Source organism: Ornithorhynchus anatinus, chromosome 20 (genome assembly GCF_004115215.2).
Source record: "Ornithorhynchus anatinus isolate Pmale09 chromosome 20, mOrnAna1.pri.v4, whole genome shotgun sequence".
NCBI classification, from domain to species: domain Eukaryota; kingdom Metazoa; phylum Chordata; class Mammalia; order Monotremata; family Ornithorhynchidae; genus Ornithorhynchus; species Ornithorhynchus anatinus.
The window spans coordinates 9284335-9535913 of record NC_041747.1 but is presented as its reverse complement, the minus strand read 5'-3'; the positions used below and the strand labels follow the sequence as shown (position 1 = coordinate 9535913).

Sequence of the window (251579 nt, the reverse complement as noted above, 5' to 3'; positions counted from 1 at the left end):
GCTCTTTAATTAAAAGTCAAGTGCCCTTTTCTTAATGTTCTCTTCTTTTAGAATGTAAGCTTATTGTGGGCAGGGATGTGGCTTCTGACTCAGTTATATTGCATTCTCCAAAGTGCTTAGTACAGGCCGCTGTACACAGTAAGCAGTAAATAAATACAATTGATTAATTACTCTCCCAAGCTCTGCACATAGAAGGTGCTCAGTAAGTACTATTGATTCATAGATGTGGAGTCCCTAGAGTCCAAAGCTCCGCATCATTTGTTCAGTTGACTCTACTGTAAATGCCTCGGAGAGAATGTTTAAGTGGCCAAGTTGGAGCAGTCAGTAAGAGTCAGTCTGATTGACAGAGAGGAATCCTGAGAGGTTTATGCTAATCTCCACTCAGACATCGGGACCCAGCAAGCATGGGAAAGGACATGGCAATTGAGGAAGTGAATAAGCAGCTGTTAACTATTTACCTCTACCTCCTAATATCCTTGCCAATTTTCCATGATTAAGTTCTCTCCCTTTCTTCTTTCATCACTTTTGACATCAGCCCAAGTTGAACTCCTGGGAGGTTGGGAGCCCGGAGCTTTTCCAAGGAATGTGCGTGCCCCTTTCCCGCAACTCTTCTCCCTGGGAACTTCAGTACCTGGAAGAGTCCAAGATGGAAGGTAGTTAAACCTTGTGAGCAAGCATATCTTCTTTGCAAACTACCATCTTTGCTTTAAGAAGATTATCAATTTGCTGATCAGCTCTAGAAATTCATCTGCTTATCTGAAAAACTATTTATTTTTTATAATTAGAACTTTTCATGGAAATGAACAACCTCAAAAACCCCAATATGAGTTCTTAAATTAAAAGTCAAGCGCTCTTTTCTTATCTCAGAACCACGGAACTGCAAGGTACTGATGATAATCTGAGCATCAAAAACAAACAAACAGTACCTTGTAAGGCAATAAGAAAGGGGAATCTGGTTCATACTGTCAAATTAAAGTTTAGGGAAGAGAAAATTTTTATTTTGAAAAGATTTAGAATTCTTAAGAACATGTTAATGAAGGCTTTATAGAAGAATGACAACATAATTAAAACTGTGACTAGGGTCAGGTTATAAAAGTCCTGTAATACAAGGTCAACCAAATTTTTAAAAAGTGGCAGTAACACCATGCAGTAAGCTACCTATGTATTTTATTATGATGTGCCTCCACTCTATTGTCTTGCTTTGGGCCTCGACAATGCAAATGTGTCATCTGATCTCATCCTTTCTCTGCCATTTACCTGCTGTGAGACCTTGGGCAAGTCACTTAACTTCTCTGTACCTCAGTGATCTCATCTGAAAAATGGGGAGAAAATTTCCTTCTTAGACTATGAGCCCCATGTGGAACATGGACTGTGTTCGATATGCTATGTGACCTTGGGTAGGTCACTTCACTTCTCTGTGCCCCAGCTTCTTCATTTGTAAAATGGGGATTAAGAGTGGGAGCCCCTTATGGGACAGGGACTGTGTCCAACCTGATTAACTTGTATCTCGTGGGGCTCTCACTTTTAATCCCCAGTTTACGGATGAGGTAACTGAGGCCCAGAGAAGTGAAGTGACCTGCCCAAGACGTGGCAGAGTCAGGATTAGAGCCCAGGCCCTTCTGACTCTGTGGCCTGTGCTCTACCTACTACACCACAGTGCTTTCAATAGGGAGTGAAAACAGGTCATTAGCAACCACAGCCATCCTCTTGAGATCAGCAACGGAGATAACGTCTGTTGCTGCTGGTGTCTGATTTTCATTCCCTGCTAATGGTTGCTAGGAAAACCCCTAACCTAGGCTAGATTTGGGGTTTATCAGAGGAATGTGATAGGGCACTGTTTAAACTGTATGACAATGTAAAGCCACAATGCTTCTCCAAATCTAGACAGTGAATAAGTCATTTTTGTTAAATGCAGGGTTTTTTAAAAAAGACATCAGTGTCAGAAAAGAAACAGTTTCTAAGTACCTTGAATCAGAGTTAATCAGATGTTAGTCATGTGCAAATTCCTGAATTCAGTTTCTTCTATTTTTCCAAAGTGTGAGAGTGACTTAGTTGTCGACTGCAACCAATGGCATCTAGTTAGCACCTCTTTCTTTATTCACCAAGTTCTCTGCTATTTATTTAGCCCTAATGAGTTTCAAGTTTGCTACTCTTTCTATTTCATGATTTTCAGTTTGAAAACAAGGAGAAGCAATGTGGTTTAGTGAAAGAAAAAAAAGTGCAAACCTGGTAGTCAAGAGACCTGGGTTCTAATTCCAGCTCCATTACTTGCCTGCTGTGTGACTTAGAGTAATTCACTTAACTTCTCTGTGCCTCAGTTTCATGTTCTGTAAAATGGGGGTTAAATACCTGTTCTCCCTCCCCTTAAGCCTACAAGCCTTCCATAGGACAAGGACTGTATCCGATCTTATTGTCATATTATCTGATTATCTTATTATCCCAGATAATGTAATTATTATTATTAATAATATTAATTGTGGTATTTGTTAAGCCATTACTTTGTGGCAGGAAGATAGGTTTGCAGATTCTGTTAGGACAACTGTAGATCAGAGTTGCTCACCCTCTAAATTTTCTGGGGCGAAAGTTGACCTGTAGTGTAGGGACAGGGACATTCCTTCCCAGATTTCAAGAGCCTGAGGTTCTGACCGGGGCAGAAAATACTGTTTCCTCTGGGCCAGACAAAGGCTAGCTTTTGAGTCCACTCAGGCAAAATCCCATCTGGGAAGGAGGGGTGTGTTTAGAACAAGATCGCTCTGCCACGGGCAGGATGTGTCTGTCTGCTGGCTGGTTTGATGTTGTCATTGGGTCCTGCTGCCCTCAGAAGCTAATGGACTGGTTCCTGTGATTGGCAACTCTAGATATGACCAGGTAGAAGTCAGGGAAAAGAGCCAACTGGGGAATGTGTTGGCATTAAAGGAGACAGGAGTTCAAAGACACAAAGAATTTGGTCGATGTGTGTAAATAAGGTCAAGCAATGCTTTAGTGACTTGGCTTCCCTTTAGTCTGGATGTATGGAGAGAAATCAAACCTCTAGGAGACAGGCAAGCTAGAGTGGATTTCTTTTTCGCATAGGGATCTGAACCCAAGGTTGCAGATTCCAGATGTGTGCAAAGCAAGCTCCCTTGACTTACTTGAGCCTGTGGAATGAAAGATGTAGACCCAAGAAATTTAGAGAACTAATCCTTCAGAAATTTATTGTCTCTGACAAAAGTTAGAGGGGAGGTTATATCCTGATGATATAATGAGATAACTCAGTTCTGCCATAACACATGCTTTCACTTCACATTTTGGGTAGAGCACTACAGCAGAATTAGGAAACGTTCATTTGACAATGCACATCTGTCTGGCTACAGCATGCTGCGGTGTCAGAAGAAACAGTTGTACAGCTGCACAAGTGTGCATTCCACAGCATGAGTTTTCATTATGGAGGGGATCTGCAAGAACCCAACCCCCAAATTACAGGAGAACTGGATGTACATAAGCTAGAGATAGAAAAAGTGGTATTTTGAAGAAAACCTTAGTACTTTTGTACTAGTACCCCTAAGCTCTTGCACTCTTAGACTGTTTGAGACAGGGACTGTTGTTGACTGTTTTGAGAAGCAGCGTGGTCCAAGTGAAAAGAGTGGAAATGGGAGCCTGGGGGCCTGGCTTCTAATCCCAGTCGTGCCACTTGTCTGCTTTGTGACCTTGGGCAAGTCACTGTGTTGAGATTCTCTGTGCCTCATCTCTAAAATGGGAATTAAATCCTCCTCCTTCCTGCTTAGACTTTGAGCCCCATGTGGGACAGGGCCTGGGTTCAACCTCATTATCTTGTATCTACCCCATTGCTTAATACAGTGCCTGGCACATAGAAAATGCTTAACAAGTACCATGATAAAAAAGATTGGATTATATTGTATCTGTCTCAGCACCTAGCACAGTGCTTGGCAAATAGTAGGGCTTAATAAATGACATCAGTAGTATTATTATTAGCCATCCTCAGTGCACTTTTGTTTAAATGTGTTTAATGGAGCTCTCAGTTATTTACTGTCATATTCCACCCTGGTATATTTGCCCAGCTACTTTCCTCTTGGTCTCAATATTTGTCAATACCTTTGTGCCTGTTCTTCCTACCAGATTGGAAACTCCTTGTGGACATATAACGTGTTCTGCTTCTGCCGTACTTTCCAAAACGCTTAGTATGTAAAGCTTCACACTGATTAACAAATATCACTATTATTATTCTTCTTATTATCGTCATCATCATTCACACTCCACTAGGCACTCAGTTAATACTACTGATTGAAAGCCCACAATCATGGCTATGTCTAATAGGAGGGGTAGTAGTAATTGTCATGTTTAAGTGTCTACTATGTGCAAAACACTACTGAGGACTGGGAAAAAATACACCGGTGAGATTGAGGATTGGCAGAGCTGTGGGTCTGGTTGGGAGGGATTCACAGGCCTCACCTGCCTTTGGACTTTATTCATTGGTTGGTCCTGCAGTACCTGGTTGGACTAGGAGACATTTCATCTCCATTTCTTTTCTTTTGAGCTGCCTAGGGTCCCGTGGGGGGACAGGGAGAGAAGACTCGATCCATCACCCCATCTGTAATGGGAGAGAAAGGACCCGTGGCAGTGTGGGCAAGAGAGAGTTAATGAAAATGTGGTCAGGGGAAGTGTGAAGCCCTCAGGGAAGAGAATTTGTCCCCTAAGCATGGTGGGGAGACAACAGGAAAAGGAAACAAAGCTCTCTAACATGCACATTAGAGGTGAGTAATTTTTCAAATATAAAAGCACCTTGCCTCCTGCTCTCAGCTTAATTTGTACTGTAATTCCCTGGCTCAACAGGTGATTATCTACAGGAGCTTTAGCTATAGAGCCTCAGGGTAACAGAATGGTTTGTTTTGAAAGCAGAAGAAAAAAACTCATTTTGCAACATTTCCTTTATCAAAGGGGAAGAAGGCACACCAGGACAGTAACTGTCAGTCAGGAGAAGCAGCATAGCCTAGTGGAAAGAGCACAGGCCTGGAAGTCAGGAGACCTGGGTTCTAACCCCAGCTGCCTGCTGTGTGACCTTGGGCAATCACTTGGCAGTTTCTCTGTGCCTCAATTTCCTCAACTGAAATGGGGATAAAAATACCTGTTCTCCCTCCCACTTAAGTGGTGAGCTCCACATGGATTGGAACTGTGTTCTGTCTAATTGTACCGAATCAACCCATGTTTGGTACGTAGTAAACACTTAACAGATACCACAATTAAAATAATAACAGTACTTATTAAATGCTTACTGTGTGCCACTCACTGTACCAGGATACTAGGGTACAGTGCTAGGTTAGATACAAGATAATCAGGTTGGACACAGTCCTTGAACCACATGGGGTTCATAGTCTAAATTAGCCTGCGGAGGATTTAATCCCTGTTTTCCATATGGGGAAACTGAGGCATTAATACTATTACTAGTATTATTATTGACAGGCAGATGCTAGCTTTGGCGAATGCTCAGGGGTTGCCGTTAATGCATCACTAAAGCAACCAGGATGGCCACTGGCCTGGTTTTGTTCCAGACAGTCAGATTCTTCCTTGTGGCCAGGGATCATGTCTACCAAGTGCTTAGTACTCTCCTAAGCACTTAGTACAGTGCTCTGCACACAGCGAGCACTCAGAAAATGCCGTGGATTAATGTTGCTGGTCTGCCCTCTGTCCAATACAGCTCTGACATCAGATGACTTTATTTCCGGGATTTCGATTTTCAGCGTGCAGCCTCCCTCCGCCTCACCTTATGCCACCTAGTCCCAAGACTTGGAAGTGGTGCCTTTGTTCATGTAGGGGTAGGGGAGTCCAGTGGCTCTGGAGCGATGGAGATCGTAGGAGGTCTCCCGAGAACGTGTTCAGTGGTCACAAAGGCTGTGGGTCTTTATATTGACCTTCCACTTTGGTGTATGATGAGTTGCTTGCATAAGGACATGGGCTGGCAAAGGATGCTGCAGTCAGTGGCCACTGAAAACTGATAACCACTCACCCGATTAGACTGTAAGCCCGTCAAAGGGCAGGGACTGTCTCTATCTGTTACCGATTTGTACATTCCAAGCGCTTAGTACAGTGCTCTGCACATAGTAAGCACTCAATAAATACTATTGAATGAATGAATGGCATTTATTGAATACTTCCTGAGTGCGGAGTGCTGTACTCAGCATTTGGGAGAGTTCAATAATCTTCACTGTGTGAAGAACACTATTCATTCATTCAGTGCTTGGGAGAGTACAATATAATGGCCACATTCCCTGCCCACAACGAGCTTGCAACCTAGAAGGGGAAGTCACAACTTCTCTGGGCCTCAGCTATCTCATCAGTAAAACGGGGTGTAAGCCTGCAAAGCCCCTTGTGGGACAGGGACTGTGTCCAACCATACAACCTTGTATCCATTGCGGTTAATGGTTAGTACAGTGCCTGGCTCATCGTAAGCGCTTAATAAATACCAAAAAAACCGCCCCCCAAACCCTTCAGTTTCACGCGAAAGGGAACACCCACGAGAGGGAGCCAGACTCCACTCATAGCGTGACAACTAACAACAGAAAGAATGATCTTGGCTCAGCGCCTCTTGGCTTTTCTTACTGCCAGACTTTGTTGAAAAGCATAGATTCTTATGTTAGTGGCTGTGACTTTAAATTACATTTGCCAACCAGGTTCACAAAGCCTCGTCTATACCTACAGGAAAGGATCTGTGATCCTTATCATCACTACTGCATTTGAGTCCGACTGTCCAAAACCACAGCCCGGGTGGGTCTGACCTCCAAAATGGGGCCAAGGATCGGGGCATGTTGGGATAGCAGGATGTCCAACGTCTAGGATTTCCTGACTCCAAAAACTGGATAGGAACTTCCCCTCATAAGGTAGAGGCTCTTGTTACCTGAGGGTGCTTTCGTAGAGAAGCAGCATGGCTCAGTGGGAAGAGCCCGGGCTGGGGAGTCAGAGGTCATGGGTTCAAATCTCGGCTCAGCCGCTTGTCAGCTGTGTGACTTTGGGCAAGTCACTTCACTTCTCTGGGCCTCAGTTACCTCATCTGTAAAATGGAGATGAAGACTGCACGCCCTACGTGGGACAACCTGATCACCTTGTATCCTCTCCAGCGCTTAGAATAGTGCTTTGCACATAGTAAGTGCATAATAAATGCCATTAGTAGTAGTAGTAGTGTAGTAATAATGGTAGTAGAAGAAGAGTGTAATCTCTTTTTCAGAAGCCAATGCGTCTACCAACTCTGTTGTATTGTACTCTCTCAAGCATTTAGTACCATATTCTGCACACAGTAAGTGCTCAATACATATCATTGATCGATTGATAGTAGTAGTTTTTTATGGTATTTGTTCAATACTTACTATGTGCCAGGCACTCTACTAAGTGCTGGGCTAAATACAAGCGAATAAGTTTGACTGTGAGCCCCATGAGAGACAGGGATTGTGTCTGACCTGATTATCGTGTATCTGCTCCAGCACTCGGGACAATGCCTGATGCGTAATAAGCACTGAACACATTCCACGATTGTTATTGTTGTTGTTGTTAAGAATACCTTACACTTCTGCGTGTCCCCAAGCACATGATTTAGTGTTCTACACCAGCAGATGCTCCATCAATGCTGTAGCTATGTAAACCCACAGCTGAAGCTGAGCTCACTTGAAGGGCTCACGTCAGTTCAACCAACCAATCCATAATATTTGTTGAACACCGAAGACTGTGTTTTTGAAGGGGGAAGAAAGAAGCCGTGGTGACCCAGAGGAGCTGACTGCCCTGTAAGCCAGAATCTCTCTTGACACATGGCTGCCCTGGACTTGCCGTATCTGCAGACCTGGGGCACACCTCCTTTGGGGAGCTGTAAGCATGTCCATGCCTTTGTATACTGAGGAGACTGACTTTCCCCCACCCCTTTCCTGACTCTTCTATTTGGGCCCCTGCCAGAACATAAACACAAATAGAAAAAATAACAACTCCCTGGGCCAAAGTGACTGTGTTGCACAACCTGTCAGGGTCTTAAGGATTTTAAGCAAATAGTTATTTTTTTTTCCCATCATATCCTGAGGGGCTTTCCAAGTTTCACTTTCTAAGTAGGCCTGGTGTCATTAAGGAAATGTAAGTCTAAAGGAGTAGGGTGGGGGTAGGGTCGACCTCCTCCACAAAATGGAGGGGGAAAAGGAGGAGGAGGAAGAAGTTGAAGGGGCTCCCCTTCCCCCAGGTGCCCTGGAAACCTAATGAAGGGAAATAGCCTGGGAGAAACTTAAGGAATTTTTTAGTGTCTATTTCAAGCTCCCTCCCTTAGGCAGAGAAACTGCTGATGCTTCCTTGAGCTTGCTTTCCGGGACAAAGGACTGGATTGACCTTTTGGCTCTAGAAACTCTATTTGAGCCCAATCGTAGACTTAGACCACTAAAGCTACCCCATGGCCTTTTTCCTTCCCAGTTCTGGAGCCACCCAGTAGTTTCTTTAGATTTTGGAAAAAACAGGCTTCATTTTTCTTCCATGCAAGAAACTCATCTAAAGTGAGATTAGGGTTTTGGTGATTTCTTCCTGAGAGGGGCAGGGCACATTCCCTTTTGCTGCTGTGGAAACACTGAAATGCCCTGAAAGAGATAAACTGGGAAGTGCATTTTCAAAGGCAGGAAAATGGCAGAGGTTGTAGTCCAGACCAAAGTGGGAGAAATCAATAGAGAAGGTCATAAATCCTTGTGGGCAGGGAATGTGTCTACCAGCTCTGTTGAACTGTACTCTCCCAAGCCCTTAGTATAGTGCTCTGCACACAGTAAATGCTCAATAAATTCCATTGTTTGATTTACAGATATGTTCAAAGCAAATATATGCTCAAGACAAATCCCCAAAGAGATCATTCTTCTTTCATTCCTCTCTGTATCTCCCTTTATCTCTTTATCCATACCTCTGTCTTCTTTAACTCTCCCTGATTATCTCTTTTCATAAATCAGTCAATCAGTGGTACTAAGCGCTTGGGTGAGAACAGTACAACAGAGTTGGTAGACACGTTCCCTACCCACTATGAGTGTACGGTGTCCCTCTGCCTCTGTCTTTCTCTGTCTCTTTTTCTCTCTCTGAAAGACAAAGTAGGCCTTTTTCATATTTGCTGACTGTTTTTGCCATCAACATTGCCTCTGACTATAGGCCAGTTCGAGGACAGATCCATCCAACAAGAGTTACTATGGGCAAAGCTGCATTTCTTCCTCTGCTCTCCAAAAAGGTGTGGTAATGAAAAAAGCCATTTCCTTGTTTTGCCAAATTGAAAACATCAATAGCTCCCTAGGCACAAAAGAGCTTTATCTCTTCTGCTTGGAACTGGAATTAAAATTAGGGCTAATGGGTTACTTACAGGGTAACCACCGTTTTGTGTTTCAGTCTGGGTCTCACCAACGTAATTCATCAGTCCCTTATCGTGTTTTGGGGCAGACTGAACAAGAGTCAGGGATAATAAGATTCAGAGGCTTAAAAGGCTGGGACATTGTCAACTTAGTTTGCATTTGCTTGTTTGGGACTTCCTCACCCACCTGGCTGCATTCAGTGCCAGCCAAGCAACTGGGAGGACAGCTCTCCCTATTTACACATATACAGTTGAGAGGACAGCTGTCCCCCATTTACACATATACATTTTCATACATCTTTACGTAAGTTGTATCTCTTGCAAAATCCACGGTTCTCTCCCTCTCATTTTGGATTCAGTTCTTGGACACTGCACACAAACATGTATTTTTCCTCCAGAAAGTACATTTCGGTCCTCCCTGGAGAACTCTCCAAGAGATCAATGAGCCTCTCCGTTCTTCAGCCTCTCTGCAGCCCCGACTTGTTCTCCGTCCTTCGCTTTGGTCCGGGGTATTGAGGGTGTTTTTACTTCATCTCCCAGAATTTCGTTCCCTGACAGAACTGCCCCAGCATGCTGTCCAATGTCAAAAGTTCTTTCCAGGTCTCTTGGCAAATCAGATAGTGTGAAAAAAATCCCCCTTCACTGTTTTGATTCTGTTATCAACAAAACATGTGCCTTAGACTAAGTTTAGTGGAGGTTAAAGTTTTCCTGTAGGGTTCCTGGGGAAAAAGATTGATTTTCCTTCTGGTCTTATAAACCTTAACGTTAATGGAAAAAGATGTTTTTCAATCTTCCATTCGAAGTCTTCAATTTGCTATCCTTCCTGACTTTTTAATGTTTTCAGATTCTGATCATTTAAATGACCGGTTCTCAGTCTGTCTATTTACATAGATAGATAAACAATTAGCTTAAAAACCGTAGGCTTGTTTGGGTAGGGAATGCGTCTACCAACTCTGTTGTATTGAACTCTCCCAAGCGCTTAGTACAGGGCTCTGTACACAGTAAATGCTCATACCATTGATTGGTTGATTGATTACCATTAGGACTCTGAGAAGGCTGTTACAATAGGACTTCAATCAGCCCCATGGAGCGGTGAGAAGTCTAGAAGCTCTTCCTTTGTTGTTGATGCTGTTTTTTATTTATTGCTCCTCAAAAGTATTTATCAGGCTCTGTGAAAAACTGAAAATAGGAAGTAGAACCAGTCCTGCCATTTTTGTTGAAGGAAGACATGGCTGATGGCATTATGTGCGGCAGACTGAAAACAGATCCTCCTTGTTTAATTCCCTTTGGTTTTAGGGGGACCTCCTTTCAGTCCAGTGCCCTGTATGGGTTTGATTAGGTAAAACTTGGCATTGTTGTCCCAGGAGGAGTCAGGCTGACCCCTCTTGAATGAAGCTAACCTACAAAATGAGCTGATTGTTTGGCACCAGCAGAAATGGTCTTCTCTGTTCACAACTGAGCCTACTTACAGCTGAGAACAGGTTTAGTTTCGCTGACTGAGAAAACATGATTTTGGACTTGGCCAGAATTAGAGTGTGAGGTTGTAAAATTTTCCTGGGCGCCTGATTAATTGCAGCTGGAAGACGCCACAGTTATCAGAGCTTGAATCTTCTCCTCTGTCTTTCAGTTTTCATTTTGTACTTGTCTTCAGCCTTGTGGAAACCGTGTGAGCTCAGGAACAAGAGATTATTCAGCTGGGTGGGGAAAGTAAGGGGTTAATGCAAAGGTAGGGTTAAATATCTCCCTGAACCTTATTATTATTTTCATCTTTAATGTTTACATGACACTTTGTATGCACAAAAACTTTACCACCGTGTTTACTAGTTTTTCTTCCCAACAGTTTTGTTTTATAGGAGAGTTTGGAGATGAGAGAACTCAGGGTCCTAGTTCTGCCTGGATCACAAAGAAGCTGTGCCTCCACAAAGTGGAGAATTGAATTCAGGACTTCAACAAATGTCATCAGTCAATAAGTCAGTGGCATTTATTGAGTGCAATGTATAGAACACTGTACTAACCTTTTGGGAGAATACAGTTGAGTAAAGAAACATGATTCCTGTCCTCAAAGAGTTAATATCTATCCAGTCTTTCTATTCTGGACAAATTCCCCTTATTTCCCTCAATTGAAGTCCCGTTCTTCTCCCTCCCCCCCAGCCCCGCAGAATTATTACTGGTATTTATTAAGTGTTTACTGTGTGCTAAGCTCTGGGGTAAATACAAGTTTGTGAGATAGGACACAGTCACAGAACTCACAGTCGAAGAATTAGCTAAAGGATGGTGTCAGCTCTCCACTCTACTTTGGTCCTAATTCCATACTGGATAGACTCTTGATCTCTAGAAATGATGTGGTGAATGTTTTTTCGTGTAATACCTCTATCAAAGGTGGGGCTATTTGCCCCAATTTTGTCAGAACAGGTCCATGGTAAACACATAGCAAAGGTTGAATAAGCAATAGGATCCATTCAAAACTCTTGCTTCCACTAGCCTTTAAAGACACCAAAAAATTTCTGCTATAAATTTTAAGTGAAGAACCATATCACTGAGTCCTATGTCCTACCATAACAATTCATTCTTCCAGGAGGTGATATGGTTCCTTGCAGATTCCCCCCAAATTTATACCCAATCCCGGTTGGGTTTCTTCCCCAGAAAAGCTACATCTGGTTTCCATCGAACCTGTGCCGACATCCATAGTAGATATGCTATTGTTCTCTTCTATCACTCGATCAATGGGATTTTCATTTATGGTGGCCATCCAATCATTTCTTTAAGCTCTGTGAAGGATAAAGCAATTATACAACAAAATTCCATCACTTGAATGGAATGATTACATCGCTTTTCATCAGGCTGAAATTAAAATGGTGCAGGATAAATGTAATGCAGACTGAAAACTGGCATAAAAAGCTTCCTCTTTGGACATGGTATACTATCCCCCGCCACCCCTTCCCTCCCTCACCCCCCCAAATTTTTTTTGAAAAAGATGCTTGTCCTTTTAAGGCTCATCTCAAATCTAGTGACGTATCAGGCTTAAGTATGTGTGTCCAGTCACCCATTTTAAAGAGGAAAAGCAAGTCTCGAGGAATAAATGTCCGAGTTTAGCTATCCTAGGGACTGTAATCATGTAAAACTGAAACCCACGGTACTTATTAGGAGACTCTGATACCAGTAATCAGTAGCTAGCAAAACAGGAATTTTCTGTTTCTATTTCTGTGCTTTTGTCTTCTCTCAAAGCTTTTGCTAGCATCATGGATTAGTATATCCCACCGTCTTTGTGACTTCTACCAAACTGCATGAAGTCCAAAAGTATTTCACCCATTTTAAATGTTCCTTTGCTCAGACTGTACAATTTTCAAAAATTGTATTTGAAAAAGATGAGTCTTCAGTGATGCCTTTGAAATTTTGAAACTCTGCTGGGCACACAGTAAGCATTTACCAAAGACCACACTTATTAGGATGACAAATTCAGGTGGGGTTGGGTTAGAAAGCATTCCGCCATTAGCTCCTCCCCCACTATTTTGGGGAAGGCAGGTCAGTACCCCCAACTCCTTGCAAAAAGAAAGGTGTGTCCGGACCGGGCAGCCATGACAGGGCTCTGGGCCTTGGCTCTCCAGCCTACCACCTTGAAAGATGAACAGGATCTCTGGGAACCAGGGGCTCTGGGCCTAGGTGATGGAAAAAAGGTCTTTTCCAAGCCTTAACTCTATGTATACATCCACTTTGTTCCCATCTCCAATGGTGTGTGAGTATGTATGTGTGAGTTCTTCATATTTTCCCCAGGTCCGTCTCCTTCGCACCCATGAAAGCTGGCATCACTGAGCAGATGGCAGTTCCCTCAGTTGCTCCCTCCCTTTCTTCTCTTTCTGTCTTTTCAATCAATCAAGCAATGGTATTTTTTGAGTGCTAACTGGATGCTCTTCTCTCCTTCTTCTCCTGTCTCTCCCACTGTTTTTGTTCTCTTCTTCACCCCATTCCCCAGTAATAATAATAACAATAGTGGTTTTTGTTAAGTACTTACTATGTACTAAGCACTGGGGAAGGTATAAGATCATCAGGTACTACATGAGTCTCACAGATTAAGTAGGAGGGAGAATAGGTATTGAACCCCCATTTTGCAGATTAGGGAACTGACGCACAGAGGAGTTAAATGACTTGCCCTAGGCCACCCAGCAGACAAGTGACAGAGCTGGGTTTAGAACCCTGGTCCTTCGACTCCCAAGCCCATGCTCCCAGCCTCCCTGTTCCCACTTTCATTTCAGCTCTCTACCTCAAAGTCTTCCCCCATCCCAATTTTACTTTGGGAATCTGAAAATCTTGTCACCTAAACTGGCTGCTCTGTGTCATTGTTGCTGACCCAAGTCCACAAAGATGTCTAAATCCCAGAAGATCAGCAGCTCTTCTATCTGCTACGCCTACAGGACCCAAATGACTATTTTATGTTTTTAAGTTTAGGAAATACCCTGCTATTGAAACCAAAAGCCTGACCTTAAAGCTGCGGTGGGAGGTCATGTAAATGGCTACTTTAGCTTAGAAACCAAATGCTCTAAACAGATATGAAGTGTCTCTTGAGCTGTTCAGCTTTAAAACTTGCCTGGCAGAAGCAGTAGAACAAATCACTCTTCCGGAAATGTGACCAAGATTTTGTTTAAAACCATAATCCCATTGTACTGGAGCGCTCTTCCTTTGTGGGCCCGAGCCAGGGCGCTGAAGGTTGCAGTTCTCCTTGTCCCTGGTGGGTCTCAACAGCGACAGTAGAAAGGAAATGAGGCTTAACATGCAGGGAATCAGGAAGTTCTCCAGTTTATGGAGCTGGGACCCCTTCTTTGGCCAGGACCAGAACAAAAGGCAGGCAGAAGGAGGAGTGAGAACTGGCTGAAGTTCTCTGGGAGCAGAATGACGAGGAAGAAGTTGGCTAGAAAAACTATGGCTTTGGGGTAAAAACTCGGGCTGGGTAATCTGTTTGGCATTTGTCTAAAGCTAAGAGCCGGCAGAATTCTTCTAAGGGACCTCAAATTCTTCAGTGTCAGACCTCAGGAATGAAGGAAAAACACCCCAGACTGGCATTAAAACCGCACGATGGTCATTAGGAATAATAAGTGCTATCTAGGATTTAAAACACCCAAGCAAGAAAAGCAATAAAGTGAATGAGTGGAGTGGGTATTGTTTGTTCTGAACAAGTCTGTGACTTAAAGCTTCGTACCCTCATGCCAGGCAGAGTCACTGCATACTCTTGGGTATGTAAAAGTGTATGCCTTCACTTGAATGTAAACTCCTTGAGTCCAGGACTCATTTCTACCAACTCTGTTGTGTTGTGCTCTTCCAAGCATTCAGTACAGTGCTCTGGATCCAGTAGGCTCTAGAAGCTAGACTAGAAGCCCAATCTCCTGATTCGGACTCCTCTAGAACTCCCAGAGGCTTGTTGATTTCAAGTCTGTGATTGGGTTGCAGAGTCAGAGGGAGCCTCAACATCTATGTGTTGATGGTGGAAGGGGCAGGGTTACTTTAAAAAAAAAAAAGCCCCTTCTCTTCCCCTCTTCCTCTTCCCCTCTTTCTCTTCTGACTTTTCTGTAAATTAGGTTGTTTGCTCTCCTGCTGCGATGGTTGAAATTTAATGAGCACCCTGTGCTTTTCACCTTCTTCTCCCATTGCTGGAGTCATTCTCCTTTGTCCTTGTCTTTCCTACAGGTAAAAAAAAGCTCTTGGTTTATTTTATATATTTATTAATGTATTTTTATTTGTGCTTACTATGTGCCAGGCAGTAATGTAGATTCAAACTAATCAGGTTTGACAAAGTCCATGTCTCCCCTGGGGCTCCCAGTCTTAAGCCCCAATTTACAGATGAGGTAACTGAGGCCCAGAGAAATTAATTGACTTGCCTAAGGTCACACAACAGACAAGTGGCGGAGTCAGGATTAGAACCTGGGAGGTTCTTCTGACTCCCAGGCCTGTGCTCTATCCACTAGGCCACACTGCTTGTTGCCTTAGCATTTAATCTTTATACAGCACCCCGTGGCTTCCTAGTCATTTTTTTTAGTTATTTCCCCAAGAAGTCCTTGGGGTAGACTAGTATTGTGAAATCCCATTTACAGGGTACACAGCATGGAGTGCCACAGTGAACATCGGCAGCGTGGCCTAGTGGATAATGTACGGTCCAGGGAGTCAGAAGGACCTGGGTTCTAATTCCAGCTCTGCCACGTGTCTGCTGTGTGACCTTGGGCAAGTCATTTCACTTCTCTGGGCCTCAGTTACCTCATCTGTAAAATGGGGATTAAGACCATGAGCTCTATGTGGGACAGGGATCATGTCCAACCTGATGAGCTTGAACCTACCCTAGCTGTTAGAACAGTGCTTGACACATAGTAAGCGCTTAACAAATTCCATCACCATCAGATTGATGATCCCCAGTTGGCTACTCTTGTTTGAAAGAAACCACAGAAAGAAGTTTTTTTCTTTTGCTGTCTGGCACTACTGTATCTCGTAGCTTCCTCCTACAAAAGAGAATTGATGATGGCAATTGTAAAATTTGTTAAATGCTTACTCTGTGCCAAACCCAGTGCTAAGCACTGGGGTGGATACAGTACATTAGATCAGACACAGTCTCTGTCCCACACGGAGCTCACAGACTAAGCAGGAGGGAGAAAAGGTAGTGAATTCACATTTTACAGGTGAGGAAACTAAGGCACGGACAAGTTAAGTGACTTCCCTAGGTCTGACAGCATGCAAGTGGCAGAGCGGAGATTAGAACCCAGGTCCTCCGACTCCCATTCCTGGCCCTAACCACCAGCCCAGTATTTCAGACAAGGATTTGTGGGGGACGGCCATGAACCCCGAGTCCTGTCTGGGCCTCACGTGACTGAATGCCCCACTGTTGTATTGGTTCTGGGCCTGGAGAACTGCCAAGACCGATTGCTTCCCTGACAGGTCGATGGCATCCCCCTCTGGGGCAGAAGCAGTTCCCATGAGTGGCACTGTCTGGACCGTTCATGACGGGTGAGATGGGGATTAGGACAGAAACACTGTGAGAACAACTAACCGACACTAGCTGCTGGAATGAGTTCAACTGTTCCAGTCTTTTGTGGGGAAGCTGGGCTTATGTATTTAGGAGCTGCTGCATGGGATTTACCTTTAACAGGGGAGCCTTACTTGGATGGTCATCATCTTGCCGCCCCTTTATTTTCCTGGTGTTATGTGGCCATTAATATATGATACTACCATCAAGACCTCTGCTGTACCCGTTCCTATAAGATCAGGAACACTGAGGCACTTGGGGGCAGATCACTCCAACACATTTTAGAATGGCCTCAGAACACTGAGGGGGAGGCTGCAGTGTCTATAATTTAGACCCTTAGTTAAACAATGTTTCTTTTAGATTGTTGACTTGGTTACTTACTGCTGTTTGTAATTCCCTGTGGTTGTTTGTGTCTGTTTTTCTCCTCTTGGATTATAAATCTCCTGTAATCTGATTATGCTGCATTTACCTCAGTATGCCTCCCAGTGCCTGGCACACACAGCAGTAAACATCGCAACTAAATATATAACTAATGAAATTTACATCACCCCACATTTTCTCTTTGCCCTTTCCTATTTTGGGAGTTCACATTTCCAGTATTGTAGCAGATTATACCAAACCTTATTCTTTATATATAAAATCTTGCTCCCACTATTTGTAGATAATTTATGCCTGCCTGTCTCCCCCATCAAATTATTATGGCACAGATTGTGTCTTTTGCTTATGTTGAGACTCATCCCGGTGCTCTCATTTCAGTGCTCTGCACACAGTAGATGGTAAGTAAATACAATTAATTGTGTGGTAATAATAATAATGGTATTTGTTAAATGCTTACTATATGCCAACTACTGGACTAAGTGCTGGTTTAGATACAGGGTAATCAGATCTGCCACAGTCCCTGTCCCACATGAGGCTCACAGAGTAGGGTTCTCCCAGGTAATAAGAATCACTGTTTTGTTGGGATGGCTTTGGAAAGAAAGATCTGGGAGAGGCACTGAACAGTATGGTGGTTGGGAAGGCCCATCTGAAAAACAGCTGTTTGGCCTAATGGATAGGGCACAAACCTGGAAATCAGAGGGACCTGGGTTTTAATGCTAGCTCTGCCACTTACCTGGCATGTGACCTTGGGCAAATCACTTGACTTCTCTGTGCCTCCGTTACTTCATCTGTAAAATGGGAAGTAAGACCATGAGCCCCAAGTGGGGCAGGGACTACGTCCAACCTAACTTGCTTTTACCTGCCCCAGCGCTCAGTGCCTGGCATATAGTGATTAACGAATGCCACAATTTTTATTATTATAATTTCAAGGTATCTCATATTTTTCTCTTTACTGTACTCTTCTCCAAAGCCTTGTACAGTGTTTTCCACACAGTAGGCACTCAATAAGTGCCACTGAATGGATGGATAAACCTGTTCCCCTTTATCTGGCTTGTCTGGACTCTAGGGATTTTAATGAAGCCCTCCCCTAAGTGGCAATAGTGTGAGATGGACAAGAAGATGGAAAAACTTGAAGTGTTTGATCAGTAAAATGGGCATGGGTCGGCAGGGTTCCTTAGGCAGGATTGGCCATCAGATAAAAAGAACAGGACTGTTAATGTTTTCGCTTTTCAGGGCTCAGTTACAATAACATGAATGTAAATCTTGCATCATACAGATTTAAGACCAAAAATATGATTCTTCATAAAATGTTTTTGCCCCCTGTGCAATTGTGACTATAGGAGAAACAGCATAGTCTAGTGTAAAGAGCAGGTCTGGAAGTAACCTAATCCTTTCTTGGAGAAGCAGTGTGGCTCAGTGGAAAGAGCACGGGCTTGGGAGTCAGAGGATGTGGGTTCTAATCCTGGCTCTGCCACTTGTCTGCTGTGTGACCTCGGACAAGCCACTTAACTTCTCTGTGCCTCAGTTACCTCATCTGTGAAACAAGGATTAAGTCTGCGAGACCCCCGTGGGACAACCTGATGACCTTGTATCTCTCCCAGTGCTTAGCACAGTGCTCGGCACATAGTAAGCGTTTAACAATTACCGTCATGGTTGTTCTCTGCCACTTGCTTGCTATATGACCTTGTTTCAGTGTCGCCTTCTGAAAAATGGGGATTCAGTACCTGTTCTCCCTCCCCCTTCGACAGCGAGCCCTGTGTGAGATAGGGACTGTGTCCAACTCGATTAGCTTGGACCTCAACGCGTAATGCTTGGCACATAGTGTTTCGCAAATATTGTGCGAAGAAGAGGTAGACAAGGATGGACTTGTGGGAATTACCAGAAGATGGCACCAGTCTCCCCAGATCCTCTTTGGGTCAGGAGAAACACAGGCCTAGGTTAACTTGGGTGTCACTATAACAATTTTGGTGTTAGGCATATGCTAAAAGAAAGTGATCCAAGTGACCATTAAATCGATAAAATCGATTACTCAAGTCCGGTTCATAACTCAAGTCCGGTTCCTGAGGTCACTGTTTGGCCCTGGTGGTTATGCGATACATCCCAAGGTACTGCTTGTGCACTGTGTAGGGATCATTAGAAGATTTAATCTCATGTGTGTATCTTTTTCCAGGGTGGTTTAGTACAGTGCCCGACATACAGTAAGCGCCTAATAAGTACTATTAGTACCCCTCCTTCTGTGAAGTTTAATGCTTTTCACAGACAAGGGTCCCAAAAAATAGGAAGGAGGGATTTGGCGTGCACCCTCTGGCCTTTTGGGGAAGGGAAATGAGGCCTGTGTAATAATAATTGTGGTATTTGATGATAATAATGTTGGTATTTGTTAAGCGCTATGTGCCAAGCCCTGTTCTGAGCTCTGGGGTAGTTACAAGGTTATCAGGTTGTCCCATGTGAGGCTCACAGTCTTAATCCCTATTTTGCAGATGAGGTCACTGAGGCACCCAGAAGTGAAATGATTTGCCCAAAGTCACACAGTTGACAGGTGGCGGAGGTGGGATGAGAACCCACGACCCCCTGACTCCTACACCCGTGTTCTTTCCACTGAGCCATGCTGCTTCTCCAAACCCTGGCACAGAGTAAGCACTTAACAAATACCATTGTTGTTATAATTCTAAGCTCCGGGATAGATACAGGGCAGTCAGGTTGTCCCACAGTGGGGCTCCCCATCTTCATCCCTATGTGAGAAGCAGCGTGGCTCAGTGGAAAGAGCCCGGACTTGGGAGTCAGAGGTCATGGGTTCTAATCCCGGCTCCACCACTTAGCTGTGTGACTTTGGGCAAGTCACTTAACTTCTCTGGGCCTCAGTGACCTCCTCTGTAAAAATAAAATAAAATGGGGATGAAGACTGTGAACCCCATGAGGGACAACCTGATCACCTTGTATCTCCCGCAGCGCTTAGAACAGTGCTTTGCACATAGTAAGCGCTTAACAAATACCAACATTATTGTTATTTTACAGATGAAGGCCCCGAGGAGTTAAAGGTCACACCCAGCAGACAGGGGGCGGGGGCGGGATTAGAACCCACGTCCCGTGACTCCGAAACCCGGGCCACTAAACCCCGCCGGTCCGCTGCCCCGGAGCGGCCGCGCATGCGCAGGGGCCGCCCCCCATCCGAAGGCCGGCTGGGGATCGACGGCTCCCCGGGGAGGCCGCGCATGCGCAGGGGCGCCCCCCCACCAAGGCCCGGCGGGGATCGACGGCTCCCCGGGGAGGCCGCGCATGCGCAGGGGCGCCCCCCCCCCCAAGCCGGGCGGGGATCGACGGCTCCCCGGGGAGGCCGCGCATGCGCAGGGGCGGCCCCCGCACCCGGAGGCCGGGCGGGGATTGACAGCTCCCCGAGGAGGGCGGCGGGAGGCCGCGCATGCGCAGCGCGCCCGCCGCCCTCCTCGCCTTCCCGGGGACGGGGCAGCTCGAGGATCGCGGCCGCCGCCTGCCCGCCGCTCAGCCCGGCGGTCCGCTCTTCCTCCTCCTCCTCTTCCTCCTCCTCCTCTTCCTCGTCGGCCCCCCCCCGAGCCGGCCCCGGCCCCCCGGGAAGGCAGGGACCCCCTCAGAGCGGCGGGGTGGGGGGCTGCCGGGGGGGAAGATGGCGACGCAGGCCGGAGACCCCCAACCTCCGGTCCCGGCCCCGCACCCCCCTAACGGGGGCTTCAACCTGCCCCTCAACCGGGGGCTGGAGCGAGCCCTGGACGAGGCCGCCAACTCCGGGGGGCTCAACCTCAGCGCCCGCAAGCTCAAGGAGTTCCCCCGCCCCAGCGCCCCCGCCCACGACCTCTCCGACACCGTGCAGGCAGGTGAGGACCCCCCGGACCGCCCCCCCCCCCCCACTTTAATGATCATTAATAATCGTGCTGATGATGCTGATGGTATTTGTTAAGCGCTTCCTCGGGGCCGAGGATCCTTCCCAGCGCTGGGGTGGGTAGAAGGTAATGGGGCGGCCCCACGTGGGGCTCAAGGCCTTCCAGGGAAATAATATTAATTTGGTATTTAAGCGCTGCCCAGGTGCTAAGCGCTGGGTGGATACGAGCTAAACTGGTTGTCCCACGTGGGGCTCACGGCCTTCGTGGAAATAATATAATTTGGTATTTGTTAAGCCCAGCCTAGGTGCCAAGCGCTGTTCTAAGCGCTGGGTGGATACGAGGTAAACTGGTTGTCCCACGTGGGGCTCACGGTTTGCCGTGCAAATAATAATAATTTGGTATTTGTTAAGCCCTGACTAGGTGCCAAGCGCTGTTCTAAGCCCTGGCTCGATACGAGGTAAACTGGTTGTCCCACATGGGGTTCACGGCCCTCCATGGAAATAATGATAATAATTTGGTATTTATTAAGCGATTCCTAGGTGCCAAGCACTCTTCAAAACGCTGGGTAGATACAGGTAAACAGGTTGTCCCACGTGGGGCTCACGGCCTTCCGTGGAAAATGGGGCCGAAGACGGTGAGCCCCCCCCATGGGACAGTCTGACCCCCTTGCCTTCGTTCATTCCATCGTATTGATTAATAATAGTATTGGTATTTGTTAAGCACTTCCTAGGTGCCAAGCACTGTTCTAAGCACAGGGTAGATACAAGCTAAACAGGTTGTCCCATGTGGGGATCACAGTTTTCATCCCCCTTTTCCAGAGGAGGTAAGTGAGGCACAGAGAAGTGAAATGACTTGCCCAAGGTCACACAGCTGACAAGTGGTGGAGGCAGGATTAGAACCCACGATCTCTGATGCCCAAGCCCGGGCTCTTTCCACTGAGCAACGTTGCTTCTCTGCTTCTCTTTATTGAGCCCTTGCCATGTTCAAAGCACTTGGAAAGTACAGTTCGGCAACAGAGACAATCCCTGCCCCGTAATGGTCTCTACCCCAGCACTTAGAACAGCGCTTGTCACGTAGTAAGCATGGCTCAGTGGAAAGAGCACGGGCTTGGGAGTCGGAGGTCATGGGTTCTGATCCCACCTCCGCCACTTATCAGCAGTGTGACCTTGGGCAAGTTACTACTCGTCTCTCTCATTCAACCCACAGATTCAATCGGTCCTGTCAGTTCAACCTTCACAACAGCACTAAAATCCCCCCTTTTCCTTTCCGAACAGCTACCACATTACTCCAAACACTTATCCTGTCCTGACTCGACTACTGCATCAGCCTCCTTGCTGACTTCCCTACCTTCTGTCTCTCCCCACTTCAGTCCATACTTCACTCCACTGCCTGGATCAGTTCGAATCCCGGCTCTGTCGCTTGCCAGCTGTGTGACTGTGGGCAAGTTACTTAACTTCTCTGTGCCTCAGTTACCTCATCTGTAAAATGGGGATTAACTGTGAGCCTCACGTGGGACAATCTGATTACCCTGTATCTACCCCAGCCCTTAGAACAGTGCTCTGCACATAGTAAATGCTTCACAAATACCAACATTATTATTATTATTGTCTGTGACCTTGGGCAAGTCACTTCCTTGTGCCGCAGTTACTTCATCTGTAAAATGAGGATTAAAACTGCGAGCCGCCCCCCCAGCCCCTGATTACCTGCTATCTACGGCAGCGCTTAGAACAGTGCTCGGCAAATAGGAAGCGCTTAACAGGTACCATAATTATTAATAAAAAGAGACAATACCTGCCCACAACGAGATCACAGTCTAGAGGGTGGGGAGACGGACATCAATACAGATAGCAGTGTAAATAGGTAAAATTTCAGATCTATGCATAAGTACCCGTCCTGCATGTTGGTTACGGTGTTTTGTGCCCATCCCATCTCCCACTTGCACATCCTGTGGGGCTCGGGGAGCACGTTGACAGGGAAATGGGTGCAGGCCACTGTGCAGCTGCATTTTCATACGGCCCACCGATTGCAAGCGAAGGTGCATGCAGCATGGTGTAGTGGAGAGACCACAGGCCTGGGAGACAGAAGGTCCTGGGTTCTAATCACGGCTCTGCCACCTTTCTACTGGGTGACCAGGGACAAATTACTTCACTTCTCTGGGCTTCAGTGGCCTCATCTGAAAAATGGGCATTGAGACTGTGAGCCCCATGTGGGACAAGGGACTATGTCCAGCCCGATCTGCTTGGATCCACCCCAGCGCTTAGTGCAGTGCTTGGCACATGGTAAGCACTTAACAAATATCATTAATATTATTTTCACGTGTCCATTACCTACCGGGCACGCCTTAATCCTTGCGCTCCTTGCATCGGGAGGTTACACATTTGCTGACCCTCTAATGGGTCTAGATCAAACAAAAGCCTGAGTTGGGGCATATGTCATCTGCCCTGGGACGGCCCTCTTTTGGGGACTGTACTCATTCCTCCACTGGTTTTAGAGGAATATACAGGATTGCACGTTTGCAGTCGAGTAGGGTAGGCATTTTGAGTGATGCAGTGGGCCCATCTCCTTGTGATGAAGCAACTTTTATGAATTCTAAGGGTTGGAGGAGTGAGTCTTCCTATATATATATATTTTTTTTTTTGTGGCACGGCAAGGAAGAAGCCATCATGACTGTCTTAAATTGGAGTAAACATAGTCTACTTTGCTCTGATTGGTTAACTCATTGCTATTTAACATTCATTAAACGCCCACATAGGTCTCTTCGGAGCACAGAGCCTCTACCTATGTCTCCGGAATCTGATACCTTTATGGGGCCAAGGAGGTTGTGGTGTATTAAAAGAAAAGTAATTAAAGTAGCCATGTCTTGTGTGATCCCAACAGGTTGCAACCCGTTCCTTTCAGCAGCTAGCGTTGGCGAGTTATGTCATGTATTGACACCTTACTGGAAACTCTGTTTTCTCTTTGCAAGTTTTGGAGTTCCAGAAGAAAAGCAGAGAATACAGCCTGAGAAATAAGCCTGCTCTATACACAACCTGAAAAATATGTCTCAAGGAGGAGGGAAGTCAGACCCAGGCACTAAGATTTTGAGAGGACTATTTTTGGGCAGTGACTTTTTTGGATCAGTTTGAGTACTTCATGGCGAATTCAAGTGCTTATTAGATCTTGGCACTCACTGTTACTCCGTGTGTGTGTGCTTAACAGTCCCCTCTGTGTTCGGTGGTTAATTCTTTGGCCCCGGATGTGCCTTCACACTGCTGACCTTCCCCAGCTCTGTCTGAACCCTTCTCTTTCCCAGCTGGCTCCCCCTTCCCAATATTTTGGAGTTTGGAGAGAGAGGGATTGAGAGCTAGGACAGGAACAGACCAATAATCGGGAGTCTGGAGTTAGAGGAAGGCAGTCTCTGTAGCCTTGGCAGAGAGAGAGAGACGTGAGACCGCGGCTTTGTAGTTTGGATTTAGAAGCAGCCAGGAACAACGGAGCAGGCAGGGGGGTTTCCAGACTTGAGCCGGTAGCAGCTGAGGAGCCTCTTCCCCAGAACATCACACTTCTCAGCTGCCTCCTCTCAAGCGGAAGTTATTCCCAGAATCGGCTGAATCATGCAGATGATTCTTTATGGTTGGTTTTGAGTTCTTCAGAAGACTCTTGGAAGGCTGTGGTAGTTGGCTCTAAGTTCTTAGTTGTCATTTGAATAATAATAATATAGATATTTAAGTAGTGCGAAAGCGGAGCCGTCTAGGGAGTTCTTTCTAAAAGTCGTGGCTCTGGTTTTCAGCAAGCTGTCATTTGTTTCCGCCAAGCTTTTTTATGAAAGGATCCCCATGATGTGTTTATCTGCTATATTGTTTCATGGTGTTTTTTTTCAGTGTAACCTTCCAAGAAGCAGGGATCATGTCTTGTTTAATTTTGTACAGTGCCTTTATGTTTATGATTATCATTCAACAGAACAGGGTATCTGTTGGTTCTGATTTTTGGTTTTGATTCTGTTTCTAATTTTCCCTTTAGCTGTACCAAGCACATTGCGCTGAAACTGAATATGATTCTATGTTCCCTGTTCTCCCTTCCCCCCACCATGCTACTGGGGCTCAGTACATTCTTATAATGCAATTCTAAAAACTTACAATTGGTTGTCCAGTTAAAATAGAATCTGCCCAAGGTTTCCTGGACTTTCAGAAGCATAGGGCTACTAAAAAGAAACTGGAGTGGTGTGTTGTTTGCCTCTTTCTCTGATATAGGATATGAACACAAAATGTATTATCAAAAGCTTTCAGATGTTGAAAACAAATCCTTTTGTAAAACATGTTTGCTTCAGTTCACTTGCAGTGGTGTAAACCCCACGTGTATTCTGCACTTTGCTTATGTGGCTACTTCTCCTTGTTTGAAAGAAACAAGTAAAAGAAAGAAAGGGTTTAAATGCCTCTAATCTGCTTAGAGTTTTAGCATTTCCTCTAACAGAGATTAGACTTGGGGAATCCCGAGTTTATGTAGGAATTACACTGATTTCTTACTGATTCAACGTATGGTTTTGAAAGGGTGACTTCTTTAAAAAAGAAAAAACTGGATTGTATTTGTAGATTGGCAAAGTCAAGGAGTGCAGAGGTCTAAATTTCTGTCTATTCTGTGCTCAAGTTCTGGAGAATCTTAGGAAGGAAGCAGAAGTTATGAATATCGTGAAGTATTGGCTGGTTGATTTCCAGCCCCATGTTTCTACTGTTGTAGAAATGACTCCAGATTAACTGGGAGGCGAGGTGCCACCCCATCGGGATATTTGTTAGTACACTGGGCTGAGTGGCTGGGACCCTTGTTTTGTTCTTGACTCTGCTGGGTGATTTGAGTAACCTAACCTTCCTGTTCCCTAGTCCAGTAAGAGGTGTGCATGACATGAGCGAATGTTGGGAAGGGCTGTAGAGATCTTTGTAGGTGTAGCTTCGGGATCTTTGGGAGTAGCAACCCTGAATTGAATGAGACTTCTCAGGAACTGAGTTCCAGTGCTCTCTTTTGTTTCTGTCGATGTGATATCCATATGTCCAAAACAGAACTCCTTATTTTTCCTGCTATGCCTCTCTCCCTCTTAACGTTCCCATTGCAATTGACAGCCCCAGCAGCCTCTCCTGTCCCACAGGCTTGCAGCGCTGGTGTTTTCTTTGACCCACATTCACTCTAAGATCTGCTTATTACTCCTCTGTAATAATCCAAGGATCTGCCCCTTGTTGTCCCCACTCTGAAAATGACTGTGATCCTTCAGCATTTCCCATTGGAACTAGGGGAATAAGCTCTTTACTGGTCTCCTTGCTTTTTGCCTCTTCCCTCCTCTCTTTATTTTATATTCAGCTGCATCTGTCAACTTTCTAAAACATTTAACCCACCTCAAAAATCTCCATCAGCTTGTTCCCTCTTATCTATATGTTTTGTGTTCCGCCCAAGCTTCTAGCTGTCCTCACTCTTGACTCTGCTCCATACTTGTGTCTTACCCCATGCCTCAGTTTCCCTAACCCATTCTTCTCCCGTCGTTCTCCACCTTCAAAAGTCTTTCATGGAGCTGTTTTTAGATTAGCTCCCTGGAACATTTCCTGGTTATGTTCTTAAATGTTTTTGTCCTTGGTTTTTGTTTATTCATTTGGGTTGTCTACACCTCCTCATCCATTTGTGTAGCTATTCTCATGCTTTTTTTCCCACTGAATGTTTATGCCTTTAGATCAGAAGTTATCAAGGGCTAGGATCACTTCTTTTTGTACTCTGTGATCTCCAAGCACCTAGTAAGGGGCTCTGTTCCCAGATAAGATAAATAGGTGACCCAGGGTAATTATTACCCTGACTAATGAAAGGCAGTCAGTGGGGAACATACTATCAGAGTGTAATAGTGTAGGCAAAGTGTGTCAGAGGTAATTTATTTGGCTGGAGCAAAAGGAATGGGGAGAAGAATAATGGGGAAAGGAAAGAGGAAATATGGGTTGGGATAGACAGGAGGAAGGTGATGGAGTCAAAGAATGCCAGTCTAGGATTTAACACGGAAGGCTGCGAAAAGCCCCTGGGCAGTTTCAGAAAGGAGAATGAGTTGGTCTCGGTGTGGATTCAGGACATTCTATTTTGAATGGGCTGAGAGAGGGAAAATAAATCAATATTATTAATAATGCGAGCAGAACACTGGGAGTTGGATGAGGCGATCTTGGCCTTTAAGGACTTTCCAATCCAGAGGGGAAGGTAAGTACTACAATAACTTACAGATAGGAGGGAGTAATAGAGTATAAAGATATAAAGGCAAAAGGGGGTGTGAGGACCCAGGTGCTTAGGAGTGTTGCTGAAGTGGTGACTGCGGAAGATGTAGAGTGGGGGGATGAAATTGACTAGGGAAGGCTTCCTGAAGGTGATGTAATTTCAGAAGGGCCTTGAAAATAGGGAGAACTATGGTCTGCTGGATGGGAAGGGGAAGAGAATTCCTGGCAGAAAGGGTATGAACAAGAGGCTGGCTGGCGGCAGCTGAGCTGAGAGTAAGGCACAATGAATAGGTTGGCTTGGAACCAATGAGAAATATTTCAAATAATGGAGGCATGGGATGAGTAAGGCCTAAATCAAGGATTTAAATAGTATTTATTGAGTGCTCACTGGGTGCAATTCTCTGAACTAAGCACTTGGGAAGTAGTTCTAAGGATGGAGAAGAGAAAGGACACGATCCCTCATTGGTGATGAGGGAGAAGCAACAGACAGGTTAGGGAATAAGTGCAGGGAATGTGGCCATGAGGAATGGGGAAAAATTGAAGATAATCTGAGGTGTCTGCCACTTTTTTGCCACTTTTGTGCGGTGTTCCATAGAGTGAAATGGAATTGATGAGGTTCTCGAGGAGTTTTACTGAGGTCCTACCACTGGTGTAACCTAAGGGCTTTGCCAGGATTTACTATCAGATTAGTTTACCTTTAGATAGTAAACGCCTCAAAAGCAGGGACTGCCCTTTATTTTCATTTTAGTCTCCCGAACATCTAGTACAGTGCCGCGCTTAGAATAGGCTCTCAATGAAAACCACCGATTGAATTTACTAACCATTTAACTTTGACTCAATTAGAAAGGTGAGGAAAAACTGCATCTTGAATATGCACTTAATGCAGATTTCATAAATAACTAAAACCGATTAAATTTTATAAGTGGTGACATGTTTCATAACACCATTAGTCATCCCTATCAGTAAAAAGTGCATGGGAAAACTTGGACTGCTGTATTGTGAGAAACATACCAGTATAATTTTAAAGCCACCTGAATGTTATTGTTAGTTACCTCGGATCTTAATGGGAAAACTTCTTGGTAATGTAGCTTGTCTGATTAGTGTTTGGAAGGAATCTTGGGTAATGATTACATAAGGCTAAAGGAAAGGCCTAGAGCCCTGAGGGAAAGTGAGGTAAGAGGGAGGGTGGGGGGGAAGGGCCAGGATCCTTTTGACTATAAAGTGTCCTTGGTGGGCAGAGTGGCTTAGTTGAACCCGTAATTCTAAGGACCTGAGGCTCAGAGGGACGTGACCGCTATTCTCTGTCAAGTTGTGTAGGGATTGGCCACCTGAACCTCGATTCTCATTATCCACATAATATTTACAGAATTGTTTCTTAGAGCCTTAGGGGCTTCCATCATCCAAATTTGGTTGAAACCTAATCAACTGATCACTGGTATTTATTGCATGCTAATTATGTGCAGAGCACTGTATTAAAAGCTTGACAATCTAGTGTTGAATATCACTACACCATAATTTGAACTTAAATGGTTTTAACAACCCAGATTTTATGAGCTCCCTGGAAATCAAATGCGTTTTGAATTGACACTCCCCTCCCCCCCCCCCCCCCGCGTAACCTTCTGCAAATCGATATTTGCTGTTTATTGTTTGTGTTAGTGATCCATTCACATATTCATTCATTCATTCATTCAATAGTATTTATTGAGCGCTTACTATGTGCAGAGCACTGTACTAAGCGCTTGGGATGAACAAGTCGGCAACAGATAGAGACAGTCCCTGCCGTTTGACGGTGCTTACAGTCTAATCGGGGGAGACGGACAGACAAGAACAATGGCACTAAACAGCGTCAAGGGGAAGAACGTCTCGTAAAAACCGATGGCAACTAAATAGAATCAAGGCGATGTACAATTCATTAACAAAATAAATAGGGTAATGAAAATATATACAGTTGAGCGGACGAGTACAGTGCTGTGGGGATGGGAAGGGAGAGGTGGAGGAGCAGAGGGAAAAGGGGAAAATGAGGCTTTAGCTGCGGAGAGGTAAAGGGGGGATGGCAGAGGGAGTAGAGGGGGAAGAGGAGCTCAGTCTGGGAACGCCTCTTGGAGGAGGTGATATTTAAGTAAGGTTTTGAAGAGGGAAAGAGAATCAGTTTGGCGGAGGTGAGGAGGGAGGGCGTTCCAGGACCGCGGGAGGACGTGGCCCAGGGGTCGACGGCGGGATAGGCGAGACCGAGGGACGGCGAGGAGGTGGGCGGCAGAGGAGCGGAGCGTGCGGGGTGGGCGGTAGAAAGAGAGAAGGGAGGAGAGGTAGGAAGGGGCAAGGTGATGGAGAGCCTTGAAGCCTAGAGTGAGGAGTTTCTGTTTGGAGCGGAGGTCGATAGGCAACCACTGGAGTTGTTTAAGAAGGGGAGTGACATGCCCAGATCGTTTCTGCGGGAAGATGAGCCGGGCAGCGGAGTGAAGAATAGACCGGAGCGGGGCGAGAGAGGAGGAAGGGAGGTCAGAGAGAAGGCTGACACAGTAGTCTAGCCGGGATATAACGAGAGCCCGTAATAGTAAGGTAGCCGTTCGGGTGGAGAGGAAAGGGCGGATCTTGGCGATATTGTAGAGGTGAAACCGGCAGGTCTCGGTAACGGATAGGATGTGTGGGGTGAACGAGAGGGACGAGTCAAGGATGACACCGAGATTGCGGGCCTGCGGGACGGGAAGGATGGTCGTGCCATCCACGGTGATGGAGAAGTCTGGGAGCGGACCGGGCTTGGGAGGGAAGATGAGGAGCTCAGTCTTGCTCATGTTGAGTTTTAGGTGGCGGGCCGACATCCAGGTGGAGACGTCCCGGAGGCAGGAGGAGATGCGAGCCTGAAGGGAGGGGGAGAGGACAGGGGCGGAGATGTAGATCTGCGTGTCATCTGCGTAGAGATGGTAGTCAAAGCCGTGAGAGCGGATGAGTTCACCGAGAGAGTGAGTGTAAATGGAGAACAGAAGAGGGCCAAGAACTGACCCTTGAGGAACTCCAACAGTTAAAGGATGGGAGGGGGAGGAGGCTCCAGCGTATGAACATTCCATTCACTCATTTGTCCTTTCCATCGTCTCTTTCTTAGATTGTTGCATCTATCATAATCCAGTTTTTCTTAACTGGTGAGAGAAAGAGCTTCATTGCTTAAGGCCTTTATAATAAAAACTACATAGTGTTCTGAATCCTGGTCAGATGTTCTATACTGCAGTATCATGGTATGGCCAGTGTCATTTCCAAAATCATTAATGCTGTTCTTATTCTTATTACAGGCTGTTTTTTGCAAAAAACAGTAGCACCACTAATCACACTTATAGAATAATAGCAGACAATTGTATGCCTCCCAACTCCGAGGAATTTAGAAGCATGTTGATTTGCAAAAGAAAAATCTGGTTCCTCAGCGTCTTCATTTAAACTGCCTTTAGCGCTCTGTCAATCATGTTAACATCTTTTGGATGTTTTTTACATTTTTATTGGTTTTACATATTATATTGCTGAAATTTGGCATACTTGAACCAATTTCCTTTTCCTTATGTACACAAGTTCCTGAAAATACTTGAACTCAATTATTGTATGTGAATATGGTTTATTTTCGGAGTTTCCTCTTCCAGTACTTAACTTTAAATGATCAGATCTCCCTTTTGGGTGTGTTTTCTCTTATGTTCAGCTGTCATTTTAAATTGATGTGGATCCCACCATCTGTTCTCACCCGATTCAATTTCCTATTGTTCTCACAGTTGCCCTTTGTTTTTGCTTATTCTTTTTTTTTACCTATTCAGGGTTTGCCTATAGCTTCTTACTTAGTATAGCAGTTCTATCCCCCTTCATGCATTTTTCTAGCCATTCACATGAAGCGTTTGGGTTTTCTGGGTTTGACAGCATTTAGTTTCCTCATAATCATCTCCTTCCAGATCTTCTGTTGAGTTTACCTTTCCGGAGGTGGCGGTAATTATAGAGAAGTGCCACTACCTCCACTTACGTTGGTTAATAGTTCATAAACTAGACGAAGCATCTTGACTTTTTGCTAAAGTCACTGCTCTACCTGTTTGTGCAGGTACTTTCCAAACCCTACCCTGCCCTAAGGAAAGCCAAATCTCTGCCTTCAAGGATATCGGCTCAACTGAACTGGGTGTGTGTGTGATAATTCCATATTAATGAATGTGTACTTTTTTCAACGAATGTCAGCTGGGAGAGTTAAACTAATTTGTTCATAATTGCAGTGATTACAACAAATTACAGTCCATCAGAAGATAATGATTAAAAGATGTAAAACCAAAAAAAAAAAAAAAGCCAACAGAATAGCATAGCTACTATTTAAAAAAGAAAACCCCAACGACACACACACACTATGGTAGTCTTATTAAACTGTAGGAATTGAGGAGGTTTTCTTTAATGTTATTCCCCTGGTACACAGCCCTTTTAGATTTGAACTGTATTCCACAGACCCAAAGTTTCAGCTTTTTCTTAAAGTACTCTGAACATATTTGAAGTCATGTGAACAACTAGCTTGGCTTGAATGGAAGAACTTATTCCATGATAAAACCATTGCTTCGAGTTGACTCCAATTTGAATTTGACATGAAAGACCCCCCCCCCCCCACCTTTTACTAGAACTGATGTGCCTACATATAGTAAGTAGTAGTACATTTGGAGAACATCTGTTCCAACAAAATGATTCAAACCTAAAATGAGGTTGTTTACATGAACAAAATGTGTTGGGTTGATGAACTGTGAGAATTTGGCTTCTTTTGCTCACCATAAGAGCGCAACTGATAAAAAGGGTTTTTGTAATCAGAATTCCATACTTCCTCTTAAATGTTCTTTAACCTGGATTGCAGAGTACTTTCGGTCTAGCAAAATAAGATTCATTTTGGACAAAGTAGAATTTTTGTTTTGTGAAAGATTAAGAGAAATCATGCTTCTAAAAAACCCCAGAATAAGAGCCCAGTTTCTCGAACAATGTTGAGGACATGACAATTTGATAGGAAACCCCCTAGGAAAAAATCTTACCTGCTTGTACTGCCCTTTAGGAATATGATAATAGAAAGCCAATCTGATTAGACAGTCAACTGTCATTATTCAGAGCTAATTAATCTGTAGGTTATTCATACTTTGTTTTTTCTCCCCCTCCCTCCTGCTGTCTGCCCTTTGGCCATTTTATTGCATTATTACCAACTTCAGTGGTCAGGGAAAGGAAAAAAAAGAAGAAACTTAAATTAGTCCAATATTGGGTCTGCCACTCTGGTAAAACTAAGTGAGAAAGCAGGTTGAAATTAATGGCCAAAATGAGACTGGGATTATCCGTGCAGTTGATTTTTGAGTCAATAGTATTGAGTTCTGTGTTGGCAGAGTGCAGTGTAACTGACATGATCTCTGCCCTCAAGGAGTTAGCAATCTAGCAAGAGTTATAGGCTCTAAAGTAAATTACAGAGTGGAGAAAGTAATCGGAATAGGTAAAATATGTACATGTTTTAGAGGGAGCTGTGAGTCAGTCAGTTTTATCGAGTGATTACTGTGTGCAGGGCACTGTGCTAAGCACTTGGGAGAGCACAATATAAGAGACATAAAGCAGAACATATAATTCCCTATACAGACATAAAAGAGAACGTGTAATTTCCTGCCCACAGTGAGTTTACAGTTTAGAAGGGGAGACAGACATTAATATAAATAAATGAAACTAAAGATTCATCTGTTCTCTAGCCAATGGTCTTAGAGTCAGTTTTCCTGGATGAAACCCCCGCAGGTGGGTCTGCCTGCTGCTGCTGCTTGCCTTCTCTCAGCCAGCACTCTCCCATCTCAGATTTGTGCTTCAGTGTCTCTAATCCGTTCCTTCTGTTGTCTTTGCCGACAATTTCCCACCCCAGTTCACCCAGCTACAGGTACCTTGGTGTCCCATCTAATCCATTTTCTTCACATTCTCCTATTCAGGAAAAAGGGCGATTGAGACAGACATCACTTCACTTATCCAAAGGTACTGTTTGCTGAAAATTTTTAATTACAACTTCAAATGAACACATCATTATTAGTGTGCAGAGCACAGAGATGTGATTTTCACAGGCGATTCATTTTACTTTTACTGCATGATGAGATTTTCATATTAAGGTTATTACACATACCTAAAGTACATGTTACTGAAACATCACAAGTTCCTGTGTGGCCTAGATTAATGGGGTTCAAGTAGAAGAAGAATGTATATGCATATAGAATGTGCAGCACACCTGAAAGAAACTTCTGAGCAGTAAGCACATTTGGGTTCACTTTTCATTTGTTTCTCTCTGGAAAAGCCAAGAGCCCTACAAAAATGCTCCTTTAAGATGATGGCACTTACATGCAGATATTAAGCATAAAAGAAGAGCACAAACCAAGACCATTACTCTATTGGCTGCCAGGTGTTCAAGTGGCAGTTGAATATAAAGTGGAGGTATTAGAAATGAATCAGGGAAGACTTCCTTGAGGAGGTGGGATTTTAGGAGGCCTTTGAAAATAGAAAAGCTGTCCTCTTTTAAAGGGGAAGGGTGTGAGCAAGAGGTCCGTGGCACGAGAGAGATGAGAATGAAGAGTGCAAGCTGGGTTTTAGTGAGAGAGAAGCATTGATGAGTAGGAGGGGGAGAGAGCTGATTTAGTGCTTTAAAGTCAATAGTTTCTGCTTGTTGAGGTTAGAGTGAATTGTTCCTCGAGACCCAGCTATATTAAGCTGTAATAATGATGAGGATTCAGACAAACTTCTTCATAATCCTGGAGTCTTAATAATAATAATGTTGGTATTTGTTAAGCGCTTACTATGTGCCGAGCACTGTTCTAAGCGCTGGGGTAGACATAGGGGAATCAGGTTGTCCCATGTGGGGCTCACAGTCTTAACCCCCATTTTACAGATGAGGGAACTGAGGCACAGAGAAGTTAAGTGACTTGCCCACAGTCACACAGCCGACAAGTGGCAGAGCTGGGATTCGAACTCATGAGCCCTGACTCCAAAGCCCGTGCTCTTTCTCCTGAGCCACGCTGAGTCTTCTCGTGTGTGGTTGTGTAACTCTGACTCTGTGATCCCAGAGCCACAGGAAAATGCCCTTGGAGGCTGGGACTGTTAGTGAGGGATCGATATGAAATAAAGGTGCTGTTCTTTTCCCCATGGTGAATGGAACAGGTTTTTCATACCTTATATGGCAGTTAGGAGATTGATTTTAGGGGTTTAAAGTAGATAACCCTTTGAGATAAACTAGTTAGGGTGTTTTGGGGGTGGGTTTTCTTGGCTTTTTATGGGTAGGAGAATGTGTGTGGGTGGTGAGATTTGGACTGTGAACTTGATCAGAGTTATAAGCTAAATCAGGGTTTTTCATCGGGATGCAAATATCTTTGAGGGTGTTGCAGTGAATTACCATTATGAGAGCCACACCAACACTACCATCGTCATCATCGCTGTCATCACCAACACCAGCCAGAGCAGGTGAAGAGAGAAACGATTCCTGCTACTGCAGACTCCCAAATCAACTTGACTAGCCCCCAAACCCCTCCATCTCCACAATCTTGCTTTTCCTCCTGCCTCTACAACATTGCTAACACGATGTCCTCCTGGCCAAATACGTCAAAAACTGACCTTTTTGTTGACCCTCCCAAATCCTCTCCTCTGTGAAATTTTCCCATCTTGGGCAAGTCACTTAACTTCTCTGTGCTTCAGTTACCTCATCTGTAAAATCGGAATTGAGACTGTAAGCCCCACGTGGGACAGAAGGCTGTGTCCAACCTGGTTTGCTTGAATCCACCTCAGTGCTTAGTAAAGTGCGTGGCACATAGTAAATGCTTAACAAACACCATAGATTATTATTATTATTGTGCAGTTAGCCATCTTCCCCATCTCTTGAAGTCCACAACCATGGCATTATCTTGGACTCCTCCTTCTTTTGACTAGTGGATCAGCTTCCTCACTCGTCTCCCTACCCTCCAATCTTTTACCTCTCCAGTCCTTTCTTCTTTCTGCTGCTTGGTTCATTTTTCTTAAAGAATGGCATTCTGCACCTGTCTCTCCAATCCTCAAATACTTCTAGTAGTTGCCCATTCCTCTATGCATCAAGTGGAAAATCCTAACAATGCAAATAAAATGTGTAAAATGTAAAGAAAATAGTTGGACAGTGCAATAGAGAACTGAGACTTCTTGAATCTGTAGGAGAGGTGGGTGATTCTTTGCCTGTGAATCCAGGCAAATACATTTTTTTGGGTTTTTGGAAAGCCTATATAAGTAAAATTAACTGTTCAGCAAGTGATAATACTGGCTTGAATTTTGGACCAAACCCTTGTGGTGCTTTAATACTTTAAAACATTTTATAAAAGGAGCTTTCCCACGTATCATCAAAGGATAATTTTATAGATGCTAAATGCAAATAAAACCCAGCCGTTTGATAACGTTCAGACTTCAGCTCTAAGTGCCTCCTTCTCTATTAACCAGTGATTGTTGGTGTACCTTCAGGAAAGTCTGGAATCTTAGCTATCTGGCCTTTGGATCGTCAGTATGTTAATGAAAACATAATATTCCAGCCTGCAACACACACATTAGGAGTTTTGCAGTAATTGCCTTTTAAGGCTTATCTTTTACCAGGGTGAATGCCTAGTGAAGAAAGCCTAACTTTGTTAAAGGCTTTTCAAACTGGACTGGCCTTCTTAGCCTTAGGCTACTGTTATTCAGCCTGTTGGTTTTAGGATTCATTTCTCAACTGGGAAAGTTAATTGTTTAAATAGTAGATGGACTTCGAGCAGAGCAGGCCTCCTCGAACCTAGAACTGGATGAATTTGGAATAAACCCTGTAGGCGAGTCCCTGGGGTTTGGGAGGGAAGCTTGTAGTATCACATCCTTTGCTAGGTAAGTGCTGGATTGATTGGATACTTTTGCTTCCTGTAATGTCAGTGTCACCATCATTGGGCTATAAAAAATATCAGACATTGTCCATTCATTCATTCATTCAATAGTATTTATTGAGCGCTTACTATGTGCAGAGCACTGTACTAAGCGCTTGAAATGAACAAGTCGGCAACAGATAGAGACAGTCCCTGCCGTTTGACAGGCTTACAGTCTAATCGGGGGAGACGGACAGACAAGAACAATGGCAATAAAATATTGCCATTCAGCAAATATTGTCTAGCTCCAGCCTGACTGTATTAAATGCTCAGATGTACATGGTAACATTTGCACGAGGGACTCATCCAGAGGTTGCTAAAATCTTTTAAGAGGTGGGTTGCTTTGCTGCCTCTGGAGAGAGTGCTGCCAGAACTCTGGTTCTAAACCATTTAATTGTTGCTCAATGAGGGTCTTCCTAGGTATGAATCACTGTTTTTTTGTTTTGTTTTTTAATGCAAGCCCCTGAGAACCCATGCCTTCTCAAAAAGATTAACACGAGGCTACAGTGACTCAGAGAAAGCCCATGGTGGGGTTGGGGAGGGAAGTCAAACAAAAGGAGAAGTGGAGGGAGATGCAGTGAGTATACTTTTAAAATATTGTTGGTGGCCGAGGCCCCCTCCCCCATCGACAAATTAAAAAAACCACATTAAAATTAAAAAAATGCTAAGACTGTAGGGGCAAAGTAGAGGTTCTCTTGGGAGAGAGATTCAGCTCTTTCTTCCCAGACTCTCACCCCTCTTTCCCAACGAACTACTGCCCTTGGGCTTGGACAGGTTGGGAGGGATTGTGGGTTTAAGAGACTCCCTGCCCCAGAGAGCACCCCTCCCCCCCAACATAGCATTAATGCCGGATCCCCAATTCCTTCTCCAGTAAGGCATTGGCTGGGGTGTTTCTACCCAGCTGAGCTTATGCAGTGGGTCACAAACATGCAGGAGGCTTGGCAAGCCTCTGCGCCTGGGTTCTAGCAATCCACAAGGACACCTGCCTGCCCAGTTAAATGCACCTGTGTAGTCCACCTCTGTTCCCTCCCTCCTCCCCATTCCCGGGGCTTGGGTTAGCCCAAACCCCAGATTTCTGGTGGGTGTAAACTCTACCTTGGGAAGCTGCTGTGGGGTGGCAAGAGCAGGCTGGGCAGTCACCCGGGAGATTTTTGTGTATTCAGTGGGCTACCACAAGGACACCATCTCAGGAAAAGCCTTCTCTTTGGTACCTGCTACATTATGGTTTTATATCCCTCCTTTCCCTACCTTCTTGCCCCAACCATTGAATGAAAGCTTGGGTTTGTGGCCTGACCTCCCAAGTTATATGAAAGGTCAATGATCCTAGTATCTAAAAATGGAAAATACCCCTTTCTTCCCCACCTCCAAAAATAATAAAATACTCCCAATCTGAAATTACCAAACTCAATTCTTGGTCAAAGGGAAATGAAAAAGGAAGTGTCATTTTGTTCTCCAGGTTCTGCTGAACCCATCTCTTTCGATTCTTAGCCTCCCAGTCCCAGTGTCCCATTGTCCTGTTATCCATAATTGTTTTACTTGGAGTTTTTATCACTTGCAAAATTAATTTATTTTGCTCCATTTCCTTTTTGAAAGCTTTCTCTGCTCTTCCCCTCTCCCCAAACATAAGCAATCAGGGCTGTGCTCTTGAGTTTCAAATAAAAAATACCAAAAAAAATTCATGTTAAAGGCTTAAAAAATCCTAAAATGAAATTTAAAATAATTTAAAACTAATTTTGAAGCACCCCCAAGTATAATTTTGGGTATGTGGAATTGGGATTTTTGGTATGTATCGGTTTACTTTGCTCTTGTTTTCATATAAATCATCCAAGCTATACTTTTTGGCAGCCGGGAGAGTAATGATCTTGGTTTTTGCTCTTCTTTTATGCTTAATGTTGGCATGTAGGGGCAGTCATCTTGAAGTAGCATTCTTGTAGGACTCTTGGCTGCTCAGGAAAGAAACAAATAGTGAACCCAAATGTACTTTTTGCCCAGAAGCCTTTTTCAGTTGTACTGCACATTCTCTATGCATTTACATTCTTCCTTCCTGTAGTACTTGAACCCTATTAATCTAAGCCTCACAGGACCTTGTGATTGGATAACCACAGGTACATATAGTTACCTTAATAGGAAAATTCTCATCATGCACTAAAAGTAAAATGAACCGACGGAAAATCTCATCTCTGGTTTCTGCATGCTAATGACAGTGTGTTCATTTGAAGTTGTAATTTATAATTTTCAACAGACATTGCTTTTGGATTGGTGAAGCGAAATCTGTCACAAACGCCCTTTGTCCAGGGTAGAAGAATGTGAAGAAAATGGACGAAGATGGGACACAAAGGCACTTGCAGTAGGGTGAGCTGGGATGAGGGAATTGTTAGCAAAGATGACAGAAGGGACAGTTGAGAGACACTGAAGTGCAATGTGTGACCGTATGGTGCTGGCCAAGAGAAGGCGGGGACAAGGACAACAGCAGCAGCAGCCAAGACTGCTTGCGGGCAGCACGCAAGAAAGGTGACTCTAGGACCACTATGGGCTTCAAGAAGATCTCACTATGAGGCAGAATCACCAAAGTCCCCTGGAAACAAATTCAGGAACTCAATGAAGGTCAGTCTTTTTGAGCAGAAGGACTCTTGGACACTCACTGGTCTCCCAGGCCACACTTACACAACATGATTAAGAATCTCCCCATCTGTTTTTGTCTTTGAACCCCAAGGACTGCTGTATGTAAGAAAACAGTGGAGAAATTGTGGCTTTGAGATCATAGCATTGGGATTTTTGTTCTGACTTGCTTTGAGGAAAGGAAGGGTACTTCTTCATGAGCATTACTACAGCAGAGCACTCTGAAAAGTACACACATGCCCCTGAACAACAGTGATCCTTTTTCCTTCGGTTTCCTTGCTGGAGTAAAGTTCTGTCAGGGTGAACTGCTCTTGCAGTTTAACCAATCAGCATTTTCAACTAGGTTCCCACGCATAGGCAACCTATTCTAATAATAGCATTCCCTCTATGTGGCTCCTAAATTGCACATACAGTACATGGCTTGGGTTTTTTTTAATGTCAAATAGAGGTGGGCCACATTTGGAAACCAGTTCCTTCTCTTGGGGATTTTAACAATTTAAAGATTATTTTTAATTTTCACACCCCGTAGATGCTATGAAAATGACATTTAGTATGGCGTTTGATCTCTTACTTATTAGAAGACCTGAAATCAGTCTTTCTGCATGTTGGTGTGAATGAAAAGACAAAGGTGTGACCACCAGGGCTCCCCACAGTATGCATGTTTTGAGTCCTTTGGCTTGTGGCTGCAGCCACAGTTTATAAATTCAAGTAGTTTTTTTCTGGTGGCTCTATTTAGATACCCAGCCTTCTGAGCACATTAATTCAAAGGGAGCTACTCTTTCCCTGACTGCTGCCTCTCAGGCTGGCCTTGCTGGTCATTGGTGTTTCTCAGCCACCCATAGCTAAAAATATTACTATTACTGCACAAGTGTTGTGCAGAGTGATGGGGTAAACATAGGATCATTAGATTGGATACCATCTGTGTCCCTTGTGGGGCTCACAATCCTAGAGAACAAGTATTCTATCCCCATTATACATATGAGGAAACTAAGGCACAGAGAGGTTCTGGGACTTGCCCAAGGCTACACCACAAGCAAGTGGTGCCCCTATGTCCCAAGCTGGACTTGAATAGGTTTTTCAAAGCATTTCTTCTTCTCTGCTTGCAGTTATCCTTCTCCGGCTGAGCTGCTTGGGAATCCTCCTGTCCCCTTATCCTCTAACCTGTCCAGACTGGTGAAATTGTGTGGGGGTGAGCATCACGTCAGGTTCAGGCCTCAAGGCCAAAAGAACGGTGAAAACTGTCAGAGCTTCAGCTTGGTTTGCGACTGGTACTATGTCCCGCCAGTTACCTTTCTAAAGGATAGTCTGCGTTTTGCAATTTAGCCTAGTTCTTTCCCCGTTAATACACCAGTGGACAATGTATTTTGGGCTGTGGGACTTCCTTGGTGAAAGCTGGCTGCACACTTTGGTCATCTTTAGACTTCCTCAGTAGCCAGTGATCAGTCATTCATTCAGTTATATTTATTGAGCACTTAATGTGTGCAGAGCACTGTAGTAAGCACTTGGGAGAGTACAGTATAACAGCAGACACATTCCCTGGCCACAACCTTGCAGACTGACTCTACGGAGCGAGCGCTGCGGGCTAATGAATAGTATTGAGCTATGATCCCAGTTAGAGCTTTGATCATTGAACTTGGAAATAGTACAGTGCTCTGCACACAGTAAATGCTCAATAAATACGATCAAATGAATGAAATGTAAATATTGCTTATTCGGAAGTGAGACGTAGTGCAGGATTTCTGTTTTGTCCTGTTTGAGTGGCAGGAAAACGGGCATTTACAGTATCTTCAATGTGGTTTCTCTTGTCACATCTTGGGCAGCAAGATACAAATCTGCTTTGCTCCACCTTCACCTAAGGCCTAAGTATTGTGGTGCTAAATTCCTTTTTTCTACTTATATTATTTCATATTTTCTCTTTTGTCTGTCACCAGCCTCCTTCCACTCCTCCCTCTTAATCCCACTGTACCTCCTTCCTTATTTTTAGGTTGTGAGTCCCTAGGGGGAGAGGGGCCTGGTCTGTTACTCTTTCGTGTTTTTTTTTTTCCCCCAGGATTTAATACAGTGCTCTGCACAGAGTAGGTGCTTAATAAATCCTATTGCTGCTACTATGTGCACTTCAGGGAGAAAAGCAGTTTGTAACTTTTCCCAAGAAAGCATATTTTAGTAGATTGTACTTGGGAAAAATAGGAATTATATGGAGATGAAAAGCAAAATTTTGCAGCTGTTCTCCAGGCAAGACGGAGGTGTCAGTAAGGTAGATGGCGTCTAGGTAAGTGGTGAGGAGAATAATGAGACCTGGCAGTTGACAAGGCTTTCCCTCAATGTCAGGCTGGGAAACGGAACTTCAGGTTCTGCTAACTGTGGAGTTTCCTTGCTGCTTGGAAAGCCTTTAGCCTATAAGCTCCTAGAAGGCAAGGACTGGGTATACCTACTCTGTTGAATTGTACTCTCCCAAGCACTTAGTACAGTGCTCTACACCTGGTAAGTGCTCAGTAAATATCACTGGTTGATTGCTTCGAAGGGCAGCACCCCCTGTTGGTCCCACATCCTGGTGGTTATTTTCCATCCTGAAAACTTTACCGTTCTTGTAGGTGCCCAGTTTACAAGACAGTTTCCCTAGAAGTAGATTTGCCTTCAAAACAGAGGACTGTAATACATGGTCCCTACTGAAGTGCCCCATCTGTCACCACTGGAAGCATCGAGCATTTCTCCTGACGTGGGTGGTGTCTAGCTTTCCCACCTGGGAACCTTTCATTAGGACCTTCAGTCTCTATTTTCACTCCTCCCCAACAGTGGTTGGGGGTGGGGGTGGAGGGGTGTCTTCTTCTTCTTCTTCCATGGGATTAGGACCCCTCTCGTGACCCTGCCTTCCCAGCACAGCTTTGGGAAGGCTATGTCTGTGGGGCCGGAGGCATCTGACCCTCAAGTGGCAGAGCCAGAGAACGGTCCCTTTCAGCAGTGCTATCCCACAGCTTTCCTTCTTGTCCTTTTGTTATCGTCTATGCTGCGTTCAGCCGCCGCTTCTTCCCTGGGCTATCGTCAGTTCTCCTCTCAAATTGGAACCCCCCCGCCATGGGCCAGGGCCTGGTTCTCCAATAACCTTGCTCTTTTCCCCAGGGCTTAGCGTCCTGCACCGGATGAGGTGAGTTGAGAATCACAGCGCTAATATTCCATAATGTGGGGTTTTACAAGAACACAACTCCCGCACTGTAGGATAAATGGGTGATCATCAAAACCTCACCTCTTATAGGAAAAAGGGGGAACATAACTTTTGGGTCTTCTGGCTAGAGTTGATTGTAAAAATCACAATTGTTCTGTAGTCGCAGATGTCCAGTTTAGAAAAGCAAAAAGGTTTTTGTTGCACCCACATCATAACACTTTCCATTCTAAGGTTTCATGTGTGGATACACAGTGGCTCTGTTTTGATTCAAGAGTGTTTCAGGGCATTGGTGCCACCTTGCGTAAACATTGTTGCTTTTAGGACTTTGCAGAGACAAAGGGATGACACATTAGTAGCAGCTGGAATGTTTCATTAAAATCTAGGGGAAAAATATGACGGCAGGGCTCAGCAATGTGTCGCCCATGAAAGGGTCTTTGTGTAGAGTGGTTAACAAGCAGATAACTCTTCAAATGAGGCCTGGAACTTAGAGGAACCGATGCTTCTGCCTGAAGTTTTGATTCACCATTTCTGCCCAAAGTGCCATGTCTTTTTATCTCAAAATTTCCTCCTCTTCCCTTTCCCTTTTTCAAATGTCACATTGTTGTGCCTGACTTCCTGGAGAACCTGAAAGAGTTATTGTTGGCCCAGTGCCCCAAAACTCAGAGCAGCTTCTGGAGACTCGCGCTGCAGCTCGCCTGCTGTTCACGGCCCTGGGCGGGAGCGAAATAACTTCAGCAACTAACACCAAGAAGGAAACGTTAGAGTTATAGAACCAGATGGTAAAGTTATGGGAGCAGGGCGCAGAGGTTGGTCACTTTTTCAAAGCTTGCTGCAGGTGAGAGGCCAGTGGCACAGGGACCTTGTTTCCTCTCCCCCTCCCCCCGCGCCCTTCATTTTTCAGTGATCAACACCCAGATTGCGATGCCCCATTTCGAAGAGGCACATTCATCTATAGCCGACTCTGTCCCCAGGCCTCCAGTGGGGGAGTGTTGAGCGGGGCCGGGAGGAGCATCTGTTCAGTCCTTATTCTCAGAAGCTACTATGCAGAAATTGGGTTTGGTCTTGGTTCTTTTCTCTTGTAGCTCTCAGCACCCCCAGTTCCCGGGTCGCAGCCCTTTGACCTCGGAGGCATCGTTCATCTTCATGGCCAAGACTGGATTGACAACACCGAGTATATTGGGTTGTAGGATGTTTGGCATCTGGGACATCGTTCATTGTCTGTAACTCTTGATATTTTTGTGAGTGTGAGTTGTCACCAGATCGGCAGGAAACTCAATGCCAGTTAACATCAGAGTCACCTCTGAGATTGACAGCCCCAAAAGTCTTAGTTGCAGTATTAATAATAATAATGATAGTTTAAAATAACTTGCTAAAATGGAGAATGAAACCCCAAAAGAATGATGTCAAACAGCTGAAAACAAATTAGAAAATGTTTTAAGGCACATATCTGTGGAAGGAGGTAAACCAGTGACTATTGCCAGGAAACATTTAATAATTATGGTATTTATTTAGTTCTTATTATTTGCAAAGCAGTGTACCAATTGCTAGGTTGACACAGATAATCAGATTAGTCACAGTCCCTTTGCTTCCCAGGGCTCCGAGTCTCAGAGTAGTGGAGAACTGTTATCTTAATTCTCTGTTTCAGAGGAAGCTGGGACACAGAGTTTAAGTAGTTTGCCTAAAATCCCCCATCTGGTCAATGACAGTGCTGGGATTCAAACCTGGATCTTGTGACTCCCTTGTCTTTTCCACTAGGTCATGCTGCCTCCCTGTTTGAAAGAAGACAAGTAGACATCTAAGCATTTCCAACAAAATAGAAAACGAAACTAGAGAAAATAATTAAGCCCTGTGTAGGGGGTTGCTACAGTGAATCCTGTCTGGGGTTACGGTAATGGAGTTAAATGATTTATAGTTTTGTGATTAAGGATGGAAGGGAATTTGAATTTCATCATAACCTTGGTTCAGGTGACAGTTTAAACTTAAATAGATGGCACAATCATTTTCTTAATCTGACACAATAGTCATTAATCATTAATAAGTGAGAACACACCCAAAGGGACATAATCAACTTAATTGAGTTTTGGGTTTAAAATCCCACATATTTGATGGGCGATCATCCGATCTTAGGTAGGGATTTTTTTTGTTGTTTTAAATCTGAGACTCTAAAAATGCCTGATGTGGGGAAAATGGAGTGTAGGTTAATTCTAAATTAGATGAATTCATCATATGTAAGGGAGGCAAAGGACTAGGCAATTATTAGCCACTAATACTGGGTTGGATGTAAACCATAAGGGGGAGGTTCTCAGCAACACAGTATTAACAGTTGACAGAAATCTTCTTGAATTACCAGTTGTATTGATCTTGAGCTTGTCACGATCCTATTTTAGAATTCTTCTGACAGTCATTTGGGGATGGTAGCCCAAGATTTTCCTGATATCAATCAAAACTGCAAAATTATTCAAAGTCATCATTCAGATAGCCACCCAAGTCAGAAATAAGAGATTCCGAATCATTGTCCGAGTTCATCATCATCTGGAAATGAAAAATGTCAAGCCAGAAAGGGTTGCAAACTTCGACTGTCACAGTAAGAATATTGTTCACTTTTAGATTGATTTGAAAAGCATTTCTAAATGTCTTCTTGAAATGTTGAGCTTAGAAATGATTGTAAACATGTGGGCAAGGATCATGTCTATTAACTCTATTGTATGTACCCTGCCAAGCACCTACTACACAGTAGAACACAAGGTAAGCACTCAAATACCATAGATTCATCAATTTGATTGGGTCTAGAACAAGCATGTGCTAGTGAAGCTGTAAGAGGAATTTAGTTTTAGCAGTTGTTTTGAGTTTCCAGGTGAAACTTTATATTTCATTCCCACTTCTGAGCTCACTCCTTTAGCCTCAAAATATTTGGCTTGGGTTCTATAAACTATATCCTTGATTGTATCTGTAAAGTGACTCAAAAGTCTTTGGGCAGAAACTAGTAAGGGAGCAAGAGATTTAAATTTCTTACTACTTTTCAGGTCAACTAGACCAACTTAATGGTTCCAGAGTAGGCTATAGCTTTTATAATATTCAATTGCCTTTTGGTATTTTCCTCTTTGACTTCTTTCCTACGAAAATCACATATCCCTCTGAAATAGTGCCATGTTGTGATTATTCAAATCTCTCTCTCTCTACCAAATAAACACAAATGCCCATGAAAATGGGTTCTTGAAGGCAATGAGTATTTCTCTCCAAATGTGAATGCTGATGCAGCAGTTAGATTGATAATTTGATTGGGGCTTTCCTTTCTTCACTGGATTTGTGATGGGTTTAATTTTTTCATTTTCTCAATCCTCAGGAAAAAAAAAAGGTGCATCTGTGGAGGGACACTCAAGCACTTCGATCAGCCCTTTTAGCCCCGAAGTCACCATGGGGGTTATATACGTTCCTATTATGTTAGCTGTCTGTGTTCAGAGATGATGGTGAGATTTCTTCTGGGTGCCTGTGAGTGTATTTGGCAGACAATCACTTCCACTCTGCCCAAGAAAACATAGTAGGGCACTTTTAGGGCAAGCCCAACAGCCTTCTTATAGGACGCTGAGGATGCTGGAAAATGGCACTTTTGTCAGTAAGAGACCAGATGGGACTATCTGTATTCCATAGGGTTTTTTTAATTACAGGATTGTGGGGAAGGGAACTGTTTAGCTCTTTTCCAGCCGGTCATGCCCTTGACTTGTTTTTATGGTAGAGATGTTGAATTGGGCTGAGCCATCTGCTTTCCTGGACCCAACCCCAAGGGCTCCCCCTTCTTCCTCCCCTCTTGACCTGCAGCCCACATTGTGAAATGGCTGGCAAGGGTAACAGGTGCACTCGTGGGCCAAGGTACAGAATATCTCTGGGTAACTTTATCAGTGGCAAGTACTGCCCCAACCAGAATCATTTCTGAAGTCATTGCTAAGTATGACCCATAGGTTAACTTTAGTAAGGGTAGGGGTTTTATTTCTTTGTTTTTACAGAAACCATTAGAAAAGCAAAAACAAGAACATACACTGAAACAGATGACAGAGTGCCCATTCAACTTTAGCATGCAAACAAGATCAGTATAGAACAGAATTAAAATTGTTAGTCATTGGCTTAGTTTGGTAAGGGATGATTAAGTGAAATAAACTGCCTTTTGAATTCTATTGATGCCATGTTCTTTATTCATTTGATTAATCTGGCCTTTGAATATGTTTTTATTATCAAGAAAAAAATAAATTTACGTTTTAACAAGCCTGTTTAAAGGTAGGCAGATAGATTGTAATAGACAAGAGGAGTTAGAATTCACTTTTGTGGCCCTGGAAATTAGGTGCTAATTGGAGAAACATATTAAAGTTCGGCCTGTGTAAAGACGTAAAGGTCTAAGGGAATTGAGTTCTCATTTATGAAATGAAAATTGGCCTAGGGAGAATTCCTGGCAGAAAATTTACTACCCGGGAGTACTGTTTATAGAAACAGGATGTTTTGGTTTTGAGACATGTGAGTTTCTCAGGAACATACTTTTGGGAAACATAATGTTCGCCAGTCTCCGCCCCTGGTAGAATGCAACTGGCATCAATTTTCGTCATTCATCTTTGGAGAGTTTGTGAAGAAGCTTAGTGAAAGGGGTGATACCCATAATTAAGAGGGTTAGTGAGGAGGAAAAAGAAAGTGTTGTGTGGAGGAATATCAAGCATCCAACTCTCTGATGTTGACTGAGTGATATAGAGTCCTTAATTAGGTATACTTTTCAAGAACTCAGTATATATGTTCATTCTTCTTGGAAAAAATTCGGCCACACTGAGACTTTAGAAGCAGCTCAATGTGAGTCCTATCCATCTGTGGTCTTTGAAAAGAGTCTGTTGTATAATTTTAGTAACAGAAATTGAGGGGAAGAGGGTTCTCTTCCTTTAGTGGCAGTGATAAAGGCCATTGTGACATCATGGCTTCACCCGCTGATTCGCGGTGGGCCCAAGTTAGCAGAAGACCCTGCTTCGTTTCATGAGGTGAAGTGGATACAGGACTGACTCCCTTCAGTTCACTCTTGAGCAGTATATTTTAAACGTGATTTTAAAGTGTTTGAACTACATCAGCAAAGAAAGAGTGGGTGAGCATTTGAAAGGGGAGAGTTGGGCTGGGGGATGATTCATGGAGGGAGAGTTGAGTGGAAGGCTAGTGGCTGCTGGGGAGCAGGGTCAGCCAGAAGAGCCATATTGCGATCTTTCTCTTCAGCCATTTCATGTCAGCAACGTGTGATTTCTATTCCCCTTTTCCTACTGCTTTACTCAGTGGCTGGAGCTTCCCCTCTTGTTCCTCTTTTCTTGTGACTCCCTTCACTGGCTGTCTCCTCCTGTTTTCCTGCTTCGTGTACTTTTATCTTTTGCGCTGCCCCCCCCCCCCGAATCCGGACTACCTCGGTCAGCTGCTGAGCTGGCTTTTTTGGAGGAAATGTGGAATGCGACTTCCTTAGCACAGTGGGCTATTAGTGGGCCCTGGGGCACATTTGCAGCAAAGAAAGGGGAGAGGCCAGAGGCAGGGAGGTCAGTGAGGAGGCTGACAGAATCAAGCCAGGTTGTGACAAGTTGCCTGGAGCAGGGTGGTGGCAGTGTGGATGGAGAAGAAGGGATAGGTTGTGGAAATGATGTGGAATAAGAACTTGTGGGGAAAGTGCTGGGTATGAGAGGGAGGCAATTGTGACCTGTTATATAAAGTGGCTGCCTCAGGAAGTGCTTCCTTTTACAATTTTTGCATGGTCAGCAGCCCTCAATTACAAAAGGTAGTCCATTATTAAGCTCTGTCTGTTTTGAATTGTTTTTAAAGAAGGCTTACTTCTTCCAACTAACATTTTATAATAGTCTATTGAATGTGTCAAGTTGTTTCTCTCTGTTTCCACTGTGAAATTAAACTGGCAGAGAAATTGAATTATGCTTCCTCCTTAGTTAAGCTTGTCAAATGCTGCATCTCAGGGTTATCATGGATTTAAATCAATAACCTTGACTAATATAGATTCTTAGATTGTGAGCCCCCCTGAGGGACAGGGACCATTGTCTAATTCCCAGCTGTGTATCCTCTCCCAGCTTTTAATACATTGCTCTGCACACAGTGAGCATTTAATAAATACTATTACTATTGGAGGAATTGTGGATATAGTTTCCAGTATCCTATACTGGGTAGCAGCGACCCACCTCCTCAGCACAAGTGAGCGCACTCTGTGTTTGTGGGGTGGTGTGTGTGTGTTTGTGTGCAAGGAACGATGAATAATAGGGAAGAGATAGCATGTGGCTTGTTAGTGGGGTTCAGGCCTGCAGCCCCAAGCCTCTGTGGGGAGCCAGGGAGTTAAGGCAGAAAGGGAAAGACTCAGAGATGGGGTAATGGTGAAAGAAAGTATTCCAAAACCCATTCATTTTCCTTGATTACAACTAGTTGCATGTAATGTGAAACAAAAGAAAATGTTTAATATAAAATGTTCTAAAGTGTGGTATTCTTGCTTCCATTTTCATTTGGGGAATAATTTCATTAAAATAGATTTCTGAAAAAAATTGATCTCTGATAGTGCTCTGTTGCTATGGTTGTTTTGTTCTTCATAAATATGAGTTATCCCCCAATTCCATGAGGTCTTGCAAACTTCAGGCTGAAAGACACTCGATAGTTTCCTTTCTTCAGAGGTATTTATCTGATAGATTAATAAAGGCTAAGTCCTTGAATTCTCCCAAGGTAATTTAAATTTACAACATGTTATTTGGTGTGTAATTGGTAGCTTTTAATTTACAATATTGTCCCAAGCCATACAAGATATGACTTGTGCACATGATAAATACTGGCTAAAGATTTTAGAGGTTAAAAATCCACTCATCAGCTTGTTCCAAGTAAACAAGTGTCAGAGATGAATAGCTAAACTAGTAGGGGAGTTCTTTGGTTGTCATTATCTGTATTCTAATCTGTTCATATCTCTAAATACATTGGAACATATAAGATTTTTCATTCACTGATAATGTGGTAATCAGTCAAGTCTTTTTTACTGGTTGCCAGAGTACCCTACTAGGCACTTGGGAAAGTACAATACAACAGAATTGGAAGACATGTCCCCTGCCTACTAGGAGCTTACAGGCTAAATTGGGAGGCAAACATTTAAAATAAATTCTGGTTAGGTACAAAAGTGCTGTGGGACTAAGGGAGGGGTGAATTTAAGTGCTTAAAGGGTACAGCTCCAAGTGCCCAAGTGATAAATAAGGGAGAGGGATTAGGGGAAATGAGATTTGATTTTAGGAAGGCTTTGAAGGTCGGGGGTCAATCAGTGGCATTTACTGAACACTCATTGTGGGCAGAGCACCATACTCAGGAGAGTACATCAGAATTGGTAGACACATTTCCTGCCCACAAGGAGTTTACAGCTTAGATGGGGAGGAGGGTAAGAGATTGGCCGTGAGGTAGATGAGATCCAGTTACAATGAGCAGGTTGGTGTTTGAGGAGCGAAGTGTGCAGGCTGGGTTGTAGGAGAGCAGGGAGGTAAGGCAGGAGGGGTTCAGGTGCTTTAAAGCCAATGATAAGGAGTTTCTGTTTGATGCAGAGGTGGATGGGCAGCCACTGGAGGTTCTTGAGGAGCGCTTCTCTTGTGTGCCTCAGGATTATTTAATCTCTGGCTTTTGAATATAAGAAGGCAGGATCAGGAGGCATGTGGGATTGGCTTCCTGAAATCTCTGACGTCTCCCTGCCACCACTTAGATTGCAGAGGAAGGACCACTCTGGTGTGACCCAGCATTAATTGAGTTACTAATGAATAAAAATTGAACTAGATTATGATTCCAGAAACTTTGAACTAGTTCCTATACAAAGCCTTTCATTATTACTTGGCAATACCAAGCTTTAGTTGTCACCATCTGTGGATTTTTGCTGCAGAGCAAACGTGTGTTGCCCAGAGATTTTAGAGAAATATTCCTGCGGGGCCTCCTTAAGTGTTAGCTCTTGGGAAAACAGTTTTGCTACATGTTCCTTTTAGCTGCCCATGTTAATTAATCATTGAAGGTTTGCTACTCAGAATAGCTAACCGTGAATGGAAAGAAGTTTAGTAGAATAAAGCGGTAATACTTATTACCAGTTATATCAGAAGTGGCCCATTAGCCTCAGCCAAAAAGGTGCAAAGGGAATCCTGAAAAAATTCTTTGGTCTTGGAAGCACATGAGGATGATATTCACAGTCTTTTTGTATGGAAATGGTAAATTAATTGAATTGGGAGCTTCAAAGCAAAAATGCCAAAAATTGCTCCTTTGTTAATCCTCTTCACATTTATCAACCTTTTCAACACCCACCAAATGTTTTTATTATTGGGAGGAGATCCACTCTCTTTTCTTCCCTTCACCTCTTTTATCCTTTCATCGGACGTGATCTCAGAAAAATGACCCAAGGCAGGCCAATGACACACCACTCTGCTAGCTCCAACCCGCTCATCCGTTTCGACCAGAGAGTGTTTTCATCAGATGGCCCGGCATTTTCTTAGCCTTCCATGTGGACATTTTCTGCTTCTTGGAATTTGGTCAGTTAGCTGGGAGATTCATTCGTTCATTCAATTCGTTCAGTTGTATTTATTGAGCGCTTACTGTGTGCAGAGGATTCTAGTAAGCGCTTGGAAAGTACAATCCACCATTGGCCCCCTCTAGTCTATAAGCTTCTTGTTAACAGGGAACGTGTCTTACCGACTCTGTTTTCTCCCAGAAACTTAGTACAGTGCTTTGAACACCAAATTTATATATACCATTGACTGATTATTTCATTCCCCTCTTTGCAAGACTCATTGGGCAAGTTTCCATGTTTTCCCTTCCCAATATATCCATTTGAATTGTTCCTCCTCCCCCAGGTTTGCATTCTGGACGTTACTCTTCAGTTTTTCCTTGTTTCAATTCCCCAAGGCTTTGCTCTTGCTTCTCTCCTTTGTTTTTTCAGTCTCACCTTAGTTTACCCTCCTCATGCTCATGACTTTCCTAATGTCATCTGCATAATCTAAAGTACCCAGTTGTAGTTGTAGAGAAGCAGCGTGGCTCACTGGAAAGAGCCCGGGCTTTGGAGGCAGAGGTCATGGGTTCGAACCCTGGCTCTGCTACTTGTCAGCTGTGTGACTGTGGGCAAGTCACTTCACTTCTCGGTGCCTCAGTTACCTCATCTGTAAAATGGGGATTAAGACTGTGAGCCCCACGTGGGACAACCTGATTCCCCTGTGTCTACCCCAGCGCTTAGAACAGTGCTCGGCACATAGTAAGCGCTTAACAATATTATTATTATTAGTCTTCCAGATTAATTTGATTTGGGCAAGCAAAATGTTGGTCCCAGTAATGGAGCTAGATGGATGATGACACGCACAAGAGAGAAACAAAAACTGACTTTGGGTGGCAGTTACCCAAGGGAATTCCAGACTCTTTGAATAAGAGGGAAAAAGGGAAATACTCCAGTAAAAAAAAAAATCTTCAAAGTGAGCTAAATCATCCAGATAGCATGTTTCAGAAATGTGGAATGGCAGTGAAAATGTTGAGAGACTTAACCAAAAATAAAATAAAATTTTTGGGAGTCCTTTTGGGGCTTGCCCTCTGTTTTTGTTTTTTTTTTAAAAGTGTTGACAAATTTGGGTCAAATGGGACAAAAATCCTAAGACCTCATGCCCTAACTGTAACTGCTCTGATTTTGGGGACCCTGTGTAACATGGATGTATGAAATGCAAGGAAAAAAAATTACAAATCAAGAGGAATCAAAGGAAAAAAAAAACACCTTTTGCTATCACAGTCCCCATACTGAGTTTTTAATTTTGCTGTTTCGTTTCTTTTTTTAAGAAAACAACAGTACCATTCTTTTAGTTTTGAGGAAATGGTTTTGAGGGAGTGGTTTGGTGAGACAATGAGCTGACGGAGTCAGAACTTCCGTAAAGGGTTTTAGAAGCGAGAAGTCTGGCAGAAGAGTTGGGAATCCGGGTTTCATAAAGCATTGGTTAAGAAGACGTTTTGTCTGCTTCCAGGATCCCCTTCACAGTGTGTAATTTCCTCACAGGGTATAAAATTAGGGGATGTGTGCACTGCCTGGCATCCAGGGGTCCCAGTTAGCATCTTGGAGAGTCGTACCATTTAAGTAGTTAAAAATGTTGGCAGTAGAGATTGAAGCAGGAAAGGTCATTTGTTTGTATCTTTCTGAGTTTTCCTGACTCCTCGAGGACGGAGTGTTTGCCCTTTTTTGGTAGCACTCTCCGGAACCTAGTTCAGAGCTCTGCTCATGCTGGATGCACAATTGTTGTTGGTCTTTGATTGACTGCTTTATTATTTCATGAATGGTCGAGATACTTGTGTTTCTAGTGCCTTGATTCCATTAGATGGAAAACAAGCATTCAGTCTCAACCACCTGGATTGGTTCACTTTAATAGAATTGGATGGCAGCAGTCTTCTGGAGAATGAAAAACATTATGGGGGGAGCATTTCACCTTGTATTAACTACTAAATATTTAGCCTTTGTACACATATAAGCTTGTACCAGCTAGAAGTATCCAAGAATCAACAAAATGTTTTCCTTATTCTAAATTGCCTTTTCATTTATATAGTCTAAAAAATCAGGTTATTTGTTTCTCCATGACTAATTCCTTTTCTCCTGAGAGGCGTGGTGGTATATTTGAGAGATTGATCTGTAGGACATTTGGGGGATTTTCACCTGGAGAGGTGCAGTTTGATTTTTGCATTGGGCCCTTCCTGTTTGACCAGCCTTTTAATGTACTGATACATGTATTTTTCTTATATTTCTGAGGTTTGGCTCCAGATTCTTGTCTTTGAAAGAAAGATATGTCTATTTTTGGTGGGGAGGTGTGGGTGTGTGTGTGTACGCATATGTGCTCATGTGCCTTTCAGGCACCTGCATTTTTAAAACTTTCAGGTGTCTTGCAGTTGTTTTTTCCAGTTTTTTGGATTTGCTTAAAGCCAAGCCAAGAACAACAAATATATATGGGTAAGACTGAACCACCATATGCTTATCACTTCAAAGGGCAGTATTTATTTTTCTTCATTTTGTTTTTCTTTTTGGGGGTCAAGCTCTTCTTTGTGCTTTTTTTTTTAACTACTACTTACCGAGGTAATCAGGAAAAGATGTGCTGTGATTTGACTATTTTGTACCAAAATAGTGAGAGAAAGATATACTATAATATTTGGGGGTTTGGAGTTCTTGGAAGGTCTGTTGCAACACTGTTAGCAAGAGGTAAATAGAAACGGGGACTGTATTCCACACTCAGTTCTCCCCAAGTGCTTCTGAGCCCCCTGCATGACAGGGACCATGTCCAATTCCTACCTGTCCATTCTCTCCTGGGACGTAGTACAGTGCTCTGCACACAGTACGTGCTTAATAAATACTGTTACTACAGTGCTTCACATATAGTAAGTGCATAACAAATACCACAGTTATTATTCTTATTATGATTAATAATAATTTTTGCTGACTAGATTGTATTGTTCTGATCATCAGTGCTTTTGAGTAACTGAACTATCCTCAACTCTTCTTCACCCCATATCCATTTTTTTCAGCAATTACGAGGACTCCTCTGAATGAATAGCAGTAGTACCCTTTCCAATTCCAATGTTCTATAGGAAAGACTAGTATTCGACTAAGCCAAGAAAAATTGGAAGGTGGAGAAAGTGCTTAATCACCTACATATTTAAAACTTAGTGGCTGATTTTGTTCTTTCATGCAGAAGAAGCAATAGCTCTAGCCAGTCAGCAGGGAATTAATGTTGTACCCTTCCAGGTGTGTAGTACAGTGCTCTGCAAAGTAAATAAAGCACTCAGTAAATAAGATCGATAAATTAACTCCCTGCTGACTGGTTTTGAGTATCCATCTGATGAGACCTACTGCTTCTCCATGAAAGAACACAATCAGCCATTGAGTTTTTAAACTGCGTATTTAAGCACTGCTCTCTGCCACCCTGATAAATCTTGGTTACAGATAACTCCCATGAACTTGGACTTTCTTGTATTGGGTGATAAAGGGAAATTATTTGGTCTTCTGTGATCCATAGAGGTTTATTTTCATCCTTTGCAATAATCACAAGCTCTTTTTCTGGACAGGCAGAAAATTCACATCAGGAAAACTTGTGAAAGTACCTTCTTGTTAGTTTAAAGCTCGTAATGGAGGAAATTTGGGTGTTCAGCTGGAAAAATTATTTCATATTAATGTCTCTCTTCCGCTCTAGGCCTGTAAGCTCGTTATGAGGAGGGAATATGCCTTCTAATTCTATTGTATTGGAGAATTCCCAAGTGCTTAGTACAGTGCTTTACACATATTAAATGCTCAGTAAATACCTTTGATTGATTGGTTGAGAAATTGGATAGGAAGGTGCTTGATCAAACCTGAGCCAGGGTAGGGCTACCTTCCCAGAGCTGGATGTGGAAAATTTTCACAATACAAAGTGTTGGAGGTGGGGCATGCTCCTCACCCACTCATCAGCAATGCACTCCTGGCCTGCCATCTCATCCCCAGTCCTGTCCTCATCCCGCGCTCCCGCTTCTGGGGAACACTCCATCAGAACCCGCGGAGGACACCAGCTCTGGGCTTCCCAGAGTGGGTTTGTGGGGAACGGGGAAGAGATCAGGCTAAAGTTGGGCCAAGAGAAGCCAGGAGTCAGGGTCACATTAGTAAAGCCTGTGCCTGTGGCCACATTTTCCAAATGAGAATGTCCAGGATGTCGTGGAATTAAGGCAGAACAGTCGGTTAATCATATTTGTTAAGAGCTTACCATATGTAGAACACTGTATTAAGCTCTTGGGAGAGTACAATAGAACAATAAATGGACTCATTCCCTGCTCACAATGAGCTTTCAGTCTAGAGGGTCTCCCTACCTGCCTTCTCCAGGCTGGCAAATGGCCAGTTCCATCCTGCAGATGGATTCCCTCAGGCCCCCACTTTGTCCAGCAATCTATCTTCACACCTGAAAACGCCTATATCAAGTGTATTAGCCTATCTACGAATGTGTTGAATTTATGAGAAAGTGACTGGATAGTTATTCAGTAAGTGTGAGTTTGGTTTGTTGAACACCAAATATTTTATGCATATGGCCCACAACAGTTTCCCCGAAACTTGTCAAGTAGCCCTCCAGTCCAAATGATTTTCCACCACTGGCTTAAACTCGGATGATCTGGGATCGCTTGGGGTATCTGCTATTCCCAAGAAGGGGGGCCCAGGAACATGGCAGATAGTTTGAAGACCCTGTTGGCAAAAATGGATAAGATTGTATTCTCTGGGTTTGCATGATACATTTTAAGCACAAAAGGCAAGAAACCCACATTTTATAGCCGTAAGCATGTGTTCTGTTGGTTGTCATGTGTCTATAAATATTTTGGTTAGGCGTTCTCAACTGGAATCTCTAAACATCCTGATAAGTGGGAAGATGGTTTTCTTTTTTTAAAAAAATCAAGCGCCTCTTTAGTGAATTAGAAAGGACTTTTTTGATTTTTTTTTCCTCTTCTTTACTTGAATTTTGAAACTTAGAGATGTTCTGTGTTTGGAGGCCAAATGCTGTTTGAACTGTCACAAATTCATTCATAGGTCTGATTCTGTAGTTACTACATTACATAGTGAAGAGACAGGGATTGGGATCTGGGAGTTCACTCTGAGTGCTTACTCTTTGCAAAGCACTGTGCTGAGCAGTTGAAAGGGGGCTGGTCAGGAACCACATTCTAGGGCTTCTGGAACTGTTTGAAGTGCTGCAACATGCGATGTTGGACATGATGGTCAACCTCTTGTGTTTGCGAGGTGATTTTTGGTGTTTGCCAGTGAAGCAAAACCTCAAATTTTGAGGCTTAGCTGTGGTGAGGGGGAAGAAAGCAACAGATGAAAAAGAAGTGAGCACATATGGGTTGAGGGAGGTGTCCCAAATCCTTGAGTAGGTGCTCAACAACTTCAGCAGTTGATGATGTAAAGAAACTGGGATTTGGGTGGCAGAAGCAAAGGTATTTATGAGTGCATAATGAGTGCTGAGCCCTCATTTGCATTGAACAAGTTCCATACTTGGGAAGTATAATAGAAGCCAGCCAGAATAGATTTTTCTCATCTGATTTAATAATGTCTGAAAAAAGTGCTACAAATTAAACACTTGATTAAGCTGTGCAGATTTCACATTATGACAATGCATAGCTCTCACATTGGAAATGGATTTAGGACAGGTCCCAATCTCCTCTCCTCTTGAAATAGTAAGCTGACATTACAAAAGGCCACTGCACAAATGCTGTGAAAAGCGAAATCTGGAGAGATTTCGTGACTGGAGTATGGTATGGTGTGTTAACAAATAGACTTTGACTTAAATCTTAGGGCTTATGCCTTTGAAGTGTTCCTTCCCATCTCTCACAGATGGGGCATGTGATATTGGGTATCTCTTTACCTTTGGAAGTTGAGGAGAAAGTTTAAGGTCCTGATGGCTAGGTGGTGATTGGCTGGGAGAGTTGGCATAGGGCGTTTTACACCTCCCACCTCCCCTGCCCCCGGGCCACAAACACTCTCACACTTTGCTGTGCAAAGCAACCTCCCATCCAGAATCTCCTTCTCCTAGCCATCTCTCCCCATGCTCATCCTCCTCTGAGTCTCATTCCCTGCCCCCTATGCTCCCCCACACCTGCACACCCAAAGAGATGTGCAATGGGAGTTTTGGCAGAGTGAGGAATGGGTGTCAAGATGACCTTTCCCACAGACAATTTAATTCCACTCCTCGATGGTGAAGGAATGTGGTGTTTGCCTCTGTGGGTTTTGGATCCTGTGTTAGTTTTGGATCAGTGCTAGTGTAGTGCATTGCCCATGATTGAGGCCTTCTTTGGTCCGGTCCTGCCAGACTCTTTAAATAGAGTGAGAGCGAATGTGCGTAAATATTGTTTCTCATGGCTGTGAGTGCAGCGAGCAGGAAGGCCAGTGATTTGTGAAGGGTTCTTTACTGCTGTGTTTCAACTGCTGCCAGGGCCTCAACCCCTCAGAGGCATGTCTTTCTCTTAAAAGAAAGAAATAGAAACTTTTTTCAGTTGGTCATAGGGCACTAAAGAAATGAAAACACATTTTGAAGTATCCTTGCCACTAATAACAGCTCGTTGCAGTTGAACAAGAAGGAAGATGGCCTCAGTGTGGCAAGAGCTGGGCTTAACCGGTTGTTTTGTTCATCCTGTGAAAGTAGAAGATCTCATAGGTTGTGATGTCTGCTGTGGGTCATTTCTGCCCCAGGCAAAGCCACAAGCCATCTGGATCTGCCTGGATTTGACCTGCTTTCCGTTCAACAGAAATGACTTTGTGCATTTATGTAATTAAGTCCCTCCTGTGTGCAGAGCACTCAGCCACACTTAAGAAGAGTAACTGACGTGGTCTAGGCCCTCAGGAAGCTTACTATCGAATGGCATCATAATAAGGGAAAGGCACCGAGGCCGAGAGCCCGAGTTATCCCTTTGGCAACGGCGCTCTGCGTCCCATGGGCGCTCAACGTATCTTGATGATGAGGAGTTTTAATATGAAAGTTTGCATAAATGGGGGAAGTCCCTCAGGAATGCAGTGCTGAGATTGAAATACATCGCCTAATAGTGCCCTGGCTCCTCACCTCCCCCCTAAATCCTTGGTGGGGCCAGGCTGGGTCAAGCCAAGTGAAGGAGCTTCTATAAGAGACACGCCTCTGCCTTGGCCTGCTGGGTCTTCCCTGGAAGGAGCTGTCCTGTGACACAGGGTGTGCCATAGGACAACCTGGTTTGGGAGAATCCTAGTGGTTGCTCCAAATTCAGACATATGCCAAAGCCCTACTGGCATTTGACTTTTCAGTGCCCTTGTGTAAGGAGAGACTCACTCAAATGGAATGTCAAAAAAAGTGTGGTCAGTTGTTATTCTTTCTAATGAAGCTTCTTTTTTCTTTCAACAATTAACATGCACATGCCCATCTGGAGGGCAAAACTTGACCTTGATTAGCAGAAAGATGTTTTTGTGGTTCCCTGACTTAATTTTGCATGCATTTGGGCATGCTTTCTAGTAAAACTGATAGTGATGTAAAATAACTTAAACAGTGCTCCATAATTTAAGATTATAGGCATAGATGGTATGATCTCCATGATTTCCAGTGCTCGAAGATTGGATCAGTCATTTATGTTAGGTGCAAGTGTTGAGCAGCACCTCTTGTGGCCAGGAATCTGTTAAAGTCATTTGCTTTTTCTTCAGAGGGAGATAGGGCCAAGTGAGCATTTCCTTAAAATAATTATGCCTCATTAACCCAGGCAGTTAAAATTGGAAGCTCTGTGTTTGCACCTTGCCATTTTACTCCTGCTGAAAGTGAAGAGGGTGGTTATTTTGGTAAGTGGCACTGGGTGGGAGGAAGAGGCAGGAGAGAGATAGAGGCCAAGAGGAAGGCAGTTAATAGTGCAGCAAGTGAGAAATGAGAAGTAGCATAGCCTAGTGGATAGAGCACAGACCTGGAAGTCAGAAGGACCTGAGTTCTAATCCTGGCTCTGCCACTTGTCCACCGGGTGACCTTATTGCTGTGAGAAGTCACTTAGCTTCTCTGTGCCTCAGTTATCTCACCTGTACAGTGGGGATTAATACTGTGAGCCCCAAATGGGACATGGATTGTGTCCAACCTGATTCACTTGTGTCTACCCCAGGCTTAGTACAGTGACTGGTACATAGTAAGCACTTAACAAATATCACAATTAAATGGCATTAAATAAAAAAAAGAATTCTTACACTATTTATGCATGTCCTTCAGGGCATTTCAGCATAATGCACAATTCTGTGTTTAGAGGGTAATTTAAAGATACTACCTTTTTGTCTCCCAGAAGCTAGTAGAGAGCCAAATTTATGGTGTTCTCTGTAGTATTCACAGAGCCATACCTAGGTGTATCTTCAACAGGCAAGCATGGATTTTATAGATGATTTTTCATTAGGCAGGTCTGCTTGGGACTAGTCTAGTGCTAAGCATCAGTCTAATGTCAGCAGGCATTGGGTCACACGGAGAAGAACCATGTTTTTGTATCCTCAGTCTTGGCATGGATGGAAGCATGGGTGCTGAATTAACAACATTTCAGAACCCTAAACCCAGCCCTTCCACCCCAGTGCCATCTTGAGGTCCTCATTTCCCTGAGGGCAGGTTGGTGGGCAGAGGGGTGGGTGTAAGGAGCAAGCCACCCCGCCAGGCAGCAATTGCCAGCAAGATAGACTCCAGAGTCAATAGGGCAGGTGGTCACCAGAATGTAATCTGACAAAAGTGCCCTGCCTGTGTGGTCTCAGACGATGGATTACCTTTCAGCTCCAGCAGACTGAATTGCAACAAAATGTCATAGTGGCAGTTGCCTCTATTACTTGCTGGCCAGCGATGGTTGCTGTGAATGCTGTCTGTCTCAGCTGGAGATGATGAAATAGTTTCAGCCTCCCATACTTGCCTAGCCACCATGATGAGGGATATTGAGAGCCTCCCCTCCCCTCCGGTCTAGTTGTGTTTAGTGGAAATCTGATGGGGAAGAGGTTAGGAAAACACTTAGGTTGTGTACCCAGGAGTGGTGATTTCTTAGGATAGAAGTGAGTTTGCCCAGGTTTGCGGATACTTTAACTTCCCCAATTTTGTACCAGTCTTTCCCAGTTAGCTATTTTCTAAAAGATGTTTGATGACACGGAACATTAGACCCCTGACAGAGTACAGTCATGTAGAGTCCTGGGCTTTTCAGACCCTGTTCTTCTAGCCTGTCTGGGATCATCACCACACGCACACATTTTGGGTATGTTTAGAGAGCCACTTTTCCGGCCATCCTCCGAAATTGAAATAAGGAAACGTATCTTAGTCCAGCTCTTTCTCTGGCTGTAGTTCTTTTCCCTTTTGTGGTCAGGGGAGTCAGTGATGGCTCTATTCCAAGTAACCTGGCTGAGGAAGGGCCAGTCTGCACTTAGTGCCAGACTTAGCACAGGATAGTATCAGAACTCGACTTTAGGCCCCATTCGCCAAATACGTAACAGAGCACACAGCATTTCAAGACATTTAGTGGAGCATGTTGGGGGCTGCGTCAAAGTTCATATATTAATTTTACTTTTTGTTATTACCGTCTCAAGGAAGATGGCAGAGGTGTTTGAGGGTGAGCAAGAGAGGATGGAGGAGAGTGTGGAGAGGGACCAAGAGGGAAGATGTGAGCTAATGAAAATGATGGAAGGTGTTGGAGTGAAGCCGGGAGAAACCAAGGACATGAACACAGTGGTGAAGGCCCAGTGTGGAGTATCTTCCTCTTTGTGCTTTTGTGTGTATGTGTCTGTGTGTGTGTGAGAGAGAGAGAGACACCGACTCCTGCAAAGACCAAATTGAGCCCAGCAGCCACCCCCCCACCCCCCCTCCCCAATCATTTAGGAGGTCTAGGAAGTTTCATTTGCCAGCAACTCCAGGGACAACTGCACATAGGCAGTAGCACCCTTGGAACGTGTCTTGATCAATGTTTGATTTGGCTGACTTTCAGTTCAAACCCTGTCGAAACTTAATATTTAAGTTTAAGTGAATGGTGCTTTTCTTTTGATGATGTTTCCTTTTAGGTAATTCTGAAGAGGCCCAGATTCACATTGCTAACCAACACTGGAATTATAAACTACCGGAATCCTATTTTTTTTCTAATGCTATTTTGATGGCAGATATAAAAGGAACTTTTAGGTCACATATTCATTTAGCACTTAGTACAGTGCTCTGCACTCAGTAAGCACTCAATAAATACCATTGATTGATTTATATGTATCAGTTGTATTTATTGAGTGCTTACTGGGTGCAGAGCCCTGCACTAAGTGCTTGGGGGAGTACAATATAACAAAGTTTGTAGGCAGGTTCTCTGCCCACAAGGAGCTTACAGTTTAGAAGGAGCTTAAACATACACTGATTTATGTACTCAAATCATTGTTTTACTCAGTTCCTGGCTTCCTAAATACAGCATGGGCATTTGACCTTTTTTTAATGGTATTTGTCTTAAGCGCTGGGTAGATACAAGCTTATCAGGTCAGACACAGTCCCATCTTAATCTCAGTTTTAAAGATGAGGTAACTGAGGCACAGAAAAGTGAAGTGAGTTGACCAAGGTCACACAGCAGACAAGGGGCAGAGCTGAGACTAGAACCCAGGTCCTCTGAGTCCCAAGCCCATGTTCTATCTACAGTCATACTGTATTTTCTGCCTTTCCATCACTCTCTCTAAGTGTCACATCTGTAGCGTGTGGTGCTTGTGCTAAAGAATGCTGTATGGTATAGTGCCTTGGCTATATTTCAGTCCATCCAACTTCACATCTCCAAAATTCTCCTGATGTTTTCCCAAGTGCTGTTTTATTTTTTCTTTCTACTCCATTGGTAGATAATTACTGTTTAGCCCACAAATGCTCTTCCTTGCTTGCTGTTGCTTGGCTCCTTGGATGTAATTCTTTGACTGTTTTTCATTAATTATGCCTTTTGAGACAGTGTGGTAGGTGGTTTCAGCTGGAAATCAGCCAGATGAGTGTATTTTTAACTGGTTCCAGGGAGGCAAAGTTTATATGAAAAGATTGTAAGAAAGGATTTTTAGAGAGAATATAAAGATGACAGTTAAAGAAAATCTTCCAAGTGCTGTTGTAAAAAAATCTTTCCAAGAAATGAGGTAAAGCAGCGGTAGAACTCATTAAAAAAGTAAATTTCTATAAAAGAAAAAGTATGACTAAGAGAAAAATTTGGAATTTGAAGAACTTTGAGTGCCTTCCATTTTGAAGTGTGAAAAAACTATTTCCCAAACAAATCCAGAAACTGAGCTATTATGTTTGGATTATTTTATTTTTCCCTTTAAAGTCATTTCAAGCCAATACCAATACGTTTTTCTCCAGCAAGTCAGTACCATCAGATTACTGAATGAGCTTTGCTTTAGGCCTAGATCCCAAACAGTTTAAAGCCTCTGTTGTCTGGAGCTAGTGACACAGGATATTTTAGTGGCTAGGTAGGTAGCTGGTTTCTCTCCTCAACCTCTTTAGGTACTTGGGGAACAAAAAGATGTATAACCCTCTGAGGTTAAGATGATTACTTTCTTTTTTGTGTAATAAGCACACACCATTTGGCTCAGAAAACTAACGAGGATCCTGGGAAAGTCGTATTGGATTTGTGAGAGAAGAGGTTTCACAATTACCATGTATAGCCACAATTCCCCCCAAAATTAATATGGGAAGGAAAGGAGAAGGTGACACGATCATTTCTATATAGCTTATCTCAGAACATCTCTGTGAAACTGAATTTATTTGAGAAGCAGCACAGCATAATGGATAGAGCCAAGGGCTTGGTAGTCAAAAGGACTTGGGTTCTAATCCTCGCTCTGCCACTTGTCTGCTGTGTGACCTTGGGCAAGTAATTTCACTTCTCTGTGCCTCAGGTATCTCATCTGTAACATGGAGATTGAGACTGTGGGCCATGGGCTGTGTCCAACCTGATTAGGTTGTAGCTACCTCAGCACTTTGTATGGTTCCTGGCATGCAGTAAGTGCTCAACAAATACCATTAAAAAAGAATTGGCTCTACATTACTGTCGCTATTAATGATCTATTTCTCAGATTTTTGAAAACACAAAAAAAGAAAAACTTTCCTCTTCTCAAAAGAGAGAAAAATGGGCATTTAAGCATTTTAACTTAATTTTAATACCTAGTCTTTTGTTTAGTAAGCAGAAGGATCTAGAGGCCTGAAGACAAATAATTCTATTCCCAGGTTAATTTTTTCCCTCTTTTCTTCAAGTGTTTATTTTTTCCCAATTGTTTTTCATAATTTTAAAATGTATCCACACATTCAGCTCAGGCTTTTATGAAGTCATTATTAATGGTTTGACCCAGAATTTTCCCAGTGAGCTCCGTGCTTTTAATGTCATTCAAGGGAGTAGTCTTTAGAGAGTTTAAGTTCTTTTTCCCTTCCCTCTCGTGGAGTATGGCACCTTAAACCCCTACATTGTAACCTATTTGTAAACATTATAAGGAACCAAATTAATTATGGCTCATAAGTAAATCAGAGCTTTAGGGAATGCAACTGTTAAACTAAAAAGTTTTTTGGGGAGGGGGGAAAAGGCCAATATATGAGAATGGGGGGAGGAAGGAAGGAGAGGAAAGAGAAGAGGGAGAGGAAAAGTCCTATAATAGTTTTCACTTTTTAGATAAGCAAAGTGAGCTCACCCAGCGAATCGGAGCAATCCAGAATCATTTGCCCTGATATAAGTACTAACTCTCCTCCAATGAGTCTGCCTGGGTCCAGGTCCAGATTCTAAAATAAAGCATGAAAATAAACCAAAAACAGCCACAGTCCAATAAAATGAATCTTGCTATGCTTCAGCACTATAAAAATAATTTATTTGCTATCAAAATAAGCTTAAAGCATGTGATAAACAGCATCTCTTCTGGCCTCAGTGAAAGTATTCTCTCTGCCCCAAGATTTTTGGCCCCTCTAAAAGCAAGATTTTCAGTTAAACAGAAGTGTGTGGTGAAGCTGAAAAAGAACTGTAATTATGTAAATTATTTAATTTTAATCAATCATATGTTACTGCGTGCAGAACACTGTTCCAAGTACTTCTATGGGGATTTTTAAAGAACAAAGATAATTTATTACTTTAGAGAAGAGGCTGTGGTTAAAATACTGTTAAAATGTGAAGGCTGCTGACCTGGATATATTTTTTTCTAGACATTTCATTGATGACATAAAACATTATTCAGGTAGACATGGAAAGACCATGATTTATACTAAAAACCACAAATAAAAGCCTTGAACACAGGACCAGATGGAAACTTCTCTGGAAAGGCTTTTGGATTTTCACTGATATTAGGTATGGATTTGGAACAAGATGGCTGTAGAAAGAAAACTGTAGAAAACTAACTGGTCAGCCAGTTAATTGAATTTGAGTGCTTGCTGTGCACTTGAAAGAGTACCATTGTGGTTAAAGACACTGTCCCTGCCAGTTTAAAATCTGAAGGGGGAGATGCACAAAATTACAGATAGGAGGAATAAGTTTGGAAAGATGGGTATATGGCTAAGTAAGGGCTTAAATATTAGAATATGTTAGATATCAGCAAAAGTGCTAAATGGTCTGTGAGTTCATAAGTGCCATGATGATGGGAGGGAGACTGGATCCGGAAGGAGAAAATTGGGGTAAGCCTTCTGGAGGAGTTGGGAGTTTTAGGAGGGCTTTTAAGGCAGGGAGAACTGTGGAGTGGCAGATTAGAAGTGAGAGAGGAATTCTCAGAAAGGAGAGGGGCATGAGGAAGAGGTCAGAGGCAGAAGAGGTGAGAAGGCACAGTGCGAAGTTTAGCTTCTCACTTGGGAACGAAGAGAGTGAGTTGGGATGTGGTGAAAGAAAAGAGTTGATAAAAGGGTGAGGGGACCAATTGGCAGCCTTTAATCCGTTTTTCAGGTTGCTGCAGTGAGGAATTGGTTGGTAAACATTAGAGGCTGAGGCTTCTGCAAAACCTTGAGAAGACTGGTGGCTCGGGTGTGCCCTGAACTCTGAGCCCAAAATTCCACTCCTTTAGAACTCGATGCCCTGAGTACCCGACTGATTTGGCTTTTAGTTTTTGTATTTGTCCACTTTAAAGCAAAAACGCAATGTTTCATTATTTCTGATGTCTGTCTCCAGTCCCTTCTCCTCGCTTACACTCTTAGATTGTGAGGCCTCCCCTCATCATCGAGGCCCCCCCCACCCCACCCTGCCAAGGACCATGTCTAATTTCACCTGTGTATTTTCTCCTGTACATAGAACAGTGCTCTTAATAAATAGTGTTACTACTATGACTACTGCTACAATTAGGAGAGGAAAAATTGTGCAGAATGAAGTTTTAGAAAAATGATCTGGGTAGCCAATCAAGTAGAGCTTGTAGAAGAGTTAGTCATACTTATTGAGCGCTTATTATGTGCAGAGCAGTGTACTAAGTGTTTGGGACAGTACAATAGAGTAGACACATTCCCTGCTAGGAAAGATGGACTTAGGGTCTGCAGGCTAGCTAGGTACCTCATCGACCAAATTGATGCCCCAAAGATCTGATAAACTCCCCAGCCTTAACTAATATCGTCCCAAGAATGTACTCTCCTACCAATTTTCTTTGATGCCGACCACATCACCCTTTCTAAATGTCCAAAGCCCTTGCTGTGGCTGGACACCCCTGCAGCATACACACAAACCTACTAGCCCCTATACTCTGGGAAGACAGCAGCAGTAGTCAGACCAGCCAGGCAGCTAAGATGGAAGGAAGGTCATGGGAGCAGAAAATTACTGTTTTTGGGGTTCACCATTTCTCTGGTAAGTAATAGCGTTTAGCGCCATTGGCTTACAAAATACCATACAAGTACAGGGAGAAATGACATAAGTGAGAAGTACATACAGTCCCTGGCACTCATTGGGCTTGCAGGTCTAAGAAGTCTGGAGGGGTTTGGTGACTCTGATCAGCGAAGTAAAGTAGGAGGGGATGAGTCGGTTGCGTGCTTTAAAGCCAATGATAAGCAGTTTGTGTTTGATGTGGAGATAGTTGGGCAACCACTGGAATTTCTTGTGGAGTGGGGAAATGTGCACTGAATGTTTTTTTAGAAAAATGCTCCCAGCAACAGAGTGAAGTTGGGAGAGAGAAGGCAAGGAGATCAGTGAGGAGGCTAATGCAGTTGCCCACATACTTTACTCCTCTTCTACTCACTTCTCACTGTACCTCGATGTAGTTTATCTCCCCACCGAACTCACGCCCACATCCTGCTTCTGGCCTGGAACACCCTCTCTTCTTATGTCTGACAATCACTCTTCCCTCCTTCAAAGCCTTATTGAAGGCTCATCTTCTCCAAGAGGCCTTCTATGACTAAGCCTCCCTTTCCTCTTCTCCCACCCCCTTCTGCATCACCGACTTGCTCCCTTTATTCATCTCCACAGCATTTATGTACACATCTGTAATTGATTTATACTAATGTCATTTTCCCCCTCCAAACTGTAAGCTTGCTTTGGGCAGGGAATATGTCTGTTTATTGTTGTATTGTACTCTCCCAAGGGCTTGGTGAAGTGCTTTGTACGCGGTAAGCATTCAATGCATAATGAATGAATGAATGAATGAAAGGCAAAATATGGTAAGTGGATGGAGAGGAAAGAGCATATTTTACTGATGTTATGAAGGCAGAACTGACAGGATGGGTGACACATTGAATAGGTGGGTTGAATGAGAGAGATGAGTTAAGAATAATGCAGAGGTGGCAGGTTTATGAGACAGGGAGGAAAAGAGTGTTAACTACAGGGGTGAGAAAGACAAAGGAAGGACAGGGTTTGGGTGGGAAGACCAGGAGTTCCATTTTGGTCATGTTAAGTTTGATGGGTCACAGGACGTGCAAGTAAGGCTGTCATGAAGGCAGGAGGGAGGTGCAAGACCACAGAGGAGGAGAGAGGTCAGGGTTGGAGAGGTTTGGGTATAACTCATGTAGTTGAAGCTGTGGGAGTGAATGATTCTCCAAGGGAGTTGCTGTAGTTAGAGAATAGAAGGGGACCCAGAACTGAGTCTTGAGGGTCTCCCACCGTTAAGGTGTGGGAGGCAGAAATCTGCAGCTGCACAGATATACATTTGTACCAACAGGCAGGCATCTATTGATGGTTTTTTTGCCTACGGAAACACATTGAAAAGCAATGCAAATCAAGACAACCTCATTGGAAGCTTCATAGGTAGGAATATATTTAGAGATATGCTGTCAATAATTCAAATAACCCTAGTCAGTGTTCTTCATTCTTTCTGTAGCTTGTCTGATTTAAGATGACTCTGGAAGCATAATAAATTTTATTGCTCCTGAAATAATCCGTTAGACATCTCGAAAAATATTGTGCTTTATAAAGCCTTTGAGGAAATAAGAGGTGAATCGATCCGTGGTATTTCAGTGCTTACTCTGCAGAGCACTGTACTAAGCACTTGGGAGAGTACAGTACAATAGGGTTGGTAGACACGATTCCTGCCCACAAGAAGTTTGAGAAGCAGCGTGACCTAGTGGATAGAACACTGGCCGGGGAGTCAGAAAGACCTGGGTTGTAGTCCCGGCTCCATCACTTGTCTCCTGCGGGACCTTGGGCCTGTCACTTCACTTCTCTGTGCTTCAGTGACCTCATCTGTAAAATGAGGGTTAATACTGTGATCCCCATGAGGGGCATGGACTGTGTCCAACCTGATTAGCTTGTATCTATGCCAGAGCTTAATATAGTGCCTAGCAAATAGTGCTTAATAAATATCATAAAAATGAGCTTACAATGTATAATACCAAGGTCTGAAATGGAACAAAATGGACTGTAAAAATCAAGATAATGACATTCAGGATGAGAAAATGCAAGATATCGGTACAGATCCTCAGGAGGTTTGCTGAACTTGGGCGGGAAGGAGCCGTCAGATGTGGGCCGACACGGAAAGAGACCATTCTCCATCTCCCTGAATTTGTAAGCCAGACTGTCTGGCCTTCTCCGATTAGCTTGATGGTATGTGGTAGCAATGATGTGTGATGCATTTTGTTGATTCGTTCATTCAATCTATCATATTTATTGAGTGTTTAATATGTCAGTCTCACTGGAAGAACAGGGTCAGGTCAGATACCCGAAATGCTCCTCTTCTCCCCCTCAACCCAAGATCTCAGCTACAAGGCGAGCTGTTGCCTCTACCCATTAGTAAGGAGTAAAGAAGGGCATCAGCTGCAGCAGCTTTCCTCTCTCTAGTGTCGTCGATCTAATGGCCGCTGTTGCTGCCTGTTTCCTATTGATCTTCCCCGTTGTCCATCCCACACACCACCCCGCCATGAGCTCCTTCACAAACCCAAGGCCACAGGGGCCCGCCTCCTGTTGTGTGTTCTTGTCTTGCCTACACAATTCCTCCCCATACAGTCAGCTCTTTTAACGAGTGACTGAAGCTGCATTTCTAAGGTACGCCCTAAATGTGATGCAGAAAAGCAAGTGAGTGTTTAAGCTTAGAAAGGCATGCAGAACTTGTGTAGCATTACGATGATTAGATGATACAGACAGCTTAATAAACACACTATAATAAAATACCAGGGTGACATACTGTAGTGTGTTTGCCACATTTAAAAGTTACCGGTTGGTCAGGCCTGAAATGACGTGCGTGTCCTGAGGAGCAGGAGCACTGTGGCCTCATGGAAAGAACAAGGGCCTGGGAGTCAGGGCACCTGGGTTCTAATCCCATCTTTGCCACTTGGGAAGCAGGCCGCTTCTCTGTGCCTCACTTTTCTGATCTGTAAAATGGGGATTCAAGACTTGTCTTCCCTTCTACTTCGATTGTGAGCCCCAAGTGAGACAGGGACTGTGGTCAACTTGATTATCTTATATCTACCCCAGCACTTAATGCAGTGCTTGGCACATAGGAAGCACTTCACAAATACCACAAGTGTTATTAGACCCCAAGTTTGGGCTTCTGGTTTTAGGGAAAGAACCTCGATCCAGGGCCCAAGCCACTTAGGATGTTGTAGAATGTATTCCAAGTCAGGAATTGCACCCAGAAGCTGGGACATTTAGAGCTAAGGGTAGCATACTGTCGTAATGTGCTAGTGTTGTTCTTAAGTATGGGGATGCTAAGGAGATTTGAATTTCAGCTTTTCACCCTGAACAAATGAATTGGAAAATGGTAGTTTTGTTAAGTGCTATCCATGTGCCAAGCTTGATCGAAGCATTGGGGTAGACACAGCTTAATCAGGTCAGACACAATCCCTGTCCCACACAGGACTGACAGTCTAAATAGGAGGGAAAACACGTTTTGAACCCTCATTTAATGTTTGAGGAAACGGAGGCCCAAAGAAATGATTTGCCCAAGGTCACACAGCAGGAAGCTGGCAGAACTGGGATTAGAACCCAGATTCTCTGACTCCCATGCCCCTTCTATGAGGCTGCAATTGCTTCCCAATGCTTCCCTTTGGGAAAGACTTGCTTGCTTCAATAGTTTCAGAAGATCAAGTGCATAGTGGTTCAGCATAAACGTTTGAAACATTTTTGGAAGTAACGGCTTTGGAGGTAAAGACCTGTGGTAGCGGAGAAGGGTTGGCCTGACTCCCAGAGTCAGCAGAGTTGGAAGCTTTTCGTGCAGTTAAAGAATGATGGTCTGTCATTTGTCCCAACTATAATTGGGCAAAAGGTTTAAGGCAGAGTTTTTTATTATGTCTCCATGGAGAGCAGCTGGTGAAATAGGGCAGCCTGTCCCTTATGAGCCCAGGAGGGTTGATCGTCTGATGTGTGCAGTGCATTCCTGATTCTTCTTGTGAGAGATGTGTGGGATCTGATAACACACTCTCATGCTTAGAGGAAATGTATCTGTGAGAACATGGTGACGGTGCATGGACTTTTTCAGCAAGGTAGGCTTGTTTTAAAGGGGGCCGAGGGCAGGGTGTGTTGGTGGTGGGCTTCAAACTAATGCAAAATCTTGATTCACCTGTAATCCCACTTCTCTCCCTCCCTCCATCCACGCACAGCTCTTCTGATGGCATCAAAACTCACCCCTCACTGGCTATATCCATTTCACTGAAACAAAGTGAATTTTCTTTTCCCTTCACATGGGAGCATTTATTTGTGGGGATCCCACTGAGGTTTTGCTTGGGTTTGGAGACTAAAGCAGGGACACTTGTAGGGAGCATGATGAACCTGTCAGAATTCCCTTCATCTGGAACAAAATGATATGGATTTGCAACTACCCACAACTCCTCCATTCTTGCCAAGGAAGGCCTAGGTCACAGTGACCTTTAAGCTTCGTCTACTTCTAATGGACTGTTGTCAGGTATTTGCAGCCCATTTCCTTTCCTATCTGTTCACCACAAAATAGTCTAGCTGTTTCCTCAAGCTAGAGGTATTGAACTGTCCAGGGAATGGAGTGCTGCTTTGTGTAACAGTGGAAGACAGCAGGCCACAGTGGACTTCAGTTATTGATATTTGGAAGACTGTACAAGAGAGAGACCTTCATGCAAAGTTGGAACTCTTTGGTCTCCCTCATTGAGGGTGGAACTTAAATCTGTTTAAGGTAGGAGGGAAAGAATTTCCCAGTGTGACATGCCCACAGGTGAAGCAATATCACTGTCATAAATTTAATTTGAGCATCCTAGTTGGAAGATTTTTTTCAGAGTGGTTGCCACATACGCCTTGAATAATACTATTTGCATTCCCTTATTTTCAGCTGCATCATCTTCAACTATGAGGGCAGCTATGATAATAATGATTATGATATTTATTAGAGTGCTTACTAGGTGCCAAAGTACTTTGCCAAGTACTCTGATAGATTCTAGATCATCAGATTGTACCCAGGCCCTGTCCCAAACATTTTACACTCTTAGAGGTAGGGAAAGGCAGGTATCTTATCCCATTTTGCTGCTGAGGAAACTGAGGCAGAGAGATGTTAAATGACTTGCCCAAGGTCATTCAGCCAACCAGTAGTAAAGCTGTATTGGAAGAACGTCAAACTGTTAGATTTGGAGGGGGCAGAAGTAAATTTGAACTATAGTACACAGATATCCAGAAAACATCATAGAAAATTGCAGAAAATATGGTTCTGTTTCTTCCACGAAATGGAAGGCATGCTGATCTTCTCAAGGAGATAATTCAGTTGTCCCTTTAGCTGAGTGGCTCAAAAAACAGTGTCATTTAGTGGGAAGGAAGAAGGGCCGAGGAGTCAGGAGCCTCAGGTCGTATTTTCAGCTCTGCCAATGACTTGTTGGAAAACCTTGTTTGTCACTTTTCTCTGGGCCTCAATTACTTTATCTGTAAAAAGGGGATAATAATAATTGCCTCTCCTTACTTCACAGGAATGTTGTGAGATTAAAACTGTATCTTTACTTCTGTCTTTCCTCCAAAGCTTAGGGCACTATCAATAACCTTTTTGCCTTAGACTGTGAAGGCGAGATCTGTGTGAACTGCTGGTTTAAATGAAGTGGTATTTAAATTTAAATGAAGTGGTATGTAAAGGCTTTCCGTAAGCCTGCGCACATTCCCCAATATTCAGGAAGCACACATCCAGTTCTTCTATCATCAGAGGTTGTGTTCTTGCAAACTCTGCGTTTAAGAAAACCTGTACAACAGTATTCATGGGGCCTGAAGTCACACGCAGTGAACGCAACCATTTCTTCTGGCACCATGTCAGACTCTAACAAAATAGGGTTGCCTTATCAGAAGAATAGCCCCTAACAATAATTTGCACAGAGTAGATGCTTGATGAATAATATGACTGGTTGGGACTGGTCATCCTCTAGCTTGGCTTTGCAATGCCCTTGATCACCTTGCCTTCACCAGCAGACCCATGCCATAAGTGTGAAACAGCTTCTTTAGTAGCTAGGGAAGGCTGCCTAATACCATGCACCAGGTGTTTTCTTCTTGTGGTCTCAAATTTGGGCTATTGTGCTCTCCCCTTAATGACTCTGAAACCTCTCCATTTGACTTTCTGTGGTTCTAGTAACAAGTGATCAAAAAAGGCTCATTTACATGGGGAGGGAACACTCTTATTTTGGTTTCTCATCATTCATTTAGGTGGAAAGTTCTCTGGTTTCTCCCAAAAGCTGTTTGGAGAGGCTCTTCAGCTAATGAGTTCTGCACAGTGGTATTAGGACACTCGTGATGATGCTCCCTATCACTGTCAAAAGGGATTTTGCCCTGCATTTGAGAACCAGGTGCCTGCAGCTGGCCTTTTTATGGCTCTTGCAGAGGGATGATTGGGGTTTTAATATGTAAACCGATTTTTAATATGTAAATCCCTTTGGGGACCAGAGACTGTGTAATTCTCATCTGCATGTTCTTTCCCAGTGCTTAATTCAGTGCTCTGCACACAGTAAGTGCTTAATAAATACCAGCATTACTACTACTAAGCCTTCATTTCTTCCATGTGCTCCCCAACCCTTTTGCCTCACCTATATACTTGGGTCTGTAAACCATACGCACCTTAATTTTCACCCTGCCTCCACAATATTTATCTATCTGTAATTTATTTTAGTGCCGTTCTTCCCCACTAGTCTGTAAGCTCTTTGTGGACAGGCATCAGGTTTACCTACTATGTTGTATTGTACTCTCCCAAGCTCAATAAATTCTACTGATTGATTACTGCTGAAGCAAGACTTCATGGGAAGGTGCATTGAAGAAAATTACACTATTAAAATAACTTTTATTAGTTGAAATCTAGCAGTGAAGCAGCGTGTTTCACTTTCACTTAGAAGCGTTCTTTCACTTAGAAGTAATTTTTTCTTATTTTCAGCCCTTGGAAGTTAGTGGTGTTACCCCCAAAGTTGCTGTTGAGAAAATGGTGATTGTGAGAGAAAGACACACTGTATGTCAAAGGTGTACCTGAATTTGGAAGGCCGAGGAAGAGTTCATTGAATGGTCTGCGAGCAAAGATAGATCCTTGCTGGTCTAATGGAATGTTCCCTATATCAATCAATAGTATTTGAGTGCCTACCAGACCTAATTCTTCCCATCAGGGATCCTACAGTCTGTCAGAGGATCTTAGCCAGACCTCTTGTTCTCATACTGCCTCTGACCTGGAATGCCCTTCCTCCTCATACTCCCCCCGCACCCCTGCCCCAAAGCCTTATCGAAGGCACAGCTCCTTCAAGAGACCTTCCCTGACTGAGCCCTCCTTTCCTCTTCTCCCAAGTGCTTGGGAGAGTACAAACAACCGAGTTGGTAGGGATGCTTTTAGAAGCCTTTCAGTTGAATTCTTCTCTAGGGACCGGCCTGGGCACTGTAGGAATGTTCTCAAAGCTTCCTTGGTCTGGTTGGTGACTAGGCTGACCGTTTCATTTTTCTTTACGGTTTTGGGGGAAAGTGTGCCAGGCTGAGGTGCCCGGATCCAAACCCAGGAAGCTTGGGGTACAGCGAGCAATGAGAAAAAGAGTTGCCTAGTGGAAAGAGCACAGGGCTGGAGTCAGAGAATCTGCCACTTGCCTCCTGTGTGATCTTGGCCAAGTCACTTACCATCTCTGTGCCTCAATTTCCTCATTTTAAAAATGGGGATTCAGTCCCTCTTCTCCCTCCTGCTTAGAGTTTGAGCCCCAAGTGGAACAGGGACTGGGACTGACCCAATTTACTTTTATCTACCCCAGGGATAAGAATAGTGGTTGACACGGGGTAAGTGCTTAACAAATACAGTAATAATAGATGACTTTTCCATAAATGACTTTCTGACACTTTAGTCTTAGTGACTGTTGTATAGTTGAAACTTCAGAAAAGACTACTTCTGGCAGGTTGTTAATTCAAAATTTAGAGAAACATTTTATGATGTAAAAATAAAAGCTATTGTACCTTCAACATCATAGCTTTGGAAGTTTTGTCTCAAAACTGAGACTTTAAAAGGGTTAGAGAGCTGTCAGTTTAACATCTAAAAGCTGGCCTCTTATAAAGCTTCAGTTAAATTTTTTTTTTATTTTTTGGAAATGTAAAGAGCTATTATTTGTTATTTCATGATCGTTAACAAATATATAAATTTCCAAATGGCAAGGTCAAATTGAAGGGGGGAAAACTGAGCATATGAAGAAATATTGTTTGTTTAAAAAACTCCCACAGGAAACTATCTGTTAGTGGAGTAATGAATCAAAGTCTGGTAACTTTCCCCCTCATGCATTCAATTTATGCCATTCTTGCATTTTATTTCCCGGCAAATAAACTGAAATGGGAAATAATCAGAGATATAAAAATCATCGGAAAATGATATATTTATAGCCTTAAACTCCCTTGTTCCCACACTGGAACTGTCTATATTTAATCTCCATCACAGAGTCGTCTGTCTTATCAATTCTTTGGTAGCTAAATACAAACTTCAAGAAATGGAATGCAAGGCAATTTGTAGACAGTTTGTCCTTTGTTCTGAATCTATTTAGCTAAGGGAAAAAAATGTTCAAGGAAATATTTCCAGAAGAAAGTCTTGCTTATAATTCTGGGACAGCTCCTGCATAGGCACTGAATGTAAAATATTTTTGCCTTTTGGGAAGTAAGAGTGACTCTAGAAGTAATTCCCAAATCATGGGAGTCTTTGGGATTTTGAAATTAGCTGCTATTATGGAAATTAAGTTTTCTTGCACACTTGGATATATTGATCTATATCTTTAACTGCTGGTAATCATGAGAAGTGTATTGCTTCCAATGTGCATTTTCATTTGTAAATCACTACTTCTTTAGAAATAAGTGGGTCCATGTGCTAAACTCAGTTTGAGGTGACACATCACAGGGCAGTGGAAAGAAATGCTGATTTTTGGGCAAATCAAGCTAATCAATCAGACGTAGTGCTCAGTGAATGCAGGGCACTGTACTAAGCACTTGGGAGAGTATGGAGTTGGTAGACACATTCCCTGCGCACAGGACCTTATGGTGTAGAGACAGATATTCATATAAATAAGAAAATAATGGAGAAGTACATGAGTGCTGTGGGGCTGAGTGTGTGGGAGGAATAAAGATAATCTCCATTCCAGGTTAAGAATCACGGCCACAGGCAGTTGAACCCGTGCCCGAGGTAACACAGTGAGCTGCAGCCAGTCCTGTAGACTTTCCTCTTAAAAGAAACAAGTTTTTAGAGTGGTGGACTGTTTACCGTAGCAAAGAAGTTCCCCTTTTTTTCCTCAGATAGAAACACAGAAAAATACCTAATAAAATGTACCCATTTTCAAAAGTTATTATTGATAGCTCTAGGTAATAAAATAATAGTTGTGAATTTCTTTATGGAAGGCTTAACTAAATGTATGGCATCTTTAATAATAAAATATTGCAACCATGTGAAACCAAAATACAATATAGTACAATTAATGATGCTTTACATTTATTTAAACTTGCTGTAAAAAGGTTCAAACCACTTCCCATTTATCCATTCTAGCATTGATTTCCTTTGAAAATGAACAAATTTCATTTTTACATTGCTCAAATGGGTGTGAACATTAGCTCAGTATCTGAATTTTCTGATTCATGCCTCCTTGAAACCTCACCAGTAATGTTTTTGTAGCTTTCTTTTTTTAAAATTTGACTAGTGTATGGCACAGCTTCCTCACTTAACTCTCCTGATATTTCTCTGCAGTGTGTGAACTGGCAGACTAACTTCAGAAACACTCCCTTGATTGAGATTAATCAAGTGCTATTTAACAAATACCATGTGTTCTCAGCTTTTTAGTTCAACTAACCAAACCATTTTTGGTTCAAAGCACTGGCCACTTTTCCCCCACACTATATGATGCCAAATAGTACTGATGAAAATGCTAAAATCCCTGGTATATTTGTCTTAAAGCCCTAAAATGAAAATAAATAGCCTAAAAAGGTTCTAGTAATAAAACTCTGAGATCTTTTAGAGTTTGATGTTGACAAAATAATTTGACAAGTCTTGTATCAGTTCTTGATGTTAATTGGGAATTTAAAATGTTCTAGAAAACAGTTGGTTTCCCTCAATTATCTTCCCTTTCAAAAATAAATTTTTCCTCAGGCTTCAAAGTTTAATAAAGCCATAATGGAGTGATTCACAGGCAGCTGAAGGAGGAGTTGCTTCTTGTTACCACTTCTGAGAATACAACTTGAAATTTGTTAGAATGTATTCACTAATCCACTGGGGTCCTCTTCCAACTCAATTAGCTGCGGATAGTAGTAATAGTATACATTAAGCATCTACTGTTTTGAAGGGCACTGGAAATAAGTGCCAGGAAAATATTCACAGGTGAGAGAGCCAGTTCCTAGTGGTGCAGTAATCCAGTGGCTCCTCATCTAAAAAGAAGGTGGAGAAGGGTTAGGTGATACACACGGTAGGAAAGTTGAAGTACTATAGAAACAAAACATCATAAGACATACATACAAGTATCAGCAGTCTTGTACAGTGTACGGATGAACTGCTGATGAATAATCTCCCAGGCCTGTGCTCTTTCCACTTTGCTTCTATCCCAAGAAGTACTCATTAGGTGCCATGCTACTTCCCCAATCCTAATTAGATTGTGAGCTTTAATTAGGACAGATCCTCTGAGTCCCAGCTCATGTTCTTTCCACTAGGCTAAGCTGCTCAAAGTTGCAGAGAGACAATACTGTGGACTGACCTAAAGAAAATCAAGTTGTGTACCTGTCAGAACCAGGGAAATTCTACTCTCAGTACAGATTTTCAAAGACAGCACAGGTCATGCAGAGGACTTTTGTGCCTCATCCCCACGGAGAGGCCCGTAGTGTCGTAATTTTCAAATATAGAGGAGAGAGAACTATAATTATAAAGGCTTACATTTACTGTTTGTTTGGAAAGATATCCCAGAAAGGACAAAGGCTTGGGTTCCATTTGATTCCATGTGGCAAAATGGTGACAGAATGTACCTACTTCTGAACAAGGGTAACAAATCTCTTCTCTTTCCCACTTGGCTTCTTTTTGTAATTCAGCATGAACAGGCTGAAAAGGGAGAAGAGGAGGTGATCAGAAAGGATGGGTTGGGCATGCAACAGTCACTTTGTGTGTGTTCGAGATTTGGGTTGGGTGGCGTTGTTCAGAGCTGCTGGTGCCCTCTTACCCACCACCAGCAGCTTTGCCTGACCTCTGGGGTGGCCCTGAACCCAATTCCTCTGACAAGTATTGTTAGTCCCTGCTTCAGTTCTCAAAGGAGAGTGGTGGCCAAGGAAGTTAGTATTCCGTCGTCCTCTTTGCCCAGCTAAGGCCTGAATGGACAGTATACTGAAGACCTGGTGGTTGCCGATCTAGATGGGAAAGAGTTCTCAAAGGACAAAAAAGATAAACCAAAGCAGAATCTGGCCGGTTAATTCACATTTTCCTGAAGTTTTATTTCAACTGTGAGAGTGTTTCAGTATTAAGAAGTTTCTGTTTTTGTTTTACAAAAGATTGGTTTATTGACATTCAAATAACATCCCCATAGCAAATAAATGGGGAAGCAGTGTGGCCTAGTGGATAGAGCATGGCCCTGGGACCCAGAAGGATCTGGGTTCTAATTCTGACTCCACCACTTGTCTGCTCTGTGACCTTGGGCAAGTGATTTAACTTCTCTGTGCCTCAGTTTCCTCATCTGTAAAATAGGGAATAAGACTGTGAGCCCTGTGTGATACAGGGACTGTTTCCATCCTAATTAGCTTGTATCTGTTGCAGCAAGTGTGCCTGTCACTAAACAAATAACATTAAAAAAAAAAATCCATTCTCTTATGCAAGCACCCTGACTTGATTGCATGGGATTTCTCAGGTTCAAAACAGGCAGTGCACATGCTCTTCAGTGTAGATTGTGCAGAGCTTGTTGGGTCAAGGCTTGATGATAGCCTACCCCTTTATCCTGCTGCTTACCTATTTGGCTATTGCTTGCACTTCCCTGAGGGTGCAGACAAGGGCAGGTTATGATCTGTTAACACTCTGTTAATATTTTGAGGTGGGAAAGTGAAATCAGGAGATGGCCTAAATTGAGGTTAAAATGAGGGTTTTTTTCTATAAATTATGGATTTTAGTTTTATAGATTTTATAGATAATAATGTTGGTATTTGTTAAGCGCTTACTATGTGCCGAGCACTGTTCTAAGCGCTGGGGTAGACATAGGGGAATCAGGTTGTCCCACGTGGGGCTCACAGTCTTAATCCCCATTTTACAGATGAGGGAACTGAGGCACGGAGAAGTTAAGTGACTTGCCCACAGTCACACAGCTGACAAGTGGCAGAGCTGGGATTCGAACTCATGAGCCCTGACTCCAAAGCCCGTGCTCTTTCCACTGAGCCACGCTGCTTCTAGTTTCTAGTTTCTAGTTGCTTACCCATTTCCACAGATAATAGAAAGTTAGAAATATAATAGGATGCAGGATTGAAATAACTTAGTGTTAAAAACAGTTTACAAACACTAACAAATTCCGGGGACCTAAAGAATCATTCCATCATTTAAAAGTCTGGGGTTACAAAGTGGAAGCTCTCTTAAACCATAGACCCAAAGTGTTTACTACTAGGTCATTTTTTTCTGGGTTCCTTGGGTTGGCCAGATCCAGAATCTGATTTGTGCAGTTCCTGGCAAGTTGGAAAAAAAAAAACAACGGTAACCCCAAAACACACAAAAAGCCCAAAAAGCAAAGTTTGTCTTAGGTAGAATGTTTGCAGTGGAGTATAGGAGAGAGGTAAATCTTAAATGACATTCTCCTCTGTTTTCTGCAGCGATTTTTTTTTCTTGTTTTCTCACCTGAACTGATGTAATGAGGGGATTTTACTTAGGCTATGGAACGTGAGTAATAAGTATTGCTAGTAATTTATGCTTATGACTAAACACTCAAACTTTTCAGTCACTGAAATGCTGGTTATTGGTACTATGTTGCTGAGTCACTCAGCAACAAATAATAGCATAAATAAAATTCGGGCAGTGACTTGCAGTGCTCAGAGCCCAAACCCTTAATTAGATTTTCTGTAACTGAGGTTTCTTTGGTGTTGCAGGACCCGCCTTTTTTATTTCATTTTTGGAGAATAAAGTTTAAGGATTTCTTAGTAGTTTTAGCCCTTTTACAGGGTGTATGTCGGCCATAACTCAGGATGTTGTGTGTAAAGCAGGGCCCTTGTCCAAACCTTTCCGGAGCACTACTTTCCTTTTTCTTACAAAAACAAAATCTCCCCTACAGATTGTGCTGACTGAACACCCAGATGCCATTGACTGTTTTTCTAGCTCAACTTGCTTATTTTTATTCATTTCATTGCTTTATTTTGGGGAGCTACATGGTTTGTTTTGGCAGTGAAAGGACGTATTGTTTTATTTCTGGCTTCATGAATTTCATATGGCTGATGACAAATGAAGTGTATGCATCCATTAAAAGACGGATGCTTGAAAAATGTGCTTTGTTCCAACTGTTGTCTATGTTCTTGGGCAGAGATGCTTTGTGAACTGACCTGCTACCCATATTGCTGTGGTTTTCAGCCAGTGAAGGGTCAGGTCAGAATATGTAGCTTGTAAGACTGCCTGAGAAGTGTAATTTAAGGAAGCAAGTGTCCTGGGTTGAAGTTTTTGCTCCCAGCCATCATTCTTAAAGCTCTTTAGAGCCTCTGATTTAACCAATCCATCAAAGGTATTTATTGAGCACTTGCCATGGGAAGGGTACTGTAAGAAGCTCTTGGGAGAGCTCTGCACATAGTAAGCGCTTAACAAATACCAACATTATTATTATTATTATTACAATAGAGAAGGCAGAGATGATCCTTGCCCACAAGGAACTTACAGACTAGAGCAGCGAGACAGACATTAAAATAAATTACCGATATACTTGGTGCTGTGGGGATGGGGGTAGGGTGAACTATCAGAGTGCTTCCGGGGTACAGACCCAAGCACACGTGTGACACAGAGGGAGGGCGGATGGGGAAGTGAGGGCTCAGGGAGGGTCTCTTAGAGGAGTTACGATTTTAGTAGGGCTTCAAAGGTGGGGAGAGTGGTGGTCTGATATGGTGGGTTTATGCCTTCTCGGCCCCTCATCGCCCCAGAATTAAACGAAACATCTGGCACTTGCAATCTAACCTCCTTGTGCCACCCTGTGCCCTCCTCACCACAGCCAGGCCAACTGCCTTCCTTCCCCACCATCCAGCACTGGCCTAGCCCCCCTCTGCACCATCGAGGAGACCCCCTTCCCATCCTTCTTTTCCCTGGCCCAGCCACAGCAAGAAGAGCACCTGCAGCCTGAAGCCTTATAGAAATTCAGAAAAGCTAGTGCCTGAGTAGCCACTACCCTCCCGTCCTAAAAGAACCCTCCCTCGACCTCACTTCCCTTTTTAGTTATCACCCTAACTCCCTATTACCTTTCCTTTCCAGGCTCCTAGAACGAGCCGTCTGCACTCGCTGCCTAGAATTCCTTAACTCCCATTCTCTCCTGGGCCCCCTCCATTCTGGCTTCCATCCCCTCCACTCTACTGAGACTGTTCTCTCAAAGGTCACCCTTGACCTCCTTCTTGCCAAATCCAATGGCTCCTACTCTATCCTAATCCTCCTTGACCTCTCAGCTGCCTTTGAGCAGCGTGGCTCAGTGGAAAGAGCACGGGCTTTGGAGTCACAGGTCATGGGTTCGAATCCCGGATCGGCCACTTGTCAGCTGTGTGACTTTGGGCAAGTCACTTAACTTCTCTGTGCCTCAGTTACCTCATCTGTAAAATGGGGATTAAGACTGTGAGCCCCACGTGGGACAACCTGATTCCCCTGTGTCTACCCCAGCGCTTAGAACAGTGCTCGGCACAAAGTAAGCGCTTAACAAATACCAACATTATTATTATTATTATTGACCATCCCCTTCTTCTCCACACCTTATCTCACCTTGGCTTCACAGACTCCGTCCTCTCCCAGTTCTCCTCTTATCTCTCTGGCTGGTCATTCTCGGTCTCCTTCGCAGGCTCCTCCTCCCCCTCCCATCCTCTAACTGTTGGGGTTCCTCAAAGGTCAGTCCTCGGCCCTCTTCTGTTCTCCGTCTACACTTACTCCCTCGGTGAACTCATTCGCTCTCACGGCTTCAATTATCATCTCTGTGCAGATGACACACAGATCTATGTCTCTGTCCCTGTCCTCTCCCCCTCCCTTCAGGCTCGTATCTCCTCCTGCCTCCAAGACGTCTCTACCTGGATGTCTGCTCGCCACCTAAAACTCAGCATCTCCAAAACTGAGCTCCTCATCTTCCCTCCCAAGTCCTGTCCTCTTCCTGACTTCCCTATCACATTGGATGGTACGACCATCCTTCCCGTCTCTCAGGCCCGCAACCTCGGTGTCATCTTTGACTCGCCTCTCTTGTTCACCCCACACATCCGATCTGTCACCAAGACCTGCTGGTCTCACCTTTATAATATCGCCAAGATATGCCCTTTCCTCTCCACCCAAACGGCTATCTTACTGGTACAGGCTCTCTAATATCCCAGCTGGATTACTGTGTCAGCCTTCTCTCTGTCTCCCTTCCTCCTGTCTCTCCCCGCTCCAGTCTATTCTTCACTCCGCTGCCCGGCTCATCTTCCTGCAGAAACACTCTGAGCATGTCACTCCCCTTCTTAAAAACCTCCAGTGGTTGCCTATCAACCTCCGCACGAAACAAAAACTTCTCACTCTAGGCTTCAAGGCTCTCCATCTCGTTGCTCCCTCCTACCTCTCCTCCCTCCTCTCTTTCTACTCCCCACCCTGCACGCCCCGCTCCTCTGCCGCCCACCTCCTCACCGTCCCCGTTCTGACCTATCCCGCCATCGACCCCCGGGCCACGTCCTCCCGCTGTCCTGGAATGCCCTCCCTCCTCACCTCTGCCAAAATATTCTCTTCCCCTCTTCATAGCCCTACTTAGAGCTCACCTCCTTCAAGAGGCCTTCCCAAACTGAGCTTCCCCTTTTCCCTCTGCTCCCTCTGCTGCCCCTCTACCCCCCCTTACCTCCCCTCAGCTAAGCTCCCCTTCCCCCCTCCCTTCCCTCTGCTCCTCTCCCTTCCCTTCCCCTCAGCACTGTGCTCGTCCGCTCAATTGTATATATTTTTATTACCCTATTTATTTTGTTAATGAGATGTACATCACCTTGATTCTATTTATTGCTATTGTTTTAATGAGATGTACATCCCCTTGATTCTATTTATTGCTATTGTTTTTGTCTGTCTCCCCTGATTAGACTGTAAGCCCGTCAGTGGGCAGAGACTGTCTCTCTCTGTTGCCGATTTGTACATTCCAAGCGCTTAGTACAGTGCTCTGCACATGGTAAGCACTCAATAAATACTGTTGAATGAATGAAATGCTTTGATGAATGAAATTTTAGAATTAAGCAAGAAACATCAGCACTGGATAATTCTGGTAGCGTATCCCTGAAATAAACTCATCAGCTGACTTGTTCCTAACCTTTTTATATTTGCTCAGTGTGCTTGACTTAGTTCTTTCACTTTGGCTTTGTGTAAAGTTTATTTTGGTTGAATTTCGAATATCATAATATTGAAAAAATGCAATGAGTGTTTAATTACTTTATCCTTTAATTCTGATAAAAGTAGAAAAAATATTTTACTTCCTGAGTTGCTTCCATAGTTAAACATGAACCTGATAAACTTGAACAAATTCAGGAGCAAAACATTTGCTTTTACAATGGCCAACTGTGTCTGTAAGAGCTTTTTTTAAGGCATTTTTACACATCTAGCAGAAAGTACTATTGATAAAGAAAAAGACTTTCTCTGAAGCATGGACAATGCATTTTAGCATGTCACTGCTAAAATGAGTTAATAATAATAATAATGTTGGTATTTGTTAAGCGCTTACTATGTGCCGAGCACTGTTCTAAGCGCTGGGGTAGACATAGGGGAATCAGGTTGTCCCACGTGGGGCTCACAGTCTTAATCCCCATTTTACAGATGAGGGAACTGAGGCACAGAGAAGTTGTGACTTGCCCACAGTCACACAGCCGACAAGTGGCAGAGCTGGGATTCGAACTCATGAGCCCTGACTCCAAAGCCCGTGCTCTTTCCACTGAGCCACGCTGCTTCACTTAAGTGGAGTTAGAGGCAAACATTTGGTGTTAGAGGCAAACAAACATTTTAAAGTAATTTTGTAATTTTTTTGGTCCTGTTAGCAAACAGTGGTTTCTAATCTCTTGTGAAGTGTGGAGACCCTCTTAAAGGGTAGGCTGTAGCTGTAAGGACCAAGTGGTTCAAACAAATTCTGTGATAGTAATAAACATACATTAGCTGGTTTATTAGGATTGGCATATGCATGCATCTGCTTTTTGAAAAATATATTTACTTAGTTTTATCTGAAATATCAAATTTCATTGGTTTTTAATAGGTCAGCAAAGTCTCTTCAAATGTAGCTGTTGACAAAGTAATGGATGTTGTATAGGACATTGACATTTAAAGAAAGCACATTTTCTTAAAATAATTGAAAATAGTTTCTTGTGCTTTAATATAATAATATAATATATGTTTAATAGTTACTCATAATCTCATGGTGAAATTTGATTCACCATCTTGTGAAGTAAAGATTGGGATGCAAGTTAGTTTTGGTGGAGTTAAATGTAGTTAAAAGTCTCCAGAAAAACCCCAACTCATATTTAATGGCACTTTGTAAGGAAATGTGAAAGATGTCTGTTATTTTACTGTAGAATATTTAATTTCTCAAGGTAATGTGCGAAGAATGTTGCAACATTATATTTTCTCTCTTTCTGTTAGATCTGTCGAAGAATAAATTGACGGAAGTTCCAATGGAATTATGCCATTTTGTATCACTGGAAACACTAAATCTTTATCATAACTGCATCAAAGTTATTCCAGAAGCCATCATCAACTTACAGATGCTGACTTACTTAAATTTAAGGTAGGTAAACTTTATAGATTTTTTTCCCCCTTCTTTGCAGTTTCTGCTTCTGTTTATCAGGCTTGCTGAAAAGACTGATGAGTATTTAATAATTCCTTCCACATTCTTTACCTGCAAAGAGGGTTTGTGCTTGTATTCACTATTGATTATTTGTATTCAAAATTAGCTGTACTACTAGTACTGTTTTCTCTGCCCACCTTAAAGGGGCTAGTAGACTAGTATGTGCATTGTAGATGTCAATAAATAAGGTACCTAGTAGGCACCTACCTTTATATGCCATAGGCCACCACTGATCAGTACTTGGAGTTGAGAGAAAATATGAGAGCTGACAGTATCTAATTAGCCTGAGAAAATGTTAAAACTGTGAACCCCATCCCGATGCAAAAAGTTTTGCATGTTTACTGCTAGTGACGAGTTCGGCTCAACAAAGGCCTTGTCCACAGGGATGGATGGTGCACTTTTCGAGTGTAGCGGTTTTAGCCCCTCCATATTTATGGCGTCGAGATTATGTTGATTTAGTGTATTGTCAGTGTGCTTCTTCCTGTCATAAAGCGTCCTGCTCCAAGAATTAAGGCCAAGAATAATAAAAAATAATGAACCAGTACAACCATCTGGAGTGAGCCGCCTGGGTTGCCTTTGGCATACAGGAAAACCCCTTTCGTTTAATTTGTATCGTAAATTCATTCAAAAATGGGCAGGGAACATGTTCACCAACTCTGCATAATATACTCTCCCAAGCGCTTAGTAAAGTGCTCTTCCCGCAGCAAGCCCTTAATATATTTAACTGAATAAAAAACCAGAGAGGCCACTTTTTAATCAAGGTGAAGAACCAGGGTATCTAGTAGCCTGCAAGTGGTGATCTCCTCATAGAAGTGTCACACGAACGCAAGGAAAGGAGTTGACCATGTGTTGGGTCCTGTGCCACGAAGAGGCTCACATGGAGACTTGAAGAAAAAGAAGTTTTGGCCTTGGGCATTTTAGGTTCCTTAGGTTTCTGATGCTGCCTGTGAGACTGACCCATGTAGTGACTGCCCAGAGTAACGATCCCTTGGGTTGAGACCTCCTGAGCAGATGGAGATTCTCTAGTAGAGCCGTGCCCAGGATGGCATTGCCTCACCTGACCCAGTCCCGCCTTCTGTCCTGCCTCACTTCCAAACCCTGGATCTCTAGGTTCTGAGTCCAGCTCAGTAGTAGAATTTATGGAGTGCTTACTGTGGGCAGAGTACTATTCTAAACACTGAGAAAACAGATGGGAATTAGACAATGCCCGTGTCCTTCGAGGGGCTCACAGTGTCAGGTTCATGTGAAACAGAAAATGTGAAGGGGCATTCTAAAGGGGTGGCACAGCCCTCGTGTGTAGAATTCAGTCTTGTGCAGTGCCCTCTCGAAGACTTTTGAGACCAAAGACTTATGCACAAACTTACCACTGGTTACAAATGAGAGGGTACCTCAGGAAACAAGAAGCTTTTCTACCCCCCAGTGGGCTGAAACAGCATCCAAAGTTCCCCAATCTGACTCTTTGGAGGGCATCTTCAAAGTGTAGAATCTGTGGGAAACATGTTGGACCAGCAATTATAAGCAACCGAAGTTGTCTCACTGGGCTGCTTGCTGGGATACAGTATACTTTCAGGCTGCCGATGCCAGGCTAGGAAAGTATAACTTCCCTCTTGTGGTGTAACCGGCATTCCCGCATTCCTTCAGGGGTGGGTCTGGGAACTAATCGGGTGCACTCTGAGGTGCACAGGCTTTCATCTGCAAGACACTGCGAGCTGTGGTTGGCACCGGGACTTGGGATCTCCCCAGGAGGCCTCAGATTCTTGTTCTTTTAGGTCAACCTCTATTTTAATCTAAAGTTTTAATTGCCATTGGCTCTCTGGGATTTTCATACCGTCCAGAGCATATGCACCCTCCTTTTGCATTGAGGTCTTGAAGTGATTCCTTACAAAGTATGCTACTCTGTTCATTGCTATATTCCCCCAGAATTGCAGAAGGAATTTAAGTTCCCCTGGGCAAACTAGAGAGCGAATGGAATTCCTCCTCCTTTTTACTCAGGAAGGTAAAAATTATTCCCCTTCAATCATTCCCTTCTGCTTTCTGCTGGCTGCCTCATCTTGTTATTTGGGATGTTGTCTCACCACTTTCCAAAAACCTCCAGTGGCTATCCATTTCCCTCCACAGCAGAGTCCTAAATCTTGGCCTTAAGGCTCTCCACCTCCCACTTACCTGCCTCCGACACCTGGTTCCACCCCTGTCTGGATCTCTTTCCTCTTTCAGATCTCCTCAGACTGCAGCTCTCCCCATCTTCAAAGCCCCACCTGAAACCCCATTCCCTACTGGAAATATGCTTTGATTAAATTGTACCATCCCACCTGGTGTCATCCTTAAATCCACCCACTGCACCTGGGTACATAAAGCCATCCTTTAGTATTTATGGTCTTATTTGATCACACTACCTGTTTGCTCACATATTTATTCAGTTAATTCAGTCAGTGATATTTATTGAGCACTGTATTACTCACTTGGGAAAGTACATTGCCGTAGTGTTGGTAGACTTGATCCCTGCCTATAAGGACCTTAGTATCTACAGGGGAAGTCAGACATTAAAATATATTATCGGTAAGGAAAATAGAATATAAAGGACATTTACGTAAATCCTTGGGGCTGGGTTGAGTACCAAAGTGCTAAGGAATACCCCAGCTAGTGCATAGTAGTCACAGAGGAGAGAGTGGTTAGGCAAAATGAGAGCTTAATCAGGAAAAGCCTCTTGGAGGCCAAGTGATTGTATGAGGGTTTTGAAGGTGGGGAGAGTGGTGGTCTGTTGGATCTGAAGGAGGCCCGAGAGAGGAGGTTAGGGGCGAGAAAGACAAGATCGAGATCCAGATCCTGGATAAGTTTCACTGAACTTGTAACTTATCAAATGTTGTTGTTCTGGGCTTGTGCTCATGAGCTATGGCCCAAGCACCTTATTAAGCACAAGAGTAAATAATTGGCATTTCTTATCAGATTCCATTGGGGTTGGTTCAGCCTATATTTATTCAGGCTTGGCGGAAAGGATTTTTCCACTGTAGGTATCACCTGATCACAGAGGTTGTTTGAATCTTTCAGATCACTGTTTGTGCCGAAGATGGACAGGGAGAACACAAAGGAGGCTTTGTGGTCTGGCGGACTGGTGGATAAAGCATTAATTTAGCCTCCGACATGCCTTAGTTCTGTTCCCAGCTCTTCCATCGTCTTTAGGAAAATCTTTTGCACCCTTTGGACCTCAGTTTCAATGTCCATGAAATGGTGCCCCTCATCTACCTGCCCAAGTCTCTTGTAAGAGTTAGATATTTGATTTAAAAGCCTTCCCCTCCCACCCCCACGAACCTCTGTAGAGTTTTAAAGGTGTTGGAAGTGGCATTAGACATTGGAAATCCCGGGTGCTCTGCAATGGTGATAATGAGCTCTGCTCACTCCCTGGCTTTTGATGCTGCTGGTGTTCAGTTGCTTTTGTGAATTTATCCTGTTTTCTTCTTCTCTGTATGAGTTGTTGGTTTCTCTCCCCATAAAAATGAAAGCCAGAGACAGGGTCTTAACTGGTGTCTTTGTACCTTATCCAGTGCATAATACAGACCTTTTTATAAGTGCTTAATAAATGTCAAATAATCATCATCCCCAGTTAACAATAATTCCTAGTCCCCTATTTTGATATGTCATGATAAACTATGATGAGGTTGCAGAGGGGGAAAAAGAAAGTATTGGCAAACCTGTAAATTGGGGTTTTTTTTCTCTTTTTCAAAAGGAACTGATTTGATCTCTAGAATAGGCCAGTGAGCTAATGAACCACCGGTTTTATAATGGTTTCTTGTACCCAATTAGGTCAGTGTGGACATGAAAAAAAAAGTCCTGGGTATGGTTTCTATTAGCTCCAGAATGGAAATAAGGTTAAGGTCTTTTATATGGTTGGAGGTAAATTAATGTGTAATCGCCACAGATTGTACTGTTCATTCAGACTCATTAGTGCAGTTCTTTACATCATCATCAGTCTAAACTGCAAGTGACTGCTGACACGGCATATTAACCCTCACAAATGTTGTTGATGCCGAACTGGAGTGAATACATTCTGTTTTTTGGGGTTTTTTCCCCCTGTGACTCCATTCTTTGCACGCAGGTGCAAAGTCCCACTGATTCTCACTATATCCTACAAAATGATTTTTGAAAAGTGCAGGCTTCCCAAACTCCAGCAGGCCACAGTCAGGAACAGCAGCGCTTTGCTTCTTCTTTGTCGGCCAGCAGTAAGTGAATCTGGGCTCTTCCAGCTTCCCCCTTCCCACCTACTCAGGTGCTGCTAGTTGAACAGCAGTCGGGTCAGCGGTGAGAGAGGCAGCCTAGGCGCCTGTGAAGAGTGGGCCTGGGTCCTGCAGGGTGGCAACTCCAGGAGAGGGAGGGGCCTATGTGACCACATTGGGAACATCTGCCAGTCTTCATTCCGTGGGCGTGTATATGTGTGATTAGTAATTACAGTAGTGGGGCAAGTGGTAAACATTTTCTGAATTGTTTTCTGTCCCAGGGGACGAGGCATAAAGGTCTCACTCTTGAACAAAAACATTAATTCATTGTTGGAGAAACAAAACAAAACCCAAAATCCATACTTGTTTGCGCTGCAGTGGCTGGAAAATTGCAGAGTGTGATGTTAAAAATATCATTCTGCCTTTGAAAGAATGTTTTTGCTTTTAAGAGCCCAGAGAGAGGAAGTCATGATAAAGTATTGGAGCCAAGAATTTTTTCAATGTGTATGAAAACCTAAACAGTGTTTTCTTCCCAAAGGTGTGTCCAGAACAAAATTTATATTTTGTTGCTCTTGGTCTAGAAGAGATGAAAGGGATTGGGGTGTTTTAGGGAGGAAAAAAGGGCAATTTTGGTGAGGGAAGATCATGCAGAGGGCTGCTTTTTCTTCTGATTATATGCTACGCCATGTGGGCTCCAGTGCCCAAAAATTCTGTTGAGATGCTTGTTGGAAACGTCCCATTTGTCACTGGACTTTTGTAACTCCTGGTTGTTCCACTTTAGCTACACGGGAGTGGACACTGTCTGGAGATGATTGAAAAAATGTTGGTCATTTTGTCAAAGTAAGAGATTCAGTTGTTCTTGAGAACTCAAATTCTCCATGCTCAATTGATGAAATGGATCTCAAAGACGTTCATCAGAGAAACCCCCAGGATCTAACCCAACCCCTGTATGCAAGACACCATTGCCACCCTTTCTGTTTCTTCCAGGGCAATTGAGAATGCAACCAAAATAGCACTGGGGGTAAGAGGGGTTTGGATGTAGTTGTGGAAAAGAGGTCTCAGGATGAAAGTTATGGATCTAGAGGGAAGGGTTGGGGACGTTTGACGGTACATCTCAGATGAACGTCAGAGGCCAAGCCGTCGCATGATTTCTCCAAGTATCCTGTTGCCTCAGTGAGAACAGAATATGGGACTGGATGGACCATTGGCTTGTCCAGGAAATGACATTTCTTTTGTTATAAATGATGCATGCGAGAGAGGGAGGGAGGAAGAGAGAGAGAGAGGAGACACATACACCATACAGAGTTTTCTCCTAGTCAGCGTGACCAATGGACTGAATAGGGATTTGAAGTGCCCTTCATATCCTCCTTAGACACTGGCCCCCAGATTCCATTTCAGGACAGAATGTTCTCTGCTGCTTCAGAAGCTCTAAGGGTTTTGTATTACCCTGGGGTGGGAGTAGAAAAAAAAAGACCAAATGATATAGCAGTTATAAACCCAAACAGATCTTAAGAAGTACAAAACAAGCAAGCGACCCATTCCCTGCCCATAAGAAGCTTTCACTCCTTTGGAAGTTACAGACAGAAGTATTTTTACAGAGTAATCATAGTAAATAATTGAACGTACATTTGAATAAACATTATATGTAGTGCCGAGGATGGGTGAAAGTAAATACATAAATGCTAGAAAGCTTCCTTCAAAGCCCTTGTTGAAGCAGCCTTTTAGTATTAGTTAAAAGAATAATAAAAACATAAATTGTTATTAAAAGAAATTAGAAAGATTCAATTTGTAAGGTGCATATGAGTGCCACTCCCAATAGTGGCATACAAACTAGGCAAAGGCAGCTTACTGTTGCGTAGCTTGCACAGATAGTCCGATCAGCTGTCTCGTAGTGCCTGCCACATGTCACTGGGGGTTTGTGTGAGAGAATGTGGATGGCTATACAAACAATCCACCTGTGTGGGAAAAACAACTCAAGTGCATGTCCTACTAACAACAGTGGGTCACCCTCTAGACTCAAGGCTCGTTGTGGGCAGGATATGTGTCTGACAACTTAATTGTACTCTTTTAAGTGCTTAGTACAGTGCTCTGCACCAAGTTAGCATGCAGTACCAATGACTGATTTAATAATAAATAATGTTGGTATTTGTTAAGCGCTTACTATGTGCCGAGCACTGTTCTAAGCGCTGGGGTAGACACAGGGGAATCAGGTTGTCCCACGTGGGGCTCACAATCTTCATCCCCATTTTACAGATGAGGGAACTGAGGCACAGAGAAGTGAAGTGACTTGCCCACAGTCACACAGCTGACAAGTGGCAGAGCTGGGATTTGAACTCATGAGCCCTGACTCCAAAGCCCATGCTCTTTCCACTGCGCCATGCTGCTTCTCTAATTCTGCTTCTCTCTGATTTGATTGACACTCCCTCAAAGTCTCCTGCAAGTAGGTGGCTCAGGCCATTAGTAGATACTGTCACTGATGAAGCAGCAATGCATGTCCGAGCAGTTCTATTTTGGATTGAATTGTTCAGCCCCTGATGGTTGTTGGAAACAGTGCCTGGTTCACCAAACTTAATAATGACCTCCCTAAGGAGCTGGCCTGGTGAGCTTTAATCTTGCAGCTTAATATCAAAAAGAAAACTAATATAGAGATGAATCTTGACTGAAAAACAGGTCAAGGGGTGAGTCAAGGGGTGGTCTTTTTGACCACACTCTTAGGCATGGTTAGGATGACCGCACCATCCGTAGTATCATCTTCAAATATGAAGGACAACTAAAACAGGCACCTCACCCCTTGACTTGAAGCCCTTATATGCCTGATGACCTAAATATAGCACTATTGGAAATGATTGTTTAATCATAAGAAGCACTTAATACATTATTATTATCATCAGTAGTAATATGCCACACGATATATCGACTTGATATTTTCAAAAGAAACAACCGAAAAAGTTACCTGAAAAAAAACCCATAAAAATCTTTTTTCAGTTATTTATCTTTCTGTTGCATATACATTTTTAGGAAAAAAAAATTGTCCTGCAGTCAAAACCTTTCCCTGATTAACAGAAATTTCTGTGAAATTGCTACTTAAAATAACACCCACTAATAATAAGTCTTATGCTAATACTGTGATTTTTGAAGAGCAGTTTTTAATAGTAACCTCTTAGCTCTGGCCATTATCAGAGAAGGGACTTGGTAACACAGCATGATGTTAAGGATTGTAGGGCATTTTACAGGAAATTCAATGCCATGTTGTTGGGAGGAAAAAATAACTTCTCCTTCCAGAGTTGGAGGAGATGGAAAGAGAGGAAACAAAGTTTGCTAGAAGCCAAACTCTCTCTAGCATTGATGCCATGGTGATGTTGGGTTTTGTGGTCTGAAATTTAAAAACAAATATTTGAAAGTGGTCTAAAGGGATTTGGGTGTTAAATTTGAATATTTTAGGCAGCGGTTTATGTTCTGGGAGGATTTATGAACTGGCATTATGGGAAAATAGTTCTGCTGCAACAGTCCAAATATGGTGCAGGTATGCACTGGGGAAATACTTATCCTGTTCCACTCGCAAGCTTGGGCAGCTCATTGCTGTAGATACTATCTTTTTCTTTGGGCCTATGTGCTGCCTTCTTCCTTTAGGTTGTTGTTCGTAACAAATGTTGCTGCAGTGGTATAAAGTTTATATTGCTGAACTGGGTGGCCCCCACTGAAGTGACTCCTTTTGGGGCTCGATCGAAGCTGTGTTTCTGGTTGGAAAACTTTTAAACTGGGGTTATTCAAAAGATGGGCCTTCTGTAGGCAGTTACTTGTTTTTTATCTGGTTACAATTATTTCCATGGAAATCACCAGATGTCATAAGCTTAGAGTTCGGGATTCTGGGGTTTTCCTCTTAGTTTCAGATGACTCCAATGTCAAATAGGTTATGTTTTCAGCTGCACAGGCCACCCGAAGTTTTTTACTGTTTGTTTGCTAGGAACGGTTTTGAGGATACACTAAGTACTGTAGGGTGAACCCAAATTAAAACAGAGTAAGAAATCAAGCCAAGGTTGGATTTTAGGGCATTTTGTCTGGGGGTTGGAGGAGGAGATAAAGGTAAGAAGGGGCGGTGACTTTTTTGGGAAAACTCAAGTGAAAGATTTCATCACATTGAAATTTCCAGAGTGGAGCAAGCAGGAAAAAGGAAATTGTTGTTTAAAGTCCTGAGAGTACATGATACTTTTCAAGTGTCAGAAGGGAGATAAAAATAAAAATACCCTCCTTGAGGGACTTAAGGCCAAACAGTGAACACATAAGGCACCGTATACAGACAGACATAAAGGTAGTGCAGAGTAGTTGATTATTGCAGGTGGAATCGTTCACAGAATTAGCATAAGGAGAGCTCTGTTACATCACCCAAGATGAGGAATCCCTGTATTCCCCCTAGAGATGGGCTTCCAGAAGCAATTCCTTGCTGTTTTCTGAATTTTCGAGTGGTGGCTGGCTTTACAACATCATTTTGGAAGCAAAGCCACATTTCTCAGCCTTTCCGGGAGAAGGGAGTGGAACAGTCATGAGAGGGGAGGGGATAGGGAGAGCATTTTATTTGGTAATTCTTGAAGGTTTGGTTCTGACTGGAGATGACGGTTTTTTGGTTCATCTTTTCTGGCTCCCTTTGCCATCCGGAGTACTAGGTGTGTTTCTAAACAGGGCTTCATCAGAACCCTCCTGCAATGTGCTACTGAATTATGCTTCTGCCTCATCAGCACCTGAGTGACCAGAGTTCTGGCTGCCTACTTATCCAGTACTTGAGCTTTTCTCACCAGCAGGACATTTTCTTGAATTGTATTGGCGTCAGTTGTGATGGGTTGTGCTGAGCTACGAGTATCCTCTTGCTCAGTCCCATTTGGCCAACAGCATTTGTTGTGAGGTAACTTCCCCGGATTTAGGGGTGCCATCTGTGGCCCAGGAACAAAATAAGCAGTCTGGAGGCTTAGTGGATAGAGCTGAGAGTCAGAGGAGCTGAGTGAGTTCCAATCCCAGCCCTCCCACTGGCCTGCTGGGTGACTTTTGGCAAGTCACTTCATTTCCTGGAGCCTAGGCATCGTCATTGGTAAAGTAGAGATTAAATACCTGTTCTCCCTTCCTCTTAGATTGTGAGCCCCATGTGGGAAAGGGACTGTGTCAGATCTGATTATGTGGTATTTTTCCTAGCCCTTGGTATAGTTCCTGGCACATAGTAAACAACTAACAAATACCACAATTAATATTATTTATAAGTCCATCTCAGTGGCAGTCCTTGCTAAACTCTTGTATGCTTCTTATGCCTTGGTTAAGGAAGGCACTCATTTTCACTCTAAAATCCACTCTAGTCTTTGCTGGTTGCGTGCTTAGTAACATTTTGCTTACAATCTAACGTGAGAATGTTGTGCAAAAGAGTGTGATGGTGGTGAACTGTGAGAACTGAAGAATGGGTAGGAAGAAAGAAAAATGAGAGAGATTGTTAGATCTGCTAGACTATAAGTTTCTTGAGGCATATCTGCTATTGTATTTTCCCAAAGCGATCTGTACTGTATAAATGCTCAATTGATTGACTGATCATGTGGAAAGATGGGTCAGTACATTTTGTATTTGCGTAAAACTGAACCCTGTGGTGTGTCTCCCTCTCCCCCTCATTGTTAAAGATAAGCAGTCCCACAGCCTGGTATGGACAGCAGGTTGGAGGGTTGTTTCTCTGTTCTGATTTCCTCTCTTCTCCCTATCCCCCAGCCTGTTCTCCCCACTCCACCCCATTAAAGAGGTGGTTTGGCTGCAATGTAGAGTGAGACCACCGGAGTTGAAACAAGCAAACTTTGCCTTAGGACACTTTGCCAGGCCAGGCATGAAAAATGAATGGGCAACAGCAGCCAACTGGCAAACAGTTGCAGTGTGATTAGTAGGAACTGTCAGTAAGGAAGACAGAAGACCAAAATAAGACCTCAGGCCATGGACAGCTGGTAGGTACCAGCAGAGGTGGGTCTAGCGTGGTATACAATTATTAAAAAGAGGGTGGATTTCAGAGCAGAGATTTCAGGAAGATTGTGATACCAAAAGGTAGAAGGAAAATGGGGTCACTCACGGCTGGGCAGACGTTACAGGGGAGCAATGGAGAATTCTTATATGCCCAGTGAGGAAAAGAGCGTTTGTCAGATAACATTCTTTTCAGCCACAGACACGCACATGGGCCACCCAATAGGGAAGTGTCAGAGCCGAGAGTAGAAGCAAGGCCTCCTGACTCCCAGGTCTATGATCTTTCTTCTGGTCCCCGTGGTCCTATCTCGAGGAGCTCTGCTGCTGTCCCTGAGGCATGGGGCTTGGGGTAGTTAGTGGCTTTATTCCACCACAAACTGTGGATGGCCCTGATGGGGAACACCAGTACACTTTGCCTCAGCAAGAGCCTTATGGCAAGAACTCCCTTGCGAGATGAATATGGAACTGGAACTACACAAAATTGCTCTCTACAGAATCCTCCAGGCCCTGAAATTTTTTAAAAAATGGGTTACTCTTATGGGAAGAATAGGCTTTCAATGCTAGTGTGTTCTTTAGATAATGATTACAGAAAATTCTCTCTCCTACACAAGCTTTCTATTCAAATGATGCCTACTGTGATGAGGAACTCTGGGATTTTAAGGCTGATACATACACCTACCTGTGATTAACAATACAGCACAGCACCATTATGGAGACGGCCATTTCATTCCATTCATTCCCATTTTCTTCTGGTAGCACAGACTGTGCTGTTTTCATGTTTTTGCTTTCAAAAACAAGAAAGGAAAAACATCAAAAAGGAGTAGCACCAGTGGGAAACAGAACAGCAAAACAGTTTACAGCTTGCCCATTCATAGCTACCAATTAGGACCTGAGGATTTTAATTGTCCAAAATCATTTTGAAAAGAGTTATTTGTGTCAAAGCTAATAGCAAAGATCCCAGTTTGTTCCGCCCCAGCCACTCTAGTCTGGGGGGTGCAGAGGATAACTGAAAGGAGAGAGATCTAGGTAAACAGACTAAAAAAGCATAGAACAAGTTGCTCGACTCTGTAAAATGTGGGCCAACATTGGATTTCACTTCCGGAGGGTTACTTTGCTGCTTGCGAGGGGTGAAATTAAGATACTGTTCTTAGTGAATAAAATGTGATTTAATATAAAAGATAATAGCTGTCCTTACGGATTCCCAAATTTTGCTCTTGACGGTGAAATTACACCCAGTATGTATTTGTGCCTGAAAAGAATGCTGTCTGACAATTATAGGAATTGTCCCATGCTCCCTTGTAACATTTGCCTAGCTATGCCTGACCCCATTTTCATTCTGCCATCTAGCATCACAGTATTCTTGAAGCCTCTGCTGTGAAAGCTACCCTCTTTTTTAATAATTGCACGCCATGCTAGTCTCTCTTCTGCTGGTAACATACCAGCTGTCGAGCGCTTGAGGTCTTACTTTGGTCTTCTTTCTCGTCCTTGGTGACAGTTACTAGTTGCATTGCAACTGTTTGCCAATCGGCTGCATGTTGTCCATTCACTTATCACGTCTGGCCTGGCAGAGTGTCCTAAGACAAGGATTGCTTGCTTCAGTGCTGGTGGTCTCGGGCAAGTTGGATAACTGCTTGGTGTGTTTCCTTATCTGTAAAATGGGGATTAATCAATCAATAAAATACCAACCTCGTGTGTGATAGGGTAGGGGTCCATCTGATTATCTTGTATGTAACTCCACACTTAGCACAATGCTTGGACCCTAGTCAACCCTCAGTAAGTGCATCATTTTATTTCTCCTTATCTGAGCTCAATGTGGATGAGGGTGGTGGGGGGCGGCCAGGGGGCTGGGGCGGGAGGGAGGAGAGATGTGGAGAGGGATGGTTTAAGGTTGAAGCCACTGCTCAGGCAAGTAGTTCCACTCCTTCAACCTCCCTACACACTCCTGAAAAGGCATCCCCTAGTGGCCCTGTTGACCATAAAGCTGACGGGGGTTGGGGGGTAAGAGCCATGAAAATTATACAGCTTCGTTTCACCTTCAGAAAAAAACCCAATAGTCACATTTTTGTTAACTATCTCCCAACTAAACACGCCGATCTTCTCCCAGCATATATATGAAGTCAGTCATGCCTTTCACAGTGTAGACACTCAAATATTGTTGAGGAAGAGGAGGACGATCATTTTACAGTGCTTTCCGACCAAGCCCGAGACCCATTTTAACAAAGGGAAGAAGCAGAATACTTGCAATGGAGCGTTATAGTGGAGAATTAACCGTCCAATTCTTGATTATACTGGGACCAATTTCATAGTGTGTGGATTATCCCTCTCCTTTCCTTCTCCCCTACCTCCCGCCTGCTGCCCTTTGGCCATTTTCTTGTTGATGAGCCAATCTGCCTCCAGAAGGAAGGAAGGCAGGCAGGGAAACACAAGTGGGTCAGTTTGGGGAACCATTTGGGAATGATTTGGTTGGGGAAAAAGATTGAAGCCATTAGTTAAAATGAGGTTTTTGGATTGTCTGTTCATTTCATTTATCCATAGTTACTCATGCCTTTATCTCTGCCTTCATTTCTCAGATCCCTGAGCTTTGGCTATAGAGTGTTTGCACTCCAAGGTGAACTTTATCTTGTACACTAAAGCCAAAGCTATAGAAAGCCCTTGGGGGGGAGTGGCAGCAAAAGAGGGGAGACTTATAGACTATTTATTGCTTTTTATGTCATCCCTCCTACTCTCAATGTGGATATGGGATGAAGTTAGTTTCAGGTTCATTTTTTAGTTGCTCTGGTTCTATCTGAGGAAGCCGCGGTCCTCCCCATCTGAGAATGGGCCCCAGCTTTAATGGATTAGAATGGAGGCCTCATCCCCACCCTTATGAAAGTAGAGAAAATGATGCTGTCAGCCTCTTGCCTGATTGCACTTCCTGTATCCATTGTCTGGGGAAAACTGCTGGCCCTGCCTTCCTGTGGCCATTTGTCCCTTGGATGCTGAAATGGGGATTCCAACTTGATTAAAGGAGACCATTTCCCAAGTGTAGAGATGTTCTTTGCTCCTTTTATGGGAAGAGTGGGTTTCCTCCCTATAATCTGCTTATCCTTGATGCTGAAATAAAACTGTTTTTCATTTCCTGGGCTTTGTTTTCTTTACTCTTCATGCTGGCCGCACACTTGCGACTTGAGTTTTCACAACAGTCTGATAACTAGAATAAAAGACTTTACATTTTGTAACATTGCAGCTGTGTCCTCTCATGCCCCTCTGTCCCCCCAAATGATGATTTTTATAAACATTGAGGCCAAGGAGGTGTGCATTTTTTTTCATTTGTTTGGTTTTGTATTCTCTTGCAGTCGAAATCAGCTATCATCCATGCCAGCCTCCCTGTGTGGTCTCCCTCTCAAAGTCTTAATTGCCAGTAACAACAAGCTGGGATCTCTTCCAGAAGAGATAGGTCAACTCAAGCAGTTAATGGAACTGGTACGTTATTGGTTTGAATGCTTGCGTTACTTCATGTCATTTTGACTGCTAATTACAGCCGGTTAGATTAAGCTAAAAGTTTTGTTGCTGTTGCTAATGGGTCATCCGTGGGCAGCGGGGGCTTGGAGTTCTTGAAGCCATCCTCAGCCCCACAGAAATTCTGTCTGTAGTTGTAATTTGTTTTAATCTCAATTTCCCCCTCCAGACTGTAAGCTCCTTTGGGTCAGGGAACCTGTCTGACTCTGTCACATTAAACCCTCCCACGTGCTTAGCACAGTACTCTGTACACAGTAAGTGCTCAATAAATACCACTGATTGATGGATTATTGGCACATAGTAAACGCGAACCAGAGAGATTTGTGTGCCAAGACATTTCCCTCCCAAAAGTGGCTTGAGTCTTTACATAAGATCATTTTCAAAGAAAGTGGAAATCAGAATTATTTTTCTTAGGGAACTAAACACAATTCCTGTAGTCAATTATGCCTATTTGTAATTATTGGATGGCAGAAAGGTTTGAAAGCAGTAACACTATGAAATACTAATTTTGAAATTTTTTATGGTATTAAGCACTTACTATGTGCCAGGCAATATACTCAACACTGGGGCAGATGTAAGATAATCAAGTTGGACACAGTATATATCCCAGACGAGTGCATAGTCTCAATCCCCATTTTACAGCGGAAGAAACTGAGTCCCAGAGTAGTGAAATGTCTTCCCAAAGTCATACAGTAAAGTGGTGAAGCCAGGATGAAAACCCAGTTCCTCTGACTCCCAAGCCCATGCTCATTCCACTGCTTCTCCAGGCCATACTGCTTCTCGATCTTATTATTATAAGATTTAAAATAAGCTGCCAAAATTGACCTGCTCCCCCTCTCCATAATTGAGACCTGGTCACTCCAGATGATGCCCTATCCTTGAAGGGATTTTACCTTTTCCCATTCTCCTCTCAGTGGCCCTCTCCTCCCGTCGGTGTCCACCTTTCCTTCTTGTTACACAAAACCAGGTCCTTTCTGACAAATTTAGCTACCTACCCCTCACCCCGCACTCAGGGCCCTTCCTCCCCTGCCCCAAGACAGACAGGAAGAAGGATGTACCGAAAATTGACAAGGCTCATGGGTATAACTACAAGCTAAAAACAAATCATTACTGATGTTAAATAGGTTCACGTTGTGGATTATTTTAGGGGAAAGCATTATTTTTCTTCCTCTTAGCCAAGGAAGGCTCTGTGGAAGAGGTGGAATGTAGCGAACCATCGAATAAAAAACATTTTAAAAAGGATAGGGCTTGGCAAAGGAGAAGACTTTAAGGTATAAGCAGTTTTGTGGGAGGAACTGTAGAGTTAGGGATCAGGGAGTGGATTGGTCTGGATGGAGTGAAAGGCAGGCTAGCAAGTGGGATGTTAAAGTAGGTTAGGGTGGTTAGTGAGGGGATTTGAGGAATCTAAGATAGATCTTTGCAATGTCATCTGTGATGAAGGCTGAAACAGTAAGAACTAGGTTGTAGTGCGGAATGCAGGAATGTAGCTTTGACTAAGAAATTAATTATCCTAGGAAGACCCTTTTGAAGTATCGTTACAGTTCACAGCCTTTGCTTTGGAAAATGTGTCCCATTATAAGAGGTCAGTCAGTAGACAGGGTAAACTTGGCCAAGGTCGCCATAGTACCAGACTTCTTAAAAAGAAAGCCCAAGTACATTCTAGGTGATTCCCTGTAACAAAGAGTTCATTATATTCCTATTGCTTTTGATACAGGATGTCAGCTGCAATGAAATCACAGCTTTACCACAGCAGATAGGACAACTGAAATCTCTAAGAGAGCTGAATGTCAGAAGAAATTACCTCAAGGCTTTACCTCAAGGTAATAAAGAAATGAAACAGGATTTTAAGGGTTTTTTCTTGCGATTAAGCATATGAGTCCAGTCTCAAAATGAGAAGGTTGAGTTCCATTTGTATGTGCAAATTTCAGTTTAAATTAAAGAAGCAGCAACCGTTTCAAGGATGGAGAAAGGTTGTAGTTTTTCCTTTTGAAAAAAATATTTAGTTTTTAATAATCGTGTGCTGCAAGTTTGGAAGTAGTCACAGAATAAGGGCATTCTTCTAAATGCCCTTGGTTTATAGCTGTCATTTGATCCTTTTCTTGAGCAGGGCCAGATCAGTCATCCTGTAGGCCTTGGGCCTAATAGATTTTTGCAGGGCCCCCATGTGAGGCATGATGTCAGGACTTCATACGTACAAAGTCATAGGAGTCGTCTTCCCCAGCTCCTGCCCCCATCCTGAAGTCACTCCCTCTGAGTGGTCTGCTGGGTGAGGCTGTGACATTCTGAGCCGCCCCCCTCCTCTCGCCAATGCCACTTTTCCTGGCTTTGCCCCACATTTCTCCTTACTCCTAGAGCGTGGGAGGTAGAGTGGCCGAGATGGAACCCGCAGACGTCCTGGGGCTACTGCCAACCCTGCCTGGTCCAGTCCTCCTTCCCTACCTGAGACCTGGCAGCAGTGGAGCTCACACACAGTCCCTGCAGTCCGCAGCGCATGCTCAGCATCATTGCGGGTTGCAGGGACTGTTTGTGAGCTCCATTCCTGCCCCTTTTGCCCCTTCTTCCTCCCTGCCCCCATGTTTCACCTGAGCAGCCTCCATTATGGTCATTTCTGCAGCGAACTCCATCTGAGCCATCTGGGTAGGGTCGAGGTACACGATGACATCTGAAACAGTGACTTGAGTCACATGGCTCTGGAAGGTAGCTGGCCCTCCCGTTGCCACCCCCACTTAGCCAGGTGCTTCGGGGCTGCAGCAGCTAAATCCCCTGCATTAATCTGGTCCTGAGGAAATATTTTTTTCAACTTGCGTTCCAAGAGAATAAATAAGAACCTTGTGAATGCTAAAGTGTGACTTGCAAGTTGGATTGCAGAAGAATTTAATTAAGTTTTAAAAATAGTCAAGATGAAGAGAGATCTATTTCAGGGTCAAAAGGATGGGTGGGGAAAAACTCGCTACAGAAAAGGACAATGGGGGATATCCAAAATAGAAACCAAGTTAAGTGATCTTAAAATCCATTTATTATGTTTTAATCCACACACTGAACGTTGTGTACTCAGGAAAGTGAAATGTTGCTCTGTAGTTTCTGTTGTAATGCAGACACCAGTATGGCAGGTACTGTCTTCCTGTTTGCCTGGCTTCCTATGTTCATCTCTCCAGCAGTGGCAGATTTGGTCTTTGAGCCCAGAAAAAAAGTGAATCCGAATCAGTTTCACTTCTCAGAGCTGAACATTCCCTCACCCTCTAAATGAATTGTTACAGTGATTTGCTGCCATTTCCGTTCTTCTTTTGTGCTTTCCTATTTTTGAAGGTGTGAAATCATGTTTTCTAAGTTGAGCCAAGATTTAGACAAACAGGGAAGCAATTTTTTTTTTAAAAGGAGTTTTTCTGACTTTTCAAATTGATTAGTGCATGAAACCTAAAATCTTTGGTGGGCAGAGATCCTGGAGACGCCAAAGAAGTCCTGGGTCTCCCAAGATGGGTGAGGATTTGGGCAGGTACAGCAGATTTGACTTTGACCAGTGGGATTTTTTTTTTTTTAATGGTATTTGTTAAGCACTTACTGTGCTGGGGGTAATCAGGTTAGACACAGTCCCTGTCCCATGTGAGGCTCACAGACTTACTCCCCATTTTACAGATGAGAGAACTGAGGCCCAGAAAAGTTAAGTGGCTTGTCCAAGGTCACACAGCAGACAAATGGCAGAGCAGGATTAGACACCAGGTTCCTCTGCTTTCCCAGGCCTGTGCTCTATCCACTAGGCCATGCTGCTTCTCTTAGGAATTTAGGAATTGCTGCCTAAACCCAGTTCTGACTTTCCTGCCTCATAAATCTGCAGGATATTTCCTTTTAAAAATTTTGAAATCATTAGAGGGAAATTATGCCTGAAAAGTGGAGACACTCTCTTCCTTCCTCACAAGTCCCTTATTCAGTGATGTTTTTCCCCCCTCCATGGGTTAGTTTACAAACTGTTAGAGTTATTATTTGCACTCTTTCATACTTACACTTAAAATATACCCAGAGTTGAAAATGTTCCAGAAACAGAGAAGCCTTGTTGTGGTTCCTGAAAAACAAATTTCTTTAACTTATTCCCTAAGAATACTTTTAACATAATTTTCTTAAACTGGACTCGGTTCTCCAGCAGCTTAGGCTCTTGATTCTTGGTCCCTTGAAATCGGGTATCTGCTGAGCTGAGTTTGTGCGAGGACGTGGTGGAGTTTAGTCCTGGCTCCTGGGCACAGAGCCCCTGGCACCGAGCCCCAGAATCCCTCAGGGGCATGTGAGTTCCACTGTGGAGCCTCCCACATAGGTTAGGAGGAACATTGGCTCTGGAACCAAGATCCTCTTCTGGCTGTGCGTCAGCTCCTCAAACTCTTCTCGTTGCCAGCCTCTATTGCTCCAGCATCTAAGGTGGGAGAGCATTCATTCCCCGAGGAGCCTGGGAGGGGGTGCTGGTATTTTGTTCCCGGGCACCCCTCCCAGTACAAATTAAGCACTGAGTGCTGTTTTTTTACTAACTTAATACAAGATGACCTCCTGCCCAAAATTACCCCTTTCCTTAAAACCATCATTTAGACAGGAGATTCCTAATAGGGTGTTAATTAGGAGCAGGAAATTGCCCTCGTTCCCTTAATGAAAACCCGCTGGAGCTCTTGTGCCTGGCAGTGGCTTTCAGTCCTGGAAATGTGGGTCAGAAGAGTGATCATTTTGTGGAGGGGGACAAACTTGCTTTCAAAGCTACTTATGTGGCTCAAACTCCTAGGATTCCTGACATTGTTCAGCCTTCCTCTGCTGAATGGAACGTATTTGATTTTGTTTCCAGCAGCTGCCAACATTAGAGTCCAGTTGGCCCAGATACTTGGAATTTCTGAGAGTCTGCTGTACCCCTGAAGGATATTCTAAACTAAATATAATCAACTTTTGTTTATAGGGAGGCAGAGGGGTTTCTAGGAAATAGTAAAAGGATGTATTCCTAAATATTAAAATAATAAAATCATCCTGGGCGCACACTGTGTGGTGTTTCACCCTAGAAGACATTTGGGGCAGGAAGGTTTCCTTCCCTCCCAATTCATCTGTTTCTTAAACTATTCCCAGAAGCCCCTCCTCCTGGAACACCACTCCCTAGAACTCCTTCCCTTTTCTCCATCCGTCCCCACCCCACGTTTCCCTTCTGTACGACTCGCCTTCCCTGCACTTCCTCAATCCTCAAATGTCCTTATTCACTGGTGCCCCCCAACCCCCAGTCTCCCTTTCCTACAGGAGTCCTTCCCTCTGTCTCTCCCCCATCCCCATCCTTCTAATTGCAGAGCTCCCCACCTCCATGCACTTCCTCTTCTGAATCGTCTCACTGCCAAAAGCCACTCCCTCTGAAATCCCTTTGACCCAGCCCCTGAGGTTCCCCTCCCCTGGACTCCCCTTGGCCCATGTAAATTCGTACACACATGAGCATTACCTCTGTATGTATAACTGCAGGGGAACACGCCAGAGAATAGACATATTTGTGGCTAACCATACATTTTTTTTTCCTGTAGAATTAGTAGATCTCCCCTTGGTGAAGTTTGACTTTTCCTGCAATAAAGTCCTCGCGATTCCAATTTGTTTTAGAGGGATGAAACAGCTGCAAGTATTGCTGCTTGAGAATAATCCCCTCCAGTCTCCTCCTGCTCAGGTGAGAGATGCCTTTAGCGTTGCCCTTTTACCCTAATAGTAGGCAGCTTGGTATAAAAGTGAACAAACACAATTTGGGTCATTTTAGAATAGGTTTAACATATTGAAATGGTTCCAGATGACTTGCTCTCAGCCATCATTAGCCTGCGTTTTGAAATGAAGGAACAGGGTTTCACAACTGCCTGTATTGAATTGACCTGTAGGTGGAAATAGTGCCTATCGTCTTGGTCGCCTAAATGATTTTGTAAAACAAAACACTTTAATTCTGTAACACTGTAATTCTTCCCTCTCCTTCTACATAGCAACATTACTTCTCCTCCAATCTCAAAGTCTGTGTCTACTATCCCCTCTGTTATTCTAGTCTTTAATTCACCAGAAACTTGCAGGGCTGACCTACCCCCTCCCTCATCCCTGCAGACCTCATTAATTAGTTTGGCAAAACTGAAACCATCGTGAGTGAGCCTCCAGTAATAATAATAGTTGTACTTGTTAAGCACTTACTGTGTTCCAGGCTCTAGACTATTCTCTGGGGAAGATACAAGATGGGTCATACACAGTTCCTGTCCCACATGGGGCTCTAGTCTGGAGCATGTAAGCTCATCATTGGCAGGGAACATGTCTCCCCACTCTGTTGTACAGTGCCCTGCTCATGGTAATCACTCAGTAAATACCACTGATTGGTTGATGGGGCTCACAATCTAAATAAGAGGGAGAATGGGGATTTAATCCCCACCTCTTCAATTTCTCTCCCTCCAACTTTGTCACCAGAGCCAACACCACCAACCTACGCATCTCTGAATCCCACTACCTTGGCATTATCCTTGACTCCTGCCTCTCTGTAAGCCCCCACATTCAGTCTGTCACCAGATGAATGTTGTCTGCCACAACATTTCCAGAATCTCCCCCCCCCCCCCCCCCCCCCCCCCATCCAAATGTCATTACCATGATCCAGGTGCTTGTCACAGCTGGCATTCATCTTTCCTCTCAAGCTGACCTCCCCACTGTTCCTCGATCTTCTCTCCCACTGCCGACCCCGGGGATTCTCCCTTCCCTCCTCTGTTAGTCCAAGGTCCCCCACTGATGCCCCTAATGTACTATGCAAAGAGCTTGAATGCTTTAAGAACCATTTATGAATAATTGTTGTTTTCTCAATAGATCTGTATAAAAGGAAAAGTGCACATATTCAAATACCTGAGCATACAGGCTTGTCAGATGAAAACCACCGACTCACTTTATCTTCACACTATAGAACGACCACATTTGCAGCACCCCGTGGAGGAAAGGTGAGTTGAAAAAACCTTTTCTTTTTGATCATGTGCATGTTTACAGTTCCTGAGAACTGATGTTCATTGGACTGCTACAAAAATGCCAGGTTTAGTAATTTCAGTTCAAGTTCATTGGAGTGTCTGAATGCATAATTGTGGGGACAGATATGATGGTTATCAAATCACCCCATAGTAACCTGTCCTTCCCATAGTTATTTCACATTTGCTTACCTCTGCATTTTTACTGTAACAAAACCTGAACTGAGTGTATAATTTGTATTCAGAATAAGCCCGTGATATCAAATTTAGACAGGCATTTATTTAACTCAGGGTGTCAGGATGGAGCCTACCTCAGGATAGATTTTAGCCTTTTCATTCATATGCCGGGAATGATTTTCTTTGTACTGCGGTAACATTGTCAATAATGTTTACTCGTCCTTTGAAGGTGACCTAAAATTGCACATGCCTCATTGCTCTTAAAATATAAATCATGGATTTTCATTAATGATTAACAGGTGGTTTTAGATTGTTGCAATCATTTTTTTACTACAAATAGGAAAATAGGACATTAGAACCCTGAAGGGACCCAATGTCTGTGCCATCAGAAAATATATTTATAAAGAAATTAGATCAGCTTGGATAAAGAATACTTTAACTGAAAACCTTTATAAGTGTTATTAAAGCGAAAGAGTTGTTGGTCTGATGTTTAAATGACAGTGGGCTACTCCCATAGCCTAACGACAGTTGTCCAAAACAAATGCACAAAAATTCTATTTAACTCCAAACTTTTTACGGACCCTGTGCTGAGAAAGGCCAGACCACATCTGTCCAGGGGACCATCCAGCCCAGTAGTCCATTTTTGACAGAGGCACAAAAAATATGATTAGAGGATAAGACCGATGGTTGCTCTCCTCAACAGCCATCCTCAGAGTTATGGATATATCACCTAACACTGTTAATTTTTCCCTTTTGCAACCTAAAAGGAGCTATATTGTACACCCAGTTCTCCATTAACTCAGGAGTTGCATTCGTGGAAAACTCTACATGAAGGAATACTCATGCTGTAGAAGTGAGCTGTCCCACTGCTGTATGTATGCCCACAGCCATTTCTTTCACTACCGCAGCCGCCATAACTAAACAGGCTTGCACTGTGGTACAAAAGTTCTCTAATTCCCTGACAACGTTCTAACCAAAATATGTAGTGAAAGCACACATTATTGTAAAATTGAGTGTGGATGAATCTAAATATTTTGGAGCTTATAACCTTTTGGAAGTGTCCTTGACCTTCTAACGCATATCTCAAGTAACCCTTGGTATGTACACCTTTCACCCGTGAACTTATCCTGGCCCTTTTTGTATGTGTCAAGGGTGGGCTCTGAACTTTGTCATGACACAGGAAAGGAGTGGGGCAACTCATCATCGGCCATTCCTTCCAAACATTAGCCTGCTGTGCGGCAGATATTGTCTATTACTGTGAAAAACATGGAAAACAATCCAAAAGGCATAGATTTTTCATTAACTGGATTACAGGTCACAATTTTGGTCACTGTATTTTCAGAATGATTTAATATAGCTGGAGAAAGTGCAGCTGACCATGATAATTAAGGGGGTGGAGCAGTTTCTTATAAGAATAAGTTGAAAAGATTAGGGCTCTTCAGTTTCTAAAGATGAAAGCTGAGGGAAATGCCCAAAATATATAAAATCACAAAGGGCACAGAACAGGGGAGGGAAAAGGAATGGAATTTTGTTCATCAAATCCCATAGCCTCAAGTTGAGGTGTCCATTGAAGTGTCAGTGTGTTTTATCCATTCATTTTTCAGGACTTTTAAAAATGGTATTTGTTAAATGCTTACTATGTACCAGGCACCTGTACTAAGCGATGGGAGAGAGATGAAGTTGGACACAATCCACGTCCCAAATGGGGCTCACAGTTTTAATCCCCATTTTACAGATGAGGTATTGAATCCCCATTTTGCAGATTAAGGAACTGACCACAGAGAACTTAAGTGACTTGCCCAAGGTCACACAGAAGCCAAGTGGTAGAACTAGGTTTAGAACGCAGGTCCTCTGACTCCCAAACCTGGGCTCTTTCTGCTAGGCTGTCATGCTTCCCACACTTGTTGAATGCTTATTGTATGCAGGGAACTATGGTAGGCCTTAGAACCATATAGTTAAAGTAAAAGATATGGCTCTTGCCTATGATGAGTTTAGAGATAGGTAGACCCAAATAGTATACAGAAAGTGGGAACAAGAGTAGAACAATAGATGCAACAGAAAAGAACAAAAATAGGTAATATAAACAAATAAACTGATGTATGCAGGGATGTTAAAGGTGGCCGCTAAGATGACCAAGAATATGGGGACTATTTGGGGAATACCTTTAAAACAGCAAAAGGAAATTCTTCTTTACACAATGGATGGTAAACAAATGTTTTTTTATTACCCACCTCCCCCCCCCCCCCCGGAAATTGCCTACACTAAAAATATCTGTACTTTTGAAAAGGGTTGGAATACATTTATTAAGGAAAAATCCATTATAGATTACAGGAGAAAAAAATTAGGGATATTAACTGGCCTAGTCAAACCATCACACTGCATCTTATCTCTGTTAGAGAGTGAAATTACGATTCTTATGCTTTTCCGAATCCCTCATTGCCATAATCAGACTCAATACCAGGATAGACATACTGATTGGCAGTGCCACACTAGCTTAACTATGTTCTTAGGAGTAGAAAAGCTTTCAGGCAGGGCATATGAGGGTGGGGAGGAATCAGGAAGTTCTCAGGAGAGCAAGGGCACAGGAGTTCTTGGGAGACAACTCTGCTGAAGGAAAGGCCCAAAGAGAAAGTGTTCTGAGAAGAGCAGGAGGTAAAGAACTCATACAAACACACGTCCACGAGCAGTTACACCTCATGCATGGGCAGGGACACCTGCATTCTCCTGAGGAGCTCCTTGGGTAGTGCGGTGATTGGCTGATGGGAGGCCTTCCTCCACTGCTCACCGGTGTTTCCCAAGAGGTCAGAGCTCTCCACCATCAGTGTGGAGAAGAACAGATTTCCTCAGCTCAGCCCTTCCTACCCCTTCCCCTCTCAGACATGCTATTTTAGGTGAGGTAATCAGGAGAGGTTGACCTGATTGAGAGGTTGTTGAGAGGTCATCCCTTCCCTTCCTTCTATTAAGCCTCCTTAGTAAAAGCCAGCTATTTTACTGTTTTTTGTTCAGGCACCGAAAGGAGAAAATTGAACAATTTTTAATTACCTATGAAATTTTAATCGCATCGTGCCTTCTTGAATTGGTCTGCACACAGCAAGCACTCAGTTAAATACCATTGATGTAGTACAATCACCCATAAATGAAGTTCATGGGAACAGAGCTCTGATATATTATGTTTGAGGCCTGCATCTGTATTTTCTTTGTTTTCCTCAGAGGCTTGGGTATGTGCTTATTTTTATAACTGATGTACAAAAAGTGAGATTTTTACTACGATTAACCAGAATTTTTTTCTTTGTTTTATAAATTCAGTATTGATGACATTTATCCCAACAAAAAGGATTCTGATTCAGGTGTTGGAAGTGATAATGGAGATAAACGTTTATCAGCGACAGAGGTAAATTGGCTGAATTTTGCCTTTCTGATTATTGTTTCATTTGAGTAACAGCCAGATACCAGAAAGCATTGCGGTAGCTTATTACCAAAATTAAAAAACTGGGGGAAGAGAAGGATCTCCATTGATGCTTCTGAAGAAGGAGAACTGAAAGGGAACTAAAAAATCCAAACTCCAGGAAGTCTCTAGGCAGGTATTTAATAGCATTCTGTTGAATTGTGTGATTGTGTACATTTCCTCATTGTACTCATACTTGAGATTGCCAAACCCCTAACTTACTGGGAGAGTGTGCTTGTTTTCTCTAAGGAAAAGAAGATGGGGTGGGACACAACCAGTACGGATTTAGAAGCAGCGTGGCTCAGTGGAAAGAGCACGGGCTTTGGAGTCAGAGGTCATGGGTTCGAATCCCTGCTCGGCCACATGTCAGCAGTGTGACTTTGGGCAAGCCACTTAACTTCTCGGTGCCTCAGTTACCTCATCTGTAAAATGGGGATTAAGACTGTGAGCCCCACGTGGGACAACCTGATTCCCGTGTCTACCCCAGCACTTAGAACAGTGCTCAGCACATAGTAAGCGCTTAACAAATACCAACATTATTATTATTATTATTAGTTAAGAGGGCAGACCCACCTGTAGACAGTTTATTATTCCTAGCTGTTTTCCTGGTATTCTAAACATTTGTCAGAAGGCTTTCCTCAGTTCCCTCATATTACTCTAGTCATATGTACTTTTGCTGCATATTTTGGCTGGAACGATGCCAGGGAACTAGGATGCATGGTTGCACTACATGTCATGATATAAGTGAGAGTATTGTGCCTTTGTTATCCACACGTGTCCCACAACAACAAATTATGAAGATAAAAATGTAAGTTTGTCCAAGGATTGGCCTTGAATTATGGGAAAGCCAATAACTGACAAGCCGGTTGGTTGTAAGAGATTTCAGCACTTGTGTTAGTTGTACTAAAACAGGGAAAAAATTCATCAGAGTATGTGGGATTTGTAAACTAAATAAACAATAGTATACACATTGAGGGTGCCAGGTATTTGCTTATGATCACCAACATGATTTCGTTAGGCAAATCAGAGCAAGCTGTCCTGGATATACCCTTGATCTAAAACGTCCATTTTGTCAATCACAGTGCGACAAGGGAATCTGAAAAGAACTACTGATTGGCCTTGCCAGGCAAGGAGCTAACTGACAACAACTTGATAAACTCCAAAAGCCTCAACCAATATTAATGTCCTCTCTGATTAGACCCTAGTCCCTACTCTCCAATGGACCCTAATTGTCTTCCTGTTGACCCCTCTAATAATTCTTTTTCTGTCCTTAGCCTCTGCCTAAATAATAATTGTGGTATTTGTTAGGCACTTACTATGTGTTAAGCACTGTTCTAAGTGCTGGGGTTGATAAAAGTTAATCAGGTCGGACACAGTCCCTGTTCTACAAGGGGCTCGCAGTCTGTGTCCTTTTTCTGTGGAACCATCCATTTGCCATAAATTCCAATTCAAGGCTAACTTCCTTAAAATCTCTATTTACCCCAACCCCCAGCACACACTGAGTCTCATTCTCTTCCCTAATTCTGCCTGATACTGTGCTCTGTGTTTGTGAACATATAGCTGCACTTTACCATTCTTTGCCAATTCAACTGGATACCTCGAGGACGGTTCTCGATACAGTGCTGCTTTCTGCCCATCTCTGTCTCCACCCATGTGGTCTAAGGTGTTTACAGGCATCTTGCTATGATCAGTGTTTGAGTTCAGAGAATGCAGCCTGTGAACAGCACTGATTCAACCCAGTTTAGCCAAGACAGGAAGGACCTCTGCACCGAGTGCCGTCTTCAAGATGTCCAGTGAAACTTGCTGAAGTGTTGACCAGAGCTGCTCCTAAGGGAACAAATAAAAAAACCTTACGAGGCACATGTTGGATAATATGAAGCTCTTACCCTTATTACTGACCTCCGAAAGCTACGTAGTTCATGCATTGTATGTATATGTGCTAATACTGGGTGAATGTTGGCTGTTTTATTAAGTGCCCCTAGCCCCTGTGGATTCAGTGGGTATTTGTTGAAGTGAGCACCTGAAAGAATTGTTAAATGTCTTATTTACTGTAGAGCCTTTACTGCTTCTGTTTCCATCCATATTATTATTAGATCTAATATCTTGCTCTTATTTCCTTTTCCTTTCTATGTTTAAATCTTCTTTCCATTTTCCTCAGCCTTTCATTTGGTTAAGTGTTCTGATTTTTTGGTGTGCTTTATTATTTTCCTAGACAAGCTGTATTTGACTGGTTTCCCTCCAGTTCCCTCTCCCCCATTCCAGTTTTAAGTGGTGGTTGTATATTTTTGTTGGCTTGTTCTTAATTTCAGACTTTGAGAATCCCCTCATGAAACCCCTTTAATTTCTGTCTGTGTTTGTCTGCTAAGCCCTAGATAATAATAATAATAATAATAATAGCAAGATAATCAGATTGGATGCAGTTCCCGTCACAGTCCGAGAGCAGATATTTCCTCCACATTTTACAAATGAGGAAACCGAGGCACAGAGAAGTTAAATGACTTTCCCTTAATCATCACTGAGCCTGTGGAAAAGCGGGGACTTGCCCCTGGATCTCCTGATTCCCAGTCTCATGCTCTTTCCACTAAGTCACGATGACTAAACACATCTGGTCCATACTTTTATACAGTATCAGTCAAACAAATCGCACATTGTACTTGGTATGGTTAGTCTTGAAGGATTATGTTATATTTCAATTATAAAATTTTCAAAGGGCTACATTCAGTTGCTTTTGCTAGTGCAGAGTATGCATTGGTATTTTTAAACGAAAATCTCTGTTATTTTAAGCAAGTCTTTATTCTTTACCTTTAGTTTTCAATGCACAGCTTGGGAATTTTATGTAGCATGTAAGACCAAGGGCAGATAGCAGGTGGAGAGATTTTGGCTCACAAGTAGATCACATCCATCCTCCTTCCCTTCTGCCGATCAGCACATTCCTGCTCGGAATAACCTGGCAACACTACTGAGAATACAGTTTCATGCAGAAGAAATTCTGCCGTTCTGTCCGTGTTCAGGCTTATAAAAGATTCTGTCTTCCCCTCATTCTTTTCTAGCTAGTCTTCTACTGCAGTTGCAGTTAAATTTCCCTCTCCTTAGGATAAAGAACAACAAACATTAGGATGTTGGTTTGTTTCTCTGAAGCAAGAAAAGGGAACTACGTTCTTGGGTATGTAGGGTATCAGGATCACAGGACACGGCATATCTGTGGTTCTCAGCAGGAGACTCCATCATGTCTTCAGAAGTTTCTCAAACCATATAGCAGCGAGTGGAGCATCAACCTAAAGCTTGACAAAATTCTAGAAGCATCCAGTAGTTTGCCACAGAAAGGCACACCCTCTTTCTTGAATCATTTCCCCGGATGAGCTATGAACTGTATTTAGCATCTTAAAGCAATACAGCAACACCAACTAAAGTTTAGAAATATAGCAAGTTCATCCCACTCACAATAGTCTTCCTGGCCATACAGCTTCCTTCTGGGACACAGGTGAATAGCTGATATGAATAGATGTTACAGAAAAAAGATGAATACAATGCAGCAGTATGGAATGCACTGTAGGTCACGTGAAAGAATGTTTGACCATACTCTGAGTAATTTGTATTAAACCTATATTTAACAAAAAGAATACTCTTTTTTCAGTCCATCAAAGAATAGCAATTGAATGCACAGTACTGTTCTAAGTCATTGGCAACAAAAGGAAAACTCATGTTGTATGTATGTGTATATACACATGACTGACTCTCCCGATGATTGTAACATCTTGTAGACAGGAAAGTTATCTTGTGCTTCAAGGCCTTGCCCACATCCTTCCTGTGGCCTGGAACTCCCTCCCCCATCATGTATGACAGATTGCCACTCTCCCCACCTTCACATCTTTATTAAAATCCCGTCTCCTCCAAGAGGCCTTCCCCGACTAAGCCCTCATTTCCCCTACTCCTTCTCCCTTCTGTGGCATCTGTGCACTTGGATCTTTGAAGCATTTGATATTCATCCACCCTCAACCCGACATCACTTATGTCCATATCTAAAATTTATTTTAATGTCTGTCTCCCCATCTAGACTGTAAACTCTTGGTGGGGAGGGAATGTTTTCCCAACTCTGTTTTACTCTCCCAAATGCTTAGTACTGTGCTCTGCACACGTTAAGTCCTCAATAAATACCTTTGATTGATTTAGTACTGTGTATTGCACCTGGGTACTCAGTAAATACCATTACTTTTATTACTGCTCAGGGTGCTCACAGTCTAATAGGAGGAGGAGGAACCACAAGGATGAAATAGGTTATAGGGTGTTTATATTGCGATTAGGTGACAAAGTAATTGAATATCCAAATATACCTAAGTGCCAAGGATGTTATAAACATAGAAGGTAGGTGCTAAGGGTGATTGTTGATTTGATGTGACTTGTAGAATTGGGAATTAATTGGTGAAGCCTTTCTGGAGGAGGTGGAATGTTAAAGCTTTGCAGATCGCTATGGCTGTGGTCTGATGAATCTGGTGGTGGTGGTGGTGGAGAGAGAACTCATTAAATTCAGATTTCCTGATTTTTGATTCAAATCAAATTCTTCCTTCTCAGTAACTGATGTATTGGTAACTTATTTAATGAAGCACTTAGATTTTCTCAGTTGCCTTTTGTTTCTGCATCTCTAGGTACTGTCATATCTTTTGAAGTTATGTATTACGCATAGGATAAAAATACTAGTATAGCTAGAATTATCTCTGAATTCTAATACACAATATTCAGACTCACTATCTTTTCCTCCCATCTGATTCCTGGTTTTATGAGTTTGAGGAGACAGATTGGTCACAATTTCCAGAAACATCTCCAAAAAAGTCAAGTTGTTTTAATTATTTCTTCAAGCACTTAGTGCAGTTCACTGCATAAAGTAAGTGCTCAGTAAATACAGTTAATTTCTACAGCTATGATTTTCAGTTCTGTTAAAGAAAACCATTGCACTCTTTCTCTTCAGCCTTCTGATGAAGATACTGTCAGCCTCAATGTGCCAATGTCTAACATTGTGGAAGAAGAACAGATAATCAAAGAAGACTCATGTCCTCGACTTAGTCCGGGTAAAGGTCTGAACCTACAAAAGTCTGAACCTACAAACTAAGTATACTATTACTGAGTCAGATGCGGTAGGATCTGAATTCCTTCTTCAACAATGGTAGCAGGATTCTTGGCAAAGTAGGGTGCTGAGTGCCCTCTTGATGTCTCCTAAATGATTTAAAGGAATAAAGAGGAAGGGAAGGATTGTTCTAATATATTCACTTTTTTAAAATGATCATGGAAACAGTAACAGGTTTATGTGTCCAGTGAGATGCTCAGGGTGAGCTCAAGGTGCTCGTTGATTGATTTATTGAGAAGCAGCATGGAAAGAGTTTGGGCCCGAAAGTCAGAGGATCTGAGTTCTAATCCCAGCTCCACCACAAATTTGCTGAGTGACCTTGGACAAGTCACTTTACTTCTCTGTGCCTCAGTTTCCTCATCTGCAAAATGGGAATTCAATACCTGTTCTCCCTTTTATTTAGGCTGTGAGCCCTATGGGGCTCCTGATCATCTTGTATCTACCCCAGTGCCTAATACAGTGCTTGGCACATAGTAAGCGCTTCACAAATACTAAAATTATTACTATACAAGCATCACTGAGAAGAATATTGATGTCATTTTATTTCCAGTGAACTGCCAGTAGCTGGAGGAAATTAAAAACCCATATGATCCGGTATTTTTGAGATTTTGTTTACAAGTCTGTTGTAAAATATCCATGTGAATTAAGCAAAAAAAATGTGTGTTCTTAAGACTGCTTCAGTGAAAGGATAGGGATCTGTCTGGGATCATTTATCAAGTGTAGAGAGTCAGAATCACTGTTATCTATGTACTAGAGCAGGATTACAGGGCCTAGGACTATGTAGGAGATGGAGCAAATAGGGCATCTACTTTAGGTCTCTGTCAAGTAGGGCCTTGTCCAGTCTGACTGACAGTCTTGCTCTGAGCTCACTGATATCTTGGACCTGCAGTTGGGGGCGTTCCCTGGCCCCTCATTTAGCAACATAAACTACTCCAAGCAACACTACCCCAAACAAGGCTTGATGTGGATTGGGTTGTTTGTTGGATTTAGTGTCAGAATGAGTTTTTTACTGTCTGTGAATTTCAGTTATTCAGGCTTGCTCACCAGTCAGTCAGTCAGTCAATTGATTGAATCTATTGAGTGCTCACTGAGTGCAGAACACTGTACTAAGGGCCTGGGAAAATACAGTATAACAGAGTTGGTAGACATGTTCCTTGCCCAAAATGAGCTTTGAGTCTAGAGGGGGAGGCAGACATTAATATAAATACATAAATTACAGAGATGTACATAAGTGCTGTGGGGCTGAGGGAGTGGTCAATAAAGGGTGCAATTTGAAATGCAAGGGTGATGCAGAAGGGAATGGGAGAAGAGGAAGTGAGGGATTAATCTGGGAAGGCCTGTTGGAGAAGATATGCCTTCAATAAGACTTGGAAGGTGGGGAGAGTGGTTGTCGGGTATGAAGAGGGTGGGCGTTTTGGGCCAGAGACAGGAAGTGTGTTGAGAGGTTGGCGACGAGATAGACAAGATCGAGGTACAATGAGTACGTTGACATAAGAGGAACGAAGTGCGTTGGTCAGGTTGTAGTAAGAGAGCAGCAAACCTCAATTTACCAAGTGAAAACTGATTAGGCTGAACATTGTTATTATATCATAAATCATTCTTATACCTTTTTCTCTTTTATCCATCATGATCTCATTAGTGGAATTTCACCAGGAGCCTCCTTCCCATTTGACTAACAGTGATAATAGTGGAGAAGGAAGAAACCAAATCACCGCTGGGACAGATGCACTCACTACCGAATTTATGAGCTACATCAAGGCAAGTTTTTAAGGACCATTTGTAAGGTAACCTCATGTCTACACTGAAGAGTTGAGCAAGCAATTGGGACAGATTAGTTGGCAATGTTCTCTGTAAAATTGTGGGCAATTGAAATGATAGTTTAGCTGAGAGTGGTAGTCAGAGAACACAAATGCGTCATGGCTGATATTTTGCAGGAAGACAGTTCCAATAGCACACCTGCAGGTAACCGAGACAAGGTATCTCGGGTTTTATTCGGCATTGTTTGGTCTTGATCTTACAACCACTTTTCACCCTGCTTTTTGTTCAGCAGGGACTCAGCCAGCTGTCTAGCTGGCTGTGCCTAAATTATGAGATTCCCTTTTTCCTCCCGACCCCTGCACATATACTTGGCCCCTGCCAACACATAGTATTTGGGATAAATTTCTAGTTTTGTATTCAGATGGGCAAGGAGAGATAGTACAGTCACACAACCATCCTTTGATGCTAGAGGAGATTTTCAGTTAACTAGACATAAGTTTGAGAGCTTCCAGAGACTAAGTAAGGTTAGCACCAGAGTACTTCCCCCAGAACCCCCAGAACTATTTCCAATAACAGAATATTATTTAAAATGGCATCAGATTCTTAGGTTGGCAATTGAACTTTCTAAAACGATAATTAGGCTAGGAGATGGAAAACTACAGTGGGCTTAAAGAGTGCCTTTGCAGCTGTACTTTCAGATAGAACTGAATGATGGCTATAACTGCCTCATTGCTCTCGGTAAGAGCTGGTGCTGAGTGCCAAAGTCATCAAAGTTAGGTCAAAGCGGGGCTTAATTTGTGTCCGGTTCACCTCTGGTGCCCCTAGACTTGGCACTTTGTGGACTTGCTATTTTAGTTACGATAGTAAAAATGAAATCTACATTTTAGATTGTAGTCATCTTGGCTGTCCTAAACATCTAACCTTCTTACACTATAAAGCAGTAGCACTCTCCTTCAAATGTACTTTCTATGATTGTGTATGTGACAGCGTTGTCATTGGCAGTGATAGCAATAATGCTGCACGCATTCAAAGCCATTACAGATTCCAGAAGTGGGATTACAGAATCACTGGAGCCCTGGCACCTCTTGCTTTGCAAGTTAAGGTCTGCGTATAAGCCCTGTGAGCCGTTAATTGCCTGAGGTGTTTAAAGAGCACTGCTAACCTGGGGCTTGGGGTCTTTGCTGTTAGTTCTCCTTTACTAGCCTGCAGCTCATGCTTCTCCCTGGAAAGGCCTTCCGGTGTGGAGGCTCCTGTAGAAAGGCTCTGTTGGCTGTAACCATTCATTCATTCAGTAGTATTTATTGAGCGCTTACTATGTGCAGAGCACTGTACTAAGCGCTTAGAATGAACAAGTCGGCAAAGAGTTGTCTAGCAAAAAACAGAGTTGAGAAGTCTCCGTGTTTTGAAAGAACCCCATAGAACCAGTGGAAGTATGTTCCCTTGTTCCTGAAATGCTCAGAAAGGGAAGGATTTCTTGCAAGATGTGGGGACACCCCAGGTGCTGCTCCCCACCGACAGGCTCACCCATTTCCATCCTAGTCGCACAGGACCTGATGGCCTCCAGCCTCCCCCATGCTGACCTCTGGCATGCGTCATATTCGACTCTCACTAGAACTTGTGAACTAAACATCCACTGAACAAGCAAGAGCATAGTGTGCTAGGATGATAAGGTGATCAGACCTGTTTCAGCATTAGCTCACCCACGGCCACAGTGTGGCAGATGGTACTTTCAGTCCCAATTGCAAGAGGGAAAAATGAGATGGTGAGTTGCTTGACTGATTGAAGATCACAAGGAAATTAGTGATCGAGCAAAAGCCCAAGCCTGGTATTCCTGCTTCTCTGCCAAATGCTCTGTTGGTTGTCTCAACCCAGATTTTCAATTTTAGCACTTCTGGTTGTGTTTGTTTTCCTAAAGAGTTGAAAACTTGCTCCAGGGTTAAAAGGTCACCACTCAGCTGTTGACCCTGGTTTGCATTACACATTTAGCGAACAAGAATAAAACAATTTGCGATACAATGATTAGCAGCTATCAGCGTGGCGGGATCTTTTATTCCACTGAGTTAAGCATGTTTCTTATAGAATATAATCACAATTGCCCCTTCTCTTCCTGTGGAATTATAGGAAGTCGCGAACATCGGTGCCAACATTTTATGTGACTACGGGCATGAACTGGGACAGAGCTTCAAGAGTGGGTGGGTTTTCCAGGGGACGGGAGCCAGAAAGAAATCCAGGGTCCAGACAGGAGGGAAAGGCAGGGGCCGGAAGAGGATGAAGATGAAGAAGAGGCGGGGGTACTGGGTGGTGGGTGACCTGGGAGAACAGGGAGGACTGGCAGGTAATCTAGAGGGGATACCCTAACCTCACACCCGTAGAGCCAGTTAGGGGAGGGAGAGGTGTTCTAGCCACTGATTGTGGGAGGGTCAGATGCAGAAAGTGGCAGCTCCACTTCCATCTGCGGGGTCTCCCCCCAAACCTAGCTCTAAGGAGCAGTACCGGTAGCTACTACCCCTCATATCCAGCGCTTAGAACAGTCCTTGGCACATAGTAAGCGCTTCACAAATACCATCATTATTATTGCCGCTGTCATTTCCAAAGTTGAGGAGCGAGGCAGGACGGTGAACAATTGCCTTTCTCATTTCCACAGAGTTGACATCCCTGGACTTGTACTTTAGTAATTACTGTGGCATAACTTTACAGAGAGCCAACCAAGCTCACATTATGTTCTGAAAGAATAAATTGGGTGTTTGACTCTTGTGGCCCTCCTGTTTCAAATGCAAATGAGAGAGTGAGTGGTTGTAGCTGCTGTAATTTAAAAGCAGAGATAAAAGTCAGATGTTTCTGTAGGTGGTTTCTGACAGGCAAGGGTGTATGCCCGAGGAAAATGGAAGTGCACCAGAGCTCATGCCTTTTGAAAAATAGTGTGCATTGGCATGAACAGAGGAGGTTTCCAATGACGTCTACTGCTTCCTGCACACCGTTAAAGGTCAGCAGATAAAGAAAAGGGCTGTTTTCTCAACTAAAGATTGACCTTGGGCTGCCGGCCACCTACCCAGGGAAAAGCCTGCACACTCCTCAGTGGTACATCTGGCCAGGATTGGCTAGTGTTCCCTTGCCTATTTAATGGGGTGCCAGAAACCCTGACATGGGCAGTCCTTTCATCTTCCAGGAAAGTGGACACCCATTCCAGGCCAGCTTCCGATTTAGCCTTCAGGCATATTGCTGCAGACCTTCCTGGCAGGCGGAGATTTTGGTGGGAGATAACCCATGGAACGACAGAGGGAAGAAGTCACTTAAACTCACTGAGGAAAGGGAGCTTCTCTATGGACTAGCTCAGCTGTTGAGTATATTTTGAAAAAACAACAACAGTGAATTTGAGGAATTTATTAGCCAGATTTTTGTGAGTTTGAGGTCTTGGTCTCTTTCTCTCTCTCATAACAAGGGCCTAATAATAATAACAATGATAATAATAGTATGAAGTGCTTAATGTGTGCCAGACACAAAACTAAACCCTGTAATAGATACAAGATAAATCAAATCGGACCAGGCCCTGTTTTACATGTGGCTCATGGTACTGGGAGGAAGAAAATGTATTTTATCTCCACTTTACAGATGAGGAAATTGAGGCCCAGAGAATCTAAGCATCTTGGCCAAGGTCACACAGCAGCCAAATGGCAGACCTGGCAGAAACCCAGGTCTCCTGACTCCAGGTGCTCGCTCCTTCCGTTAGGCAGCACTGCCTAATCAGGTTCAGAACTGATGAAGGATACCGTGGAAGAGAAATGCATAGGTTTTTAACCTGCTTTGATTACCCTCTCTCCAGTTTGTACGTGAGGCAGGCCAGGCACTGATTCTGGTTGCTGGAGAGTGCCTTTCTCAGGTCCTGCATGTGATCTCTGTCCACAGGGCAGAACAGACGACTGTGAGGAATTGTTACGAATAGAAGAGGATGCCCACTGGCAAACAGAAAGAATGTAAGTTCTGAATTATGCAAGCTTGAAAGCAGTTATTGGCTGGATCATTTTGGCCCGGATCATTCCTAGTCGGGAATCCTTACCCATTTTACTTCCAGTTGGAGAGTGTCTCGGAGAAGAATTTGTGAGGATTTGCTATAAGGTAGCATTCTCCAAGTTTATAGTTGAAAAGAGAGGCACAGGTAATTTTTCTGAATTTGGGATTGCTGTCATCTCTGCGACTGTGCCTAGTCACACCTAGGTATTCTCTCCCAATCTCTCCCAATGCTTAGTACAGTGTTCTGTACACAGTAAGCGCTTAACAAATGTCACTAGTACTATGAACTCTACTGAATCTTATTATCCCAAGCAGTACAGTGCTGTGAACACAGGCAAGTCTTCAGTAAATACCATGGATTGACGGATTGCAGAGGAATTGATTAAAGTGTCGGGGGCAATTCTCGCACTCTCTTGTTCCTGTCTGTTCTGTTCCTACTGGGGCCCAGGATAAAATGAGCTAATGGTTAGGGCTTTTAGTGCATTGGTTGTGTCCGTGTGGTCTTTGTCACTCAGTTGTATTTACTGAGCGCTTCCTGTGTGCCGAGCACTGTGCTAAGTGCTCGGGAGAGTACAGTAAACTGACACATTCCCTGACCACAATGAGTTTACAGTCAAGAGTGGGAGACAGACATTAATGTAAGTAAATTACAGATATGTGCATGTCTTCGTCTATATTATTTTAGATGTGGGAATGAGTGAGGGGCAAGTGTCAAAAATGATTCCGAAAGTCCAAGTATGTGAGTCATTAAGGGTTGTGGGAGTGTTAACATCAGCTTCATGGCACTTGAACAATTCTCTCCCTCTCACTTATCCCCTCTCCTCTCCTGCTACCCCCCCAGCGTGCATGCTTTGTTCCTCTCAAGCTAATCTACTCACTGTCACTGCCTCATTCTTGTTTCTCCCACCTGTCTGGAGCTCCCTCCCTCTTGAAATTCGATGGACTACAACTCTCCTCATCTCTAAAGCCTTTTTTTAATCACACCTCCTCGGAAGGCCTTCCTGAATAGTTTGTTCTTCCCAAGATATGTCCCCACAACTTTCACCTCAGCACTTCTATACCAACCCACAACCACTGTTAACATTTGTGTGCATATCTTATGTTCCTGTAAGCAGTAGATTATATGCTTTTCCATTTATCCTTTGTCCTCCTATTGGTAACTTACTTTTAGTGTCTGTTCCCCTCCTCCCCGACCCCCCTGCCACACCTAGATTGTAAACTTTTGAGAGCAGAGAATCATGTCTACTAATTTTGTTGAACTATCCCAAGTGCTTAGTACACTGCTGTGCATGCCGTAGGCACTAAATAAATATGATTGATCAATCAATGATATTTATTGAGAGTTTTCTGTGTACAAAGCACTAGATTAAGCCTTTGGTAGAGTACAGTATAACAGAGTTGGTAGACACGAACCCTGCCCACAAGGAGCTCGCAGTCTAAAGGGGGAAACAGACATTAAAATGAGTTATGGTTAGGGGAGATATTTCGAAGGACAACTGGGCAGTTGGATTTAGATTGTTGAATTGAGAGATGGGTGGATGCCTGCCTGAGCCAGACCTGACTCAGGCATCCTGAATGCCCTCAGAGGGTGAGGAGAGGAAGAGGAGGTGACAAAGGAGACAGAAAGGGAGTGTGGACGGAAGTGAAACAAGATTTAGGCCATGTCTTTTTTTTTTTTCCCGAGAAAGGGAGTTTCAGCCCCTTCCAGGAAAGGCTTCCATTAAGCGAAATTGTCAAGATCTAAAATGCCCTGTGGAAAGATGTCAGCAGCATGCTAACTGGGGATTCCGTGCAGTTGGAATGGCTAGAATTCCTCTTACCTGACTATCATGTTTCTTATCTTTGCACCAGGTGCACATTAGAGCCAAGGAGATTTTCCTGATTGTTGGCAGAGCATGATTTTCTTTGTAGGGAGACAGCTTGGGTCAAAAACAGCTGGAAGGAGGCCCAAAGTCACTTTTGTGCCTGGAATGTCTACTTGAAAGCCTTCATCTTAAGTAATTGGTTGTTGCTCATAGTAACCTCTTTGTTTTCCATGCCTGGTTTTATGGTGCAGAACAAGTTCATCAGATAAAAAGGACATGGACATAGCAATGATAGATCAACTAAGAGAAGCCGTCGATTTGTTGCAAGATCCCAACAGGTATGTTTATATTCCTTTGATCCTCGATCCCTCTGAAAGCCGTGATTAAAATATGTATATTATTGGGATTCTTGAATATTAAAAGTAAACATGCCCAACTCTCCTTATTTAGTTTTCTCTGTCTTAAAAAAGTAAGCAGTTCACAAGCAGCCCTCAGTTATAATTTTTCCTTTTAGCTTTTCAAAGATGATGATGTGCTTTCCCGATTAACAGAGTCCATAATTCACAATAACTTTTATAATGGGAGGTGTTTGCCCACCTATTTTATTGCAAATTGCTGACAGTTATTCTTTTTATGCTGGTTCTTAAACTAGTGTTTATTTCTGTAGATTCAATTCTTTTATCAAGCTGGCTTCAAATTTATGTAAGGAGAATATTTTGTTTGCCTAAGTGGTCAGTACACCCGGTTCTTTCATACTGTGTGTTTCAATTATGTGTTTTTGATTAAGCAGTGTCAGAAAATTAGGGCATGTTTGTCTGACAACGCCAATTGGTCTGGTTAGAATATGATCCCAGTTGGAAGGAATGACTGGGTTCTTACCAGTCAAGGTGCTTGGATAGTCAGTCAGTCAATCATTCACTGGGGTATTTGAGTGCTTATTGTATGCAGAGCACTGTACTGAGCGCTTAGATAAGTTTCTTTTCTGTAACATGGGGTTCATCAAGATTGGATCCCTCACAGGATAATAATAATAATGTTGGTATTTGTTAAGCGCTTACTATGTGCAGAGCACTGTTCTAAGTGCTGGGGTAGATACAGAGTAATCAGGTGGTCCCTCGTGAGGCTCACAGTCGTAATCCCCGTTTTACAGATGAGGTCACTGAGGCACAGAGAAGTTAGGTGACTTGCCCACAGTCACACAGCTGACAAGTGGCAGATCCGGGATTCAAATCCATAACCTCTGACTCCCAAGCCCATGTTCTTTAGAACTGCATGAATAGGGTTTCACCATGTAATATCTTAAAAACAGCGAAAAATGGTGAATTTGGTAGAAGCTGAAGATGTGCATTTAAAAATGAGAAATCCCAATTACCTAAACCAATTGCAGAAGCATAGAGTATGTGTCCTGAAAGGCAGTGTGTGTTTGCCCAGGAACATTCCCAGGAACCCTCTGGGCACTCAGTGGCTGGTAATTCAGTCAGCATTACACTCGGAAGGTCCTCGGGCAGGGAGCCATTTTCATTGACCCGACTATTTTCCAGAAGGATGGTGCAGATTGTAAGCTCCTCGAGGGCAGAAATCAGGTCTACTTTTATTATACCTTCCCAAGTGCTTAGGATAGTGTTCTCCACACAGTCTTTATTGAGTGCTTACTGTGTGTAGAGCAGTGTCCTCGGCTTTTGGGAGAGTACCATACAACAGAGTTGCTAGACAGGTTCCCTCCCACTAGGATTAATTGACTGATACCCCTAAGGCTGAACATCATATTGTTGAGGAAATAGATTGAATAAAGGGCATTCCAGGCTACAGCTTAGAGGGAAGCTTGAAGGGGAAGGTTTTAGGCAAAAAGAGTGAATGGCACCTTAGATGGCCTTGGGCAAGCCACTTAATTCTCTGTGCTTCGGTTTCCTCATCTGTAAAATGTGGATTAAGACTGTGAGCCCCAAGTGATTACCTGATTACCTTGTATCTACCCCAGAGTTTAGAACAGTGCTTGGCACATAGTAAGCGCTTAACAAATACCATAATTGTTATTATAATTATTTAGTACGTCAGGGAGTTGTGAAGGCCAGTGAGATCCACGGCTCAAGGAGATTTGTGGAAGGAAGTGGTTTTTAGAGAGCAGAGTTAAAGCTGAGAATGCTTTGAGGAAGAATTTACATGGATGGATAATGGGCTAGGCTGGTTAATTAAAGGGAGAGAGTTAGGGATGTTAACACATCCTTAACTAGAAGGATAGATGTCAGAAGGCAATTATCTTCTTACACCAAGGATCCTTTTATGTTGCTCTGGAGATATAGAATAGGTTAACTGTTGGACTGACTCAGCCAGGCCTTTTTTATGTTCTATGTAAATATCCTTACACTCTACTATTTTTCCAATCCCTAATTTTTTGAATGTCTGTCACCTCCTGTAGATGAAGCATGGGCAAGGATCGTGTCTACCAACTCTGTTGTACTGTTCCTTCCCAAGCTTTTAGTACAGCGCTCTGTTCGCAGAAAGCACTCAATACTATTGACTGATTGATTATTCACTTGGATTCCAGGGAGTGAACTGTACTGACTGCCTTAGTTTCATATGTTCCACGGAGCCAATTATTCAAACTTATTGTGTAGACCATTTAGCACTGTTGATATTAAACAGAATTATGATGTGTGGACTGAAGATTTTTGGTTTGTTAAAATTGAAAGCTTTAGTTACCTAAAAAGCCTTATTTTTCCTCTATTTCAAATTTTTAGATTAAGCACTGACATTACGGAGAGAAGTACTGTGAATCTCTATCCCAGGGAATCTGCAACTCCCTTAGAGTTACAAGACACCACAATGAAGTGTGTTTTCCATTTTTCAAATAGAAAATGAAATTTTTTGGTTCCACTTTCTATGCTTTAAATTTAAATGTTCTGTTTTCCTCTCCCACCCTTTGTTTTACTGCAGTGGTCAAATTCAACTGGAGACCTCTCCGACATGTCAGGTACAACCCCAAAATTCTGATTAAGGAACATCCATCAGTGAAAGAAAAAAAAATTGCCTTGTTAGAAGCCTTCTTTTCTACTTTTTTCAGAGGGTTGATTTTACTGCGGTGACCTATCACAGTGAAGGCCTTTAAAAAAAAAAAAAAAGCTATTCAATCTCAGTTGCCTGGCCTAGTAGGAAGCAGTGGTACAGACAGTTAAAACTGTAAATAATCCACCTCCTAATCTGTTTCTGGACCACTCCTCCCTTCTCCTCCTTTCCCTTCTCCCAACCCTTCCATTCCTGGAACCTGCCCCAATAACGAACACTCAGACACAGGATGCTTTGATTTAGGCTGAAAATCTTCAAATCCAGGTACCCACCTGAAGACTGCCCCATTCTTAGTATCTGCTTTATTTTTATTTTTTTAAAGTGATCTGGTTCAGCTGGTTTACAGGGATTAGCTAGGGCTATTTTACCTCCTGCAACAGAGGACTGCCAGCCTTCCCCAGAAATTTAGGAAATTTAAAAAGAGGCTGTGCTGATTTGTAGTGGTGATGACCTGTGTGCCAACATCCTTATTCTGCCCTGCAGCCCAGGGGCATCAGGGTAACATGACTCAGGGAGATCAGGGTATGTAGAGTATGTAGCCAAGGACAGATATTTCTCTTGGATGGCTAAACAGCTGCTATGTTCAGACATAGACACTGTATCCTTGGAGTGGTTGCTGTCAGCTCAGCCAACAGGGTAGGAGGCAATGCGTGCTAGATAATTATCCATTCACATATTCTGGTGATTATTCTAAAGGCGAAAGGGGTAGTAGAAAAAGGGGGAAGAGTGAGGAATGGATGAGGGAAGAGAGCAGTGTGTTTTATGATTTGGACTGTGAAGCCACTAGTTTCTGCTTGGTATTCTTTTCCATTGTGGATCCAGACTAGGTCCCACGGTATTTTGAGTAACATATTTTCACAAAGTTACCAGCTGTTTTCTTTAATAAAAAATGAATTGTAGGATGAAAATGCAGAAGAAGAATTAGAAATTCTGACAAGAAGAGAACTGCTCCTAGAGAAAACCAAATCCGAAACCACAAGTACATGTGAACAGTGTGAAAATCAGTCCTTCAGTCAGGTAGGAGTGCCTTTTTCTCCCCTACCCCCACAACCCCTTGAAATGATAGTTTGGGTGATGTTCAAAAAGATCTTTGCAGGGAATTTAGAACAGGCTCTAAAATATCTCTGTGACACTGCTATTCCTCTTGAACTAAACATTAAACATCTGGAACATTGGGGTGGGAAGAGGAATGGGGAGGAAGAAGGTGGAGAGAAAAACAGGGTGACTGTCACTCGATTCCAGTTTAGATCTTTATGAATTTAGATCGTCTCCATTCCATCACATATTTGGCAGCTTCCCACTGCCAACTCTCCTCACCTTTCTGGGCCGTCGGAATGCCGTCATGAAGAGAAGACCCAATGTCAGCTACGATGGGGTAGACGTTTGAATGAGTAATGGAGCCGGACCTGACATTGGGGAGTTGTTGCCTTAGTTGTGAGCCATGGCTCTCACTGGGACCGTTTATCTGCTAAGAAGTGGGATAACTGGGGGACAAGCTTCAATTGCTGTAGAGGGGCAGATGAACCTTCTGGAATAACCATAGTTAGGACTATGTTTCCCGATTCTTAAAATTCCAGGGAGGTTTTAGCTTTGGCTTGCCTCTTTTTTTGTTTTGATTTACCGAGGAGAAATGTGCACAGCTTCCGAAGCTTTTAATTTCTAAGGGCACAAAATTCCCACTTCCTGTCTCAAGAGTTAGTTTTGTAGGTTATTACTTGAACAAAGCTGTACCATTATAAGAAATGGTTCGCTAGAAGGTAAATGGGTTTTTTGGGGGTTTGTTTTTAGGGTAGGAAAATTGTTTTAGGGTTGTAAAATTTTTGGTCTATTGGATTAAACTGAAAATTTACGATTTTGAATCACATCATCTAAAGTATGATGAAAGAGGAAAAGTTTCATTTCTATGGGACTACAGTAAATTCAAAAATAGTCAAAGAATCAGAACTTTTGTGTGAAGAAAAAGGTCCTGGATCCCTCTCGTAACCTGAACACAGATTTCCCAACCTTTTTTCCCATCCCCTCCCACAGAACTTCCCCAGTGAGAAATAGGAAGGGATCCTGAAGAATTTCAGGCATTCAAGTTGGGGCTTTTCCTGAATTCCCCACTGTGTCTGCTTCTGCCCTCATCTTTGGTAAAGGTCGATGTTGCCAGAAAGAAAAATCTCCAATGTTCTGAATTAGAAGTACATGAAAGTGTTCAACTCGAGAAGCATATTGGAAAATAATCTGGTAGTAGGAACTGAAGAAAAAGGGCTCTGAAAGACATTGAGCTGCTACTCCCTAACTCAGTCACGATTGTGGCTGTCAAGTCCCTCAGACTGACTCGAACTCGAGAGTGTGCAACTTTCCTAAATTGTAGAGGAAAAACAAAGCCCTACTCTAAGTTAACTTTAATTTGTGAGTGTCGTTAAATACAGTAAGAATGGTGCTTATCAATAATGAATTCCAATGCCTCGAACCATGCAGACTAAGGTCCTCAGGTCCAAGACCATTTAGAAGATCTGGTACTTTGGTCAGCTTGTGTGAGAGGTGGGTGAGCCCTAGTGAGTATGTCAGGCTTAGCACCCTTACAAATAATGTTTTCAGCTGCATGGCTCCCATGGTCCCCAAGGAAAATGTAGGCTATGTCTCTGGCACAGCAGTGGCCAGGGACTGAATGGAGCTGACCTGCTCTCTGGTTTCTCTGTGTGGAACCAGTGCTATGTGTATTTACCCTCAATTTAAAAGAATTCTTGGGATTTTCAACCCAGACTGCCATTCTCCTGAGAAAGTCCTTTGAAGAAATTTGCTCCTGTAGGGAAAATTCCCTCAATTTAATTTTCATTTTGGGAAAAAAAAATATCCCCCTTCCTCTCTTCTCCATAAGAGTTTGCCGGTGTCTGGGACAGTGGCGTATAAATCGCTGTTTCCCTGGTCACAGTCTGCCGTGGGCGGTCAGACTGGACGTGCCATGGACCTGAAACAAACTTGCATCAGACTGTAGAGAAAGCCTTAATGACTGCTTTCCTCAAGGGTATTTTTGCTTGGGTCTGGGGGTCAGATGGTTCTGTGGTTTTGCAGCGTTGATGATGATGATGATGATGAATGACACTGCATAAATGAGTTCCAGACCATGCTAGCCCTGCCACCTGCTGTTGATCTTGGACGAAACTCGTTGCTAATGCACAGGTTTATCGCAGGGACAGAGGAGGAGGAAAGGAGAATAAGTAGTTCAATAGTAGCATGGCTCTGTGACTGTGGGGGTTGCCCAGCAGAAGCACAGCAAAGTTTTTGCCCGTTTATCTTTCTCCATTTATTGAAAAGGAAATGAATTTATGGCAAAAGACTTTGCATTTTGTTTAGCAGAAACAATCCTGGTCTCCCTCCATGTGCTGTAGTTTTGCTTTTATTCATCCTCTGCTGTGGGCTGGAGTGCAAGCATCCCGTCCATTTGTGTGATTGGGTGAACGGGCCACCCAGAGGCGTGGCCTTTGTTCTTGGAAACATTGGCCACACAGAGGGTCCAGAATACTTACTGCACCCTATGATTTTCACTTTAAGATGCAGCCCGATCTGACTTCAAGGAGCTGGTGTACTCAGACCGAGGTGAGTTGCCAGCGAGAGAAGATTGGTGTTCTTTTGAAAAATAGATCCTTTTAAACTTTCTGTAGTTGCCGAATGCATCAGCTGACTGACTGTTGCAAGCTTTCTGGGGAGACCTCTCTCGAACGGATTTGCTACTGCATTCCTCATCTGGTCATATTCCTCATTAATGTTCAATTTGTCAGAATCCATAATCTTGAAAGAAGCTCAAGGATGTTTTTATAAAGAAGCATTATTCATATCATTTGTCACCATATGGCAAGGCAGAGAAGAAAAACAGCACAAGTGACACAGTGTTTGTTAGAGGCTTTGTAACGGTTGTTTTCTGGAGAAGTATTTTATGAAACTGTCCGTTGGGGTGTTCTGTGGTCACAAATGTTGTATGAGACAGGGGTTCTCCTTTTACTGTTTCCTCACTAAGCGGAGGTTCTGCTTTTTATTTTTAATTCCTGTAGTCGAGATTTTCGCGATGGGTAAAGCAAGGTACTTAAAAGAATTGATCAGTAAGAAAGTAAAACCATTATTTTCAAACCACTTTAAAATCCTCCTTGATGAGAAAGCTTTTTGTCCATGGTATTAGTTAAGTGCTTACTGTGTGGCTGTCATTGTACTAAGCGTGGGGGTAGGTACAACCTAAACAGGTTGGACACAGTCCCTGGCCCATGTAGGGCTGGCTCACAATCTTAATCCCCATTTTTCGGATGAGGTTACAGGCACAAAGAAGTGAAGTGGCGTGGCCAAGGTCACACAGCACACAAGTGGAGTTAGAACCCAGGTCCTTCTGACTCTGACTCGTGCTCTATCCACTAGGCCATGCTGCTTCTCTACTTCTTTTTTCCAGAATCTTTTTTCCATTATCTTAGTGTGTCCTAGTTCAGTGGCAATGTTCATGAAAGCTGGGATAGCAGTGATGTGTGTTTGTATTTCCATGACCTAGCCATGCTTTGCCATGATTGATTCGTGCTCTTTGTCTTCTTTGCGACCCCACAGGATAAAGAGAAACTCTCTGCAGGCTCACCTACTGCCAACAACACAGCTCCTTTTGGCCTGAAGCCCCGATCGGGTAAGTTTAAAACAGTGGTGAGACTGCGCTCCCTGCGGAACTGAACCTATGTTCATCCAGACCCCTACTCGTGGGTTGATTTACATGTCAGACAAGTATCTTGAGCTTAAACAGTGTTGCTGAGATTTCAGTATGCTTCTTACTCTTCAAGTCATGCCCTCTGAAATCACCTCCCTTTGAACTAGCGCAATCCTTGATGGCAGGATTCTGTGGGGTAGAAAGTCCCTGCAAACTTTCCCTTAGGGGGATTGGATCTCCCTGTATTATAGTGATCAAGAGACCACTCACCAGATTTTGAATTTGCCTATTTAGCATTTCCAGACTGAGCCTCTCATCTCCGAACTCCCAGATAGCACTTGGGATCTGCTTCCGTTCGAGTATCTCCCATTCAGTGATTTCCACGGAGGTAAATTCATATGGTAGCATTTGTTGAGCACAGACCACTGTAACTCGGTGGTTGGGTCAGGAGTAAGGAGTTGGCATATACAATTCTTGGGCTGGTCCTTCTGTCCAGTAGAAAGATCATTTGGAGGATATGGGACTAACTCACCTTCCCACCCTCCCCTCACGCTCTCCACCTCCAACTGAAATCTCCAGTCCCCAAAACAACCAACCCAACAGGAGCCCACGTGGGTCCGGAGGCAGCAGTGCAGGAGGGCTCAGAATGAAAGCTCCATTGTGAGTTCCCAGTCCACCTTGATTTGGTCAGGCAGCCCTAGGAGTTCTGGAAACTAGGACTATAGACCCCAAAACCAGCCCACCACCCCGAGAGGAACAGTGTCAGAAGGTAGGCTTGCCGGTCTAGTTCCTCTACCTATTTATTCTCCTCTCTATTGTGTGCATTGAGCTGCAGAATGAACTATGATAGGGAAGAGAATGCCTGAGTTGCTATCGATTGTAGCAACTTCGCTGTTTCCTTATTTCCCTAGCTTCATTTCCTCTGGTCGGTGTCAAATATTTATACTTTCAGAGAGAAGTAAAATAAGGTTTGTGATGATAGTTCTTATCCACTACAGAGAACTCCTCTCTTAGTACATGGCCCTTAAATATAATTAGCAGCAGTAGTAATATTAAGGGCTGTTTACGGAGCAGTGTACTAAGCACTGGGGGAGAATATACAGGTGGGAATCACAATCTAAGACAAGTGTTAGACAAGAATCAGCTATTCCTAGAATTCTTGTCAGAGGGGATGTTGTCAGGCTGTTAAGCCTGGCACCACAGCCTCAAGCATGGGTGTCGGGAGTTACCAGTTTCCCCCAGTTCTGTGTGTCTTGAAGTCCTGGTGTTGCCATTCGATTGGCAGCCCCCACCGCCGTCCTGGGCTCTGGCGCAGCTGTCGGGTCCCTTGGGGAGACCTTGGGATTTGGGGAACAGTGGGGAGCCACGGTCCCAATCGGGACAAGAAGCTCTCCATCTCACTCAGTTCCCATATTTCCTCCCATTCACCCCTGCTCTCCTCTAGAAATAGCCTGGACCAGAAATTCACAGCGGCCCCTGTAGTAATAATAATTGATAGCTGTAATAATAGTATTTGTTAAGCTCTTACTCTGTGTCAAGTACTGTTCTAAGCACTGGGGTAGATACAAGCTAATCAGGCCCCTGTCCCACATGGGGCTCACAGTCTTAATCCGCATTTTACAGATGAGGGAACTGAGGGCCAGAGAAGCAAAGTAGCTTGCCTAAGGTCACACAGCAGATTTTCTATTAGCAGTATTTCTAGGACAACACTGTCGAAACAAAATCCATCTTTAACCCTAGAACCTCCAACTCACTCCATTTTAATCCCACTTGGAACCAGTACTGGGTTTCAGAAATAGTTTTCTGGAAAGGGAAATTCCTTGTTGGTCACAGTTGTGCCGGCAGCCACCCACTCACAGGCCTCTTGAATTTAGTTCCTCCAGTGAGTCGCTGTCTTTGGACCTTAGTGCTGTCTCTCACTGTTCTTGCTTTGATCCTTTTGATTTCTATTCATAAAATGTTTCAATAACTCCTTTGTGGTTAAGAAAGAGTACCTATAGAAGAAAAGGTGGGGGTTTTAAAAAATGATTTAACATAAGATGATTTCAGTTTTTCTCACGCAACCTCTTTTGTCCCAGGGCCACTGTGCACATCAGGCAAGTGGCTAAGGGTCAGTTCCACTCCAGACATTTTGTGTGTGGTTTGAGGCTGAGTCATTTTCGGTTATATGTGGACCTGATAATATTTCCTTCAGTGTTTTATGGTGTAGAAATGATCCCCAAATCGGCTCAGCCTCCTGCCCTTGCCTTGGGAAACTTTGTCGCCCAAACACATTTGTCTTGCCTGGTCTGTTTTTTGAGATAGATGTTTTGTTTCCCAGTTGGTTAGTTCAAAGGGATTTCAGGGTCTTTTTCCCCAAATGGATTTTTTAGCTTTTAATGTGCATCCACTGTTTTATATACTCCGTACTTGAGAGATGTGTTTAATAGATACTGACTCTCTGCTGAAGGAGCTCCCGCTTCAGTAGAAGAGTAAAATCAGTAATAATAATGGTATTTGTTAAGCGCTTACTATGTGCCAATCAGTGTTCTAAGCGTTGAATCATTCTGTGGTATTTGAATGCTTACTGTGGGCAGAGCACAGTACTAAGTGCTTAGGAGAGTACAAATACTACAGTTGGTAGACACAATCCTTGCCCTTGAGGTGCTGACAATATAGTGTAACTAAAGTGTAAGCAACCTGCCTTGTTGGAAAGCTGAATGAACCTGAAAGCACTGCATTCTTTAATCACTGAAGACCATGCAAAATTTGCCCCGAAAAATTCCAAGGGGCATGATGAAACCGTACAAATGTAGGCATATTTAATGAGAAGTTTTCAATATATGACTATGCCTTTAAATGGACAAATTAGGGAGTTTTTCATGTTGTGGCTATCGACTCACCCAAAGAAAATAAGGTGAAATCTTTATGCACGCATCACATTATGCTATTTTTTCCCCAAAGTTCCCAAACCATTTTATTTTTTATAGCAGAAGTCACCTTTTTGTGATAATTCTGAAAAAATTATAAAAGTGGAACTCGAGAGAGCAGTTTGGGATCAACAGATTTGAATGGACACTTGTATTCTTAGTCTGGCCATTCTCCTATTACATTGTATACGTGCTCTTAAAAATGACTTGCTTGTTTGTTTATTGTACTCACTGGGTACCCAGTCTGACGATACTGAATTAGACACAGTCCAGTCCCTGGCCTACTGGGAGCTCACGATTTGAGAAGAGGGAAAGTTGTGTGACTCAGCTGTGTGACTTTGGGCAAGTCACTTAATTTCTCGGTGCCTCAGTTACCTCATCTGTAAAATGGGGATTAAGACTGTGAGCCTCTCGTGGGACAACCTGATTCACTTGTGTCTACCCCAGCGCTTAGAACAGTGCTCGGCACATAGTAAGCGCTTAACAAATACCAACATTATTATTATTAAAGTTGATGGCGTACACACAGTGAAGGAAATAGCATTAGAAATTTAGGAAAAACCTAGTTTTTTTGTGTGGCTCTGGTGATGTGGCTGTGCTGACAGTGGAATAGCACTCTAGAAACCGACATACTACAGATTAAGATTTCTCAGAATATCCTTTTATAATAAACTTCCAAATTCTTCTAATCCAGTGCATTGTGGGTGCTCTAAAATAGAATAGAAATAAGGGTTTGTGGTCCGCTGATAGGAGAGAGAGGGGAAAGAGGAAGAAAGATTGAGTATTAGGGGAAATGTGGAAAGGCTTAGAGGAAGATAGTACAGCTATCCAAAATGCACATTGTAAAGTATAATTTGTAGTCCTTCAAATAGCTTGTCTGTGCTTCTTTCTGGAGAATCCCTCTAGTAAACTTTTTATTTAAGTGAATGATTTGATATTTTACAATGGGAAACATCCCATCGTGTACATTTGCTAATCAGGAATATTCTGTGGGGTTTGTTTTCAATATCAGCATTAGTCAACCAGTACCTCCTGATCAGAAAATGGCCCTGGAACATTAGGAAAAATGTTTGCAGAGTGTGCAATCTCTAGCAGTAAATCCATTGGAGAGATTTTTGAAAAAATTCATCCCCAACTTTCATATTAACCCCTATGATCTCTGGATACTCCTTCTTGCTATTGAATTGATAAACTTTTAGAAAACTCTGAAATTGTGGAAACTTTTGATTAACACTATTAACTGCTTACTTTTTGTAATTACTAACACAACTTTTTTTATCACTGTTTATTCCATGGACCATCATCATTCATTATTCTCTTCCAATATTATGCATTTTAATGTATCCATGCAAATGAAAACATCTTCATTTCCATGCAACCCTAACACCATGTATAAAATGCTGTGGCTCCTTTGGTTTTTCCTGACCCCATGCATGGGCTCACTCCTCTCCTACAGACCCATCCCTTTCTCTCCCTCCTATCTCCTTCAACAAACTTACACAGGCACAAACATGGGACAGCTATAGCTACAATATTCCATCAGAAGGAGACAGTGACAATGGTATGTGTTTGATTTTTTGTTTTCAATTTGTACATTAGCAGTCAAGCAGTGTCTCCCTTACTGTGGATCCCAACAGCAAAAGATACAGTACATTCAGCCGCATTCTTGATTACAAGGAAGCCAAACAGTACTCGATATGAGAAATAGAGGAAAAAAATGCATGTTAATTGCTTTCCACCATGTGTGCAGTCACCATTTATTTAACTGTAGATTGCCAGTGAGAACTTGAAATGACTGTCAAAATGCTTGCACCATTTTTTTTTTAATGCACAAAGATTTGGGTGTCCTGTTGTACTTAAATTTACATTCATGTGCTTTGGTGCCTGACTTTAGCTAGGAATATGCTTGATCTTTGATTACTATCTAATAGACTAGTAACAGTATTTACTATGTGCTTCCTGTGTGCTGAGCATTTCACTAAGTGTGAAGCACAGTATGCTATTTGAAGAAATTAGAATTGAATTTCAAACTCCCTACCCTGGCATATTGAAGTGGGCTTAGAATACAATAAAGGGGAGGAGTAAAATATCTTGGAGAATAAAAATGAAGAAAACCCATCTTAAATCACAGGACAAACATATGTTGGGAGTGGGGAAGACTCCTGCAGTTGCCCTTGTCCATGACCGTAGGGGGGATAGCGACCCTTCCCGGCAGTGGGGGGTGCAGTGGGGGGTGGGCTGCGGCTGCGGGAATAGTAGTTTCCTTAGAGACTTTGTTATCTCAGGTTAGTGATCTCATCTGTTCCCTGGGCTTTCATTAACATTTCTAAACTGTTTGCCTTCTCAGTCTTTCTTTCCTGAACCTTTTCCTCCGAGTTCTACCTAATATGTTCTTGCATTTTGGGCCAGTAATTTCTCAGTAGTCTAACAGATACTTAGAGCCCCCACCCACCTTTTGCATGAGACCTATTATCCCCCACTTCTTCCTCTAGTAACCCACTATAGAACTCATGTCGATTAACTTATTCAAGTCTCTCTTGAACTTACTAATATTTTCAGTCCGGACAGCATTTTGTAGTATGAATTACCTCCCACTGTGAAGAAACATCTTTCGGTTGTTTTGAGCCTTCCAAGCCTCAGGTTCAGTGGAACGCCTGCAAATGGCCCTATGCTCTTTCATGATTTTGTAGACCTTAATCACATCCCCATGTACAAGTAATGATGTAAAAATCATTGGCCATGATAGGTGACATTTAGAACAGTGGAATAATTTTGGTAGTTGAAAACGCGAACTTTTAGCAACCAGGGAAATTGATTCTGAATCCAGCATTCTCTGTTCAAAATCTGAAGCTCAGTTTCAGACAGTATTGTTTTGAAATCCCAGAAATGAAACCATTTGGGAAAAAAAAAACAACAACCCCTCTTCTGGGCAGCTGGTGCTGTTGTTTGTGCACATATTGTCTACCCACTGGTTGGAGGAACTGGCGACTGCCTGCAGAGTTTATCAGTTTGCACATCCATCTCCTTGATGCGGAGTTAGCCTGGCCTGATGAGCAAAGTTTTATTTCTCCTTTGTACTGTCACCTCTCTAAAGCTAAAATGAATATTTTTATTTGGTTTCTTTTTCAATCTCCCTGATTCACCTAAAATTAATTTCCGAGTTCAAGTAAATATAGAAAAAATGTTTTTAAAAATGCTGAAGTTAAATGAAGTTAAAGCAAAAATAATTTGTAGCTGTAGAGCTTTATTCCCTACTTTGAGTAGCTCAATGCACTTTTTAAAATTGTAATGTATAAAATTAAGAAGTAGTAATACTTGATGAGCTAGACTTCCCAAAGGCTTGACTCCCATTAAATCTAAATTTATTCTTCAGCTATAATGAGAGAAAGAAACTGAGTTACCGAGACCCAAATGTTACTGTTGTAATTATTGTCACAGAATGAAAACAACCTAAGCAGGCTACATTCTAATTGTCTGAAGTCTTTTTACGCCAGATAGATTAAAAGGCAAGTGCAGATATTGGCACTGATACCTCAAAATTGTTCTTTGGTTTCCAAAACCTACCCTGGTACAGTAATTAAATAATTTGCACACCTGGAATATTATTCCGGGTTGCAGGCATCTCCTGACAATTTTTAAGTTTTCATTTGATAAACTTCTAAGGCAGCTATTTTATAAAACAATTTTGATCGCATCACCCTCAACTAGAAAAAACTAGGCAGCAGTGGCCTAGTGCCTGAGCTCCCATTTCTTATGTTTACAAGGGATAGGCATAGAAGAGCAAGTGATGTCTGGAAATCAAAACCCAAAGCTCTCAAGCTCATCCTTGAACAGAGAAGCAGTGTTAGAGGCGCACATAGCAAGTTAGGCAAAGAGAGGATTGTTTTTAGTTTTGTTGCTGAAACTTTCTTCCTTCCCTCTCTCTACCCCCACCCCGTAATTTTTATTTAAAAAAGTATTGGCCATTCTAACCCAAAATTGGAAAACCCAGCTCTCCAAAGTGTTGTGGAGGCTCCGCCTGCTGGTACAAATAGATAGTGCCTGTTCCTTGTTATTTGATGTGCTATCCTATTTTTTTTTTAATATGTTGATGTAGGTAAACACTTGAAGTTATTTTTACTCTCGTTGCTTGGTTAAATAATGCACCTTAGAAATGCCTTAAGGTGAATAATGTCGAATAAACTAATGCTAACCGATAACTAGTTTATTCTGGGTGTAAAAACAGTGTCATTAGTATTTGAGTGCGTACAGTGAACACAACACTCCTCAGCATTAGGGAGGGCACAGTAGAGTTTGAAGGCATCGTTCATCCCGAAAAGAGTTTACATTCTGGAAAGGAAGCAAACCCTAAAATAATTTGCAGGGAGGCGGAAAGAGAAACGGAGATTATTAAATGAGTTAAAGCTTTAAAGTGGTGTGAAAGATTTGTGCATAAATCCTCGGAGGTGTTGTGTGTTCACAAGTGCTCAGGTGGCTGGAGCAGGGGAGATGAACAAAACTCTGTGGTTTGTCACATTTTGGGGAGGGGGCGGGGGTGTTCCAGGTAGGGAGAGAGTGGTCATGAAGTGAGTGGCAGGAGAGTAAAGAACAAAGTTCAGTGTGTAAATTGGCTTTAGGCGAAGAGTGCAAACTGGGCTGTAGTGGTAGAAAAGAATAGATAAGTAGGAACGGCCACTTCGTTGGGAATTCAGCTTGCCATAATAAGAATTTACTTCTGTATTTCCCATCAGCAATAATGATCTATTATGTTTGAAATTAAATAATTAACTGAGATGAGTTAGTCATATTTGTCTCCTAACCAGAGCCCATTAACATTTCAGTACCTTGACTCTAAGGCATTGCCCTGTTTTCAGCAGACAAAAAGCATTTTTAAACGATTTTAAAAGTTGAAATATCAAGATTCATTCCAAACAAATACATATTTTACCTCTTTTGAAAAAAATTGCTTAAAAATGAATGCAACTTATGAGTCAAATACCAGTGATGACACTAAACCTATGAAATCAAACTCCAAATTCCAAAGCAGTGAGTGGGCGAAATAAATGAAAGAAGTGATGCAAGGATTGTTTCCAATGAAGGATCAGAGCCTTTTTGTGAATTTCAATTCATTATCAATTAAAATACAGAGAAATTAATATTCATTTAAAAAGCAGTGTTAAATGGTAATAAATGCATTATAATTCTAGTTCAGATTTTGTGCTTATACCAGGAAAATAGTTTATGAGTCGGAATTTAGTATTGTTTTTGTGGCTCGATTTAAAAAAAACCAAACATTTGCCTCAAAGTGCCTTGGTTTTAAATGTTATTGTCTGAATATCTTTATGGCAGCATATAAACTGTGGTACATGAAGGAAATTTTTTTTTTCTTTCACATCTCAGTATTCCTAAGACCCCAGAGGAATTTGGAATCCATAGATCCTCAGTTTACAATTCGGAGAAAAATGGAACAAATGAGAGAAGAGAAAGAGCTTGTGGAGCAGCTTCGTGAGGTACATGAGCGATGGTGGTGAGCCTTACACTATGTCATAGTGACAGCTTGAACTCTCCTTCAAAGTGAATTTCCTGGGGCCTGAGGGATCCCAGACCAACTCCTCAATGAGCAGTTGTTGGGTGGCTTAAAAATGTGACAAGTTGACACCTTCTCACTGTGCTCAGCATTGGTGACACCCCACTTCCCTGTCAGTTCTGAGCTGTACAACCTGGAGCCTCAGAAAAGTGAGGGGAACTTGGGAGATGTTTCAGGGTTGAAAGTTTTGCAGACGGAAGCAGTTGGAAAAGAGGTAAAAGGCAGAATGACGTGAGTGGCAGAAGAGAAAGCACAGTGTCCTTAGAATAGTTCCAAGGTAAAGAAGGAGTATTTTCGAGCACCAGGCACTCCCTGAATATGTTCCCCCCTCTCTTCTCCCTGGCCCCAACCCGTTATTTGGCCGTCGCAGCAGCAGCAAGCGTTCTCCCCCGGGCAGGCAACCGGGATCGACTCATGGGGCTTTGGCTCTTTTCTCCCCACAGAGCATTGAGATGAGACTGAAGATCAGCTTGCATGAAGATCTGGGAGCCGCTCTTATGGACGGGGTGGTTCTCTGCCACCTCGTCAATCACATCCGCCCCCGATCTGTAGCGAGCATTCACGTTCCCTCTCCGGCAGTTGTAAGTTCAAAAATCTAAAGAGAAAAGGTTCGCCTTGTCTTCTCCAGAGTCTACCCTAGGGAGCGTGTGGTTTCGTAGGTGGTCCTCACTGCTAAATCTCACTGCGACCGGCTCAGTAGACAGGGGCCCTGCGCGTGCTGTACGTCCCCAACTCGGAGCACTTCGTCTTTAAACAAAGCCTCAGTCACACAATTCAAGACCTTGTCTTGGTACCTCAGGGATGCGGTTCCTCTTTGACTAATACGATTTTCTGTATTTTCAGCCCAAACTTAGCATGGCCAAATGCAGAAGAAATGTGGAAAACTTTCTGGAAGCCTGCCGAAAACTGGGAGTCCCTGAGGTAATTTTAACTAAGGCTCAAACAGCTCTTTTAAAGTGACATGTTTAGAAGGCAGTCCGCAGTTCAGCATGGAAAGGCTAGGATTCACTACACAAACTGAAATGCTTATTGTTAAAATTTTTTGGAGCAGTGCTATTGAGGAGGAAGTATAAAATATGTATGTGGTTTTGAGAAGTGAAGACTTTGCTTGTTACAAAGAAAAACTGCTGAAAGTGGTTTCTGTAAGTTTTCACCAAGCAAATTTGGCAAAGCGCATCAGAAATCCGGAAAGGAAATGCGTTCTTTTCAGTGTGTTCTTTAGTGATTTGAACAGTGTCTCTTCCTTTCATGAGATTCATAAGGACTGGTCTGTCCGTATACGTGGTTGGGATGGTTTGTTTAGATAAACGCACAACTTAATTGAAAGAGTTTTTCCTCTCCGCATCTCAAGGGTGGATGGAAATGGGGACTTGTTAGAAAAATTTCCTGTCCTATCCTTTTCCTAACCTAAAATTCAAAAGTCTTTATATTGGGACTGGATCCTTTTTTGCTTCTGAATGGCTGATAATCTGCAAATTATATGTAAATACATGGTAACTGCTTTTGTAATGTGTATATGATTGTATAAGTATATACTGCTACAATAGGCATATATACTCTTACATCTGTTCAGAACTTTGAATATGAATATATACACATTTGCAATGACTCTTATGGGCTACAGAGCTTTCCCATAAAAGACTCGGCACTCAGTCACCATGGTGGGGAAGACTGCTTGACCTCTTTATACGTCCCTGACTTGTAATGCTCTTCAAATAGTTTTTCCAAGCCAACTGAAATGAAAATCCCCGAAAGTAGTGATGCATTTGTTGCAGGTGATGAGGAGTCATTGAAATGAAAGAAAAAGGAAATGCCAAACAAATATCCAGACAGATTGTGTGCTTTCTTAATAATTGAGCTCTAATCGGAGACGCTTGAGATTCCCAAGTATGCCAAGTAAAAATGACCCTGCCTGCAATACTTCTGCCTTATTGGGCTAACAGGAACCACATTCTTTCCTTTTTATGCTTGGGGTGACATGTGGAATTTCATTACATTTTTTTCCTGGAGAAAATCCAAGAAAGTTTCAGAAAGCTGCACCTGACACAGTTTATTGATTAAGTATCCTTACCCAGGTGCTTTTTGAGCAAGCATGTGACTGCTGAAATGGAAAATCAGAAACTGCTCCTGATTGATCTAACACAGAAGTTAGTCTTTCTGAATTTTACAGGTCCAGGGAAAGGGAATTATTCTTAAAATGGTAGTCATGCAAAGATCTAGGTGTTTTCAAGTGATCTCATGTCCCCCAAAGATTTCCACCATCTCTACAGTGAAGGTAGACATTTTGAGAGCAGATGTGCCACGCTGAAATCTAAGGACCGTCACTTTGAAGAGATGTCCTCTCACCAACGTCTTAGGGAGAACTTCTAAAGCAATTTTGCTCAAATTTAGTAGGATCGTTGAATTCAGCCCAGTAGGCATTTAGCGTATGGCAAGGGCCGGGACAGAGTAAGGGGAATTTCACACAGGTTCCAGCCATGACCATTCAGTAACTAGAATTTTTGTCTGGCGGTTTGGCTGGGAAATGGTCCTCGGCAAGTGTACAAAGGCATCAGAGTACCAAGCGGGTCCGTGGTAGAATGGGAGAAGGCCAGGTGGAGGGCTGGGTGTTGGTTGAGGGGACCCAGTCGTGCATCAGTCCTGTACCGTGCGTTGTAAGTTTACAGAATGACTGTTTTGAGGCAGATGTACGACTTCATTCAGAAGCGCACTGTGGAAAATACAGGATAAAGGCTGGACTTGTGCTATGGAGCGAGCCCCCTGGACCTGGGTGGGATGTGGGGAGGGGCCCCATGGAGACAGGCACCCCCCCCACCCCCCCAATGGCTACCGATGATAACTCTGGTGGCCTCGAAGTCCCTGATCCTTAGGGGTTCCCTGAACCGGGATGGAATGAGAGCGAAACGCAACTGACGGGGAAGCCGGGAAAGATGCCGAGAAGTGAAAGAGGACGGCGCTGACTAAGCGGTCGTGGTTCGACTTTTGAGTAGGGAGGCACCGTCCTCATCGGGGCCCTTGAAGTTGTTTGACCTCTTTCGGATGGTCACGTATATCTTTTCCACACGGGGGCCATTTTGTGTGTGACGGGGACCTAGATGGGCCATGAGCTCGGTCGGCTGAGTTGGAGCCGAGAGGGGTGGCAGTGCAGCAGGGGCAGAATCACCTTGTCCCTTTTCTGGTCAGAGTGGGGTCAGAGCAGGGAGGGAGTGCCGGGGCCACAGCAACACTGACCCTCAGGCTCTCTGGGGTCAAATAATAGATATTCCTCTTGCCTTGGGTTTTTGAGCCTCCCGGTGCCGGGTGGTTGTACTTCCTACCTCCCCTCAGCCGCTGCACAGCTAGGCTGGGATTCGCTCAAACTTGGAGCATCTGGCAGGGGCTGTGTGTTTTTGTTCCATCCTGTCAGGGGAGAACCCCCTCATATCTAGAATCAGACCCGTTTCATTAGGGTCATAGCAGAAATCAGAGGTTGCGGCATAACGAGTCCCTTTAGCTGGAGACTTTACTATCCCTGAAACTTTTTTTGTTTGGACTGCACTAAGCCCTTTAAGGATGGAAAAGGAGAAATGGTTTTGTGCAGCTAGCTGCCTGGCCACCTCCCCAGCCCCTCACCAGCCCAGGGAGGAAATGAGAGGTAAGGATCCGGGCCCATCTTCTCCCCATCCACAGTTGGTCCTGGGAGTTGAGGGACCGATTGCCGGGGTGTGTCGGCGGGTAGGTGTGGGAGAGGAGAGGTCGGAAGCTTGAGGACGTGGCCGCGTCCACCGCAGCTTCCCGCAAGCACAGGAAAACTGTCAGCAGCCCGGATTTGTTGAGCACCTTCTGTGCGCAGTGCTCTGCACTCGGTATTTGTGGAAGGCACACAAGAAGCCAGGGGGATGCTCGCCCTGTCCTAGGTGGGAATCAAATGGAAGGAAGCCTTGTAAATTTAGGATGACCATTTTTCTCCTTTCTATGGGATTTTCCTATTTTGAAACTGTCACGGTGCTCTAAGATTGCTTTGGAGGACTTCTTTTAATGGCATTTTTTAAGCATTTACTGTGTGTCAGGCACTGTACTAAGCGTTGGCATAGATGCAAGTCAGTCAGGTTGGTAACAATTCCTGTTCCACATGGGGCTCCCAGTCTTAATCCCCATTTTACAGATGAGGAAAGTGAGGCAGAGAAATGTATTGTGCTCTTAGGTGCTTAGTACAGGGCTCCGCACATAGTAAGCACTCAAAAAATGCCACTGATCGATTAATTGAAGAGACTCGCCCAAAGCTCCATGGCAGACTAGTGGCAGAGCCAGGCTTAGAACCCGGGTCCTTCTGACTCCGAGACCCGTACTCTGTCCATTAGGCCATGAAGTTAGCAGTCGTTTTTGTTCATGACCTCTGTGGGCAGAATAGTGGACAGGGTCTTGCAGGGCTTATAAGAGGGGAAGGAAGGCACAGACCAAACTGTGCCTGAAGAAGCCCTGAAGAAGCTTTCAGTTTAGAAGGTAACAGGACAAAACCGATTTCCTCACATTCACACTCATTAATACTCCTTAAGTGTAGTCTCCACTTGGCTGTTAGCCCTTAGGGGTAGGGATCATCTTTTTTGACTGTTGTACTCTCCCAAGTATGCAGTTTGAGGGTTTGCACACAGTAGGTACTCAATCGATAGCAGGGGTCGATGTCGAAGTGAGGAAGGAGTAGAGTTCCTTGTGGGCTGAGCCCAAGTGCCCAGAGGACTAGGGCATCTAGCTTGCTGCTTTCGGCTTTAGCCCCCTCTGCGGGGAGGCTGGAGCAAAGGAAGAATCTTGAAATCCAACTTGTCCTCCGAAGTGCTTCTGATGGCCCCAGCCCCGTAGGAACCAGGGTCTTGGTAAAACTGAGGGTGTAGTCGGAGTCAGGCAGCCGTGGGGGTTAGCGAGACAGAGGGCTGCACGACCGAGTCTTCTTGTAGAAACCCAGGATTGTGTGGGTGCCTGGCAGGCTTGGGCCAAACTTAGGCCAGAGAGAGCTCAAGACAGGTCATTCGGCCTACCGTTCTGGCCCAGGCAGAAATCCCCACTGTAGAGAATGCTCGAGGAAGGAATGCGTCATTAGAGCTGTTTCCTTGGGCTCTATATGAAACCACTGACGGGACATCTCACACTGAGGAGCCGAGTTCTGAACATTCGCGCCTCCTTTAATTTGTGAGATCCCTTATGGGAGAAGCAGTTTCTGTCTATCCGTGCGCTTGTGCTCTCTCTCTCTCTGTCTCTCTCTGTCTCCCTATGTTTTGGAAAGTTTGTCTGGGATATCTCTCCTGTTTTCCTACTTTGATCCTCTCTGGGCCTATGCAAATTCCACTTTCCTAATGATGTATATGCTTTGGATGAGTGGGTATATGTTCCTGGAATATGTATACATTTTGTTTCACGAGGTGCTTTTGGCTCTCTGGGAAGGGCTTAGTCATTTTAAGAACAGTCTAACCCAAGGAGAGGATAGGGTGACTTCTGGGAGCACTGGAGAAGATTTCATTTTTATCTTAAGTTTATTCTACTGCATAATCAACCTGGTCTGAGGCTCTTGAGGCTGTTGGGCATGGATCGCTTTTGGGACGGGTCTAAGCCTGGGTCCTTAGTTACCTGCTCCTCACAGCTCTCTTCTTGTTTTTACCAAACCCCCATGGACTCTCCCTCCTTTCCTCCCTCCCAAGCCTCATGCCTGAAGCCTATCAGTTCTTGGACTGGGTAAGTGTCTTGCTTGGTTGGTCTGCATGAGCGGAATATAAACATGTAGTGCGACACGCATAGAGCCAGAACTTCTGGGGGTAAAGTCCCAGGAAGGTTAACGTTTCATCCGACGGCTGTAGTGCCAGGTGCGTAGAAGGGCTGGTCAGTGGTTTGCCAGTGACCCAACGGCCTCGGTAGCTGTAGTGTGGAATGGAGATTTTAGAGATAGCTTATTCAGTGGGTTTCTGATCACAGTTTTGATGAAACCACCTCCAAGGTGTAGAATTCAGTACTACCCTGAGGGAAGGAAGGCCTTTTTTTTTTTTTCCCCACTTTTAACATTCTTGTTAGGATCTGGCCAGGATCTGTTTTTCCCATTAAATTTTAACTTTTGCCCCTTTCTCATAATGATTGGAGGTCTATCCTATCTGAGTCCTTTAGAGAGGCATTTAATAGAAGACTCACTTTGCCCTACTTTTAAATCCAGGTGTCTAATCAGGCAATCCTTTAGAAGGATTACTAAAACATTGGAGTCAAGATGTGTGTCTTGGGTCCCAGACTCTGCTTCCTTTCCTTTTGGTAATGGGGAATTGGGGTGGAGATCGGGGTCTGAGAACCTGAGATTGGGAATCGAGCAACTCTTAAACTGTAGGCCTGGCTTGTCAGTTTAGAGATTGGTGTAAAATCAGTTGCACAACCTTTTGAAGTTCGGGTAGGGTCCCTACCGATCCACTCTTCCATCAGCCAAGGTTCTCCTCTTGTGCCCTTTTTTGTGGCAATTTAATAAAAAGGGAGAAAACATAACCTCTTGACTCACTGTTTTGGCTGACATTTAGAAAATACAAAGGTCAAAAAATTCCCAAGTCATCCCCCCCTCCCCAGCAGTCTCAGCTCCATCTTTCCCGTGCCTATTAATTTTAATGACTTGCTCACCTCTTTGACCTTGTAACAAGACTCGTCATCGGCTGGGGCCTTGGTCAGTGCAGGTTAAATAAAAAGCAAACAAAAACCTAACTAGGATTAGGGTGTCTGTGGGAGCCCAAATTCGGTTTTTTGAGGGGATTAAACCCCCTGGATGGAATGTGGCTCAGCATTTTGAAGTTGCTTATTAGCCAGGGAGAATCCATCCACACTCATATCTGAAACTCAGCTCTCCCTCCCTCCCTTCCTCTCCCTTCCCTGTTTTGTTATCTCTATTAGGGAAGAGCACTGATTTTCTTTAGGTCCCCTTGCTTTATCAGATAGATCACTGGGATGATAGCAGAAGACTCAGAGAGATTCTCCAAATTCAGTTCTTGGGCCTGATCCCGGAAATGGAAACTATTCCAAAACATTCACTCCCACAACGATTGCTTGCTTTTAATGAGAAAATGCCACTGGTATCACATTTCAATTTACAAGTGTCAACGTTTCTCTTGGCTTTATTCCTGACTTGCTCGGTTTTATTGATTTCCTCACAGCTTCGCAGTAGAATTTTTTTTTTTGCATGCTTTGGCTTCGTCGCCTCAAACGCTAATCCCCGATCAGCAGATTTCTCCTCCGCCTCCTCCCTCCCCAGCCCTTCTCCCCCCTCCCCATTCTTCTCCGATGAAATTAGATCTCCAAACAGCTGCTTTCAGGCTTCAGAAACCTTTAAAGTAGCTGCTTCTCTAATTTCCTCCAGGAGTCTCGGTATCCACTGAGAAAAAACCTGCTCCCCCAAGTATTTCCCCTAGATCAGGAAACTGGGGTTTCATGTCCTCTTGCCTGGCATCTAGATCAGAATGTTGCCATGTTCATGCATTTGAGAGTGCCCGGTAGGTATGGGGAAAAACAGTTTCTGTTCCCTTGGAAAGTTTTATGTAGCTCATTACGATGCACTGCTAATAGGTTGCCTCGCACCTGTCTGCGTGGAGTTTGAAACTGGTAAAAAAAAAAAAAAAAAACAAGCACAAAAAACACACAAACCAAAAAAAAAAACCTTTGTAGGAAATATTTTGCTGGCATTTTAAAGCCTTTTACCTAGTTTAAAAAGTAAATTTGGTCATGCCTTAAAGAACCACTCTTGTCTGGCTGAATTTATTTTCAGTGCAGACACAGAAGATGGGCCTGCTCTTAAGAGTTAACATTGTAAGGTGTTTGAAAAGCCATTTACTTTTCAAAAAGAGAATAGTGTTGCTGGAGATCACATTCATTTAGTATGCTTTTACTGTGCTTTTTGCTCTTTCAGAATTAAATGCCACTTGTTTGAACTTGGGTAAACTCAATGCTTGCATAATGTACTTTCTTATAGCTAGTAATGGTGGCCTTTCTATAATGGTGGCCTGCCTCAGTATAAGAACAATTGACTGGCCAAACAGCACGCTTAAAGCCCTCCAGATAGTCGACGAACAATATTCTTGCTGGGAAAAGATTAGGACGGAGGACAGAGATATTCCTATGATTTAGCAGCAGGACTAGTCTCATCCTTGATGGATTGAAAAACTCTGTGAATCCTCTTACTCCAGTAAAAACTTTATGGTCTTGAAGGGTCCGTGTAACAGGCTGAATTGGGGTAGTTTGGTGACTTTCTCCCCACCTCAATCTAAGTTCTAGGGAGAAGAATGAACCTGAAAGATTTCCAAAATCTTAGCCGTCCATTGTGTTTTTGTCTTCGTGTCATTGGGTAGCCTGGGGTGCAGCCAACCAACACAGGATCATTTGTTCATCACATTCCTAGTAGGAGGGAAAGAGACTGATGGCAAAATTCATATTTTTTCTGGACTTTGCCAGGCAGAGAATAATAGGCTGTGGATGGCTATCATGCAGTTTTAGTCTGCATAGTATTTGGCCAGAGTAGATGGGCCAGTGTTCTTCGGTCGCATCGGCATTCATTTTTGCAGGGGAGAAAGGGTTTGTGGCTAACAAATGGAGAAAAAGTCAGTAATGGGAATATTATGCTTCTCTCCCACTGTTGCCTCTCTGTATTTTTAATTCTGTGCACTGTCTCTTTCTGTTCTGCCGTCTGCCCTTCGGGATAGGCTGACCTCTGCTCTCCGTCTGACATCCTGCACTTGGATTTCCGCCCCATTCGAAAGACTGTTGACACCCTCCTGGCCCACGGGGAGAAAACCCCGCCGCCATCAACTTCGGCCGCTTGCGCCTGGGACCTAATAGGCTCTTGTCTTTTCCACCTACTTTTCATAATTTTTATGTATGTAATTTACCACTGGAGTACTCTGTCTGCATAATCTATTCGCATGCGCATTCAAGTGCTCCGCTTTAGCTGCCGTATCACAGGTATTTTAATTTCATCCTTTACCTTCCTTAGTCCCAACTCCTGTGATCTCTGTTAACCTTTCATTTGTGGCAGTAGATTCCCAAATAAGTTTGGGGGGGAGGGGTTTGTTTTTGAGGAGGAGGAGAGTTAGATTAAAGGCTTTTAAATGTCCTGTTTTTCCATTGGACTAATTCCCTTCCACTTGTCTTCTCCCGCAATCTGTGCGGTGCCCGTAGGGTTACTGCTGTAGGGTTTCGGCTCCCCAGGTGTCTCTCCGTCTCTTGCCCCGGCTCTGCTGGGATAGGAGGATCAAGGATGTGGCAAGAAGGGGAGCGAGTGGTTTGGGGCCCGTGGACATCTTTCTTTTGGTCAGTTCTGAGCCAGACCCACGGCGTGGCTCTGGGAGATGTTGGCAGACCCTTGCCGGCCATTAAACACACCTTCGGTTAACCCTCCCCACAGTCCTCAGGGGAGTGGGCTTGGATTCTTCTCTGCACCCCGCCTTAGGGGAATGCGTGCCGCTGCCCCTGGTTCCAGGCCTTTCACCCATCCTGGGTGAGTACCATTCTGCTTCTAATGGCTCCCTTAGGGAGAAAAGCTTGGTGGGAGTGTGCAGTGCTTTTAAGAGTGTTAATGTGTGGTACTAGAAGGATAACTAGAACAATTCAAAGTGGTAATTTCTTTTGAAGATATCTGTTCAATTGTATATATTCAGTGTTTAAGGTCTGCTCGGTACCTCTGTTAAACACTTATGTGCAGAGCAATGTACTAAGTGTGTGGGAGAATACAATGCAAAGAAATTAGCAGACAGTTCCCTGCCTCTAGTTTATGTTGACGGAGAGACATTAAGTAATTTATATTAACTACTAGGTGTTAGGCAGTGTACTAAAGCGCTGAGGCATATACAAGCTAATCAGGCTGGCCAGGGTTCACGATGATGATGATGGTATTTGTGAAGATGATGATGATGGTATTTGTGAAGTGCTTACTATAGGCCAAGCACCGTTCTAAGCGCTGGGGTAGATCCAAGGTAATCGGGTTGTCCCACATGGGGCCCACACTCTTAATCCCCATTTCACAGATGAGGTTACTGAGGCCAGGAGAAGTTAAGAGACTTGTCCAAGGTCACACAGCAGACAAGTGGCAGAACAGGGATCAGAACTTAGGTCCTGAGATTCCCAGGAGCTGATGCTTGATCCACTAGGGCACACCGCTTCCCAGCCATTGATACCAGTGCATGGGAAAGGGGACCTAGCCGGGTAGCTGCGCCCTCATTTTGCTTGTAAATTTTAGCAGATTACCCATAGGCTTGACTTTCAGAGGATGGTGGAGAGACCACATGTTGTGGGGGCCTCCCTCCACCTGAGCGTCAGTTAAGCCAAGTGATCAGTCAGTCATATTTGAGCGCTTACTCTGTGTAGAGTAAGTGCTGGGACATGTTTCCTGCCCAAATGAGCTTACAGCCAGTCTTACAGGCCTAGTGGAAAGTGGCCAGGCCTGGACTGATTCATTCCATCATATTTATTGAGCACATTCAGTGTGCAGAGTACTGGACCAAGTGCTTGGGACAGTACAATACAACATGTTCTAATCCTCACGCTCCCAGTTGCTTGCTGTGTGACTTGGGGCATGTCACTTAATTCCCGTGCCTCAGTTTCTTCAGCTATAAAATAGGGATTCAACACCTGTTTTCCCTCCTACTTGAAACTGAGAATCCCATGTGTCAGGGATGTGTTCAACTTGATTAATTGGTCTCTGTCCCAGTGCTTAACACAGTGCTTAAATACAGTAATAATTCAAAACTCTAATTCTGCATCTGACTGGTAGTTATAATTGGGTTCTCTATTTCTCCAAAGAGGAAGATAATTGACCCTATGATACTAAATCTTATTCTTCCCAATACTCTATGGTTTTCATGTAGATCACTGGGAAGGAAGCAGGGGCTTTCTCCACATCCCTGAGCTCACCTAGCTCAATGCTCTGCACAAGGTGAGCACTTAACAGATATTACCGATTGATAAGGCGCTGAGGAAAGTGAACACAGTCAAAGAGAATTACTGCAGTTTAATTGTAGGTAACCTTGATCGGAGTGCTCGGGTAGTTTGTTTTTTATGAAACCAAACGTTCTTTTAATCGTGACGATTTACTGAGTCACCGCTATCAGGTTTTTGCCCCAACTGGTGGTCGATCTGAGTGAGAAAATGTGCTCCTGAGTTCTTTTCCGGGTGAAGGAAGGAATATAACTCGAGAGAGAGCAAGCTGCATTTTCTAGTCCAGTTCAGATTTATAGTAACACATCTGGAGCCTTCCGCCTAGGGTTGCTATTTTCAGCTTTGCGTCTCTGCCTTCCGGCTGCGGGATATTGCTGTTCCAACTGGGCCGGCCCTGCACTCTGCCTTCTTTGCACCCACGAGAGAACAGCTGCTGCCACTGCCGGCTTGCTCTCCTACCCTGCCCCCCAAAGTCACTGGCGACCACGTTTCTTGAGGTTGAACTCGTGTGTAGCCGGCACATTTCTGTCTTCCCACCTTGCTTGCAAACGTGCCGGTCGAGTTCCCCCCCGCTGCCATCCCCGGGTCCTGGGGCCAGGAGCCGAGACCAGCTGCTCTCTCGAGGTCTCTTCCGGCCTCCAGCTCTGGTTTCTGCTTCACTCGCGGCTAAAAGACATTTGCGTGTGGCCTTCTCGTTGCAGGGAAAACTTACCGTTCCCATTCAGAATAAGCGCTTTGCTCTCCTAAGGTCAGTTGCTATCTCTTGATACCCTGGGGTTTCTCAGCTTGGCTCTAACTTCGTAGGCGATATACCGTGTTTTAATGAGTGCTCTTCCACCCTGTTAATGATAGATGCAGAAATGCATGTTCGTCGCTGCCAGTTTGCAAGTCGTTTAGGGGACGGGGATCCGCAGGGTCCCTACCTACTGATCCCTCGGACCATTTCATTCCATCCGGTTTTAGTTCGCAGAGTGAAATGAGGTCAGATGAGTCTTGTCGGGGTACAAATTTTGCTTAGAGAGTGTTGCTTGATAATGTTCACTTGAAATGTTTTTTAGATGGGGGTGTTTTTATTTGCCATGCACAATATTTAAGCGCTGGGGTAGACAGAAGGTAATCTGATTAGCCCTGATCCCCCTCCTTTATAGGGCTCACAGCACAAGAGGAAGCAAAAACTGGTATTTAATACCGATTTTATGGAGGAGGAAACTGAGGCTCAGAGAGCACTGAAGTGGAGGAGCTGGGAATGTAGAACGCAGGTCTCCTGACCCCATCCCGGGCTCTTTCCACAGGGCCATTCTGAACAACTAGTTTTTGTGGGATGAGCAGCATAATGTGCAACATCAGGCTTTGTGTCTTTAGGACCGACATCCTCTCACTCTAGTTTGGGGTGTGATTATTTACTTATTTTTATAATGTGCCAAATATAAAAATAGGTGGAAGCAGTGTGGTGTAGTGGATAGCGTGGGTCCGGGAGCCAGAAGGACCTGGGTTCTAAATGTCATCTCATTTTTTAGCTAGAAAGACAGCAAATCTGCTATTTGCAAATAATGATGGTTTAATTTGACGTAGTCTGTCTTTCAAGGAAAGCATCAGAAGCAATTCCTTTAAAGGCCGGCCATGGCTTTAACTAAAATGTGCAGCTGGAACACAGCGAGTCTGAACCAGTAAGTCTGCCACATTAAACCTTAGCAGGAAACTGTTTATGGCACAGCCTTAGCTTAAGTATCAGCTAGTGACTTGGACTTCCTCTAGCGGCACCATGACTAACACACTTGTATTTCGCAGGCAGTTCTTCCCACCTATTTGTCTATCAGCACAGGTAGCCTGAGTCCCATTAGGAAGAAGGCCAGATCTTAACTGTGTCACGCCTGGGTGGGTGGATTGTTTCAGCAGTCTGTCCCCTCTGTGTGTGGTGGTGTGGGGGAGTTGCCAACTTTCTTGCTTCTCCAGCCAACAAGCTGCTCTTGCAGCCCCAGTAACTGGGCTTGTTTGGTCCCTTTGACCAGTGAATCGGAAAAATAACAGTCCCTCATTTATAGCTGCTGCCCAGGGCAGTGCTAAACAGAGAACCTTGCTGACTCAATTGATTCCTTTCTCTCCCCAGCTCCGTATCTCAGTCGAATAGTTTGACTGTCCAATTAGATAAAGGATGGACTCCTCAGGACAGGAGTACATCTCCTCTCTACACTCAAGCAGAGCTTAGGCTCATTGAGGTTGGTATGGGTGGGAGGTGCCATGCAGAACGGCCGCACTGATGGACTCAGGACGCAGCTTCCTTAGGTGGTAAATGCAGAAAGGACTGGGTGTGATTAACACACCGGCACATCAGCATAGCAATATCTGCTGAGGCTACCAAAGAATTTCAGTGCTTAGCTTCCAAGCTGATCTTTTCAATATTTGGGAGTTTACTGAAACTAAGAAACATGCCATCACATTCACTGTGTGAGTACTACTATTTAATATATTTCAGTGCTACAGGTGAGTTGATACAGTGAAGGACATTTACGGACCTTTTCAATTATTTCTCGGGTAGAGTAACTAATTGTACTGAGTTCAGACCTAATCCTCTGACGATGATTTAAAAAAGAGGCATATGTCTAGCCTTGGAGAGTCTCTTTTATACCAGCCAGGCTGGGGGGCTGGAAGATGTTCTTGTGTGCCTATCCAGAGGTGGGCAAAGGACACCGAAGCACCACATTGAGATAGTTAAGGTGAGAATCACCTTACCTTTAAAGTTGCTTTCCCACATGGCCGTCTTCCGGAGGCAAACCTGTCCGCAGGCTGAAGCTCTGGCACAGGTTCCTCCCTCCCGATGCCAACGCCGGTCTCTCATCTGTTGGCTGCCACTGTTCTCGGCTCCGCTCTTAAGGGTGGAAAAGGGAGAGGTTGGCTTGGACCACCAGACCCGTGGGTTGCAGCTGCGGGGAGCGGGGTCTCTTTCCCCAGAACTCCACCTGCCAGGAGCTGCCCAGAGGACATGCTAGGTGACAGCTGGGTAAGTGGCAATGTTGTCCACTTAGAGATATGCAGACACGGGGTGGCTGTTAGTGTCAGGTTTGTGCCTTGCAGTTGCGGGGCCCCAAACTGACTTTCCCCTGCTGCTTCAGGGCCAAGCCAGCCTTGGAATCGGAGCCGCCAATCACTCGGTTTCCTTTCTCTTCCTAGGAGAAACTCTGCCTACCCCACCACATCTTGGAGGAGAAGGGGCTGGTGAAAGTGAGCAGCACCGTTCAGGCACTGCTGGACGTCACCGTAAGCAAACCCCTGTTCACATGAAGTCGTCGCCGCTGCCACGATATTCCTCCCGCGGAGGTCCAGGACGCTGCCACCCTGCTCCTCCGTTCCACCCTCCCCTTCCCAAACTGCCGGCGAACGTACTTTCATTCCGCAGCGTGATTCCCGTCTTTCGGGACTGAGACTTTTCTCCTGTAAGACCGGGCCCGGGGCTTCACCGTCCTCTTCTTCTTCTTCCCGGTGCGCCTTCTGCCCAAGCAGTAGGCCGGCCCGTCTTGCAGTCAGCATCCTGGGGAGGAGGAAGAGGAGGAGGAGAATCAGGGTTCTGCCACCAAATTCTTCCTGGCGAGTTACTTCAAACCATTGCCTTTTAAAAATATTTAGACATAAGAAAATATTTATATAAATATTATTTATTAGTGAGGTTTTATTCATCCTTTGGATGCAAAATGTAAATTAGGAAACTGTATTTTATTACTGCTTTTTTGTGGTTAAACACTTTATTTTCATATTATAAATATTCAGTTATTTTTTATCCTATTTGGTGTGCAGTAGTTAGACCTCGGTAATCATTTTTCTAGCTAACCCTGTCCGGTGAGGGGGGGAACAAAAAAACCAGGCCAATCGCTCCCAGGTGCTCCAGAGGCCAGAACAGCTTGCCTGGGGCACACTGATCATTCACCTTGGGTTGATCTTTCCTATATTCCAGCAAGTCCCCATCTGGGAAAACCACCTGAACACAAGAGAGCACCCACCTTTGTATTTGTAAATAGCTGTGATGAAAAAGGAAAGATGAAACTTGAAGACATAATGTGAACAACTATTTTTAATTGATACTTACTGTACTATGCACAAGACATTAAACTTAACACGGCTAAGTAAGCGATAGGAGTTAGCATCGTATGTCTTGAAATATAATTTTGCACTGTAACAGGGGCTGTGGTCAGAGTCGAGGCAAGTAGTGAAAAACAGCACAAGGTAAGTGGAAGAGAGCAGTGGTTCCCATAAAGAAGGGGAAACGGAATTGAAGGGGATGCTGGCCCCACCGGCCTGGATTCAGGAAAACAAGTCCTTTCCTCAACTGCCAGTTCTCAAAGAGAAGATTTCTAGGTGCAGGAGTTGATCTTACTGCACATTAGTGGCTGACCAGGCCGGGGCGAGGGGAAATCCGATGGTTTCAAAGCATTACCTTCAACAGTCAGGCCCCCCCTTCCAGGACAGCTGAAAGGTCAGGAGCAGGACATCAGGCCAACAGCTGGGGAAGCTGCATGTAGCACAGAGGTGAGCGGGGGGCGACAGTGACCGGTGCAGCAGGTGGAGGGTCGAAGCGAGAGCACAAAGGGGAGGGGAGAGAGGTGCTAAGGGAAAAGATTGGGGCTTAAAAGAATCATTTACGCTTACCATCACACTATGACCTACTTGGGGCCGTTTATATGCATGTTCACACAGCAGACACTGTGTTTATGATTGCCAGTATTCCAATAATTAATCTTTTTGAGTCTCAAACACGTGTGAACGTGGACTGCATTTTCAGCACAGCAGCAACCTACGAGGAGAAGGGTGAAATCAAAGACAATATAATGGAGTCACAATATGCATTAAATATTCCTTAACTTCAACCAAAGCAAAAGCTTTTCTTCAAGAGACGAAGCATTTATTTACTTAGAGTAATCTGGAGCGGCAGCTAGCATATTGCTTCCTATCAAATGTACTGTGCACTTTAACACTAAATTAAAATGTATTTTACTATTTCCTAGGGCTGCACAAATATCCCGATTTGTCAGATAGCCTAAAAAGAGAGATTTTGAACTAAGAGTATATACACAGTTTAAAAAACATTCAAAGATTGATTCTATAAATAGGAATATTGATTGCTGCATCTTGAAGGGCGAAATGCAGGGTCCTGAAGTATTTTTTTACCTGTATATATGGCAACATGAAGCTTTGTAATCATTATTTTCAAATTTTAAACAGTTTCTTTTGATATTGTTTTTAGTATCTGCTTGAAGTTGGCTGTAGAATACAAATGGCTCAATATTTTTTAATACAGCTTTTTTATGCAGTCTTCTTGTCTGGCTAAAATGTCTTCAAGAACCTTTGTACACTATTTATATGTGCAATAAGTCGTGCATGGCCAACTGACGAACCTGAGTGGACATATGTACATAGTGCAGATCTTGCTTTTATTTAACTGCCATTAAAATTATTATTTGTACAAACCATTTTGCGTCTCTTGGATCTTGCTGTTGGGGGGAGGCCGGGTTCCCCACTAACGAGCCCCTTCCCCCTAATGTCCTGCGCCTCAATTTTGGAGGGCCTGAACGGCCACTGCCAGCGGCAAGGAGGGCAGAGGACCTCTGATTGGTCTGCAAAAGATTAATAATTATGGAGGCCAGTAGGGACCTTGCACATCACTCAGAAGAGGGATTGCAAAAGCTGGGCTCCAGCTTACCGTGTTGATCAAGAAGGTAACTGGTAAAGTGCCAACCTTTCAACCTCTCTTCTGCTCTCTGGCTCCCATCAGGACCGTTCCCTCCATGCTGTATAGGAGCGTAGCCTGCCTGTAGGTGCCAAGCACAGGCCGCGCCGGGAAGCAGCGTGGCGCAGTGGAAAGAGCACGGGCTTTGGAGTCAGGGCTCATGAGTTCGAATCCCAGCTCTGCCACTTGTCAGCTGTGTGACTGTGGGCAAGTCACTTAACTTCTCTGTGCCTCAGTTCCCTCATCTGTAAAATGGGGATTAAGACTGTGAGCCCTACGTGGGACGACCTGATTCCCCTGTGTCTACCCCAGCGCTTAGAACAGTGCTCTGCACATAGTAAGCGCTTAACAAATACCAACATTATTATTATTGGAGGGAATGCGGCCCTAGGGACACACTGGCAAAGCTACAATAAGCTTTTAAATGCCACTGCCTCCCAGGGGAAAAATGAGTCCCCATCTGGCTGCTCTTCTGCAGCCTGCTTTAAAGGTGAAGCCTAACCACTCTCCCTGCACCCATCGCTACACAGGACACAGAGGAAGAGCAGAGAAAACATCGTTTAAGCTTTGCCAGTATGCCCTCCCGTAGCCTTTGGACAGCGGGAGTTATCTGCAGCAAAGGAAACTTGGCCTGCAACCTAATACTTTTGTTTCCCACCTTGCAAATACTATCTGCAATCCTCCATGCCGATTAGGACACTATGCCTGTCCCTCGAATGACTCAGAGTAAGTGAGCTAGAGATGTAAAACTACAAAAATCTAATCCTCTTCATAACTAGAAGATAAAATTCAGTAATCAAGAAGAATAGTAAAACATACCGCCAGCTGGACTCACATGCTGAAATTATTTTTGTAGGAACAGTGCAGGCTTGTGCTGAGCCATCCACTCTCTCACCTGGAGACCAACAGCAGATGTTGCCAGACAGCTGGAAGTGAAGAAACGTGGAGTCTGTAGCAAAAGAAGAGCCGAGACATCAGTGTAATCTTTAAAGCTACTGAGGTTCAAAAACTTCAGGGCCAAATTGATGACCTGACCAATAGAATCAGGCACCATGTAGTTACCTGAAATCTTGCTTGGGGTTTAAGATAACTCATCCTAACTTCCCTGGTGAAGCTTAAGATGGCAGGGGAGCAGGCAGGCACAATGCAGGAAGTTCAGAAGTGACTGCATTCTCCTAGTCCTTACCTGAGGACACTACTGGAGCCTGTCTCCGCCCAGAATGTTCCAAAAACATTGGAGGAAATACAGGCAAAACCAGCCTCTTTGTCCCACAGGTAGAGTTGTTCAGTGCCTCTGCTTCCTTGCCCACAACCTCCTGCCAGAAATGTTGTTTGGAAAGGGCATTTAAAGCATGTGGCTCTGACCATGCAGTCTAACAGAACCAATATCAGGGTCCCGGGCACTTTTAAAGCTCGGACCTCCAATTCTATCAGCTCTGCTACTGTGGCTCTGCTTCACTTTTGTCAGGTCCCGACCCCCTGGCCAGAGGGGGTAGGCTATGGGAGCAGCATGCAGAGAAAGTTACAAACCTGAACAAAGTTAAGTGCACATTCTACAGCACTCCACTCGGGAAGCCAACGGCACGGAAACTACCCAGGAGTCTCCTCCTATGGCTCAGATCAAGAAAAAACACATTAAATGAAAAAAGAAACACCACTTATTCTGGCTGCCCTCCTGCTGCCTGGCTCGCCTTGGCACAGTACCGAGGGAGAGTGTCTCCCCCAGTTCCCAGAGTACTGGCAATTAGAAGGGGTTCAGTTGTAGATATTTCAATCTTATTTCTTTTTCCTCACAGTTTGAACTATGTGGAATCCACACCTAAAACTAATGTCTTCTGCACATTAGCCAGGAAGCACAGGGTAGGGAAACCACCCTTCCCAAAGGACTCCAATCCTAGGCTAAGTCAGTGGAAGGAAGGACAAGAGAACTCAAGAAAAAACAAAGATAAAGAGAGGTGGCTTACCTGCTTGCTGCCTTCCCGCTGCCGGGTTCTCGAATCTGGGATGTGACTGCACTCTACTACAATAATGAGAAACTTGAAAAAAAAATCAGACGAGACAATAACAGCACTGTGCTAAGTGCTGGGGTACTTACAGGATATGATTTATTTAGGCGATTCATCTACATACCACCAAACGTTTTGGGGTAAAGACAGAAGAGCGTTTTCACAGGCAGAATTTTTAAACACGATACTTTGTCCCTGCAATTTCATTTACATTGTTTTGAGGGGATTTCATCAATTTGAAGTGCTCAGGCATTCAGGTACTTGGCGTGGTGTCTGATGTGGTCATTAACGAAGGTGGCAATGAAGAAGTAGCTATGATCATATCCCTGAAAGAGAGTACCCACAGCTGGTCAGCATCATGAGATTTTTAATTTTCCCACGGGTGTGCAATCCATTTTAAGGACATAGTCTCTGCTTGGAAAAATTAAAGCTTCATACTGTGAGCATCATTAACTTGTACCAATTCCTTGCTATGGTGTCCCTTAGAATTTGTACTGTATGCCTATTCTGCTATCCTTACATTTCATAAAAATTTGCCAAATCATAGATGAGGGGAAGTATTAGCATTATCCACAGCTTAGGTTACCTAACCACTTTCACCAGTGAGCTGGGAGAGCAGGGGCAGCAGCACATTAATGTAGCTTGAGGAAGACGCACTCTATTAGAAAGGATGCCCGCAATGGCGAGAGCTGAAATCAACTAAACAGGAGAAGGTGAGAAAGAATAAATTGAAATTCACCCCAGAAAAGCAGTGGACAAACCTGGCTAGTCAGTAATATCCAGACTCTTAGAAAGCTGCTTCAAATGGCTGATAGCCAGGCACACAACCTTAAGCCGGACCAGAGACGCTCTTTGCCCCCAACAGAGAAAGTGACTCAGTCAGTTAATTGTATTTATTGAGCACTTACTGGGTGCATGATACTCTACTAAGTGATTGGGAGAATACAACATAATAAACAAGACACATTCCCTGCCCAAAATGAGCTTAGAGTCTAGAAGGTGAGCTTAAGGTCTAGAGGACTATAGTCCTAAGACTAGTCGGACTGAAAGTGTTCTTTATAATTCCCAAAATCCATTGAGCCCCAGAAAGAAGAACCACACAGCCTGGAGGGGTAGATATCAGAAGATCACTGAGAGGTCAGGTCTTATTTGTCTATTTCCACATAAATGTTTAGTTATGAGCAGAACACTGGGCTATCATTCAAAACCAAGGGGAGCTTTTAGGGGAAAAGAGCATGAGGCTGGGAAACGGGAGACCTGGTTTCTCATCCTTGCTCTGCTCCTGGCCTGCCTCGTGACTCTCTCAGGACCCCACTTTCCCTAACTGTAAAATGGGGTTAACGATGCCCGCCTCTCCCTACCTTCACAGAGACATTGAAAAAATGAAATAATTGATGTAAATGTGTTTTGGAAGCAAAATGCCCTATGCAAAAAAACCACCAGGCATTATTTTTATGAGGTGAAAATGTGGGTGAACAGTAAGCTGGTCTGAGCATTTTGATAGCAGACTCTGCCCTGGAAACACTGCCCAAATTCAGGACATTTCCATTCCACTGCACGCCGCTTTGTCGGGCTGATGGTCAATGGAAATGGCATTCGAGGACCTTTATAGAGTGATTTCAATATTTTTATTATTTTATATTTGGCTCTCAAGAACGTCTAGACAGATTGCCTCCAACTGCCAGGGCGACAAATCTTTTAAGGAAAAAGTGATTTTAAAAGAATTCTATCATTGTTTCTATTTCCTGGACATTTTCAGACACTCAAACTCCAAAATTTCTTGGTCTTCAGATGAAGGCTGAAACTCTTTCAGCATGAGCATCAGAGTTTCCTGGCATTGGCTATGACAAGCAGAAGAGGGACTCAACACACCATATGCCAAGGAATTTAATCTACTTTCAAACACAAAATCTGCTACGGCACTTAGAGCTAACTAAGGCATTCTTTTTCAGACAGGATTTTCATTGGAAGAGATAGCTGAGTTATAAAGCACCTTAAATATATTGATAAAGCAAATTATTATTAGGAAGTATAAATAAAAAGCTCACCTAAAATAACCCACTTATTCCAGTAATGAATAATGAACAAGGTTCACTGGGGCTACGCAATCATTTGAAGAGGTATAGCTTTCCTCTTACACAATGACTTTTTTTGAGGATACTTGTTAAGCACTTACTATGTGCCAGGCCCTGTACTAAGCACTTGGGTAGATACAAGCTAATCAGGTTGGACCAAATCAATGTCCCACATGGGGTTCACAGTTTTAACCTCCATTATACTGATGAGGTAACCAAGGCACAGAGAACTGATGTGACTTGCCCAAGGTCACACAGCAGACCAGTGGAGGAGTCAGGATTAGAACCCAGGTCCTTCTGACTCCCAGGCCACGCTACTTCTCAATGATTTATTGAGTGTTTACTGTGTGCAGAGTACTGTCTTAAGTGCTTGGGAAAGCACAATACCAAAGAGTACATATATATCACCCCTGCCCTCAAAGAGCTTAAAGACCAGAGGGGAAGCCTAGAACTCACAGATTTTGGGACTTGCATCTATAGAACAGTCTATTTTAAAGTTTCCAATAAACTCTTCATGCTTGTTTAAACTATCATAATGCAAACCTCAAGCCTTATTTTCAGGGGTCAGGTATTCATTTCTAAATAAAAAGGCCTTGCCTATGGCAATCTCAAAACCTTGGAATTCCCTTTTCTAATGACCTTACCTGATCTTAATCTTCCTCAAGCAGAAGAGGAAGTATTCTAACAGACAGCCAAGGGAAAAGTGTTCTGTGTTCTAATTCCCGTTATGACTAAGACCAAGCCTTTCAAGACTTCACTATGCTTCAGCTTTTAAATATTTGCTTCCCCAGGAGAGAAGGAAGTGATTGCACAAGACCACTCGACAGTTAAAATGTAGAGAATGCACTTCCAACTCTTTACCAACAAACTATTCCAAAAACAGCCAAGGCCAACAAACAGAGCACACAATTCTCTGTCTGAACTACAGCTCAATTTATATACAAATTAAAGCCAAAGTGCAATATGCACGTACTGGGTCTTCTCTAAGGCAAGTTTTCTGTTGAAAAAATGTGGTTTCCCCACTGCAGAGGAATAGGGCCCATCCTGGAAACTGGCCCTAGACACTCCTGAGCAACAGGCATGCTGACTTTTTCCTCTAAGGGGTCAAACAAACAGAGCATGCCCATATTATCCCTGTTTTCCAGTATACAAGTTCTGACTACTCACACTACATATTTAACCCTTCATAAACCAAAAACATCCAAGAGTCCCTAATTCTAAGTAGAGATATATATATATATATATAATCATCTAACCCCCTCTGCAGCAAACAGAAAGCCCTTACCATTAGCTTTAAGGCAGGCAGCTCCCCTCTCCTAGCTTGCCTTGCCGATCTACTACAACAAAACCTGCACATTTCACTCCTCTAGCTTCAAACTTCTCTCTGGATCTCGTCTATCTTGCTGTTGACTCCTTGCCCACATCGTCCCCCTGGCCTGACAGACAGACCTCCCATTTTCCAGCCCGTCTAAAATCATATTTCCTTCAAGAGGCATTCCTTGACTAACACTTTACTTCCCCTTATGCCACTTATGCTGTATCCTTAGGCACTTTGATATTCGCAGCTCCTGGGGGGGAGCCCTGAGCACTTATGCACATATCTATCTGTAATAAACTTTAATGCCTGTCTCCCCTTCTAGTGTGTATTCTCCGTGTGAGCAAGGAACATGCCTACCTATTCTATTGTACTGTCCCCTCCCAAGCACTTAGCTTGGTACTCTGTTTATGGTAAGCACTCTAAGTACCACCAATAGACTGATACATTTGAAATTGAGTTAACCTCTATTTAAGGAGTAATAATTAATCTTTTGAGTTCTAAAACCAGCAAGAGATTTATACAGAAAGCTGTTTTTGTCTTAAGCATACTTCCACCATATTACATACTTATAATGTTTAAATATTAAACTCTACTCCAACAAAGTTCTTTTTGCTGTGTTAGGCTGGCAATAAGAAGCAAAAATCACTGTTGCCACATCATTTAGGGCCTTTCATTGTTGGACATTTTATTTGCTTCTGAAATTACAATTCTAGAATGTTCAAATTTCTGAATATCATAAACAAAACTAAAGGACTAGGAGGAGGCAACCTAAACCATAAGCCTGAACAACTTTAATTGAATTGGACAAGTGCCACCCTATTTGGTTATTTGAATTTCAAATGCTGAGAACGAGCCTCCACCCTCTTTAGTTGATGTACCCTTGACTCTACTGTCAAAGGTCAAAATTCCCACGGGGCTGAGTTTTGCAGTTATGTCACTGGAAACAGAAAAGGTGTTTTGTGGCACTTGCCTCTTGCAATCTAAAGACGACTGGGATTTTCCGTTCTGTGCAGGCAGCTATGAAGTTGTCGGGAAGTAGCTGTCCTGCTGAAAGGAATTGGTCATCTTTGCCTTGATCGATTAGAATGTCCAAATGAGAGCCTGGACAAGACTTCACAAGATGGGTTGCATCATAGGCCTGAAAAGAGGAGAAAAAATTTTTAAGGGTTTGTTTTTTTTTTTTAAAAAAGTCCTTGCATATATGTCTAATTTTCAGAATGCACTACAACCACTGTGTACACACTACAGCACAACAGAAATAAACATGACCCAAGCAATGGGGCTGACTGGATTTGAAATCTGCTTTTAAAACTGAGCAGAAGTAATACAGCTCGAATCAACTCAAAATTACAGCTTCTGTTTTGGTTTTAATTCAAAGACTCCACGTCCCAGTTTGCTCAAAGAATGAAATAGTTTTGCCTTGCAGCACTGTACCTTCACAGTGAACTGTTAGAATAATCAACACATCAGATTCCTCTACTCCTCAGAACCGGGAAGATGAATCTCACCACTTTCTCTGATCACCTTTCCCGGGGGAAATGGGATCTCTTAATACCTACGGTCCTAAGCCAACCAATCATTAGCACGCACTCACTTGCATGTGACACCCTTGACCTGGAAGTGGAGTTTGTATTTGAGTTACTCCTGACTGCACAGAGCAGTGCAGAGGAGACTGTTTTTGTTTCTGCTTTGGAAAAGTACTGTTTTGGGAGCTGTTTCAAATGCAACTGTCAGTTCTACGCAATTTTTCTCCTTACAGCAGTCAACGAGATAGTCACCAAGGCCTATCTTATTATAAGACTTTGTAGAAATCCAAGTCAGTGAACATGTTCGCTGAAAGAGAGGTGCCTTCAATGAATATCTAGGCCTGCTGGTTTTTAATAGCAAAAAATTAGGAATAAGCTTTTCAAAGTGTATAGGAGGCTTCTCCAACTAATAGTATAATTTAAGACTAAAATGCACATCATTCTTTCAATATATTTATTACGGAAAAGCTCCTAAGGTAGTCCCCTTACACGCTTTTAAAGAGAATGAAAACTTTTTACTAAGTGTTTTCTTCTGATATTTACATTGAATTCCCTCATATATCTTTTGGATGAATTTACAAATCTTACTATGAAGGGGCTCAAGTATGTAAATAATATACAACTCAAATATGAATATTTGACAAAAGTCTATGACATACCTCCCATTTACCTTGATCGGATCCCAAATAACCAGCAAAAGCTTTTTTCCCCCAAGGACAGAGCATTGGATTGCAGATTGGAGCAAATGCAGAGACAGACTTTGGAAACAAAAAATAGTTTAAACTGCTTTATTATTTTGATGAGCAATTCTAGAACCAAAACTAGGATACTGCTTAAAAAGTTTCTTTAAAAATCCTCATTGAAAATTTTAACTTGGTGATCCTCAAAGAATAATAATTCTTAGGTTATTCTAGACTTCTAGAGCACAGTCAAACTGCTGATGGCCAAAGAATGGACCAGGACTAATACACATTAAAGCTTCTTTAATATGTTGAATTCATGTGTCCTTGCCATTCACCAAACATCCTGATGCTAAATATGAATTCACTTGGATTACAAAGCTCTGCACTGGATAATTCTACTCCAAACCCCAAGTGTTAATAAAGAATAAAATTTCAATCTAACTAGATCTACAATTGCCACTTAAATAAATGCTAAGGTCTTCTACAGCTTGGCACTTTCTAATTAGTCTTACTTTGTATTTTCCAGGGTTCTTCAGAGCACAAATCAGGGCTCCATGACCGCCCATGGAGTGACCAAAAATAGACACTCTTTCCGGATCAGTTGGAAAATTGGCATTTATCAGTTGAGGCAGCTGAAAGGGATGACAAAAATATAAAAAGAAGTTTAGTCTCTTCAAAAGGTTAGAACACTATGCTGTCTTCAATATCAAACTTTTGCAAAAGTCAGTAAGTGCCTATTCTTTCATAGCACACAATTATAGTCTCAGAACCATGTGAACTACCATTGAATAACATCAGTAAGCAAATGCATGCATGCAAGGCTATATAATAATTACGTGGCCCAGATCTAAAATGAGACACACTGTGTCACGGTGTCCAGTTTTAACCTCAAAACCATGCATTCATTCAAAAGATAAATAGAATCATACCTTTCTTAGGAACCAATTTGAACTCTATTTTGTCAAAATTGCTCACTAAGGTTTGTCTACCACAGCCATTTCTAATAAACTACTATGGAGCAGGTTGCATTTATTGGTGTGGAGGGGAGAAGGGAGGAGTGGAGGCCTGCAGAAGTTGTGATTTTTAAACAAGGACTGTTTGCCCAGAGCAAACAGGAAGGTTAGGTCCTGGGCCGACTTGGATACCCTCTAAGAACTGACAGACCGACCAACCAACCCAGTCAGAGACTCTTGAAATACCTGGTGCTAAATGTCCACCTCTGGGGCAGCTCTTTTTTCAAACTGCTAGACAGAGGAAACTGCCACATGTTCTTCCCACTCCCCAATCCCCTTCTGACTCCAATCCAGTCAAATGCCCTTATAACCTTAAGAGCTAAGTACAGTGCTCCGCATACAATAAGTGCTCAACAAATACCACTGATTATAAATCACTAAATTGGACAGGCTTTTAGCTTTTGGTACCTTCCAAAAAACACAGGCATCTTCCCTTACAGTCTTTCCTTCTTGTATCGCAAAAATGCTTGAACTTTTATTCTTATTATTCTGATACCCAAATCTTACCACATGGGGGAAAGAAACAACAACAAAAAAACTTGATAAGTGTTCTCTTGGTTCGTGAGGACATGACTCTGATCTGGACAGTTCACCCTGATTTGTATAATCACCAGTCTTCCTAAACATGAAACTTTGTCTCAAAAATAAAGGGGAATGTGACCACTAAAAAGTTTGATTTTATGGTGTACACTTAACCACATTTGATAGCAATATATCCTATTAAGAGTGGACAATTCCAAGATCAGTGCTACCTTTCAATCAAAACCTAACACTGGGCAATCATAAACCAAATCAGAATACCAGAATTTAATTTTTAAAATCAATTCTTCACTGGCAAAAATCACCTCATCTCTTATGTAGGAGTACATCCTGTAGTTGGTTTTCCATGGTTCTTCAGTGGCATCGACATAAAAGCCAGCTCCACTGCCAAAGTCCCAGCTCTCATCTTCTCCTTTAATATTGCAGCCACCTACCATGGGAAAATGACTATACTGGTGATTACTGAATCAACATGTTCAGCATTTTTGAAATCAAATTTCTCAAAATATCTTTCAGAATCTAAGGTCACAGAGAGAGTGTCTATGGCTTCATCAGTAGACCTATCCCAATACTAATAGCGGAGTCTACTGCTTGTGCAACGACGAGACTCAAAGCTCATCATTGTTTTGCACGTGCCCTAGCCCTCAGCCCAGGAAAGGGTCGAGGAGTCACAGACCACACTACCACAGGGCCACAGAATGGAGTTGGGGATGTGGAAAAGATCGTTTTTCACACAAGGAATGGTAGATTCCTTGACTTTCTACCATTTCCAAGCCTCTGGTGCCTTCTTAAAATTCACCTTCTGTTGCTCTGTCTACCAGAGTGATTAAGAACTTGATTTCAAAGAGATTAGCGTGAGTAAAAATATTTATAGGCTTAGATTCGTTTAAAAAAATCTCACACAATTACCAGCCTTTTGGAAGATTACTCAGAAGTTTAATATACCTCACGGCTAAAATGTTTTTCTGGATATTCACTTTTCATTTATTTTAAAGTCAATCAGTGTAATCCATTAACTCTGTTTCTTCAGTAGCTGCAAATTCAGCTTTATTTCAGGCCTTTAACCCACTCCCTCACTACTCCCAGATTCTTCCCCTTTTGTAACTCCTTTCCTGTCACTTTTCTGTTTCCCTGGTATCATAGGTTATATTTCGGTTTCTCTCTTATCCTTTCACTTCAAATTACTCCCATTCCCTCTTTCTCCAGCTTCCTGTTTATTCTTTAACTTCAAGAATGTTCCACCCTTCTCTCCACTTTCTACTGAAAAAAGTAAGCTTCAAAAGTTACCAGACAGGCAAGCTGTCTGGTAGACAGATAGACAGACAGGCAAAGGGGTGGGCAAGAAGGGTCCATGCCAACTTTCTCCAGAGAAGACCAGGTCCCTCCCATCTCAGAAGAAGCCACAGTGGGTGTTCCTCAATTTGTGGGCCTGGTCCAGGAGTGTTGTTCTGAACTGAGCGTAACCTGCTTCCCAGCTGTCCTGTTCCTACATTCACCTTGGCCTGGCTCATCTATTTGGGACAGAGACTGCAACTTGGCCTAGGGGATAGAGCATGGGCTTGAGAGTCAGAAGGACCTGGGTTCTAATCCCGGATCCACCACTTGTCTGCTGTTGTGATCTTGGGCAAGTCACTTCATGTTTGTGTTACCTCATTGGCAAAATGCGGATTAAGACAGGGACCCCCAAGGGGCACATGGACTGTGTCCAACCTGATTAGCTTTTATCTGTCCCAGAGCTTAGTACAGAGTTCAGCGTACAGTAAGTGCTTAAATACCATAAAAAGACAGGCTGAAGTACAGGAGGAAGTGTTGGTTGAAGAGCCTTCATTAAGCACTCCATGCCACATCACTCATGCTGTCTCTGCCACATTCACTTTGAGGGCACATCAGTGGGTGGCCCATGGATATCAGAGAGAGAGAGTGACATGGAAGATCAAGGAAGACTGAACTGCTGCAAGGTTGGGAACCTCCAAGGGAAGGCCTGGGCTACAAAAGATACAGTATGAGGCTAGTGTAGTCAATGTGACAGGGCCAAGGGTGACCAGGTGTTTGGACCAAGCCATGAGTATCTGTGGAGCAGAAAAGTGGTGTTACCCCAAGTAGCAATGCCTTCAGATCCCCAGTTGTCAGCTCTGGGAAGCAAATGGTTGCTTAAAGCTGCAGACTAAGCAATTCCATGTAATTCTTAACTAACCATGGAGGGCAATGTTCTTAAAGATAACTGAAATTCCAAAGAATCACTGACCTCTTGGAGTTGAAATCCCTGCAGTTTTTCTTCAATCTATGGATCTGTTGCACTGGGCTAATCACTTGGACATTTGCAAAAAGTGGCATGGGTTTCTCCCGGCAGCCAAAATAAACTAATTTCCCCTCTCGGGTACTCCACAAGTTACTAAGTGATTCTAAATGTAGCAAAGGACCAGATCTAGTTGTATTTTGCTTTTTTCCCACCCAAAGAAGTAAATTTGAGCATGTGAGGATATGAATGACGAACACACAAACCAAGTACTAGGGGCTTCAGTGAAGATTACATTTTCAAGGTGAGCCCTACGTGGGAAAGGAAATGAATCTGATTTTATCCCCCAACTAGTCTGTAAGCTCTTTCTGGGAACAGATCGCGTCTACCAACTCGACAGTATTGTACTCTCCCAAACACATACAGTACTCTCCCCACAATGAGCACTCAGTAAATACCGCTGATTGATGGATTGATTATTCCTCCTCTTTTCCCTGGTACTTGCTGTTCCAATGGCTTGTGAATTCCCTCCTTCCCCAAATCTGCTCTCTCCAATTTCAAAGCCCTGATAAAATCCCTCTTCCTCCAGGAAGCCTTTCCTGATTAATGCCCCACTCCCCAATTCATACATTCCAATCTGCCATCTCTAGCACTTAAGTTCTTATTCATACCCAGCCTTTTGTTTTGCTCAGATATGTATTCAACGGGTACACTCAGGTTTTTAATTTGACTTCTTTCTTAGTAAATATCCTTAGGTTCACCTACCCCATTAGAGTTTAAGCTCCTTAAGAGTATGAAACATGTCACTTCTTTGTTTGGTACTTCCTCCAAGTGCTTAGTTTGGTGCTCTGCAACTCAGTGGGTACTCAAATATTACTAATTCTAAGCCAACTTTCCATTCTGAGGCATTAGATTTTTAGATTAAAGGTGGGTCACCTTTAAACCAGAGAGGTCTTGGTTTAATAATATAGTGGGTACTTTCAGTTCACCATTCATGTTATGGCATACCTTAATAATAATGGGTGTGGCATTTGTTAAGCACTTCTATGTGCTGAGCACTCCTGAGAGCAGAGGTAGACAGAAGATAACCAGGCCGGGCACCAAGCTCTGTTATAAAATCAAACCTTTCTGACAGCAAATTACATTCCTAAAAGGTATTATAAAAAGGTCACCAGCCCCATGCTTTATTTTCCTCAGCTATAAAGGACAATATGAACTTCTACAACTACTCCTGCTGTGAGAAATAATGAGGACTAGGGATGGAATATAAAAATTTGTGAAAATACAACTGCATAAAGGCATTGTAGTTCATGAATATTCCTACCAAAATCGGTAGCATTGTGCTTTCTCCTCTTTGTACAAATTTTGCAAAAAATTTGTATCTTTGTTTCTCAGATTGTAAGATGCCTGAAAGTAGGGATGTCATATTTTGTCACATTTTGTTCTTCCTCACAAATGCTCTACACACTATAGGTGCTCCATAAATAGTATTAATTAGATCCTCTTAAAAATATCGTAAAAGCACTTACGCGGGCTGGTATCTGGAGCAACTACAATGAGGCCATGTTCGGCGGCAGCTTGGTGATAACCAGATTTGGTTATAAAATTTTGTTCAGTACAAGTTAAACCTAGAGATCAAACACATTGTTAGCATTCAGAGTTTTCATATTCTGAACACAAATCAAAAATCCTTTTTGATATCTCAAGTTAATAAAATGAGCTCATGCAGTTCTATGTTCTCATTTCCACCACTTTAAAAATCCTTTGCTCATGATAAAAATTAAAGTCAATTCACATTTAGCATTTCTGGCCACTTTGTCTTGAGAATAGACAGAGGTCCTATACATAATATGCTATATTTTGTCATTTGGCTGTGAAATAATGATCAAGTTTTCACATCCCCATCTTGTAAGACCTTCTAAAATCCCACCTTGCCCAGGAGGCCTTCCCCCAATTAGTTTTTTCCTCTAAAGGTGCCACATCCTCTCAATTACCAACTCACAGCACTTCTACACCGCCTCCATACTTATGCTCTCACAGTCACTTACAGCACTTCTCTACTTGCTTTTTAAGCACTTATACATCTCCATATCTATCTTTCTATTCTATTTTTCTTCCTCTAAAAGGTAAAAAAAAGGAGGCTTGAAGCATGGAAGTGCAAACAACCATACCCAGTTTTGCCAGAATGTGCTTTTACTGCACATTTTGGTTAGAATATTGATAGGGAATTAGAGAATGTTCACCCACAAACACAAGCCTAGCTGAAACCACAGTGTCAGGAGAAACGGCTTTTGCACATGTGCACTGAGGAACTACAGCATGAGTTTCCCTTAACACAGGGTTTTACAAGTATATCCTCAACCCCATTTTAAGGGAACTGGGTGTATTTTAAAAGATTCCCTCCCAGAGGCATTTAAGTGCCCTCCATTTTCCTATAATGCAGGGCCTGCATCCAGGAAGGACCTTGTGTTAAACCCTCATGTTGTAATATATACACCTTGAATGATCCTGTGCCCATGAGCACAACCCTTTCTTCTGACACCACATCATTTTATATCGAGAAGCATGTCGTCTGAACAATGTTCCCTAATTCTTACCTTGCATTTACTCTGTTCAAGATGAAGAGTGAGAACATAAATACTAGAACTGACTAGTTGATACTGATCTGGAGTTCAATCTGTTTTGGTTAATTGGAGATCAACTCTTATCCCCAGGTGGCTGCATACCCATCAAAAATCTGTTGGTGTAGTCCTTCAGGCTTCATATCTGAATTCCAGATTGTCAGTGAGACAGAGATCACCCAAGAATGCTAGGACCTAGATGCTATATCTTTCTCCTCCTGGGTGTGGCAGGTTTCAAGCCCCTTGGCCTTCATGGTAAAATTAAAGGCCATTTCAAGCTCTGTTGGAACTATCTGTAGTCCAGCTATTAGTTTTCTCTTTTTTTGCACTTCTTTTGCACTGTTCTTCAATTAGAGATTTGGCTAGGCGATATCGCAGTCTGCTTTCTCACCAATACTGTTTCATTTTTTTAGTGAAGCCTCTGGGGAAGTGAAAGACGATTTGTGGTAATAAGCTATAATAATTCGGATATCACAGTCCTGTGCATTAAATTCCAATTCTAATTTCTCAGAGCTATCACTCTGTTGGACCAAGAATGGGATGGATGAATGAAAAAGAGATGACAGATTCAATCCAGGCCCTTTGAAAATGACTTGTTTTGTCCAGACCAAAAAAAACAACCACCAAAAACAAAAACTACAGAGGAAAGTGTAGGGGTTGAATTCTGCCCTCCCTCTATGCTAGGTGGAAGGAGGGATTACTGACTGCCATCAAATCCCAGGAAAATACACCAGAACAAGAAATGGAAAAAAAGTGTCAAAATGATATGGGAAACTCACCAGATAGCCAATACAGTACAGGACACTTTCCAGTTTCAGCTTTTGGTGGCAAGTAGATACCAAATTTCATCTTGCACTTCAGCTCAGCACTGTTTAACAAAACAGTTAATTAACACCAGCTTTAAACAAGTCCAGTGCAATTGGAAAAAGTGACAATGATATCCAAGGGTTTAGCATTTGAGTGTAAATGAAGCACAGTGGGGGACATAGGCATAGTGCCTACTCAACCCAGTCATAGATGTTAAAGTACATGGAAAAGTGAAAATATTTTATTGACGATATGAGCAAAATAGTTTCCCTTAAGTGACTACAGTGAAATACTTCTGAGTAGCACTGCCATACACAACCAGTTCTCCCAGAACAAGTGTTTCATGTTTTCACTGTGCATTTTGATGGGAGAGGGTGGAAAGGGGAAAAAGTTCCCAAGTCTTCTTGGACAGAATGAGGAGCAGGGACACTGTCCTACAGTTTGGACATGGGCTCAAGTGGTTTTTGGCAGAAGTGGTGATGGTTTATGCTCATTCCCTTTCCAGATCCCACTCACAGACCAGGGGCACTCTCTGGACACAGAGAACTCACCTACAAGAGACACCACTGTGCTCTCCTCTACTAAGTAACTCATTTTTGAGTATGAGATGCAGAAAGAGTTAGTAAGAGTTCTTGCAAAGAAATAAAATAAACAAATCAGTATATGTGTATATATTATATATATGTATAAATATATTAAACAGTATTTCTGCACAGCAACATATTTAGAGCTTTCCTTATATTATGTGGAGTTCATTTTTCCAGTATTTACCTGTCATGCTCAAAAACCTTCTGAAAACCCTCAAAGCACTTGTTGCTGGAAATCTGTTTCAGTGCCATGATTTTGCCTGTTAACCAAAAAAAGTTCAGGTTAATTTCTCACCAAATAGATGGCCAGCTAAAAATTGATAATGAAAGACATTCCCTCAGTACTGTGAAATATAAAAGTTGTAATCCTTGTATTTAGCTTTTACTCTTTGTATCTTGGTTTGGTGACAAAAGGTAGTCGATAGAAGGAATATAATTCTCCAAAGAAATGTAAAAAGTATTAGGTAACTACAAAATATTAATCACTTAAAAGCATTCAATTGTAAAAAGGTCATTTTTGCCTGAATTGAATAAGCACAGTATATCTTTCTGAGCTGAGATTTAGGTGACAAACGAGAAAAATCTGTGGATATCAGTGTCCATATTCTGAAACATGTATTAACACAGATATTTTCACTCATCACTTTTCCTTCCCTGCCCTCTGCTCTGCTAAAAATTTCCTGACAATGAGTCATTATTTTGGCTAATGGAACCCAGTAAAAGGCTCAGGCAATTTTTTTTGGTTTCTTGTGTGTGGGTTTGCTTTTTTTTCAAAAAAGAGCCAGTCATGTGCAGTTACATTTGATAAAACTCACGCTAACATACAGCGGGTAAAATAAATGTGCTAAATAGGAGACAAACATTATTAGCCTTGAGATGATACAGAGGTTGGAATGGGGCATAATGGTTCTACTCATTTGTATTCTTGTTTTACTTTCTCTTTATCTGGGGTGACGTTAGTCCTGTTGAAAGACCCAAACCTAAGAAAACATTTTGCAATCACCCAGCAATTCTGTTACCAAGAGTTGAATTGTTCCAGACTCAAATCCCAGTATAGGATAGTTTTAAACCTATTTAAAGTTGGTTCCAGGACCCTGATATAGGCTTTCACTAAGCTTTTCTGCACTAGGTGCTTTCACCACTTGCTCCAACTGGAACCCCGATAAGGAATTGGGGAGTCTTCTCCCCCAAATGGAAGCCTCAGTCTGTCCAACCACAGCTCTCCCTATCTTTTCAACTCTTGTAATAATAACAATAATGATGTTGGTATTTGTTAAGCACTTACTATGTGCAGAGCACTGTTCTAACCGCTGGGGTAATCAGGTTGCCCCACGTGGGGTGCTCAGTCTGAATCCCCATTTTACACATGAGGTAACAGGCACAAAGAAGTGAAGTGACTTACCCAAAGTCACACAGCTGACAAGTGGCAGAGCTGGGATTCGAACCCCTGACCTCTGACTCCCAAGTCCGAGCTCTTTCCACTGAGCCGCGCTGCTACTCTTGAATAAATCCTATAGATTTTCCCACTTTTTCCTTGACAGGTCGCCTTCATTCAGTTGTATTTATTGCACACTGACTGTGTGCAGAGCCCTGGACTAAACGCTTGGAATGGACAATTTGGCAACAGAGGGAGACCATCCCTGCCCAACGATGGGCTCACACTCTAAGAGAAGCAGCGTGGCTCAGTGGAAAAGAGGCCAGGTTGGGGAGTCAGAAGTCATGGATTCTAATCCCGCCTCCGCCGCTTGTCAGCTGGCTCACCCTGGACCAGTCACTTCACTTCTCTGGGCCTCAGTTCCCTCATCTGTCAAATGGGGATGAAGACTGTGAGCCCCACCTGATGACCTTGTATCTTCCCCAGTGCTTAGGACAGTGCTTGGCACCTAGTAAGCGCTTAATACCATCATCATTATCAGGTTGTCCCACGTGGGGCTCACGGTCTCCATCCCCATTTTACACATGAGGCAACTGAGGCTCAGGAAAGTGAATAATAATAATGTTGGTATTTGTTAAGCGCTTACTATGTGCAGATCACTGTTCTAAGCGCTGAGGGTAGATACAGGGGAATCAGGTTGTCCCATGTGAGGCTCACAGTCTTCATCCCCATTTGACAGATGAGGGAACTGAGGCCCAGAGAAGTGAAGTAATAATAATACTAATAATACTAATGTTATTTGTTAAAGCACTTACTATGTGCAGAGCACTGTTCTAAGCGCTGGGGGAGATACAGGGTCCTCGGGTGGTCCCACGTGAGGCTCCCAGTTAATCCCCATTTTAGAAGTGAGGTCCCTGAGGCCCAGAGAAGTGAATAAAATAATAATAATGTTGGTATTTGTTAAGCGCTTACTATGTGCAGAGCACCGTTCTAAGCGCTGGGGGAGATACAGGGTCCTCGGGTGGTCCCACGTGGGGCTCCCAGTCTTCATCCCCATTTGACAGATGAGGTCACTGAGGCCCAGTGAAGTGACTTGCCCTGAGTTACCCAGCTGATGGGGGCGGGACTCGAACCCAAGACCTCCGACTCCCCAGCCCGGGTTCCTTCCACCGCGCCAGGCTGCTTGGGAGTCGGAGGTCGCGGGTTCGAATCCCGGCTCTGCCACTTGTCAGCTGGGGGACCGTGGGCCAGTCACTTCTCTGGGCCTCACTTCCCTCCTCTGTCAAATGGGGATGGGGAGGGGGAGCCTCCCGTGGGGCCACCCGATGACCCTGTAGCTCTAGAACCGCGCTGCGCACATAGTTGGCTTTTCACCCATCCCAACATCACTCTGTCCACGTGCCTACGAGCGGGGAGGCTGCGCCTGGTCAGGCCCGCGCCCGCCTCCCCGGGGCTTCGGGGCTCCGACCCGGCCCTCCTCCGTCGTTAGAAGCCAGTCGGGGCCGAGGGAGGAGGCCTCCCGGCCGGGCCTTACCTTAGGAGGGCGGCGCGGAGGCGGCGGCGATGGCGGCGGCGCCCCAACATGGCCGCCGGCGGCCCCTCCCCCGGCTCCTCCCTCGCCCCGCCCGCGCGCGCCCGCCCACTTCCGGTCCGCCGCCCCCCCCCGGCCTTTCCCTCTCTGGCGCCCCCCGGTGGCCAAGGGGAAAGCCACGGCCTCCGCCTACGGCAGCCTAGTCCCGCCTGTCCATTCATTCGTCCGCCCATCCATTCATTCATTCAATCGGATTTACAATGTCGGTCACTTAACTTCTCTGTGCCTCAGTTCCCTCATCTGTAAAATGGGGATTAAGACTGTGAGCCCCACGTGGGACAACCTGATTCCCCTATGTCTACCCCAGCGCCTAGAACAGTGCTCGGCACATAGTAAGCGCTTAACAAATACCAACATTATTATTATTAAGTGACTTGCCCACAGTCACACTGCTAAGTGGCAGAGCTGGGATTCGAACCCATGACCTCTGACTCCCAAGCCCAGGCTCTTTCCACTGAGCAACGCTTAACTATGTGCAGCGCACTGTTCTAAGCGCTGGGGTAGATACAGGGTCACCAGGTTGTCCCACGTGAGGCTCACAGTCTTCATCCCATTTTACAGATGAGGTCACTGAGGCCCAGAGAAGTTAAGTGACTCGTCCACGGTCACACAGCAGACAAGAGGCAGAGCCGGGATTCAAACCCATGACCTCTGACTCCCAAGCCTGGGCTCTTTCCACTGAGCCACGAGCGCTTACTATGTGCAGAGCCCTGGACTAAGCGCGTGGAACAAGCAAAACAGAATGAAACAAAAACAAGACAATATCATCAAGATAAATAAAATCAAGGGGATGGACACCTCATTAACAAAATAAATTGGGTAATAAATAATATAGAGGACAGTGCTCAGCCCTGGGAGTCAGAAGGACCTGGGTTCTAATTTCGGCTCTGCCACTTGTCTGCTGGGTGACTTTGGGTAACTCACTTCACTTTTCTGGGCCTCAGTTACCTCATCTGTGAAATGAAGATAAAGTCTGTGAGCCCCACGTGGGACAGGGACTATGTCCAACCCGATTTGCTTGTATCCACCCCAGCACTGAGTACAGTGCCTAGTACATGGTAAGGGCTTAACAAACACCAAAATTATTATGTTAATAACAATAATACAATATAAGCAGATCACATGCAGTCCTTGTCCCACACTCCAGCTCATAATTGAAGGGGAAAAAGAACAGTGTATTTAATCCCCATTTTACAGATGAGGAAATTGAGGCACAGAGAAGTTGAGCAACTTGCCCAGGGTCACACAGCAAGAGAGTGTCAATCAATGGTGTTTCAGTGCTTGCTGTCTGCATAGCACCATACTAAGCGCTGGAGAGAGCACAATTCAACAGAGTTTGCAGACACACTCCCTGCCCACCATGAAGTCTAGAACTGTGTTCTTCCCAAATCAAACAACAGTAGCATTTATCCAACGCCTACAAAGAGCAAATTACTGTTCTAACCTTTGGGGATGGTACAACAGAAGCAGAACATGGTCCCTATCCTCTAGAAGTTTACAATTTAACAGGGAAGCCAGACAAAAATGGTTCATAAATAGAGAGAGGAGGAAGGACAAGGGCACACCTGTTAAAGCATTGTGTTGCGACACTGAATAGATGCATTTAAGGCAGATTTGTCCTCTACACAATTCCCAGATTCACCGGATCTCTTCCATCCAAACAGCTCTACCCTCATTCAGACAACTTCTGTAATCCATCTTGACTATTTTATCAGCCACCTTCTGGGTCTTCCTGCCTCCAGCCTCTCCCCTCTCCAGCCGGTAATTCATTCTAATAGGATCATTTTCCTAAAGTGTCATTCTACATATATTTTTCCTACTCCACAAAATCCTTCAGTAGTTACCCATCCCTCTCTACATCAAGCAGAAATGCTTGAACACCGGCTTCAAGGCACTCCATCTGCTCTCTCCTTCTGTTATCCACTTTCTTCTGCCACTGCACCCCAGCTCACACTTCCTCTCAAACTAACCGACCTATTTACTGTGCTTTGGTCTCGCCTCTCCCACCTCATAATAGAAATCTAGATCCTCATAATACCAATATTGAACTACCAGATGTGATGCTATTAACCAGCTTGATTTACCCTACCTCATAACCTTTATAAATATTTTCCTAAAATTTACGTGCCCAAAAGAACTTGTTTTTATTTTAATTTGAAGAAAGTTACTTTGCCAGATTTAGTAAATCTCTGGAATCTTGAGTTGAAATTTTTTTGTGTGATTTTTGAATGAAAGCAGAATTGCAGCATATTTGATTTTCAGCTTGAATGAGCAAGAAAACTGTGCTTAAATAAATCCACTCTTTAGGCAATGGTGAGGAAATGGGCAGTAGCACCTATTTAAGTGGCACCGTCTAGATCTATGAAAGGAAAGAATAAATTGATTCTAGGGAAAAATGGATTTCTCAGCAGTAATCACATCATTTCTCCACTCAAGGGTCTTGTTACATAGAGAAGTTTTAAGTCTCTAAAAATGTTGGCTCAAGGAAAATAAAGTGCATCTTTTACAAAAAGTGGCCAAATCAATCACCTGACGGTGTTTATTTAGCACCTGTGTGCAGAGCACTATACAGTGAATTCAGAATGGTACAAAATTAGTAGACATGATTTCCTGTCCTCAAAGAACCTACCACCTCTTGGCCAAGTCATTTTGATTGAATATGAATCAGATCAAGTAAAAATAGAAAAAAAATTGGAATATGAAAAGAGGTTTATAGTATGTACCCAGGGATTATAAAATTCAGGTTTACTGGCCAAACATTTAATTGTTCTGAGAAAACTAATAGTCTCATTTACAAAGAAAAGTCTGAGGTTTATCCATAGACACTTTTCTTGGAGCTGTACTGCAGTACAGACAATGTCTACCAAGCCACACTGTGATTAGAAGCCCTTCTGGGATCCCAGAGTCTTAAGATGACATTCCCTTAGTTTGTGCGTTCCACATGGGACACGGACTGTGTCTGATCTGACTGCATTGCATTTCCCCCAGTGCTTAGTACATAAACCCTTAACAAATACCACAATTATACCACTAGATTCTTCAAGCTCTGGTCTAGGAATACGCTGACTAGAGAAATGTCTTGATAATTGCAACAACTTGATCAACCCTCTTTTAAGATATTTAAGTGTCTACTATGTATCAAGCACTGTTCTAGGTGCTGGGGTAGATACAAGTTCAGTAGTAAAGTCCCTGTTCATCATGGGTTTTACACCTCTGCAAGCTTCTGCCTTTTCATAAAAAAAAAAATTGTAGTGGGCAAGAGTCTGGGGCTGGTTCTGAAACAGGATTCATGGGCGCTAAAGGGGACATATGAAATCAAATCTCTCCAATCTCAATTTTATCTTCATCTGGGGAAGTCTGGTTAAAAAAAAAAAAACCTGTTGACATTCCCAATTAATCTCCCTTAACATTTTGGGGACTGCAGATTTTCTTACGTCATGCTTTCCCCTTTAGACTGTAAACTCACTCTGGGCAGGGAAAGTGTCTACTAACTCTGTTATATTGTACTCTACTTAGAACAGTGCTGTACACATAGTAAATGCTCTATAAATACCACTGTCATAAAAAAGGAAAAGAAAATGAGGAGAGGCATATGAATCCAGAGTTTCACAAAAACAAAGCAAAACTTTTACTTCAGCAGAAATGATATAGTTGTGACATCCTTATTGCAAAAGATAATGGCTGAGAAGCTTAAACTGGGAGATGGAGGGATTTATATGCATCACTGGAAAACTTTGCTCATTGTTGAACCCTGAAACCAATGTGATTTCAACCAAGAGAGTTTTGGGAGAGTGCAAGGTAGCTCCCCAATTGTCCTTCTGTTTAGAAAGAAGGAGGCATTTTATCCTGGGCCCATTATCTTTGATTGATAGTAAACACTTTTTTCCAGGGCTTTCTTTTCATCCTTGAGAAGAAAGGAAAGGAGATGCTCTCAAGACAGAAATTGAGGCTGCTAAGTGGTAGAGAATACACATTTCTTTTTCTCTCACTTGTTTTTGGCCATGTCTAGATAGGTCTATTTTTCTTTCTCTCTTCCAAGAAATGTATTTCCAAATACTAAGTGAGCCAAAAAGATGTACAGGGGGTAAAGCATCTATCTTTACCCATGAAAGGTGAAAAATTATCCACTTTCCTCTTCTGCCTCCATTCTTTTTGAAGATGTTAAACGCGCATTCACTGATAAAGCTTAACCCATCATCCGAATTAGATAATACAACATTGTCATTGATGGGAGAGCATCCAAAAGAGAATACTATAGTTCATTTTGTCCATAAAGTAACTTGGTTATATGCAATATGCCAAGCACTAAGATAGATACAAGGGATTCACAGGATATGGGGGAGCGAGAATAGGTATTTAATCCCCATTTTACACATGAGGAAACTGAGGCACAGAGAAGTTAAGTGACTTGCCCAAAGTCACACAGCAGACAGGTAGAAATGAAACCAGAAGTCCCATATGCTGATTCCCAGGCCTGTGTCCTTTCTGCTAGGACACGCTGCTTCTCACTTCCCCTGCGTACGGGATGCCCATCTCCCTCCAGCCCAGAAGACACCTGCAATCAGGTGTCAGTGACACTGGGGCAGATATCATCACCCCCAACCCTGCTAAAGCAGCCTACCTCCCCCCAAACCCTGGACCTGCCAGACTGGGGCTTGGGGAGGAGAGGTGAGTGAGCAGGGAGACGGGGAATTAACAAACCAGTCTTTGTTTTAGGTGGAATTTGAATATCAAAAGGTGACCCAAAACCTTGCCTTTTCCAGGGAGTCTCTGCACTGCAGAATGTCAGACAGGCAGGTGACAGGGAGATTTCTGGGAACGAGGCCAGCAGGCAGTCAGAGCCTTTCTCTGACAACAGTGCCAGGCCAAGCCTGGGTGGAAATAAGCAGGTTCTCTGCCAGACACTTCCCCCTTGGTCTCACCCTGCATGATTCTGCCCACAGCCAAGGCACAGCAAGCCCTGATATTCTGTGTTTGGCTAAGCAAGGACCAACACTCTCCTCTACTCATGTGGGACAAAAATCTCCACCAGTGCATCTTCCCCCCTCTCACTCCAGCAAGGGTGAAATTTTAGAATGCCCTGTTTTTAATCTTTTCAAGAAATTTTAAAGTCTCAGTTGAGAAGCAATGTGACCTAGTAGGTAGAGCAGGGGCCTGGAAGTCAGAAGGACAGTGCAGATGAGCCACGTTATGGCACACAACAGCAGTATGCTGCGTTCACTTCGACCTGGATCTTGCATGTGACAGACTTTTGCCAATACTTCTCAGCAAGCTGCGCTCCTGCCTGCCTGCCTTATTTGCTCCACTTCATGTCCCCGTGGGAGCACAACTGCAAGGATAAGAATGCAAATGACACTGGGCAAAACACTAGCACTGTGATTATTTGGGAAGCAGTGTGATCTAGAGGAAAGAGCACAGGCCTGGAAGTCAAAGAACCTGGGTTCTAATCCCAATTGTGCCCTTTGCCTGCGGCGTGACCATGGGTGAGTCACTTTGCTTCTCTGTGCCTCCTTTCTCATTTGTAAAGTGCACATCTTCCAAGCTCCCCTCTTGAAAAACTCAGGAAGAGAAGCATTAACTGAGAAAAGCAGCCAGCTTGGGAGATAAGGAAAAGGAGTAATGATAATAATAATAATGGTATGTTATGCACTTTACTGTGTTCCAAATACTCTACTAAGCAATGGGGCAGATACAAGATAATCAGGTAGGATACAGTCCCTGTCCCACATGGAGTTCACAGTCTAAGGGGGAAGGAGAAAGGATTCCCATTTTACAGATGAAGAAACTGAGGCCCAGAGAAGTTAAGTGGCTTGCCCCAGGTCACACAGCAGGCAAGTGGCAGAGCCAGGATTAGAATCCTGATCCTCAACTTCCAGGCCTGTGCCCTTCATAGTAGGTCACGCTGCTTCTCGAATATAGACTTCAGTGGAAAGAAAGGTAACTTAAAGAAAGAGACCAGATCAGCATGTCGGTTTCAGATGACATGTCTAATTCAGGAACTGTCTGATGCACAGAGTTTGGGCCCCACAATAAAGCTGATTCAGTTCCTGCCTTTTCCTTTGCAAAGATGAGATACCGATTTTCTCCATTAAAAGGGAAAATAGGAAATGTCACTTATTCACACATGAAGAGCACAGCAGAAATAACTATTCCAGTCAAGATCAAAAGACAGAAAAACCCTTTCAAGGCTATCTTGGCGTCCTGGTGAGTATGAGGAGAGCATTTGCAAAATAATACTGTCCTTTCATCTGCCTTGTTAGAGTGTTCTAGCAGTCAGGTCTAAGCTGCCCTGGGTTAAAGAAGTTCCAACTTTCCCCCTTATTGGTTGGATGCAATAATGATAATGATAAGTATGGTATTTGTTAAGTATTTACTATATGCCAGGCACTTTCCTAAGCACTGGGATGGATACAAACAAATCGGGTTTGTTTGACACAGCCCTGTCCCACATGGGGCTCACAGTCTCGATCCTCATTTTACAGATGAGGTAATTGAGGTACAAAGAAGTGACATGTCCAGACAAGTGGCAGAGCCAGGCTGAGAACCCATAACCTTCAGATTCCCAATGCCATGCTCTATCCACTACACCATGCTGCTTTCCTCTTTAAGCCCGTACTAGCAGAGTATCAAGGGTAGGGGAAGAGAGGCAAGCAGACTAGTGTCTTGTCAAGAGGGAACCTTCAGCTCAAGTCAGTGAGGAGTCAAAGCCATGTTTTCTTTGTGCTCACCACTGGGGCAAAAGTATCTGAATGAGCCAGAGGGTGTGGCAAGAAAACATGGATGGGAGTCTTACCTGGGCCAATCCAGAGGGGCTGCCATGGTGGGCACTGCCATGGGAACAAAGCTGAGAAAATGCCCTAAGCTACACACTGTCATCCTCTGCAGCTTGATGTGCTACCAAAGAGTCATGGGGAAGGAGAAAAATCTTGGAATGGACCAGACAGACAGATACATTCTCTATTGCCTTTTCCCACCAGATAGGACTGAATCCCAGACGTCCATACTGGCACTCTTCCATGGCTTCAGGAAAACCAGCATGGTCTAGTGGAAAAAGCAAGGGCCTGGGAGTCAGAGGATCTGGGTTCTAATTCCAACTCTACCACTTGCTTGCTGTGTGACCTTGGCAAATCACTTAACTTCTCTGGGCCTCCATTTCCTCAACTGTAAAATGGTATTCAATACCTGACTCTCTCCTTAGACAGTGAATCTCATGTGGGACAGGGACTCAGCCTGACTTGATTAACCTGTATCAACCCCCAGAAATTTAGAACTGTAAAACATAGTAAGTACTTAAATTCATATATAAAACAAACCTTTAAAAAAAAAGCCTCAAGGGGTGACTGCAAAAAGACAACTCGCCTGCTTGTACCTTGTAGATTCTTAAGAAAACCAATCCCAAGACCTAGTCCGTGACTTCAGGCTGAAGTTTATCAAGATACCCGATTTGAGTTCTCCACACTTGGGATGAATGAGGTACAACGTTTTGGAAGGGAGACTCCAAAAGCCAAGTTAAAAATTCAGCATTATTTTTGAATGTCCTTCCACGCATCACCTTGAACATTAAATCACAAGAAATGGCAGTAGCAGCTTCTAGCTGTCAGAAAACTGTCCTGGAAGACTGCAATTCTAGACTCAGTTCTGTTCCTCACATGACCAACAGATTCCTGACATCTATTCACACTGTACCTCACCTTCCCCTCCTGTTCAACAGAGCCAACATCACCACCTAAACAAATATGCACTGCTGTCCAGGACATACAGGGGCCCTGTATTTTGCATTGAATCTCCTGAGTGAAGAGAATTACAGTCGCTCCAAAAGCACTTTCAATATTAATACCTACTCTTCTCTCTCAATAATTTTGTGGGAATTAAAGACATGTCAAACTACCTTCACCAGCTCCATAAGCTAAACCCTAGGACTCACTTAAACACTTTTGAAAGCTGCTTTAACTATTTCAGTCCATTAATTCACTAAGTGGTTACAGGACTGATCTGAAAGATAAAGGCCATTTCCTCAAATGCCCAATCTACAATCTAGAAGTAGCTCACAAAGAGAATCTGCCTTAATAAGTGTGAGTTTAAATAGAGAGCACTTTGGAAGACTGGTTTCTGGTCATCACTGTTATTAACAGCCCTAAATTTTCTAGCTTTGAACAAAAACGAGCTGCAATAAATGAACTGTCGATAGATTCTCTTCTCTCCTTCAGAGCCCAAATGGGGGCTTCCCACTAATCACAAAAACACAATTCTGGGCCAATCAGTAAGGCCAAAATGCTGTAAAATCTCAGCTATTTAAACTTTTCTCATGATGCTAAAGGACAGTATGGCCCATGCTTTCACAAAGTACTTGCAGAAATTACAATGAAATAAACACAATAAACTAAAAATCAAATTCCCATGTTTTCTAAATTTGTAAATGCTCCTTCTTAATAAATCAATAGGAAAATCAGTCTTACCTTCTAACCCAGGTGGGAAGCCTTCGTCAGGATGATGATTTGGTGTACGTTTATCACTCGGTCTTGCCTTCTGGAGAGTAAAAGATCTACTGTCTTAGGCCTCTGAATGGCAGTGGTAACTCTACAGTCAACCTAGAACTGAATAGAAATCATTATCCCCAGCAGCTGCTGCTGAGTGAATGAACATTTGAAAGATGAGTATCACTTGTGGGGTCCAAAGACATCTGGTGCCAAATTAGAAATGCTCGTACAGTAATTGTTCAATTACACCTGATGTAAATACACCCTGATGTATTTAAAACCTGCTAGCAGCCAGGATTATTTTTCTACTTTTCATTTATATTAAGAGTTACTGAATTTGGACATGTATGATTAACTGCAGGCTGAATGATGAATTAAAAACCAGATAGCCTGATTAGCAGGTATGTAAAACAATCTACTAGTAAATATTTTACTTTCCCGAGGGCTTAAAACAGTGCTCGGCACACTGTAAGCACTGAGTCAATACAATTGATAGATAAGGAATGGAACAGGAATTTAAACTACACACTTTAGGTAATAAAGTTAGCATTTTATTCCTTTCATTTACTTGAGGTATCTCTTGGCTTCTACAAAATAAATACTTTATTTAAAAAGAAAGACCTTAAATTGCACCTGAAAATTAGCCCCCGTAAAACTTGTCCTTAGAATGCAAATGAACAGAATAACTCTTAAACCCGGTATCTCCGGCTCCAGTTAGATTCAGTGTAAAAAGAAAAGAGTTTTGCAGGGGGGCGGCTATGGCTAAAGCAAGATGAAAGACTATCCATTGGGTTCTGGCAAATGAATTGAGGGGCCACACCTGATACACAAAAGAAAACAATCCCAAACTGTGTTTGGCTAGGCAGACCTGCAAATGGCTCTAAGGACGGGAGCAGAGGAGAGAATAGCACGAAGTTAGCATATACTGACATACCATTTTTGAGTACGTTGTAATCAAGAGCTATAGAGAGATATAAAAAAAAAAAGGTCTTAGCTGTAATAGTACAGTAAATTAGTTTTCCTCATTCCACAATCCTTATCCATAGTTCATTGGGGCCTAAAAGTAAAATTTTCACATCTCAAAAAGTCTTAACTAGGTGTGTGATGGCACACTGATTTATAAATTGCAATTCTCATTAACAGTATTGTCACTGACATTTGGGGCTACTTACTTAATTGCTGGTCATTCTTCCTTGAGACCTTTCTGGCCTGTATTATTCCAAGTAATATGAAGAAAAGTGGCACTGAATCTGTTGTTCAAGTAAATGGTACTGAATAACTGGATGACCACATTTTGTGCAAAGAACTCAATGGAAATAGAGGCGGCACATTGTTTGTCTCAGATGAAGATGTTACTTTAAAAATAACCACCAGAAGGCACTATGGTCAAGCGGATCTTTTTTTTTTTTTTTTTTTTGTGACATTTGTAAGGCTCTTACTATATGTCAGGCATTGGGTAAGATCCAAGTTAATCAGTCCCTGTCCCTCCTGGGTCTCACAGTCTAAGTAGGATGCTTTAGCGCTTAGTACTGTGCTCTGCACATAGTAAGCGCTCAATAAATACTATTGAATGAATTAATGCTTTATGATCCAGTGTACTCTGAAATAAGAAGGGCACGTAGCCTTGCCCCTAGATTGGAAGCATAAACATATTACTCTAAACTTTAGAAAAGGGTTCAGTAACCCTTTACATAGGTGGTGGAAAGACAGAGATAGCCATAGATCTAGTAGCCCTCCCCCAAAATATGAGTTTTTATTGAAAGTAAGATAATCAGAGGTTAACCAAGAGTATAAAATACTCCAAGATATTAGCTTGTTGGAGATCATTAAATATGATATTTCTACTATTTTTTTCTTTGAACAAACAATTTAGTTAGCACATACTCTCAAAAACTGCTTAGGACAAACTGCAGGTTATAAAGGAGCTGGTGCCAGTGAAACGCTTTAATCTACTTTGACAGCAATGGGACTTAATAAAAACATTATAATACAATTTCACATTTAAATTTACAAATTACAAACATGCCCATTTGTGAACGTACAGTATGCTTTCATGAATATCTCCTTCTCTTTCCCTTCTCATAGATAAATGAGGATTTAAAATACAGTGGATGTGTATATACATATATACATGCATATATACACTCATCTAAATATATGCATGCACATATATTTATACTTCTGGAGAGAGGGAGAAACACATTTATATTACATTTATTCAAAAGGAGCCAGTAAGTAATTACATAGGTTCAGTTCAAGTTATGGGGTAAAATGTGCAACTTTATTTTTTCATGTATATTAAGTGGTGTGCAAAATAGAGTTTTAGTACTATTTAAATCTCTTCAGAGACTACTGAATATAGGCTTGACTGGTACATTATTAAATACCAGCAGCTGAATTAGAGAACCAATTCATTAGTTAGCAATATATTTGTTACATCAAAATTATTTAAACATATCTAAAATGTTCGTTCAAAAATATCCAAAAGTTGCAGAAGTGACAAAAGCAAACCAGAAAGTATTTTCTACCAATATTCATTACCATAATCTGGGTGACAGATCTCTTTGTGAAAACTAATTCTAAATATAGTTAGCTCTAGGGGAACTTTCAGATTTGGAATCGATCACTTTTTGCTGGGGTTACCACCTCTCATTTGATTTGCAATTGTATTTTTTAAGCACTTATTATATGTCAAACACTGAGAGGTACTGTGGGAAGAGCCCAAAACAGAGTTAGGAGAGCCAAATTCTAGTCAGGGCTCTGCCACTGACTTACCTTGGGTGAGTCATTTAACTTCTTATTTAACTTTAGGTTCCTTAGCTGTAAAATGAGGATCAACAACCTGTCCTCCCTCCCTCCCTCTTGGATTAAGAGCTTCATGTAGGCCAGGAATTATGTCTCATCTGATTATCTTGTAGTTAATACAGTGTCTGGCAGATTGTAATTACTCAGTAAACATTACTACTATTATTAATCGATTAGACACAGTCCCTGTCCTACATGGGACTTTCAGTCACTGAGAAAAGAAAAACCATATCCATTGTATTTCATAATTCGTGAAAAATGAAAACTTTGTGTTTCATTGATGCAAATGGAAGGAGCTTTGCTTTCATTCCACAGAAAGGATGATGAGGCAACTTTTTCCTTTCATCTTAATTTTTTAGGCATTTTGGTTGGAGGCAGTGGATGCATGGCTCTCTTCCTGCCAAATTATATCACTGGTTGGGGTCTGTAGGGCTGAGAACTGACTTTAGTGACAGCTGAGGCTCACAGATCCTATCCTTCTTTCCGCTTTTGAAAAGAGAATAAGGCAAAACACCAAACATATTGCTTATTTAGTTGTATGGAGACTCTACATTACCTAAATGATCACCAATTGAAAACAGAGAATTAAATTTCAAAGTAAGCCCAACTTGGGAGCAATGGGATTGTTACGCCTTAGAAAAGTGAACTCATTTTCTATTTGTACTTTAGACAACTTCCCTTTAGTGTTTTGGCCTTGCTTGGTTCCTCTATTCCCTTTTCTCTTCCCCTGCCACTGGAACTATTTCTCTTCCCCCTAGTGTTTCATTCATTTTTTTTTCCTTTGTGCCCCCACCCTTGCAGTTTCATTCTCCCTCTTTTTTGCTGTACTTCTCCCTCCCCAACTCTCCCCTCACATGACTCTCTAAAGCATATGACACCTATGGGCTCTCAGCAACAAGAGAGAGAAAGAAAATGGGAATGAGAGAGAGTGAGAGACTATGAGAAAATGTATAAGGAAAAGATAATGAAACGAAGATTAAATACCTGTTCTCCCTCCTCCTTAGACTGTGAGTCCTGTGGGGGACAGGGTTTGGGTCCAGCTGGATTATCTTGTAACTGTCTCAGAGCTTAATACAGTGCTTGGCACATAAAAAGTGCTTTAAAAATATCACTATTATTATTATTATATGGTGAGAGGACACACAGACTAACCCAAAGCGACCAAAGGAGAGTCAGGACACTAGCCCCAAAGCAATCAATCAATCAATGGTATTTACTGAGCGCTTACTGTGTGCACAGCACTGTAACAAGTACAGTCTTTCACACAAGTGGGCTTATAAAGCATGCAAACATTTGGGAACTTACTCCTCCACCCTACTTCCTACGTACATATCTTTATAGTCCATTGGTCCTTCCTACCTGATATTTATTTGTGACTATCCTCCCTGCTAAATTATAAGTTTATGCTCCTGTCTTCCAATTCTACTGTATCTCCCAAGTGCTGAGTCCAGTGCTCTGCACTGAGTAGGTGCTCAATAAATATGACTGATTGAATGATTGATATACATGAAATGGGTATTGAGGCAGGCTGTTGTGGGACTAGCAGTAAAGACTCCAAGGACAAGTTTTGCCCTCCCAGGGCAAACCACACAGATCTTCCTTCGGCAAGAGGATATTTTCACTGCCCCCATGCAATTCTAGTTCAAAGCGAATAATTTCCACTGGAAAACCCTCTCAAAACCTTTACTCGCGGATACCCATTTTAGTAGCAATGAAATCCCTTTGTGAAGAACAGCAATAACTTCAAAGGCCCAGTATCAAGATTTATACATACATTTGAATGATCGTTTTTAATCTTTTAGAAAACACCCAAGTTTCTCAGCTCTTTCAAAACAACCCAACATTCAAATGAGGAACAAGTTTAATAAAGAGAGGACAAAAAATATCAGGGCCAAAATTCTGCTTGGAGCCGCATGCATTACTTAAAGGAAAATATTTGTTGATGTTTAACATCCTTTCAAAAGCATATTGAAAATCTCATCTGAATTGTACATTCCAAGCGCTTAGTCCAGTGCTCTGCACATAGTAAGTGCTCAATAAATACTTTGAATGAATGAATCCCAAAACGTGGGAAGTGTATGATGAAGCACTGGAAGAAATTCTCATTAGCAGCAATTTTTATCAGTACAGGGTAACAGAAAAACATCTTATTTAACTTCAAATTCAATGAAGTCAATAGGAGTGGAGAAACTCCTCACATCTTAGGGTAGCATTCGTGAAGGAATACGAATGAAAAAAATAACGAGAAATAATTCCATTGTTCTAATCCACATTGGTTTCATTTAATTATCCTTGGTGCTTTTGTCAAGGCGTGTACATGGTATATGTATACGTACGCACAAACACATATACGAGTGTACTGATAAACTAACATTTCTTTTTGTCAAAATGGCCCTAAAAAGTGCTCGTTCTCCATGATTTCTATTAATGATTTTGTGGTTAAAAAGTACAGCATAAAGTAACCAGTTCAATCCCATGCTGCCAATAAACCACACAATAATATATTTTCTTTTGCAAAATAAAAAATAGCAAAATTGATTTATTTCGGGCCCTTATTAGTATAATACAATAAATGATATTTGTTTTTAAGAAATATATTATTTAGGATATTAAAAAAATAAGTGTAATAAAGCCTATGCTTAAAACAGCTGAAGTACCTTATGAACATTTCAAAAAAAGTGCACATTTGTGGCATTTAACCCTGGTTTTCATTGGCAGAAGAACATGAGGCTTGTGTTATGCTGACAGTTCTACTGGACCTGCCTGGCTTTCCCAAGTCACCCAGCTTGTCGGTTGCTTGATGTGCCACATCACGGTTGCCATAGTAGCCATAAGTGGTCCAGTGCAATCACACAGAGCTGACCGTGTCCTCCGCCAGACCGAGACTCGTCTTTGACGCATTAGCGCAATGATGTTTTCCTCTGCTAACCTTAGAATTGTCCTTCATCTTGCCCTCTTTTTTGAGGCTTTTCATCTGTGCCAGCTGGAGCTGACTAGAGTTGTAGGCCAAGGCAGGGATAGTGTTCACCAAGATCAACTGCAAAGGCTTCTTCTCTTCTTTGTACTGGCACTGGATGTAGCGGGCGAAAGCCGAGCGGTAGGTTTTATTGAAGAGTGTGTAGACCAGTGGGTTGACGGCTGAGGAAAGGTAACCGATCCAGACGAATATATTCAGGAGCACTCCCATGGCATTTTCGTTACACGACTCTTTGCAGATGACAGCCAGCACGTTGGTGATGAAGAAGGGGCACCACATGACCACGAACAGAAAGAAGACAATGCCGAGCACCTTGGACGCTTTCTGTTCATTACTGATAGACTGCATAGTTCTCCGCCCGGACAGTCCTAGATCCCTGTGCAAGGACCGCTGAAAGAGTTTTTCTGAAGACAGGGAACTTTGAGGGAGAAAACTGAACGAGGCCAATTTGGTCTTTGAGCCAGTATCATTCACACACAGAGTGGCTTCTTTCTGGAGTGACTTTATAGTTAAAAAGTAGGTGATCACCATAATAGTTAGGGGAATGAAGAAAGCCACGAAAGAGCCAATCAGAACAAAGTTCTCATCTGCAAGGAAGCAGTTTCCTTCTTTAAAGACTTTGGAATCATCTTGCAGTCCAAATACTGGCACTGGCATTGAAATACCTTAGAAATGTTTGGAAAAAGAGAGGAGATTAATAAGGATATTCAGATGGAAAGAAACGAGAGGCTGATAGAGTGCTTCATATGCTCTATCATTACTCAGAGGTAGAATGCATGAACTACAAAGTTAGAAAACATTAGCTATAATTTCCCCCAAAGGTAGGCTCAAAGAGCTTATTCCCACAATCATTTATTAGGTTGTGTTTTTTTTTTAAAAAAAAACCTCAAAAATCTCTTTGACTGATATATTAGAGAATTGCACTGATTGGTTTTAGACGTAGAATTCACTTTTTAATCATTTTGTTTTAGAGAGAGAACAATCAGTTCCCTACTATTTCCTAAGTGCCACAGAAACATATGACCTTGCTTTACCTCCCTCCTTTCCCCTCTTCATGACAGTAAGGAATGGTTCTCTGAAAGATGGCTAGCACAGAGCACATTTTTGCAGCAGTTGTTAATGTCAAAATGCTACAACAGTAATGGATTCCCCATCCAAGAGAACAGTTGGGCCTTAGTAGACAGAGCAAAGGACTGGGGTCAGGAAACCCCACAATCTGCTGCGTGACCTTGGGCAAGTCATTTAATCTTTCTGTGCCTCAGTTTCTTCATATGTAAAATGGGGATTCAGTAGCTGCTCTCCCTCCCCTTTAGACTATGATCTGATTCTAATGCATACCCCCAGCATTTGGCATAAAGTAAGCATTTAGCAAATTCCACAGTATTCTGCCTCTCCCTCCACATAACTATCTCCATCTGCCTCTATGTCTGACAGTGTCCCTGCCTTTAGGTCTCTGTTTACACCCACCCAAAGCATGTGTCTTTTTGCTAGTGATCAATGTAGACCCCAACCAAAACATGCTTATAAGATTTACTAAACGCAGTTGGACTGTACTCTCTTCTGAATGTACAAAGAAATCGACTGCCTTCCAAGCTCTCTTTTTTCAGTCTTCCCATTCCCCCAACTCCTGTCCACTTTCCTTAGCAACTCTTTTTCAGCCAGGACCCTGCCAGGTGGTGAGGAAGGATGGGAGCTGGGCAACACATTCAAATAGAGTGTGAGGCTGCTCAGAGGAGGAAATTATGCATGCAGCTTTCTTGAGAGCTGTCTTTAGTCCTCGGGACCGTACAATGGCCTGGTGGGAGATCTACTTCTGGAACCAAAAACTACTAGTAGCCTTTGTCACATCTCTTCCTGTGACTGGGTGGGATATGTACAGGACGATCGATACCATGCCTTTGGAAGCCTAGTTATGCTCCTTAAATTGTGGAGGGCAGGGTTTAAAACACTCCTCTGGCACAAAAAAGATTAGGTGTAACCTTATGCTCCCCAAAGACTTTCTGCCCCTCTGCCCCACTATGCAGAGAGGAGAGGATTGATTTTTCAATGATCCCATTTTTCTCCCTGAATAGGGTGGAATGAGACAACATAAACACTTGCTTGGGTGTACTATATTATTTTTTGCTCAAGAACAGAGAGTCTTGCTCTTCCTCCGACGCATGGATGTAAGCAATGGTGGAGGGGAGAACAGGAGGTAGACACTTCTCTCCATTGCCACTGTTGATGTACTTAGTGTCATCTCAGCTATTAGCAGGAGAATCTAGCGGAATCTATAAGATGACATAGGAGCGTGCAGAGAGGTTTAGCATCATGAGGGAGAGAGAGTCATACATGGTATTGGAAATAAGAAGTCCATGGTTTGGGGTTTTTTTTTTAGCTACAGGTTGAAGTAAAAAGAAAAAGGAAGGAAAAATCACTGCAAATAATTCAACGTTCAAGGCAGATTTCATGGCTCCAATAAAATGCTCCAAATTCATGCACACAAACTGGAAGACGGGCACTGGAGTATCTCCAGTGCCACAGCTACAACTCCTTAGCCATCGCTTGGGCAGTAATTATCCATCTGCTTTGTTTGTCGGTTTTCAGAGGATTGATATCTCCTTATCCTCAAAACCATGGATTGGAATGTATCCTCTTTATAGCTAAATGGGCAGATGCTTGAACTCCTTGCTTTATGGCTGTCAGTTTAGTATGGTATAATTTTCTGAGCAAATGAGAAACAGTCATCAAACTACAAATTATCTAGTCCTGTCAACCAGATGTAAATTTTTTTTATCAATTACTATTTAAAAATAAACAGGCCAAAATTATTTTAACTGTTCTGGCCCGGCAGATGATTGGCATCGGGGGTAGTAATTCACTGAACATTGTCCCCGTGCAATGGGTGAAGTTGGGGTGGGGATCCCAGCTTCCTGGGGCTTCCATGGTTTGGGGAGTAGAGATGGGAACAGTTTTCTCCAGAACTGCTGCCCTGCTAATCATTCTCATCATCATCACCACAATAATAATTGTGGCATTTGTTAAGTGCTTACTATGTGCCAAGCACTGTTCTAAGCACTGGAAGACAATAAGGTTGGACATAGTCCCTATCCCTCATGGGGCTTGCCATCTATGGGGGAAGGAGATCAGGTATTTGATCCCTATTTTACAGATGAGGAAACTGAGGCACAGAGACTTGCCCAAGGTCACGCAGAAGGCCAGAGGTGGAGCCGGGATTAGAACTCAAGTCTACTGACTCCCAGGAAGGTGCTCTTTTCTTTGGGCCATGCTGCTTCGTCCCTGGTCGACACACCGAACCTGCCCCTGGCCAGTACCCCAGCCACTGTGCAAACCCCCAGGAATTAGGTCCCTACCTCGCTTTGGATTGGGACGTGGGGATGGATTTCAGGGATAGGGTGAAAAGGGGAAAAGGCAGAGTCAGAGGCTGAGGCTGCAGCAGAGGATCCCGAAGCACCTCACCCTTTCAACTAGGCTATTGGCCTTTTACATGATGAGGTCCCCATGGGCCAGGGGCCTAGACTGAATTAATATCCTTGACCCATTCCCCAGGGCTTAGTAAGTATTTTGGACAAAGTAAGCTCTTAATAAAGGTCACAAAAAATATAAATAATAATTGCTCGGTTGTAACAGAACTTCATCAACTCTTACAGGAACCAATCACAAATGGAACTAATTGGGATAGTCTTGGTGGGTCCCTCGGGGACTGGGAGTCAGGATACCTGGGTTCTAGGCCCAGCTCTGCCACTGGCCTGTTGCATGACCTTGGCCAAGTCACTTAACTGCTCTGGGCCTTCCTTAAGTTTTCTCATCTGGGAAACTCTTCTTTTCTCTTAGACTATAAGCTTTCTGAGGGACAGGAACTGTGTCCAATCTTATTCTTTTATATCTACCCTAGCCTTCAGTACATAATGAAATCTTGAGACATATCACAATTAAAACAAATACCATAATTAAAAGTAAGTGAACATTTACACTAGAAAAATCATCTGGATAATTCAGACTCTCCAAATGCACTCTGATTTGAGTCATCCAGATATTGCACACAAAATTGTTGTCTACCACAGAGATTACTGAACGAAGCAGACTCCTCCTTCCTGGCCTAGTCTATGTCAGGAGGACAGAAATCAATTTTTTGGCGTGAGAGGGGGAAACAGTGTTCTTGAAGGTCATTTATCAGTGAAGTTGATGCGAGAGACAGAGAAAAAGCCAACAGACAAATACAAACCCAAATATCATGTTTTTAAACAAATCATCTATTTTCTGCTCCCTCCCTGACAGTCAACATAACATTCTCTTGCCAGTCATTCCATTCCTACCAAGAAAGCAAACCAAACCTGAAAAGGAATTCAGGATTAGTTTGAGATCCAGGAGCCTACTGACAAACTGTTTTTGGTCTGTTATTACTGCTTCAGTCTAGAGGGGAATATCGCATTGACAAGGGAGGCCAGAAGATTGGTTAGGAGCAGGAATGAAGCAAGTGAATTACATGTCCTAGATTTCTGAATCCCATGACGGGTTCTGAGATCTCCGGAGACCTGTTTTCCCTCCTACTTACAATGTGAGCCCCATGTGGGGCAGGAACTGAATCCGACCTGATTAACATATCTATCCCAGCGCTTAGAACAGTGCTTGAGCCCTTGAAAGTGCTAAATAAATACCACAATCATAATCCAGACACAGTGAGGAAGTCCTGCATCTGCTCCAGGTCCACCTGCCCTCCTGAATTACAGGACTTCTGGGAGAGGTTCTCATAACCACCCAGACCCAATGGGTTTTCTGAGGAGTGAAAAAGAGGATGGCCTGGATCCTCTGGGATTCTCCCTATCAATCAATGGTATTTAATTAATCGATCAGTCAATCAACCATTAGTATTTACTGAACAATTACTATGTGCAGAGCATTGTACTAAGTGTTGGGGAGAAAACAATAAAACAGAGTTGTCAGACACATTCCCTTGCCCACAACAAGCTTACATTCTAGAGACGATCTTTCAGTCCAGCCAATAATACCCACACAAAAAAATTTGAGGCACCTTTTCTAGCCCCTTGCTCATGTGGAGAAAACACTGTATCCTTAAAGAGGTCTTCCCAGACTCCAAGGGAGCACTCAAAATGAATAGCTGTCCCTCTGGCAACAAGAACCCAGAATGAGGCTCCCTTTGTTGCCTAGGAGATTTGGACAATTCCCTCTTGACTATGGCTGACAAACATTTTAAATTCTGAACTCTGAGTAGTGACAACCCTGGTCATTTTGTTGCAGCAAATGCATCTTGTCATTATCCAAAATATCTTCTTCTTTACCTTTTACAAATCTTTTTCACAGGGCGAGCCCCTCTTTAGGGTGTTCTTGAACTTCCAGTCTTCAGAATGTCCATCCACAGTGAAGAGGCTGAACTTTTGACAGGAGCGAAATGAGTTGCTGGCTGTCAAGACAGCATGGACCGGGAGGATGATTAATTATCTGCCCGTCCATCCCCCTCTGAAATTGTCGGGGCCGGGGGTAGGGGGGGAAGGTGGATGTTATCACTCTCAAATAACACATGATCCTCTGCCCCAAGCAACTTAATAAGTGATCCCTCTGGGCTTCAAATCAGCTTTTGAAAGCCCAGCTCTCTATGCTGCACTGCACAGAGGGAATAATCTGAGATGCTTTCATTCATTCATTCAATAGTATTTATTGAGCGCTTACTATGTGCAGAGCACTGTACTAAGCGCTTGGGATGAACAAGTCGGCAACAGATAGAGACAGTCCCTGCCGTTTGACGGGCTTACAGTCTAATCGGGGGAGACGGACAGACAAGAACAATGGCACTAAACAGCGTCAAGGGGAAAAACATCTCGTAAAAACAATGGCAACTAAATAGAATCAAGGCGATGTACAATTCATTAACAAAATAAATAGGGTAACAAAAATATATACAGTTGAGCGGACAAGTACAGTGCTGTGGGGATGGGAAGGGAGAGGTGGAGGAGCAGAGGGAAAAGGGGAAAATGAGGCTTTAGCTGCGGAGAGGTAAAGGGGGGATGGCAGAGGGAGTAGAGGGAGAAGAGGAGCTCAGTCTGGGAACGCCTCTTGGAGGAGGTGATTTTTAAGTAAGGTTTTGAAGAGGGAAAGAGAATCAGTTTGGTGGAGGTGAGGGGGGAGGGCGTTCCAGGACCGCGGGGGGACGTGACCCAGGGGTCGACGGCGGAATAGGCGAGACCGAGGGACGGTGAGGAGGTAGGCGGCAGAGGAGCCGAGCGTGCGGGGTGGGCGGTAGAAAGAGAGAAGGGAGGAGAGGTAGGAAGGGGCAAGGTGATGGAGAGCCTTGAAGCCTAGAGTGAGGAGTTTTTGTTTGGAGCGGAGGTCGATAGGCAACCACTGGAGTTGTTTAAGAAGGGGAGTGACATGCCCAGATCGTTTCTGCAGGAAGATGAGCCGGGCAGCGGAGTGAAGAATAGACCGGAGCAGGGCGAGAGAGGAGGAAGGGAGGTCAGAGAGAAGGCTGACACAGTAGTCTAGCCGGGATATAACGAGATGCTTCCTCCGGCGGTTGCAATCGCAAGGACAGGAACCCCCTTTCATCCAGAATACATATAGATTTCCCTAAATTCCACTCTCTTTCAGCCATCCTTTTTCATTTCCCTCTCCAGCCCCCACTGAAAACTTCTATGGTTTGCACTAGCCACACACTGGAGAGGTCAGTACACTCCTAAACTGTACCTTGTATACTGAATCTTTACCTTACTATGGTATTAAAATAATAATAATGATAAAACAGTGGTATTTGTTAAGCATTTACTATGTGTCAAGCACTGCATTAAGAGCTGGGGTACATACAAGATAGTTTCTAGACTGTAAACTCATTGTGAGCAGGGAATGTGTCTGTTATATTGTACTCTCCCAAGTGCTTAGTACAGTGTTCTGCACACAGTAAGTGCTCAATGAATAAGACTGACTGATTGATTGATCAGGCCAGACAAGGTCCCTCTAGGGTTCACAGTCTCAGTAAGAGGGAGAACAGGTTTTGAGTCTCCATTTTATGGATGAAGAAACCAAGGCCCAGAAAAGTTATGTGACTTGCCCAAAGTCACCTTGCAGGCAAGTGGCAGAGCCAGGATTAGACTCCATTTGGCCAAGATGCTGTCTTTCCTTTAGTAAACTTTCTCTTTAGAGGCAGTTTGTAGGCCTCTATGTCCTAAAGTACACGACTTCTGCATTTCGCCTTCAAAGCCTTGCTTATCCTCTTCCCTGTGACCACAGTCAGAGTTTTGCATGGCTACAAAATCATCAGAAGTGGTAGGGTAATCCAGGAGACCAGAGATTAGACTGGGAGTTAGAAGACCTAAAGTGAAAGTTCCTGGAAGGCAGGGATCATATCCATTAACTCCGCTACTTTTCTGCTCTGTGACCTTGGTCAAGTCACTTCACTTCTCTGGGCCTCAGTGACCTCATCTGTAAAAGGGGGATTAAGACTGTGAGCTCCACGTGGGACTTGGACTGTGTCCAAACTGATTAGCTTGTATCTACCCTAGCGCTTAATACGTGGCAAGCGCTTAACAAATACCATAAAAACACACCAAAAACCCCTCTACTACACTCTCCCAAGTGCTTATTTCAGGATGCTGCACAGAGTATGCATTCAATCAATACTACTGACTGATTGATTGATCGGGAAAAGGGCGCTAATGAGGATGTGCCCTTTTGCAGCAAGTTAACTGGTTCATTGAGTACAGAGATTTTACCTTCTCAAGCTAACCCACTCACTGGGCTTCATTCTTGTATGCCCCCCACGACTCTATTCACATCCTTTCTCTACCTGGAACTCCTTCCCTCTTCCCATCTGGCAGAGGGCTTTGGTTTTCCCGTTTTCAAAGCTCTTCTGAAATCACATTTCCTCCAAGATCTCCTTCCCCAATTAACCTCTAATACCTCCATATTATATCCCCCACTGCAAATTAAGCACTTCCACATCCCCTTAGCCCTGGTGTGTTCACAACCACTCTTAGCACTTATGTACCTATCTTACATACTCTATTACCTATCTTACATACTCTACTACTTAAGCACTAATTTAAGCACAAATCCCCCTTTCCTTCTTCCTACTTGTAAATTTTTTTAGGGTCTGTCTCCCTCATAAAATGGAAGTTCCTTAAGTGTAAGGGTCATGTCAATTAATATTAATATTAGTATTATTCCTATAAGCATTCTGTTGGAGACAGACTATTGGGATGGATGTTTGACACAGTAATAACTGTGACATTTAATTGCGGTATTTATTAAGTGCCATATTTATTAAATTTTATGTGCCCAGCACTGTAATAATAATAATAATGTTGGTATTTGTTAAGCGCTTACTATGTGCCGAGCACTGTTCTAAGCGCTGGGGTAGACATAGGGGAATCAGGTTGTCCCACGTGGGGCTCACAGTCTTAATCCCCATTTTACAGATGAGGGAACTGAGGCACCGAGAAGTTAAGTGACTTGCCCAAAGTCACACAGCTGGCAAGTGGCAGAGCCGGGGTTCGAACCCATGACCTCTGACTCCAAAGCCCGTGCTCTTTCCAGTGAGCCACGCTGCTTCTCACTGTACTACGGCAGATACAAGATAATCATATCAGATATAGTCCCTCTCTCACATGGGGCGCACAGTCTTAAGGGGGGTGGTAAGAACAGGTATTTCCTCCCCATTTTATAAATGAGGAAACTGAGGCCCAGAGTAGTTCAGTGACTTACCCAAGGTCAACCAGCAAGCAAATTGCAGAGCCACAATTAGAACCAAGTCGCCAATTATAAAATTGCTCATTACTTTTCCCCTCATCTCATCCCTCCTAAGCAATAATGTTGGTCTCTCACCAGGCTCCAGATCTGCTTATTTGTGGCCCACTCCCCTCCTTATGAGTCCTAGTCAGGAGAAAGGAAAGGCCACAGCAGAAGACACAAAAGGAAAGGGAAAAGAGCAGAGAGAACAAGTTCTCTAGAGAATACAAGTGTGACCTTTGGGGCTTCTCCTTTTCTTTTCTATCAAAGGATGTAGCCTTCTGAGCAACTTAGAGAAGAAAACCTCTTTAATAAATGTCTCCAAATTGATGGTAAAACTGAGAAAATACACCTTAAAAGCGAGCAATGCGGCCAGGGTGCAGGCTAGTCAGTTTTGTGGGTAAAGTGATTCATTAGTTCTTTCTCCTTTCTGATTAAGAAAATTACAAGGGGTAACCAAGAAGATTGGGTTTTCTACAGCAACCCTAAATCAAGATGGAATTATGTCTCTACTCAGATAAGAGATAATTCAAGGATAAAAAAAAACAACTGAGGACAAAGGGGGAGTTTTTTGGCCTGCATTTTTGCAATGAGCTGCCTACACTGGTCAATTTTACCCAAAAACTGCTCAACTTTAAAATCTGCCTCACTGCATAGGGTACTGCAATGTCTACCTGAGGTGACGATGCATGTGCAAAAGATTGGATTGAATTAAATTAAAACTTCTGATTAGATTCTGCTTAATCCAGCTAACCTCTCTCTCCTTTCACTCCGTCCTCTGTTGTCAAAGCTTCAGTTCCAAGAATGTGACAGAGAAATGTTATAGGCCTGTAAAGATTATTGATTTAATTCTTCATTTGCTCCAGTCTGAGGCCATAAATGAAATGTGACTCACGAAAGACCCTCTCTGGCAGCTTCTACAACACAGATCATGGGAGCAGATAACCAATCGGAAATTTTCATTCCCAAAGTGGCCCTTTTTTGTCCAGAATTATTTGGTTTGGCTATCAACATGGTTCAGAATAGCCAGATAATTGCCATTTATCCTCTTGATTTTCCCTTTACCCTTTCAGACCAAATGAAGTGAAGGACTAAGGGATTTCTCCAGGTATTTCCAGCTCTCCCCCAAATCCGGTATGAAGGAAAAGGCTATCTCTATAATAAGTGAACTGCAAGGTCATTTGGAGAGGATAAAAATGATCAGAGTGAACAAAGCCCATAGTTTAACACCGGTTGTGGTCCCCTCCTCACAATCAATCCGGTGAGAGGGTTTTGAAATGACGATAGTATTTCTTCATGCAGTCAGTCTAGGGGAAGCTGGCAAAACATCAGGTTGGCTCCTAAAGACAACTGTTTCCTTGTGGGTAGCAAGTTCTTGATTAACCTGGGAGTTGGCCTCATTGACAGCTGATAACCAGTGTTTACTGGCATCCTTGTCTTCTCCACCCCAACCTCCGTCTCTACCGGGAAGGATGTAATGACTGAGTCTGAATGGGGCAACTGAATCGGACTACCTCTTTGGAATGGCAGGATACCAGGCTACTGGGCTGAGTTTGGGTAGGGACTTTGAAGAACAGGACTTTTGGAAAGTGGGCTCTCCCCTGTGCTTTATTTTTACCAGGATTTTGGCAACCTGGGAATGGGCAGTTCACAGTCCTGGTACCTTTAGCGGTGCCATTTCAGTTATGAAAACAAGAATAAAATCTTTACTGTCTAACAGTAAAGTTAATTATTAAATGTATTCAAAACACAGTGGTACTCTACTGGTTCCCCTGTCAAATACACTTACGACGACTGCAAATGCAGTAAGACGATCATCATTAGTAATAACAATAATAGTGCTGCTCAAAGACATTATAAATTTTAAATGCAAAAGTTCATAATCACGTGAGTCCTGACACTTTTTTCAGTGAAAAAAGGGTGTAGTGAATACACATGTTCTAGCAGAGCTGAGTGCACCATTGACTATTATGGTAGATAACATTTTGAATAAGTAGTCATCCATAGCTACACATCTGAATACCACTTGCTCATTTCAAATCACCCCCACTTTTGCTTGTTCCCATTCCACAGGATCCAAGTACTTCATCCTCAGGCCCACACTGCTCCACACAGTCAAGCTACAGTGGCAGTGCTCTGTATTTCTCTCTCGATTTCACTGGGATTTACAGTTCTGTCCTTAGTCCCATCCCAAAGTGAAAATTGATGAGCATATTGTGGAGGTGCCAAGGAAAGTTCATTTATCTGACAGTGAAAATTTTTCTGGAGTAATTTGTTCTCGATTTATAGCTAACCAACAGTATTAGAGGTAAGAGTTATATATTTGTGGCAATATGCGACCATCTCAATCATCTGACAAGGAAACCACTTGCGTGTGCACTTTGAAGGACATGGGAATTCTGAATTGTTTTTTTTCCACACAATGATAATAATAATAATGATGGCATTTATTAAGTGCTTACTATGTGCTAAGCACTGTTCTAAGGGCTGGGGTAGATACAAGGTAATCAGGTTGTCCTACATGAGGCTCACAGACTTAATCCCCATTTTACAGATGAGATAACTGAGGCACAGAGAAGTTAAGTGACTTGCCCAAAGTCACACAGCTGATAAGTAGTGGAGCTGGGTTTAGAACCCATGACCTCTGACTCCCAAGCCCATTTCAGCACAAATTGGATTCTTTCTTGTTCAGTTAACGAGCATCCCTGCTCTGTACCTGCATTCTAATGGAAAAACAACTGAAGCTGATTGTTCTCCATCTTGGAGTATTGTCAGATGTGAAATCAGAGCAAATAACTTTTCAAACACGCTTCCTGCATAAGCTAATGCATTTTCTAATTTCCATTTAATATACATTTAGAGTGGATTTAAATGCAAGTGCTTCTGTTAAAAGTGCATGTCATATCAATTTATATGAACTATTAAAAATTTCTGGAAGCAATGAAATTGTTTTATAATTGTAAAGGGCAACACTGATTAGATTCATTTCAATGTACATGTGCCATTAAACTGCTATTTTAGCATCCAGCAGATATCTGAAGGTACAAACATTATCTTTTGAATGTGTATGTTTTTTCTTTACTTCCTACCACCATTGGTATTTTCTAAAACGTATGCTGTATGAAGTAATAACTCCTATTTTGCAGGATATTTTTGCTTAACTTGGGCATTTTGTTATGTAAGTGTACTGATTAAGTTCTAGTCTGCAGGTGAACAGGAGGAAAATAAGATAAACTGATTTTGCTAAGAGCAGTGAAAAACATACATATCGAGCCAATATTAAGTGAAGAAAATGCCAAGAGATGAAAAGTTGCTTTTGGCAGTATAAAGAAAGTCAAATACATTATAGATAAGAGTTCTGTTGGCAGTTAAAATAAATTTTTACCAGAAGCTCATGAATTTCACTTAATGTATCATTTGTTTTCTGATTTTTACCTACATTATATATTAATCAAATGTGAGAGCATGTTTTATTAAGAAAATGGAATAGGAGAGTTGCCCTGCAGCTAACTCAGGCACCTAAAGTATCTCAGATGGTGGAAAGGGAAGATAGGAGGGGCTTGGTCTTCTGTTTAGGCCAGAAGTGGGGTTCCAAGAAACTCCTTGGACCCCAGATCTGGATCAAAATCTCTGATCAGCTCACAGTACCAATTTAATAGAATAAACAATTTAAAATGAAGAGTACGAATGAAGAAAACATTGAAATGAATAGTTTTCCTAATACACTTGAAAACAGCTGAGAAAATATGGTATTTAAAATAAAACACTCCACTTTCAAAATTTAAAAAACTGAAACCAATTTTACCCCAAATTAAGATATAAACAACTAATAATTACCCCCCAAATCATGGTTTTAAAATTAAAAAAAATTCATATCCTAAGTACAGAATATTCAAGACTTTGGGTGATGCTCTCAGACTGTTGAGTTGAAAGACTTTCTCAAGGACTGGAATTGACTTCTGACCCTGGCTTCCTTTTGTATTCTGATTACAGTAAGGTGGGCAAAACTGTACTAAGTATACAACCTTAGAAGTAGAGTGGTCTAGCGGAAAGACCAAGGACCTGGGAGGACCTAGAGTCTAATCCTGGCTCTGCCACTTGTCTGCTGTGTGACCTTGGAAAAGTCACTTCACTTCACTGTGTGTCAGTTACCTCATCTATAAAATGGGGATTAAGACTGAGACCCCCATGTAGGACATGAACTGTGTCCCACCTGATTAGCTTGTATCTACCCCAGGGTTTGGTTCAGTGCCTGGCACGTAGTAAGCACTTAATAAACACCATTTAACAACAACAACAAAAAATCCTGCTTTCCTCAAAAGATGATGGGGAAATGATCAGACAACACTCTTCTAAAGATGATTTAGCCAACCCTGGCATCATGGATTCTGATAATTTTTTCAAGCTCCAAAGGGATTCTTGTGTTGCCTTTTAAACCATATTTTTCAGAAGCCAGGCCAGAAGGAGTTTGCCTTGGAGCTTGTAGTCCAGTGAGATACTATATTAGGTTCTGCAGTCAGCTCTCTTACCCCTTTTCTTGAAGGTGGAGAACTGGGAGTGTCTCTGAATTCCTGAGGAAAGTCCTCAGTGCTTTCTTTATGTGGAGGGAAAGCCAGTGCTGACTTCTAAGCAGTAAGACTTCTTCTGGATTGGAATTTCCTCAGGATCTCAGAGTTTACTGCTCTTTATGGCTTTGCTATGACAGTGACTTCTTAATAGGTCATATCATCTCCCCACGCCCCTTCTCCTTTACATTTTTGTGCATACAACTTTCTCCTCTGAGTAATATGCCATAAAGCTAAAAGTAGAGCAGTGATCCAATAAATCTTCTTTATTTTTCCTTTTCTAAAATCTCTGTATCATTGAAATATCAGCATTTTATGCTCAGTACAATGAAAAGCAATTTCATTCTCTATCTGCGTTAAAGGATTTGGGATGATGCTACTCTGCCTCTTACAAACTTTTAGGCTCAGTTCATTCTTTCTGAAATTACTTTCTCTGTTTTCTAAATATACAACAGTAACTGATGTGCCTTGTAAAAATATGCATAACTACTTTGTACTCACAAAACATTTTCTGGCATGTGAAGGTCCAAAAGGATGTACTTGGGTTTACACCTTTATTCACCTCCTCCCTAAGCCCTACAGCACTTATGTACACATCCATAATTTATCTGTTTATATCATCTGTCTCTCCTTCTAGACTGCAAGCTCATCGTGGGCAGCAAATACATCTACCAACTCGGTTATATTGCACTCTCCCAAACGCTTAGTACAGTGCTCTACGTATAGTAAGTGTTCAGTAATTATGATTGATTGAAAGGTTCTACCCATTTTGCTTTGCCTATAGGGAAACAGAGGCATAGAGGTGAAATGATCGGTGTAAGATGGCACAGAGATCTAGAAATTGAGAGAGGTCAGAAACTACAGGCTTGGATGCTCCAGCTGAATCCCAATACTAGAAACAGCATTGTTGGCCAATGCAAAGGTAAGGCCATAAGAACAAAAGTCATTGCTGGGTCAGACGCATCCAGCCCAGTATTCACTTTCTGGCAGGGGCAACATGAAAATGTTTCAATTAATGATATAGCTTCTCCAGACTAAATTCTTGCAATTTGAAGTTTGTTACAGGTGTCATCTTCTCCCTCTCACTCCCTGCCCATACTACCCGCTCCTTAGATGCTACACTCCATAAGGGCAGGCATCAGGCCTTTAAAAATGGCACTGTAACTTTTTTAGCCTGGACTTCGGTTCTCAGCACCCTGTAACTGCTTGGCACATGGGCAATGGACTGGGGAATGGCCATGAGTGGCTGAATTGAGAGCACCCATTAGAGAAGTAACAAGATTCGATGGCTCTTAGGCATCTAGAGAATGGTGTTGAATAAAATAGAGTTGTTTCCCCAGCAGATTTCACAGCTGGAAAACAAGAAAGAGAGTAATAGAGACCACAGGAACTGAGATGGAATAGATGCATGCCAGCAACAACTTCCTTTCAAATGATTCATAATAGAAATATATACATATATATATATATGATTTGTAATAGAAATATATGTATACTATCAAAATTGAGTGATAGATTGATGTTTGAAAACAGAGAAATAGAAGGCTAACTCAAGGAGAAAATATAAATTTTAAATTTTTTTAAAGTACTAGTTCTATAATACTGAACACAGGAGGGGGGAAGAAAAGATAGAAAAAAAACGAGTGAAAGAAACCACCGGAGGAAAGAAGAGGGGGAAAAAAGGCAAGAGAAAGGAAAGGAAGAAGGGCATTCATGTCTAACATCCTATAATACCCTTCCACAGTTGGAAGAAAGAAAGGATAGTGAGGTTCCCCTTAACCACTGGGCTAAAGGGTCCAACCCTCCATCCTCGGGCGCCCCCGGGCCCAACATAACTGCACCCTCCCACACATTCACCTGCTTTTGCCTCAGCTCCAGATAGGGATAGGCTCCATAGAGGGGCATGTGGGTAGGACGGCAGAGACACATGTTTTAACTCAAAGGAAGGTGGCCAGAGTCAGATTTTGGCCTGGGGGTCCCAAAAAAGCTTTAACCTGGCCACAAGGACAAGCATCTTTGTTTCTAATTTTCAGAGGGGGAAAGTGAGCAATGTGACTCGTCGCAGATCATGGTGTTAAGGCAGTGGCAGAACTGGAAACAGAACTCCTTCCTCCCAGACCCCTGCTCTTTCCACGTATTCGTGTTAAGAATGTTGTGTAACCATAATTCGGTTATGGAGGATTTAGTTTTATGCAGCTTTGCAGAATGAGATAACAGCAAGTCTAGGCTCATAAGCTGGGTGTGAACTGTCATCCAGCTGAGGGGGAATAAAAGGACTTCTGCTGGGAAGAGGCTCAGCCTGTGACTAATTCAAGGTCATAATACAAGTGAAGGAAACAAACTCCACAGCCTTGAAAGGCAGAAGAAGGAGCAGCGGTAGTAGTCGTTCTAAATAAAGGAGGAAAAATACAGGAGGATATCTATGCTAAATATCAGAGAAATATCTTAATAGTTCAAGCTAACGGACTGTAAAAAGATGGCAAGCAGATTTTATAACACTGGACCAGACAGGAATGATACAGAGGTCAACTTCATTCCAGGAAAGTGACAGATTTATATTACTAAAGTCAAAGGAAGAACTGAGCAATTACCTAGGAAATTTCAGGCCCAAAACATACACCTTGCATCAATTTCCTAGGTTTTTCTGGCAAGAATCATTTTTCAGGCCTGAATTACTTGGCTATTTACCTCTGAGCCAATCATTAATCAATGGTATTTATTGAGCTCTTTCTGGGTGCAGAGCACTGAACTAAGCATTCGGGACAATACAATATAACAAAGTTGGCAGATATGTTCCCTGCCCACAACAGGCTTCCGGTCTAGAGGGGAAGACAGATATTAATATAAATAATTACAATTACAGTCTAGCGGAGATGAGTCATGATGTCTGGGGGGGGGTGTATCTGTGTGGGTGTGTGTGGGTGTGCACACACAAATTACTAAAATTGAGTCAATTCCTTAATGAACCAGCAAGAGGTGAGGAAGATCATATTTGGCCTTCCATAACTGCAGGATTTATCCCATCCCACTCTCTGAAAGCCAGAGTTAGGGCTGGGGCTAATCAGTGGGAGGGAGGGAGAGAGGGAGAAGGGAATCTGCTTCAGGATAGTGACAGGTGGTAAGGGGCTATTTTGGGGCTCAGGACCCATTGCTAAACGATGACTCCTTGTGCCCCAGTCTGCCTCCTCCGTGGACCATCTCTGAGCCAGAGATTCAGAGACAACACCTCCAATTATATATTCAAAATAAAGAGTGTATGATAGTACCAACTGAATACCATTTCCTTAAAAACAGGAGTGTAATGAATTCCTAGAGAATACAAAATAAAAAGATGACTAAAAATAGAGAGGAAGCAATGTCAGTTCTTATTTACTTTGCCACCAGCTGAATCAGTGTACCAGAATTCTGGAGGGAAAATTAGGAGAACAAAGGAAATTCATCAACCATCCAAGCCTGAAGCAGAGGGGTGATTTGTGGGTCTGCAAAGGGAGAATTTTTTGTGGGTGTTCTCTTCAAATTCACTAACACCTAAAGGCAACTGGAAACCTGAGATAACACAAATCAATAGAGTGACTGTGACAGGGTTTTTGTGTCCAGAAAAATAAGGTGTGCTTCTATTTTCAGCCTTTTTGGCTCTTTATCCCTCAAGTAATGAGAAGCTATTTTGGGCAATGATTTCTCTTTTCCCCACAGAGGTCATATGCCAGGGAGCAGGCACTTGCTACCCAAGTAAGCCATCCCCTCAGCAGGATGAGGGCTCCAGCTGTTGCCTGCTGTGTGACCTTGGGCAAATCACTTAACTCCTCTGTGCCTCGGTTATCTCATCTGTAAAATGAGGATTAAGGCTGTGAACCCCTTTTGGGACATGGACTGTGTCCAAACTGATTATCTTGTATCTACCCCAGTGCTTAGTACAGTGCCTGGAACATAGTAAGCCTTTACCTTTAAAAAAAAAAAAGATGAAGGGGAATGGCAAGTTTTTCTGGTTGGTAATAGCACCAAGCTGGCTCAGAGTCAAGCCCAACACAGTTGCAAAGGACACGGTGCTGCATAGAGATGAAATAGTATCCAAAGCTCTAACTGCTTGTCATTAAGATTTCACATTTGTTCAGAGCGCTCAGTGGGTGGTGCAGAGAAATGCATTTCAAGGAGTTTATTGGGTTGAAAGTGGCATCCCTGGCTTCTTGGACAATTTCCAACTTGGATCATTATACGTTGCCCATCAAACATTTTCCCCAAATGTTCCCAGTTGATACACATCATCCTTTGAGAAAAACAAAGGAAAAACACCATCTCAGTTGAGTATTCATTCATTCATTCAATAGTATTTATTGAGCGCTTACTATGTGCAGAGCACTGTACTAAGCGCTTGGGATGAAGTGCTGCTCATCCCCTGGAATGACTGTTTTGTTATGTTTTTGGGGTGGTACCATTTCAGTAGTAGATGAATGATCCACACAAATATTATATATACATTATATATGTATATATATATAATAATTTGATATGTATATAATGTAGCTGAAAGTCCTCTGGATCATTTGAAGGTGAAAAGGCGCTATAAAATCTAAGTAGTCTCTGCTGAATGACTATCTGGGAGATGGATGAAGCTGAGAGGAAAAAGGAACTCAGATGAGTAGAACAGGGTCTCAAACTGCCTTCTGTCTCCCAGCTCCAGTCCAAACTTCACTCTGTTGCCCGGGACATTTTTCTACAAAACTGTTCAGTCCATGTTTCCCCACTCCTCAAAATCCTCCACATCGAACTGAAACTCCTCACCATCAGCTTTAAATCACTCAATCTCCTTGTCCCCTCCTACCTTACCGCCCTGATTTCCTACTACAACCCAGGCCACCCACTTCTCTCTTCTAGCTCTTCTAATGGCCAACCCATTCACTGTACCTTGATCTCCTCTTTCTCCCCCCGACCTCTCAAGTGGGGTTTGGATAAATTCATGGACAAGCAGTCCATACCATGATATATTAGGAATGTGAAAGCATATCTGGGACAACTAGGATAGATGTCCAAGAAGATGAAGACCATATGGTTCCTTCCAAGCACCTTGTTGCCAGACTCCTGACAGAATCTTGGGCTGTAGGGTCCACAGGCAGGGTCCAGGATTGGCTTGTTTATGTCCTAATATTCCCAGCTAAACTTCATTTTGAGCCTTCACACATCATCACTGGTAAATTAATCTTTCCTCACCTTTCTTCCTTGCCCAGAAATCCAATCTCTATTTCACAGGGAAAATACATGTGATAGAATAATGTCCAAAGGGACAGAAGCCCAGCTCTGAAATCCAGAAACTCTTCTAATGTGAGGAATAACAACAGAGTTTTGGTGTCTGAATCTGATCCTGAAGAATGGATGTGGACACAGGAAGGTTAGCAGAGAGACAAAGGCAGCATGTGTCATTTCCCTTATAGGTAAAATACTGTAATGGGCTAATTCTCTTTTGGGGTTGTTTCTTTTAGCTGGAAACAGCAAATCTGCCTCTAAAAATTAAAAATGCTGAGGAAAATCTTCTTTTCAAAAATTAAAATAAGGCAGGAATAATTCACTGCAGGTAAGCATATTTTCAGCAGCATATTTTCAGCACTTCTGTTTACATCAGATTGACTTTGTTTCCTCGGGGCCGTTCTCATCCTTTCTTACCTTTTGAATTCCTTCTTTTCTCTCCTTCCCTTTAATTATCTTCTCTCCTATACCTTTTATCCTTCTTCTGGGATTTCCTCAGTGAAATCCTACCTCACTCAATGGTATTTACTTGCCTCACCCAGAGGAAGCTGCAAAGACAGACATTATTTGTCTGAACAGAAATACTTCATGCACAAATCTCCAAACCTCATTTGGAATTTACATATGGCCAAGACTTTTGGATCTATTTTATTTCTCTAATTCTACCACTTCCTGTCTCAAACTCCAGGGGTTTCCTTCTTTGAACATTAAAACTCCAAACATGAAACCCAGATTTTATTTATAGACACAGTTTTTTGGTGAGAAAAACTTACTACTTAATTCTCTGCAGCTTCCAGCTTTCTCTTGAACCTTAGCATTACTACTACAAATACTAATAATTATGTTACTTGTTAAGCACTGTTCTAAGTGCTGGGGTAGATACAAGTTAATCAGGTTGGACACAATCCCTGTCCCACATGGGGCTCAAATTCTTAATCCCCATTTTACAGAAGAAGTAACTGAGGCTGAGAGAAGTGAAGTGACTTGCCCAAGGTCACATGGCAGATAAGCAGGGTAGCCGGGATTAGAGCTTAGGTTCTTCTGATTCCCAGGCCCATATTCTATCCTCTATAGCCACACTGCTGCTCTATTGCAACCAGTAATATTAATTTAATGATTACAATGTTCAAAACGCACCCTAAATCTTGAGGAGAAATGTTTTCTATTCTCTTGCCTCTTTTGTTTTTCTGTATCATGACTTCTGTGACCTTTATCCTTGTACTGAAATGCTGCAGATAAAGCCCGCCATATTAGACTATCACATTATTAATTCTCATTTTACAAATGAAGTAACCTAGGCACAGAGAAGTTAAGTAACTTGCCCAAGGTCTCACAGCAGATATGTGGCAAAGAAGGGATTACAACTCAGGGGCTTTACTGACTCTTTGATTCATTATCTATCTAAATATCTACCCATCTATCTATCAACCCATGCATCCAGGGAGGGACTTTTAACAAATCTCCTATCGCAAAATAACTCAAATTCCTGTCTGGCTGGTAGTGACAGAACTTTCTAGTCTTAACCACTGATGACTGAACAATGCTCAACTCAAATGTCAAAGGGCCAGAACTACTTTCTTTTCAAGGATAAAGTATGTGAGAGCTTCTCTCAGTGGCACATGCTCATGTCTCGCAGTCAGCAATGTTATCTCTGAACTTGAAGACCGATTTTACTACCCTACCAAAGGCAGGCAAATACCCTGCTTTATCTTCTTCAGAATGAAAATTGATATATTGAAACTTCCTTTCCAGGCTAAAGATAGAGAGTCTCTAGGGAACTCCACAGAGTTTAAGGGCTGTCAGAGCTGCAGAAGAGCAGGAGAAAGTCCCTGTAGTGACCTGAAAACCCTGACTATCAGCGGCTATCAGTTCACCAAGCTCCCTTGGGTGATCATTTGAACACTTGGTTCCTTCCTTCCTTTGTTTTCAAATAACCTAAAGTCAGCTTCAATACTCTGTGAGAGGTAAGGAATTGTCCAAAGAGAAAAGGATGCAGACAGCAAAAATGGCCACTCAACTTGCTAAATGTCAGTCTGGCCAGTTCTGGCTGAGCAGTCTGGGGTTGATTCAGCATATGATTTTGATGAGAAAATCTACTTCCAAGAGCAGCAACTCAGGCAGGGGCTGTTTCTGCCCAGTTTTGACTATCCAAGGAAGACCAGGTTGGTTCTTGGGCTTTCTTTTGGGTTTCATTTGCTGTTCGGAGGATCTGGGATTGGCACAGTACCATCTGGGGCCTAGCACCAGTTTCCCTGTAGCCACTGGCAAGGATTGGCCCCTAGACCAGATACGTTTGAGCCTCGGGGGTTAAGCTGGAATCAGATTGCCCTTGGGAATTAGAAGACCATTTGACTCATTACAATTTACTCTTTGGAAGTCTCTCCAAAGGCTACCAATGACTCAATCAGTCAGTGGTAATTTATTGAGGGTTTATTTTGTATTTTATAAATGTTTTCACTGTGCAGAGAACTGGACTAAGTCCTTGGGCGAGTGCCTTAGAGCAAGTAGTCATGATCCCTGCCTTTGAGGAGAACCAATGCTTGCACTGCACAGAAGAGCAACAAAGCCACTTTTTCACGGTAGACTCTCCCCTGCCACCACAGCTTCATTATCCTACAATCAGCAGTGGCACAGGTAGACAGAGTGAGCCACCCCTCCCCATCTGCGCTTCAGGGTCACTACCATAAGAGGCTTCCCAAATCTTGGGATTGCTTCATGGCCACAGTTGGACTATTTTTGAGTCCCCCTCTTCCCCCAAAAAACCACAGATTCCTCAAGGGATAATCAGAGGCAAGGGGAACAGCTGGGAGGATGTACTGTGGCAGTAGGAGTCCACTGGCAACTGGGTCTAGTCACACTCTCCCAGTCCAGGAGCAACCAGTGGAGAGCCCCAAATCTTATCACCTCAGGCTGGGTGACCTGTCCAATCCAGACCACGCTTCGCTTCATCCACCATCCCCTCTGATCTGCCAGGGTACTTTGGGCCAGACCATCTCCCGAGGGACCCAATCTAGCCCCGGGGTCTCCCACATTCCCCTTGGATTTGGGGGACAGGACTCCTGGGTCTCTGGCTGCTAGTATGTAGTGAGCATCTAGAGTTGGCCTCTGGGAGGCATCACCAATTTCCCTCCCATAACACTTTGCCAACCTAAGAAGGAAAAAGTAACATTTAAATGGAAATATTAAAGGAGCAATCAAACCAGTGATAACTAAGGGGTAGCACTCTTGTTACCTGGGAAATACTAATTTAGATATAGAGAAAAAAGGACAGCTTAAAGAAAAAGCATCTTTTCAGTTGGCTTGGTGAGGTGAAGAGGAATCCATTTCCCTGGTTTGGGGGTTCCCATTTTGTGTTTTCCTGGAGCATTATAGGAGGGGAGTTAGCGGGGAAACTTCATGAGGATCAACAGAGAACTTCCCTTTGTTGCGGGCAGGAAATGTGTCAACCAATTTTGTTATACTGTATTCTCCTTAGCGCTTAGTATGGTGCTCTGCACAGAGTAAGCACTCATTAAATATGATTGATTGATTGATTGATTCAAGAAAATCGTGGTGGGTGTAGTGATCCTGAGATGTCCTGATAAGCCAGTGTTTTTGGCTGCCTGGGCAATGTAAGAGTGTTAGATCGTAACACTGTCTCGCTCCTTGAGGACTTTTGCATCTATGAGAAATGTAAATATGTCCCAATGAAAGTCTTACTAATCTAATTTATTTAATGAAAGATGCTCAAAAAGGGTTGTACTGAATTATGAAGACTTTCCTTCCCACTGTGCTGAGCGCACTACACTGGATGAAGAGACAAAGTGTGGATTTTAGCTTTCCTCTAACAGCTGGAAGCCAAAATCTGCACGGCAGCCTTCTCTCTCTCCCTGCGGCTGGCTACCGGCAGCCTTGCCAATCGGTATCCATGGAAACAAATACTGGATCTATGAAAATGAGGGAAAAGGGTATTCTGAAGATGGATTTGTCAAAACTTTCTTTTCCTTTTCTGATACCGATCCAGCCACAGGGCCAGGGTTGGGGCCAGCTGAGGATAGTGATGTTCCACACTCAGGGATTACATGATTGTCCTTTGGCTGTCACCTGGAAGCAGCCAGGGGCACATGAAAACACAGGCTTCACGGATCATGTCAGGGACAGATTGCTGTTGCTGGGTGGCCTGAATTGATGGAAAAATCAGAATTGCTTGTAAACGTGAGTGTGTGTGTGTTTGTGTGTGTGAGAAATATGTAGAGACACAACAGAGTACACTGGAGTAAGGAGAAGACAGAACCACGTCCTTAGACATATAAGGATAATAATAATAATAGTAATTTTTGTGGTTTTGGTTAAGTGCTCACTATGTGCCAAGCACTGCTTTAAGCACTGGGGTAGATACACACAGGTCCCATATGAGGCTCAAAATCTATGTAGAAAGGAGAGCAGGTATCAAATCCCCTTTTGCAGATGAGGGAACTGAGGCACAAAGAAGTGCCTTCCCCAAAGTCACATAGCAGGTAAGGGGCAGAGCCAGGATTAGAACTCTGATCCTCTGACTTCCAACCTGAGCTCTTTCCACTAAGCCATGTTGCTTCCTAGATAAAACAGAGTCTGCATTCCTCTGGATTCAAATAGTGCCTAAGGCTCTACAGTTGGGGAAAAAGAACTCGAATGGAATGGCGAGCTCACTGAAAGAAAGTGGCCCTGGCTTTGCCTATCATGCTGGTAGCAGGACCTGAAATTTCTATTTTTACCTAATCTTCCCATGACTTCATGCTTGTTGAAGAACTGGTGGAGGCCAGAACCCTGGAAGCACGGGACGAAGTGGAAGAGCAGGGGCAAGAGTCCGCGAAGAAGCTGCAATCACCAAGGCTACCATGGCCACCACGGACATAAGCTGAGAGTGAGGCTAAGATTGCCTCAGCAGCTGAGTCCTGCCTCCAGCTTTTGGCTACAGCAATTATGGCCACAGTATAATTTGCTCTCCTACAAATCTCTAACCAGAGCCACTAAAAGAAAATCTGAGCCTGCCTAAACTGCACTGCTCTATTATATACTCTGTACTTTAGAGCGGATTATATTCTATTCTTTATTGTTACCTGCTAACTGATGTTAGCATCTGTCTTCCTTGCCAGGTTGTAAGATCCGTCAGGACATGGATTCTGATTCTATTATACTTTCCCAAGCGCTTAGTAAAGCGCTCCGCACACAAATGCCGCACTGACTGACCAACTCTCCTGGTTGATAATAAATAGTAAAATGGTAGAGGAAACAATGACCAAACTTGGGGCTTGATCTTCCCGTCACACAGACAAACCACATTTTGCATCGTTAACTGAATTTTTGATTTTCTGAACTTCTCTTTTATCCCAAGTAGTTCAGACAGCGGGTGTTCTCTTCAATACCTCTTCAATTCTGTTATTCTTTCATCAAACTAAGCCAAGCCTCTCCGGCCAAAGTTGGCCAGGATGAGGTGTCAGAAGCAATTCAACCAAATGACTTTGAGCTTTTCCCCTCAACTTTCATCACCTGTGCCTTTCTGCTTGTCAAGTTGGGGATGGATAATCTATATCGAAAGGATGTAAATACAGTCAACCCATCAGAAGCAGTGCCACTGAAATCCTTTAATGTGTACCCTCTTGCCTGGAGGGTTCTCTTGGAGTCTGTTCATCAGGAGACTTTAAAACACAATTAAGATGTAAATTGTGACAAAGCAAGCAGTTGTTTGGGGCAAAAACATCAAGCCCCTTGGAGTAGGATACTGTACTGTGAGTACAAAACCCCACGCACTTACCCACGGATATGGTCCAAACAGCTATTATTTTCACAAACGCCTTGGTTCTCGAGTTGAAGCGGCTGTGCTGAATGGGATTTCGGATGGCAATGTAGCGATCCAGCGAGATTGCACAGAGGTGCATGATGGAGGCCGTGGAGAAAAGCACGTCCATATATATCCACACTGGACAGAGCTTGGTGGGGAAAGGCCAGTTGTATCCTGCAACGGAAATACTTAACATCAACAACTTAGCTTTATGCACCGCGCACCACTGAGCCTTTATTGCGTATGTTCTACACTTCTTACCATGTGATGCAGGTGTGCCCTTCCGCCTACTCAATAGGTGGTGTGGGGAATTGAATGACCATTAATAGTTTTAGGTAATATGATGCCCTCCCAGGTCAAGGCTCTGGGCTATCCACGAAATGCATGCCATCGTGCATTAGTTCTGAAGTCAGACTAGAGTGCGGTAGTTCTACAGCTCCTCAATTGGGATGATCTGTCTACACAGTTGATTAATAATCAATCAGTGGCATTTACTAAGCACTTGGGTGTGAGCTGGCTGTGTGCAGGAATGTGTCTGTTGCTTTCTTGTACTCTCCCAAGCTCCAGGTATAGTGCTTAACGTGCATTAAGCACTCAATAAATATGATTGAATGAATGAATGCAGATGTCTGTACTACCCTCATGGAAGAGTACAGTCCACAAATTTGGTAGACCCGATCCCTGCCCACACCCTTTACAAAAAGAACCCATTACGATTGTAACTTTGTCTTTCTCTAAAAATTTGGGTGGCGTGTAAAAAAGGAAGGGTCAAGGGGCTGGGGAAAAGAGTTAAGAGGCTACGATTCGGTTGCTGCCTTACTTGCCTCTGCCGAGTTTTTTAAGCGGGGGCTCGGGGAGAATTTTTGCAGAGGCGATTAAAGGGAAGCAGTGTGGCTCAATGGAAAGAGCCCGGGTTTGAGAGTCAGAGGTCGTGGGTTCTAATCCCGGCCCCGCCGCTCGTCAGCTGGATGACTTTGGGCAAGTCACAACTTCTCTAGGCCTCAGTTCCCTCATCTGTAAAATGGGGATTAAGACTGTGAGCCTCACGTGGGACAACCTGATTACCCTATATGTACCCCAGCGCTTAGAACAGTGCTTGGCACACAGTAAGCGCTTAACCAAATACCAACGTTATTACTATTATGTGGGACAACCTGATCAGCTTGTATCTCCCCAGCGCTTAGAACAGTCCTTGGCACCTAGTAAGTGCTTAACAAAATGCCAACGTTATTACTATTATGTGCTACAACCTGATCACCTTGTATCCCCCCAGCGCTTAGAACAGTGCTCGGCACATAGTAAGCGCTTAACAAAATACCAACGTTATTACTATTATGTGGGACAACCTGATCACCTTGTATCCCCCCAGGGCTTAGAACAGTGCTCGGCACCTAGTAAGCGCTTAACAAATACCATCGAGCCCGGGCTTGGGAGTCAGAGGTCGTGGGTTCTAATCCCGGCTCCGCCACTTGTCTGCCGTGTGACCTTGGGCAAGTCACTTCACTTCTCTGTGCCTCACCTACCTCATCTGTAAAAATGGGGATTGAAAAACGTGAGCCCCACGAGGGACGATCTGACGACCCTGTATCTTCCCCAGGGCTTAGAACAGTGCTCTGCACAGAGGAAGCGCTTAACAAATACCATCATTATTATTATTAAATGCGGGGATCGATCGCTTTGGCAAAGCGAGGTTGGGAGAGAGGCCCGGGAGGAGCGGGTTGGGGCGGGGGGGGGGGGTGGGGGGGAGGTCCCCGTTTGTCCTGCAGGAGCGCGGCGCGGGCGGCAGGGGGCGCTGCGTCCCGGCGGCCGGAGCGCTGAGTAGCACGTGTTGGTCCCGGGCGCCCCGCCCGGCCCGGGCCCCTGCCGGCCTCCACCTCAACCTCCCCAACCATCCCGCCCCGCCTGCCGGGAGCTGGGACCTCAGCCTCCCCACCTGGAAATGCTCCACCAGCTGCGCTTGAAATGCCATCTCCCCCGTGCCTCGGTCCCACCGTGGCTTCGCCTCGCCCCGCCGAGCTCATTTTGCAGCCCCGCCGCGGCCGCTCTTCGCCCTCGCCCATCCCCAGCCTCCCACCGGGTCTCCTTTTCGTGCCACCTCAAGCTCGGGTTTAAGGCGGAAAAGCCCCAGACCCGCTTCTCCCCGGCCTCTCTCCCTCGTTTTGCCAAAGCGATCGATCCCCGGATTTAATAATAATCATCATAATAAGGATGGTATTTCTTAAGCGCTTACTATGTGCAAACTGGAGACGTTTGGGTTTAACCTTTGCATTGCTGCTCCAGTCTGTTTCTGTCAGCTGCCTGAAAGGTTTTTTTAAAAAAAAGAAAAGAAAAAAGATAGAGAAAGAGCACACACTCAGCTCCCGGCTGAGCCTGTAAAAATATGTGCAGAAGAGGCGATGGGCTGGTTTACAGTGCAGGCAAACATTTCAAAGCTGAGCGAGGGGCACCCCCTTATCACTTTTCATCCCCCTTCCCTTAAACTTCCTCCTTTTCTACCACCCCTCCCTTCCACGCGCCAATCGAAAGGATTGCTGGCATAATTCAAACCGGGAGAAATAAAGGAGGCTCCCCGGGACGTTGAACGTTGACAACGGGGGCAATTACTTTACTTCCTAATTGATGCTCCGCATTTTAACTGCGAGCCCACCGGTCTGTTCGTGTTTGCTCAGCAAATAAATGCTCCCTCCGAACTGACCCGGCTTTACTACCTCTTTAGGAATGGTGCGAGCTAGGTGACGGAAACCCAGTTCGGACAAATTGATGTATTCACCCTGGAACTGCAAGCAGCAAAAGTCGAGCAGATGCAGAATGACAGGTAAGAATGCTGCTTTTTTGAATAACTTACCTAAGTCAACACTCATTTGGATTTCTAGAAAACTTGCTCAAGCTTCAGAGAGCAAAGCTTAGGCTGGAAATAAAAATAGTCTATAACCATCTTGCCTAAAATTACAAGGATTATACAGTGGCCCTGATTTCAGAATTCAAAAGCATTGCCTTGGATCGGTAATAATCAGGGTGTTCTTTCCCTCCCAACAGAGCCACGCAAAGATTAAGTCTGAAAAGTTCCTGGTGCTTATATTTTTGGTTTGGGGCACTTTGGTCCGAGCTACTGAGCACATGCACTTTAAATCTCCTGAGAACGCAGGCGTTCTGTACTCACCATACAGAATGTTTAACATTGACACTGGCATAACAAAGAAACCCAACAGCATATCTGCTATGGCAAGGGACATCAGAAAATAATTGGTGGCATTCTGCAGCTTTTTCTCCAGTGAGACTGCCATGATGACGAGGATGTTTCCAGCAATAGTTAAAATGATCACCACAGCCGTCAGCAGGGCTGGCCAGTTTTTCTCTTGGACATGAAAGAGCACGTTACAGGGTGGAGTGAGATTTCCTTCACATGAAACGTTAGTTAGGTTTTCAGCATCCACCGTCCAGTTAAGAACATCAGAAATGTTAGCCTCTCCAGAGATAAAATCTGCCTTGAGCAGGCTTCGGTCATGATTTAGTTGGATTAGGGAGTTGGCAGTTTGGGTCACAGTACTCTCCTCTTCACAAAGAATATCCATTTCTAAGCCTGAGCTTGGTGGAGATGGAATTGTGGAAAAGAGAGCAAACTGAAGCTTTTGGTCACCATCCGTCTCTGTATCCCCATGCCGTGTAAAGCTGTTGGAAGCGATGGGCTCCTTTCTCTGATGATGTTTTTACCCCCATCGTTAAAGCAAGATATAAAGACAGGCTGGAATACTTTCAGTTTTCCTCCAGAGTTTCATACAGCTCACCACAGAATCTGGTGTGAAAAGGAATCAAAAAGATCTTGTAGGCTAGAAGATGCAGGTTGGAGGTTTCCGAGGGGAAAATGTGCTCTGAGCAAAACAACAACAACAAAAATAAAACTTTTGTAACCAACCACCAGAACTTCCTTAACTGTAGCTCATTCGATTGATACGGGTCATTGGCACCGTTTTAAATGCAGCACCATTCGGATCGCTTGCCGTCCAGGGTGTCGGTGCTCTCTTCTGCATCGCAAAAGTTGATTAAAAATACATCCAGTGTTATATCCCACATCAATTGGATATGCTCTTGCTTATAGTTCATGTGCCGTACTATGCCTCATTGCCACAGATGTCGGTCACGAATTTCAGCATGTTATTAGTTTGCTTCATTTATAAAAGAAAAAGAATCTCAAGCTGAAATTACAAGGCAACTTCCCACAGTAGAAATGCTAATCATAATGATTACTCTTTGGTCTACTGTGACTTCAGTTGGATGCAGAATCAAACAGCACTCAAAATACTTAGGGAAAAATATACACAACATAATGGAAACTTACATCAGACTTGAGAGTCCAGATATAAGATGCATTTTGACCCACCGCATCCTTCACTGTCCTGAAAATGGTGTGCCTTTTTGTGTCCGACTCTTCCAAAAAAGGTTATGACTATATTTTGATTTCAACTTTGTCAATTTCCAGACTGTACTTTGGAGGGCATCAGGACCAGTGTGGCACGGCTCTCCTTGTTCATTTCTTCGAGTGCTGGTGTGCTTGGTAACACTTTCCAAATGTAGTCTTCTTCAGCAAGCTAGGCATTTTGCAATATCGGAGCCCTTCTCTAAGTCACTACAGGAACAGCCCGAAGTCGAAGGAGCCTTCCCCAACAGGGACTGCCGGTTGCATCAGGAATGTGATTTCTTGCTGACTGCCGTGTTCAGTTTATCGGACCTCCCACTCTCTGAATGTCATAAACTGCAAGGTAGCAACAGCTAAGGAGGACAGACGGAATAGAATTTTTTTTTTCTACTACAAACTCCCTGGTCTTGTCATTTGGAAATCTCGAGTTAAAAAATGAAGCTAACATTAAGACATTTCCATTTGTAAAGATCACCTACCAACCAGGTTTACACCACATTGATCTTTTAGAAGGTGAAGGTTAAAGAGAAAGAGTAAATGAGACTAGCATGATATGTGCTCGTAAGAAGGAAACCTGAAGCTTTTCCTTTTTAAAGGCTTCTGCTTTTAATAATAATAATAATAATAATAATGTTGGTATTTGTTAAGCACTTACTATGTGCAGAGCACTGTTCTAAGCGCTGGGGTAGAGACAGGGTAATCAGATTGTCCCACCTGGGGCTCACATTTTTTAATCCCCATTTTACAGATGAGGTAACTGAGGCCAGAGAAGTGCAGTGACTTGCCCACAGTCACACAGCTGCCAAGTGGCAGAGCCGGGATTCAAACCCATGACCTCTGACTCCCAAGCCCGGGCTCTTTCCACCGAGCCACGCTGCTTCTCTATACTCAGTCTAAGTCAATTACTAACATTAGAAGCAGGTGTGCAGTCTAGAAACACATCTATAGAAAGAAACTTTGAGCCTCACTCGCTTCCATTTGTTTTGCATGACACATTATGTCAAATCCGACTTCATTTCCCAAACTGAAGCTGTGAAGATTGATACTGGTATCGACCAATCATATTTATTGAAAGCTTAATAATAATAATAATGTTGGTATTTGTTAAGCGCTTACTATGTGCCGAGCACTGTTCTAAGCGCTGGGGTAGACACAGGGGAATCAGGTCGTCCCACGTGGGGCTCACAGTCTTAATCCCCATTTTACAGATGAGGGAACTGAGGCACAGAGAAGTTAAGTGACTTGCCCACAGTCACACAGCCGACAAATGGCAGAGCTGGGATTCGAACTCATGAGCCCTGACTCCAAAGCCCGTGCTCTTTCCACTGAGCCACGCTGCTTCTCCAGCTTACTGTGTGCAGAGCACCGTGCTAAGCACTTATCAGAAGAAATGACAATGTTAGTTAGATTTTCCTTTCCCAAAGAACGGCAGGCACTTTGCAATTTCAACTCGGTCAGAAGGCAGCTGTTCTTGCCCTATTATTCAAGTTGGGGAAATGGGAACAGAGAGCAAGGAAACTTTCCTGTATCGTCACCAAATCAGAAGTAAATCGGAAATAATCTGTGTCTCTCCTGCTAGACTGCAATCCCCCAAATTCTTAGTATACTGCTCTACACCCTTAGGAGGTACTCAGTAAATTCTTTTGAAGCCCTGAATTAAATCTGGGTTGCTGAACTCCCTAACCCAGGCTGTGACCATGCATGAGGCACTCTGACAATGATTACCATTGCCATCTCTAAGGGGATGGAATCTCCCATCAGGAACGATGGATGGGCCTCGATCCTGAGGCTTCAGGCTGACAACCTGCAGAGAGGAAGTCACTAGGGAGCTAGTGATTTCCACAGCACCATTGGCACTCTCTCTTTCCTGCCAGTCTTGTTCCCCTTGGGGTTCGGAATGCACTGAGCGAGTAAGAGGGCAGAGAGGCAGCATATTGCAGAGTACGTGTTTGGTCCTTGCCCACGTTAGCCAGCTACAGACAGAACGCAGTTCTCCTGAAAGATCAGTGGGGAGAACTTTCGTAGTGAAGAAATAATGTTAAAATCTCATTTCAGGGTTTAAGACTTGGGTTTGGGCTGGAAATAATTGCCTATTGTCCAGCAGAGTCTTGAAACACCCAGCCTGGCTCAAAGACAGGCAGACCAGGCCCTTGTGTGTGACCCTGGACCCTCAGGACACAAGGCATTTGGTATATGGGGATCTCAGAAGAGCGACGTCCCCACGCTAAAGAAGACAACAGCAGCAGCCTGTGGGGTGTCAGAAAGATGCCGTGCCCAACGCTTCCCTGAAATATGGAGCCGTATTTACCCTGGCCCCTTGCCTCTGCTCTTAAGTAAAGCAGCATTTTTTGTGCTTGGGGGAGGGGGAAGGGCCTACACTCTCTAATAATAGTAACTGTAGTATTTTTTCAGTGTTTACTGAGGTAGATGCCAGAGAATCAGGTGAGATACAATCTCTGTCTCATAGGAGGCTCACAATCTAAGGGGAGGGAGAACAGATATTTAATCCCCTTTAACTGATGAAGAAACTGAGGCATGGAGAAGTTAAGTGACTTATCTAAGGTTGCGCAAGAGGGGAAGACGGGATTAGAACCCAGCTCTCCCTGACTCCCCGGTCCATGCTCCACTAGACCACACTGCTTCTTTCTGGGCAGTGAGAGGAGGGAAGAAAGTTGGAGAGAAAACTTATGCTAATACAATAGGGTGGTTAAAATTGCCTGGGCCTTGTGGAAGGAGATAATTTACCTCAACAAATATGCATTTCACTTCCTAGAAGGACCATCCTTGATAGATCTCCCTTTTATTTATCTTATTCCATCACAGGATGGAATCTAATAATATTACTAAAATAAAAATGTATATAAAGTGCTGGTCAAAGAGAAGTCCTGGCCATGGATCAATGATCTCAGATGAACCGTGGAGTATTACATTACCTTCATGGCCAAACCCAGACGGCATACTACACACTACATACATATTACACATGTACTACATATTACTACAGCCCAGGTTTATGAGTAGGATAGATTATACATTCCATAGCTGGAGAGACCAAAAGGGAATGATAGCAGAGGCCTGGGTCCTTCTCTGTAGACAGCCTTGTAATTGAAAAGTCAAATCTCACAGACAACACCCTGGCACTAGTTAGTGAGAGAACTGTTTCGTGGGCTCTGCCTAGAAATAATGCCTTGTGCAAAATTAGGCTTTTATTCTCCAAAGTACTCTTGCTCCAAGGGTCTTACTTATCCTCACAACAACCCTGGGCTATATAAAAGAGCGGGTGCTGAAATCCCCATTTCCAAGGGAGGGAGACTGACATACATGAAGGCTCGGTCCCTAGAAGTTCTTTTGCTTTTGTCTGTCTTCCCCATTAGAGTGTAAGCTCTCTGAGTGCAGGGAATGTGTTTCACACTTTAGGGGTTCTTTCCCAGGTGATTATTATTACAGTGTACTTGACTCAGTAGGAACTCAATAATTACAACTACTTTTAGCCAAAGTTCATAGAGTGGGTTAGCGATAGAATCTGTAAAAGAACTGAAGTTTTCTGATGTTAAGGTCCATATCCACACTCCACTGACGGATTACAGTACATTACAAATCCTCCATTTTATTTAATCAGTGGTATTTACTGATTGCTTCCTGTGTGCAGAGCACTGTTTTATCATTGGATTTCCCCATTTCAGACCTCCTCCAAGAACAAAAGCCCAAGAACCTCATCTGGATGGTCCAGGGACACTTGCGTTCTTGTCCTAATGTTTTCCACAGGTAAGTGAAATGACTTTGTGCTGCTGGCCTGGCACCCTTTTATGAGCAATCAGTTCAGCCTTTGATAAATGGCACAGAGTCGTATTTTAACAGACCAAGAGGTGAAGAACAAAGCACTTATGTTCTATCATTGTCCTTTTAAATCAAATTTGATATTCAGATGTCAGTCCATGTAATATATATATTATTTATATTATTAATGATAATTGAGGCATTTGTTAAGCACCTAAGTTGGGAAACTGCAATAGTAATAAATCATATATTCCCTGCCCACAAGGAGTTTTAAATCTAACGGGGAGGCAGATATTCAAAGTTCTTCACAAATAATGGCAGTAGAAAAAAGAACAAGGCTCAAATATGCCAAGATGAAATATCAGAATTCAGTTATTTGTAGATGAAGATAATGGAATTATATATAATTGATACATTATATATATATTTTTAAAATATCATTTATTTACTTATTTATACAAATGTGTTGTTTAGGTACAGGGAAGGCTGAGGCCTGGTGAATTTGAGGGAGAGAAAGTGGTTCCAGTTGGGGGGGAAGGGTGAACAGCCGATAATCATTAATTTGTGATACTTCTTAAGTGCTGCCAAGCACTGTACTAAGCACTGGGGTAGATACGAGATAGGTCAGACACAATCCCTGTACCCATGGGACTCTCAGTCCTAAGGGTGATTAAACATGAGCAAGGGGTCAGAAAAACTCAAAATTAGGAAAGAAGTTGGTGAGTTTAAGAGGACTGAGGACTGCCATCTGGAGAGTAGCATTGGAACAAAGCCAATATGTCCAATAATAATAATTATGGTATTTGTTAAGTGCTTACTATGTGCCAAGCACTGTTCTAAGCGCAGGAGTAGGTACAAGGTAGTCAAGTTGTCTCACTTGGAGCTCACAGTCTTAATCCCCATTTTCCAGATGAGGTAACTGAGGAAGTGAGGTGATTTGCCCAAGGTCATACAGCAGACAAGAGGCAGAGCAGGGATTAGAACCCATGATCTTCTGACTCCCAACCCCGTGTTCTAACCACTAAGCCAAGTTGCTTCTCAAAAGGAGCAAAAGGAGAAAGCTGCTTGAAGCCAATGATTATAAGGCACTTCTGGTTTTGTCCTCACTTGGGAAATTGTTTTTCATCAGTTTAATAATAATGGTGGTATTTGTTAAGTGCTTATTATGTGCAAAGCACTGTTCTAAGCACTGGGGGGGGATACAAGGTTATCAGGTTGTCCCACGTGAGGGTCAGTTTTTAATCCCCATTTTACAGATGAGGTAACTGAGGCAAGGAGAAGTTAAGTGACTTGCCCAAATTCACAGAGCTGGCAAGCGGCGGAGCTGGAATTGGAACCCATGACCTCTATCTCCTAAGCCCGGGCTCTTTCCACTGAGCCATGCTGCTTCTCTGTTTACTGAGCACCACCATGGCACTGAGGGCTAAATAAAATGTACGTGGAAGACGTATCTTCAAAAGAATATATGTACCCACACTATACCCACAAGTCCCCTTCACATCATGTTACACTGTGTTTTATGATTTCTCTTTTCCACTTCATCTTTTCTTCCTCTAGATAGACTGGATGCCAGTATCACAAGGAATCGGACCTTCAAAGTACATCGGTCTAGGAAAATTGCAGACAATAGGACCAAGACCTTCAGATAGTTACAGACCGGACAAAAGCAGTTGACACCATCCATAGACTGAACTCTCACAACTCTTAAGTAAATGGTGTTGCCTTGAGGCATCCATCGAAATCTGGAGATTGCCCCATGCTGAAACCTTGGGTAGGTCACCGACAAAATGGAAGAAGGTTGGGCCGTAGTTCTGACTCAGGCCAATAATTAGAATAATTATTAGATAACTAGAATAATAATCCACAAAACAAGAGATAAGGGCTCTGGTTTGGAATATAATTCTGATCCCCTGAGCAACTTGCAGTTCAACAAACTATAAGCACAACTGAAAAGTCTACAGTAGAGTTATTCAGGATTTGCTACATTGAGACGGACTACTTTATAAAAACAGCCTAATACTCTAGACTGACATAGACTCACTTGCCTGCTGTACCAGGGAGTTTACCAGCATGCAGTATGGAAGAATCTACCCCCAACTAAGGGTCTTCATTGGCAATGCAGAACTCCACCAAAGCTCTTTGTTATCCAAGATGCACACTGCCCCAAAATAAAACAAGTATCAAGAAGGCCGGTATGCCCTTTGGAAGATTCTAGACTGTAAGTTTGTTATGGGCAGGGAACGTTTCTGCTAATTCTGTTATACTGCACTCTCCCAAGTGCTTAGTACAGTGTTCTGCACATAGTAAGTGCTCAATAAGTATCACTGATTGACTGATTGAGAATGGCTGATTACAAGATACCAGACAGCTGGTCTATGTTGAGGAGAAATGGAGAACTCACAGATAGGGTGGACAGAACACAAGTTTTAAAGCTTTAATGAAGCAAAATCTCAAACACCAGTAGAACAAATCATCCTGGTGTACTGCAACCGGAAAAGAAATAACTGCCTTAGAAGAGAGAATTCCAGAAAACTGCCAAAGGCCTGATGCAACACTGTCACAAGAAGCAATCTTTCACAGCCACACAATGCAGAAGGAATGATCGAATTTGGGTGTTACTGATAAAAAAAAAACAAAACTCTTCATTAGTTCTGACATTTTTGAACATGGAGGACAACATGCATGTGTGTGCATTCTCTCTAATAATGGAGAGTGATTGTAATTTGATGTTTTCAAAGAATGTGGTGGTGTACTTGGGGTAAGTGGGAGAAAGGATAGGAATAAGGGAGACTAAGATTTGTCCTAAATGGCAAGGACCTTTACAACTTATTTTTCTAAATTTAACATTTATTTTGGGGGATTTTTCCCTGAAGGCAGTAGTTCCAAAGGGAGAGCAACAGAGCTCTTTCAAAAGAAAAATGATTAATTATAGACTATGATTGGGGATCATTTCACACATTTCTTCATTTACAAAAGCACATTTTACTTTCTGTAGCTTCATTTTCACTTAGAAACAGCTCCTCAAATTGGTCTGTTCACAGAATATTTCAGTGATGTGTTTCTGTACTCTGCTGAACTAGAAATTTGTCAGACTGCCTGAAGGTTTATTTCATTTTACAGACATCCATCACTGTCAGTGACAGAATACAAAAAATTCCACAATTCACGTACATATAATCTCCATCATATATATGTGTTTATATATGTATATATCTCTCACATTCCCCTATTCATTTTAGTAACTGTGGTGTTTCTTAAGCACTTACTCCATGCCAACCACTGGGAGACATATGATACAATCAGATCAAACACAATCCTTATCCTTCATGGAGTTCACAGTCTAAAGAGGGAGAACAGGTATTTAATTCCCACTTCGCAGGTGAGGAAACTGAAACACAGAGGAGTTAAGTGGCTTGTCCAAGGTCACACAGTAGGCAAGTAGCAGAGCCGGGATTAGAACCCTTGTCCTCCAACTCCCATGCCTATGTTCTTTCCATTAAGCCATGCTGCTTCTCTCTATCTCACCTTTCCTTTAAAACAGTTAAAAGCCCAGCATAAAATCCATAATTTATACTATACACCATCAGCAGATCCAGACAGTCCACTTTCCAACTGCCCTATATTTCATTCATTTCTCACAGCACGAATCACTTTGTTTGCCCTTCACTACCCCTTGTTTAATTTTAGCAATGTTCCCCCATTTACCATAATAATATGATGAAACAGACATATTCCAGTCTATAAACACCCTGTCACTAGTTTTATTTTGGGCAAACTAATTTCTGCTGATTTATTTTTCCTGAGAAAACTTCAGGATTCAACAGATGCCAAACGCCAGGGAAATAGTTCATCTACAATTGTCCTTAAGTTTCTATCCCAGACTTGGCAAGTGTATGACAAACACGTGTTCTTCACGGGTTGGTGTCTGCCACTCCTACTACTGAATTTTTTGTCATTGTTGAATTTTATTTCAGTTAAAATTATGACTCTACCTATCTCTGGTGGCATATTGCCAGAGTCATTAATGGATAAAGCCTGTAAATATAATCCTTATCTGCACATCTGTTGAGTCCCTCTTATTACTTGGTTTTATGAACAGCTTTTAGTTTCCGGTTCATAAGTTAATTCATACTTTGCTTTGTGGATTCTTCCCCTGCACAAGCAGCAGTATGGCCTAGTGGAAAGGTCACTGGCCTAGGGGGCAAAAAATCTGGGTTCTAAAACCGGCTCTGCCCCTTGCCTGGTGAGTGGCCTTGGGCAGGTCACTTAACTCTGTGCCTTAGTTTCCTCTTCTGTACAATGGACTGAAATGCCTGTTCTCATTCCTTGGACTGGAAGTCCCTTATGGGACAGGAACTGTGTCCAACCTGATTATTTTCTACCTGCCCTAGACTTAGTACAGTGCCTGGCATATTGTAAGACTATAAGAAATACCACAATTATTATTAGAAACAATTACAACTTACTATATTGCAGAACATCAAATGCCTTGAAATCAAAAAATAACAACATGGTCATAGTTCTACATCTGGCCAAAGTGTATCATACACTTGGTATAAATTGCTAAAATGACCCAGATTATTATTCTTCCCCTGGCAGTGAATGGAGAGAAGGGAGAATCATCCCCAGCCCAGGAAAATTCTACTTACAGAAATTCTGGCCCAAAAGCTTCCTTCTGCTACCTAAGCAGTATACTGCTCACTCACTCCTTGACCAATGAAGATGCAGAAAACCAAGCCAAGCCAGCATTTCTTCTGAGAGATTGACAGATGGGGTCATCATAGCATCTAGCTCCAGACTAAACTAAGAGTCTACATAAATGGGAGACCCTTTGACACTTGTGAAGAATAGCTAGGTAATTCTTAACATGCTAAGCTTTAGACAGGATCACCCTATGGCAAGCTCAAAGTTACAATATCAATGATCCCCTTTGCATATTTAGACTCTCTTTAGCTATTCCACCCACCAATCTTTGGAGGCAGGGTAATTCTCAACCTGATTTATGACAGAATGTGGGTCAGTTAGGATGCAGTCTTTCCTGGGGTTGGTGCTAAAGAGCTGTAGAACTAGATGTCCTCTTTGGACAAGCTGCAAAGGAAACTGGTCACTGCTTTATTTGCACTGGGAGAGGTGCTCTTATACTGAATATCTGCTCCTTTCCCAAACTCCATGTCTCCCAGAGTGGAAACTCCTTTGTTTTCAATATGATTCAGCTCGTTGTGGGCAGGGAATGTGTCTGTTGTTGTACTGAACTCTCCCAAGCACTTAGCACAGTGCTTTGCACACAGTAAGCACTCAATAAATATGAATGAACAAATGAATGAATGAGTGAAGTGGGTAAAATGAAGCTAAGCTATACAAAGCCAGATAAGCTTTTGATCTTATTTGAGAGAAATGCTTAGGCTCTTTTCCCCCACTTTGGTGTCAAGTGACCTAGTCCAGCACAAATTAGGCACTGGGAAATGGTGTGTTGAGGGGTCTCACTATAGTTGTGAGTCCCATGTGGGACAGGGACTGTATCCAACCTGATTCTCTGGTGTCTACCCCAGCGCTTGGTACAGTACTGTAGCTACACTGTAAGCTCCTTGTGGGTCGGGAACCTGTCCACAAATTCTGTTATACTGGACTCTCCCAAGTGCTTAGTACAGTGCTCTGCTCACAGTAAGCACTCAATAAATTCAATTGAATGATTGGCAGTAGGCTCTTAACTAAAACCATTAAAAAAAAGCTCAATGAGATGGTTGATAAGTACAACGAGACCAGCTTGATGGGTAAAAAAAAAAGCATATGCCAAACCCTGGCTTCTAAAATGAAACGGTGACACTGAGCTTTGGGAAACCGGGTGTGTAGCCCTCTCTTCCTCCCACCTCTGATCATCCAAACAGTAAACAGCATCTTGGGATTGAAAGAGAACTCATTTGTTCAACTGGCCAGTGGAACAATGGAAGTTGGAGGAAAGGGAGATCAGAACTTACCACATAATTGCACAGTCTGTGAGCCCGTTGGTGGGCAGGGACTGTCTCCACTTAGTACAGTGCTCTGCACATAGTAAGCGCTCAATAAATACTGAATGAATGAATCTTGTTTCTACTGTACTCCAAGTGATTGGCACTCAGCAGACACCCAATAAATACTACTGATCGAGTGACAAATTGATAGGGAACATGTACAGCTTGACCGTCCAGCCAGATATGGAAGATCTTCTAAGAAGCCAATGATTCAGGAAAGCTAACATAAGCATATTGTAGAGGGCAGTCAGGGAAGTCAGTGTAATTTCAATTCTATATTCAAGATTGAAGTCTGACTATGCACTGTGCTTTTGTTCTGCTGGTGTTCCTGGGCCTTTGTGCTTCCATATTCTCCAAAGCCATTCTCCCTGAATTGATGAAATTGCTGACACTCAGGGTTGATTTCCACAATGGAAGGCAAATGCCTGCAGGCTTCAGAAGTTGCTCACTTGTTCTCTACAAAGAAAGCTTTGAAAATTTAAAAAGCCTCTACCGTTTTCAGATTTTTTCCTTTTCCCCTTCCCATTCCCCAAAAGTGAGTTCCTCTATATACAAATCCATTTTTATGTTCCACGGTTGCAAGCCACATTGGCATTATAGCTTGCAACCAGAGAGATAGGTGGTGCTTACTGAGGAAAATGAACTTTAGCTTCTTCAGTATTCTCAAAGTGTATCTTCCCTACCTGAGAGGATGTAGTGTGACAAAGTAGAGATGTTAATTGCTCAGAAAGGTGTGCCTCTTAAACAAATTTTAAATATAAACTTCTAAGGATTCTAGGAGATAATTCCCAGACTGGCGTCCATTCATTCAAAAACCACGGTTGCTTCTTCCTTTATCAATTCTGCCACAACAGAAGCAGGAATCTGCTTCTGAAGCAGGCTAAAATGAGAAGCTTCATGGTCTAGTGGATAAATCAAGGGCCTGGAAGACAAAGGACTTGGATTCTAATCCCGGCTCTGCCACTTCTTTTTTTTTAATAGTATCTGTAAATAAGCAATAATATTTACTGAGTGCCTACTATGTGAGAGCACTGTTGAGCACTTACCATGTTCCAGGCACTCTATTAAGCACTGGGGTAGATACAAGTTAATCAGGTTGGGCACAGTCTATGTCCCACATGGGGCTCACAGTCTTAATCCCTGTTTTACAGATGAGGCAACTGAGGCACACAGAAGTGAAGTGACTTGTCCAAGGTCACAGAGCAGGCAGGTGACGGAGCTGGGATCAAAACCAAGGTCCTGACTTCCCTGCCCTTCTCTACCCATTAGGCCACTAACTTCCTGCCCATTAGGCCACTAGTGACCTCGGGCAAGTCACTTAACTTCTCTGAGCCTCAGTTTCCTCAGCTGCAAAATGAGAATTCAATATCTGTTCTCCCTCCTACTTAGACTGTGAGCCTCATATGGGACAGAGACTGTACCTAGCCTAATTAACTTGTACCTACTCCAAAATGCTTGGCATACTGTAAGGGCTTAACAAAAACCATTTAAAAATGGAAACAATCTAGTGTTTTGGAGAGATGTCAGACAGGTAACCAAGGGCCACGCTTCTTAAAGACTTAGGTATAATGAATTGGACCATTTATTCAGTCTGTTTTCTCCCTCATTCCTGTTCAGGCTGCTGTATCTTACACCTGTTGTAATTTCTGGCTGGGTTTCAAAGGACGCTTACAGAAAAACAAATTCCACCAGAGCACTGTACCTTCCACACAAGCCTGACAACAAGACCCTAAGTCATTCATACATTAAACTACAAAAGAAATAAATGAAAATGAAGATGAACGAGGCAGCGATATTGAATTTTTTTTATGTTTTCAGTGTGTTTATAGGTAGATATGGTTTTATTCAGCTGCTTAGGGCCTGAAATACTGGCACTTCATAAACTCCTCTCCATTTATTTTCAACATCCTCCTGAAACTCCAGTACTTTGCCACAGGGAAAATAATGTTCTAGTTTTCTAAATAACACAGAATTCATTTTTCTCTCACTAAATTTAATAATGAAAAATCTTTGGAAGATTTTGTAGAAAGGCTTGTTATCCTCGGCAATATCGGAGGTCTTGCCAGGAGCAGAAAATCTAGTGGGATGTTAGGGGATATTAAGATGTATTCTTAAATCAAGAAATAGTCCCTTCCCAATTGTACTTAAAAGCTTTCACTCGTATCATATCTACCTGAGCAGGTGAAGCATGCCACAGTGAAAAACAAAAAGCTAGTTGGGGTTGGTTTGAACAAGCCCACCACTTTTTTCTTTTCAGTGGTATTTGTTAAGTCCTTACTATGTGCCAGGCACTGAATTAAGTACTGAGGTAGATGCAAGATAATCAGGTCAGACACAGTCCATATCCCACATGGGGCTGACAGTCTTACTCCCTATTTTAATAATAATAATGTTGGTATTTGTTAAGCGCTTACGATGTGCAGAGCACTGTTCTAAGCACTGGGGTAGATACAGGGTAATCAGGTTATCCCACATGAGGCTCACAGTTAATCCCCATTTTACAGATGAGGTAACTGAGGCATCGAGAAGTGAAGTGACTTGCCCACAGTCACTCAGCTGACAAGTGGCAGAACCGGGATTCGAACCCATGACCTCTGACTCCAAAGTCCAGGCTCTTTCCACTAAGCCACACTGCTCCTCTATATTTTACAGATGAGGTAACTAGCACAACTGTAGGCAAGTCACTTAACTTCTCTGTGCCTCAGTTCCCTCATCTGTAAAATGGGGATTAAGACTGTGAGCCCCATGTGGGACAACCTGATTCCCCTATGTCTATCCCAGCGCTTAGAACAGTGCTCGGCACATAGTAAGCGCTTAACAAATACCAACATTATTATTACAAAGTAGTTTAGCGTCTTGCCTAAGGTTACACAGCAGAGAAGTGGTGGAGTCAGCATTAGAACCCAGGTAGTCTGCCTCCCAGGCCCGTGTTCATCCACTAAATCACGCTGCTTCCCAATTACTTCATGCCTCAGTCAAGATTTAGGTCAGGGCCTTCCCTATTTCCACTCCCTTCTGTGTCGCCACTGCACTTGGGCTCTTTACCCTTTATTCACCCCACCCTCAGCCCCACAGCACTTATGTTCATATCTGTAATTCATTTTAATGTTTCTCTCCCTTTCTAGACTGTAAGCTCCTTGTGGACACAGTTCACATCTACCACATCTCTTTACTGGACTCTCCCAAGTGCTCTGCACACAGTAGGTGCTCAATAAGTACCAATGATTGACTGGTAAATGGGACTGTGTTCTTCGGGGCGTGCGGGAGAGGAAGAGACAAGGAGTGGTGATGAGTGGTGGCCTGGTGGGCATGGGTGAGGAAGATCAGTGACTATTTTTCCCCAGAAACTGTTGCGGGCAAGGAACGTGTCTATCAATTCTGTTAGACTGTACTCTCCCAACTTGTTAGAAAAGTGTGGCTTGGTGGATATGGCACACGCCTGAGAGTCAGAAGGGCCTGGATTCTAGCTGCTGAGTGACCTTGGTCAAGTCAGTTAACTTTTCTGGGTCTCCGTTACCTCACCTGCAAAATGGGGATTAAGAGTGTGAGCCCCATGTGGTATAAGGATTGTGTCCAACCTGATTAACTTGTATCTATCCCAGCACTCAGAACATAGCAAGTGCTTAACAAGTACCACAATGATTATTATTACTCTGCACACAGTAAGCATTCAATAAATACCATTAATAATAATAATATCATTGAATGATTGATTGATTGATCAATCAATGATCAATTGATTGATCCTGCTCCTGAGAGAGATGGACTAGGACAGACAGCAGCAATCAGCAGGATATCACTTCCCTTCCACAAGGCCATATTCATGCTAAGTCCTGCTTTTCTGGAAGACAGGACCAGCAGCAAACAGGAGGGAGTTACACTGGGGCCTATTAAAGTTCAGTGTGCACCGTCCTGAGCCCCAACCTTCTCGGCCAAACACTGAACTCGGCAGCGGTGACTCAGAACACCCTATGAGAACAGTCTTCATGGAGTAGCCCTACTTTCTAGAAGAGTTGGCAAAGGTCATCCAACACTCCACTTAATTACTAAAGAAACACTGTTATCCAAACTGGTGCAAGAGATAAACAGATATTAACTTTCTGCATTGAAAATGTCTCCTTTGCAGATTTATTCTTTTTTTCTCTTATTTCTCTTTGACCCTTCCCCGCCCCCAACCTCCACCTCGCCTCCATTCTTACTGTCTGACCTTTGATCTAGGATAAACTTTCATCTCTGGACATTTGCTTTTTCGTTATCTAACTATTCATAACCTACTTAAAATTGATTTTGAGTCTCACAACCTTCAAATTAATGTCTGTCAGCAGCTGAGAAAAGGTCATCCTACTCACGATTCTCAGTGTTTGCTAGGGTTTTTCCCCAGGCCAGTTTAAAGGGACACCTTCAATTTCAACTCTGCTGTATTCAAAAAATCATCACTTGGGGCCAATGCACCCTTCATCATCATCATCATCATCATCATCACCATCATCATCATCACCACTGTCACTACCATCAGTGCTTCTGGATGGTTACTCTGGGTAGGGCACTGTGCTGGGCACTTGGGAAAATAGAAGAAGAGAAGACCTGGTCCCTGCTCACAGGGAGATTACAGTTTATTTGAATTCAAAAATTTGGGCTAGATATTTGGCAGCTCCCAGACTCACTTCTCAGTTTGGGCTGCTTCAAGTCTGGGTGGGGTAGTGGTCAGGGCAGGGGGGATGGGAGTCCACCAACTTCCTGGTGTGGGAGTTCTGCTTCTGAACCCCACATCCTCAACCTGGCTGAATCTGGCATTTCTTAAACTGGCTGAATTTCCCCCACCCAACAGCAGAAGAACGCATTAAGCATCTGCTGTGGGCTAAGTGCTGGAAAAAAGTACATGGATGAGAATTTGACTAGGGCCCTGACCCCCAAAGGGCTCAAAAATCTAAGAATAGATGGGGTTGGGGTGGCGGGAGGGGGACCACAGATACTTAGGGAAAAATGAAAAGACAACAGCAGCACAAAAAACACATAAAAATCAAGAATAATGATAAATGTTAGTACAGTGCTCTGCACACAGTAAGTGCTCAATAAATACCACTGACCTACTGATATAAAAGCCACAGTCAATTTCAGGCTCTTGAGACTCAGTAAGTCAACACAGCCATAACCCAAGCCAGGAGTTCCAATCAGTAATAATAGTATTTGTTAAGCACTTCCTATGTGCCAAGCACTCTACCAAATGTTGGAGTAGATCCAATATAAGTAGATTGGACACAGTTCCTCTTTCATAAAAGGACCACAGTCTAAGGGGAAGGGAAGACAGGAGCTTTATCCTTATTTTTATAGTGAGGTCTCAAAGTGGTTAAACGTTTTGATCGAAGTCTCACAGCAGGAAGGTGGCAGAGCTGGGATTAGAACCCAGGTCTCCTGACTCCCAGGCCTATGCTCTTTCCACCAAGCCACGTAGCTTCTCCCAACATTCTTAAGGTTAATAAGGCCTCTTGTTGCTGCTTTCTTGCCCTTCCTGGGCTAGAGCAGAGACTGCTGGGCAGTCCCAGTGATGTGGAGCTTGGGCAGCCTGTTGGCAAAGGAGAACCAGGTTGGTTCTGCATATCGAGCCCTCCGCAGGAGTTGTTTCTAGAAGCCAAAGCAAGTGTAGTTCCAGTTTCACGGTTGCTTATAGGCATTATTAAACAGGCACTTTGGGGCCAATTAAATGACCCCTTGCATCTTAAAAAGTGATGGTTACAGCCAATTTAATTCATGTAGTTTCCTGAATAATTTACAATTTTACACTGAAAAACTATTCTGGAGGGAAAATATGTACACTCTAAATACAAATTCTATTTCCAAATCATTTTTCTAAATATAAATTCTAAATCACTCTTCACTGCTAAACCAGGTTAGACAATCTACATATGGAACTGGCCATGTAGCATTCTCTAACGAAAATTTAGTTTTCTTTTGTTGGAAAAACTAAAACACCTATTTGCTACCACAGAATAATGGGAATGAAACAGTGTGGCTCAGTAGAAAGGGCCCGGGCTTGGGAGTCAGAGGTCATGGGTGCTAATCCCAGCTCTGCCACTTGTCAGCTGTGTGACTTTGGGCAAGTCACTTCACTTATCTGTGCCTCAGTTACCTCATCTGTAAAATGGGGATTAAGACTGTGAGCCCCACGTGGGGCAACCTGATTACCTTGTATTCCCCCAGTGCTTAGAACAGTGCTTGGCACATAGTAAGTGCTTAAATACCCACATTATTGTTATTATTATTATGAAACAACTAGGGGCACTTGCTGGTATCCCGAATTTAACCCACACCCAGTATTAAATGTGGTGTTGAGTGGTATGTCCCAAGCACAGTTATAAGCGCTGGGGTAGCTACCAGATCATCAGGTCGGGCACAGTTCATGTTCCACATAGGATAAAGGGGAGGGAGAAGAGACATTTAATCCCCATTTTACAGATGAGTAAACTGAAGCCCAGAGAAGTTAAGTGACTTGTCCAAAGTCACACAGCAGGCAAGTGGTAGAGAAGGAATTAGAATTCAGGTTCCTGTGACTCCCAGGCTCATGCTCTTGCCGCTGGAGGTGGTTTAAGTTCTTTCTCAAAGACCTTTGCATCAAAAACGTTTCTTGGGAGAGCATAACGAGATAGTCCAGACTGCCAAGATTAGGAGAAAATGACTGACAATTGGTGAGAATTGCCAATTCAGCAAACAAGGATTAAAAAGGACTGAAAGCATTCCCAATTTCTCTCTGTTTATCCCATTCATTAAGGTAGATGTCAGGTAGAAGCAGCGTGGCTCAGTGGAAAGAGCCCGGGCTTGGGAGTCAGAGGCCATGGGTTCTAATCCCGGCTCTGCCACTTGTCAGCTGTGTGACTTTGGGCAAGTCACTTCACTTCTCTGGGCCTCAGTTACCTCATCTGTAAAATGGGAATTTAGACTGTGAGCCCCACGTGGGACAAACTGATCACCTTGTATCCCCCCAGCGCTTAGAACAGTGCTTTGCACATACTAAGTGCTTAATAAATACCACAATTATTATTATTATTGAGTTCCTCCTTCCTTAGTGTTAGGAAAATCTTCAATTCCTCTAGAAGCAATACCCAGAGAAACTGAATAATGGAGAATCATAAGACTGCTTTAAAATGTAGCTTTAGGAGGAGAATTCTTTACTTTAAAAACAAGAACTGTGTATGTGCGTGTGTATGCATAACAGAGACAGAGAATGTGAGAGTAAATATTGACCTTCATTTTCAAAACCATCACTACCAATGGTGTCATTCTATCCATACACAGGAGGAAGCAGAAAATAACTTACTAGGTGCCAAGCATTGTACTAAGTGCTGGGGTAGATACAAGATAATCAGATCAGGCATTCTCTGTCCCACATGGGGCTCGCAGTCTAACTGGAAGAACAGATACTGAATGCCTCTTTTACAGATGACGAAAGTGAGGCACCAAGAAGTTAAGTGACTTGTCCAAGGTCACAAAACAGGAAGTGGCAGGGCTGGGATTAGAACCCAAATCCTGTGACTCCCAGGCCGATGATCTTTCCACTTGGTTTCACTGTTTCTCACAGAAAAGACACACAACAGTCTTTTTAGCCACCTCTATACAAAGTCTACACTATTCAACAGGTTGGCCTGTCCACTGCAATATTCTCCAAGTAATTCAAGGCTCTAAAACATTGAGACTATGCTTCACTATGCATAATGTTTTAAAACACATTTGGTCTCTTTCAGGCCCTTTGTATGAGTATCTTCCAATCATTCAATCTCCTCACATTTCTCAGGCAGCAAAACTGTTACTGTGAATACTGACTTAAACCTGGTGAGCTGACTGCACCCCATAACACTGTTATCTTGATTATCTGTTGGTAATCTCGCCCTGCCTCTGGATGTTGAGGGTGAATGCGTTTTGAAGGTGAGAATAACCTAGAGATTCTGGAAAAATACAAGGACAGCACTACTCCTCCAGACAATTTTCTCAGCTCTTACTGAAAGCATTTGACACAATCAACCACACCTGTGATAAGCAAATTAACTACCTGATGACCTCTCAACCATGTCCTGTCTCTGGCCTGGAACACCCTCCTTCTTCATACCTGATAGGAGATCACTCTCCCCATCTTCAAAGCATTACTGAAGGCTCATCTCCTCTAAGAGGCCTTCCCTGACTAAAACCTCCTTTCTTCTTCTCCTGCTCTTCTGCATCACCCTGATTTGCTCCTTTACTCACCCTTCCCTCAATCCCACAGCATTTATATACCTATCCATAATTTATTTGCCTCCCCCTTCTAGACTATGAGCCCATTTTTGGGTAGGGATTGTCTCTATCTGTTGCCAAACTGTACTTTCCAAGAGTTCAGTACAGTGCTCTGCACACAGTAAGCGCTCAATGAATACGACTGAATGAATGAATATTTCTATTAATGTCTGTCTTCTCTAAACTTAAAGCTCGCTGTGGCCAGGGGATTATGTCTACCAACTCTGTTAGATTGTACTCACCCAAGTGCTTAGTACAGTGCTCGGCACACAGTAAATGCTGAATAAATACGATGGATTGATTGACTGATTATTGGTAAGATTTTCTTAGCCTCATCTCTACTCCCAATCCCAAGAGTCCAGGGATAGGATAATCCAACTACCTCTTCTGAAAGGTCAGGAGACTTCCACTACATTCAGTCAAGGGAAAAAGAAGCCCCACAGTTAAACCGCTGAAACTAAAATGTTCCTATTTGTGCTCCCAACTACATTAAACTTAATTACAGCAGAGTATTAACTTCAAGAGAGATTTAGCACATGGGACAAGAAGCTGTATGAAACAATATCTATGAATTATCAATTTTTGCGCCAGGTCTTGCAAAGGCAAGAACAGAGAAAGCAGGAATATTTGGTGGGCAGAAAGGAGATTAATCAGGGAAGGCTTCCTGGAGGAGATGTGATTTCAAAAGGGCTTTGAAAATGGGGAGAGCTGAGGTCTAACAAATTTAAAAGGGAAGGCAATTTCAGGCAGAAGAGAGTAATCAAGGGGCTGGTGAGAGGAGAGATGAGAAGGAGGTTTAGAGAGTGGGTCAGATTGAAAGGAATGAAGAGTGTCAGAGTGGAGTGTGGTGAGGTGCACAAAAGTTCAACAGGATCATCAGTCTTATCACTATTACTTTTAGGAAGTTGTCCTTGAGAGCTGGATTCTGTTTTCTTTATCTTTTAATGCGCTATATTGCCCCTGACAAAACATGCATATTCCTGTTTGGAATTGATCACTGATCACCTCATCATACTAAATCTCTTTGTCTTAATTTAGGCCCTCTCTTAAAGCAATCAAGTTCAGTTCTTTTCACTTTCCTCGAAAGCAAACATTTACTTTTCCCTGATTTTAATGTGGTTCACTTCTCTGTTTCCTTTTCCATCACAACACAACTTTACAAATTTTAAATCTGATCCTTATACATAGAATCAGTAGAGAACATGAGATTAAAAATTACCAGCCAACTGAAAATATGATAATTGTGACAGTACTCTGGGATGAAATAAACCCCAGTCTTCACTGTGGCACTGTAATCAAATGAAATAACATCACTTTGCCTTTTTATAAACTTCCTTTTTAGACTGTGCCCCCAGGACTCCCAGTCACTGGTTTGAACAACAATACTGCTTTTAAACTTGAGAAAAATCAAAATTGGCTTACTTATTTAAAAGATTCAAGTGGACATTCTAGTGGTGGAGACCGAAATTAAATGATAAATTCCATCAAATTGTACTTGGAGAATAACCAAGTTCTAGGAGCAGATATTTTAATTGGGAGGAACTCAAATAAATGTTAAATTCCACCAAATCGTCTTTGCAGCTTTAGCAAGGTACTTTTAAGGGAAGGAAAGTGCTTACTTGAGCCAAGGTAAATTTTGCAGCCTCCTCTTGAAGTAGGAGACAAAAGTAAGCCCTCCAAGCACTATCTGCATGAAAATTCAATGACTGCATTTAACTGGTGCAAAACCATCACCACCATCAATGGTATTTATTGAGCCTTTACTCTGTGAACAGCACCATACTAAGCACTTGGTTGAGTACAATACATCAGAGTATTGTTGTGTGACCATGGGGAAGTCAGTTCACTTCTCTATGCCTCAGTTACCTCATCTGTAAAATGGGGATTAAGACTATGAACCTCATGGGAGATGTAGACTGTATCCAACATCCGAGATGTAGATTATCTCGTATCTACCCCAGGGCTTAATACAGTGTCTGGCACATAGTAAGAACTTAACAAATACCATTTAAAAAAAGACTGATAGACCTGCTTACTGCCCACAGTTAGCTTAAAGTGATCTAGCTGTCCTCCCAATGATTGGTCAAGTTTCCCTCTCTCTTTGAGGTTAAAACAATGGCAACAAAACTGCAGCAACTTTCTTAATGCATCTTTCACTCTTGAGGAAGAGGCCTGACAAAAATCTTATCATCATGTGAAGGTGTGGTCTTGCAGTATCTTCACTGCTGAGCATTGAGCAGGAAATAATAATTGTGACACTTGTTAAGCAGCTGCTGTGTGCTTATGGTGGGCAGAGAACATATCTACCAACTCTGTTGTACTTTACTCTCCCAAGCCCTTAGTACAGAGTTCTGTACACAATAATTGCTCAGTAAATAAGACTGATTGAGGTAGAGATAGATAAGCAGGATGAACCAGTCCCTGTCCTAAACACGCAGAGCTCACCACCTAAGTGGAGTGGAGAAACTAGTTTTGAATCCCGATTTTTCAGACAAAGAAACTGAGGTGCAGAGAAGTCAAGAGACTGGCCCAAGGTCACACACAGGAACATGTAGTGATAGAGCATGGGCTTGGGAGTCAGATGGCCAGGTGTTCTAATCCCAACTCTGCCACTTGTGTGCTAGGTGACCTTGGGCAAGTCACTTCAGTTCTCTGTACCTCAGTTACCTCATCTGTAAAATGGGGATCAAGACTGGGAGCCTCATGTGGGTCAGGGACTGTGTCCAATCTGACTTGCTTATACAGTGCTTAGTACAGTGACTGGCACACAGTAACCGCTCAACAAATACCATAATTATTATTATTACTCCACGGTGGAGAGAGCATTAAAACCCAGGTCTCCTGACTCCCAGCCCTGTATTCTTTCCGCCCCAGGAGAGCTTGAATAAGCTAGTAGCTGCTGCTTCTTTCCTCCTCCTGCTTCTGTTGCTGCCCGTTTCTTGCCCAAGACCTGGCCCGGGCCCAAATGTTGGGGCCCGTCTAGGCACGGGGCCGGGGGCAGGGGGGTGGTCCACACTGGTGATAACTCTAGGGAGCTGGTGGCAGGCAGCAGGAAGGGTGAGAAGCAGCAGGGGGCATGGTACAACTCAGGTCCTGGGGCCTCTTGCTGTTGCTACTCGCCTCATAAAGTTTCCCACCCTCTCTGCTCCACGGTGGGAGCGGAGGTGAGTGAGTCAGGAAACAGCAGCAGGAACACATAAGCCTGGTGGGGGGGGGAGGGGCACCGGGGGGACGGAGCCCTATGGGAACGTTTGGGTCCATTCTGCTCTATTTAGTCAGTGGTAGGACCAGAGAGGTGAAGTGACTTGACCAAGGACACACAGCAGACAAGTGGCAGAGCCAGGAATAGAACCCATGACTTTCTGACTCCCAGGCCCGTGCTCTATCCACTACACCATACTGCTCTGTTTGCTTGCTATAGGGCAGGGGGTGATCTATCAGTCAATCCATAATATTTATTGGGCGTCTACTCTGTGCTGAGCACTGTACTTAAGGTCTTTGGAGAGTACGAAGACTGTAAATTCATGGTGGGCAGAGAACGAGTCTTCCAACTCTGTTATACTGATCTCTCCCAAGCGCTCAGTAAGCCCTCAGTAAATGTGATTAATTGATTGATGTAGTACTCTCCCAAGTGCTCAGTCAGTACAGTGCTCCACACACGGTGAATGCTCAATAAATACGATCGATTGCTAAATAAAGTAAGTAGAGTAAGAAAGATGCTTTTGGTGCCGGATTTGCTCTTTATGCTGAAACCAGTCCCCAAATAATGGGTATCAGCAAGTCTCTTCAACTGTTTGTTTGGTTGACTAGTTCTTTCTCATAGCTTTCCTTGATTCCTGAAGCCCGGGAAGATCCGCCTGAGCAGCTGCGCCTTTGCATTTACATGACATTACACTGTGTGGCTTCCAAGTATATTTAAATGGACAGAGTTTTGATGACAAAGGATGAGAATTCCAGTCATTAGTAAGAGTTTTAACAATTAGAAACCATAGGCAAACTCCTCTGGCATCTGATGAGTTAATAGAAACAAAAAACAAACAGACCCAGAAGCACAAGCTTCTTCCCGAGGACCCGAAATATTTTCACTGTGTCTGAAATGAGCTGGAGCGTTTTAGGTCACACTGTGACTCAGTAAGGGAAACAAAGCTCTGGGGACTGAATCCGAATCCTGGTGCTGCCCTGCTTCTCTGGAAGACCTTGGATGAGTCACCTCCAGACTGTCACAAATATCTTGCAGGCGGATGTGGTCTAAATATAATTGCCTGACTGCATGACTACGTTGAAGAGGTGGTCATCTTGGTACTCAATTCCTTCCGCTGGAAACTGGTGCCACCCCATGGGCCCAGGTGACTTTAGTGAATCTGGGACTTTCCTTTCCCATTTTTGCATGATTATATCAGGACCAACCTAAGGAAGGGTTCCTTCTATCATGGTGTCCCCTCTGTCTGTCAGGTGATCAGGCAATCTGCTTTAGGCTGGGCACTCATTCTTTTAGGGGTTCTTCCCTTCAGCCCCAAAGAGTCTAATCCGGAGTGACAGGGCAATCCCTGGTGATGATGGTGGCCCCGACTGCCACTGCTGCTGGCCACCATTGCCGAACTGGCCATTCTTGGCAACGGACAGACCATCTGGGACTGGGACAAGTGCACGGTTGCAACTTTTCACCGACTGCCCCTCACCATCCCCCTGGTCTCGACTGCTTGCTGCCTGCCACTGCCCAAACCACCCAACCATCACCCAGCTCGGGACAAACTGCTCAGGCTGTGTAGGCGGAATGATGGAAGGAGATCATGGAGAACAGCAATCAATCAATCCATTGTATTTATTGAGCACTTACTATGTGTAGAGCATTGTATTAAGCGCTTTGGAGAGTAGAACAGAATTACCAGTCACGGTCCCTGCCCATAACGAGCTGCAGTTATGAGGAAAAACAGGAGAAATAGGAGATTTTCCCTCTCTGTCTCTATAATTTCCTCTTTTCTTCTCTCCCCCTTCCTCCCTGTCACTGCCCCTTTTGCTTGTCCTTTACCCTTTCTCTGCTTTTCTGTTCCCCAGAAATCTGGTCACTTGGCCCACACCTGTCCCTCAGCCACACAACTTGAAGCTATCCATGGCAGAGTTTTGGGAACTGAGCATGATGTGAATGACGAGTGTTACGCTTGGTTTCAGTGAGAGAAAAGGAGTGGGGGAGGTTCCCCAGTGGTGCAGGGGAAGATGCCAAAAGGCAGGAACATCAGGAAAGGCCGGTTAGTGGAGGAGTACCATCTCCTGCTTGGGCTCTGGCCCCTGGCAGCGCTGACTGCTTGCCCCTTTCCATTTCAGCCATTAGGGTGGGAATTAGTTAATGCACAGACCACCTGGGAACATCAACCCTGTCACCCATAATACTGTCTGTCTGCCCTGCTCCATTCTAAGCTCCTTGAGGGCAAGGACCTTGTCGACTCAAGCACTTAGAACGGTCCTCTCAAACTGAGCCCTCAACAAATACTACTGATTGAAACCCTATTTTGACTCATATGAGAGGCACGAGTTTTCCCCTTTCTAAGGCTTTAGAGTCAAGTATTTTCCGTGAGTGGCAACCTCTAACTCCACTAGGTGGGAGGAAGGGAGGAGGAGCTGTCCCAGGGATCCAGGGCTCAGACAGCGGCAAAGCTTGGGGAACCGACTGCAGGTGGCTTCTATCTGCCCCGCTTCTGCAGGATGGGGAAGTGGCTCAGTCAGTGAATGAGGCTACAAAAACACCATCCAAAGGTAGCTCCCTTTTATAATTGTTTTCTTTATGGCATCCGTTGAGTGCTTACTATGGCCAGGCACTGTTCTAAGTGCTGGGGTAAATATAAGCTAATCAGGTTGGACACAGTCCCTGCCCCACATGGGGCTCCCAGTCCTCAGCCCCATTTTACAGATGAGGTAACTGAAGCTCAGAGAAGTGAAGTGACTTGCCCAAGGTCACTCAGCAGACAAGTGGCAGAGCCAGGATTAGAACCCAGGTTCTTCCAATCCCCAAGCCCGTGGTGTATTCACAAGGCCATGCTGCTTCTCAAGGATGGAATAACTGCTACACACCCTTTTGGCATAAATATCCCTCCAATATTGCTAAAGGAAAATTTCAAACTTAGGCATTTGAAGTGACTGTCTAGAACTGATGACTACTAGGAAGATTCCTGTCTGCCAATACGTTGCTGTCTGTTCGATATTGTAGACGATAATTAACTCCATTAAATGCAGTTTAGAGTTTACTGTTGCTGCAAACAAAATGATTGTCATGTTCTCTGTGCTGATTTCCATCTGGTAGGCTAGTGTGGAAACTGAAGTGCCCTTTTGCTGAGCTCCAGCTTTCTGCCTTTGTAAGCCTCTGAGATTAATCCATGAAATTTTGAAAGGAGGCTAATGTCAAAGGTTGAGGGTGATCCTTGTGATGTGACCTTGACTCAGGGAACTGCCCATCACACAAACAGAAGTCATTTATGAGCAGAACTGGAGAGTTATTTCTTTCCTTTTAAGGGATGACGTTGACTTGAGCTTGTAGGGTGACATCCCCAGGTATGGTTTTTGACTATGTAAGAGCCTCAGTGCAGATGACTGATATTAACTTGGTAGTTGCAAAGGTAGCAGTCATTAATAATGGTTGGCATTCTATCGCACCTTCCATCCAAGAATTTCAGTACCCAAATAAAGCTTCATTTCGCATCAGTGATGCAGTTAGGGTATAACTAGGGGAAATTTAGAGCAAGGAAAAGTCCAAGTAAAATGTAAGTTGACAAATGGCCAGGACAATAGGGACACAACCCACCAGTTAAGAACAATCAATCGATTGATCAATCGATGGTATTTGTTGAGCACTTACCGTGTGCAGAGCACTGGTACAGAACTGGTAGACGCAGTCCCCCTAAACTGTAAACTTGTTAAGGGCAGAGAACGCGTCTGCTTCTTCTGTTGTACTGTACTCTCCCAAGTGCTTAGTACAGTGCTCTGCACAGAGTAAGCGCTCAGTAAATACATTGATTCCCTGCCCACAGTGAGCTTACACTCTGAATGGGGGTGAGGGGGTAGACATTAATATTAATAAATACTTTATAACATATGATTTACAGATATGCACATAAGTGCTGCGGGGCTGAAGGTGAAGTGAAGGCTGAGGGTGGGCGAAGGACAGGGAAGACAGTGGTTTTACTAGTACCTCAGAAGCAGACCCGACTGTTGGGCCCGATTGATCGAAGACAGGAGAGGCAAAGGGTGGAATTTTCCCCTTTGTATGTCACAGACAGGGGTAAAATCATTGCAAGGTATCAATCTGCCATCTCCAATGCAATGTGGCCTAGTGGAAAGAGTATGGGCTGGGAGCCAGAGGACCTGGGTCTAATCTTAGCCCTGCCACTTGCTTGCTGTATGACCCTGGGCAAGTCACTTAACAGCTCCGTGCCTCAGTTTCCTCATCTGTAAAGTGGACATAACTATTCTCCTTTGCCCTTAGACCGTGATTCCACATGTGGCAGTGATCGTGTTCAGTCTGTTAAGCTCACTGTGGGCAGGGATCATCTATATGTAATCTTTTGCTTTGTACTCCCCAAGAGCTTACTATAGTGCTCCGCATACAGTAAGTGCTCAATAAATGCCACTGATTGACTGATTATATGGGCTGATTATATTGTATCTACCCCAGCATTTAGTACAGTGTTTAGCATTTAGTTAGAGAAGTAGCATGGCCTAGTGGAAAAAGCAAGGGCTGGGAGTCAGAGGACCTGGGTACTAATCCCCACTCTGGCATCTGCCTGCTGTGTGACCTTGGGCAAATCACTTAACTTCACTATACTCAGTTTCTTCCTGAAATTCTGTATTCAGTGCCTTTTCTCCCTCTTGCTTAGATTGTAAGCCCCAAGTGGGACAGGTATCGTATCCCACCTGATTAACCTGAATCTACCCTAGTGGTTAGAACAGTGCTTAACACATAGGAAGGGCTTAACAAATAACCACAGTTATTATCACTGTCATTATTACCCAAACCTGGGTGTATGTTCAGAGCAGGTTCCTCTTGCAGCAGTGAGGACCACCTTTGTACTATTCCAATGCCCGATCCACCTTAGGGACCAGTTAGCTCAGTTTCTGCTGCACTGTTCTGAGTCAGTCACTCATATTTATTGAGTGCTTACTGTGTGCAGAGGACTGGACTGAGCTCTTGGGAGAGTACGATACAATAATATAACAGAATCTAAAAGGAGAGCGTGGACAACAGTCATGCTGTTAAAGGTCACAACATTAATAGCCTCTGGCCTAAAGCCTTCTGACTTCCTAGAGACAGCCAGGCTTCTGTCCAAGCTTTCCTTTGCTCTCCTACCTCAAGGAATGTGGAAATCACAGCCTGGGAGGCTTTCTCTTACAGCCAATGTGTCCGATTGAGCTCTCAAAGAGGAAGACAGTGGGGTTTTCCCCTGTCTCTCCTGTTAATCTAATGAGCCTGACATGAAGGGAGAGGTGGCAAAGAAATTAGATTTCCAAAAAGTAAATTTGGAGACATTATGGTATTTGTTGAGCAAAGAAGAATTAAAAACCCTGAGAAGAAAGTGAGAAAGCCTATGAATCACTGTAATTAAGGTTAAATTGCTTACATTTATCTGAAGGAAAAAAAAGAGGGAAACAGGCAGGAAGCATCTCTCAATGCTAACTAAGGGATCAATCCCAGAATTGAGGGCTGACATGATCCTGGACTTATAATGAATAGGGGGAGAGGGAATGAAGTGATGGAGTTTGCAGAAAAAAAGATAAGGGGAGAAGAGAAGCAGAATAAATTAATGCTGGCCCAAGGAGGAAAGGAACATGAAAAAGGGAATTGGCAAATGGAAAGTATCAAAGAAAAGGAGCTATTAAAGAGATGAAGCCACATTAATATAGGAGGAGATGCATGAGGAAATCTAGCTAGACAAGAGGCTTAGATTCTGAACTGGTTTGAAAAATACGCATCAGAGAAAGCATTTATCAACAGAGGATTTGGATGCGACAAAGCTGAGTAGAATCACTACTGACAAAGAATATGGACGAGAAGCTTTGGATATTTCTGGCCCTTAGAATAATTAGAGCAACACGACCTGCATCAGGGGATGCTCGATGAGCTAGAAAACCTCCCGAAAAAGTGAAGGAAATGTTGTTGAAAAAGCCCTGTAGAGCTGGGAGATTTTAGGATGCTGAAGAAGGATGACTTGCCAAAAGAAAATAAAAATGACAAGGTTCTTGAACACTAGGAGGCTGCATGTTGTGATTCAAACACTTATAAAATTATGGAGGGCCAGTAAAGAAGTCTTGCAGCATGTGGAGAGACTGAAATGTTGGATCATAATTTTGGGTATCCTCCTGGAAACAGCAGCTGCCCCTGGGATGGGCGAAGCTGGCAGCCGGGGCAGTGACCTCCAACCTCTAGACTGTAAGCTCGTTGTGGGCAGGGAATGTAGTCTGTTAATTGTTGAATTGCACTCTCCAAAGCAGTTAGCCCCATGTTTTGCACACAGTGAGTGTACAATCACTACGATTGAGTGACTGACTGAACCAGATCAGGTAGGAATGGCCGCGGGAGAGAGAGCAGCTTTGGCCCCCTCTTACCCCGGTGGATTGGCCTCCCCTCCTCTTTCACCCTCCGGGAGACTGCCACATCAACACTTCTGTTGCAGGGTGGACTTGGGTAGCCCCCTCTGCCACCGCCTTCCCCTGTAGCTTTACGGTCTAGTGGCTCAATCTACCTATAATTTATTTTAATGTCTGTCTCCCCAGCTAGATTGTGAATTCCTTGCAGGCAGGGGTTAGATCTCTTAACTCTGTTACACTCTTCCAAACACTTAGTAGAGGGCTCTATGCATAAAGGAGGTGTTCAATCAATACTACTGATTGATTGATAGTCAGAGGTCTAGTTCCATTTCTTCTTCATCTTCTTTTTCATATCCTCCTCCTCGCCCTCCTTCTCAATCAATCAACAGGACTTATTGTGGGCTTCTGTGCTAAGCGCTTGTCAGAGTAAAATAGAATTTGTAGACACGATTCCTGCCCTCAAGACCTTGTCAAACAATCAATTAGTAGCGTTCACTAAGTGCTTACTGTGTGCAGAGCACTGTACTAATTGCTCGGGAGAGTGCAATAGAGTTGGTACACATGATTCCTGCTCTCAAGGAGTTTACAATAGAATGGAGTATAATCTTATGATTTTATCATCCAGAGCTGCTCTTCACCATTTGGACACAGTTCTGGTGATCAATCCATCATACTTATTGAGCATTTACTGCATGCAGAGCACTGTACTAATCAGTTGGGAGAGTACGCTGTATCAGAATTGGTAAGCACAGTCCCCCTCAGGGACAGAATTTCTAAGGACAGTGATAATGTGCTTTATTTTATCTGAGCTATATTAGTTTGGGTTATTATCTTCAGCTTCCAGAATTCCCAATAGTGACAGTTCAAGTGATTATTTTGGTCCAGAATGTCTTGGCCAGTGAAAAATAGCAGCCAGACTAGGGGCCTTTTTAGGTTCCCACGCTAGGCTAGAAACTGTTTCTGGGTCCGTGACTTAAGCTCTAAACTGTTCTTACTGTTCTTGCTGTTCTTACTTCCCTTCTCAACACCATATCAAAGTTTTTCTCTATTCTGATTGCCTAAAATAGCCTTCTCTTGGCAAGTCCTCCAGCACCTTGTGAAAAGTAAACACAGAGCAATTAAAGTCAACATTTACAAATCAGACCTGACACTTTCTGCTGAAAAGCCCAATATTATTAAACACATCAGAGATATGATCACATTGAAGTGTTACTGGAGCTGTGCACTCCTATTTTAGCTCCGCTTCCACCTCTGTCTATAGAACAGTGTTAGTGGGAAAATTTGATTTGGGGAATCAGGAAGAAGTTGCCTGCCAAGCTGAAAAAACACCGGAAAAACTATTTAGTGTCTCTGCTGGAGTTCTGTTTCAGGTTGGGTTCCCTCCGCCATCACCTTCTGCTGCCCTGACTTCCCTCCTCCACCAGGAACTCGGGGGTCTGCGGTGGGCAGACTGACATTCGTGGAGCCGGCAACTCCTGCCTAGAGTTTCCTTTACTTTCTCTTGCTCCTGCCTCTCTCTGAGCCTCGGCTATCCCTGTGAGTATGTGTTACGTGTGTGACTGGATGACAGTCCCTGTGTAAGTGCATGAGCACGTATGTCATGTTCCTTGGTATGTATGTGTGGATGCATATCTGAAGACTGTGTAAGATCACGCACGGGTACGTGAGCCTGGGTGAATATAAGAATGTCCTGGTGAGTGAGCATGGCTTCCACAGAGGTGGGAGGGTGGGAGGGACGCGAAAGGGTAGTAGTTGTGTCTCCCACTCGGTGAGGCAATTTCTGCCACGTCCCTTCGGGATATGGCAGACCGGAGGAGGTGACGTTGTCAGGGGATGGGGACACGTGCAGGCCGCCACCACACCTCGGCCTACTCAGCCAATCGCAGCCCCTGGGATGATCTCCAAGCCAGATGGCTATGCAGATGGCGATAACTTCAATTTTCGGTACCCAGATTTCTAGCACCTACCAGGCATAGAATGCCCAACCAGTCCCACTGGGTTGAACCTGTTAGACTGCTCGCTGACAGTAAAAGGGACCTAGATAAGCTCTTTAGTTTACCTTCCAAGTACTTAGTACAGTGCTCTGCACAAGGTAAACCCTTAATAAATCCTACTGATTGATTGATTGATTGCTAAAGAAACTGCATCTCAAACAGTACTGTGTCCACACTACATACTGCAATCTGGAAAGGAGCAAGCTAGACCATATGGGCAAGTTTTTAATGAGGGAATGAGACGCTGGTTTTAAAATGGTGTGTATAGTACTGAAGGCGCCAGGTTATGTCATATGTGCATATTCAAACACACAAACATTTCTATGTCACTAGGAGAGGCGATAGGCATCAACTACTCTATATTTCATAACCTAACTTGGGCCCTAAATAAACATAAACCGGCTTTAAAATACACAGCATCCGACATATATTTATCACTGTGTTTTTATCAAGAATTTCTATTCAGGTATTTTCACCCCAGCAATGTTCTCTCCCAGTTTTTGGAAATGTAAACTATTGGCTCAAGAAGATTCTATCTTCTCCAGTTACAAGTACCCCATTCAAAGAGCAGGGATCATCATTTATCTCCAAACTTCCAGAAAACATTACCAGAGGCCGTGATTGTGTCAGTGCCCAAGATTTTGCCCCTGATAGGACGAAACAGCTAGAACGAGTTATTAGACAACGGGCCATCGCCCTCTTTAGTCAGTCTGCCTCTTTCGCTGTTATCTTAGCGGTGATGATCATTTTGATGGGAAGGTCCCCAATTGCACCTTTCGCAACATCCTGTCTGCTATGTTTCCGACCTGACGCAGGTTAGAGACATCCCTTTTATGTCAAAGCGAAGGTCTCTATAATGGTCTTTCACTGTGGTTTATAAAGACAGGAAACCCTACAAAGTCATTCAGTTCATTCCCTGCGCTCAAGTGCTCCAAAAAGTCCAGTTTTAAAGGTCTCTAGGGATGGAGAGAAGCAGCATGGGCTACAGGAAAGAGCCCAGGACTGGGAGTTAGAAGATCTGGGTTCTAATCCTGGCTTCGCCACTTAATAATAATAGTATTTATTAAGCGCTTACTATGTGCCAAGCACTGTTCTAAGCACTTGTCAGCTGTGTGACCTCGGGCAAGTCACTTGCCTTCTCTGTCCCTCAGTTTCCTCATCTGTAAAACAGGGATGAGAATATCTGTTTTCCCTACCTGTTATAGACTGTGAGTTTGGTGCAGGGCAGAGCTGTTTGTATTGGCCATACCACAGTGCTTGGCACACAGTAAGTGCTTAACAAATATCACTATTATTATTTTGCAATTTATTAATCTGAGTCTCAGGAATTCCCTTCCCCTTGGTGCTTTCTTCATCCCTCAGTTTTTCTTCCTTTTACTGACCTTGAAAAGCTGCTCCTCTGTTTTCATCGCCAACATTTATTAAGCGCTTTCAATGTGCAAAGCACGGTACTGAATGCCAAGAGAAGTATAGGAAAATCAGTTAAGACACAATCCCTACCCCACAAGGAACTCGCAGTCTAAGTGGGGGCAGACAGATGAAGAGCAATGAGAAGAGAATGCAAATCACAGTGCAAACAAGTTAAAATTGAATGATATGAAATATCAACAGCAAAAATAATGGTTCAACCCTATTTGGAGATGGCAGCCTTTGGGTACCTTGTCATTCTGGATGAATTCATCCTTAGTGACAAATTGCCAAAATGTTCCCAGTGTACTAAGAGTTGAGAAGGTAGCGTTTGTCTGTTCTTCACCCCTGGGAGGGGGAGGGGGCATGGCACCTGTGATCCTGGGTAGGAGTAGGGGAGGGGCAGCCCCCATGGACTCCAGAGCCCCAGTGATAACTGTGGTATTTGTTAAGCACTTACTATGTTCCAAGCACTGTGCTAAGTGCTGGGGTAGAGACTAGATAATCAGGTTGGACCTCATCCCTATCTCTCAAGGAGCTCACAGTCTAAGTAAGAGGGAGAACAGGTAGTAATAATAATAATAATAATTTTGGTATTTGTTAAGCGCTTGTACAGATGAGGGCACTGAGGCACAGAGTAGTTTAGTGACCTGCCCAAGGTCATGCAGCAGAGAAGTAGCAGAGCTGGGATTAGAACGCAGGTCCTCTGACTCCCAGGCCCATACTTTTTCCACTAGGCCTCCACTAAGAGGGGAGCTCAGGACTTCTGCTCCACCCTCTGCTCCTTTGGGCACCAATGCACATGTTGGAACAATCGGAAGTATTCATCTTCTTGCATTTTCTAAAATGAAAAAGTCCCAGAGCTGACAGGGATTTTAGAGGTCACTGAATCCTCTCTATGCCATTAGAAAAGGCTCCATCCAAAGCCTTCCTGATAGAAAAGTCACTCTCCTATATAATGTCCAGTCTCGTTCAACCTATTTTATGGGTCCAGATTTGAGGAATCTGGGGTCTGAATAAACTTCTGATAGACCAGAAAACTCTTCCCACTCAACAAATTGCAAGCTGTTGGGTAATCATCCGGAAATTGCTGCTGGCTGACAAGTGAGTTTTGGAAACATGTCTAAAGCATTCAGGTGATCATGCAAATGCTGGGGAGTGTATGCCCATAGGTATGGACTGAAAATAGGCCTGAAGAAGATCAAGGTTAGGTACCCACCAGCACCAAGGAAACCCTACATCAATCAATCAATGGGTGCTTATTAAGTGCAGAGTCCTGTACTAAAGACTTGGTACAGTACAATACCACAGAGTAGGTTATAATAATAATAATAATTGTGGTATTTGTTAAGTGCTTACTATGTGCCAGGCACTATACTAAATGTTGGGATGGAAACAAGCAAATTAGGTTGGACACAGTACTTGTCCCACGTGGGACTCAGTCTCAAACCCCATTTTACAGATGAGAAAAGGTCACACAGCAGGTAAGTGGCAGAGCCAAGATTAGAACCCATGACCTTCTGACTCCCAAGCTCATGCTCTATCCCCTTTGCCATGCTGCTTCCCCATCCCTGCCCCCCAGGGAGTTAAGGTCTCCATCTGCAGAGCCGAATGCTCTCGCCTACTTCTGCTCTACCTAAGCAGTTCATTCAACAGAGATGCCCAAAATCATAGAGAAGAAAATCACATCAAGACACTCAAAATGTCCACTGGTATCAAGCTTTACGCTAAACTACGAAGCTGTACTAACCTTAGGCTTCTGCCTGTGCTTCCTGTTAAACCAACTGTGGGTGTTCCATGTCTGAGAGTCTGAGGATGTTTAACTAAGCCATTTCTCAGACTGAATTAATTTTGGGGAATGTGTTGGCTGAGGGGATGGCCTGTCTTGTTTGGGGTTATTGAATCAGATTCTCAGGAATAGCCATCTCAGTCTTAATTACAATGTGGTGGTACTACAGTGCTTTACTCCTAATTTCTCTTTAGGGTTATTAGTGGGCATGATTTGCAAATAAACACCTACGCCCTTGCCACTAATTTTCCCTCGGTTCGTTTTCATTTGCATTGTTTGGAGTAATTAATGGGTGTGTGGGACTGCAGTGGCTGGCTGTCCATTAATGGGGCTGAAATAAGCGACAGTTACAAATGTAGTATTTTCCTGGGTAAACAGCATAAACAAGTAAATAATTCATTCCAGTCTTGTTAAAAAAAAAACAACTGGAGACTCTTTGGGTCTTATTCTTGTTTTGGAGTCACGTGTACAGGTACAGGCTGCCTTTCTGCAATAGGATGAATACATTTTTAGGACAACTGACTCCTAGATGGGGCAGGGATGTAGGAGGGTGTCAAAGAGCCCAATTTGCATCATAAAAGTGTAATAATAATAATGATGTCATTTAGTAACTGATCACTATATGCCAAACACTGTGCTAAGCACTGAGGTAGACATAAAATAATCCAGATAGACACAGCCCGAGTCCCAGCAGTTTTAGAAGGAGAGAATGTAGGTATTTTATCCCCATTTTACAGATGAAGAAGCTGGGGCACAGAGAAGTTAAGTGATTTGCCCAAGGTCACACAGCAAGCAAGTGATGAAGGCAGGACTGAAACACAGGTCTCCTAACACCCAATTTCACTCTCTTTCTACTATGCCACATGTCTAGATAAGAAAATGTATAGGCTCTATCCCACACCAACGCATTCATCTCTTTCCAATCCATCCTCAACTAACTCCCGTCTTATCACAGCCTCCAGTTCTCCACCCCCCTAATGATCCCATAGCTTTTTAGGCATCCTCAATCCTTCTAGACAGCACGCCACATTTCTCCAACGGACAAACCAGGGCCACATTGGGCCAACATCTGGCTTTCTAGTGGGGAAGACCAACACTGTCTGCCGCAAGGGGAGTAAATAACTGGGCCAGCGATGAGAACTAGCATGGTCTGGTGGAAAGAGCCCCAGGCTGGGAGAAAGAGGACCTGGGTTCTAATTCTGGATCCGCCCCTTGCCTGCTGTGTGACTTTGGGCAAGTTACTTAACTTCTCTGTACTTCAATTTCCTCATCTGTAAAACAGAATGAATCCTACTCTCTCCTACTTAAATTGTGAGCCCGAAGTGGGACAGGGACTGTGTCCAACCTGAGTACCTTGTATCTGCCCCAGGGCTTCCTACAGTTCTCGGCATATTCTAGGGGTTAACAAAGACCATAAAATTCTAAGAAAAGATGAAAATGAAAAACTCACTCTATGGATGGAGTGTCCCATGGACCATTTTGGATCAAGCAGATGTTTTTTCTGATCCTAGTGGATGGCTACTGCATCAGAGTTTTCCATTCAGCATTGGTTTACAAATGAAAAGCTGCTTTGAAAGTCCCATAAAAGTGAAGTTTTCACTAACAAGGTGCCTAATATCAAGACCAAGCCATCGAAAAGACAACAGTGAGGTTTGTTTAAAGAAAGCTTTTCATTCCTTTACAGTTCTTATTATACTATATGGAGTCTCAAAGTTTAACTAGCCTTTGATTTCTCCATGAAACACTCCTGAAAAAACTTCAATGCACTCTCTGTGAATTCACAAGATCACATTTTATCCATCTGTTCAAGTTTCATAAATCACTGCAGATTTTTTCATTAGCACTGTAGCAGAAACAGCAACTTAATTTCAAAGAGGCCTAGCCCCACAATAATAATAATTGCAATAATAATAATAATTGTGGTATCTTTTCAGTGCTTACTAAGTGCCAAGTACTGTACTGAATGGTGGGGTAAATGCAAGATAATCAGGTTGCTCAGACCCTGTTCCACATGAGGCTTCCAGTTTAATTGGGAGGGAGAATGGGAATTGAATCCCTATCTTCCAGGTGAGGAAACTGAGGCCCAGTGACTCGTCCAAAGTCACACAGCAGGTAAGTGGCAGAGCCGGAATTAGAACCCAAGGGCCTGTGCTTTTTCCACTAAGCCGGGGCAGCTAGTGAGGGACTTAATCGTGGGGACAGATTCCAGATTGATCCAGAAAGAGTTGCATACCCAACTGTTGGGGGAGAATCTCGAATTGCAGGTGGGTTCTGATTGGCAGCACTGATCTCCCAATGGGATGGGGAGAGGGAAGGTTCTCAATCAACTGGAAATGGGGCTGGAAGGCCCCACACGAGGCCTGTCTGTCAGACAGGCCTGGGGACATCAAGGTTCGCGGGGTACCAGCTGTGGAGTGGAACATGCAGGAATCTAGTTTTCCCCTGTCTGCAAGATTCTCTGTTGGTGAATGTTTATTTGGTGTTTAGGGTTTGAAAAAAACAAAATATTTTCAAGCTAAAACTGCTCATCTGTGCACAGCCAAGAGAACATTTCCTACACTTTTAGCTTTCTTCTCTAAAAGTTCCTCCATTAAGGATGCTAATGTTAGGTCACCTCAGCTAAACGAAGTGTTTAATAAATTCTCCATCAACTGCCCTGCTATTTCTAGCCTTAAAAAAAAACCCCAAAAAAACAACCATTTGGGTTTTCACCCAGAGGGATTATTTTGTTGCTTCAGACAGTGCTTCAAGCTCTCCAATTGTGATGCCCTAGTATAGAGTGATTCTTTCATTTTGAACAGGAGTTGGCTAAAATAGAAGTATTTATGTGGCATACTGATGTATTTCCCACTTCAAGCACTGGCTTTGGTAATAATTCTGTTATTATTTTGCAACTTAATTTTGACTCAATCAAGTTCCAGGGATTCCCATCAGGTTTCCAAATCCAAAGTTACAGTTCTGGGCTACGTACAATCAAAGGTGCCTGTTTCAACTATCCATTTCCTTTGTGGTGACTCTTGTCATCACTGCATTTATCTGTTTTTTAGTGGTACAGTGATTGTGTCCTTGGTCATTAGCCTTCAAGGTGCACTAATGCAGTTTTCAAACATCCGTGCAAATTAGCACTGGCTGACTGGCCCAAAGCCTGAAATTAGTTTAACCGTAAAAAAAATTAAGCCTTGAAAAAATTCTAATCAGAAAGGAAATGTTGACCTCGCAACATAATATTGTACCTTATCGGGTTCCTGATGCCAAATATTATCTGATACATTCCCAAACTCACTCACTGTCAGCTCATGCATCATGATTTAATGGATGTGGAAGGAGCTACTGAAAACTTTGGAGACTGTTAAAAAAGAAAATCCACCACCAGAAAGAATTTTTGAGGTTACTTACAGTGCTGCTCTGAAATCAAAGTTATTTTTTAAAGTACATTTAAAATACATTTGCTAAGCACTTTGGTACTCCCCAAGGAGAATCAATGTACACATTGTTAAAGTTTGTTACTTCCTCCTACCTGTAATTTATTTAAGGGTTTGTTTAACCCCCTAGGGGATTGTCACTACGAACTCTACTGTACTTTCCCAAGTGTTTAGAATAGTGCTGACACAGAGGAAGCTCTCAATAAATTCTATCAAGAGGTGTTTTTATTACACCAGACAATGAACAGCCAAATCTCCCCATTAGGCAAGTCAGAAGAAGTGTTGGGCTGGCTCAGAAATTCTAATTAGGAAATTCTGGAATGAGACTTGTTATTGTTATTATTATTACTGTTGTTGTTGCTGTTTCATTTATTAAGTGCTTACTATATGTCAAGTACTTTACTAAACTTTGGCGTAGATACAAGTTAACCAATTTGGACCTTGTCCCACATGGGGCTCACAGACTAAATATTACTATTATTTTTGTTACGATTATTATGGCACTTGTTAAATGCTTACTGAATCTATCAATGGTATTTATTGAGTGCTTACTATGTGCAGAGCACTGCTCTAAGCACTGGGTAGATAAAAGATACTCAGATTAGAAACAGTCTCTGTCCTATATGGGGTTCACAGTCTCAATCAGTAGGGGTAGACTTGAACCTGTTTAAAAGCAGAGGTCAGAGGAGAGAGAGAGTTTTTGGATAACAGAAAGATGGGAGAAAGTATCTTTGAGAGATGAGAGGAGGTGGAGTCTACTGCATAAATGGGAGTGGGTAGATTTGAAGAGCAAATATGACGCATCCTCTTGGGTGACAGCTGGGAAGGAGGACGATGTGGCTGAGGAGGGGAAGGCCTTTATCTTATCAACGAAAAAATGATTAGGGTTAGAGACTGGAATAGGGCCCTTGAGGCTAGGCACTTGGCTGTGTATCCCTTAAGCACTCTGAAATACAACCCAACCCCTCAGCACTTATTTACATATCCTTTTACTCTACTATTTCCCCCAGCTATAATTTATTTTAATGACTCCTCCTCCCACACCCTCACACCCTTTAAGCTCCACATGGGTAGAGATCCTGTCTACCAACTCTATTGCACTGTACCTTCTCAAATGCTTAGCACACAGTAAGTATTCAAAAAAAATACCCCACTGATTGATAGATTAAAGAGCTGGAAGAAGGGGCAGGGTCTGGGTGAAGCAACTCACAAGGGAGTAATAGTAGTGTTGTGTGGATGAACAGGCAGAGTACTAGCATGATAGGGTGAGTGCTCACTGACCGAGGTCAGAAGAGCATCTGGATTTCTGCCAAGATCCCTCAATAATGCACATCTCACATCTCTCTCCATGTGTGATGCGGATGGCTTAAATACATTCCCATCATCTCATCTGTTCATTTTGTTTACAAATTAAAATGAGCCCACTTCTTCCAAATTGAAGAATGGTTTGTTAAAGGAGTGCATATT

The 251579-nt window shown here is 43.2% G+C and overlaps 3 protein-coding genes and 2 long non-coding RNA genes across 15 annotated transcripts; 2 read left to right on the top strand and 3 right to left on the bottom strand.

Annotated features, from left to right (window-relative positions):
- The first annotated feature begins 20305 nt into the window (after positions 1–20305).
- On the top strand, positions 20306–152233 carry LRCH1 (leucine rich repeats and calponin homology domain containing 1). Of its 9 annotated transcripts, XM_007668618.4 has the most exons (22): positions 20310–20560; positions 82496–82640; positions 96220–96346; positions 98097–98202; positions 101908–102044; positions 103199–103326; positions 106831–106915; positions 111933–112038; positions 113728–113846; positions 117750–117817; positions 119911–119997; positions 122398–122487; positions 122594–122630; positions 123623–123739; positions 126263–126307; positions 127295–127367; positions 131751–131855; positions 135674–135783; positions 136304–136441; positions 136704–136781; positions 141530–141563; positions 144545–144565. In XM_007668618.4, exons 1-21 carry the CDS (start codon positions 20353–20355, stop codon positions 141539–141541), a joined length of 2121 nt encoding a protein of 706 aa, XP_007666808.2. In that variant the 5' UTR covers positions 20310–20352; the 3' UTR covers positions 141542–141563; positions 144545–144565. The 9 variants fall into 9 exon arrangements, with proteins under 9 accessions (XP_007666804.2, XP_007666800.2, XP_007666803.2 ...); XM_007668610.4 differs by lacking the exon at positions 141530–141563 and having other exon boundaries at positions 20308–20560; positions 144545–144954; XM_007668612.4 differs by lacking the exon at positions 141530–141563 and having other exon boundaries at positions 20309–20560; positions 111933–112032; positions 144545–144954.
- LOC114805832 lies at positions 146828–150244 on the bottom strand. The gene is made up of 3 exons (XR_003753870.1): positions 150156–150244; positions 149505–149640; positions 146828–147613 (listed from the first exon to the last, which is right to left on the bottom strand). It is a non-coding gene; the product is annotated as an uncharacterized LOC114805832 (long non-coding RNA).
- A 2340-nt stretch (positions 152234–154573) lies between the features above and the next one.
- On the bottom strand, positions 154574–179413 carry ESD (esterase D). Of its 2 annotated transcripts, none has more exons than XM_016227646.3 (9): positions 179325–179413; positions 168087–168162; positions 167288–167376; positions 165417–165515; positions 161957–162081; positions 160611–160730; positions 160075–160173; positions 158860–159027; positions 154574–154822 (listed from the first exon to the last, which is right to left on the bottom strand). In XM_016227646.3, exons 2-9 carry the CDS (start codon positions 168152–168154, stop codon positions 154742–154744), a joined length of 849 nt encoding a protein of 282 aa, XP_016083132.1. In that variant the 5' UTR covers positions 168155–168162; positions 179325–179413; the 3' UTR covers positions 154574–154741. The 2 variants fall into 2 exon arrangements, with proteins under 2 accessions (XP_016083132.1, XP_028903761.1); XM_029047928.2 differs by lacking the exon at positions 179325–179413 and adding an exon at positions 170812–170876.
- A 4508-nt stretch (positions 179414–183921) lies between these two features.
- Positions 183922–214174, bottom strand: HTR2A (5-hydroxytryptamine receptor 2A). Its single transcript, XM_001514118.4, has 3 exons — positions 212630–214174; positions 209443–209643; positions 183922–185792 (listed from the first exon to the last, which is right to left on the bottom strand). The coding sequence occupies exons 1-3, from the start codon at positions 213039–213041 to the stop codon at positions 184999–185001; spliced, it is 1407 nt and encodes a 468-aa protein (XP_001514168.1). The 5' UTR covers positions 213042–214174; the 3' UTR covers positions 183922–184998.
- Positions 211433–220303, top strand: LOC103170465. Of its 2 annotated transcripts, none has more exons than XR_486194.3 (3): positions 211433–212284; positions 217567–217648; positions 219218–220303. It is a non-coding gene; the product is annotated as an uncharacterized LOC103170465 (long non-coding RNA). The 2 variants fall into 2 exon arrangements; XR_003753871.2 differs by having other exon boundaries at positions 217533–217648.
- Positions 220304–251579: the final 31276 nt, after the last annotated feature.

Coding starts and splice junctions, on each gene's coding strand:
- ESD (XM_016227646.3), bottom strand. CDS start 168,154: ATGGCACTGAAACAGATTTCCAGCAACAAGTGCTTTGAGGGTTTTCAG. Junction 167,377..168,086: donor AAGGTTTTTGAGCATGACAG/GTAAATACTGGA, acceptor TTTGTTAAACAG/TGCTGAGCTGAAGTGCAAGA. Junction 159,028..160,074: donor CCGATCAAGGTAAATGGGAG/GTATGTCATAGA, acceptor TCCTCTTTTCAG/GCCTATGATGCAACCCATCT.
- LRCH1 (XM_007668610.4), top strand. CDS start 20,353: ATGGCGACGCAGGCCGGAGACCCCCAACCTCCGGTCCCGGCCCCGCAC. Junction 103,327..106,830: donor CAGCACCCCGTGGAGGAAAG/GTGAGTTGAAAA, acceptor TTATAAATTCAG/TATTGATGACATTTATCCCA. Junction 117,818..119,910: donor CACTGGCAAACAGAAAGAAT/GTAAGTTCTGAA, acceptor TTTATGGTGCAG/AACAAGTTCATCAGATAAAA.
- HTR2A (XM_001514118.4), bottom strand. CDS start 213,041: ATGGATATTCTTTGTGAAGAGGAGAGTACTGTGACCCAAACTGCCAAC. Junction 209,644..212,629: donor AATGTTAAACATTCTGTATG/GTGAGTACAGAA, acceptor TTTCCGTTGCAG/GATACAACTGGCCTTTCCCC. Junction 185,793..209,442: donor TGTTTGGACCATATCCGTGG/GTAAGTGCGTGG, acceptor AACATTTCTAAG/GTATTTCAATGCCAGTGCCA.